This window comes from Carassius carassius, chromosome 5, assembly GCF_963082965.1.
Source record: "Carassius carassius chromosome 5, fCarCar2.1, whole genome shotgun sequence".
NCBI lineage: Eukaryota > Metazoa > Chordata > Actinopteri > Cypriniformes > Cyprinidae > Carassius > Carassius carassius.
In genome coordinates, this window is record NC_081759.1 from 19,167,127 (window position 1) to 19,437,581 (window position 270,455).

General features: G+C 38.1%; 5 protein-coding genes and 1 long non-coding RNA gene across 19 annotated transcripts; 2 read left to right on the top strand and 4 right to left on the bottom strand.

The window, feature by feature from the left end:
- Positions 1-13,263: 13,263 nt before the first annotated feature.
- Positions 13,264-20,021, bottom strand: LOC132140915 (surfeit locus protein 4-like). Its single transcript, XM_059549979.1, has 6 exons — positions 19,799-20,021; positions 16,885-17,071; positions 16,721-16,797; positions 16,566-16,609; positions 16,295-16,481; positions 13,264-13,888 (listed from the first exon to the last, which is right to left on the bottom strand). The coding sequence occupies exons 1-6, from the start codon at positions 19,844-19,846 to the stop codon at positions 13,622-13,624; spliced, it is 810 nt and encodes a 269-aa protein (XP_059405962.1). The 5' UTR covers positions 19,847-20,021; the 3' UTR covers positions 13,264-13,621.
- Positions 20,022-22,220: 2,199 nt separating this feature from the next.
- ciz1b (cdkn1a interacting zinc finger protein 1b) lies at positions 22,221-32,806 on the bottom strand. 2 transcript variants are annotated; one of them, XM_059549980.1, is made up of 12 exons: positions 32,733-32,806; positions 30,759-30,831; positions 30,576-30,664; positions 30,311-30,372; positions 25,954-26,118; positions 25,752-25,876; positions 24,738-24,831; positions 24,512-24,625; positions 24,299-24,424; positions 24,138-24,210; positions 23,931-24,052; positions 22,221-22,787 (listed from the first exon to the last, which is right to left on the bottom strand). In XM_059549980.1, the coding sequence occupies exons 1-12, from the start codon at positions 32,755-32,757 to the stop codon at positions 22,383-22,385; spliced, it is 1,473 nt and encodes a 490-aa protein (XP_059405963.1). In that variant the 5' UTR covers positions 32,758-32,806; the 3' UTR covers positions 22,221-22,382. The 2 variants fall into 2 exon arrangements, with proteins under 2 accessions (XP_059405963.1, XP_059405964.1); XM_059549981.1 differs by lacking the exon at positions 32,733-32,806 and adding an exon at positions 30,980-31,079 and having other exon boundaries at positions 22,223-22,787.
- A 1,021-nt stretch (positions 32,807-33,827) lies between these two features.
- LOC132140920 (dynamin-1-like) lies at positions 33,828-75,722 on the top strand. Of its 8 annotated transcripts, none has more exons than XR_009433847.1 (22): positions 33,829-34,208; positions 43,691-43,764; positions 44,516-44,665; positions 44,787-44,990; positions 45,134-45,232; positions 47,890-48,050; positions 48,219-48,361; positions 48,776-48,911; positions 49,008-49,075; positions 49,281-49,419; positions 50,438-50,524; positions 50,625-50,695; positions 51,727-51,778; positions 53,037-53,048; positions 54,287-54,400; positions 65,894-66,003; positions 68,680-68,791; positions 69,207-69,380; positions 69,530-69,771; positions 71,680-71,877; positions 72,128-72,647; positions 73,366-75,722. XR_009433847.1 is itself a non-coding variant. In XM_059549988.1 (22 exons), exons 1-21 carry the CDS (start codon positions 34,048-34,050, stop codon positions 72,630-72,632), a joined length of 2,529 nt encoding a protein of 842 aa, XP_059405971.1. In that variant the 5' UTR covers positions 33,829-34,047; the 3' UTR covers positions 72,633-72,647; positions 73,366-75,722. The 8 variants fall into 8 exon arrangements, 6 of the variants coding, with proteins under 6 accessions (XP_059405969.1, XP_059405970.1, XP_059405971.1 ...); XR_009433846.1 differs by lacking the exon at positions 72,128-72,647 and having other exon boundaries at positions 74,489-75,501; positions 75,616-75,722; XM_059549988.1 differs by having other exon boundaries at positions 72,611-72,647.
- LOC132140924 (uncharacterized) lies at positions 72,847-73,063 on the bottom strand. Its single transcript, XR_009433848.1, has 2 exons — positions 72,964-73,063; positions 72,847-72,927 (listed from the first exon to the last, which is right to left on the bottom strand). It is a non-coding gene; the product is annotated as an uncharacterized LOC132140924 (long non-coding RNA).
- Positions 75,723-77,639: 1,917 nt separating the features above from the next.
- On the top strand, positions 77,640-125,813 carry LOC132140925 (regulator of G-protein signaling 3-like). 5 transcript variants are annotated; one of them, XM_059549993.1, is made up of 25 exons: positions 77,640-77,819; positions 79,417-79,596; positions 80,376-80,542; positions 87,955-88,005; positions 89,276-89,334; positions 89,739-89,833; positions 90,122-90,190; positions 90,484-90,544; positions 93,272-93,362; positions 95,567-95,634; positions 100,186-100,267; positions 101,192-101,297; positions 101,435-101,804; positions 101,885-101,933; positions 102,704-102,954; positions 103,452-103,535; positions 105,503-105,614; positions 109,589-109,632; positions 110,250-110,372; positions 115,304-116,080; positions 116,247-116,317; positions 122,592-122,696; positions 122,943-123,004; positions 123,183-123,349; positions 124,403-125,813. In XM_059549993.1, the coding sequence occupies exons 1-25, from the start codon at positions 77,803-77,805 to the stop codon at positions 124,595-124,597; spliced, it is 3,456 nt and encodes a 1,151-aa protein (XP_059405976.1). In that variant the 5' UTR covers positions 77,640-77,802; the 3' UTR covers positions 124,598-125,813. The 5 variants fall into 5 exon arrangements, with proteins under 5 accessions (XP_059405976.1, XP_059405977.1, XP_059405978.1 ...); XM_059549994.1 differs by having other exon boundaries at positions 95,570-95,634; XM_059549995.1 differs by lacking the exons at positions 77,640-77,819; positions 79,417-79,596; positions 80,376-80,542 and adding an exon at positions 82,756-82,852.
- Positions 125,814-159,005: 33,192 nt separating this feature from the next.
- Positions 159,006-232,739, bottom strand: LOC132140926 (pappalysin-1-like). 2 transcript variants are annotated; one of them, XM_059549999.1, is made up of 22 exons: positions 232,203-232,739; positions 226,011-227,082; positions 213,649-213,794; positions 213,189-213,482; positions 212,832-213,024; positions 211,619-211,740; positions 204,784-205,285; positions 197,542-197,670; positions 196,262-196,353; positions 191,784-191,980; positions 188,099-188,206; positions 187,473-187,608; positions 187,150-187,363; positions 186,326-186,494; positions 179,177-179,360; positions 178,796-179,003; positions 176,437-176,656; positions 175,894-176,041; positions 175,459-175,574; positions 171,956-172,027; positions 170,443-170,541; positions 159,006-159,628 (listed from the first exon to the last, which is right to left on the bottom strand). In XM_059549999.1, the coding sequence occupies exons 1-22, from the start codon at positions 232,582-232,584 to the stop codon at positions 159,524-159,526; spliced, it is 4,908 nt and encodes a 1,635-aa protein (XP_059405982.1). In that variant the 5' UTR covers positions 232,585-232,739; the 3' UTR covers positions 159,006-159,523. The 2 variants fall into 2 exon arrangements, with proteins under 2 accessions (XP_059405982.1, XP_059405983.1); XM_059550000.1 differs by having other exon boundaries at positions 176,464-176,656; positions 232,203-232,738.
- Between the last annotated feature and the right edge of the window lie 37,716 nt (positions 232,740-270,455).

Below are 270,455 nucleotides of genomic sequence, written 5' to 3' on the forward strand. Positions count from 1 at the left end.
TTTTTAAAGAAATTAATACTTATATATATATATATATATATATATAATACTTTTTTACATCAGATTTTGTTTGGATGTTTTTTTATTCATCATAGAATCCTGGGGGGGTTGATGGGCATGGTACATCAATGCTACCTACAAAACCAAACCAGATGAAAGCATGTCAGTAGGGATGTAATGCAAACAGTGCATTTGGATGTACCTCCATTAAGTGCCTGTGGACTGTGTAGGCAGCATTCTCCAGTTTTCAGACACTACTAGGGAGTGAGAGAGGGAAGAGGAGGGGAGAGGGAGGATCCGAATTCCTCCACAGGTGTGTGTGTGTGTGTGTGTGTGTTTGTCTGAAAAAAGGTGCTCCTAATCGGAGCTGATTATCTGCAAGTTGCATCTCTCCTAATAACACCTCGTCCGTCACATGCTCACTCATCTGGGGTGGCTCTGACAGAGAGACCCTGTCAGAAGAGGAGGGATAGAGGAACTTGAGAAGGAAACTTAAACCAGTAATTAGGTTCAGCTCATCTGGGTAGGGGAAAGGGCCCCATTTCTTCACTGTGTTAACAAAAGGGCACCCAAAAACAAGTAATGCTGACACCTTTATCATTTAATAAGTATTAATGTACAAAGTCATTAGAGTGATTATTTTGAAATAATGTCCAGCTGACTGGGCATTATCCCTCTTACTATGCAGCCATTAACCTAAAAAAATAATACAGTGTAATTAGTATGCATGTAAATTGAAATCATTTGAGAAAATGAGAGTGAAATGACAATTTAAGTAGTCAATATACAATACAAAAATATTTACTAAATTTTACTATTTAGGGGTATATAAGGTACAAACTACAAAGATGTACCTTTTAGGCTATATATGTGTGCAATATCCGCAGTAATATATGCATCACGGCATATAAGAGGGGCAGCCAGAACCTGACAGCATTGTGCTAAGTGTTGCATTTATATCGATAATGACTAATCTAGTGTCCAAATCTAAAAGATATTGAAAAAACATCATCTAATTTGGTTTAATTGCCATTAACAGCCAAATGTTTAATTGGCAGTTAGACATACCCCTTTTATCTCAGAGTGGTCCTCCAGTGAACATCCCCCCCCTCCACACATGAACACACACACTCACACGCAGTGCACACAAAGAGAAGAAAATAATTCATTTGTCAACTAGATTAGATTAGATTAGATTCAAGTAACTAATGGATGAAATTTATTGTCATTTAATATGACATGCATGTTTTCTATAAAGTAACTAAATGTTTACTGGAAATTGTATTGAACTTTTTGATCTAATTATGTGAATTATGCACCGAATGGATTAAATATTTATTGATATGTGATGGTGGTTAAATGGAGCTAATGAGCGATACAAAATATTCTCTGCCTTCAAGTCATCAGGTAAAAGAGGCTTTAGAAATGAGTAGAGCTTTAAAGGCCTGATTACCTGTACAAACCCATTTACTGCAGGTCAAACAGCTCTACTGGGATAAGGACAGTAAGAGGGTCTGGAATGAGATATTTGTCTTACATCAATCACTTGCCAGGTTGCAAAGCATGTGCAAAGACCTTTACATGTCCTAAAGCTTTAATTAAGTCTAGCTCTGACTGCCCACCAGAAATGCATTTCTCATTTCAAACATTTATAAGTTGGTGAGATAATGGTTTTGTCTGGCTCTATTAATTTATTCAAAACTACATTAGAAAATCCATTCATACCTACCCGGATCACTTCATTAATTTATTGACTTAAACATAAGTATTAATTAATTAAAATGAAATGAAACCAAGGGTCTCATTAAAAGGTTTAATTAAAAATAAAATAAATAAATAATAATAATAATAAAGAAAACTTTTTGCAACTTGTTATATGGCATAATCTACTATTTTTATATATATATATATATATATATATATATATATATATATATATATATATATATATATATATATATATATATATATATATATATATCTTACAAAGAATATGCTGTTTTTTTTCTAAAGTATTATTAATATTTGTCACTTGTTTGCCAAATCTGGTATAGGAGAAAAGAAAACCCACATGACCATATACAGTGACAGAAACTATTAAATATGTGGTATATTTATGATGTGGCAAGATAGGTTTTTCATGATAAAAATAATAAGAATTCTTCGTGATTAAAAAAAAAAAAAAAGTTTTTTTCTTTAAATAATGACAAAATTTAGTATGAACCATTAATACAAACAAAACATTTCCGAGAAATGGACAAATGTACATCTGTTCACTGTGTATAGTGTAATATCTCAAATCTAATCGTGCCTGATCAAACATATTTTCAAAAATACGTAAACAGTCTGTAATAGGAAAGATGCTTAAGCCATATTCCTAATATTTAGGTCTTTACACGGTATGACAAATATGGATTACAGCCCCAGATCATTCGATTTCTATTTGTAACAATTACATGTCACTATTTGCATGTCAAGCGTGAGGTGGTCCCCATGACGCCCTTCTGGTCTGTCCTGCACTGGCGCAGCTGTGGGGGGTTCAGTCAAACAGATGGGCTCAGACTGCCCTCCGCCCTTTACGGGTACCTCCCACACATGCATGTATACAAACTCTCTCCCTTTACCGTCCACACACAGCACACACTGACATCCATACAAAGGACAGCTGCCCGTACCTGCCAACTTTCAAGCCTGGACTAATTACTTCACAGTCATCAGTTACCCAATGGGCCCTGGACAACAAAAGCAGAGGGCTGGGGGATCATAACTTCACAGAGCTTCATAAGAAAGGATCATTTATCAGGACTAACAAGCCGAGCTACACAATGATGGTCTCTTCACTCACATCTTCACAAAAGTTTCACCATCAAGCACCAATGTTATGAGAGCACAATATCACAAACGATTAGTTATACCCTCTATATGTTTTTAATAAAATGTAAATAGCACATAAATGCTGAAGGGTGTAAAAATATTTATCAATGGTGGAAATTTTGATTGGACATGACATGAATATATAAAGGATGAATGCATAAACAATGCATAAAGGAAACAAAAAGATGGATGTGTGATTTGCTCAGGATGGGTCAATTCTGGTGGCAACTTAGTAAAGAAAATTATTTTAATATGGCCAGGGGCAGCTGGCCATATTAAAGTGCATGAATGTAGGACAAATTATGACATAGGACATATCTAGCTTTAATATATACAAAGAAAATTAAGTGCAAGAGGGCCTAGGGCTAGATGTTATATAAGGAAATAAGTGTATCTTAGTAAATATAAGGTATTAAGTCTAAAGTCTACCGAATTTGTTTTTACTAGCACAATTGTGTATGTCCGTTTCAAACATCTAGTTAAAAAAACTCTTACATTATTATTATATAATTAATTAAATTCTTAATTTAAAAAGTCATTATTCATTAGTAATATTAGGCTTACAAACAATCGGTTCTAAAAAAAAAAAAAAAAAAAACACGTGCTCAGTCAAAGAAAACAAATTGATTAAAAGACTGAATTTATAATAATATAGCATAACCAAAAATGTATTTTGTAAAGCAGTCATATCTGAACACAACGTGTAAGAAGGTGGGGTGAAAATCCCAAGAAAGTGCAAAAATTATACAAATTGTTTTGGGAAAGTTGTTATACTCTGTGTTGGCACAGACCAAGTTTTAGTCCAATGTGATGATACAATCATTTTCAGGAAAAAAAAAATCCTCTCCATGCCAAAATGACCAGAACACAACATGAGGGTTAAAACATATTATAATATGTATTAACCAAATATTGTGTGTAGTCTTAAAGATGACAGAAACAGGTTCTGAATTTCTACAGTAGACGACAGCTTGTGTATTTGTTGCTGCGGGATCTTTTAAACACTATATTACTATGAAATAAATATAATGTTTTCCTTGCCATTATAAAAAAGTAATAATAATAAAAAAAGACAAGTAAATTAAAATGTACACAGATACAATTTAAGGAGTGACTTCCGCAGAGTGAAAAATGATAAAATGTTGAGAAAAAAACAAAAACAAAACAAACAAAAAAACTTGTGAAACAATAAGACAGAAAAAGATTTCTATCACAGCGAACTGAGCCAGAGCTCTAAGAGAGGGAGAAAGAGAAAATGGAGAGAGATATAAAGAGAGATGGAGACAGAAAGGGACAGGGAGGGCTGGAGGTGGGGTGCTTACTAATGAGAGCAATGCCTAGATGGGCTGTAAATAGGAGTACCAATATATCAAAAGCTATTCTCTTCAGTGAAGGCTGTGAAATCTTGAGCAGACCCTTTCCTAATTGAATTTCATGCCTTGCTTTTGTCATGTGCCACTGCAGCTTCTGTCCCACCAGCTCTATACAACAGCAGTTGTCCAAAAAGGAGGGAGAGACTGTGCGCATGGGACTGAGAGATTAACACGGGGTGTATGTAGCATTCGGCTCGCCACGAAAAGTGTGCGCGGTCTTTAAAAAAACAAAAAAAACCCATCCGAGATTCAAAGTGCAATAACGGAGACGGAAGGAACATGTGGAGAGCTTCTGACAGGATACGAATGCAAGAGCGATTCCCCCACCTGCACACACTCCAGCCCCCGTCTCGACCCCACCACAAAGGCCCCTCCTCTGGCCAGATCAAGAGGCTGGATCCCATGAATTAATTACTGTCCGCCTCTCCGCCTCTGGGTTATTAATAGTATGAAATGAGCAATAAAAGGGCTAAGGAGTGGGAACAGGGGTGGCAGACTGCAGAGGTGATCCGGCGGGGGGACAAGAGGGGGGGATTTGCGGAGACAGAGAGAAACTTTTGTGGATGGGGAGAAAGAGAGCAGAAAAAACTATGGTGCTAATCTTCAATCCATCTGGGGTTCATTAGCATTTAGTGTGTTTGCAGTTGCCAATCAAGCCTTAAAGGCGCCTTTCTCATCCTCTTTCAGGCCTCCAATGTAAGCCCTGTTAGAATGGCGCGTAAAAGACTTGACAAAATATTTTTGGACAAGTGCTTTTGTCAGCGGCCTCACCCCCCCAAGGATTGGCCTCTGTACCGGCGCTCTCAACGGCACAAGAGCTCAGGCATACAATTCGCCTATTACAGCCGCAAAGCTTATTATCCCCCAAAATAGTTAATAATTAGATTAAAACTTCAAATAAATGAAGTGGTACTGTGAATGAGCCAGGCGTAGTCTCCCTACACGCAATCTGTCTCGCAGTCTATCAATATGGATTGCCGGGATCTCTCTCTTTCAGAAAGCATGCACAATACCACCGCAGATGCAGCCGTGAAGAAAATATTATAGCCATGTGTCCTTTCTTTGCAACACTAGGAATTCATGGTCTTTGCAATAGAGGCGGAGGCAGAGCGAAAGAAATAAGCCATTTGAATGTGTTTGTGGTTAGGTTCGAATAGCTATTCGCATTCATTTTATTTGCTGATTACAGTTGTGATCGACGTTGAGGTTAAAAGCAAAGAATGAAGAGCATAAATGCTGAGAGAGAAAATAAAACAGCTTTTCAAAGTATATCAATACATCTCTTCCTGGGTTTTATTTCAGAATTTAAAACCTATTTGTGTTTTTATATTTTGCAGCATTATACTGCCATTTATGCATGCATTGATGGGTTTTCTATTTATTATAAAGTGCTTACTGAGGACAACCTTCAGACTTTAGATGGAATAAAAGTATCTAAATGTCAGCTTCAGTCACTGTATTAAATTCCAGCCAGACGCAAAAGTCTGGGACGTCTAGTGGCAATGCTTTTTTTATTTTGTTTTTTTATTAAATAACCAACAATTTAAGTGAAAAATCATGGCATTTTGTAACTATTTTACATTTTTACATATGAATCTGCTTATTAACACTTTAGATTAAGGAACACATATTAAGAGTTTTTCCTCAATAAACTCCTAACTTGCTGCTTATTAAAAGTAGTTGTTTGTAGCAGTTATGTTTAGCTATGGGATGGCGTTAATCTAGAATATGGTCACACAGAATAAGGCATTTTGTTCTTTATAACAAACAGCCAATATGACAGAAATATGCATGATAATGTAATTAGTGAACAGTGTTCCCTAATCTAAAGTATTATGTTTGCACAAATTCATCTTAAATCTCTACTTTGGAAAATGTTTACGCTATAAAAAATCTGCATGAATTTCAGAAAGTTTATTTGGTACTTGTGGTTTAACAACAGAACTCAAGCTGCAAGAACAAAACCTGATGATCATGTTCACCAGTATGATTTGAGATGAGCCAAAAAGCATCTTAAGCTTCAATAGAAGAAAAACGGAATCAATGCAACCTAAAAATGCATAAAAAAAAAGAATTTTTGTTCTGTGTTTCTGTTTAATAAACAAGCTCCAAGTAGTCTCAGACTTTTGGCCTCCAGACACCAGTGTAACAGTGAAGGAGAAGCAGATCAGAAAGAAAGTCACAGAAAATGGAATTGGGTGGGGTGTGGGGGGGGTGCAATGATATTTTCTCATCTTGATGGTTTCACTCCATCTGAACAAACATTCACAGCTGGAGGCTTGAGAGAGAAAAGAGAGAGCTACATACTAAGGGTGAGAAAGGGTAAATGAGAGCGAAAGAGTGTGTGACATGTAGACAGAGGCGGTCTATAGAGGTTAAATACCGCTTAGTTTGTGAGGTCACATATACTTGATCTGATGAGAACATGTAACAGTAACGAGAAGAAAAGTGCATTTCTATCTTGAATTGAAGGCATTGTGAGAAATACCACTGATCATTAAATGAAATTCCAGCTGCATTTAGCATGAAAGTGAGTGCTGAAAAGAAAAAGTCATTTTTGTTTGAAGATACTCGTCCCTGGAGCTGCTATAGAATGTTTCTGCTTAAAAGAGAGCCGTCTATTTGAATGTGAAGAGAGATGGCCTACACAAGCACATGCACCTGCCACTTATTAGACAGACAAAAAATAAAAAAAAAGTTACTCTGTCAGTCATTCTAAAACTCTGAAAAAGAAAAAAAAACATCAAAAATCAGAATATGAACTTTTGAAGAGACTCTACATCCTGGTTGTCCAGATATCAGACGTGGCAGTGTAACACTGTTCTCTCTGGCAACCTTTTCAATCGTTTCTCGCTTTCTCTCTCCCTGACTCTCTTTAAATCCTTGGAACAGTTCAAGAGACAAATTGCTTCTTGTGCTGTATCAATGCATTTCATTTAAACCTCCACAGCAGGGGGGTCCGGCCGAAAGATGTCATTCTGCAAGAGAGGAAAAGATAAAAAATATGCGGGGGAGAAAGAGGAGAGCATTGGAGGCAAATGGGCCGTGAACTGAACCATCATGTAGCCGCTAAGAACCTGCTTGCAGGCTTTATTCAATCGCTTCTTATTGTGAAGCGGCGGGCAGCTGAATGCTCTCTTTCAGAGAGGTCTGCAGCATGAACTTAAAGCAAGTAAATTTCTATCTTTCTGCGCATTAGCTGCCTCATTGCCCTTCAATTGAGTCCCTAAGAGCCTAGAGAAAAGAAACTGGTGGCAGTGGAAAGAGGGAGAGAATGGAGTGAAAAGTTAGCCACATAGGCAGAGGATGGGAAAAAGAAAAGCAGGAATAGAAAAGAACCGGAATAAATTGAGCAACCATTTCCATCTCCATACTCCTGCACTTTCAAACGATGACTCTCGTAGTCTGTCAGTACTAATGACAGTTATCATAAAATCCTTGCTTTTTGATCGGTTCCAAAATATGCCTTGATTTAACCCGTGACCTCTGGCGAAATCTGAGGACAGAGCCAATGACCATCCCTCGGGCTCCTGCCGTGGTGTCAATCAGACAACAGAAGACAATGGAAATCACCGGCAGATCGGTCACACTTCCTGTAGCACTGTGAGGCATGATCTACCCCTCCTGCTCTTTCCTCTCCACCAGCACAACATCAACAGGTTGCTCTTGCCATGATCAAAGAGGCTCTTGTGTTTATCCAACATTGACAATAAGAGCAAATGTTAGATTTCGTGTCAGGGATAAAGGGCTATAGGAAGTGTGTCGAGAGCTGGGGGGGCTTGATGCCGACAGATCCCCTGAGACTGGAAGAGCACCTGATCACCTGAGAGCTGCGTGAGAGTCGAGGCAACAGGTGGATCCTGCAGAGCTGAACATATCACTGTTACTGTTAGGTCTGAATTAAGCATGAAGGGGTTGCAACCTCTGTAGCTGTTAGCACATGCCCAATATAACACATCCCACACATACTATACTGAAAGAGGTTACACTAGATTTTAAAATGGCGTTGTTACAGTCTAATTACAAAAAGTTTTAATACATACTTAGTATAGGGTTAAGATTAGGGTGTTTATGCATGATTTACTGTAATTACTATAGTAAAAACATGTAACTATGCTACCTTTCTAAAAAATATTAATGAATCAGATTTAATTCATATTTTCTTTAAAGATGAAGTGTGTCATTTCTGTACCACTAGCATCACCAATTACAAAAATGAATGTTTCCCAAAATACTGAATGAAAGTTTTTCCACACACTCCCGCAGTCTGAACCCATACAGACACACTCCACTGGTTGAGTTAAATTCATTGATCTCATGGAATTATTAGGCCCATTTTATTTCCAACCCTTTCTGACACAATATGTACAGTATGAGGGGGGAAAACATGTTTGTGTGTTTCTTTTCATCATCATTTAGAGTTATACTATTACTAAAATAAATGAAGAATAATTTATTTAGATAGTTTGCTTTAAAGGGTCCTCTTGTTGGCCCCCTTGGAAGTTTGCTGAGGCTCCCTGGTTAAGGACCACTAAAGAAACACAACGTACTATTTTTCTATAACTAGTGCATGATGCCGCTAATTTAATGTTGTTATATATTTTAAATATTGTATCTTATCGCGACAAATGGAGTATTCTGCTGATAGTAGGAGGCACAAGGAGAAAATAGAGGGCATCAACTTTCCAAGGAGTTTGTGTCCTATGCAAACTGAATACTCTGTGTATTTGATCTGCGATACTGGAACCACCGTTTTGTTATATTTCATCAGTTCAGTGTGGTCACCTTTAATTTAATGCACTCAACCACATTGACACTTAAAGTTTGATTCTGTTCTGTGCAATTTCTCATCTGAATTTAACTGGTCCATATATATATATATGGTTTTTAAATCAGAAGGGTTTAGAGTATGGATGGGGGATAATTAAATATATAAATGTTTTACATTAGCAAAGGTGTACATAAATACCTCTGAGGGGATAGTTCACCCAAAAATAAATATGTCATAATTTACTCACCCTCAGGTTGTTCTAAACCTGTATGAGTATCTTTTTTTCTGTTTAGCAAAAAAGATGATAGGTTTAAAAAAAGATTACACTTGATCAGTTTTTTTTTTTATTTATGATACTTGATGCATGATATCACAAATTTAAGAGTTTACTACCAAAAAGTTGACCTCAAATCTTACTAAAATGGACTAAAAGTCATAAAACCCCAGATTATCATTAATATCATCCTTCCACTACAGTCAGACATATCAACCTAGTGCTAAGATAAATAGTTGGTGTCTATGTATTACACCGTGATGTACAGGCGAAGAGGTGATTTGTAGATGTAACTCTGTATTGACCAATCAGCATCCAGAATGATGGAGCCGTTTTGTGTCTTGGAGAGAGGAGATAAAAACATCAATGGGAGAACAAAGATTATTCGGATCGCAATCACAAATCAACTACTGATCAAATTATCTGATGATCGGTCACCAATATCACCGAACTCACAGTGCCAGCACTGAGTCAGACAACTGTTTAACTAGACGGTCCGTCAGATGATTGACAGCACTAACAAGTGTGAGAAAGAAGCCACATTTCCACACACGTCACATCAAAGAGCAGAACAAGCATGACACCATTGAATCTGACTTGCTGAACTTGATCAACCCTCACCGATGACCCCTTTTATGGCTTATGAGGAGCGTCGCTCATGAATGCCTCCGATTTTGCAGCGCATGGTTAATGGTGACATTTGGCTGTCGGGGTGCTCTGAGTAAAAGCGTCCCGCACACACAGTGGCCTGCGGCTGGGACTCTAACAATGGCCCGGCCCACAGTGGACACACACACTTCCAGCTGTGGCTGACCATCCTGGCCTCTTCTCTGGCTCCCATGAAATTGGAAATTATCAGGGCCGTTTCTGGTGACAAATCATTGTCTGTGTGTTCCTGCCACTTTGCGAGGAGGAGAACAGACCCAAGGAGAGAAGAAACTCTTTTTGATGGGACTTGAAGGCTGACCTCGTCACCCTTATCCTTCAAAATGCTGACCCCCACAGATATGGACTCAAAGTGTTGCCTGAGGTTGACTCTCTTAAAGTGCTACATTGATCTTTAACCGTTCCCACATTTCCTGTAGAGGCATTGAGACCTTCAATATGCCAAAAGGAATGCTGGACTCTTCCATCTCCTCGCCTATACCTTTAACTAGAGGCTTGTGAATAGGGTTTGTATGGTAAACCTGAAGTATCTCCATTGACCTGCGGCTGAACTTTGCTGTACCAACAGCATCTATTCAAACTCATGCTCCTGCAGCCAAAAAAGGAGGCAGTATTTGTTTATAAATACAGTTTCCTTCACAGAGTAGTTGCTGCTTGGCTAAAGGCTGAGCAAGTGAATTGAGCTCAAGGAGGAAAACAAAAAGATAAAGGGAAAACAGTGACCGCCAGTTGTATTGCCAGAGGGCCTGCTCTTAATATCAAACCTAAATTGATACATTTCTTACAAATAAAGATTCATCAAGGAAAACAAATGGTGCCAACTAGAAATAGCACTCTTGCAAAGAAGGACTGCATTGGTAGCGAATAATCATTAAGGGGGAGCGGGGAAAGTGGTTGAAGAGGTTACACCTCATAAAATTTTTAAGTCAAACCAGACAAATGTGTTTTCTTGATAGCAGTTCTTCTGTTGTTGTTTCAAAGCCCTTTTTTATATTAGAATAATTAAAGCTTTATTCAGGATTCCTGTAAGCTAAAGTTCCAGTATCATAATATTTTGGTAATAACATGTGAACACAATAAAAGTGCAGACATACATGAAACAGGGTCCACACCCACTCATCTAATGAATGCATTTCAGATAAGAGGAGCTGTGTTTTTCAGGAATGTCACAGCAGGGCACGTTGTCATGTTATCTTATATTAAACAATGTCAATCACCGTATTTGATTATGAATAATAAACCAACTGTTTGACAAGTTTTCATAATTGTTTACACTTTAGATTTTAGAAGCCTATAATTGGTCATTAATATGCTAGAACTTGCCATTGGGTTACTTTATTTTATGCCATTTTGTCTTGGCTAATAACAGTGAAAATATTAAATAGTTGTTTGGTAGTCATATCATTAAGCTAGAAACTGACATTTAAAATGCCAGTGGTATCTGAACACAAACTGACATTAAAAAATAAGCCTAAAATAAGACTAATATTCACTGGAGCAAAGGTTGACAGCTTAGTGCAGATACGTGCCAGAACAGTCAGTATAAGTCTTTCTAGATTCTACCATTCTGTATTTAATAAACTTTCCATTTCAGTCTGAATATTGATGAACGTTTTTTTGCACGTTGGGTTCTATACAATATGTAGTGAACAGAAACAGTAAAGAAAAAAAAAATCAACAATTACTTTACTTAATTAGCAATAGCTTATTTGAAGACTTGAGTGGGTAAGTAAGTGAATCAATAATTACGCCAACATGAAGCGACTAAAATATCACATTTAATAAACCAGTTTGACGCGACTGGTCGGCGTGAAGTCTCACAGACCAGAAACAGCTACAGCGCCCTCTACTGCTCACGAGTGTCTGACCTCGCTTCAGACGAGCTTCCGCTGATAACGGCAGTTAATGTAATTATTGCTACAGTTAAACCTTAAATATTTCTATCAAAAAATGTAAACTGAAAAGGACACAAAAGTAGTAGTGAACATAATAGTGTGAATGGGAGTAAAATCACCTTTACGCGTTGCAGCCGAACACAAAGCGCTTGTGACTGGGACAGAACCGAGGTTCTCTGGTGATCCTGTTGGGTTTTCCTGAGAGGATTTCTGTCTAACAGCAAAACGTCGTCTAGGTAGGACAGGATGCGTCATATCTCTTGTGTTCTCTTGGTTAACAAACGTACAAGGTAATATAATGCACATGAGGGGACTTTCCGCACGGTCACATTTTTGCTTTTAGGGGGTTTTCGAGGAGGAATCTGCAGACAGATACACAAAATCATTTAAAAACGATTTTCTTAAAAAAAAACATTCTATATATTTTATATTATAATTGTAATACATTAAAAAGTCAAGCATTCTTGTAGCAAGCAATGTTGGCTAATTAATCTGTAAAGTTTAGGCCTATAAAAAATCTGAGCACTTCACATTGTGTCGAATTGTCTTTTGACATCGTGCTTGTTGTGAAGGTTTAGCAGACATGGACATGATGACCAGTGTTTTGAATATGAAAGCTCAAACATTGTTTCTTTTTATATTTAGACAACCGCCTTCAATGACCATTCATCTGTTTTCATGTCATGTAGACCAAAAGGATTGGTTTTTGAATATCACTAGTTTTATTGTTGATTACTAAAAAATAAAAGATAAAAAAAATTAAACAACAACGACATTTTTTCCCTTTATATGTCAAAACATATTCAAAACACTTAGAAAACCAATATTTGTCAATTCTTTTTTTGTACAAAGAGGATAAACACTGATAATATTGGCATCTCACTCTCTGCTTGTTTCGAAAAACACTAGAATTCACTTTTTGTAAACTTCAAAGTGACCTGACGATAGACAGCGAACACGCTAATAAACTAACAGCTTCTTACACAGACATGAGAAGCCAATGAATCTTCAGAATGGAACGCTCTTCATAATGGCCATTAAACTTTTTTGTCCTTACATTTAACTACTTTGAAATGTTAGAAAATATTCACGAATAAGAGTCTCTCTTTTTCGAAGCCTTGAACTTGTTTAGCCTTTTGACGGGGAGAGATTGACACATTTAAGACAAATTACGTTTGCAAAAATTTTCAACACCGCAACAATATCAGTTAAAATCCAGCCCAGAGGCATCACATAGAAAATTACTGACTTAAAAAAAAAAATTGACTTTCCATTTTACTTCAAATTAATTTTGCGATCAATTATGTGGCTTAAATGAACTTAAAAGCATAATGATCTATATATCTTAAGGATTTGTCTTTGGTTTGCTGATTTGCAATTGGCACCGAAATAAAAAGGCAGAGAAAGATGGCAAAGGAGATAAATTTGTTATTCTTTCAACATGGTTGCAGCTTTTATAACACGGATGCTTCAGATTTTCAATGGGGTTCTCAAATAACAGAATCTGACCCGAAACTTAGAAAATAAATATGATAAACTAATATGTCTAAAAGTGCTGGTGAAAATAATTCAGTAAGCACGCAAGATGAACACACAGACAGTGCATGAGATGTGGAGAGCGGGTCGTTCTGTTGGTCCTGGGGTGTTTGTGAGGCCACCTCTCAATTGGCTCTTTCCTCCCTAAGTAGTGTACCTGCTCTGTGTGAAAGCTGTTGCCAAAGGGCAAACTACTGAGTGAGCGAGCAAGCCGTTTGAGTTCAGTCCCGTCTCACCAGTCTTTCTTCTTCTCATCCATGGACACTCCACCTGGACCTAGTGCTACCACCAGCAGAAGGCCTCCGATCACCGACGTGGTCTGGAAGAAGTCGTACTTGAGGAAGTCGTGCATGGGCTTGTAGGCTGGTATGGTCCAGAAAGCATTAAAGTACACGTTGATCGCCAGTAGCCAGATGACCAGGGTTAGGGCGGCTAGTTTAGTCTTGAAACCAATCGCTACCAGAACAATAAGTGCTGTGCCCACCAGATTCTGCAAGATCTAAAACCAAACACAGACACATTAGAAAAAGGAAGTCAGAAAGACACACCAGACAAATGTGGAATGGTTACACAGGAAACTTAAAATTTAACACTACAGAAATCAGGTAGGTAGGCTACAGAAAACCTGGTCACGTCTGACCTCTAGTGGTGAAATGGATGATTACAATACAATCAATACTATAGCTGGGAATTGCTATGCATCAGCTAAACAATATGGCAAATAATTAATGTTTAATTTCCAAATATAGTTCATTCAAAATTTTGGAATTAGTGCGTTTTTATTTAAATCAATTCTTTTATTCAGCTAGGATGCAATGAATTGATCAAAATATAGTAAAAACATTGTTACAAAATACTTCCATTTTAATAAGTGCTGTTCTTTTGCACTTTACATTAATCAGAGAATCCTGAAATAATATGCAACAAATGTTCTCACTATTAATAATAATTATAAATTCTTCTTGAATATCAAATCAGCATTTTAGAAAGATTTCTGAAGGATCACGTGACATTGAAAACTGTGGTACTGATGCTGAAAATTCAGCTTTGCATCACACAAATAAATTACATTTTGCAATATACTCATATAGAAAATAGTTCCTTTAATTGCTAATAATACAATATTGTTGTTTTACAGTATTTGTGAGCACAAATTACTTGCTGACCCAAACTTTTGAACAGTATCCATTTTTCAGCCTTAATGTAGTCTGTCTTTTTTTTTTGTGTAGTTTTGATCATGGCTTCTGAGAAAGAGGAAGAAGCATCATGCAATCCTGTATATATGCCTAATATGGATGTCAGATGAATTAATGGCAAAATACTGACATCTGGCCTATAATGTCAAAAACAACAAGATAGGCAAAGCATTTCTTTCCTCTCTTTTATAGGTTGAATATGTATGTATTTTCCCGTCCTAACGATGTACATTGAAAATATTTGAACATTCTGTCCTTGCTGTCCATGACTGCATCAGAACAAATTGTGACTCACAACAACTGCTTTATTGTAACAGTGTTTGACATCAGTGCTGGTAATTGTCTTGCCTTTCTACTATAATTCAGCATTGCTTTATGATGCAATTGACACAAAAACTCAACCACCAACCCACATCCTGAGCACCACAATCACATCTTCTGAGCCCGATGCACTTATCTGCAGGAACAGCTGAACCTGGGGCAATAAACTTTTAGACATTCTGCCAAGTCATAAGATGTGGTTTATGAGCACATTTATAAAGCCAGAAAAGGCCAACTATAAATGATAATGATTCCACATTCAGTCATATGTAAACAGGGCTGATCGAGGACCTAAATCCTGTTCTAAGCTTGATGCTACTAAGTGTTGAAAGATTAGCAAAACATTTGTATAAAAAGGTGATTTTGAGAAACTGCAATATTCTAAATGCCATTTCCTGCAATATCAGTAGAATTTTTTTTTTTTTTTTTTTTTTTTTTTACAAGCAACTGCCGCTGTTAACATTAAGACCTTGATTAGTTTGCAATCCTAAGGGATGATGTCCTGATGACAGCATCAGTGCAGAAAGTGCTCTTAAACAATACACACAGTTTACCATTGAAAAGTATGGGGTCAGCAAGATTTTTTTGGAAAGAAATATCAAACATTAAAATAAAACTGAATGCTGAATAAAATTCTAGCAATAATGCATTTTGGGGAAGTCGTGGCCTAATGGTTAGAGAGTTTGACTCCTAACCCTAGGGTTGCGGGTTTGAGTCTCAGGCCGGCAATATCACGACTGAGGTGCCCTTGAGCAAGGCACCAAACCCCCAACTGCTCCCCGGGTGCCGCAGCATAAATGGCTGCCCACTGCTCCAGGTGTGTGTTCACAGTGTGTGTGTGTGTGTGTGTGAGTGTGTGTGTGCACTTAAATGCAGAGCACAAATTCTGAGTATGGGTCACCATACTTGGCTGTTTGTCACGTCACTTTCACCTTTTGACTTAAACTGATCAAAATTGACTGCTAAATAAATTGTTATATAAAGATATTATAATGTATAACAAAACATTTACAAACTTTTTAAAAATAAGGTTATAATTTACAAATTTATTATATAGAACAATTATGTAAAATATCAGTAAATAATATGAACAATTCAAAACATTATATATATAATTGCCATTCTTTACCGTTACATTATTATTTTTTTCATAAAATATTGTAGTCTATTTTTTTTTTTAAACTTAACATCTACCCAGAATGCATTATAGTAATAAGAATAGTATTTTCTACCATTAAAGAGATGAAAATGTCAAAAAAACAAAAAAAAAAACCTTAATCCTAAAGATTTTTAAACCTACGCAATATAATTTGGTTTTGATTTGTGAAGCTGAACCTAGAGATTTGTTTGTGATTCACCCATTTAGCATGCTGAGAATATTTGCTCACCGAGAGGAAGCTTGTATCAAAGTGCAGCAGCGTCATAAACATAAGCACCAGCAGGACTCTGCCACCCAGCTGCATGTACTGTTTAGGAGAGCTCTCTCTCATAGTGGGAACCCCAGCAAACATACTCCTGCCCTCAGAGCGTGACTCCGCAAGCAGCAGCAGCAGACCTCCCCCCAGAGCCAGATTCCTGAAACACAGAGAACATGACGAGACCAGAGCATAAAACACACTATGACATACTCATTCCTAGCTTATCCTGCAAAGAACTTACCTCATCAAAAACTTTGGGTCCCAGAGAATGCTATAGGCAACAGTCTGCAAAAGATAAAGATCAGCTCTGTAATTAAACAGTTTAACTTAATTACAGTCCTGACCAAAGATAACATCCAATTACAATCTTAAAGAACATAAACAGAAAGCTCACACCTGTAAGGCGATGAGACCAAATAATCCAAAGCAGGCATACTGCACAAAATTCCTGCTCAGGATCAGTATACAGCCACCTGTAAAACAGATAACGAAACATTCCATATAAAAATCTGAAGATGATCCAAGTCACCAGAGATATTTCCTCTGAACACACTTCTTACCCAGCTGTCCGAGTAAGTTGATTAAAACAAACAGTGTGGCCAGGAAGACGCCACATCCCCACGTCGTCTCAATATATTCTTTCTGCTCGCTCCACTGGAACCACATGCGAATGCCGTCCTCCAGGAAGGTGCTAATCAGACACAGACGCGCTATATGGGGCAGGTACTGCTTCGTCACTCGAAGGAACTAGAGATGAACAAAAAGACAAAGATATGAAAACCCCCAACTTTAGGTATATGCAGCAACTAAAGTAATGCTTGCCTTAACACAAATGTGACTCTGTACCACAAAACCAGTCTTAAGTGTCAATTTTTCGAAACTGAGATTTATACATCAGCTGAAATCTGAATAAATCAGCTTTCCATTGATGTATGGTTTATTAGGATTGGAAATATTTGGCCGAGATAGAACTATTTAAAATCTGGAATCTAAGGGTGCAAAAAAATCTAAATACTTAGCAATGCATGTTACTAATCAATAATTAAGTTTTGATATATTTATGGTAGGAAATTTACAAAATATTTTCATGGAAGATCCTAATGATTTTTGGCATAAAAAAAAAAAATCTATAATTTTGACCCATTCAATGTTTTTTTTGGCTATTGCTAAATACTTAATGTCATTCTGAACATACCTATATTTTAGGGCAATTATTACTGATGAAGAAGGCACAGCTTCACGATCATGTGCATTCAATTTCATTCAACTTCAATTAGAGAACATCCTAGGTCAGCATGAAGGACCATGTTGTGATATATCACCATTCAAAAGGTTTGAGATCAACTTTTAATCAGCAAGGATTCATTCAATTCATCAAAAGTGACTAAAGATATTCATAATGTTACAAATGATTTCTATTTTAAATAAAGCCATTTCAAGAAATTGGGGTTCATAAAAAACATTAAACACCACAACTGCTTTCAACACTGTTAATATTAAACGTTTCTTGAGCAGCAAATCTACAAATTGGAAAGATTTCTAAAGGATCATGTTACTCTAAGGACTGGAGTAATGGCTGCTGAAAATGTATCTTTCCCATCACAGGAATAAATTATATTTTAAAATACGTTAAAATAGAAAACTTATTTCAAATTGTAATAAAAGGTTCACTACATTACGGTTTTACTGTATTTTTGTTCACATAAATAAGGCCCTGATGAGCATTAGAAACTTCTTTCAAAAACATTTTCAAAAAGTCTTTTGATCAGTAATCCAAGTCAACATAAAGCAATTAGAAAGCTATTTTAATATCTACTTAAAAAGCCAAAAAAACAACAACAAAAAGAAATATAAATCCATCCTAGTGTGAATAGTTTAGATTTACACAAGCGTCATATTACTTCAACTAAGTGCTGAAACTCTTCAAATGAATGCTGCTTAATGTTTAACCTCTGAGCTTTAAATACCCTTTTCACTTTCCCCCACATTTTCAGTCAGTATCAGAGCACAGGTGGCCAAATACACATCCATTTGCAACTGAAGACTTATGAGTACGTCTCCAGCATTGAAATATCACTGTGGTGTACTCGTAATAAATCTTTTCCACTTCCTCATGTAACAGGTGTTGAATAGATATGTACAGGGAAGCAAAAAGATAAGATTACAGGATATTATATTCTCATTCCTTAACACTGTAACATGAGCTAGCTTGTAAAATGAAAGTAAAAGCCAATGGTAGATTCTAGAGTTCTGTTATTTGTGAATGAAAATAATCAGATCGCAAGAATACTAAAATGCATAGACTTTGTCAATACATGGCAGGGGTTGATAAAACTCTAAACCATCTGCTGATCAAACTCTACACTCTTATGTGAGCTTTGACACCGGCCTCGATTAAGCCCCGCCCCCAGACGATCCACATCAGCACTAAGAAGACAACGGGCCAATCAGCATTCAACAAGTACCAAGCAAGCCTAGATGAATGGGACGAGATCTCAGGGCCAATGTCTGCCTGTGTGTCAAAATACTTTACTCGCAGTCTGTGTATCTGGAGGGTATCGGACTTGTTTCCAAGCAGCACAGGAATATCGAAGGGTACAGGATTCGCCTTCTGTTACATGTTATTAAAGGCAGGATTGCTGAATGAGAGTTGCATGAACCAAAAATGGGAATTTGAATATTGTTATTGTGCTATAAAACTACACTTGATGATAGCTGTCATCGCCTGGGGTTCAATCAATTTACTAAAATAACTTTAAATTAGGCCATAAATAAATAAGAAGCTGATGGCAGTGATGGCCTCGTTTCAGCCTTGATAAACATTCACAACTCGAGTTTACACCCACATAATAATTTCATATTTATAAAGCTGATTCCTATTATTAAGCCCATAAAAAAAAAAAAAAAAAAAGCACAGCATGAAACAGGGCCCCAAACACATCCAATAATCCTGCAAAATCAGATTAAACAACACAAGGCATCAGATTAATCTCCTGCTGTTAATTTCCAATTGCATATGGACAACAAAACCATATTTTTCTAATCAGTCATCTTTTATGTTGGGTATAATGAGTAGCATACACTCTTGCTTCATCATATGAACACGTTTGAAGACACTGATGAAAACGATTCGAGGATAAAGTTTGCATGCCATTCAATCATTTTGGGTTCACAGAAATAAAGTATATGTACTTATATATCTTTAATAGATATAATCGTCAAATATCAGTACACGAAAGCAGCCAAAACACAGTTTTTCTTTAAAGTATTGCGAATACTTAAGTCAGTCCTTCGAGTCGCAAGACTAGAATTTAGTCAATAAACAAACCTCATTTGCAACCAAGCAAACAAGACGAAACTATAGACGCAGACATGGACATTATTCCTGAACTTCGAAAGCATTTGTTTATTAAAGAAGAGTGGTCTCCGTGATTTAGTGTGCAAGTTGACTGGCAGGGCCTTCTGCTCTCTTACCCGATCCGCCACGTCCTCCGCGTTGCTCATCAAATCATTTTGGGCCATGACACCAAACTCCGAGAGCCGATTTCCGTCTGCAGGACACCTTGGCTTGTTCGTGTGCTTTTAATCGATATCTATGTGTGCTCGCAGGTGTGTTACAGGTCTCGCACTAGCCTTGCTTTGCCGTCGTCTGTGTGTGTACTAGAATTCCATCTCCGCCCCATAATGCCCTGCAGCTCGTTCTGGCGCCGCCTGTAGGACACGCATGTCTCTGCATGCCACGTGTACTGATGCAGCCAGAGAGCTCGAGCTAAGACGAGACTAATGACATACAGTCATGGCCAAAAGTTTTGAGAATTACATTAATATTAGTTTTCAAAAAGTTTGCTGCTAAACTGCTTTTAGATCTTTGTTTCAGTTGTTTCTGTGATGTACTGAAATATAATTAAAAGCACTTCATACGTTTCAAAGGCTTTTATCGACAATTACATGACATTTATGCAAAGAGTCAGTATTTGCAGTGTTGGCCGTTCTTTTTCAGGACCTCTGCAATTCGACTGGGCATGCTCTCAATCAACTTCTGGGCCAAATCCTGACTGATAGCAACCCATTCTTTCATAATCACTTCTTGGAGTTTGTCAGAATTAGTGGGTTTTTGTTTGTCCACCCGCCTCTTGAGGATTGACCACAAGTTCTCAATGGGATTAAGATCTGGGGAGTTTCCAGGCCATGGACCCAAAATTTCAACATTCTGGTCCCCGAGCCACTTAGTTATCACTTTTGCCTTATGGCACGGTGCTCCATCGTGCTGGAAAATGCATTGTTCTTCACCAAACTGTTGTTGGATTGTTGGAAGAAGTTGCTGTTGGAGGGTGTTTTGGTACCATTCTTTATTCATGGCTTTGTTTTTGGGCAGAATTGTGAGTGAGCCCACTCCCTTGGATGAGAAGCAACCCCACACATGAATGGTGTCAGGATGCTTTACTGTTGGCATGACACAGGACTGATGGTAGCGCTCACCTTTTCTTCTCCAGACAAGCCTTTTTCCAGATGCCCCAAACAATCAGAAAGGGGCTTCATCGGAGAATATGACTTTGCCCCAGTCCTCAGCAGTCCATTCACTATACTTTCTGCAGAAGATCAATCTGTCCCTGATGTTTTTTTTGGAGAGAAGTGGCTTCTTTGCTGCCCTTCTTGACACCAGGCCATCTTCCAAAAGTCTTCGCCTCACTGTGCGTGCAGATGCGCTCACACCTGCCTGCTGCCATTCCTGAGCAAGCTCTGCACTGGTGGCACTCCGATCCCGCAGCTGAATCCTCTTTAGGAGACGATCCTGGCGCTTGCTGGACTTTCTTGGACGCCCTGAAGCCTTCTTTACAAGAATTGAACCTCTTTCCTTGAAGTTCTTGATGATCCTATAAATTGTTGATTTAGGTGCAATCTTAGTAGCCACAATATCCTTGCCTGTGAAGCCATTTTTATGCAATGCAATGCAATGATGGCTGCACGCATTTCTTTGCAGGTCACCATGGTTAACAATGGAAGAACAATGATTTCAAGCATCACCCTCCTTTTAACATGTCAAGTCTGCCATTCTAACCCAATCAGCCTGACATTATGATCTACAGCCTTGTGCTCGTCAACATTCTCACCTGAGTTAACAAGACGATTACTGAAATGATCTCAGCAGGTCCTTTAATGACAGCAATGAAATGCAGTGGAAAGGTTTTTTTTGGGATTAAGTTAATTTTCATGGCAAAGAAGGACTATGCAATTCATCTGATCACTCTTCATAACATTCTGGAGTATATGCAAATTGCTATTATAAAAACTTAATCAGCAACTTTTCCAATTTCCAATATTTATGTAATTCTCAAAACATTTGGCCATGACTGTACATTTTCATAAACTGCCTTTTATATATTTTTTATGTGGGGGGTGGCCATGAGGGAGATTATACCCAGATTCTTAATGTACACAACCTTGTCCAAACTGTATATGGAAACATTAGTCCTATATTTGTAATACTTTTATTACTATTACTGGTCTATAACACAAGTGTCTTTTCTTATTAAGAAAGAAAGAAAGAAAGAAAGAAAGAAAGAAAGAAAGAAAGAAAGAAAGAAAGAAAGAAAGAAAGAAAGAAAGAAAGAAAGAAAGAAGAGAAAAATGGGCAGTGGACAAGATTTGTGTTCATTTTAATCAAGAGATCTGTTCTAGATTTGGACATTAATTGTGGACATGAATGTTTTTACTTCCTAAAGTTAATACCTTAAGTTAATATATATTAACAATAGTTATGATGAATAAGAATTAACAACTAATTGCATCTTACGTCCATCCAACCTAGATGAATAAACTGTTGTTCAACAATTATTTATAATTATATATAAAATACAATTTAATAAAAGGAAATTAGATTGACAATATTTATTTAAATGAACATTTATTTATTTATATATATTTTCTTTCTTTATTTTTTTAAAGTAGCAATATTTTCTCAGGTTTTCTTCACAGATTACCAAGAAACACTTGATGAACTCCAAAGAACATATAGATTAAGTTTTGTCTGGTCTTTCCCAACAGTTTTTTTTTAACCTCAACTGTTTGTGGCTGTTGAGCTCACATTTTCTTGCTCTTCTGAATAATGCACAGGGTCACAGGATGCCTTTTCTTTTTCAGTGGACACAGATTCTGTATGCTGTAGTTCTTGGCAGTGTGACTCTTGGCTTGACCCTGAGCCACAGTGTGGAGTACATATTAAGTGCTTCATGACCATGGAGGGCTTCTGTGGAGCTCCAGAGAGTTTCGAGCGTGGAGACTTGGATTTGTGAGGTCTCTTAGACGGCTTAAGTTTCTTCAAGTGTAAGCGCTCTCTTGAGAAACTGATGTGTGGTCTGTTGAGCTCCAGGCACCGAGAGTCGCTCATCAGACTGCTACATGACGCATCACTCTCACAGTCATCCTGAGGTGGCTTCTTCTGCATTTTCAGAGCATTGTGTTTCTGAAAATCAAATACAAATCTGAGCATCTGGCATTGAATTCACTTATTTGTTTAAAAATTCCTTCTACATTATTTATACAGACATATTTCTCAGTATTTTAGCTGCATTACTTTCAGTGGACCATCTGATCAGACCATCATAAAGAGCTGTTCAGACAATGTCAAAATATTCACTTCCACCCGTCATTTAAAAAATAAATAAATAAATTTATGCTCACCAAGACATTTATTTGAACAAAAGTACAGCAAAACAGTAATATTGTGAAATATTATTAAATATAAATATATTTTTTAATATAACTTACAAATAATGAAATAAATATGAATATATATAAAAAATGTAATTTATTTCTGTATGTATTCCTGCTATACTCTTCAGTGTCATTCTATATAAATTCTAATATGCTGATTATATGATCAATTATTATCAGTTATTATTGGTTCTTATTGAATAAAAAACAGACAATTTTGCTGATTTATTTTTGTGGAAACAGTAATAAATTTTTAAGAATGCTTTACTGAACAAAGGTTCAAAAGAACACTATTTATTTACAATAGAAACCTTTTTTTTTCTTTAAACGTCTTACATTGTCACTCAATCTAATGCATTAATTTAATGCACATTTTCTGAATAAAAGTATTAATTTCTTCTTATTTTCCTCTTATCCCAAACTTCTGAATGGTAGTGTTTTCAACATTTATAATACGAAATGTTTTTTGGAGAACTAAATCATCATATTGTAATGATTTCCTAAGGATCATGTGACACTGAACACTGGAGTAATGGAATAAATTTCATTTTAAAATAAAATACATTAAAACAGATTTTAAATAGTAGAAGATATTTCACAATATAATGTTTTTACTGTATTTCAATCAAAAACAGGTGTGAGCACAAGATATTTTATTTCAAAAACATTACAAAAACTTTTTAACAGTGGCGTAGTTAAAAAAAAAAAATTACAACAGCTTCAAAATTCACATTTGAGTTTTGACTGTGTGTTATTAATCACAATCTGACTGGCCATTACATTATTTGAAAGATCTACCACTTTTACAATAGGATATTATTGTAGTATCACTGATTTCAGATTTGCCTTAAATGACACATAAATTAATTTCAACTTCCATCACTTTCCTCACCTGTAAGTTCTGGAAGTGCATAAGAGACCTGCAGTGAGTTTCCCGCGCAGAAGCCTCAAAGTGGTAGAATTTATGACACAGCTTACAGAGGAAACCAGCGACAGGGACCACAAAACTAGTGCCTTAGGTCAGAAAGCAGTCAGGCCTGTCAGATGAACTATTCTTTGACAGTCTACTCTAGAGTAAAGGTTAAAGTCTAGCACTCACCATACTGTGTGTCTGGATCATATGCCTCATAATCAGTCGTCTCTTCCAGAGCCATATCCCTATGACCAGGATGCTATTGACAAAATTCAAATAAAAAAGAAAACTAAATAAAAAGAAAAGGGACTCTAATTTAGAAAAGCACATGATGTAATGCAACTAACCTTCTCAAACACTGCAATCTCTTCTTCATTTCTATCCTCCTCATAATCATCTTCCCCTTCAAAGCAGCCAATAGCATCCACCGTTATGAGCTCCTCCATAACCTCTGGGTCACCCTCGTTTCTTAACTGTAACAAATGTTGATATAAGTAAGTTTTATTCGATTTCATTTGATACATTTTAGATTAAAATATCTACAAAATACCCAGACAAACCTCCTCAACCCTCTGTTTGTGCTCAGGAGACTTCATATGCTCAACAAACTTGCGAGGAGTCCTAAAGTGGCGCTCACACAGGGTACAGAAAGGTCTCGAGGATACTTTTGCCATCTGAGATGACAAGACATAGCATTTTCATACAAACAAACTCTGCTCCTCAAGTATATGTGGATATTTTATTTCATGAATAGATTTGGTGGTATTAGTTTTATTTCAAGGTCACCTTGTGTTTCTTAGTTCGTCTGTGCTCGATGAGGTCACCAGAAAAATGAGACTGGCAGGTTGGACACCAGCGCTGATGACCAGCCCGCCTCTCTCTATTACAGAGTAAAAAACAATTGTGTACTAAATAGTGCTGTGCAGTCTTTTTTCTAACATTAGGCAATGAGGAATACTTAATATTTCATTTTTTTCATGTGAGTAACATACAGTACACTAACAAATTACTGTAAATTGGGCTCAGTATGATTTTCTTTAAAGAAAGTATTATTCCGTAAGGATGCATTGAAATCAAAATTTGCTTGTGATTAACCAAAAAATAAAGTATGCTAGAATAAAAACGTATTTTATTCTAAAACATATAAATGTTATGGAAGCCCGTTTCTGCCACTGAATAAAAGCTTTAAAAAGTGATTGTGAGTTTTTATCTCTCTTTATTCTTAAGTAAAAATTGTGAGATATAAACTCGCAATTGCGAGTTATAAAGCCCAATTCTGAGGGGTAAAAAAATTTATTTGCTCCCAGAAATGGGATTTCTCACAATTCTTCCTTAATACTGTAACTCGCAGCTGTGTGCTATTAACTCGCAATTCCGAGAAGGTTAAAATTGCGAGATATAAATGAGCAATTTTGAGAAAGTCACTGCTACTTTGTTTCTCAGAAATGCAAGTTTATATCTCACAATTCTGACTTTATAACTGGCAATTGTGAGAAAATAAATGTCAGAATTGTGAGATAAAAAGTTGCAAATACCTTTTAAAAAATTTTTTTTCGGTGGCAGACACAGGCTTCTATACTATGTTTAAAGTCATTCAATACTAAAAGTCCTTACAAGCAACATAAAAACAAAGATTAGAGAAGTGTTTTAAAGTAGCTTTTTTAAAAGGTTCCTTCCTTTTCTTGAGTATCTCAGAGTGTCACAGACTCAAAACTGTTCTGACAGTGTTAAATTGTTTGTTTATACATATAACGTTAAACGTACACACTACAGCTCTAAAGTGCAGAGAGCATCACCCACCTGTTTGTACCCTGCAGGGACTCCTGGGTGGAAGGTAACAGTGTGGCCAGACAGGTGTTGCTCAGACGCTGGATTTCCATCATACGCTGCTGATGATCTAAACCTGTCATGTGAACCTGGAAGCCCTGTGAAGAATCAAACACTTCACTAAACACAATGATCAACCGACTCCTCTTCTCAGTAATGTGCAGTCAAGTCTTACCTGCTGGTCAGAACAGGTGACATTGCAAATGTAGCAGGTGAATTTAACTGTGTGTTTGCCCTCATGGCCTGCCCCTGCTGCCGTCTCTTCAGGTGAAGTGCTGAAGGCTCGACTCTCACTGCTACGCTGGATGGTCACCTTCAGACATGTACCAACACCTTGCACCTGAACCACAGTATTCCAGGTTCAATACAACATAAGCTCTTATTGATTAAGTTGAGGTGGAGTTCTTTTCAAAGCGGATAATGTCTTGTTGTGTTAACTCCTATGGGTGGGGCTTCATGTAAACAGTGTTTTACAAATACAATTACATCTGAAGCTGAAAGACTGGATACAGCTTTACACAGACAAGGATGGTAAGCGATACTTTAAGACTACCATTTAAAAGTCTGCGGTCAAATTAATATTTTATTCAGCAAGGATATGTTAAAGAAAATAAGTAAGGGATAATCAACGGCTTGACGTGGAGGCAAAGAACCACTCGATGCGAAGTACATTTAAAATCCTTTAATCCTTGGCAAGCTGTTGATTTTCCCACTTATTCCTTGGTCATTTGCCAAGTTATAGACAAGTTAAAACTAGCATTGCTCTTTGTAGCGCAATATTTGACTGAATAGGTAAAAAAGTAAAAAAGCGCTAACATACTGCCAGCTTCAAATCAGACACAGCTGAAATAGTGCGGAAAGATCACATTTATTTGAATGAATTATAGCATTTATTTGAATTAATTATCGATCGAGAGAGGGAGAGAGAGAAAGAGAGAGAGAGATGACGGTTGCGGAGTCTAAAGCCGAGTTCAGACTGCACGATTTTAGCCCAGTTTTTTGGTTCGCCGACAGGTTAGAGAAATCGCCGACAAATGCCCGAAATCAAAGGGAAATCGGTGCTCGTTCACACAAGTGACAATCACGCAGTGTGAATGAGCAAAGACGCGATCTGAGAGAATCGCCGACGAGCTAGAATAAAAAAAAAACGTATTTTATTCTAAAACATATAAATGTTATGGAAGCCCGTTTCTGCCACTGAATAAAATATTTAAAAAGTGATTGTGAGTTTTTATCTCTCTTTATTCTTAAGTAAAAATTGAGATATAAACTCGCAATTGCGAGTTATAAAGCCCAATTCTGAGGGGTAAAAAAATGTATTTGCTCCCAGAAATGGGATTTCTCACAATTCTTACGTAATACTGTAACTCGCAGTTGTGTGCTATTAACTCGCAATTCCGAGAAAGTTAAAATTGCGAGATATAAATGAGCAATTTTGAGAAAGTAAGTTTTTGAGAAAGTAACTTTCACACGAGTGACAATCACGCAGTGTAAATGAGCAAAGACGCGATCTGAGAGAATCGCCGACGAGTCGCCAAACATTTCCTCCTTCATATTCTTATTTTCTTTTTCTTGTTTTCGCTGCAAATCAGCGCACAGGCAATTTATATAGCAAGCTTCTTGCGGGCTACCATTTTTAATAATAATCCCAGTCTCACGTGAGAACTTCGGTCTTGCAGGCGTGATATCGCGTTGTTTCCTTGTCAAATCACGAGTTTGGTTGTGAAACGCAATTTGCGTGCCAGACAGAGTTGTCGGAGATTCTTCCTATTGTAAAGTCATGCAGTGTGAAACCTTCTGTCGCCGATCCATCATGCAGTGTGAACACAGCAGTGACTGAATGCTGGCCAAGATAGTCATGTAGTGTGAAAAGAACAGTGACCCCACTACTTTGAAAATCGTGCTTTAGTCTACTTGCGTCTGCGAGTCTGTACAGTCATGGCCAAAAGATGAGACGGTGAAATAAATTTTGTGTTTTGCAAAGTTTGCTGCTCAAAGGGTTAGTTCACCCAAGAATGAAAATTCGGCCATCTTCGACTCACCCTTGAAGCATCCAAGGTGTATGTGACTTTCTTTTTTCAGAATAATCCAATCAGTGTTATATTAAAAATTGTCCTTGCTCTTCCAAGCCTTTCATTGGGGGTAAGCAGGAGTTAATCATAAGGTCAGAAGACATGAAATAAAGTGCGCGCATCTGTAATAAAACATCCCTCACATGGCTCCAGGGGGTAAATAAAGGCCCCCTGCAGTGAATCCATGCATTTTTGTAAGATAAATATCCAGATTTCAAACAAAATAAACACTTTTTTTTCTCACTTCTGCTGACTGTGAGGAACCGGAAACGTCCTGCAAGGGCGACTTCTTCCACCGATCCATGAGCAATTTGGTGATGATCTGTGAATTTTCCAGCATGATGGGGCACCATGACACAAAGCAAGAGTGAAAAAGAAGTGGTATGAAGATCATTACATTGTAATTTTGGATCCTTGGCCAGGCAACTCTCCGGATCTCAATCCCACAGAGAACCTGTGATCAGTCCTCATAAAGGAGTTTACCCCAGAAGCTAATATCCAGCATGTCAGAGTGATTTGCAGAGGTTATGAAGAACGAGGGTCAACACTGTAAATGCTTATAATTGTTTTTTCAGTATACCGTAGACACATATGGAAAAAGAATATACATATACTGAAGCAGCAAACTTTGCAAAACACAAATTGTATGTCTCTGCCAAAACTCTTGGCCACGACTTGTACTCAAAGCTGTACTTCAAAACAGCTCGTTGCTGGGTAATATAATGTAGAGATCTACAATCTAGGCTATTTTATTACTATAAGTCAGGGCAATTTGACAGCATCGTCTTTTAGTTTCAATCTTTTTGAAAATCCTGTGTCAAAATTGTGCCTTGTTTGTAATCGAATCCATGGTAAAATGAAGTAAACAAAAAACCACGTTCTTACTGACGAGGTCTGGAACTTCATATAAAGTTCATCCATTTTTTCCTAACATTGGGATCAGAAGGAAGGTGACGCACTTGGCACTACACAGCATCTTGCAGTCTTCAGTTAGGAGCATCTTTATTGTTTGGTTTCTGCATAGATCTGGGTTTGCCTTTCACTACATGTGCCAAACGATGGGCGGGGCTAAACAGGCAGTGATGTAGAAGCAGGCATTGATCATCTTCTGCAGAGGTGGTGTTTACACTTTTATTACATCATAGAGAGGGACATTCTACAAGCTGTCGTTTTGGCAGATTGGCTTCAATATAAACTGTTTTAAGACTAACAAGCACATTTTAAGGCTTTTCAAACTGCACTTAACCCTGGGTTATCGTCGTTCTAAACACAGCTTTTAACTCCGGGTAAATAAACGTTTCACACCTGTAATTTGAAAGCGGTGTTAGCAGTTTTTTACCCAGAGTTATGAAACCGGAGCTCCGGAGCAGGGTTAGCACTGCTTTTGCGGTGTTTACCCCTCACTTCAGTGCTAACTTTGTTTGTTGCTTGTTGCTGCTGGATGCTTTGCAACAGACAGCCAATCACAAATTAAGCAGCGAGGCTCATGTCACGTCAGTAACAGGAAGCTTGAGTCATGTCAACATCAGCCGATGAAAGAAAAGTAAGAACTGTTTCACCCAGGGGTCTCCAACCCTGATCCTGGTGAGCTACTGTCCTGCAGATTTCAGCTCCTACCCCAAATCAAACACACCTGAACCAGCTAATCAAGGTGTTCAGGGCTACTTGATAATTACAGACAAGTGTGTTGGAGGAGGGTTGGAACTGAAGTCGCCAGGATGGTAGCTCTCCAGGAGCAGGGTCGGAGATCCCTGGGCTAGACCTACATGGTGAATTTTTTTTAATAACTGCCAAGTGGCAGGAAAAGCCATGTAAACAGGTAGCCTGCTGTCCGTACAATCAGTGACTGTGAAACTGCAAATATGCAAATAAGAATGTTAACCTCAGGTTTAGGAATGTACAGTCTGAAATGTCTGTTAATGAATACCCCGGATTAACAGTTAACCCATAGTAAGACGATCTCTGGTATGAGCAGTGTGACACGTGATTACAGATATCCCAGGATTCTGTTTATGCAGGGTTTAGGTTAACCCAGAGTTAACGAATTCAAGTGTGAAAAGCCCTTTTGAATTCTGAAACTTTTGATGATTTTAATGTTTTTATAGTACAATGACTTCTCAGATGTCAAAAGATCAAGGGAATTTTCATTTCTCTGTTCATGACCCCTTTAAGACTAGAGTAATGGCAGCTGAAAATTCAGCTTTGGCATAACAGAAAACATTTTATTTATTTATTTTTGACTGTATTTTAATCACATAAATGTAGCCTTGGTGAGGATAAAAGACTTCTTTCAAAAACAAAATCTTACTGACCCCCAAAAGCACAACTAAATATGTATTAATATATTTTTCTGAGGGTCATTGGAATGTGTTAAGTGTCAAATTATTATTTAAAACTGATGTTATTGGGAAAGTCCATAGGTAAAGATATGTTACTGTAAAAATATGTTTTTTACTGCACCTCTGCTGCTCTGTTCTGATCCCCACCATCTTCTTCAAGCTGTGCAGTGCCGTTATCATCATCTGAATCATTTAGAGGGGAAATAAAAGACACTTCAACTTTTTAACACAACACAAGGCTACACAATCTAGAGTTGACAGCACTGAAGTTCAGTAATTCAAAAGTAAACATAGAGTGTGACATTTTCTCAGTAGATGTGTAGTTTGCCTGAGGCTAAAGAAACAAACACAGAGAGGTGTACACTAGTCAGTCAGTCAACAAATACCTTCATGGTCTGATATGCTTGCAGAGTTTGCTTTTGGTGGCTGCTGCATCTTATCTGCATTTGCAGACTCTTCCCCTAGTTCATTTGGTCTGTCCAAAAGAGACAGTGAATTTTTGTTAGTGTATCACAAACACTGATTTATTTCAGTCTGTCTGCTTTAATATTACATTTATTGAAGATTACGTCTGAGTTCTGTATTTTTTCAAAGTAGGCTCTCCTTGTTCTGGGACTGAACAATGAATTTGTCCAGCAGTACCTTTGGGATCATTTAGTGTATGACACACACTTTGTGCACTAAGGATCTTTTCACAGAATTTGACAACATATTTTCTAATGAATGTTACCACTGGTAATAGTCTTAGTGTAAGTAGATGCATCTCCTCAGTGGTTTTGTGTGTACTCACCTATTTTTCCCATGTTTCTGTATTTGTTTTTCGCATCTGTCAATTACTTTTCCCAGCTATGTTAAGCACATTCTTCCTCTTTCCTTTAAGGTACACTTAAACTCTTCTTAAATCAAAAAGAAAATTGTAAAAAAAAAAAAAAGAAAAAAAGGAAAAAGAAAAAAAGTGAAACATGCACAATGCTCCTTCACCTCACTTTGATATATAATATGATATAGCCTAATATAATAAATATATCTGTTACACTGAATGATGATGGAACATTATTTCACACATATTTTGACTTTTTTTTTTTTAATGATATTTGACATTTTAAGATCAACATTAAAGCAGACACTTTAATGGCATTTAATATGCTATGTATATAAAATAACTAAAAAAAAAATAAATTAAAAAAAAAAAAAAAACACCTAAAAACCTATGCTTTAATTGAAGTAAAAAAGGAAGGGGTGGGGGTCACATTCTGAAAATGAAATAATTTTCTCCAATACACAATGGACGCAATTATTGGTACCCTTAGAAATTCTTATGACTAAAATATCTCTAAAGTATATTTCCATTCATATTTCCAGCCATGACTTTTCTATTTCACAGGAGTATAAACAGGAGGCAATACAGAGTCCAAATTCCCTTAATCATTTAATCATTCATCACAATGAGAAAAACCAAAGAATATAGTTCTGATGTGCAGCAAAAGATTGTTGAGCTTCACTAATCAGAAAGTGACTGTAAGAAAACCGCTAAAGCATTGAAAATCCCCATTTACACCATCGGGGCAATAATTAAGAGTTTCCAATTAACAGAAAATGTCACAAATCTGCCTGGAAGAGAACATGTGTCTATTGTCTTAATGCAAGGCAAGGAGAAGAGTGTGAGCAGCCAAAGACTTGAGATCACAGCTTGAGAGTTTCAGAAAATAGTTGATTCTTGGGGTTGGAAAGGCTAAAAAAAATTTGGGGCGAGGGTTTCAAGAAAAAAACTGAAAACAAAATCCAGCATATTTATTTGCCAGACACTACAGGAACTTCAAACAGGACCGGAATCTATGGTCAGATAAAACTAAAACAGCAGCAAACACTCAAGATGGGCTTGTTGCACACAGGAGTAAAAAGTACCTTATGTTTACAATTAAGTATACTTCTGTATCTTTAATGTTGTGGGCCTATATATCTGCTGGAGGTCCTGGACATCTTGTTCAGATACATGGCATCATGGATTCAATTAAATAATAACAGATAAAATATTTTAAAACTGACTGTCCATGTTAGAGATCTTATAATGGGCCGTTTCAGTTCCCTGACCTGAACCCTAAAGAAAATGAGTGTGGTGAACTGAAAAGAAGAAGCACCAACATGGAGCTGTGAATCTGAAGGGTCTGGAGAGATTTTGGACGAAGGAATGGTCTCTGATCTCTTGTCAGATGTTCTCCAAACTCTTCAGGCATTATAGGAAAAGAATCACAGCTGAATTCTGACCACGATTGTGTGTGTGTGTGTGTGTGTGTGTGTGTGTGGGTGTGTGTGTATATATACACACTACGTAAATAAGCCAGAGCAGCCTTCTTTGCTTTTAACATAAATACTCCGTTAAATTATATTTAACATTACAGAGTGGTGCACTGATAGCAGAGCGCGCAGGATATTATGACAAAGCTTTATAGACAGCGAGTGGCAAAAACCTGCAATGTACAGCATATACTGCGCACCTTATACGTGTTTTAAACAACATTACTGAAATGTAGGAAACAGCTCACCATTTGATGTGAAAACAAGCTTCATATCACTCCATCACAGTATTTCTGCCTCTTCCTCTGGTGCTGTGGTGTGGAGCTTAAAGACAATTATCAAGAGTGCGCCCTCACTCGGCTCGGAAGAAGCATTGCATTCTCATGAAAATACAAAAATACAAAATCACAAATTATTTTATGTGTACTGAGAACCTTTGTATTAAAGTTCAACACAGAAAATTAGGTCAGGGATAACACACAGTCAGCACCATCACAATAAACTCCAACATGTAAAGTAAGTCGTTAAAAAAATGTTTTAACATTTATTAGATTTATTTTATAACTTGCTATGGTTTTGTAAAAAGTTACAAGCTACATAAGGACTAAAAAAGCTGTCCAATTCGGTACTACCTTTAAAAAAATTTTTTTTACACTATTTATTAGTAGCTTCATTAAGGACTATCCATTTAAACAAAAAACTGTGCTAGCAAGTTTAGCTAGTATTCACGTTAAGTCGTGAAAACGTTATTTCTGAACTTTCTCTGAACATTCAAAAATGGTTTAAATGTTTTTTTAAAAAGGGTTTTTTTTGTTATATGAATGTCGAACGTAACATTAAGTGGAAAGTTCAGTTTCATTATTCTGCAAAATAATTACTTTGGAATATGGTTTTTTTTAATGCCAGCATTTTGAGAATGTTGTAAAAGACCAGATAACTTTGAATGAATGTTCTAGAAGAATGCTTGTTCAGAACTTTGAGAGACCCAAACAAGAACATTGGCCGCAGTTTTTAATATTTCCAGTATTAACAGAGAAAAACGGTTCCAATTTGCCACATCCATGTGTGAGGTGTGAAAACGCACTCTTCAAGTAGGCCAATGTTAACTAGCTAACGTTATAAACATTAGCCTACGTTACTCTTAAAATAAAAAAAGCTTTTGTAAGACAAACACATATCATGGATTAAACATTTTCTCCAAGTTTAAGTAATATTAACTAAACATATTTATGCCTTGTATGGTGTTTTATTTGAGTGCTGCTTCGGTCTGATTTGAATAAAGAACGGGTTGATTGTGTCGGCCCCCGGTGGCTGCTGAAGGTAATGCAGCATGCAGCGCTTCATCTCCGCATCGCTCCAGCAGCAGCAGCTGATTTCAAAGCGGTGGTGAACAGGAGGGAGAAGGACGTATGTCGATTCGCCAAGGTGCCTGGAAAACTGAAGGAAACGCTGCAAGGGACAGCTTTTAGATATCTCGGGGCCTGCCAATTAGGACTCCGTTCAGGGTCGATTACATCGGTTTTTCATTCACTGTGAAATAGAGCCTGTTATTTATACCACAAGATGGGCAATCGGGGAATGGAGGACTTGATTCCTCTGGTAAACAGACTGCAGGACGCCTTCTCTGCCATCGGACAAAATGCCAACCTGGACCTTCCTCAGATCGCTGTGGTCGGCGGCCAAAGTGCTGGGAAAAGCTCGGTTTTGGAGAACTTCGTTGGGAAGTAAGTGACTTAAGACAAATTGATGGGCAGCATCACTGTACTTGCTCGTGTACCCAGTGTTTTTGTATCATTATTTTGCCTTTCTTCACCGGACACAAGCATATTAAGTAATTATTAATTATTTTTTATCATGATATCGAGGTAGTTATTCATGGAAGTGAAGAGCTGCTCTGTGTTAAGGCGGTTACTCTTATAAAGCGGGTGCATTTGTTATGCATTGTCCCTTAAATGGCAAAATAAAGCTGTTTTTAACCATAATTTATTTCAAGCGGGACAAGCAGCCCATAAAACTTGCCTCGGTCTCTCGACATGCAGTAGCCTACATTTGCTTTAGACCTCGTGAAGAAGAGTGACAGAATGATGCTCATGGCTGGCGCGCGCGCGTGTGTGTGTGTGTGTGACCATGCGAGGCCGTCAAACTAGCGAGCTGCCAGCAATTTTGGGCATCCTATGCTCGAGCGAGCATTATGTATTGGGAAGAGATAGTTATTATTATTTTTTTATGTGAAATATTGTGTCATATATTTTGAATTTACAAGCTAGAATAACAGCTAATCACGTGTGCTTCAGATAATGATGTTATGTTCCCATTCGACTGATTCAGGGTTGTATATAAAACATATAAAGGCATTTAGAGGGTGCTGATATAAAAAGGGTTTAAGTCAAGGGTTTAATGTTCAGTTGTTGCTTGTATCATTTATCAGAGGCTCATATGTGAGCCACATGCCTATTGTCTTCCCTGCTGTTCATTTTTCACAATCCTGACGGAATGCTAATGGAATTTTGTGAATAAGTTGAAACTAATAATATTGGTATGATTTGATCCTTTGATGGATTAGGCCACCCATAATTAAAATTCTGTCATCATTCACTCACCGTCATGTTGTTCCAAACTCGTATCTGATTGCATCTTTTGTCCATGCAATGAAAGTGAATGCTGACTGAGACTGTCATTTTGCTCTCTGAGACATATCAGCTCTTGCTTAAACTAAAATTTAATTCCATTCCATTTCATTTAATTCCATTCCATTTATTTATTTATTATTATTTTTTTATATAACTAAGCGTAATGTCGGTGGTACACAAGTGAATTCTGCTGTGGATGTGTGCACTACCGTTCAAAAGTAGTTACGATTTTTAAATGTTTTTGAAAGAGGTGTCTTATATTTGCTAAGATTACATTTATTTGATCTCAAATGCATTAAAAACAGCAATACTGTGAAATATTATTAAATTCAAAATAACTGTATTCTTTTGACCACATCATTAGTGTGTGTTTGGCTCACAGCCAGTTGAGCTTTGCTTGTGTTCAGGACCAAGGACAGTTCTTTCCAAATCTGTGAATGTGTCTTGATTTGGTTAACATTATATGAACCAAGTATTTTTTTGGTAATAAATAAATTATGTATAGCGAGTATATGAGAAAAACTGTACAGCAAGCCATTAATTCAGCTCCATTTAAACATCATTATGTAGAGTTTCCCACTTAAAATAATTTTACGATTAAAGTTAGAAAATCTCTCATTGACTTGGAATTGTTAGTAAGTTCACATTTCATAATATGAGTGATTATGTCATTGTGTGCATATTGTCTTGGATTTATTTCATGTTGAATTGCACAGCTGATAGAAAATAACATGTATTCTAAGTGTCATGACAACAACAAAGTTTCTCTGATGCTGAACACTTGCCCTCTGTGCAAGTGCTGTTATTTGTTTCAGGAAATTCGAATCTAAGTCTAATCCAAGTTCGATCTTTGTTAAGATCTCTGCACTTTTTGTGCCTAATATGTTTTGCTTCAGTCTGGTGTGGTTTGATAGCTTTAGGCACTTGCTCAGGCTAGTAGACCAGCTGAACACTTGTGGAGAGACCAGATAAGACCAGCAAAGCACTTAGGCTGGTTAAAGCTTGTATTTCCATCAGAGATGTTTGTTTTATGTGTCAAATGTATTTGCAACACAGAGGGGTGTTGGAGTCAAAATATGCGTAGATCCCCATCATTTGCAGGTTGCTAGTAAGTCTAGCTGGTGATGTTGTGACGTTCTTCGCTGCCTCGTAGACCTTCATTGTTATTCAGCTGGGCCTTTACTCATTGTTATTGGTCACGCTACACTCAGAGCTCCGTGGACACTAAAGTGTCTGTCAAGCTTGTCAGCCACAAACAGATCCATTGACTGGCAGTGCAATGCTCACAGCTGTTACAAGGACAGACTTCACAATACTCTACGAGGACAGCTGTTTGGCTTGAAATGTGGTGTGTTGCTTGGCTAGATTTACAGTTTTCACAACTGCAGGACTACTGTTAACGTGGCCCTTAAAGGGACCGTTCATCGGAAAATCATTTGATGAAAGAATCATGATTGATGAAATAATTGTCATTTGATTATTAGTTGTCATTTATCTTCTAAATTCTTTTTTGAAAGATATTTTGAAGTTTTAGAGCAACATGAGGATTGGTTAATGATTTAAAGCCATATTTCTCCCAAAAATTAAACATCTGTCATCATTTAGACACCATCAAGTTGTTTCAAACCTCTGTGAATTCTTTCTTCTGTTAAGATGTTTTGAAGAATGTGGGTAACCAGTCAGTTGATCCCACACTAACTACCATAGTATGGAAGTTGATGGGGACCAGAAACTACAATCTTAAAAATAAAGGTGTTTCAAAAGGCTCTTCACAGCTATGCCATAGAAGAACCACTCAGTCAAATGTTCTATAAAGAACCATCTCTTTCTTACTTTTTTATAATCTGAAGAACCTTCTTTCACCACAGAGAAACCTTTTATGAAATGTAAAGGTTCTTCAGATATTAAAGGTTCTTTATGCAACTATTTAGACAAAAAGGTTTTTCTATGGCATCGTGAAGCATCACTCAAAAAAAATGAAATTTTGGGTTTAATTAAAAATATTATGTCAACAGGTTCCACACAATTTGTTTAAGTAATCTCAACAAACAATAATTTAGTTCATTTTACAAAAGAAGTTTAAGTAAACTAAACTTGACAAACCTTAGTAGAGTCAACAAACAACAATTGAGTTAATTGTACATGAAAATTGTAATTAATGATAACAAAACTTTTTAATAATTTCACTTCAGAAACACCACCTCCTTTAATTAGGATTTAATAAGTCCATAACACTGAATCAAATAAATAGGAGTGCAGCTGCTCAATACAACTCACCATTTGAACCATCTCTTAATTACAGTTCACCAAACAGATCACAAACATGTTGGAAACGCAATGTTGCATTTCCAACCATTTGCTTGTATGTTTTGTTCTAAAACATATCAGAACAAGTTCAGTAAATCAAACATGATTTTTTTTATTACTCAACTATCTAATGGTGCTACACTTCTGCAAGAGGGTGACAGAACAACAATTACCCATAATACACTGCAAAATCCTCAGCCAATGAGATTCAAGTCTGTAATGGTTTTATTAATCTGTTACTTTTATGCAACAATGTTATGTTGGCTGAACAAATAATTTTTAAGTAAAGCTGACAATACACACTTTTTTGTTGAATGAACTAGACTAAATTAAGTTTACATTGTTAAATAAATTTTTTAAGTAATCACAACATGAACGGATTAAGTAAAATTGGCAAAAGTGAAAGTACATTTTTTTGAGTGATCTTTATTTTTAAGAGTGTATTTGTTTACCAACATTCTATTGTGTTCAGCAGAAGAAAGAAAATCTTGTTTTTGGAAGAGGTTTGGAAAAGCTTAAGGATGAGTATATGATGAGAGAATTTTCATTTCTTAATGAATTATCCCTCTAAGAAAGAAAATGGCCTTATTTTTATGTATTTATTTAGGTTCTGTTTTGTTTTGGAACCCACTGTATGTTTCTTTTATGCTTGATTCATTTCCACTTAGATAAAACAGTTCTTTGGACTTGAGTGAATGAGTTGAATGAACATGAGCTCATCCACACTGACACTTATGGTGCAATTTATCAGACAGATGTCATTATGAATGAGACATGGCCTTTAAAACAGAGGCACATGCTGATGTGGCCTATACCATGATGACGTGACAATTAATTACGTGATGGTGCAGTCCAGTGGAAAGCAGCAGGATGAATGTCATTAAACAGCCTGCCGGAGCAAATAAGACACTGTGTTTTTGTGTGTCAATAAATGGGAAGTGCAGCATTAAGCTGGTCATGGGTGCTTGTGAAAGTTTGGATTTATGCTGCTTTGTTTTTAAATAGAGCGCAACATTAGCCACTTTTTTTCTTGTCATGATTCCTGATATATATATATATATATATATATATATATATGAATAATATATTATATTCAATTTCTCAATAAAGATTTAATTATATAAATATATAAAGAGTTCTGTTCCTTGAAAAAAATATTACAGACTGCAATGGATTGAATGTGATTGTATTATGACAACATTTTTTAATATGTTTTTTATTATCGTAGGTGGCAGTATGCACTGTTAAAGTTGGTCTGTAGTGTGCCTTAAAGGGGTCATATGATGCTTTTTTAAAGTTCATTATTTTGTGTATTTAGTGTAAAAGAAATACACCACAAAAGTGTTGACATGCTTTACTGTTCAAAAATCACATTATTTTTTAGTACTGTACATTATTGTAGGTCCTCTATGCCCCGCGTCTCTCAAACGCTGCGTTTTCTACAAAGTCCCTCCTTCTGACAAGCGCAGTCTGCTCTGATTGGCCAACTGACCCAATGCACTGTGATTGGCTGATCACCGCAAGCACGCCTCGGAAATGTAACACACCTTTCCATAATCGTGTGCTTCATCTTTCAAAATAAATGTAAATACAGTTAAGACAGCTGACTCCACTGTGTGACCCTGTCTCTCTCTCTCTCTCTCTCTCTCTCATGACTGTTTTGAGACTGACATAGTGAACGTAATTCACAGAAGTCAGTTAGTCAGTCTGTTGCCCTATTTATTATACAAACATCCTCATCAATTATTGTTCTGCAAATTACAGCACTTCAATGAGGATTCTAAAAGATTATTTGAGAAACTATTATGATAAGATATCTGTACAGTATATTACATCATAATTACTTTGTTAACAGGGTCGATATGAATTTCATAATTGCACTGTAAAAATAATGTAAATTACATTAGCTACCTAAAAAAAAGAGAGAAATTAGATTGTGTAAAGGCTATGATTTAAACCAAATCTAAATTCGAATTTTGTACTTAAATATGATCAAAATTCGAATTATATTCGAATTCAAAATGCATCATTTCAGTTAGGGTGAAGAACAGCTTTTGGCTTCTCTCCTAAAGCCACAAGAGGGCGCATTGAGCAAAATCTGTGAAAAAGGTGCATAATGTTTATAAACCAATTATTAATAATTAAGTTGATTAAACAACTATAACCAAAACAGCATCATGTATGTATGCATAGTTTAATACAAAGGGCAGAAAGCCAATCACACAGAGTATTTTGGAGTCCTTTTTCATTTAAAATCATATGAGATGCAGTGGGATGGGGAAAAAACTCACCATAGTCTTGAGATATGTTTTTAAAATGCTGAACTTACATTAATTTTGCATGGCTTTCTAAACATGCATGCAAGTGGTGATAAATATCCCTTTAGAAGATCTAAACTAGATCGTCTCCGCATTGATGTTCTCTTTTTCTGCAATATTTTGCTTCAACTGGATAGGCTAACCTTCGCATCTTATGCACCACTGACAAGGCAGCCTCCTTAACGCACACCTAAAATTCTAATGCAAAGTTTTAGCATTCGAATGTGGATTTTTATTTTAAATTCAATGAATTTTCTAAATTCAGATTTGTTTTTGACAGCCCTAGTGGTCAGTGGTGAAATGCAATTGCATGTTTTTGTTCTTCCTATACATATCCACTTATGTTGAAAGCACTTTTGCCTAATGGCCAGAACTCACAGCACTCTCTCACACTCCTTAGAGAGCTCTTTCTTCAAGCCGATCTCCAAAGCTCATAACTAAGAGAGGCCTAGTTACGAATATATTGGCAGTAGACGTATATGAAAAATTTAACTAGTGCTACTAATATCTAGATCAGTGGTTTTCAACCTGTGGGCCGCGGCCCCCTAGTGGGTCGAGGTGGTATTGCAGGTGGGCCGCCAATTACTATTAAAATAAATAATAATTTAGTTAATATATGTAAAAATGTTTAAGTCATAACATAATAAAATCATTTAATATATATAATTAAATAACAAAAAATAAATATTAAACTGTAACTATGCTTCCACTGTTCGAGCTCGCTGATTGGTTTAAGAATAAACCTATATTTTTGCTGCATATGCTACAGAACAACAAATTCAAACAGGCATAAATTTTCCGCGGCCCTGACCTCCCGCTGTATGCTATCTGATCCAATCAGAATGCAACACCCCTAGCGCGAGAACAGAATCGACCGGGCATATGTCTACTCCAGGTTCACACACTGTCTGTGATGCGCCTTTTTTCCGAGCCCATGTTAACGGATCAGAGTGTTCACACTGCACGCGGTAAAAGGCTATAAATAAAAACATTCGAAAATAATTAATATCTAGCACATGAGCATAGAGAGTGTTGTGAGTGCACAGGACACAGTTTAAGTGAGAGGAGACATGTTTTAAGTGCGCACACTCTCTGGGCGAGAGCAGCATGTATTTGAGCAAGCACGTCTGGTTTTGTGACAAAGCAAAGGAAATCTGCGTGCGAACAGAGAGATTTGCGCTCGTGCATTATTTTAATGTGCTTTAGCGTTATAATAATGCGCTCTCGCTGCTTCTGCACCGCTTACACATACTGTATACACACTGCAAACGGAGTACAACTGAACCTGTATAATGTATATCAAAACTATTTCAGCACCTGAGGCACCACTACAATTAATGAGCTCTATGAACAATGCATGGAAAAAAAAGAAAAAAAAGTCCCTGGGCACGGGATTTTTTTTTTCACCTTTTCTATAGTGATCATTTTGACTTATGTCTGTTCAAGAGAAGTTACAACTTTTTGATAAAGCTCTAATTGGTTTCCTTTTGGAAATATGCTTCAAATTCATCCTGAATGCATTTAGGACTGTAAAGCATATCTGTGCGTGTCAAAATTGTGATTAAAATCGAAATCGCAAAATTTATCAAAGAAATCGCGATAGTTTATTTTTTTTTCATATCGCACATCCCTTGTTCATTCAATAAATTATGGAGCCAAAAGAGTCTCAATAAAGATAAATGCACACACTACATTCACATATGCACACACAAGATTCATACATGCACACACATAATTCATAAATACAAACACAGGATACACAAATGCGCACAAAATTTACAAATGCACACACAAAATTTAAAAAGCACAGAAGATTCACAAATGCATACAAAATTCAGAAATGCACACAAAATTCAGAAATACACACACAATTCAGAAATGCAAACAACATTTACAAATGCACTCAAGATTCACAAATGCACAGGACAAGATTCAGAAATGTATTTCTGATGCACTCACACATATATCTTGATTTACAACCTGCTTGCGGTCTGTGAACTTCACTGCATTTGTGTGTGAATTTTGAGACTCCTCTGACTTGGCTCGACACACAAATGCCTTTTTTTAAACAGGGAATGATCTGCAACCAATCAGATATCTCCCTTGTTTTAGCCAATCACAAGAACGCACTCCACTTGGGGGATTGTTTACTTATAAGCCAATCACATGAACGCGTTCACACAGCGTGATATGCCTGTGGTGCGGCATATTATAGCCTACTTATTTATGAAATTGTATGAAAATACAGATGTTTAGATTACAATTCAGGTTTATTTTTTATTATTTTTTACAAAATATAAATTTAGAAATGTCTCAATACATATAGCCCAGTGACTGCAGAAAAAAAGTTAACCATGGATTCATAAATTTGCAATAGGCAATTATTTCATTTTATTGAAATATTTGAATGAAAGTAAAAAAAAAATACACCTTTTTGAATATTTAAATATATCTAAATATTCTTTTGGATGCAATATAGAAGTCACTTTTATTATAATATTCGGTCCCTGCATGAAGAGAGGGTCAGTGGTCCGCTGCGAGAGGAAAGTGAGTCGATCGCTGCGTGAGGAAAGTGAATCGTTCGCTGAGGAAAGTGAGTTGCTCTCTGCGTGACTCGTGAGGAAAGTGAATCGTTCGCTGCGTGAGGAAAAAGAGTCGTTCGCTGCATGACTCGTGAGGAAAGGGAATTTTTCGCTGCGTGAGGAAAATGAGTCGTTCGCTGCAAGAGTAAAGTGAGTCGTTCGCTGAGAGAAGAAAGTGACTCTCCGGCTGCGGAAAGTGAGTCTCCTGCTGCGCAAAGTGGGTGTCCGGCTGCGCAAAGTGGGTCGCCGGCTGTGTGAGGTAAGTGAATCGTTCGCTGAGGAAAGTGAGTCGTTCGCTGCATGAGGAAAGTGAGTCGTTCGCTGATTGGCTTATAAGTAAACAATCCCCCACGTGGGGTGCATTCTTGTGATTGGCTAAAAGAAGGGAGATATCTGATTGGTTGCAGATCATTACTTGTTTAAAAAAAGGCATTTGTGTGTCGAGCCAAGTCAGGGGAGTCTCAAAATTCACACACAAATGCAGTGAAGTTCACAGACCGCAAGCAGGTTGTAAATCAAGATATATGTGTGTGTGCATCAGAAATACATTTCTGAATCTTGTCCTGTGCATTTGTGAATCTTGAGTGCATTTGTAAATGTTGTTTGCATTTCTGAATTGTGTGTGTATTTCTGAATTTTGTGTGCATTTCTGAATTTTGTATGCATTTGTGAATCTTCTGTGCTTTTTAAATTTTGTGTGTGCATTTGTGAATTTTGTGCGCATTTGTGTATCCTGTGTGTGTATTTATGAATTATGTGTGTGCATGTATGAATCCTATGTATGCATATGTGAATGTAGTGTGTGCATTTATCTTTATTGAGACTCTTTTGGCTCCATAATAAATACAGTTAACAATCTAGCTTCTGAGTGCTAAGTTATTAACCCAACAGTAAATTTTATTGTAGTGGGCCGCGCAAACATATGTGTTTGGTTGTGTGGGCCTCTAGTTGAAAAAGGTTGGGAACCACTGATCTAGATCAGGTACAAAGATGAGTTATGCAGTAAATTGCCAGAGCAGCACTAGCATTGACATGTTTTTAATTAAGTCATCTGTTTTTCAGGATGAGCTGTTTTAGTGTGAATATACACAGAGAGTCACCGTTAGATTAAAAAAGAAGAGTTTTTATTCATGGTAATTAAATGTATTACCTTTCACTGATAAGTAAAAGCAGTTTTAAACATAGCAGCATGACTTTATAAAAGTATTTTGGTTTTTTGCATTGCTTTGCACTGAATTGTTTTCTTCAGATTTTTAAAAAGAAAATGTGCATATCTTCATGTAATATTTGTATGCTAGAAATTCACTTTGATATTCTTTGCATATAAAAACAAAGTGACTCAATGAATGCTGCCTCTTTTTCTTTATAGGGATTTTCTGCCTCGTGGCTCGGGTATTGTCACTCGGCGCCCCCTAGTGCTGCAGCTTATCAACTGCCCTACTGGTAAATATCTTGCTTGCATTGGAAGGAAGCCAAAAAGCTCTGTAGTTTTTAAAGGCATGTATTGAAGGGATGACATCACTTGCTCACCACTGGATCCTCTGCAGTGAATGGGTGCCGTCAGAATAAGAGCTGATAAAAACATCACAATTTTTTACAAATATTCCACACGACAAAAAAAAAAAAAAAAGCTGAAAAGCTGCCTGTTTGTAATAAACAAATCCATCATTAAGACATTTTTAACATTAAAACTATCGCTTCTAGCCAAAATACAAAGCCATAATCCATAATAACGCTTCCTCCAGTGATTAAGTCCATCCCTTGTTGTCCTCTCACATCAAAATCAAAGTTTTGGACTTGTAAACACTTGTGGTTGACCTGTGCATATTTCTCTCCTGATTTAGATTAAATGACTTTTTCACTGAAGAAAGCTGTTTGAAGTTTGAAGTTAATAACATCTTAATTATGGATTTGTTTTTTTACATACACTCAGTTGTTCACTTCACAAGATTTGAATTAATGGACTGGAGTCTTGTGGATTATTGTGATAATTTTATCAGCTGTTTTGACTCATTTTGACGGCCATTCACTGCAGAGGATCCATTGGTGAACAAGTGATTTAATGTAACTTTTCTCCAAATCTCTTCTGATGAAGAAACAAGGTGATACATTTTCAGCAAATATGTATTTTTCGGAGAAGTGCTCCTTTAAGGCAAAACTAAAAAGCAGTTTTGTTAAAACGGTTTATTTCCAGAATATGCTGAGTTTTTGCATTGCAAAGGGAAGAAGTTTACAGATTTTGATGAGGTTCGTCAGGAAATTGAAGCAGAGACCGATCGCATCACTGGCCAAAACAAAGGCATTTCACCGGTTCCTATCAATCTGCGCGTCTGTTCGCCTCATGGTACTTACATTCATGCACATGCAGACATTTAACCATGATCATATCTAAATGTTCTGTTACATATACCCATGCATTGGGAAAAATCACTTATAATCCTGTCACCCCTTGTTTTCATCGCCAGTTTTGAATCTCACCCTTGTGGACTTGCCTGGGATGACCAAAGTGCCAGTAGGGGACCAGCCGCATGACATTGAGTTTCAGATCAGGGATATGCTAATGCAGTTTGTGACGAAGGAGAACTGCTTGTTGCTGGCTGTGTCTCCGGCCAACTCTGACCTGGCCAATTCAGATGCCCTCAAGATTGCCAAGGAGGTGGACCCTCAGGGTGGGTCATCATCCAGCAATGACTAAAAAAATTTCAAATATATTTGCATACTTGCAGGCTTACCTTGATGTGAGATTTATAAAGCTCTTTTCACTGTAAAATTGTATTTGATCATGCATCAATGTTTGTGTGTTTCTGAGTAGGTTTGAGAACTATAGGTGTGATCACTAAATTGGATCTAATGGATGAAGGAACCGATGCACGTGACATCCTGGAGAACAAGCTTCTTCCTTTACGTAGAGGTAAAGTCAATGTGCAAAGAGAAAGCATTCATACTCTTTCCACATAAATATTGGGTGGTCACGGAAATTGTTAAATAACAATGAACAGTAATTCCAAGGCCTGAATGAGTGACGATAATGCTATTTTTATTTTTTCATTTATACTTGGAATATTGGATGGAATATTCAGTTGGTTAAATGGCTAAATATGTCTCTCGCCAATGTAATGGTCATTTTTATTTAAGGGAATTAAATAATTACATGATTTAAAAGGGCTGTAACGGAAAATAAAATACGAAAAAAGAGAGAAAAGTAGTAAAAGCACATAATATTTTTATTTCCCCAAAAGGATTCTAGGAAACTGTTCATTAGATTCATCTACAGTATCCACACAATCACTCTTATGCTTAAGTTATTGTTTCTTGTCTTGTCACATTCTATTACAAACTGAATTACTTGAATCACACAAATGATTTATTTTACATTGAAAATGGCAAAATTTGACAAAATAAGGTATTTTTTGGTGTTAGTGTCAATCATTTAACATTTCTGTTATAAACCGTAGATAAATATTTAATGTGCAACTACTTACAGCTACTTACAGCTTACCTTACAGAGCCATGTATAATGGAGTACAGCAGAGCAGCATCAAGCATATAAAAAATTTGGGGGGACAGTGATGATAAATCAGATTTTATGCACTGCATGGTAAATAAATCTGTCTGGTCTCTTGAAAGCAAAATGTATAAAGAGGTCAGGCATTTATTTATATATTTATTTGTCTGTAAGGGCACTCAGACAACAAAACACTTCAAAAGATCCAGGAGAGCAAGAAATGGCTATTAAACCTGTAACACACTTCAGGGAGAAATATTCTGCAGAGAACATTTTTGCTTTTGATGCCTTTGATGCACTATTAAGTCCAAGTCTGCCAGTGCATTTTAGCAGCTGCTATTCTTTCTGCACTTATATATTACCTTTCTCCCCTATTACTCACATTACATTTACATTTACTTTTAATCATTTAGCATAAGCTTTTATTCAGATAAAAGCCTTTTATTAAGCCTTTTAAGTCTTTTATACAGACAATAGGAGCAATCAACCAATTAAAGAGAAACAATGTATATCAATTAACTAAAGCTGTGACGATAAAATAGAATAGAAAGTGTTAGTGTTAGATGGTCAAGTGTAGATGGAAGAGATGTGTCTTTAGCCATTTCTTGAAGATGCTTGGATCGAGTTGGGCAGGTTCTCCACCAGCAGAGATCATTGTTATAACGTTTTTGATTACTTGTCACATGGCGTATTCTTTTTACCCAGTTACTTACTAGATAACACCCTTCCCGTTAAAATCAGACTAGCTTATTCAATGAATTTATTTAAATTAAGGAAATTAAGATGAAAAATTACTTGCTGGATTTAAAGGGGTCATATGATGTGATTTAAATTTTTCCTTTGTCTTTGGAGTGTTACAAGTCCTTGGTATATGAAGAAGATCTGTAAAATTGCAAAGGCTAAAGTCTCAAAACCAAAGAGATATTCTTTATCGAAGCTAAGTCTGATACGGCTCATTCAAACACACCCCCACATGTCTACATCACTATGTGGAAATATTTGCGTAATGCCGCCCACATGTTCACACAAAGAAAGAAGGCATGGTTTCAGTAACCTCAGTTAGTGTTGAAGCAGCCATTTAGGAATCTTTAAGATTACTTACAACAGAACAGCAACGCATTTTATGGATGACCGTTTGTGAACTGTAAACACATACGAGCTTCATCACTGTGTCTGTCATGTGACTCTGTTGCTCTTTCGGGCTTGAACTGATGGTAAAACTAAGGACATTATTAACTGTCTTTACATTTATTTTGAAAGATGAAGCACGCGACTATGGAAAGGGGCGTTACATTTCCGACGGGTGCTTGCGGTGATCGGCCAATCACAATGCACTGGATCAGTTGGCCAATCAGAGCAGACTGCGCTTGTCAGAAGGAGGGACTTTGTAGAAAACGCAGAGTTTAAGAGAGGCAGGGCATAGAGGACCTACAATAATGTACAGTATTTTAAAAATAATGTGTTTTTTTAACATTAAAGCATGTCAACTTATTCTATTACACCAAATACACAAAAAAAATCATCTTTAAAAAATCATTATATGACCCCTTTAAGTTATGTTATTATTTCAGAAAATTACAAGCAATTGCGTGCTAAAGAAAATAACATTTATTGTTAGGGTCAGTAACAGTAACAATAAACAGTACAGGCTTATAGTATTTATTGTTACTATATGCATCATCAGAAGAGCAGGTAGGAAGAGATTGGTCTCAGTTATGGCATTAATGTTGTTATTGCTCACACATCATGTGGCCATGCAAAAACAACCGAACTCCATCTCAACTGAACATTAAACGCTAACACGTCTTTCTCTTCACTGAAAAACACATCAAATTACACTTAATTTCACCATTTACTTTCCTTATGAAGTTAGTCCCCATTTATTTCCTGATAACTTTACATTTAAAGGCTTATTTAGTCAAAATGTGGGATAGTCCACCTTGTGAAAGTCGTTTAACAGCTATAGTTTTACATTTTCTAGATAATGTCTTCTAAGTTAATTGTGGACTGTGTTTGATCATGCTGAATGCCTGTAACAATGTCAAACTGGATGCTCCCTGTAGGCTACATTGGGGTTGTGAACCGCAGTCAGAAGGACATTGATGGCAAGAAGGACATCACTGCTGCAATAGCGGCGGAGAGGAAGTTCTTCCTCACCCATCCAGCCTACCGTCACCTGGCCGATCGCATGGGGACTCCGTACCTGCAGAAAGTTCTTAACCAGGTTGAATGACAGCGAGAGTCACTCATGCAATGTTTTTTATATATCACACTGCCATTTTGATAAAGAAGAACAAAGCCTTACGTATATTGTTATTTATAAACAAGCACTAATCATGTTTACTGTAAGAGAGATTCTGTCTAGTAACCAAGGGTTTCTGTTCTCATTTAGCAATTAACTAACCACATCCGAGACACTCTGCCAGGACTGAGGAACAAACTTCAGAGCCAGCTACTGTCCATTGAGAAAGAGGTGGAGGAGTACAAGCACTTCCGCCCTGACGATCCTTCCCGCAAAACCAAGGCTCTGCTCCAGTGAGTCTGATATGTGTTGCACATTTGAACATTTACAGCCCATGCACATAAGGTGTCAAAAGAAATTCATATTTTTTTATCAAAGAACCCTGGAAATGAGCAAAATTCTGAATTGCCTTCAGAGGAATTTGCATTTTAAAGTATATTAAAAAAAAAAAAAAAGTGTACGAGAACATTTAATATACTTTAAAAAGTACATTTTAAAGTATATTAAAACCAATTTGCAGGGTCACAGTGAACAACAGTTATTTTAAATCATAATAATAGTGTAATAATATTTGAGCATATTTCTGAGCAGGCTTCTTTCAAAAGCATTCAAAATCTAACTGACCCCAGACTTTTGAACAGTTATATGTGTGTTTGTCTGTTTCTGTGTGAAGGTATGAATCTGTGACACTGTTCTCTGGTTTAAAGGATGGTGCAGCAGTTTGCGGTGGATTTTGAGAAGTGCATTGAGGGTTCAGGAGATCAGGTGGACACAGTGGAGCTGTCTGGAGGTGCGAGGATCAATCGCATCTTTCATGAGCGCTTCCCCTTTGAGCTGGTTAAGGTAATTTCATCATACTGTTGTACTCCAAGAACAATTCCAGTATATCCTCTTAAATGATATCAAGTAGGTGTTTCTGTGTCTGTTAATGATGACTAGATGGAGTTTGATGAGAAAGAGCTGCGTAAGGAGATCAGTTACGCCATCAAGAACATCCACGGTATCAGGTGTGCAGACACACACAGTCACACACATTCAACAGTAAGATCAAACTCGCTTTGATGTTACTGTGACATTCTGAGCTACTGCGTGCTAGATTTAAAGTACTGTACAGTGAGAACCATGCCATGAAATATGAGTTGCAGTGACAAACAACTGTAAAGCACATCATTTAGATCTCTGATTGCTCTGTTCATCCCTTTCACTCGTCAGAACCGGTCTGTTTACTCCAGACATGGCATTCGAGACTATTGTTAAACGGCAGATTGCAAAGATCAAAGAGCCATGTCAGAAATGTGTGGACCTTGTCATCACTGAGCTGGTCAATACAGTCAGGCAGTGCACCAAGAAGGTAAAACCCCACAGCTTCACATACACTACAATTCAAAGGTTTGGGGTCACTACATTTTTTTATTCTGCAAGAAAGCATTCATTTCTTTCTATTCTTCAAAGAATTTTGGAATCATGTTTTCCACAAAAGTATTCAGCAGCACATCTTTTTATTTTTTGACAGTAATAGCACCAATTTAGCATTTTAGAATTATTTCTGAAGGATCACGTGACACTGAAGACTGGCGCTTTTACATCACAGGATTATATTACATTCTATACAAGTAGGGGAAAAGTGTTACACTGTGGTTTTAAATTGTAATCACATTATTAGTGTTTCACTTTATTTCTGATCAAATAAATGCAGCCTTGGGTAAGCGACTTCTTACAAAAACATGAAATAATCTTCCTGACACCAAATTCATGTTTAAATTTTCCATGTACTGTATATAACCCTATATGATCCCACTTTGAGTGACTTTAGCCTGTGTCAAGAACGTGTAGGTCATATTTAACCCCTGAATAAAATAGTTTTTTTTAATTAATTAATTGAAGAAAGTTATTAAATATGATTAATTTAAAAAAATATATATTTTTTTCTGTTTGAATTGTGGCATTATTTGGATTCACACAAAAAATATCTCAAAAATATACATTGTTTAAATAGTAAAATATTGCATTTCCCAGAATACATTTCATTTATAAAATAAATAAATAAATAAATAAATAAATATCGAGACACATTGTGATAATGAGAATGGGAGATTTAGTTAATTGTCAGCTAAATTATGCAAAACTCTTTCTCTGCAATTAAATTATTATTTTTTACATTAGGCTTCATTGTCTTCGTGCATATAAGAATTTATTATTTTGGGAGGTGAATATCATTCAGACAAGTTTTTCCGTGAGCTCCATTCATGAACTCATAATCACTGAAATCTCTTTCCATTTGTCTGCAATAATAAGATTTGCTTGAACAATAAGCCCCGCTTATTGTCTCAGCCGTTGTAGTTGATCCAGTATGTTTTTTTTTGGGACAGCTGGCTCAGTACCCCATGCTTAGAGAGGAAATGGAGAGGATTGTCACCCAGCACATTCGAGATCGAGAGAGTCGCACCAAGAATCAGGTACCTGCTAACCCTCTCAAATACAAGCTCATGATATAAAACCAAGCTATACCTTCAAATGAAAAATAAATAGTGACGTGTATTCTTTTCCTGCCATTAGGTCATGTTGCTAATTGACATCGAGTTAGCATACATGAACACCAATCATGAGGATTTCATCGGTTTTGCAAAGTAAGAACATTGTTAACCATTTACTAGCATTTACTTCATTTACTTACCCTCCAACATAACTGTGAGGAGATCACAGAGTTCATTGAAACTAATACTGAAAATGTCTTTCAATGACTGCTTTCTGTAGAGCTATTCAGAAGACTAAAGAACCTTCATTAAATGAGCTAAGGCTAAGAGCCTTTTTCAAAAGCGCAGTGATGATAGACAGAGATTGTGTCCTCTGTGATCCCTAGATATGCACAGTAGATCTACAGACTGAATCAAATAGACATCCTAAATGTGACTGTACTGTCATTTTGCAGTTTAAAAGTGTCTGTCCACCATACATTTTAGTTCATATTCTAATCTTCTATCAGTTTCGACCTTTATAAATCAAATCCATGGGATTTATTATTGAATCTGATTACCACTTTTTTCTGGTTAGTCTTATTGCGAATTTGATAATAGTCTATTATGTGGACCAGCATATGCAATTTGGTTTTCCAGCTTTTGGAGTTTAATTGGTAAAAGTAGTTAACTAAAGGTTGGAATACACAACGCTGCTTTTGTACAGATCTTTGGCTGGATGTACAGTCTGGACAATTTGATGCTAGCTGCCAAAAGTCAGAGTCAGTCAGCAGTCGGAGCTGACCATGTTTAAAGAAAATCGGTTGGTGTATGATGGACACCAACTCCAGTTTTTTTTAGCTTTAGGCTGATTCCATCCGATCGAATGATGTCAATTTGAGCCGATTTTAGAGCACGTATTATTTTATTTAACATGCATCTCTTAGAATTGAGTCAAGTTTCTGCGAGAGTTTGTTGAGAATGATTTAAAAGCCATAGTGTGTGATTGTCAGTCATTTAGTGCATGTTGACCAAAATTGGCAAGTGAATAATCTTTAGTTTTTTCAAATGTCAGATGGTGACATTGATGACCCCCAAAATTCAAACTCATGCCAAATGGTCTTGTGTCTATTAGCTTTCCATGAGATCCAGTTGTTTTGTGCTGTTTATAGATATATATATATTCTTTCTGTGTATTACTTCAGTGCCCAGCAGAGAAGCAGTCAGATGAATAAGAAGAAGGCTGCTGGCAATCAGGTAAGCACAAGCCAGAATGAACAGATGCTGCGTCCTGCGTGCATCATCACACAGCCCGGACAGATGTTTGCTGCCTCACTCAAACGTTACTTATGTAGGAACAGCAGGCGCAGGTCTATAATTGGACACTGCATCACTCAGTCTCATGTCATTTTATGAGATTTTAATTACTGAGAACAGTGGTGGGTGTTGTTTGTAAAATGCTCTTTAAAAAGTAAGACATAATTAGGAAGAGCTTGGTTGAAAAAAACATGATTTTTAAAAGTGGAGGTATCTGTTTTTGCAAATGAACTTTTCAATTCCTAATCAGTTATTAAATAATATCTAGATTGACCATGCAATTACTGTATATCTGATAAATAAATCCTCTAGTATACCAAAATGTGAAGCTGAAGAAATGTTTGATAGAGAGGTTTCTGACAATCCTCTTGTAAAAAGAGAGAAGCCCTATTTTTGTTTAGCTTTTAAAACTTTGCAAGCATGAAAAAAAATATTTTGACTAAATTAATAAAAATATAAGAAATTATATCTAATATGTGATCTGTTTAAAAAACATACAAACATGCAAACAAATCTGCAAGGGCATGATAGGTCTACCTTTATTTTAGACTGAATTTTATAAAGCATTTTCCAGCAGTTTTAAAATTTCTGAATATATGTGTCATGATATCTGTTGTTATTCATCATGAATATCATGAATTATCTTACAGCAAGTTCTGTGTAGGTTTTTTGTGTGTCTTGTGTTAGTGCTGTGAACTAACAGCACTAACAGCACTTTTGGAAGTCGTGGCCTAATGGTTAGAGAGTCGGACTCCCAATCGAAAGGTTGTGAGTTCGAGTCCCGGGCCGGCAGGAATTGTGGGTGGGGGGAGTGCATGTACAGTTCTCTCTCCACCTTCAATACCACGACTTAGGTGCCCTTGAGCAAGGCATCGAACCCCCAACTGCTCCCCGGGCGCCGCAGCATAAATGGCTGCCCACTGCTCCGGGTGTGTGCTCACAGTGTGTGTGTGTGTTCACTGCTCTGTGTGTGTGCATTTCGGATGGGTTAAATGCAGAGCACAAATTCTGAGTATGGGTCACCATACTTGGCTGAATGTCACTTCACTTACTTAGTAACTGAACTATCTAGCATCTTTCTGCTACTTTTGTATTCTGTACATCTTGTCTATTCTCACTGCTGCCTTTTCCAGTTTATAATTACCTATCTTAAACCCTGTCTTTGCTTCGCTACTGTTGCTATGCCAACGCGCCTCAGGATGAGATAATGGTAAGTGTGCATTGACTGTGACCTCTTTGGTGTGTGTGTTTGTGTGTGTGTGTGTTTGTGTCTGCTAAAACACATTGGCCTTTTAATATAAAATGGTTTTGAAAAAATAGCATTGCATATTGATTATTGTAGTCCTCATTATGGTGTACTTGTTTAAGACAAATAGCTTTTTATGATCATTAATTTATCCTGACATTTTCCGGTAAAGTTGAGTGCTTTTGCACTGGAGAGGCTGCTGTGGAACTAAATAAGGTTTGCAGTGCAAACCCATTGCACTCCTGAGAGCTGCAGCTCATCTGCTAGAGACGCGACGTTCATGGATTCGTTTCTCAGAGAACAAATGCTCTGAACAAATATAGTACACCTTGAATGCACTCTAGGTTACTTCGGGTAAAAAGAAGTCTTCCTGGTGTAATGACAGTAAAGTCTGAAAGCGTACACCAATCAATCACAGTAGACAATTGTGTATTAAAAGTTAAAACAATTATTTTTTACATTTACACCTGAAAATAAAGAGTTTTAAAGGCACACCAAATGCTAAAGAAACTGTGATATTCATGTAGATTTTTTAATCCATTTTATTTAAATTGTAATACTGATCATATTATTTGTCTTTTTTTTTTTAATAAGTTATTAACTTTTACCTTGTGTATTTTTAATAATGTTTTTTCTTATGCTCACCAAGTCTGCATTTTCTTGTAACAAAAATACAGTAAAACCAGTAATATTGTGAATATTATTACAATTTAAAAATAACTGTTTTCTATTTTACTATTTTCATTTTGTGGAAACAATGATGCATTTTCATTATTCCTTTGAAATGACAGTATTTGTTTGACATCATTTTGATCATGAATAATATATATAAAAAATTTAATAAAATCTTACTCTTGCGCCAAATTGTTTAACTGCATAGGGTTTTGACTAATGGTTGCAGGCTTTTGAACCCTGCTGTATTTGCAATGATCTTTTAATTTGTTCTTCTGTGAAATCGTTACATATCGTTTTCAAATGTATGATATTGGGTTCTGGATCACTTGATTCTGATTGGTCAATCACAGCATTCTGCATTCAGATATTTTGTAATCATCATTAAACTGCATAATTGGTCATTGTCCCAAATTATTTCCTACATTGCAGTGCAAGTTCCTCTTCATTATTGATTTCTTGTGCATTTATTTATATATTTGTCTAACAGTACATGATCCTCTACATGCCATTTGTTTGCCTTCGTCTAGGTGATCAGAAAGGGTTGGCTGACCATCAATAATATTGGCATCATGAAAGGAGGAGCCAAGGAATACTGGTTTGTCCTGACCGCTGAGAATCTGTCCTGGTATAAAGATGATGAGGTGAGTGCCCTCTGTTTCTTCAGGGTTGTTTTTTTATTTAACAGTGCTTTATCTGAAGCGACTCACAGTATAATCTCTACAGGGCCGGTTGCCCTGGAGCGGCCTTGTTTTCTTTTCTTTTCATATAATGGGCTCTGTATTTTAGTATTATTTCCACAAGAAGTAAGGCTATATTTAGTCTATTTCACAATGAAAGCATCTTATCCTACCAGTTACCCCATGCTGTAAATGCACCGCAACACTGGATCCAAGAATAGAGAATTGAGACGGATGAGGTCATACAGTATAAATGAGTGCAGAAGTTCTGTTTCTTATTTCCATAATGGCCAGGCATTTTGCCGTCTTGTCGGTCTGATCAAGCACAGGTGTTAGGGTACTGTCGCGACCCCCACCCTACCCCCACTGTCAGTCCGGACCCGAGGCATGAGGAGAAGCAGACCAGGGGCTGGTGGGAGGGCTGCTCTGGGGGTTGGGAAGGTGGCATATGGTTTTCATTACCAAACATACCAGATTTTGGTCCAACACTTCCCAAAAGCCCTCGCTCTAGTTAGTTTAAGCATGCAGAGAAAGTCCTTTTAAAACAAAGGAGTTCCTGGTCCAAAATGACTTACTGTTTAGAAAAAAATTTCAATTTTGTATTGTTTTTTTCATTTAATCTCCTCATTTTTAAAAACCACAGTTATGTCCTGCTTATGCCAAAACAATTTCCTTGTGGTCCAAGTGGATGAAATAAGAGTCCAAACAATGACAATTACATACAGAGAACCGACTTTTATTTTCCATCAAATCATCATTTCACTTTCCATCAAGTACAATTTTTCTTTCTTTTCTTTCTTTTCTTTCTTTCTTTCTTTCTTTCTTTCTTTCTTTCTTTCTTTCTTTCTTTCTTTCTTTCTTTCTTTCTTTCTTTCTTTCTTTCTTTCTTTCTTTCTATGTTTACTCTTCTATAGATATCTGGTGTTTTATATATAACACTATATATACATATATATCATCTATCATTATATAAAACATTAGATGTCTACATGTACATTTACATTTAAACATTTAGCAGATGCCTTTATCTAAAGCGACTTACAAATGAGGACAATAGAAGCAATCAAAAATGTCTATAGAAGAGTAATAATTTTTCTATTACGCGTACTATAGATAGATGCATGTATAGAATAAAAAAAAACATGAATAAACAGAGAAGCGTTATTTGTTTAACTTAATTATTTTAATAACTTAATAGATTTTTCTGCAGAGGAGGTTTCTAAATGTCTCCTGGGAAAGTTTTGTCAGATTTAGCTAACTCAGCTGTGTAATCTGCTTCCCCAAAGACGCTTAAATACACAGACATTACTTAGCACATGAAGGCATGCACTTTTCCATGAGAAGACGTACAGAGACATGATGACTAGCTGATGTGTGTGCACCCCCCACACAGCCTAACCAATGTGCAGACTACTGTACAATCTCTACGCCCTGAACAGGTAGTCTGAACACTGGGAAAGCGGGGCGGGCATGACGCTTCACGGGGAGATGAGATGAGTCCAACAGCACTAAGGAATGAATGTGCACAAAACATTAAACATCACAACATACACAATGAACATTCACAAATTTTACTTTTTGTGAGTATCACCACACCCTTTCCCATATAGCAAATGTTCTGTTATCCAAATGCTTTTTTTTTTGGAAGAGAGCATGGAAAATCAGAGATGAGAAAGTTAATGTTTATTATTGACAACTGATTTCAAATTCTCGCTCAAATGCTGTTGCGCTATATATATATCACATTTATTATTGATATATGTTAGTTCATATGTCCATTTCTGTTTGCCTAGCTGTGTGATAATATCTATCTAGCCCATTGTCCCTCCTTAACCTCAGAATTTCAGATCTTTTTCTACCACACGCAAACGATAAACACTTTAAAGGGACAAGAAATACCTCAAAGTTCGTGCATCTCTGCCAATCAGATTTGGCATTAGATGTTCCGATTGTCCTCCGAAAACTTTCATCCTTCCTTTTCTCCTTCTGTCTCTCTTTTTCTTTAGACGTCCGAGCGTGTGAGATGCCAAAAGAGTGTTAGGTGAGTGGAGGAGGAGGAGGAGAGGAGGGTCCTTTAAAACCTTGGAGTGTTTGATGGTGGTACGAGAAGGCGAAGAATGTGGGTGGCGAGAGGCATTGGGTTTCCTGGCCCTTTCACCCCCGCCGACTCATAAAATCCATCTTAAATTAGGAGTAAGGTCTTTGAAAACAGATATACAAAATGAAAAGATATGAAGCATTCGTTTGAAACACACAGCGTCTTTCGTACTTTCAAATATGGGTTTTTCAGAATCGACGTGGCAGACTTTTGACTCCTGGAAGAGCAGAAAGGAGGGAGAGAAAGAGGTGGAGCTTTTTTCTGTTTCCCCCCGCCTTAATTTTATGTTTCTTTTCTTGTTAAGCAGGAAGTGAAAGGTCAGAGGTTACAGAAGAGTAAGACGAGGAAAGCTGGTACTGATGAAGACCTGTCAGACTCAGCGATTGCTTTGAAATGTATTTCTGACATCTGTGTGTGTTTATGTGTGGGTGGTGTTGCTGACTTGAGTTCTTGGCATGGAGATGGAGGTGTAATATCTCCATATGTGTCGTCCTGTGGTCTGTACCTCTCGTCACGCTGATATTTATTCTGAAGCTCACTTCCTCTGCTCGTACTGGATAAAGAGCTCTTTATACTGGCTTACAACCCCCCTAACGATTACACACATGCGATTTGGTGTTTTAAAACATGACTGTAGACGAGGTGCTTTAGAAGTTAGGGCTGAAGTTTAGGCTCACCATAGAATGTGGCTCTGAAATGCAGGAGGGTTCTTATTAAATGTGGAGATGGTGACATGGTGGTGACCTATAAACAAGAGGCATTAATCATCTGTGTGATCAGTCCTTGGGGTCGGGGGCTCCCCTTCGTTTGGTTTTTGTGGACATTAATCTCTGAAACTGGCAGTTTAGATGGAAAGTTTATTGTCACAAGATGATACCGTCTGCTCTGTCAGTGGTTCTGAAGCCTTGTGTTTGAAAATGGATCTGAATTTCTGAGGTTGTTAAAGGAATGTTCTGGGTTCAAGATAAGGTCAGCTCTATCCACAGTATCTTTGGCTTGCTGACGATTACCACAATCATTTAGACTTGTTGATTAGTTTGTAAAAACAGGCACAAATGTGTTTACAGCAATGCAGTTACAATGGAAGGCTATTTGTCTTAAGTGTCCATTTTATTAAAAGCTGAATACATAAGCTTTCCGTTGATGTATAGTTTGTTAGGATAGGATAATATTTGGTGGAGATACAACTATTTTTGAAAATCTGGGAGTGCAAAAAAATCTAAATATTGAGAAAATCGCCTTTAAAGTTGTCCAAATGAAGTCCTTAATGTATATTACTAATAAAAAATGATGGGTTTTGATAAATTTGAGGTAAGAAATTTACAAAATATCTTCATGACACACGATCTTTACTTAATATCCTAATGATTTTTGGCATAAAAGAAAACCATATATATATTGTTATTTAAATAAGAACAACCAAGGTGGCGGGACTCACTAGGACTTCACAAACTTCGATTGGGGCTGCAAGATGAAATTCTGATTTATATATTATTATTAATAAAATGTAGTAATACATTATAATAAGGTACCATTTGTTAACATTCACTACATTAGCTAAGATGAACTACTAGTTTTACTACTCCTTACTAACTCCTAATTGATGTTAATTGCAACACATTAATTAACACATTAATAAAATCAAAAGTTATATTTGTTGATATTAATGGACCTGAGATCATTTGAACTAACAGTGAACAGTTGTACTTTTACTAAATAATGTACTAACTAATAAACAAAGATTCCTAGATAATGTAATAAATTATTAGTTTTACTCTTTGTTAGGTAATATTACTTTATCCATGAACTAGCATGAACTAAAAGTACCTTTTTTTTAAACTGTTATATTAAAATAATTATTGATATATTAAAATATTCTAGCTTAAAATGCAATATGATAAATATTTTAACTTTTTTACATACTTTTATTTATTTATCTTGAAAACATGCAGTTTTTGAAATGTATAGAATTGCCAAATGAATTGTTTAATTCATATATCAACACTCCCAGTTAACATTTTATCTTATATATAAGTGACGTGTTTATAAGTGGTTGTAGTATTTATATTTTTGATCAAAGAAACAAGAGGTTCCAATTGAAGTGTACATTTTTTCACAGCTGAAAAAAATAACTGTCAAACTGATTTATTTTGAATCATAATATTAATGATAATACAAATACAATATGTTTACACTTTAAATGAATCATGGCCTTGGCACAGTCATCTTTATCGTTTAAAGTTTGGTGCCTATGTGCCAAATATGTGTAATGATCATTCACGAAAAAAGAAAAATACATAAGCTCTGTTACTGAATGTTACACACACAGGCATCCTCTGTGGTTTTATGAGACTCTGTGTGTGATTCAACCTTTTTGTTTCCCCAGACTTGGGAGGCTCCCTGAAGTCTGTTATTTCTGGATATGGTTCAGTGGAGGAAAATTATCATACATTTCAGGCTAAATTATTGAAACATAGACTACGAATGCTGGTCTAAGAGAGGCACTGCCTTCTTTTTATTTGCTGAAAGAAGCTGAAAGAAGACTGCATGAAGAAAAGAGAGATGAGGAATGGGATGAGATGAGATGAAACTAGCCCCTTATGCTTCAAGTTACTAATAATTGAAAGTAGTTAAGCTACAGTACAGTTCCTCTTTTAAAAGAAAGTGATTTGCATCAAGCCTCTAAGAAAAATATTCTACAATTACAACAAAGCTATTTAAAGGAACATTAAAAACAAATCTGATAACTAGTTATCTGATTAAACAAAGCAATTCACTATACTAACTGTCTTTTTACGTGTTCGATTATAACCTTAGGTCTTTCAGGTGCAAATGTATATCAAATATATATAAACTCTTTCACACGTGAGTTTAAAAAACAGAAATGCAGCACTTGTTGCACTACATCACTACATCATTGCCAAATGGATCTTATTTATAAAAGCTACACTATATTTTACTGCAGCTACTATATAGCTATAAGTTGGAATATGTGTGAGAATTTTTTTTTTACATATATATTTCATGTTTTTAACCACATTGCGACTTTAAGTACTTAAATTGCAATAAATGTTAATTAAAGAGGCCACACATGGTTTTATTTGCCATGACAATAACTGATATAAATGTGAATATTGTTGCTACTTTGTAGATTTTATATTTCTATCATATCTTTATAATAGAGTACTGACATCAAGTGTTGTTAAGTATAGCTGGTCATTTTGTGTTGATGCTGAAATACATTCCTCTGGTGGTTTGTAAGTAGGTTACTCTTCTAATATGTGGATGCTTCACACTGTGTTTTCATCTTCACTCCCTCTCCTCCTCCTACATGCTTCAGTGTGTCATCTCTCTGCCCTCACTTTTGTATTCAAAAGGGATAAGCATCAATCAGAATGACAAATCAACTTTTTTCTGTCCCCTTTAGGTATCAGAGAAAAACACATACTGTAATCTTTAAGAGCAGAGTTTAATTCACTTTAATTTCCATCTCCAGCTAGTGTGTGTTGCTGATTAAGTGTGTGAGTCATAAATCTGATACTTAGGTCCAATCCCAATTCTACCCCTTAGCCCTTCCCCTTTCCCCTCTGTTTTGCGCGTTCACGTGAAGGGGTAAGGGTGTCTCGATTCTCTTTTGGTTGGAGGGGTAGGGGTAAGGGGAAGAGCCAGATAGCCCTTTAAATGAAGATTTTTCAGGACCACACTTCAAATGAAGGGGTATGAATTATCTCGGCAACATGGCTGCCACAGCGAACAAAAAGACACATAAATGCAAGCTTTTTTGGCATAAATAAAGATTTTAACGAAACGTAATCATTTGTTTTATGTTACATTCAATTGTGAGTTCATATTAACGGTCATGTTACTCAAAGAAATGTTTGCAAAAAATCGCTAATATTTTAAATAAGTCTATATTACAGACTTGCATGATAGTGCCACAACTATGGGATTAGAATCCCGCCAAATGTATTGCAGTCACAGATCGAAAAATAATAAGTAAAGATCAAATATTTAAAAACACGTGTAAAATAATAATGCACAAAACCGAAAAACAAATGCAATTTTTTTTAAATAACAAACAGCGCAGTCATGGATCAAAAAAAAAGCGTAAATCAAAAATGAAAACACATTTAAAATTATATTGCACAAAACTGAAACATGAATTCAAAATTTTCAAAATCTCAAACAAAATCAGGTTTCCTGCTCATATGTAATTTTTTTGTGTGCTTGTGGTCTTTTCCCCTTTGCTCTTGTTTCCATGGTCTGCGCTTGCGTTTCTAAAAGTTGCAGTTAGAGTTTCATGTAAATCAGGGCAGGCTTCAGCGTCACCATTGGCCCACAAGTTCTAGATTGACAGCTGCTCCTCTAGCCAATCAGTCCAAGGGGGAGTTGACGTCACTCCAATGCGACTCGTGGCTGCTGTGGTAGGTGTGTGAAGTAGAGGATGAAGGTGACACGGGAGTGGATTTTCAAATCTCTCCCACAAAAAAAGAACCTGTCCTGTCCCAATCCCATTAAAAAAACTGGGGGAAAATCCCGTCCTGTTTCCCGGAATGACTCATGTTCTCTCCCACTCCCATGTTGGAATTTTTTATTCTTTTTTCGGCCAGAATCTGTCAGTTACAGTGAAAAAATACAGCACAGACCACAGCATGCCTACTTTAGTTAAATAAAAATTGAAAATATAGTTTTTTTTAATGTAAATCATCCATGCTAACACACGTTTTCTATTTATTTATTTTTTTATCATTTGAGCGTATATTGCACATTTATTTTTCATGCATGGATTTTCTCCATGACGACAGAAACCTTGTTTTCTTTAATTATTTTACAGAAGCACAACGTTTTGTTGTTATTCTGAGTGCACACATATAAAAGTATGCGGATTCGAAAGATTTATTACTTTTATCTGTATGACCAAAAATGACAGAGTATTTTAAGAGCAAGTGAGAGCACCGTGCCTCCATATGTCCTGCTGTTCAGTGTCCACACACACTTCAATAGCGCACATTTCTGTAGGTTAACATTAGATTGAGCGGCCATGTAAAGTTATTACTACCTACATCTTTTAGATGAAAAACTATATTTGAGGTCTATGAATGATAGGTGGGCTTTTGGATGTCCTGCCCGATATAGGCTACTATTACAACATAGACAAGTCGTTAATGATCTGTCCTTTACCAGCCACACCAAAGCAAACAGGAGGAGAGCATAAAGACACAGGGCGAGTACAATTGAGTTCAAAATTAAAATATAAGCCTACAGTTTATACTTTATTTATATAAAAGGTAGGCTATATTTGTGTAGAAAGTTGGGGATCAAAGTGTTATTACGATTCCAGGTCCTGCCAACATTTTTTCCTGTCCCGTCCCAATCCCGTGATTAATAGTGATTTTGTTTACAATCAATGTCAGCCTCTAGTGTGAAGATGGATAAGCAGCATCAGCAGGCAAATCCCGGACGATTTCAGGTAATTAGTCTTAAATATTTTGTTAGTGGGTGACAGAAACATTCCCTTTGTGTGATATTTAATGCGCATCTTGTCAGTAAAGCCAGTTCTGTAATCAGCGGTAAATCTCCATCACCTGCGCGCTTTCACGTGGAGCAGCATTAGCGTTTGACTTGAAGCAGCTGCACAGAATGATCACTGTATGACATCAAAGTACCATGCGAGCGATTCGAATGCATTGGATCCGTGTGCTCTCTTATCGCTCACTCGGTACTTTGATGTCATACAGTGAACATTCTGTGCAGCGCTGCTTCTAGTAGGGATGGGCGATACCACATTTTTTCCATGCGATACGATACAGATACTTTTTGTTACAATTTTAACGATTCCGATATCGATACTGCTTATAATTTTTAAAGTATATGTTATTTTTAAAAATAATATTAATTTAATATATATATATATATATATATATATATATATATATATATATATATATATATATATATATATATATATATATATATTAATTTGCAGTTACCATGGCTACAAGAACGATGATTTGTGGTGTTATTGTTAAAACCATGGGTAATTTTAAGGGAACCTAAAAAAAAAAAAAAAACTTTCTCAGGAATGTGCCTGAAAGTGATAAACGGGCCTCGTTTTTACCTAAATGATTTATAATTTATTTTAATATATATTAAAAATGTATAAGGTGTGCATTATAGCTGACACCTAAATGAACACATTACAATTGTTTTATGAGTGCAAGTCTTTCTCCTCAGTTGCTATTGAGCTTCAAATTTGCGTTTGAGCCCATGTGAAAAAGTAGCATAATTTACATATGATTTACAGTTTATTTTAATAAATATCAAACATTCAATTCAATTTTGCATTATATCTGACACCTAGATGAACAATTACAGTTGTTTTTATGACTGTAAGTCATTCTCCTCAAATGCTACTGACGTTAGAAAAGTGTATACCAATATCGCATGTAACTTTAGAGACGGCCCCTAAATTTGAGACTCTCGAACATCCATCGTCGAGCCAACTTCATGCCTTTTTTTTTTTTTTTACTTTCTTTAGTTTTCTTTTCTCTGTGCCGGATTGCAGATGTCCTTTACCCGGGCATAGATGTCCATCCATCAATTATGAACGTTCAGCCGCAAACATGAGGTGCGAGCGGTCGCGAGTGCGGATGGGAGGAATGGTGCATTTTTTTTTTGTTTTTTGAGCAACTGGGATGGTGCCCCCTCTGGGAGTTAGTTCCCTACGCAGACTGCGTATTCTGTGTATAGGGAGCAGCGGTACTGCTGTCATCTTTCGCGCAAGTCGCAACCGTGCATGCAGTGTTGTGATGGTGAATGGTACATTGCACTGCGCGCAGCCGCAGACCAATCGGTGTTAACGTCATACCACCGCGTCCGCGAGACCTTTTCTTTTACACACCGTCCCGATGGGCCTGCACACACTTCTTAAAACATTTAGTTATAAAGAAATTATAAATATAATTAAGTATCAATACTTTGCAGAAAATATCGATACCAAAATAGAAGCTTCTGAGTATCAATATATCGATACTGCAGCATCCATGTGCACATCCTTAGCTTCTATTCGAACGTGCCTAATGCTGCTCCATGTGAAAGTGCGCAGGTGATGGAGATTTATCGCTGATTACACAACCGGCTTAACTGACAAGATAAACATTGCGTGTGATTTTTTTCATGCAGCCCATATGCCTAAAATATAAAGTATTGCTCACTAAACCAAACTAACAAGATACGTGTTAACAGGCTAGATATAGGCCTACTCGGACTACGTAGAGCTTGCAGAAAACATCATAACACACAGAGGGAATGTTTCTGTCACTCAATAACAACATATTTATGGCTAATTACCTGAGATCGTCCGGGATTTTCCTGCTGACCCTGGTTATCCATCTTCACACACCTACCACAGCAGCCACGAGTCGCATTGGAGTGACGTCAACTCCCCCTTGGACTGATTGGCTAGAGGAGCAGCTGTCAATCTAGAACTTGTGGGCCAATGGTGACGCTGAAGCCTGCCCTGATTTACATGAAACTCTAACTGCAACTTTTAGAAACGCAAGCGCAGACCGTGGAAACAAGAGCAAAGGGGAAAAGACCACAAGCACACAAAAAAAATTACATATGAGCAGGAAACCTGATTTTGTTTGAGATTTGGAAAATTTTGAATTCATGTTTCAGTTTTGTGCAATATCATTTTAAATGTGTTTACATTTTTGATTCACGCTTATTATTTTTCAATCCATGACTGCGCTGTTTGTTATTTAAAAAAAAATTGAATTTGTTTTTTGTTTTTGTGCGTTATTATTTTACACGTGTTTTTAAATATTTGATCTTTGCTTATTATTTTTCGATCTGTGACTGCAATACATTTGGTGGGCTTCTAATCCCATACACAACATATGTTTTATCAGGGGAAAACTGCCATAGACATTGATGGGGGATAATCCCCCCAAAAAATAGAAATCGCTAAACCATTTTCTCAAATATTGCCTATCCGAGAGAGAGAGAGAGAGAGAGAGAGAGAGAGAAATGGAAGTTGCCTGTATATACTTTTTAGAGTGAGTTTACTTAAAAACAGCAATTTTATCCTCTCGCTGCTGGAAAATATAATGTAGCGATTCAGTATTTAAACTGTATTTAATAAAAGTCGTGGGGCAGCGTTGACAAGTTTATTTTCTCCTGGATGTGTGAGCTGCGCGATTTCCGATATGTGTGTGTGTGTGTGTCAGTAAGCAGCTCATTAATCCAGAACGATAATTAAAGGCTCTAATGCACACCAGTATATGTGTGTATTGTAAGAGCTAGACGACGAATGATGACGTGTGACGGCATAGTAGTGGTGTCCCAATCTTTAGGGGAATATTTTCTCCCCTACCCCTTGACACTCTGTTTCAAGGGACAAGGGGAAGGGGTAGTGTGCCATTGCAGTCTTCCAGTGTGGAATCAATACTCACATCACAAGTACTTGTTAACCCTTTAGTGTTATAGGTGATGGGACCGACATGTAAGCACTAACTGTTGTTTAATTCCTTTGAATTTTTAAACGTGATTTTTGCGCAAGGCTAGCAGTTTAAAGGGGTCATATTATGCTTTTTGACTTTTTCAACTTTATTTAGTTTGTAATGTTGCTGTTTGAGCATTAAAAACATCTGCAGAATTACAAATATATTTTATTTAACACTACGACGAACGACTTGTTTGGGCTAGTGCATGTTTTTTGGGATTTGTTATATCACTAATACCGATGAATGGGACGAGACCTGGTTGAGCTCCACTACAGAAGACATCAAGTGTTATAACTATGTCGGAGACGCTAGCTTTCACAAGGCAGACAAACTTAGAGTGGTTACAATCATCGGGGTTTAAATCAGGCTAAAATTGGTTTGATATTGATGCAATATTTACACTGAAGGTTTCAGGCGGCTATGGTAAGGGGCATGACATTTCCCAACCAGGCGTCTAGTGCTGTCAATCACAACACACACTGGCCCAGCTAACCAATCACAGCATATTTCATATTTCAGAAGGCGGACCTTCATTTGATACAGGAACTTTTCGAGCCATTCATGCCAGACTGGGCAGAGAGGTGTTGTAATAATGTAAAATATGTGAAAAATAATGTGTTTTCCAAACAACCTCGTATGAGAGCCTGTTCTAGCACACCCCCAAAACAAAATCAAGTCTTTGTTAAAGAGCATAATAGGACCCCTTTAAGTATTGTATTCTGCTTATGCTGTTTAGTTAAAGGAAATACAGGTTCAGCAGATTCAACTGTTCAATAGGCAGTCCCTGATCTTGAAGTGTTCTCTTTTGCTTTGTTTCATTAACTTTTTAATTGTGCTCTTTGCCCTCTGCAGGAGAAAGAGAAGAAGTACATGCTGCCATTGGACAACCTGAAGCTCAGAGATATAGAGAAGAGTTTCATGTCCAGCAAGCACGTGTTTGCTCTCTTTAACACTGAACAAAGGTTAGAAAAAATATTTTACTCACTACAGAGCTTTCAAAAAAGAAGAAATACATTAATATACTTAATGCAAAATTAATCTGAATATAAACTGAACAAGAAGGTGGCTAGCTGCACACTGAATCCAGTACAGACTGGAAAAGTCTAAAAACAATTTTTTTTTTGTTTTTATAAATTCCATCATGCAAAAAGTGCAGAGTGCATGTGAGTTAAAAACAATAGCAATGCTCTGAAAGATCTGCTTGCTCTTGTCTATGTGTTTTTAACTCGCATGCACTTGAAAACTTTTCCAGTCTGAACTGGATTCAGTGTGCGACTATCCACCTTCTTGTTCATTTTCAATTATTTCATTGGCTCTACACACCTGCAGTAAAAGGATTTCTTTTTTTCCTGTTTGGAGCGCTACAATTCCCTGTAGTTAACACAATTTAAAACAGCTGTTTTCTATTTGAATATATTTTATAATGTAACATATTATGATGGAATTTTCAGCTCCATTAATCCAGTGTCACATGACCCTTTAGAAATCCTTGTAATATGCTTATTATGTACATGTATAATAAACATTTATAATAAAAAATATTTATATAATAATTTAATACTGACCCTGGACTCTTGTCTGAAATCTGAATAAATAAGCTTTCCATTGATGTATGGTTTGTTAGCATCGGACCATTTTTGGCTAAGATACAACTATTTGAAAATCTGGAATCTGAGGGTGCAAAAAAAAAAAATCTCAAATATTGAGAAAATCGTCTTTAAAGTTGTCCAAATGAATTTCTAAGCAATACATATAACTAATAAAAAATATCCTAATGCAACATGATCTTTCTTAATATCCTAATTATTTTTTGCATAAATGTTTATATATTTAGATAAAATTTTGACCCATACAATGTATTGTTGGCTAATGCTACAAAATATACTCGTGCTACTTATGACTGGTTTTGTGCTCCAGGGTCACATTTATACAATTTACATCTCTTTTTTTTTTTTTTACATATCATCTACATTTTTATTTCGTGAGCACAATATGACTCATTGCTCATACAACCCGAATTCCGGAAAAGTTGGGACGTTTTTTAAATTTTAATAAAATGAAAACTAAAGGAATTTCAAATCACATGAGCCAATATTTTATTCACAATAGAACATAGATAATGTAGCAAATGTTTAAACTGAGAAATTTTACACTTTTATCCACTTAATTAGCTCATTTAAAATGTAATGCCTGCTACAGGTCTCAAAAAAGTTGGCACGGGGGCAACAAATGGCTAAAAAAGCAAGCAGTTTTGAAAAGATTCAGCTGGGAGAACATCTAGTGATTAATTAAGTTAATTGATATCAGGTCTGTAACATGATTAGCTATAAAAGCTTTGTCTTAGAGAAGCAGAGTCTCTCAGAAGTAAAGATGGGCAGAGGCTCTCCAATCTGTGAAAGACTGCGTAAAAAAATTGTGGAAAACTTTAAAAACAATGTTCCTCAACGTCAAATTGCAAAGGCTTTGCAAATCTCATCATCTACAGTGCATAACATCATCAAAAGATTCAGAGAAACTGGAGAAATCTCTGTGCGTAAGGGACAAGGCCGGAGACCTTTATTGGATGCCCGTGGTCTTCGGGCTCTCAGACGACACTGCATCACTCATCGGCATGATTGTGTCAATGACATTACTAAATGGGCCCAGGAATACTTTCAGAAACCACTGTCGGTAAACACAATCCGCCGTGCCATCAGCAGATGCCAACTAAAGCTCTATCATGCAAAAAGGAAGCCATATGTGAACATGGTCCAGAAGCGCCGTCGTGTCCTGTGGGCCAAGGCTCATTTAAAATGGACTATTTCAAAGTGGAATAGTGTTTTATGGTCAGACGAGTCCAAATTTGACATTCCTGTTGGAAATCACGGACGCCGTGTCCTCCGGGCTAAAGAGGCGGGAGACCTTCCAGCATGTTATCAGCGTTCAGTTCAAAAGCCAGCATCTCTGATGGTATGGGGGTGCATAAGTGCATACGGTATGGGCAGCTTGCATGTTTTGGAAGGCTCTGTGAATGCTGAAAGGTATATAAAGGTTTTAGAGCAACATATGCTTCCCTCCAAACAACGTCTCTTTCAGGGAAGGCCTTGTTTATTTCAGCAGGACAATGCAAAACCACATACTGCAGCTATAACAACAGCATGGCTTCGTCGTAGAAGAGTCCGGGTGCTAACCTGGCCTGCCTGCAGTCCAGATCTTTCACCTATAGAGAACATTTGGCGCATCATTAAACGAAAAATACGTCAAAGACGACCACGAACTCTTCAGCAGCTGGAAATCTATATAAGGCAAGAATGGGACCAAATTCCAACAGCAAAACTCCAGCAACTCATAGCCTCAATGCCCAGACGTCTTCAAACTGTTTTGAAAAGAAAAGGAGATGCTACACCATGGTAAACATGCCCCGTCCCAACTATTTTGAGACCTGTAGCAGAAATCAAAATTGAAATGAGCTCATTTTGTGCATAAAATTGTAAACTTTCTCAGTTTAAACATTTGCTATGTTATCTATGTTCTATTGTGAATAAAATATTGGCTCATGTGATTTGAAAGTCTTTTAGTTTTCATTTTATTAAAATTTAAAAAAACGTCCCAACTTTTCCGGAATTCGGGTTGTACATGTTGTTGGTCTGTTGTCTCAGGAACGTGTATAAAGACTACAGGCAGCTTGAGTTGGCAAGCGACACTCAGGAGGAGGTGGACAGCTGGAAGGCGTCCTTCCTGCGAGCTGGAGTTTACCCAGAGCGCATCACTGTACGTGAATGCTTCCACTGATCATCTCTCAGTCATATTAACTTATTAACTCATTACTGTGCCGCAACAGCTACCACATGCATAACCAGTCACCAATGCAATTCTAACAAACACTGATAGCTTACTAACTTAATGAACTAACTTATTGTGCTTTCTTTGCTACATCTGCAGGACAAAGAGAAGGTAAGGTTTTTCCTCTGACTTTTTCCTTTTTCTCTCTTCCAAATCTGTCATATGCAAACAAATTTCTCTCTGAATAGGAGTATGTATTGTATTTAACAAAATGATGGGGTAAACTCCACCACTGATTGACTGTTGAGTACAGAGGTCAAATCAGCTGTGATCTAGTGATAGGATTTAATTGGCTTCATTATTCCACTCTTTGTCCTCACAAATATGTGTTGCTGGTCCTCAGCAGAGTGATGCTAGTGAGGAGAACGGCTCAGATGGCTTCATGCACTCCATGGATCCTCAGCTTGAGAGGCAGGTGGAGACCATCAGGAACCTTGTGGATTCCTACATGGCCATTGTCAACAAGACTGTGCGGGACCTCATGCCCAAGACCATCATGCATCTCATGATCAACAACGTAAGCTGTGTTTACCATGATGTTTGCTATCAAATAAGAATCATGTAAGTTAATTTCTTACTGGATGTTTCTTGGACCTGCAGTTCCAGACAAATACAGCTGGCACTGCACTTTTTCTTAGTCTTCTTCCTTACTTCCTCTTCCCATAGACTAAGGAATTCATCCATGCTGAGTTGCTGGCTAACTTGTACTCATGTGGAGACCAGAACTCTCTGATGGAGGAGTCAGCAGAACAGGCTCAGCACAGGGAAGAGATGCTGCGCATGTACCACGCTCTGAAAGAGGCCCTCAACATCATCGGGGACATCAGCACCACCACCGTCTCCACTACCATGCCCCCGCCCGTGGATGACTCCTGGCTGCAGGTACAAGGAGGACCTTCAGGGCGCAGGTACTGTGTCAAACATTTGTGTTAAATAAGCAGTGTTTTGATGTGACTTTCAGTGTACACGATCATAGGCGCCGATACCGTGGGTGCTCCGGGGCTCGAGCACCCACGGAAAATACCGAGCACCCACGGAAAATGAGCACCCACGTGTGCCAGTGCCAGAAGGCTACATTTATTTAAAATTAAACATTGCAGTTGGCGCTATGAAGCGTCTGCCACACTGTGATTGGTTATGTTGTTGTCAGTGACAGTGACATAACCAGTCGCATGCATGTTCCATATCCTATCCATCAATCACAGCGTTTCTGAAAACGTCCCATCCCCCACTATACAGTGCCGTGCGAGTATGTAATCATTTACTGCTTTCCGTAATCACTAATCATTAATCAGACTAAGAGTTATTCGTTCGCTATGAGACCTTGAGTAACAGCTGGTAGTACAGAGGGAAGAGAACGCAGGTCAGTATATCGCGATATACACTGTACATATTGTATAGACACACTACGTAAGAAGTGAGCGCCACACATTGTATTTCTGTTTTTGTTAGACAGTTTAGTTAAGGTGCCGGATGCACTGAAGATTTCGGTTTATTTTCTACATTTTGCTTTGGTTAGATTAGGTTTAGATTAAGGATTGTTTTCTTATATTTTGTTCTTTGCTTTGGCGCCGCTTTCGTTCTTTTCCCATTTTAATTTTTTGTTTGTTTACATTTTCACCTTGTACATAGCGCACATTATTATTGTTATTTTACTGGATCTAGTGGCTTTGGCTTTTTGTGAATAAACGTCCAGTATTTTTTCTCTTTCAAAGTTTTGTCTGTCATGTTCTTCCACCTCATTTCATACCCAGCAGTACGTTAATATGTAAATGTTACGGTACATTCCCTAGACTCCTTAAAGTTCGTAACAGGGTTTAAATGGGAAAATTTTTCTGCTCAAGTATAGGCCTATATACGGTTTAAAAGAGGAAAAACTAATGGACACAAAAGTAGCCTACTTTTGGACAGAATACGAGTTCTTTGTTAAATACATAAAATAAAAAAATATTTTTTTAGCCTATATGAATAATGGATTCGAAACCTCAAAGAAAAGCCATGCCACTATCAAAAGAAACCTCGAAACATAAATGAGGTAGACATTCCCAGAAACTCATTATTTTAGTCGCAACAATCGGTTAATGGAAACGCTGTCCTTTCGCAATAGTTTTTTAATCAATATTTACAAAACATTAATTTCCCAAGAAGCTGAACGCATTAGCGGTTACGTGTCAGTTAAACTTTTCATCTCCAATCCTGTTTGTATTTTTGAGAAGTGACGCTGTTGTGTTTGTTTGTATCGGCCGCTGTCCATTAGCCTAAGGTTCTGAAATGCAATATTTTTTGAATAGCCTAGTCTATTTTTTTTATTTTTTAAATGGTGTGCGCCCTTGAGCACCCACGGAGAAAAACATAAATCGGCGCCTATGTACACGATATTGCTTTTCATTTGTGCAGTCTTTCATACTGAAACAGGTGAAATGTATCAACGATCATTTTTGAATAGCCAATTACCTTTACTGTACCCTAGCCCAGTTAAACCATCATTTGTTCACAAAACACTGATTTTGATTTCATGAGGTCTTTAATATTTGTTTGCTATTGTCTTAATAAGCTCGCTTAAGTTTTATGGTTTAAAGTAGTTTTAAGAGTTTTACAAACATAAAATGTTTTGAGGTTTTAAGTAGTTTGAAGACTGAAATAATATTAAAAGCTGAAAATTTTGATGTTTTAAAGGATTAGCTTAAAGTGTAAAATTGACACCGCTAAATGTAAGACCCTTAATCCTTTGAAGCTGTACTGAAATTGCAATTTTAACCTTCAAACTGGTCCATGTTTATCAAGCCAAAATAGAACTCTTTTTATTTTCTCAACAGATCTCCAATGTCTAGTCCCACTCCCCAGCGTCGGGCCCCTCCTGGGCCCCCTCGTCCAGGTGTGCGCACTGCCCCAGGACCCCCTACCGCTGGAGCACCTCCTGTGCCATCCAGACCCGGGGCCTCTCCTGACCCATTCGGCGGCCCCCCGCCCCAGGTCCCGTCTCGTCCAAACCGCGCCCCACCAGGTGTCCCAAGGTGAGTCAGAGAGGAACTTTATTCATACAGTAATTGTGCAAAATATAATATAGAAACATGTGTTTAGATATTCCAGTGTAATTGTTCAGATGTGCACATGCAAAGGGTGGTCTTTGAAATATTTAATTGCATTAAATACAGCCTAGTGGCCATAGAATGTGTTTAAATGAGTACTGTGGGGGGTAATACAAGTGTTAATGGTGTTGAGAGCAATGATCTACAAACTCCCCTCCATTTACACCCTTTACAGCACTTCTGCCCTGACCTGATCCCCGGTCTTTAACACAAGAAAGACAGATCAGTATCACTCTTCCTGCTATTTCTACTTTTCTCGCCTGTCACAATCCATTACTTTTTCTCAGCTTGCACACTCCTACACACAGTCTAACTCAGAAACCTGCACTCACAAACCACTCACACATTTTCAGCTACGCTGGTTTTCTTTCTCCATTTCCTTGCCATGTGCATATTCATTCAGACATTGTTTTAAATCATTCAGTTTATGTATTGTTTGTACTGTATAGTAACATCAGTGCATCAGCTTTGTGAAATCATTCTCTCATGATATACATGTTTGGGAGGAAAATGTGAGGAATACTGACCAGTTTAACAGGACAAACCATGGAGTAATAAGTTTTTGCTTCCTCCCATTGCCTCTTATCTGTCGACCCATGTTCTCCTCAAACGCAGTCCCACTAAATCCCTTCCACAATGATTCCGGTTATTGTTTCAGAATTTCTATCAGTGACCAATGAGGAGTTACGCAAATGGTATGTCCGACATATTGTCCTTATGTGACGTCACCATGTCCTTGCATGGTTCCATCTTTAAATGTGTTAACATCTGCTGTTCCCTAACACCTGTCAGTCACTAGATATGAGTATACCAGGCTGTAATATAAATTTTTTACTAATATTTAATTTAATTTAGCAATAGTTGTATTTAAGTATACTATAAATTTAAAAAAAATTGTAATTTGTAATTATTTTGTTTTATTTATATTTATTTTAGCAGTTGTAACTTAACTTAACTTAACTTAACTTAACTTAACTTAACTTAACTTAACTTAACTTAACTTAACTTAACTTAGACTTAGACTTAGGGCATATAGATCCTTTTTAACACATGTAGGTTTTTCTTAATATTTGGTGTATGACATGCTGTTTATGCTTTTTTGTGATCTGTGTTTCTGATAAGCCCAGGTGAATTGGTTTAAACAGTTTTAATCCAAGTTTTATTATATATTTTTTTAAACTTAATTATAAATTATAGTCTGATTTATTATTCCTGTAGGTGTTTAATAACATGCAATTAGTAGTTCATGATTCTCTGATGAATCCACCTTGTGTGTCATACAGTATATGTTCATTTTCAGATTTCATTGTTACTGCCTTTGTCTTCATGTTCTTTTGTGTTGTTCCTAATAGTGTGTCTGTCCTCTTGTTTATATGTCTGCGTCCATCAATCTGTCTGTTGTCATCTTTGAAGTCGGAGGGCACCAGCCTCCCCTACCAGATCCAACAGAGGCTCGCTCACTGAGCATTAACACTGGCGATCAGCAGACAGAGGAAAATCACTGACCCCTCTGCCACTGTATCACATGCATGCACACAAGAACAGTCCACACACATATCACATGTTTACTTAAAAGAGTATTTACTCTTCCCCAATTATACACCAGGAATATTATAAATTGGTCTAATAACTGTATACCGTTCACATTCACATGAGCGCAGATGTGGTGCCATTGCATTCCATTACCAGCATATATCCTGTATTTAGGAATGAAGAACACTAGTTATAAAATGCACAGGGATTGTCCATGTACCAGCCTATTTCGCAGTTTGCTTTAGTATTTATTCACATGGATGCCAGATGACACTGGCATGTTATTGTCTTTATTATCAACCACTAAGCCTTAACCAGCATCAGACCAGTTAACCCCTGAACCCCTGAATAAACATGACCTGCATGTTTTTCTTAAAAAATAGCCATGTTACCTTTCCTACTGCATCATTAAATTCTATGCTGCAGTCTTATTTCTTAACAATGAACAAGTTTCATCTTACTCTTCTAGAGTCTTTTATAAAATGTTTTGGATTTTTATTTTATTTTATTTTTAAATAATAACCACGTTTTAACAAGTTTTTGAGATTTTATGATTTAATATAGTACCTATTAATGTCTGAATGTTATATTGCACCTTTCTGATATTGATTTACATTAAAATCATTAACAGTAAATAATACAAAAAAATCAGTTCATATTCAGAACTGTTTAAAAAAAAGTTTTTTATGCTGGAACATAATTATGTTTCTCAATAATGATTCTCACACATGCATTAGTGCACAGAAGGAATAGATGTACACTAATGTTCTCACAGCTGGAGCTGTTAAATTCTATCTAATAAAAGAGAAAAAAATAATAATATATATTTTTCACATTTGTCATCACCATCACATTCACAAGTGCTAATATTAACGTAAGTGAACAAAAACAAGCCATCATAACCATTTGACATTGACAAAGCCATTCTTCCTACTATCCATGCTGTCATTTCCCAAGCTTTTTTCCTTTTTTTGTTTTATGTGTTGTTCTTTTTGTCTTTTAGCCGTCCAAACAAAGGAAGCCCTTCTCACAGTGAGAATCCACATCCTTCATTTGACTCTTAGAGCCAATCGTCTTTCCTCCTCCTCCTCCTCCTCCTCCTCCTCTCTTTCTGTCTCTCCACCACCTCTCTTTCTCTGTGCTTTATCTCTGACCGAGTGCATCCTGGGATGGCCGAATGCCGAGCATTACTGCAGCAGCAAGTACGGATGAAGTGGCTGAAAGAAAAGTCCGAAAGATAAATGAAGAATGTGGGAAAGCTCATTCCCTCGGTCTGTACTATATACACTAATCACATTGTAATGGGCATCTGAATAATACGCCCAGTGTGGACTTGTGTCAGCATATGATTATACTGAATTATACTGAAGATGCTGTGTGGTGTTAGTGTTTACACACTAGTCAAGGTCGACTTGATCTATATAGAGGTGTCACATGAGCTAAAGGTGTAAGCTTACATTCCTGACTGCACGCCAGTATACATGGTAGCGGATACACAAAATACACAAAACTTCATGGTTTTGCACTTATGTGGTACTGTGTGTGAATGTATTCTTCCTGAGGTTTGAACCTTATTTGATCCCACAGTGTTTGTTTTGTCCACAATGTCTCTTGTGTTTTCCCTAGAGAAGTAATAAGTCCTGTCAGATTGAAATGTACATACATTAGAATATATATTATTAAGATGTGTGGTATGAAAAAAGTCTCAGAATTATGTTTATGTGACACTTTCAAGTCAGTGCGATTTATTTATTTGTTGATGCAGTAGTGGAAACTATCCGACCAAAGAGAATGGTTGGTGAATCTGTCTGTCAGCGGTTGAAATATTATTGATAAATACATTCAAGAATCCTTCATACCCTGACATGAGTTTAAATGAATATAGCACCTGTTCTTACTGATTATATGGTGAACAGATTCTGTTACTGTGTTGATGTATATTTTTTGTGCATCTCTGGGAGTTGTGCTTCTGTTGCCTTGTGTCGACGTGTACATTTACTAGGTATTGATAATGAAGTCATTGTATTGAAAATGAAATGATTGTAAAATACAAGTTTAAGGTTAGTATATGTGTGTATATATGGAGGGGTCTGCGGGCAACACCAAAATCTCCACTCTGTAGTGGAAGAGGTGTGTGTATGAATCTTACTGCTGCCATGTGTATCTTATTGTGGTCTGGTGTCATAAACTGGCCAATGCTTTGTGATTAAATTAAAGTGTCTTTGTGTGGAAGATAACTGTGAGGTTTGTTTTGTTTTGGGATTTTTATTAACGTACTTTACATTCAAGACTTTAAGACTTTATTCACTGGAGTCAAAAGTGTAACTACTAGTCCTATTTGTCATTTATATATGTGACCCTGGACAACAAAACAAGTCACAAGGGTCATTTATACATCATATGAAAGTCGAATAAATAAGCTTTCTATTGATGGATGTTCTGTTACAGTAGGTTCAAATGTCTGCAATCACTTTTCATCACTTTTGTTATTTGTGCAATGCAAATATGAAGCTGCTTTATGAAAGGATATCTGCTGAGCACAACTCACCCTTTAAGAGGTTCAAAACCAGTTCATCTGCTTTAGTTGAGGAAATAAGATGTTGATGGGAATTCCCTAATTACCAATGAATACTCTGTGAAGTTGATGTAGACTACAGATAACTTTGTAAAGCACAGATTTCCTGCCTGTTTTTAAAGACCAGACGGCTTTTGAAAATAACCCACTTAATAGAAAGGAAAGAAAGAAAATAAATATATTTTTTGTTGAGTTTTTAACAGCACTCAATTTTGATCTGCATTTAGCTGCACTGATATGAATTGCTAATCAGGGAAACTGCTTCCACACTGGACATCAATGTAATGCAGTTCTCATTTACTGCCAGTCTCAGCTGGAGTCAGATGTTTAAGGTCAATGCTTGACTCACAGTGTGTGGCTTTATGTTAAGTGGGTCAACAATACATAATGCAGTCGTTTCATCAATAGAAATAATACAACAAAAGTGCTTTGGCATGAGGGAGGAGGTGTGCTGTATATGACAGTAAAAGCTAGATTTTTTTCCTATAATTATAATTATAATTTACAATACAAACATATTTTTCAGTACAACTTCCTCACCGATTATGTCCTTAAATTTGGATTAGCTATGAAAAACCTTACCTTGCTTTGTAGGACGATGTCATTTCGCTGTTAAAATTGCTATTTTATTGTCCAAATCAAAGTAGATACATTTAATTATTTTCACTTAAACATTTTAAGAAATGTATTCATTTAAAGAAATAATTTCCAAGTGAAGATCTCTCTAACTAGTTACTCAAATGAGTGCTTTCACATTAAAATGGGCCACACCCCATGTGTCATTACATCCTTGTTTAGTGACAAGCCCTTCTTTTGTTTGGCCTTTTTTATGCCACTTAATTGTGAACTGTTAATAGCTGAAGAACTATTGCTGCAAAAAGACAGTGGAAATATTATGACTTGTTTACAGTGTAACCTAATAAATAAGACCTTTTTAGGTAACCGAAAACATTTTTGCTGTTTAATTGTGTCTTTATGGAAGGCTTTTCCACTTCAGAGTATGAACAAAAAAATAAAGTCTTATTGTGTATAAAATCATACTGTGAGATTAAAAGACATAAAATAGAGAAGATTAAAAAAAATCGAGATTAAAAGTTAGAGAATAAAAAAGAACAAAATAATGTTTTGCTAGGGGAAAAAACTGTCCTGCGACTTCGACTGACATGCGTTTCTGTTTACTTGGCTAACAGTCCAGAGGCAGAATGAAAAAAGTGAAATTCTTTCTGGACACCTGGCAACTGTAACGTCTTCAGTGGAAGTTAAAGACACTACTGTGCCTCACTTGAAAAACTCAACCTAGTTTGTGAAGGAAAATAAGAAATACTTGTAATATTGTAAAAAAAAGAAGAAAAAAAGAGCTAAACAAAATGCATACATTATGGACACGTTTAAATAATAATAATAAAAAAGTTGCTTTGAACCCAGCAAAAATATGGTAAAAGAAGAAAAAAAACGAATGTGCAAAGAAAAGTTTCTCCCTTGGGGCAAATAGTTTTGCAGTCCCCTTGAGTTTAAGCCATTTGTGAACATGCAGTCAAACTCCGTGCGTTTCAAATGCAGCTCTCGGATTGGTGGAGAGATCCATGCAGCGCTCCACACACACTTCCTCTTCAGATCAGAGCGGGTTTGGGGGAGTTTCTGCAGTTTGAATATCCCACTCACAGCTGCTAAACATAAACATAATAGCTGGGAATTTGTGTTTGTAAAGAAGATGGAAGCATAGCAGACAACACTCGCAAAAAATGGACATCAGAGAAAGGTAAGTTTAAATGAAATTCGGCTGTGGAATAAGTTCGGGCGCGTTTGGAAACGCCTACTGAGAAACCCCTAAATACAGACAGTCAACCAAGCTCACAGATTCCTATAATTATGCAGTGTAATATAAGTTGGCGCCAGTGTAAAGTTATGGCGGTTTATGGAAAGGCGGAACATGGAAGCAACTTAGTCGTAATTTGTAATTGTATTTCTTAATTCTGCTGCTTGAAATGCTGCAATTTTTCAGGCTGAGTAAAACATCTTGTAATTCTGAAGCAGTCCATTGTGAGGAACTGAACTGAAGGGCGTCGAGGTTCAGCTCCTCGTCTTTGATCACCGAGGCGCCCAAGTCAAAAGTTCATGATTACACGATAAAGCTGTGAAGATTTAAAGTTTAATTTACCTCTGCTGACAGAAACAACACTATTCAACAGCACAGTTACACGTTATTTGGAAAGCTGAACGCTGTTTATTAACAAATCCATGTTTACATGTAACGTTACATTAGTATTAATTCATAGCATATTAGGAATAGTTTAACTATTACAGTGTTTCTGTCTATACTTGCTAAATGCATACTTGCTTATTCACAAATTGTCTTTTGTATGTTTTTAAATTTCCACCAGTCCGTCCTATTTTATTCTAGTAAAGATATCAAACCAAGTGAAATCTTTGAGAAATCTGTAAACAAATGATGCTTAACTTTTTTAACCATCTTTTCTGCTAATAATAAATAATAATAATATTTTTACATCACTAACTGATATGCAGTGATTTTTAGTGGATGTCTGAAGTATATACAAGGGTCCTAGCATAGTAACCAACGTTTATTCATGTCAGTGTATAACAGTATGCATATATGATCATTTAAGACTTAACAAACATCGGTTTGGGAAATGTATTGCACGAAAAGTGAGCACTTGCAATCTTTTTTTTCAAATAAGTTTGTTGAATTCCTCAATTGTAAATCACTTTAGATTAAAGCATCTGCTGAATGAATAAATGTAAATGCAAATATGCTGCTTGCTTTGATCTTTTTTTAATCTAGTGCAATGACATCAATACATTTTTGTATCAGTTTGAAATTCCAGTTACTAGAAGCAGAAGGTTTACAGTACATGTATTAGACTTTAAATTCGTAGAAGTAATAAAACATAAATTCTAAGTACAATTTCAGTTTAGTAAGATGCAGTTCTGTGTGCTGAACAGTGACCTCTGATCTCCCACTGCTGCAAGCACCTGATATACTGCTGGGCTGTCAGAAGAGATTTCCTTCAGCATGTTCAGAAAACCTTAATTAAACCTAATCATTGACACTCTTTGTTTAAATTTCTGAAATGTTATTAAATCATTAACAAATGACCAAGAAGAACACCAGGCTCATACATCAAATGCATGGTAAAGTATTCTGACGTTCATGTCAGTTTAGCTCTGGCAACTCTTGACAGGGCTTCTTCATTGTTGGAGTTAATCAGCTTTTTTGAGAAAATTAAGATCATTTGAGAGCTTCCTGCTGGGTTCGCTTGTCTATCACTCTGTCATCAGAATTCATGTCCGAAGCAAGTGCATTGACCATGTAACACCTCCGGCTGTGCCCACAGGAGCAGACTTCATAGGGAATCTCTTCGGCTCCAGGATCCATTCCTACACAAGGGTTCGTCAACAAAGAAGCTGTGTAGAGAAAGAACCAGGCCTACAGACAGCAGAGAGAGGAGATCTTCAGTGGCACACATCAGATCTGTCAGGGACAAAAGGCCAATGGCCGTGAGCCAGCAGGCAAAGTAAAGCACCTAAACACATAAAATGCAGATGAATGGAGTGCTTCTGTTTAATGCTGCATGACCGTATCAAAACAAACCACACAAAATTACCCACTGTCTACTGATTAACCGTTACAGCAGACCAGTGCAATAATGCATGATCCATGTGTTATTATGTTAGCAATAATTAATAACTATGTTAACTGTCACAAAGTAATCAAACAAATACGAATAATAGAATCCTACACAAAACAGAAATACATGGCAGTATACTGGAAAATGTAATGCAATGTATATTATAATACATTTACAATTAGCTATATTATGTTTTGTCTTATATGCATGGACCAGTATATATAGATATTTAAAAAAATATATATGTAGAAATGAAGACAAAAATGTCACTACATTTTTTTCAAGTAATACTGAAACACTCAATTTCCCTTTCATGATTTATCACATGGTTTTACATAAAGCTGAGCAGAGATCCATAAACTTTTATGACTTCATTGTTTGCATAGTTACACATTTCATATATGAAAATATGTGTTATAGTATGTCTTAAAAAGAGTTTTTACTGAAAACAAATCAATTCATACATATTTATATCATGTAGATCAGTGGTTCTCATTTTTTTTATTTTTTTTGCGTGATTCACAATCCAAAATTGGGTTGCAGACCTGTTGTGATAAGGTGAAAAAAATAAGAGTGCTGAAGTTAAATCAGTTTAGAACTGCTTATGTAGACATGTATTTTTCTCAGTTTCTTCATATTTTTGCTTCATCCTGTGATTCCTGCAGTCTCAGTGCTGTTAGACCTGCTGAGAGGAACTGGGTGAAAGCTGTCAGCCAAAGTTCATCTGCTCAAGTTAAAGTGGCCTCAGTGGTCAAAACTGCGGTAAAGGGCAAAGCAGAATCTGCACCCAAAAAGAGAAGGAAAATTCACCCGTCTGGTTTCAAAGGAAAAGGTGAGTAATTGTTCATCTGATGCACGGATAATTCAACATTCACTGATATTGTGCACTGTGTGCCACTAGATGGCAGTGTTGAAATGCTCAGACCAAACTAATCTGTCCGTAAAGTAACTGTTTATCTCTGCACAAGGAATTAAATCATGGACTTTTCATCCTTTTTCAGACTAAAATTTTAGAACTTTAATTAATAGCTTTAAAAAACATTTTAAGCTTAATAATGAGAGATGATCAATGTACGTTAAAATCACTTCTCATAATAAAATATTTGCATATTTTTGAAAAATATCCTATAAGACCACAGACTATTACCATGGTTAAAATAAATATGTAAATTAATAACTGTGGTCAGTATGCTTTTAAATAATTTTATTCAGAAAGGATGCCAGGTGGTTAAAAGTTATCAAATAAATAAATACAGTACATGCATATAAATGTACACACTACAGGTAAAAATGTGAGGTTTATTCAGCTAGAGTGCATTACAATTATTAAAAGTTATTACTATTGCAAGTGAAAAAAATAAATCAATTCATTAAAATTGTGTGTGAGATTTTGGGTCCCAACACACTTTTTTGTTTCCTTTGTTTAAATTTTGAACTTAGTAATACTGCATAATACTGTGTACATTTGTCTCTGACTTTATTAGGATATCATGTCTCCAGGCACTATCAATAATTTCTGATGGTAGTACATCAAGAAATGCCCTCTTAAAATGACAGAACAGTTATGTATCACGCACAGAAAAACAAAGGTCTGGAATTCAGGAATCCCATCTCACAAATCAAAAGAAAATGTGTATTGTGTTACTGTCTGTTGGGAGACAGTAGAGATAATGGCTGAATTAATTCGACTAAAATCCTGCATGCTCTCCACAAACTGTTTATTTTTATTTTTATCTGTGTGGCTGTTGAGTTGCATGCATTTTCCATAGCTCTCCCAAAGGAGACCAGGAAACAGAGCTTAACACAATGCTTAATGCACTCAACATGGTTTTACTCTTGCAGAGGAATGCATTGCCTACTATTCACAGCCATATGATGGATTCATCATGGGGTTAGTTAGCATGAATAAACTAACTGATGATTTTCTTATGCTCATCAGTGAGATATGAGAAGTAAAGATATAACCTCAGGAGAGGGGTTGCTTTATCCTGGAATTAAAGACGCAGTGACTGTTTGATTTCCTGTTGTGTCAATGAATGACTTACTCCGATTAAAGTCCTTTAACGGACAAGAACAAAGGATTGCCCTCAAGACTGATTTTAATATCTTTTTTCCAAGAACAATCATGTATTTTCAGAATTTTGTTCTTTAGAAACTGGTATTCTGTCACCAAAAAGAAAAAAAGAAAAAAGCCAGGGATAACCCTTTTTGTTTTTATAGCTGGAGTTATAAGGGGAAGGGGAAGTCGTGGCCTAATGGTTAGAGAGTCGGACTCCCAATCGAAAGGTTGTGAGTTCGAGTCCTGGGCCGGCAGGAATTGTGGGTGGGGGGAGTGCATGTACAGTTCTCTCTCCACCTTCAATACCACGACTTAGGTGCCCTTGAGCAAGGCATCGAACCCCCAACTGCTCCCCGGGCGCCGCAGCATAAATGGCTGCCCACTGCTCCGGGTGTGTGCTCACAGTGTGTGTGTGTGTGTGTGTTCACTGCTCTGTGTGTGTGCATTTCGGATGGGTTAAATGCAGAGCACAAATTCTGAGTATGGGACACCATACTTGGCTGAATGTCACTTCACATAAAAAGGCCATTAGGATTTATACATATCACATAATGATTTATTATAAATAGGATTTTTGCATGGGATCATTTAATGTTTTTCGAGTCCATGACAAACATATTAGGAGAAATAATGAAACTGATCTCAGATCAGCACAAAGGGCGACCTCAGTCAAAGGTTTTCTTTATTATCAGTACAGCAGGTGGACTTTCCCTCCCTCCCTCCACACACATCCCCTTTCACTGTTCAGTGCTGCTCTCTGACCAATCATAGCTCCTCCTGTCTTATCAGCTATTCAAAATGCAAGGCGGTTGAAATTTATGCTTGTTTTCTCCTGCTGTCCTTTATCCTCCAGTGGCAACATATGCATAGTGGGAGTTAAGCTCTTGAATAGCTGTGAGGCATCGCATCTGAATTCATTAACTACATTTCTGAGAATTCATGTGTGATGCGTGAGATTTGGGACGTTTTTAAAATCAGTCAAGCTGTGGTTTTACTATAACATGGACTGTCAGAAGGCACAGAAAGTGACACTGAGTTCTTTTAGGCAATGGCAGAGATCATCCTTTCTTTTACAAACTCATGGTGAGTCATTATTGAGTTACTGTGTGTGTTCAGAAATGATGCTTCAATAGCATTAATCCACAAAAATCTTTAAACAATTACCTACAGTTAAAAAAAATACATTTGAACCTATTTGAAATAACCTTAATATAACCAATACATAATTCTTCATAATCCACAATTCATGATTTTTTTTTATTGAAATAAGCTACATGCTAGTTTTAGCTATTGAAATGGAATCAGCAAAATGTTAGCTAGATAACAAGTTGGACCTAACCAGTATGTAGACTGATATGTGTTAGCATTTTAAAGTTTGGCGCTAGTAAGATTCATGTTTTTAAAAAGCAGTCTCAGATCTTTGAATATAACTTGAATATGACAGTATAAGCACTCAAATTAGTCACACAATCCTTCATTGTTATGAGTATCTTAATCAGCCATTGAATTATCTGTTGTTGCTTTTTGTATATTAGTTTATTTATTTATTTATTGAAATGATTCAGTCAGTTTGTGGACCACTTTAAGTTCTTCACAGACCCCCAGTGAGCCACCAATCACAGTTTGAGAACCACTGTTTACATTTGTTTGACTGCACTTGTCACAGGATTGTGGCAGAAAATGATCTGATGGCGAGGTTTTGCTGCAGGTATGGAGGAAATGTATGTGTGTCAATGCACATATTAGTGTAACACCCGCTGCTAAGTCAGGTTTTTGACTTATCTGTTATGCTCTTATAATTTTGACTCTCCATTACACCTGTGAGTCCATGACAGGTTTTCAGATTCACATGTGTGGATGTTTCCATGAAAATAAATAGACAAAATCAGCATATTAAAAATTATTTCTGAAGGATCATGTGACACCGAATACTGGAGTAATGGCTGATGAAAATTCAGCTGTGCCATCATATTTTAAAAATAACTTTTTTGGCAAATGACAAATGATATTTTTAACATGAATTGAAATAGAAAACATTGTAAATTGTAATAATATTTCACAATAGTACTGTACAGATGAGAATAAGAGACTTAAAGGTTTAGTTCACTGAAAGATCTCACTCCCTCACCCTCATGTCGTTCCAAACCCGTAAGACGTAAGACCCATCTTCAGAACACAGTTTAAGATATTTAAGATTTAGTCCGAGAGCTTTCTGTCCCTCCATTTAAACTGTGTGTACAGAAAGGTAATAAAAACATCTTCAAAGTAGTCCATGTGACATCAGAGGGTCAGTTAGAATTTTTTGAAGCATCGAAAATACATTTTGGTCCAAAAATAGCAAAAACTACGACTTTATTCAGCATTGTCTTCTCTTGATTGACTCGTTCTTGAGTCAAGAACCGTTTCCGTCGGATGCGTCCGATTCGAGAACCGAGGAGCTGATGATACTGCGCATGTGTGATTCAGCGTGAAGCAGGCTGACACACAGTGCATCTGAACCGAACTGGTTCTTTTGGTGATTGATTCTGAACTGATTCTGTGCTAATGTTATGAGCCCAGGTAAACCGAAGGCTTGAATGAAGGGCAATCATCGCCAATGACGTCATTACATCTCTATTTCAGTTTTATCACGTGATAGAAAGTCTAAGGCCTTTTCAAGCCAAAGGGCAAACTCATCTAATCTGCGGCCTATTGTGCATCAATCTAAGATCGATGTAAAGACACAAAGCACTGCCATCAAGTTAGCATTTTTAAACATTTGCTCACTAAAAAATAAATCATTTCTTATCAATGACTTTATAACCACAAACAATCTGGATTTTATGTATCTAAACGAAACATGGCTAGAAGACAGCTGCAGTGCAACAGTCCTCAATGAAGCAGTCCCTCCTAACTTTACTTTCATGAGTGTCTGCAGGACTGTTAAGAGAGGTGGAGGTGTAGCTGCTCTATTTAAAGATGTCTATCAATGCAAGCAAGTGTCATTTGGTCAGTACTTGTCTTGTGCTGAACGGTGCTCCACGCATGCTGTTTATTATTATTTACAGGCCTCCAAAATACTCTCCAGCCTTTGTTGAAGAGGTCACAGAAATGTTATCAATTATTTCCTCAGGGTTTGACTGTTTTGCTATTGCAGGGGATTTTAATTTTCACATAGACAATGCAGAAAACAAAACTACAAAAGAAATGATAACGGTTCTAAACACTTTTGACTTGACTCAGCATGTGCATGGACCCACACACAAAGGTGGACACACTCTAGATTTAATCATCAGTAGGGGTCTAAACATTTCATCTATTGTTATTAAGGACGTAGCACTATCAGATCACTTCTGAATTTTCTTTGATATATTGATCTCTGCTACCACTGAATCTAGATCTGTCTCTGTCAGAAGGAGATGCATAAACGAGAACACAAGTGTACTATTTATGGAGGCTATATCTTTAACACCAAGCATTTCTGCAGACTCTGTTGATATTCTCCTTGATTCCTTTAACTCAAAAGTTAAGAAATGTATTGATGATATTGCTCCAATAATAGTCAGTAAGAAAACAAACAGACTCCAAATTAGTTTGGAGAAGATCAATAGCAATTCAGACTATGAAAAGACAATGCAGAAAAGCCGAGCGGATGTGGCGGAAGACAAAACTTGAAATTCACTATATCATCTATAAAGAAAGCCTTCATGCTTTTAATGTGAAACTAGCCACAGCTAGACAGAATTTCTTCTCAAACCTTATAAACGGTAACTTAAATAACAGTCGTACTCTTTTTGCCACTATTGAGAGACGGACAACCCCCCCAAGTCAGATTCCCAGTGAAATGCTCTCAGACAGCAAATTTAGTGAGTTTGCTTCCTTCTTTTCTGAGAAGATCATCAATATCAAGATCATCAATATCGATTGGCACATCCTCAAGGAATGCAGAGGTCAGACAGATTTGGCCACAATATCAAAAAGATACTATGTCTACTTTTGAAGCAATTGATAGCAACATTTTGGAAGAAATAGTGCATCGCCTAAAATGGTCAACCTGCTATCTTGTCACACTTCCCACATTTTTAAAAAAAAAAGTGGGCTAAATTGTTTAGAAGCAGATCTTTTAGAAGTGGTGAATGCCTCACTTCTTTCTGGGACATTTCCAAACTCCCTGAAAACTGCAGTTGTTAAGCCCCTCCTGAAAAAGAGCAATCTTGATAACACCATTTTGAGCAATTATAAACCAATATCTAATCTTCCCTTTATAGGAAAAATTATAGAAAAGGTTGTTTGTAGTCAGCTGAACAAATACTTAAACTCAAATGGATACCTGGAAAGCACTCATTAAGATAATAAATGATATTCGCTTAAATTCTGATGCTGGCAAAATATCAGTTCTGGTATTGCTAGATCTCAGTGCTGCGTTTGACACTGTCGATCATAACATACTACTAGAGAGACTGGAAAACTGGGTCGGGCTTTCTGGGATGGTACTCAAATGGTTCAGGTCATACTTAGAAGGGAGAGGCTATTATGTGAGTATAGGAGAGCATAAGTCTAATTGGACGTCCATGACATGCGGAGTCCCACAAGGGTCAATTCTTGCACGGTTCTTGTTTAGCCTGAATATGCTCCCACTAAGTCAAATAATGAGAACGAACCAAATAGCCTATCACAGCTATGCTGATGATACCCAGATTTACCTAGCCTTATCCCCAAATGACTACAGCCCTATTGACTCCCTCTGCCAATATCTTGGTGAAATTACTAGTTGGATGTGCCAGAACTTTTATTGCATTTGGAAACAAAGATGAAGTTTTCAAGGTGACTGCATACCTTGACTCTAGGGGTCAAACAACTAAAAATTAAGTCAGGAATCTTAGTGTGATTCTGGAGACAGATCTTAGTTTCAGTAGTCATGTCAAAGCAGTAACTAAATCAGCATACTATCATCTAAAAAACATTGCAAGAATTAGATGCTTGTTTCCAGCCAAGACTTTGAGAAACTTGTTCATGCCTTTATCACCAGCAGGGTGGACTATTATAATGGGCTCCTCACCGGCATTCCCAAAAAGACCATTAGACAGCTGCAGCTTATCCAGAACGCTGCTGCCAGGATTCTGACTAGAACCAGAAAATCTGAGCATATCACACCAGTCCTCAGGTCCTTACACTGGCTTCCAGTTACATTTAGGATTGATTTTAAAGTACTTTTACTCGTCTATAAATCACTCAATGACCTAGGACCGAAATATATTGCAGATATGTGTTCACTGAATATAAATCTAACAGACCACTCAGATCATTAGGATCGAGTTCGCGGAAAAGAACCGAACTTCCCATCACTACTGGTGATCCGAAAACCGATGCAGCCGGATACTGACTCGAGAATGAGTCAATCTTTCGTTCGTTATCTGGCTCGGCTCGGTGTTCATCTTCAGTTCTCTCTTCACAGCAGTTCAGTCAGTGTACTGTTTGAGTACATGAATTACTCCGGGATATTGGTTTGTTTTAACTCAGAGGGAGTGTCGGCCACATTAAACAAGTTAACAGCTTAAGTCATTTGTGGATTAATGCTTACTGGAGACGCGAACCGTTTAAAACTATTCAGTTCGATTTGGTGAACTGGTTCAAGCAGATCCTGTTACTTCGAATGATTCGTTCGTGAACCGGATATCACTAAACTGCAGTGAATGCGCCCCACAACAGACACGGAAGAGAAGACAATGCTGAATAAAGTCGTAGTTTTTGCTATTTTTGGACCAAAATGTATTTTCAATGCTTCAAAAAATTCTTACTGACCCTCTGATGTCACATGGACTACTTTGAAGATGTTTTTATTATCTTTCTGGACATGGAAAGTATACCGTACATAAGTTTTCAAGGGAGGGACAGAAAGCTCTTGGACTAAATCTAAAATATCTTAAACCGTGTTCCGAAGATGAACGGAGGTCTTATGGGTTTGGAACGACATGAGGGTGAGTCATAAATGATATAATTTTCATTTTTGGGTGAACTACCCCATTAATATTAAACTAGTTGGTGCCAAAAGCCTTGTGACCATGTTCAAGTCCCGGCTTGTGGACCTTTTCAGATCCCGTCCCCCTCTCTATCACTTGACTTCTTGTCTGAGTACGATCTAAAAACGACCAAAAGTCAAAAATAAATCTTGTGTATAATTTAAATTTTTTCCCCACTGACTGCAGGTCAACTCAAACTGACAGTTACTCCAGGCAGAGGGTGGCTCTATGTTCAAAGTAAGCATGTTTGTGAACAGATTTTGTAATTTATAATTTTATATTATATTGTTTTTCAAATAAGACTGCTTCTTATGTTAAAATTAGGGCTGCACGATGTGTCGTTTAAGCATCGATATCGCGATGTACGAATCCGTGATAGTCACATCGCAGGATGTGCAATGTAGGCTGTCGTAGTTGATCCGTTATTTATTAACTGTATGGGCAAGCTGCTCCCCGGCCCTTGAAAAATGTGATTCGCAGATTAATTGCACAGCTTAACCATCATAGAGTGAAAGTTTATCATTTACATGTGTTTTTAAGTCCTGTCAGTTTACCAGGGCGCATATAAGAACGAGCAGAGAGAGAGAGAGAGAGCCCCGGCCGCGCACACGCTCACCTTCACTGTCTTCAAACAACACGAGCGCTGTCTTGCTCTCTCTCCCTCGCGCATATTAATCAAAATCAATCATCCAGTGATGAAATGTTTTCTGTGTTGTCATCTTGTGCGATATCCTAAACTGCCGAGATAATTACACAACGCGTGCCGTACACGTCTGATTCGCGAACTAATGATTCCTTTGAACCAATTCAATTTAATGAATGGTTTAAACAACTGACCTGTCCAACACTGAACTCACGAGACGTCTGAATTGGTGTATAAAAAAAATCTGTAACACTTTACAATAATGTTCTATTTATTAAACTATTTAACTACATTATTTAACATTTACTATTACTAAACTGCACTTCTACAACATTGTTATTTTCAACATTTAGGCTATAGCCTTCATTGTTGAAATCAAAAGTTGTACAGTATTTGTTAACATAGTTAATGCACCGTGAAGTAACATTACCAAACAATAAACAGCTGTGTTTTTATAAACTAAGATAAACATAGATTAATAAATATAGTAACAAAAGTATTGCTCGTGGTAAGATCATGTTAGTTAATATGTTAACAATTCAAACCATATCCTAAAGTTACAAACAAATAATTTACTCTAATTTAAATAATACTCTGATGTTTAAATCATTTAAAATGAGAATGTAAGTGTGCTCACCCCATTTTTGTTTTTAAGACAAAATTTGATTAGATTTCAAATCGCAATATATTTCCCAGAAAAATAAAATATTGCAATGTCATTTTTTCCCAATATCGTGCAGCCCTAGTTAAAATCTCATTTTAATAACCCACTAATACTTACAGTTAATGCATACAGGAAGTCTTACATTCATACTTTATTAAATGAGCGTTTCATTACTCATGCTCTCATGTTTTTATTCACAGTTTTGGAGGCCAGAGGACTCATGGGAAGAGAGTACAAACCATGTGACTCATATGTAAAGGTGGGCATTTTGACATATGCAGATTAGGTCTGGAGCAGACAATATTTAGACGAAACGTGAAGTCACATGACTGAAAGCCTCATAAAACAACTCGAACCTGTTTTTCTCTTAGCAGAGAGACAGCAATAACTTTCCCGGTCACTGTTGGTGATGATGTGCTATTATCTTTGTCATTATTCGTCGCTTAATCCTCTGTAGAAGTCTGCCCTTGAAATGAACCCGTTTTCATGTCAGCCTGAGCAGGTTTCAGGCATGAGAAAGCATCAGTTGTGTTGGCAGCTGTCCACTCAATTCCAAATTCAAGTGTTGATTGATTTTCCCTCCGAGTATGATGAATATATCCTCTAGCAATGTTAAACTAGTGGACTTAATAGCAACCACCAACACGTGTTTATTTATTCCAGATAAGTATTGCTCCAGATGTTGACCACAGCAAGCGATGGAAGACCAGGACCGTTCTAGAGTGCAAGAGTCCTGTTTTCAACGAGAGTTTTATGTTGTGAGTGACAGTGCACTTGTATGAAAGTGTTTAAAAAGAGGAAGTGAAGAGTGTCGTGTTATCTTATAGCTGAGTAATTTATGTTAAAACTCTAACCTCTCGTCTGACAGATTCTGTATCTCGATCAGTCTTTCTGAAAGAGACTTTAGGGCTGAGTCTGCAGTGTCACTTTTGTTAGCTGAAAAAAAGGCTGTCTTTTTGAAGTCTTTGGAGGAGAAGGCCATTGTGTTTTTTGATGAAGCTGGACATTGATGGATGAGCTTTTGAAGTGTTACATTTATGTTGCAGAGATGTGGATGAAGACGATCAGAAGAAGAGGCTGTTGTTAACTGTGTGGAATCGCAGTCAAACTTCCAGGTAGGTCTTTATCATCTTTTTTCATTCACGTGTTGATTTTCTAAATGTATATACAGCTGTAGATAGAGGCTACTTATATGTGTACCGTAAGTACAATTGTTCTAGTATGTATTTTATTTTCCCGCTGCAGTGTCACAGTCACTCAGTAAAAAATCAATATTTTATTGCCTGTGTTTTTTTATATCAGCAGCATCACTGATGGGGTTAACCGATATGACTGCAACATGACTTTATCAGGAGTTCAAAAATTCCTGCTTGTTGTTGAGTTTAAGAGTGTTTGATTTTGCCCACAGGCGCAGTGACTTCCTGGGCTGTATGAGTTTTGGTGTCCACTCCCTCATCACCTCGTCTAAGGTAAATATCCTATTGTTAACATTTGCCCGTAGCGCTTTTACCCTGCAAATAATTTGGATATGGATTTTTATCAATTTACAGTAGTTGTAGGACAGTGGTTACTGATTTTTTATTTTCTCTTAACACCCATACATTAATTAAAAATGACCCAAAAAATACATATTTTATATTATTTTATTATTATATTATGTTATGAAAGTGTTGTAAAAGTCTCTTATACTCACCAAGGCTGCAATTGTTTTATCCAAAGTAAGTATAGTAAAAAGTAATATTGTGAAATGCTATTACAATTTATTTTAGTAATTTATATCTATGAGGGCAATCCTGTATTTTTATGATCCTTAGAATATAAATTATGATAATATGCTGAATTGGTACTCAAGAATAATTTCTTAATATTATCAATGTAGAAAGCATTGCTGGAACTTTTATATATTTTTTAAGGATTCTTTGATGACTAGAAAGAAAATGACTTTAGGGCTGTAGCTATTGAATATTTTAGTAATCGAGTATTCTACCAAAAATTCCATCAATTAATCGAGTAATCGGATAAAATGTGTTTTTGCTTCATTAAAGTGCAATATTAATTATGCAAGAGAATATAAGACTCCTGGGTCTCTTAAAATGAACAACTAAGTTTCCTTTTTTAGAAAAAAACACATTTGTATTCTTTAAATGCATAGAATGCAATGCATACATCAAAAATAAACATTTAATTATTACCAATTGTTTCTCTGTCTGTACTGTACTTGTACTGTGAACAATGACAAGAAAGTTGACAGATGAATTAAGTGCATTTAAGTGCCATTCAGTTGGGGTTTTAAATAAAGCATTTTCTGAGATGCACATTAAACATTAAACACATAAAACATTAATTTAATCTATCTTTTTAATTATTGAAAATTAAGCAAACTTAACTTTTTGGTAAACAAAGGGGATTTACTATTAAAAATAAAACATGGAAGAAATGTTGTGTGATTAAACCTTAAAAACCTTTTTTTAGTAGTAGGCTATGTACATTCTGCTGAACAATAGTCTTTAACCGGACTTTTGTTTTGACGGGTTGGCGTACCTTTACAGTTCTGTGTATGTGATGTGACGCTAGTTTTACTCAAATCAAACGGTCAAATGCTCATGAAGTGACTGTCAGATCAGTTCTGGAGATGTTGTTCATGTGTTCACATCTTATTTAGTGAGACAGCAGAAGCTGAAATCACTGCTAGCGTCTCTCGCGCTTCCGTGTGTTTAATGAATGAAGACGCACTTCTGCTCCATTCATTAACAGAGACACACAGAACATGCATGATTCATATTTAAATAGACTGTTCCGGCTTAATATTTACAGATATTAGTCCATATCGTGATTTGATGTAAGTGCAATGACCTATTTTTGATTAATTCATTCAAAATTTGGCCAATTCCGTGCCATTCCGCGTTAAACTGTAAATTCCGTTTTTATGACTGGATTCCGCGATTCCCTCCGCGTTTTCTGCATCGCGTAAATCATAGGGCCGTAGTTGTGGTATGCCAGCTCTATCTTGCAATGGACACACGCCACGACGTTCTCTTTACGTTTGCCCGGGCCTTCAAATCAAAACACTGCTGACTCCTTGCAGTTTGAGATTTCGGACTCAGCGCTTGTGTCTCCTTCCGCTTTGTGGGTGACGTAAAGATTTATAAAATTAAAAATTTTAAGAGGCTTCGAGGCAGAGGAATTTGGAAGGAAGGAATAATTTTTTGTAATCGAGTTACTCGAGGAATTGTTTCAGCCCTAATTCACTTTAAATGACTTTATTTCAAAAAATAAAAAAGTAACATTATGAATATATAAAATGTCATTCGTGATCAAATGAATAAATCCTTGCTAATTTCTCAAAAAATTTAACTGACCCCAAACTTTTGAATGATAGAATATATAGAAATGTACATGTGCTGAATTAGAGCGATTCAGGAATTATGCAGCATGAATGCTATTGTAAAATGTGACTGAAAAGGAAAGCAAAAAGTGATATATTAGTAAACATATTTTACTTTCATAGATCATGTACTGCCACAGTACTTCATCCATTATTTACCTAAAACCTTCTTACATTGTAACACAACTCAGCTTGCTTTATGAAAGATAGCATTTCATATTTATCAAAAGAAACATTCCTCTTAATTTCATTCTCTTCTTGTCAAAGCATTTCCTCCACACCATCGTCTAATTACACAGTGGGGGAAGTGGGGAAGGGGCTGCTCACTGAGGCTTGAAAAATGACCTACAATTACCGAGAGCAGCACACTGCAAACATGCTGGCATCAGGGCTGTATTCTGCATGCCCGCCTGCACAGACCAACGAGAAATATCCCATCTGAGATCCCTGTTCCTTTACATTATGTCCCGTTGTCATATTCAAGAGTGTTATACTCATGTGTTAAGACAGTAAATCCTTTCTCAGAGGGTGATATTTTGAGAAAAATTAGATCAAGCCCGATGGATGTTTTATATAACACAATGCCATCTGGCTGAGCAGGAGAGTAAAATGGGCATCAGCTGTTTATAGCTGCAAAGGTCTCAAAAACACACACACAAACACGCTACCAACGACCACAGGGCCTGGTTTTAATACTCTCCCTATGAGGGATGCATTAACAAGTCAACAGATATTGCAACTGCAAAAGGAAAGAGCACCTTCTTCTCATGGCTCTCTGTCTAATTGTGTTTTTCACATTTTCTGCCAACAGGAGATCAGAGGTTGGTATTATCTCCTGGGAGAGGAGCTGGGCAGGAGCAAACATCTGAAAGTGGCCTCACGTCGCATCAGACAGACCGCTGGTGAGATTAAACGCAGTTTCTCTCTCTGTCGCAGTTGAATCGTGGCCACTCTCTGAAAGCCAGAGGTGGGACAAAGTCATAGTTATGCAAGTCACAAGTAAGTCTCAAGTCTTTGCCCTCGAGTCCCGAGTCAAGTCGAGGCAAAGATGAGGCAAGTCCCGAGTCGAGTCAAAAGTCAAAGCCAACAAGTCTCAAGTCGAGTCCAAAGTCCTACCATTTTAGTTTCGAGTCATTTCAAGTCCTCTTACCACAGAAATAAAATTTATACAAATCATGTATGTCTGTAAGATTTGTATTTATTTAAACCTCTTTTTATACAATGACATTAATCAAATACAGTAAAATACGGAAAATTAAAACTTTCACAAAAAATGCTTGTATTTCAACAACATATTGCACTAGAACAATGGCCTGTTTTTTGAAATGTGTGTTGGAGAGACGGAGATATACATTTGTGTTTATCCATCTAGCAGCAAGGTAGAAATGGTACTTTAAAACGGACGTTGACATGATGTTGGCGAGGTTTTCCATCTGAGTGAGCTACACTCTTGTACCTCATATAATCCCTATTTTTGTTAGCATGAACCAGCAAGAGAGACGTGCGTTTACTGTCTCGTTGATACAGTATGGTACATCCGATAAGGTGCTTAGCATTCGTTCAAAACTTACCTTTCTTTGTGCAACTTCAGGTGTTGAACAAATTTGGACATTGTGGCAGCTCCATCTGTAATCTTCGACCCGCATGTTTTGCAAATTGCAATCAATTTTTTGTCGACTACCTCGTAATTTTTATAGCCAAACGAAACTATCTTTGGTATCACTTTGCCAACTGGCGCGTTGTTGCTTGTTGCACTTCAGTGGTTGTCTTTCAATGTGCCTGCTTAGATGCTGTCGAATCAAACCAACGTGGGACTACAGTGATTTGGATGTCGTGTAGGCAGCGTGCGTGCTCTCTGCATGCATACAGGAGGTGCACATTTTTTTCACAGATGCAGATACACTGAGAGCGGTGCGGCCGTGTGAACATTTTTTCCCCCAGGTTTTCATGGGAAGTAGCAAGTCTTCTCGAGTCAAAAGGCGCAAGTCCAAGTGAAGTCACGAGTCATTGATGTTAAAGTCCAAGTCGAGTTGCAAGTCTTTGTACATTTTGTCGAGTCGAGTCTGAAGTCATCAAATTCATGACTCGAGTCTGACTCGAGTCCAAGTCACATGACTCGAGTCCACACCTCTGCTGATAGCCTTTAGAAGTAAAGACGGAGAGATTCCACATGACAGTTTTTCCTCAGAAACAGTAGATCAGATTATCCACAGATGCAAGCTCTTTGCAGCAGAAGTTACTTTTGAGTCTGAGTGGAATTGGAATGTTTTACTTCTCACCAAATGCTATTTTGAATTAACAAGCATTGCCTTGTACTTCTTGGAGGGATATAGAGGGCTCGGTGTTGAAACGTACAGCATCCCTGCGGAGAGCAGTAACAAAGACCTGGGGGCCAGGGGGCTGACACAGTGTGTGCTGTGAGGAGCCGCGGGAATAAGATGAGAATTAAGAGGTTGAAGCATCATGTGTCAGTTTAAATCCACTTTAGAGATCTCGCCTCCCTCCCTATACCTTTCGTAATTGCCATTGCGATGAAAATGCGGTGCAGTCATTTTTTTGTTCGTTGTTTGTAAGAGATTATCTTAATTACTGTTCACAAAATGATCGAATTTGCTCCTGGGGTGTGGATGAAATGACACGTGTCCCGTCAGAGAAATTCAGCCGAGATTAAGTTTGATTGGAGAAAAGAGAGAGAGAGAGAGAGGTGCAGGAGAACAGAGAGAGAGAGAGAGAGAGGGGGCTTGAGTCAAGGCACTGGGCTGACTTTAATAGAGAGAGCCAGCTGTATTGTATCCCTCTTGAATGCTATTTCCATGAAGAATGTTTAAAAAGACATTGCTTCCTGGGAGCGTAATCTCTATGGTTACAAAGTAGGGGAGCCTGTCGCAGGTTGTCGGGTTGGGGGTAATGCTTTTAGGGGAGTAGATTTCTTTCTCTCTCTCTCTGTTGTGGGGCAGTCAGGTCTGTGTCAGAGTGATTCAGGTTGAGTTCATCTCTCATGGTGTAGACACACTCGCTTTGGACTGGATTCTACCCAGGGCTAAGATGTACTCAAAGAGCAATCTGTCGTCCTGGGACTCGTGGGACTCTCTTGTGTATCTTTCAGAAGCTGCTGCGTCCAACTATGAAGCTGGAGCCGAGACCACAAGTCCAGAGAACATGCAGTCATTTACAGTAAGTTGGATTTTTTTATTTACTTTGAAATGTTTCTTTTGGTAAAACATTTTGTAACCTAAAATGTTCTTCATTTTATGAGGCTTCTAACTTAATGTTTTTAATAGTAAAACATTTAATATAAATGAACCTTATGTTACACCAATTATCAGATAGAAATAACAGATTCCACGTTTTTTGGAAGAGAGTTATGGATACTTTAATTAATAATTTTAAATATTGTGTGGTTTGTATGAAAAAGAAAAAGATTCTAGATTCCAGCTGATAATGCTTAGTATGGATTTTTTAGTAGACACGGGTATGCAGTGTTATTTATTAAATGTTACAGTTTTCAGGAATTATCAATACCAGCTAGTTTATGTGTTTAGATTTAGACGGGTTTTATTTTAAATTAATATTTTAATTATATTATAGATTTATTAATATTTCGAATGAGCTTTTATTTGGATATTTTCAGGTTTCATTTTAATTTTAGTTTAAGTTATAATCATTAGTTCTTCATTTTTTTTTTGGTCTTAATAATTGTATGACTTTAGTTTCAATTTATTAAATTTTTAAAGTTGAGTCATCTGCTATTCATATTTTATTTCAGTTCAGCTTAATTTCAGTTGTCGATTTTTTTTAGTAGTTTTAGTTTTTAGTTCATGATAACTGGTTTGAAATAGGTGCAGTCCAAAACACGGTTCCTCTGCTTTTGCTGGCTTGTTGGGAGTACATTGATTTGGCTGTAGCATTGGAAACTATTATAGCAGCCCTAAGCTAAGCTAACAACAGCAACAGCTAGCGATGCTGCATGTAGTCAAAAGAGTTTTCTAGCCATCAGAGATGTTGGGAATACAAGCAGCTCTGTGGCATGACTGACAGTAGAAATATGAGGAGGTGTGTGGATGTGCTTTTGGATATGTGCGACACACACATATACACACACACACACACACACACACACATACTCACTCATTAAACCCTCCCATCCACTTTAGCGAGCAACTTTTCCCAGGACTGTTCTCTGCCCGCTCTGTTCTCCTCAGACAAAGCTGGGAAACGGGAAAAGCCAACAAAGTGGCTGCAATAGGAAGCCCAATCCCGCACAGTGTTTATGATTTATCCCTGTTTGATTCCCGTTCCGCTGACACTCTCGCTGGTTCCCTGTATTTTTACACAGAGGCCAGTCAAATACTCTGCTAATCATTCTTCTATTTCCTTCCTCTTTTCCCGAAAATCCATTTTTTTTCAGATTTCATACTTGACTTTCCAGGGATTTCTGATTGGCGATGACTGGTTTTAACTGGGACATCACTGATGGGGTGTTGTAAGAGATAAACAAAGTATGGATTATGGCAGAGTGAAATGACTGTGTTGGTTTTACACAGATCCTGATCCAGTACAATAATGGATTGCGGAAATTTCAACACTGTTTTCGCGAATCGAGGTGTTGTGCAAGGGCTGGACGGCCTCCATGTCTGTCATCCTTTACTTGTCCAGCTTCTCATTAAACAAACATCAAATGTATTTTAATGTCTCTGGCTCAAAATGAATGTTTGTGTTTACACTAAATCAGGCCTATTGGAGTGAGCTCCATTTCACTGTGCAGAGAGCGCGAGTTCAGCCACTACTGTAGAAAACTACTCAGGAAGCATGTTAGCTTATCGAGAGCAGACATACAGCCTGGCCACTGGCTGGGGGGGTGGAAGGTGGTTTCCTGTCATTCTTCTGCTCAAAGCAGTTCCCATGAGTGGGCATGCATAGCCGCACTAGAGCAAGCGTGAAGGGAAGCAGCATCACCTGTGTGACTTTACTTTTATTTAAGACACTGAAGAGAGCGCCGTAGATGTAGGTGGATGTATATGCAGTGAACGATGCATACGATCCACGGTCTGTGTCGGCTCTGCATCGAACGAAACTTGCCACAGGTTTGTCCCTCTGTTTTTTTTTTATTGAAAGTGGTATAAAAGTTATGGCGTGTTCGGTCTGGGACAGTCCTCATGAAATGGGTTGCATAAAATTTATTTTTTTTAGATTAGGGTGCAGCGGTGTAGCTGGATGTTTAAAGATCAGAGCTGATTGAAGCAAGGCACTTAACCCTAGATTGCTCCAGTTTGGCACTGTAGTAAGCTGAGCCAGTAGTAAGAGTTCAGACCTTTCTGTTACATTATAAAGGTTGATCCTTGAGAATGATGAAGATTTGAGGTGCTGTGTGTAATGGAAAAGCTCAAGCACTGGAGCATCTCCAGCTCCCTAGGGATGGATGACTTCATCAATGAAAGTTAGTCAATATATGGCAGAAATATAAGAAATAAAAGTGGGACTGGGGTCAAGGAGGGATGCCGGATGACTAGTCACATGAGTGTGATAAGTAGCCGCTTATATATTGTTGTGATTGACAGGACTAGATGAAGAGGATGACCAGATTTTTAAGTCGAGGTGAGGAGGGTGTGATTTCGTTGGAGGTGCCTATTCATGTTTGTTTGTAATGATAGGAATAGCTGTTGTTACAAAGTATTTAAGGAATATAGATTAATTAAGCAAAAGAAAAGGTCTGATAATTCGGTTGGTGCATTACATTACTGTTGGTGTGTTTTAGCCGCCTTTTTAGCCTGTTTTATTAAGTTTTACATTTGAATGAAACAAATGCAAAAAAAAAAATGAATAATGTTACAAACGTGTTTGTAAATATTGACATATATATATATATATATTTAAATACATTTAAATCAATTCTAATATAATATAAAATAATATAATAAAGAAAAAAACTAGATTTTTTTTTACAAATATATAATAACAAATGTATTTGTAAATTTACATTGATATTCATAAATTTTGACAAAAATGACCATACAATAGAATAATAAATACAGTTAATCATCATAAAACCATAAAAATTAAAACAATAGAATATAATATAATATCATTGATTAGCAACCAAACAAATTGATAGATTTTCTGATTTTACTTAATGAAATGAAAATCTAAGCAAACAAAGAAACAGCTTTCCTTATTGAGAACCACAAATTGTCCCAAACATGGTAGCTAGAGCATTGAGGATACTTAGTCAGCCAAAAGCAGGACATGCTTACATTTTTTGTTAACTGTTGGAAAACTGGGACTACACTTCATTGAATCAGGTCGTCTGCTCCCCGTCTTATGTTTGAAACTCCATTTAATGATGACCAAGATCTTTCTGCTCATCATCTTAAACTGGATTATGGCATAATGAATGAATATTGTCATAACAAGAGCTAGTCCTCCTCATTCAGTAATGCTATTACTTTGACTTTGATACTGATCACACAGGTGACTGTCCATGTTTGAACTTGAGCTTGAACAACAACCAGGAGCAGTGGAAAAGGGAAACAGTGCAGTTTGATGTGGATAATTGTTTCATCACAGCAATTAATGGATCTTGTAACGAGAGCGACCACATCGACCCAGAGGAGAAAAGAGGAATGGCAGTGAAAGTCCTAAAGCTGTCATCACTTTTTCTCTTTTTATTCTCTCTCCCTTCCCAAACAAGGCTCTTTGTTGTTGTGCGGTCAATGTCATGTTAAATGTGAGATGCCCCCTCCCCTTCAACATTTCCTATTTAGTTTGGCTCCAGGTTCTGTTGACATTTTGAACTTCTACTGTCCAACTTCTACTGTTTGTCAGTGCCATGGCAGTTTTCTCGCCCCCGTCATTTCCTTTGCTTGCCAGGGAAAGAGAAAAGCCCCCGATCACCCAGCAACCCTGACTAATTTCTCAGCTTGGAGTTTTTAATATCCCTGACTCTTTGGTGCTATGGCATTTCAGTCTTCGTGCTGCTGGGGTACAGTGGCGCTCTGGGGGGTGTTTGTTTCTGGCACACACACACTCTCTCTGACCCGGTTACTGTGGGGTCTTAATGTACTCCTACTGTGGATGGTCCATCTCCCTAAATTATTCCTGAGGTCACTTTCATTTCAGTCCATTTACCTTTTTTTTTCAATTGTCACTGAATATATTTAGATTTTTATTAGGAGTGAACCCCTTTATTTTTTATATATATATATATTTTAAGATTTATCAAAAGATTTTTATATGTTTTTAAATAAGTTTATTCAATGCTCACCAAGGCTGCATTTATTTAATAGAGTAAAAACAGTAATTTTGTGAAATATATGAAATATAATATTGTATATTTTTACAATTAAAAATAACTGTGTGTATGTATATATATATATATATATATATATATATATATATATATATATATAATGTAATTTATTCCTGTTATGTCAAAGCTGAATTTTCAGCAGCAGTTACCGCAGTCTTCAGTGTCACATGATCTTTCAGAAATAATTCTAATATGATGGTTTATTGTTCAAGAAATGTATTATTGTCAGTTTGGGGAAAAAATACACTACTTATTATATGTTTTTATGATTTTTTGATTAATATAAAGTAAAAAAATATCAAACCTTTTAAAAAGATTATTAACGTCTTTATTGTCATCCTAGCTGAATAAAAGTATTGACATCTTTAAAAAACTACTAACCCCAAACCTTTGAATAATATGTACGTGCTCTTTCACAGGTGACCATTTTGAGAGGAAAAGATGGTTTTGGCTTCACCATCTGCTCTGACTCCCCTGTACGGGTCCAAGCTGTTGATCCAGGTAATTTTAAACACTCAAGAACTATAACTATTCATATTGTCCTCATAATTTGCCATGTTGTTTAAATTTTAGCCAGAGTAAAATTGTATTGCCATGAAGTTGCTCCTTCATAACACAAGAGACTTAAATCTTAGTTATGTTTCATTTGAGTTACAACTTTGCCTCAGATGTTTTTCTGTAAAATATTTCTGAGAAGTAAAAAAAAAAACCTTTTCTATTATAGTATTTATATGGAACTCCAATAAACTCAAATACCTTGGTATTGCCACACTCTCAAAAAGAAAGGTGCATATTAGTACCTTAAGGGTACATAATAGTAATTTAAGCTATTAATATACACCATTTAGGGATAGATAAGGTAAAAAAAAAATTATGTCCCTTAAAGGGAACTGCCCCAGTGACTAAAAACATAAAAGTACAAAAAATATACCATTATAGTACTAGGGCCATTCTCACTATTAACTAGTTACATATTAGCATGCCCATTATTAACATATTGGCAGTTTATTAGTACTTATAAAGCACATATTCTACATACTTAATCCGACCCAATAACTAAATTTAACAACTACCTTACTAACTATTAATAACAGCAAATTAGTTTACTGAGAAAAAAGCCATAGTTAATGGTTTGTTAATAGCGAGAATTGGACCTTAAAATAAAGCATGACCAAAAAAAAAAAACACTTTTGTGTTAACACAACTTTATTTTAATGTCTTTCTTCCATGTACTTACTATAGTAACAACAATAAATTATGCATAATTACAAGCAGCAGCCCTAATCCTAACTCTAACCCTACAGTAAGTATTTTGTTATTGATTGATATTACTCAGCACTTCAGTGTACACAATTACACTGTAAATTAAAGGTGATACTTTTTTAACTATTTATGATCTTGAGTGTCTTTGTCTATTTTGTTTAGGTGGTCCAGCTCACCAGGCAGGTTTACAGCAGCTGGACACATTATTGCAGCTAAATGGCCAGCCGGTTGAACACTGGAAGTGTGTAGACCTGGCTCATGCCATCAGGTGTGTAAGGATGTTTTGGTAATTATTTTGTAGTCACAGGTTTCGCAACAACTTAATAATCACCCCTCATTTTTTTTATAATAGTATAATGAGCTAACATTGGACCATTATTGTTAAATTCATCTTTCTTCCTGCAGGAATTGTCGTAATGAGATCACAATGGTGGTGTGGAGGACAGTGCCTATTATGAAGCCTTACTATGAGGGGCTTATCCACAGACCTTCCTACAAACCCTCTGGATTTGATTCTCTCTCTTCCACTGCAAAGACACAAAACAAAACCCCACCTTTACTCTCTCGACCTACCAATCACAAAAAGGGGCGCCGTAAAAAACCAAGTGGCCCTGATAACACAGGAAACGGAGTAGGAGAGTCGTTGTGGTCTTGGACGGGCAAACGAGAAGAAAATGACTACAAAACACGCACACAGACCCTCAAAGGTACCCGTGTGACATCATCAAATGGTGACAACTACATCATCCTCTCTCCTGTCAGCCCTGGAAACCAGGTGGGAGTCTGAAAGCAATTATATTCATGTTCAAATTGAGTGGGGTAATGTGTTGCTTATCTGAATGTTTAATGTTGCAGATATTGCAGCCAGTGTATTCTGACTCCAATGGCACACTGGGAACTCTAGGTACGACAGCTTATGAGAAGGTTTTATGTTTCTGATACACATGTTCAGGCAAAGATCTGATATTGACTTGTCTCAGATCAGTTTGAAATGTAACATTTTTGCATATACTATTTAGGAAAAAATATGCAAGAACAGTTATTGTGATCCCCAAGTACCATGAGGCTCATAACCTTCATAGTTTCATAAAGTTCATAGATTCTTGTCAATGAGATTTTTTTTTAAAGAAATTATTTCTTTTTCAAAGATTGATTGATTTGTTTTAGTTTTTTTAAAGAATGCATTAAATTGGTCAGACGTGACAGTAAATGCATGTATAATGTTACAGAGAAATTCTGTTTAAAACAATGCTGTTCTTTTAAACTCTCTATTCAACAACAACAAAAAAATAATGGTTTTCACAAAAATATGAACGGTTTACAACATTTATAATAAAAAGAAATCTCAAGTTTCTCAAAAACCAATAATTTCTAAAGTAATAGAATCATTTCTGAAAGATCATGTGACACTGAAGACTGAAATAATTGCTTCTCTGAAAATTCAGCTTTGCCATAACGGAAATGTTACTTACATCACAGTATTAACATTTTTACTCTATTTTTGAGCAAATAGTCTTCTTTAAAAAAAGAAGAAAACGATAAACAGAGACGATCCTAAACTTTTGAGGTCTTTGCATGCTAATCCAGGGTACTTCAAATAATAACATAGTACCTGTACAAAAAATATTATAATAGTGTGGTATGTTTTTGATGCTATGTCATTTCGATTCCTAGGAAGAATCTATCAGACTAGCCGAGGAGTGCAGCAGAGCCCAGACTACCTGCAGAATGGGGGGCTGCAAGCACAGGCCACCTTGTGCAGGTCTATGAACAGTAAGACCACAACCTTGCCTCCTTCATCCTACAGACAGAGCTTTGCCAACTACCAGAACTGCACCATCGTCCAGTCCCACCTGCCTCACTCCAACTATGGCACATACGTCAGCCTGGCCCCCAAGATTCTCATCTTCCCAGTTTTTGTCCAGGTATGTTCACTAGCTGTTTATCTTCCAGGTTTATTATGTAGTCTTTGTACATGTTTTATTTGAAAAATTCATGCTAGAGGTAAAAGATCAGTGGTTTGTGTTATTAAGTGTATCTTACAAGTGTTATCAATAACACACATTAATTATTGGTTAAAATCTGTATGAATGTATATGTAAAAGTGTATGTTTTCATATGTTTCCCCCATTTTTAGTTATCTTTAGCTTTTTTCTGTGGTGTGAGAAAGAATTTTCCTCAAGTAATACAAGGTCATGAAAATCTGCATGTATAATAATTACGTGTTTTTTAATTCAAAAATGTTCCTTAAAATAGTTGTATAAGTATAAGTAACTCTCTCTGCCTGGTATTTCATTCCAGTGTAATGGCTAGTGTGCTGTTATAATTGTTCATCTAGGATGTGTTGTACTGATACACAGCTAAAACATGATTGACATGATGCACAGAGTGTAGCTGTAATGAATCTTTCATTGCATTGCAGCCACTGGACCTGTGCAGCCCAGAGAGAGTCCTGGTGTTGTCAGAGGAAATGATCCTTCATGATAGTAAACACATAGCTCTTAAGGTAACACCACTAACTCTCTCCTGAGAAACATGTGTTGCTCAGAGGTTGTTGTTAGAATTTTCATTTACATTTTAACAAATGCATTTATAACAATTGTAAGCATATATTAAGACTATACAGCCATACAAATATTATAGATGGCATATCCCAAAGTATTTTTTGATGAGAAATGTTTAGGTTTATATTGTGATTCATGACCTTTGATTCCAGACTGGTAAATCTGAGCACAATTTGTGAGATTGTTAAAATTCTTCTGAGATAGAAACTAATCTGTTTCTCAGTTGAAACATCTAAAGCAAGCTTCATTTGCTTTCTTTTTATTGTCATTGCTCTGTTAGAGAAACAATTGAAATATTAAAGGGAACTGGCTAGTTTATCATAAAATGAAAAATCATGATTTACTATCTACCAGGGATCATATAGAGAAGTTTAGCAGAATGTGTATGCTGCTCTTTTCCATACATTGAAAAAAGCAATTCTGTCTTAATTTACTCACCCTTCAAAACTATATGAGAAGATATTTTGAGGAATGTTGATAACCAAACAGTTGACTTTCATACTATGGGAAAAAAAATACTATGGAAATCAATGGCTACCGTCAATTGTTTGGTTACCAACATTCTTCAGAATATCTTCTTTTGTGTTCAGCAGGAGAAAGAAATTCATACAGATTTGGAACAACTTGAGGATGAGTAAATGATGACAGAATTTTTATATTTTGGGAGAACTATCCCTTTAAGCTATGTGATGGCTCTGTTATTATTATTTTATATCTGATGAAGCTGCCAACATTCATTGCAGATTGCATGTAAAGGTTTTACATTTAGTTTAACTATTAATGAAGTTTAGATGCTTTTAAGCAAGTCCTCGATCTGGTTCCAGGATTCTAGCTTGAGAGACATACCGTCTAAAACATCTCGTCTTGGATCAAATATGCAGAAGCGATTCTTGTAATGTCTTGTTTGTGGGCTCTGAAGGTGACCTAGAGCTGGTGTCCCCTCGGCCAGATTTGAGCTCGTTCTCATGATACATACCCCTCTAAAAGCCTGCTAGTCCGGTGACCCTGATGTTTTCTCGAGGTGGATGAAACACTACCTTTTCTATTATATCCGTTTCACTGAACCATCGTTTGGGAACTACAGGAATTGTTGTCTCGTTGACAGTAATGCTAGAGATGCCACATAGTGTTGAAGCAGATACCGTGATCCGAGATTTCTTTCTGCTGCAGCTTTAAAGGAAACCTGCAGTTTGGGAATACCATGACCTCAGCTTCCTCAGCATGAGCAATATTGTGCAAAGATAAATCTCTGAGTGCCACAATAGCCTCCAAAACCGACTTTGTATCTATAGTGATTCCCTTTGAGAGTCTGTCACATCCTTTGTGCTCTCTCGCAGGGCCCCCTTCTGCATGCCAGCTGACCTCAATTTTGCCGAGAGACCTGTTTGAGTAATGCAGTCAACAGTTTCTAAAGATCAGAGTGTTTAAGAAGGATGAGCTGTACATCACTAAACACATTCCTCAAGTGTCCTAGAACGAGCGTGTGTGTGTTTGCCTGTGATTTGGATCAGCTGCTTTTATTAAGCTGGCCTAATTCCAAGCCTGGGCAATGGACGCCATGGAAGGCAAAGCAGCGCAACCAGCCTGCTGCTTTCTGTGTGGGAATCACAGCTTTTCCCTTTCCTAATGACCTTAACTTGACTTTACCTGATTCATTGTAACTTTAACGGGTGTTACAGGGGTGTAATATTATTTTAAAGCATTGAGTAAAGCCAAGGACAGTTCATTCTACCTCTACTCTCCAGTCTAAATGAACGCTACAAATAGTTAAAGAGTACAAGACTCCTGTTTTCCATTTTAAAGAATTATGGTGTCTTCACTTGGTAGAAGCTGAGTGAGCGTGACATAAGAAGGTCAGATGGAGATGATTCCGTGTGGTTCTGATTGTTGTCTGTGTCGCCCTCTATAGGCTACAGTGTTCATCTACACAGATCTGATGCTGTTGACCAGGGAAGATGAACCGGGCCGCTGTAATGTTCTACAGAGTCCACTTTACCTTCATGAGATACAGCTGCAGGACGGTATGCACTACTATTTTCCACTAACTCTGTGTAGAAGACTTTGTATTATGTTTTTTGTCCAGCTATCATAGTTGTTCTTGGAGTACTGCATATTGTTTCATTTATTTTTTACTGTGTATATCTGAAGTTCGTGTGGATTTTTTTAAGTTCTGAACATCATAAAATTTTTCACCAAAAAACAAAACAAAACATTTTTGTGCATCATAATATATCATATACAGCATATAATATATATTAGGTGTGTAATGGTACACAAAAATGATGCATACCTTGGTTCTTGATATCACTGTTCGGTACAACAGGGGAAAAACATTTAGTTTGAAGAGCTTAATATCTAGCATTTCTCATGTTTCAGAACATTTTTGATTGTGCACTTATCTGGCAGCAGCTCATTCTGTGTCTTTCATTGTTTTTCACATGTAATCGCAGCATCAGTGTAGATCTATATAAATAAGTATATGTAAAATATAATATACAATTTAAGTAAATTACATTCCACACACAGGGCAGTTCATAAAGTAATTAAAATAACACTGTATTACTGTAGTCCGCTACATCTATAAAATAATCTTTTTTTTTTTTTTAAATCTAATTGTCTTTTAAAAAATACTTATTTATTATGCTCTTAATAATACCATTACTATAATGTTACTGTATAAAAGCTATACAAGATTTAAAAAAACATGCACATATACTTTCACTGGAAAACACATATCATAATGTGCCATATATCTATCTGTCTATCTGACTATCTATCTATCCATCTGACTATCTATCCATCTGACTATCTGACTATCTATCTATCTATCTATCTATCTATCTATCTATCTATCTATCTATCTATTAGGGGTGTAACGGTACGCAAAAATACGTACCTCGGTTTTAAAGTCACAGTTCGGTTCATTTTCGGTACAGTAAGAGAAAGAAATGCAAACATTAAACTGCAGGTTGTTTATTACTATACACTCTTTAAAAAAAATACTTTTTAATAAAATATATATAAAATAAAAATAGAATAAGAAATAAAATACTGCTGCAAAGTTCTCTAAATAAAATACTCTCAGTCTCAAACCAATATCATATAATAAAATATAATGAAAAATATAAATAAATAACTATGATTACAGTGCAGCATTACCAATCCCAGCTTGTAGGCCTGCTTCACCAGAACCGTGCTGTGCCTGCTGCTGTAGGTGACAGGGAGGCCGCCGACGGACCAGGCTCTTGTCTTCATGACAACAATATCTATACTTTATTTATTATTTATTTACCTTTATTTTACCAGGAAGTCTCATTGAGATCAAAAATCTATTTTACAAGAGAGACCTGGCCACGGTAGCAGCCATACATAAACAACATATTAAAATGCTACATACAAGATAGCAGCCATACATAAACATAACATAGCTAAAAACATACACACATCCAATCATTCAAAAATCATTCAAATACAAGGACCTCTCAAGAAAAACAACTACACTTCATGTTGAGCATAAATTTAAAACCTACTGATAAAGGACACCGTCAACAGTATTGACGGCAAAATAGACTATGTTTGACAGGTGCAATATTTGAAAATCGATAATTATTAATTTATTTTTTAAATTACATTTATATCTGAATTTATGTCAACCTATAGACATTCAAACATCAAAGTGTCATAAATTAATATGTATCTGTGTACAAAATGACATATAAACATATTTTCCTATCCTATTTTGCCTGGAAACGCTTCCAACACGCTTGCGTGTCGCGTGAAAAATAGGCGTCGGTTCTATTTCTAGCATGCACGCGTTTTCCGCGCGTCTCACGCATGCAGTCTGCAAGCTCTAACCTGTTAACATGGGAGCCGAATTAAAAACGGACATGCCACGCAGCTGAGACTCTTGCGCCACGCATCCAGTGTGTCGCCAGCCTTAGAATCAGCTGCAGGGCGGGATTTGCGCTGAACGCGGAGACTTCCGCCACTTAATATGTTCGTTTGGAAACATGAAAATTTGCCTATGTTCCGCAAACAAAATATTTCATTCCGTCATTCGGTACACACGTGCACCGTACCGAAAGCCCTGTACCGAAACGTTTTGGTACGAATACACGTACCGTTACACCCCTACTATCTATCTATCTATCTATCTATCTATCTATCTATCTATCTATCTGTCTATCTGTCTATCTGTCTATCTGTCTGTCTGTCTGTCTGTCTGTCTGTCTGTCTGTCTGTCTGTCTGTCTATCTACCATCTAGATATCTAGCTAGCTATCTGTCAGTCTGTTTGTCACTCCATCTATCAATTTGTCAGTCTGTCTAGCTGATTCAGTCTATCTGTATATTATCTCTGTGGGTTGATTGTTTAGAGTAGAGGGGATGTTAAGGAAGTCCACCCTGTGTTATTTGTGACTGTGATAGTCATGAAGGAGGATCTGGACTGTGGGAATGAGTATGTGTGTGTCATGAGAGCGTAGCTCTCCTCACTCCGTGTCTGCTGTGAACAATGGCTGTGTCTCCGGTGTGGCAAATTATAAGCAGGGTGGGCGGGACAGTGATTCTTTACCTTCCTGAGAACAGAAATACTGCAGCATGTGACACAGAGGGCAGTTCTGTCTTCAGCCTTTATTTGACATCCAAAAGGACAAAGGTCAGCACAGTGATTGCTATTGCAGAAAAAGAGATATGAAGTTAGTTGTATAAGCGAGGCACTTGACTTCACATTTAAAGTTCATTATTGAAAAAAATGGGTCAAAACATGCAGAGAGGGGCCAAATATCACAATATTGGCCTCCCATGACCAGAACAGGACCAACAGGAATAGGATTTTAGCTAACTCTACCCCTCCCAGAAACTATTTAATAGATATAATTGTTGATAACAATTTACTTAAAGTCTGTATGTATAATGCATTTTAAAAGTAGTTTTGATGCAATAATTATGGCTTGCAATGCACCGTATAATGCTTTGTTAAATCTCATTATTACTTGAAATAAAAGTTAATAGATTATAGCGCTTATCAATTCATTGTTACGCTATGCATTTGAAATATATAGTTATAATTATCTATGGCAAGAAATAATGTGTTACAACGCACATTATGAATAATTATAATGCATTATACGCCTTAATAACCCTATATATAATGCATTATACATAAAAGTTTTAATGTTACTTCATTTTTAATTGATATTATATTATATTTAGTATTAATTATATAGTTTTATAGTGTTTATTACATTTTAGTAATTTTGATATGTGCTTTTTACATGTTTGTTTCAGCTTTAACTTATTTTACTTTCAGTTTTAGTTTTTCAGAACTTTAGTGTTTTAGCTTAAACTAAGCTGAGGCAGCATTTTTACAATCTTTTCTTTTTGTAACATTTTTAAGTTTAAGATTATCATCTATGTTAATATTTAATTTTATTTTAGCTATTTCTCAATTATTGAAAACAATGTTCATGTAAATATTTTGGTAACACTTTACAATAAGGTTGACTAGTTAACATTAGTTAATACTTCTACAGCATTCAGGAATCTTAGTTAATGTTAATTTCAGCATTTACTAATTCATTATTAAAACCACAAGTTGTGTTTGTTAACATTAGTTCATGAAATGTGAGCTAACATGAACTAACAATGAGTGATTGTATTTTTATTAATTAATGCTAACAAAAAATAATAAATACTGTGATAAATGCACTGTTCTTGGTTTATTCATGTCAGTTAATACATTAACTAATGTTAACAAATGACACCTTATTGTAAAGTGTTATCAAAGATTTTATAAATATACAAATGTGAACGTATCCTTGTAATGTCTTGTAGGCCTTTGATTTGAGTAAATCTGAATAGCTCTCTGTTTATGCAGTGCACATATGGGTGTCATATATATTTGAGTATAAGTGGGTGTTCACATCCTCCAGAGTTAGAAAAAAACTGACAGCCTCAGGATGAAGAAATTCACACTTCTGTCTTTTTCTTTCCAGTTCCCGCAGACAAACTGCGGCTGTACATCTCCTACTGGATAGAGGTGAGATCCTGCATCTAACCACCGACCCACTCACAGCACATCATGCTTAACACTGTGCTCTGCACTACAAATCCTGCGCAGTGTAATGTGTTTCCTATCGAAGCGTTGACCCGACAGGATGGCCCTGTAGTAAATATTTACAGGATGTAAATGTTGTGCGGATGTTAAATGGAGGGCCTCTTGCGTCTGGGGTTTACGTCACATATTAGAGCCTTTATAGCTGCTCTATCTCTCCAGAGTAAACGTGCCTGAAAGACGTCGCCTGCTCACTCGAGCAAACACATTCATCGACCCAGCCATCTGCCCATCTCCCTGACAACACCTCACACACACACACACACACACACACACACATTGACACGAATGTGTGAGTGAGTATGATTGCATCTCTCATATGCCGTTCTCCTGCTAACAGCGCATGACACTGAGGTTTCTTGATAGAGATGGTCTTGTACAGGTGGAACATCCTCGCATTATAAAAATGTTTGAGTTCTTCTTGTTCCTCAGATTCATGAGACTGTGATGTGTAATTCTGTCCTTTCTCTCACATACACACACATTATTTCATAATCACTCCCTCAATGTGGCTTACACACTGCTTTTGTGTGTCTCTGCAGAGGACCGAATGTCTGTTCAGCCTGGAAGCCTTTTCATCCGAGCAGAAGAGGAGGGTTGTTCAGTGTCTGAGAGACAATATTGACAAGCAGCTCGCCCTGAGGGACAGAATGGGCCCTGACCAGGTACTAATTCAAACACAAGTGCACTCGCTCGCAAAAACACCCACTTGGGTCTCGCTTTTAACCACAGCATGTCTACATTTCTTAAGCAGTTATGGAGTATTATCGCTCAGTAGAGGTAGGGCTCTTTATACTGGACTCGCAGCTGCAAAATGACCTTGAATTTCAAGAGCTGTATTTAATTTCTCTCTCTTGCTCTTTCTGTAAAGTTAGCATGAAACATATTATGCTTCTGTAATGTGAGGTATCTGGAGTGAAACGGAATATTCAAGGGAAAAATGGAGGATGGTGCTTCTTTTCATCCAGTAGGAACTTATTGGTTCGAGAAAGGTCTATGTGGTTGCTGGGCAGAGGTTGAAAATAAAAGGTTTTGATGACATCAGGTGAAAAGGAAAATCATTTCAGAGGTGGAGCAAATTATTGCAGTTTTATCAAAGAGTGTGCAAAGAAATATTTCCCTTTAAAAGACCAGAAATATGAGACCCTGGACCACAAAACCAGTCTTAAGTCGCTAGGCATATTTGTATATTTATATTTATAGCAATAGCCAAAAAAACATTGTATGGGTCAAAATTATTGATTTTTCTTTTATGTCAAAAATCATTAGCATATTAAGTAAAAATCATGTTCCATGAAGATATTTTGTAGATTTGCAGGACACTAGTTCATTTAAGTGATGATAACAAAATGATTTAGACACTTTGAACTGACTATGTTTTGCTTAAGTGTTTTTTCTTTAATTGCTAAAGCAAACTTTTTACACCACAGATTGAACAAAATTAAGCATTGCTTGGTAATTGGTTGATCTAAATTGGTGATATCTAATTGTGTACTTAAATTTAACAGCTGAATAATTTTTGGATGATTGTAATGCACTACATACCTTTCTATCAAAATTATCTGACATTATCCAGATTAATTTGTTCCGACACAGTTTAACTGAGCTCTTGTCATATTTTATGACACATCCCTATATATTAGATCTCACGCCACGAGATCTCGTCACATCCCTATATATTAGGGATGTGACGAGATCTCGTGGCGTGAGATCTCACGAGATTCGATGTTGCAAAAGAATTTGCAGTGTTTACATTAGAGCTGCAAGATTCATCTCAATTCAAACATCCACGCGATCTTATTTCTGTATGACAATGATTCAGCTATGTCTGTTATGACTGTTTCACATCGCGAGTGTCAATGGAGCATGAGAAGGAAATTCCGTTGCTGCCCATGTTAATGTATCATTCATACTTCAGCTGATCCAGAAAGAGCAATACACACAGTTTTGTTTTTTTTCAACCACACATCATTATTTCTGTGTTACAGACATTTAGATAACAGAAGTACTGATAGAAAAGTTTATAGTTTGGGTATATACACTTATTCTTTCTACAGTAGCTATCAAATCAAAAGTATCTTAACACGTGCATGTTTTGTAACGCAATATCCTCTGCCAAATAAATCTTGATAAAGACAACTGCCCGTTAAAAAAAAATGTCATTGAATCATTCATTCAAAAGATTCTAATTTAGAAACAGGTCTTTGTGAATTGAGACACTGACTCCATTTATTTTTTTATTTATTTTTTTGATCAAATGAATATATATTTTTTGAAAAGACTTAATTAACATTTTGTCAGAACCACTGGTAAATTGTTATTTTGTTTAGTTTTCTAATCTTTTTTTTTTCCTTTGGAATTGTGATCTCCAATATCTTATTATTTATTATAGAATCTTGCAGCTCTTGTTTACATGTTGTTTATTGCAGCATATAATTCATTAAAATAGAAGTTTAATTTCATAAAGTACAAGTTGATTTCAAAATGCACCTACATTTTTGCATTTTGTTTTTCAGTTGAGTAAAAGAACATTTTCCTCTATATATTTCATAATGGAGGATTCCTTCAAAAAAGTCTAAAAATCTTGTCTCATCTCATTCTTGTGAGCCCAGAACCCAGTCCATGTCTCGTCTCGTCTTGTGGGATAAGTGTCTCGTCACACCCCTAATATATATATACTGTATATATATATATATATATATATATATATATATATATATATATATATATATATATATATACTCACCAGACACTTTATTAGGTACACCTGTTCAATTGCATGGCAACACAAATTGCTAATCATCACATGGCAGCAACTCAATGCATTTAGGCATCTAGATGTGGTGAAGACGACTTGCTGAAGTTCAAACTGAGTATCAGACTGGGGAAGAAAGATGATTTAAGTGACTTTGGCTGGTCTGAGTATTTCAAAAACTGCTGACCTACTGGGATTTTCACACACAACCATCTCTATGGTTTGCAGAGAATGGTCCGAAAAAGAGAAAATATCCAGTGAGTGGCAGTTGTGTGGACGAAAATACCTTGTCGATGTCAGAGGAGAATGGGCAGACTGGTTAGAGATGACAGAAAGTTCAACTTCAAGTTCTATTTTATTCAGCCATGAAGTTATTACAGACACAACAACAAAAAAATCACATCCACAACAAAATAACATTTAATGCTGAATAGATGCATGAAGAAAACATAGTCTTATAATTTCATGCCCCTTTTTTCAATAATCTGATCTGGCACTGAACAGATGGCTCGCCGTTTTTTTAATTATTATTATTATTTTTTTTTTTTTAATGTCAATATTACTTCACATCTAAATAACTGAAAATTAAAAATTTGTCAAACACTGGTTCTTATGTTTCACTGCCTTCATATTTTCCAAGTAAATTTTTTTATACATTTTTTTTAATTGAACAATCGTGTTACATGATTTTTGAACAATGTCCAAAGAATTCCATAAATTAATCCCAATTACAAGAAACCCTTTTTGTTTTTGTGAGGTGCGTGAATATGGTAAACAAAAATTGCCTTTTTTTCTGTTGTTACTGTCTATGATTAACTTAAATTTGTTTAGAATATGTATTGGCACCAAATAATTTTTCACTCTCCACATAATTTGTAATATTTTAAATTTGACCAAATCATTAAATTTCAAGGTGTGTAATTTTATAAACAGTTTATTTTTGTGGTCTCGTAAACCTTTGGGATGTGGTGGAACGGGAGCTTCACATCATGGGTGTGCAGCCGACAAATCTGCTGCAACTGCGTGATGATATCATGTCAATATGGACCAAAATCTCTGAGGAATGTTTCCAGCACCTTGTTGAATCTATGGCATGAAGAATTAAGGCAGTCCTGAAGGCAAAAGGGGGCCCAACCCGTTACTAGCAAGGTGTACCTAATAAAGTGGCCACTGAGTGTATATTGTAGACACTGCAGACAGATATTTTGTAAAAAAACAAAATGCAAGTGAGTTTAACAAGTCAGAGACATTAACCATGATTTGCTAAACGGTAAAGATGCTAGAGAGAATCTGATTGTTTTTGTTGTAAACTGTACATTTTAAACGAGTAAAACAAAGTCATGTACATCAACATTCGGGAGTACAGGAGCATATAAATAGTTTTGAAGCTAAAAGACCTTTGAGTTCACGGAGTTTTTAAGAATGTGAATACGGCCGATTATGATTTTGTGATCTACTGTAATGTGACAGATGCTCGCTCCACCCCATACACTGCACGTATGAGCTAAGCATAATGTTTATCCCTCTGTTTCTTATTCATGATCTCTCTCACTTTCTCCACTCGGTGGGCGAGTGACATCAGGAGAGCAGCGACATCATCATCAGACTAGCACAAACAGACACACTCATGTAACAGCGTGAAAGAGAGGGAGAGAGAAAGAGAGTGTAGAGAGAGAGAAAACAGGGCTGTTGTAATACAAGCTAGACTAGTATGATGGAGGACTACATTACTTGCTTGTAAGGACAAAACATTACGAAGGTGAGGTTATTTACATGTTGCTTCCTGCATGCTCTGTGTGCGCCTTGTGCTTTTGCAGTGAGACTGGTGGAAAATAATCTGTAGCACCTTCAGTGTGATCTGATTGGCATAAAGGTGTGTGTGTGTGTGTGTTGGATGTATGAATTCGTTTTGAAATATTTCAGTTTGAAAATGCATTGTATCTTAACAAGATATAAAATGTGACTGTAGTGAGAAGTTGTGTAAAATATTGTATGTTATTATCTAATGATCTTGGTTCTTTCACAAAGTGCATCATATAGGACTTCTGGCATTCTGTTTACTCGTATCAGTCATTTTTGTTTGCCTCCTTGTGTCAGATCTTCTGTGCCGTGTCTTTAAAGAGCAGCAGAGCTTTCAGTCGCGCTCCCAGCAAACTACATTATGAACTGATTAGATGTATAGGGCGCATGAATACATTAACCTTTTCCTCTAAGATAAGGAAACATAAAATAGATGTTCATGTTTTTTTTTTCTCTATCAATTTCTCTTTCTGCCTGTCCATTTCCTCTCTACCTTTTCCCCCGGCACATTAGAAAATAGAACTGAATATAATGGAGTATTGCAGAGTCGAGTATTCTTTTTTTGTTTTCATGCATTAATTTCTAATGTAGTTTATTTATTTAGGTACCGTAGTTGGTTTTATATTGTGTCTACTTTTCTTAAGTGTTTAGCTCTCTCATTCTGATATATGTAAGATATATCATACTTGATATATGTGTAAAAATAATAACAGTATTTTCAAAACATACCTATTTTCTTATTTTAAACTATTTTGTCTAAGCCATTCTAATAACAGTGTTTGCTGGGAATCAGTTTTACCCCCAGCAAATAAATAAAATACACAAATAATGTGACAAAAATGATTGCAATTGATGATTGACCAGAAGACCTCAGATGATGGAACAACATATAAAACGGCCAAATTTTGCTAAAACTTGGTATTATGAGCATTTCCTGTGTCTGTTTGCCTCTTTAAGAAGAATCGCTTCATTTATTCCCCAATTGTAAGTCGCTTTGGATAAAAGCGTCTGCAAAATGACTAAATGTTAATTTACTGACAGATGCTGGAACCAAAAGCAGCTGAACAGGCTGCTGATCTGGGTCTGCTCGGCTTCAGCTCTCACAGTGTGTCTGAGCCCTGTTCCCCATCATGCCCCTCTGCATCGCCCATCATGAGAAGAACCAACTGCAGCTCTCCAGCTCAGCGCCTGCACTGCAGCGCTGGAGATGCCAACCAAACCACTCCGACCTCTCGAGACGCCTGCAAACCTCCATACCTGGAGACCTCCGAGATCTGGAAGGACAGACAGAAGGATGTGAAAGCAGGCGGCCAAGAGTCAGAACTGGAGAAAAGGGAGCAGGGGGAGGGCGAGAGCGCTTCCGAGACCATCAGCATTGGCGCCAGACCCACATCTTCATCGTCATCTTCCTCACCTCTGGTCATTCCTAGGCTGTGTCTGGATCGCTCCTTCAACGCAGAGGCTTTGACCTCACCGTCGACTGATGATGATGATGAGGCGGAGGAGGAAGACGATGAGGACAGCGATGAAGGCTTCCTGAAGCGGAGGAGTATGGTGGAGTCATCTCCTAGCAGTGGGCAGCAGAGCGGGGGCTTGTGTGTGCAGAGGTCCCTCCACAGACGGACGCACAGCGAGGGCAGTTTGCTGCAGGAGCCTCGGTCTCCTCGCTTCATCTCCGATCAGGCCATTGACTGCATAGAGGCCAAACGGGATCCTTCGGAGCGCTGGGCGGTTCCCTCGCCACAGACCCTGAGGAAAGAGCTCACCAAGAACGGAGGATCCGTCCACCAGATCTGTCTGCTCTTCACTGGAAGGAGGGTGTGTACAAATGCTTCTACCGCAATTTATTTGATGTCACTAGAATTAAATTTGTTAAAATATGTCTTTTGTTTAAAAACTCAATGAAGATACACGTTCGAAAATAATTCAATTAGTAGCTGAATTAAGTTTAATTCAAAAGCCGTCTTTTGTAAATGTTCAACAGGTTTGTGGCACGCCGAACTGTAAATGTGACACAGGAAAAACTGGTGTCAAACAGAAGAAAACCAAGAATCTGTGAGTCAAACCATTTTCTACTACTTCATTTGCAATTTTATGGAGTGAATATCATTACAGTCAATGGCAGGTTGGGGACATAATTCACTGCAAAACCAATAATGTTTTTATTATTATTTTGTAATTAAGGGGAAAAAAGCCTATTTGGAGCACCATTCAATTTTTGCATTTAACGTTGTAACGTTGTTTTCATGACAGTGAAGCTGAAAATCTCATTGTCATTACTATATTATCAAAAATGTTTTATCGGGGGATTCATGTTGTAGCATTAGATTTTACTTGCTCAAAGCAACAAAAACAAGTCAAAGGAATTATTCAATATGGCAGTATGACTAATGTCTTGACACCATTAGGTTTTATCAACAAAAGTCATTTCATATTACAGTAATGAGAATTATCTTGTTTGTTGGTTTTTTTCTTTTGATTTTAATCTGGACTATTTATTAATTGCTCTGTGTCATGTTTTTCATTTACATTAAAATACAGTTGTATCAGAATGTTCCTAAAAAATAGGCTTAAAGGAATAGTTCCCCCCAAAATTTACTCACTCTCAGGCCATCCAAGATGTAGATGAGTTTGTTCATTGGAACAGATCTGCAGAAATTTAGCATTATATCACTTGCTCTCCAATGGATCCTCTGCAGTGAATGGGAGCCCAAACAGCTGATAAAAACATCACAGTTATCCACAAGTCCAGTCCACCAGTTAACATCCTGCAAACTAAGCTGCATGCTTGTTATACAATTTCAAACAGTTTTTTCCAGCTAAAATATGAGTCTTTTATCCATAATGTTGCTTTCTCTTTAAGGGTTAGTTCACCCAAAAATGAAAATTCTTACCTAAATGTTGTTCCAAACTCATAAAACCTTATTAAAACATTTTTGATGAAATCTGAGAGCTTTCTGACACTCCATTGACAGCAACAAGAATACTGTTTGTTGAAAACAAAGAAAACAAAAATAACACTGTTTGTTGAAAACAAAGAAAACAAAAATAACAAAGTCCTCAGCACCAAACGCATACGTCATGGTACTCTCGGATTTCATCAAAAATATATTTTATATATATATGTAGTGAAAGGTTCTGTCTAGGGTGGCAGGAAGGAGACCAGGGTCGGCGTACGGGGCTCGTGAGACTTTATTTAACAGATTCAAAAATAAAACAAACAAACGCGACAGGAGCGCGCACTTCAATGAAGTCTCCTCTGCTTCAGTACTGCAGCCTTCTCTCCTTGGCAGCTCGCCAGCTTCACTCGCTCACGAGTCCCCGTCTCTCTCGTCCTTCGCCAGCTGTCGCGCTCCTTAAATGTTGGTTCCCCACGCCAATCACTGCAACGAGATCCAGCTGTTACTTGTTTCTCACCTGAACCACTTACCGCCGCTCGTCTTTTCACTCGCTCTCCCGTTGCAGACTTTCGCTAAACCACGCCTCCCCCGCCACATACCCCCACCGACCGACTCAGGCCAGGGAGCCATCCGGACTGCAACCATTCCTGGAGAGGAAGTCGGCCACAGCCATCTGCGCCCCTGGCCTGTGAATCACCTTGAACTTAAACAACTGTAAAGCTAGATACCAACGGTTGATTCGCGCGTTGGTATCCTTCATGCGGTGGAGCCACTGGAGGGACGCGTGGTCCGAGCAGAGGGTGAACTCCCGTCCCAGGAGGTAGTAACGAAGGGTAAGAACCGCCCACCTGATGGCCAAACACTCCTTCTCTATGGTGCTGTACTTAGTCTCTCTCTTTGAGAGCTTCCGACTAATGTACAGCACCGGCCGGTCCTCCCCCCCCACCTCCTGGGACAGGACCGCGCCCAGCCCCCTGTCCGACGCGTCGGTCTGCAAAAGACAGGGGAGACCAAAATTAGGAGAGTGCAGGAGCGGCCCGCCACACAGGGCCGCCTTAACTCGGGTAAAGGCCCGTTGGAACTGCTATGTCCATTGGACCATATCCGCTACCTCCTTTTTAGTGAGGTCAGTCAACGGGCTGGTGAGGTCCGAATAATGAGGAATAAACCTCCTATAATATCCCGCCAGCCCCAAGAACTGCCTCACCTCCTTTTTGGTATTGGGCCTGGGACAGGTTGCAATTGGTGCCGTCTTATCAATTTGGGGACGCACCTGCCCGTGGCCCAAGTGGAAGCCCAGATACTTTACCTCCACCCGCCCAACTGCGCACTTCTTTGGGTTGGCCGTTAGCCCCGCCCGTCTCAGCGCCCTGAGGACCGACCTCACATGCTCCATATGCCGCTGCCAGTCCCCATTATAGATGATAATATCATCCAGGTAGGCTGCGGCATATGCAGCATGGGGCCGCAGCACTCGATCCATGAGGCGCTGAAACGTAGCCGGGGCCCCAAACAAGCCGAACGGAAGCGTAACAAATTGGTGTAATCCGAACGGCGTGGTGAAGGCTGTCTTTTCTTTGGACATGGGAGATAAGGGGATCTGCCAGCAACCTTTGGTTAAGTCCAATGTCGAATAAAAACGAGCCGTGCCTAACCGATCGAGCAACTCGTCAATTCGCGGCATTGGATAAGCATCAAATTTGGAAACTTCATTCACTCTGCGATAGTCTACACAGAACCATACCGAGCCGTCCGTTTTGGGCACCAAAACTATCGGGCTCGCCAAATCGCTGTGTGACTCCTCGATTACCCCAATCCCCAGCATGGCCTCTAATTCAGTCTGAACTACCTTTTTTTTGTGTTCAGGCAATCTATATGGCCGGCTGCGAATTACGACACCCGGCTCTGTCTCAATGTGGTGCTGAATCAGGTCCGTACGACCAGGTAGGGGCGAAAACACGTCCGCAAATTCTACCTGCAACCGCGCGATGTCAGTGAGCTGCGAGGGCGTGAGGTGGTCCCCTCCTAGGGCCAGTGCGAGGGGTTTTCTTTTAATAATCGCTTCTGGCCCGAGATCCTCCTCCCCACTCACTACCGTCGCTAGCAACACTGACTCCTCTCCGCTCCATTTTTTAAGGAGGTTGAGGTGGTAGATTTGCCGTGAGTCGCCTCTATCTGTCCGTACTACCTCATAATTGAGATCCCCTATCCGCCGTGTGACCTCAAAGGGTCCTTGCCACTTGGCTAACAATTTGGAGCTAGAGGTTGGCAGTAATACGAGCACTTTATCTCCCGGTGTAAATTCTCGCAGCTTAGTTCCCCGGTTATATAGCTGGCTTTGTCTGCCCTGGGCCTGGAGAAAATTCTCCATAGAGAGCCGCCCCAGTGTATGGAGTTTTGCGCGCAGGTCCAGGACATATTGAATTTCATTTTTGCTATCTGAGTGTCCGTCCTCCCAAGTTTCTCTCAGGACGTCTAGCACCCCCCGGGGCTGACGTTCATAGAGAAGCTCGAAGGGGGAAAACCCCGTGGAGGCTTGGGGGACCTTGCGCACAGCAAATAAGAGGGGTTCTAGCCAACGGTCCCAATTTTTCGCGTCTTCTTGTATGAACTTCCGGATCATCTCCTTTGGGATTCCCACGCGGGAGATTAAACGAAACAAGGCGTCCGCCACACTCTTTGCCGAGATGTTGCGGAGCGTCACTGCTTCAGGATACCGTGTCGCGTAATCCACTAAGACCAACGCGAAACGGTGTCCCCGTGCGGATCGCTCTAACGGCCCGATCAGGTCCATACCAATTCGCTCGAAGGGGACCTGCACTAGAGGAATAGGGCGCAAAGGCGCTTTTGGAACGGCCGGTGGGTTTACCAACTGACATTCCTGACAAGACGCGCACCACCTGCGCATGTTCTCGTGAATGCCCGGCCAAAAGAATCGGGTCGTTAGGCGATTTAGTGTTGCTGCTACTCCTAAGTGCCCTGCCATAGGATTACAATGCGCCGCCTGGAAAAGCATTTCCCGATGGATCCGCGGTACTAACAGCTGGGTTGTATCTTTCTTTGTCTGAGCGTCGTGGGTCACTCGATACAACCTGTCTTTAATAACGGCAAAATACGGGTGGGATAGCGGACGCTCAGGGTGGAGGACCCGCCCATCGAACGAGCGGACCTGCTCGAAGGCATGCTTAAGCGTCACGTCCTGGGATTGTTACAGGGGAAAGTCATCGCGGCTGGCAAGGTTTAGCCTCGCCACGCCGCTCGGTTCCCCTGGGACCCCCCCGCTAGGTCCTGGGACAGATTCTCCCACCTGAGCGCTCGCCCCCCCCCCCCGGCTGGTTCTTTCCCCCGACGGCACCCCAGTACCCCAGTAAATGCTGGAACGCTGGCCAATTCGTCCCCAAAATTAGCGAATGCCGGAGGCGCGGACTAACGGCCACCTCCACACTATGCTTTTGGCCCCGGAATTTAATGCCTATGGCTTTTAATGGATATTCCCTTATATCCCCATGCACGCACCTCACCTTAACCATGCGGCCCGTATCCAATGCCCCGGATTGTATCAGGCTTTGATGGATGGAGGTCTGGTTACAACCTGAATCCACCAGAGCCTGATAGGTACCCCCTTAATACTCACAGGTATTTGGTACAGCCCGGCTAGATCGGGGGCAGCCTGCGGGTCGTCTGGGATCCGGACCAGTGTCCCCACCTCCATCATCGGGCACCTATCCACAAAGTGGCCCGGATCCCCGCAACGCCAGCAGGCTGGCCTGGGTCTCCCCGCTGCCCTGGTGGCGGGAAGTGGCTCAGGGGATTGACGTGGGGAAGCAGGGGTTTTCACTCCCCCGTTGCTGGGGTGCGGCCATCCCTCGTGCGGGACCTCGTGCCCCGGCCGCAGGCTCCATCGCCACCCTCCAGCGGGGTGCAGCCCTCGGTGGCCCCACCCAACGGGACCTAGGGAGAGGGAGAGATTTCGGAGCCGGGGGGAGGGGTAGACAGGGGAAGAGAGAGAGAGAGAGACAGCCGGGAGGGGCTCGCCGACCCCGGAGCATGCCGCCAGCTGATCCTCCGCCAGTTGGATGGCCAGATCCAGCGACGCCGGGCGGTGGCACTGGACCCACTGGGCGGTCTTCTTTGGGAGGCGGGAGATGAACTGTTCCAGCACCACCGCATTGATGATGGACTCGGCGTCATAGCCATTTGCGGTACGAGTCCCGGAGCTGCTGCGCCAACACAAAGGGTCGGCCCGCTTCGGCCAGCTCCAGCGACCAGAAGCACTGGCGATGTTGTTTGGGGCTGAGGCCGACCCTCTGGAGGATGGCTCGTCTCAGGTCGGCGTAGACCAGGAGGTTCGGAACGGGCAGTTGTTGGGCCGCCTTCTGGGCCTCCCCCGACAGCAGAGGGATCACCCGGACGGGCCAGCTGTCCATCGGCCACCCACATGCCTCTGCCGTCCGCTCGAACAGGTCGAGGAACGCCTCTGGGTCGTCAGCGGGTCCCATCTTGGTGAGCGGCATGTGGGCGGGTGGAGCGCTGGGGGAGGCCGTCCCCATCCGACCCTCCCGGTCCAGCAGGCTCCGGAACAGCTCGCGGTCCTCCTGCTGGACCCGCATCATGGCCTGGAACCGGTGGTCCTGGTCGGCCTGCAGATCCAGCAGGGCCTGGTGGTGTTCTTGATGAAGACCCGCGAGCGATGTGATGATGTCCGCAAATGGCGATGATGATGATCCTGACGGAGTCTGCATGGCGGATCGCTCTCCTTCCTGTCCCGGGTTTCGGCACCAGTGTAGTGAAAGGTTCTGTCTAGGGTGGCAGGAAGGAGACCAGGGTCGGCGTACAGGGCTCGTGAGACTTTATTTAACAGATTCAAAAATAAAGCAAACAAACGCGCACTTCAATGAAGTCTCCTCTGCTTCAGTACTGCAGCCTTCTGTCCTTGGCAGCTCGCCAGCTTCACTCGCTCACGAGTCCCCGTCTCTCTCGTCCTTCGCCAGCTGTCGCGCTCCTTAAATGTTGGTTCCCCACGCCAATCACTGCAAGTTTTTAGTACTCCAGATACATAAAATATGTATCTGGAGTACTAAAAACTTTACTAAAGGTTACTAAAGTTACTAAGTTACTAAAACTTAATTTGCCTGAGAGGGTTAAAGATGGATTTGTTTCCATTGGTGAACATGTGACGTAATGCTATATTTCTCCAAATCTGTTCTGATAAAGAAACAAACTCTTCTGCATCTTAGATGGCCTGAAGGCGAGTAAATGTCAGCAAATTTCCTTTAAAAAAACAATAACAAAATCATTTTCTTTTCTTCATGCTAAATATAATTTTTTGTTATAAGCATGTAGCCATGTAACCATGAGATGTTCAGGTGTTCAGGTTTACAGTTAGCTAACAAATCACCTAATGTGACGTCTTTTTTCTTGTCACACAGGGCCAAAGACATGAAAAACCGTCTGACTTTTCTGCGGAAGAAGACCAACGACAGACATGGAAGCAATCCAGTCAGCAAGCTTGAGAAAGTCCTCAAGTCAGACAAGTGAGTCCACGTGATTGCTTCCTCTTTCACCCGAGCTGACTCCCGGCGGTTTAAAGTATCGAGAGAGTCACTGAGGAAGCCTGAATGGGCCGAGCTTTGATGTTTGAGTGTTGAGTGTGCAGTCAAAACAACAGTGACGTTTTGAGTTATTGAGTAGATGGCCTATTTTGTGCGCTATAATTATCTGTGAATGGGTCATTAGTGTGAGTCATGGCTTTGTTGACCGCTGTGTCTGCTCATCTACAGACCGACTCCAGAGGAAGCGCTCAGATGGGCAGAGTCGCTTGATGCGCTGCTTTCTCACAAATGTAAGATATGTTTCATTGGTTCTGACAGCTGTATGGATCTCTGCACCGCAGCAGCTGTTACTGCTGTTTTAAACCATGTTGTTTATCCATTTTAACCTCTGCTCATGAATCCAAATCCAGATTTACCCCAAATTCTATTTAGCACTTATTCTGCGTCATTTTCTCTTCACTTCTTCAGATGGCCTGGTGGTTTTCCGCTCTTTCCTGCAAACTGAGTTCAGTGAGGAGAATCTGGACTTCTGGCTGGCCTGTGAGGACTTCAAGAGGATCAAATCACTGTCCAAAATGACATCCAGAGCAAAGAAGATATGCACTGAGTACATCTCCATACAGTCCTCTAAAGAGGTAAGATGACAAAAAACGAAAAACGGTTTTTAATGTTTAGTGACGGTGGTTCTTGGTGACCAAAATAATGTGCAGTCATTTTGCAGATTGTGTGGCATTAATAATATGGCAAATGAATAATTTAGTCTTTAATTCAGTAAAGATAAAGATGATTCTTCACTCTAAATTTTGTACAATCATAGATAAATAAAGTACAATTTTTTTTTTTTTTTAAGATATTCAAGAGATTCAAGACAAAAAAAAAAGCTAAGAATGACATAAGATTTCAATCTAGTTTACCTAATGTAATGAATGTTTCAAGTTCTTATACTTGTTTATATATATATATATATATATATATATATATGACAAAATATAAAAAAATCTTAATCATTGATTTTTCAATATTTTCTAAATGTTTTATACCATCTGACAACCTCAACTAATGTTGCATTTAATAAAAGGTCAGCTTTTTAAGAGACTGAGCTTGTCATGCAGTTATGAGGGCTTCTCTTTTATTTTCTTGTTTTCTTGACACAAAAAGGCTTTTTCAGCCTTTGAAAGAGTGTTTCTTCATGATCTTAGGTCAGCATGACATTTTGAGTCTATGCTTAAAAGAAAAACCTAGAGTCATTTTAATTCACTAATGTAACATATTCCAGTCACATAACTTCATTTGTAATGTTTTTTAAGCAAATGATTTAATCCAAACAAAAAAGTGATTAATATACATAAATCTTACATTAATTATACAGAAATGTACATACAGTTGTGTGTATGTGTGTGTGTGTGTGTGTGGAGAATTTAGCAAATAGAAATAATGCACTTAGTTGACAAAATTAACAACCAGAATTCTATTTCTCAGTTTACTTGTTTTCATCTATAACATGTCCAATGCAATTTCAACTAAAGTCTTCTGCCGGTTTTCTTGGACAGGATTCGTTTGTGTGAGAATGTTTTTTTTTTTTTTTTGACATGTAATTTGTAATTGATTCCAGAGAGCAGATGTGCCAGAAAACCCATCCAAAATGAATATGAAAAGCATCCTAAGCAGGCTCTTGTTTTATTTCCAAGGTTAATCTGGACTCGTACACCAGGGAGCACATCAAGGAAAACATGGAGAACATCTGCGCAGACTGCTTTGACCTGGCTCAGAGCAGAATCTTTGGACTAATGGAAAGAGACTCGTATCCTCGATTCCTCCGCTCTGACATTTACCTGGAATTAACCAATCAAAAGAGACCCAGCTCTGCCGCAGATCCATCTTAAAGCCATGACCACAAACGGCAGACATTTAAACTTTGTTAGATCAGTATTGCTGGAGACGTAGTAGAAGAGGACGTGTCTACAATCACATAACCCACTGATGCACAGCTTCGTATTGAAACGTCAGTCAGCTAAGCACCTTGGAGAGCTCAGCCCGATGGATCATTGCATGGACAGATTGTTTTTGGACGCTTCTGTGCTGCACCCTGTTGGATGGTTGCGGCAATAAGATAGCGATAAATGTGTAATGAACATGGTGAAAGTGTTTACTCGAATCAATGTGCCAGAAAACCTTTGCACCTGTTGACCCAGTGGCAGTACATAGAGGGTGCAAAGCATGATGGGTTTGGGAAAAAAAGAGAGAAATTTTGGTACGGTTTTGTTCAGCTTTACCAACAAACCTTTTCACTTTTCTTTCCTGCACAGACCTCAACATACTCAAATTTTACAAAGATCCTAGTGAAATGATATCGGACAAAAAACTAAGTTAAAAAAAACAGTATCTGAGTTGCAGTTAACAGCATGTTTATATTCTCTCAATACTACTGACAGAGCACTAATTCTTATTACTTTCAAGGGCTTTGGTAACATTTCTACATCTGTTCTTCATGAAGTGGCCCAGTGGCTCTAATTCCTTATATTTTACAAGTGCAATATACAGTTAGTTATCCTTATTAATATTTCTTAAACATAACAATATATTAAAGGGGTCAGATGTTTTTTTTATATATATATATATATATATATATATATATATATATATATACACAGTGTACAAATGTTCTCCCATAATGCATCATACAGGCATCATAAGTTCAAATGAAAGAAAATGTAATTCCTGATGTAAATGACAGAGGCTGAGCTATACAGACTAACAGTTACAGTGATGTTAAAACTGAAGGTAATCTGTTTGTCATCCTTGCTGTTAGTCAGTTGATCACATGTTAAAGAAATCAGAATAACGTATCAAAGAAGCCAGAGTTTGTGTTTAATAGCGGTTTAACATAGAGGAGCATGTACTGTACATAGTGTGTGTGTTCTGTGTTGATTTACATTTTTATTTAGCAGTTAGCTCTTTGGGAGACTCCTGTTTGGCAAATACAGTGTCTTCATCCTAACAATATACTTCCTTCTGTGATAATATTTCTTGTATTTATTTGTGGGGTCATATTTCACTCACTGCTGCCTTCATATGTAACATACTCTCATCAAATAAAATGGCATTGGAAAGCATGAGGTCAGCTGGGTATTTATTATTTTTTTTGAAAACGATAATTGTATCATTATCATATTGTCCTAATGAAAAGGTTGTACACCTAAAATCATTTGAATCATATTTTAATTGAAACGATAAAGAAATATTTAAATAAAAACTATTAACATACTGACGAACAAAATAGCTGTTAAATTATACATGAAAAGGTTATGCACCTAAAAATCCCCAGAGGGCAGCAAAGCTCTAGAAAGAGCAAATAATCCAAAGCCTTCACTATTTAGAGATCATTTATTTAAATATAACCTTTTTTTTAATATTGAACATAAATTAAAGATATGTATGAAATGTATATTTAAGCACAAAATACTACTAATATAATAATTGTAAAAGGTAAAAATAACAATAAATGAACGTAACTAAATGACTGGTGCACCATGAAAGCAGAGATGATGGTAAATACTAGGGTGTTGGAGCACAGTGCTTCCTCTTACTTTCGGCCCAATGTTTGACCCCTCAGGCAGCTGTTGAAGGTGTGGAACACACTCCTTTAAACTTGATGTTGTACGAAAACAAATTAAAGGAAATGATCCGCGTGTAAGAAAACAGCAACATAATTAGAGGAAAGTGAAAACCATGTTTTGCCTAATACATAATGAAAGCTTTTGATTTTGCACTGCCTCTGATCCAACCGTTTCTATGATCCATGCAGCTGTGTCAGCACAAGAACAACTATTTACTGTATGCATACTATGATGACACAGTGCACCAGTGTGTTTAAACCAGTTATTATGTTTACCCAGTAATGCATCAACAATGAGTTATTTCCCCAGGGCGGCTCTGCAGGCATGACACAGACACTGCAAAACATTTACACAGTACAGATTATGACCTCGTGTTTCATAGATGTGAAAAATAATACATTTACTGGACATCCTAATTAGTAAGCTAGTTCATAAGAAAGCCGTTCTTATATGTGCAATGAGGTTCCAAAGCAGATGTCAGTGAACACAAATGATGTGTGCTGGACAGCAGACAGAAAACAGGTGGGTGATGGTGATGACGCACACAATCCAGATGTACAACATTTTCATATCTCAGTAAATAAAAACCTATAGCTAAACAATTACAATTAAATCAAATGTAAAATAATCCTGAAATATGCATCAAAACACTGTCATATCTAAATATATAAAATGTATAGATTCAGCATTATCCATATTGTCAGTTTACATCTGTTTTATTCAATTAAGTTAAATCATAAGAAATTAAATATTCTGAATTAGTATCGAAATCATATCTAAATTTCATATCTAAATACATACATGTAAAGTTAAAAAATAGAGATTTTCCATATTGCCAATGTCAACTGAAATCATTTCTAAATTAAAGTAAATTAAATCCTGAAATCTGTGTCATTGTCCGATCTAAAAACAAATTAAATGTATAGCAAGAATTGACAATTTCCATATTAAGTTAAAATCTGTTTACTTAAATTAAAAATCACATAAAAAGGACAACAAAGATGATTTTCACTTAAAAAAATAAATAAATAGATATTTGTGACTTTCAGGTTCATTTTTCTTCATTTCAGAAATCCATGTATTGTTATTCTAGTGTGTGTAGTGGCATTCAATTGCTGATATTAGGTAGGGGAGACCGGGTATGGTTGTAACACGGGGAGAGTTGTAACACCACCATTTACACCAATTGGGGATAAGATAGGAGTCATGTGATCATTTCAATGTTTACCTACTGTCTCCCTGACAACGCATGGTGGTTGTCAAGTCTGAAAACTGGTGCAATCTGAAGTTATTGAGAAAAAACTGATTTTGAGGTAAGAAAGTAAATTTTTTGACCAAGACTATTTTTTGTCTAGTATCTAAACTATTGCAGATAAATAATTTTGACTTAAATTAGATTAAAATGTAGTTTCTTAGGCAAAATGTGATGCAGTTTTCCCCTTCTAATTTGAAACCATTATGTTAATACAGCTAGCTAAACAGTGACTGACAGGGGTGGGGTGGGTTGTAACACTTGTTGAAAAAGTGTTACAACCATCCCCTATCATACACCTGATTGATTTAATATTTTTATAGAATGCCTAGGCAGTGGAAAAGAAAGACAGACAGAAGTGTGACTGCCAGTCTTTAAAAAAAACATCAGATGAGGAAAACTTTTGTGTTGTTTGCATGGAGCCATATGGCAACTCAAAGCCAAAGGAGGTCTGGGAAAAATGTGCCCTATGCAGTCTCTGGGCCCACAAAGCCTGCACTCCTGGGTTACCGGCTTTCATTTGTCAGCACTGTGACTCTGATTAAGAAGACACACACACACACACACACACACACACACACACTCACTCACTCACTCACTCACTCACTCACTCACTCACACTCACACACACACACACACACACACACACACACACACACACACACACACACACACACACACACACACACACACACACACACGTTAACCAGACAGTTTGTTCCAAAGAGGGATTGAGACATTGTTCTTTTATGTCAATAAACCTGTTTTTGAAGCATATCTTATAGTGTGGGATCCATTTTTGCTTCTTTTGTGTAATTGTTATAACTTACCCCAGCATGTGTTACAACCTACCCCGGTATTGGGGTAGGTTGTAACGAAGGTACTTCATGTATTTGACACCAACTCACAAGGTCTGTGATATTCTTGTAGAGGATTGAATTGGTGCCATTTGTAGTGAACACTTGTGGGTACTTTGTATAAAAATTTGAGAACTCTAGCTACAAAATTCAGTGAGTTATAGTTACTGAAGCAAAAGTGTTACAACCATACCCGGTCTCCCCTATTTGAGATCTTCAGCATGCTTTCCTTCATACCCATAGATGGTGCTACAATCATACTGTTCAGCTGTTATTAAAGCGTCTACATTTGGACAGATGGAGGGATGGTAGGGAAATGATGGGGATGTGTTTGTGCAGTTCTGTGAGTTTGAGGGGTGGGAGAGCACTCTCAGTATGAAGGGAATGTGAGGACAGGAATCACCCTCTGCTAACTTCACCGCCTGTTTCAACTGTGGCTTATACGCAAATTTCAATAAAGCCTCGACTTTCTTAGAAAAGAGATGTACTACACCTGTAATGACGTAGACAGGCAAATGCCTCCTAAAACTGCGGCAACAAAAATATTTTCAGTGTGAAATGAGTCTGGGGTGTTTTTTCTTTGACCTGGAACATTTGTTTTCAATTGCAAATGAAGCATGCAGAAATGTACAAACTTATATATTTTGGAGCACAAATATAACGTGTTTTGTGTTTGTTTTTGTTTGGATTTATTATTATTATTATTATACATTTTGTTATGCTTTAAAACGGTATGTACACAGAAATGTGAAATTTAGACCAAATGTCGTGCACAGATTCCTTGGCTTATGATCTAGACATCCCGCATACCTTCATTTATTTCTGCCTGGAAAAGTTTTCTGCCATATTGGATTTTTTTTTTTTTTTTTTTTTTTAGCATACTTTTGCAGATTAGTCCTTTTTTTTTTTTTTTGCCAGATCTGCACCAAATTTGGCATCCCATTAAGTCTGGCATGCCTGCATAACCTGTCATGAAAACATGGAAAACAACAACTTTTAATTCAACATGACTGCCAAACACCAGTAAATAATGTTGGGTGTGGCTTATTTTGGACATATTTAATTATTTAATGGACAATTAAAAAGTAACTGTATATGAATCTAGTGCATGTATGTATAATTTATAAGTCAATTTGTAGTGCCAAAATAATGATTAACATTAATATCTTTAAGTGGTTCACTTACCCTGACATTTTGCATGCAATCATTTATCGAGATCTCAGAGAGGTAGCCTACATGAGGACAACCGAAAACTGTAAGGACAGAGACTGAAAATAAATAAATAAATGTAAAAAAATGTATCATAGTTTCATCTCATTTGACCAGAAGGCGGCGCTATAACAGTGGACAACAAGAAATAACGCAATTGCGATTAATTATTATGAATTTGTTTAAACATTAAGTGTCAGTAAAAAGACAACAGCTTTGGAATATGAACAATACTTAACTTTTTGGTTTAACTGGTCCGTATTCGGACCTGTTAATTGCTTCTTGCAGCTTTATTGTATTATTTAGCTCATTTTCAAAACTAGTATTCTTTTTTTAATTATTATTCAGGAATGCAACAGGCGACGTGTAAACCCTCCTGGAAAGGGTCCACATTCAGAAACGCATTAAACTTGCAGCATTCCTCACTGTTCCCTAAGGTCCGTCATTATTTTAATTAACGTCTTCTTGCGCAGTATGTGTTCACTCTTGATTGATGGCTAAATTCAGATAAGTGCAGATGCGACGTGCTGTCAGGTGCCTGCAGGAGCACACGGACTGCACTTTTTTATGGCTGCACTCTCTCTCTCCTTTTTTTTCCATCCGTAAAGGATGAACTCATCGCTAAAAATGGATCCCGGTTCCTTCCTCATCACAGGCCTCATCATCAGCAGATTGGAGAACGGGCGATGAGCCAGGAGGCTTCATTTCTTAAAGGCACCCAGCCTTTTTCTTTATGTCGCTCTCTCTTTCTTTCATCGTTTCCAGCCCCCCCCCCCAATCAATGTCCCTATATTTTGATGGTTGTTTAAATAGCCTGTAATATAAATAGCCTTAGGTTACCTGCTGTAGGCTACAGTCCTTCATACGCTGCGTGCGCAAAACTGCTTCGTCGCTGACAAACCGATAGACATTTGAAAGTTGTTTCCTACATAGATCGTGAATATCCACTCCCTCCAAATGATTTCACTGCAATCGAATCAGTGAGTGCGTGAATCGAATGAATCAAACTGAATCGTGAACAATTTCAGATCCCTTTTACAATCCAGTTTGACCGACAAGATCAAAAGACTGATTGATTCGTGATCTGAAATCGAAAATTCTGATAGAAAACACATTAGTTGCTGAAATTAGATTATATGATATCCACACACATCCCAGTGTCTTAATAAATTTCATTAGATAGAATCTGAAGAATTCTGGGCTGAAGACGAATTGATATAACAAACATATCTTTCTTTCGATAGCCTAATTGAAGAAAGAGTAGGACAGACTGTTAGTGCCAACGCTGAGCTCCAAGAGAACAGGGTTTATGCCACCATTTCATTACTCCATCATCCAGAGAAAAGTCCATCAATATATAATTTTGGGGTCATTTGGCTGCTGTCCAAACCAGTGGGTCAGAGCTCATATTATGTTTGACAGTGATCCACTGCTGCTGACGACTCTGAGAACATTCACAGCCCACACTGAGAAACGGGGAAAAGTTTACAATGTGTAACTAAAGTTGTTTGCTTATTATTCACTGTCATAGACACTCTTAATATCACTGAAGATCATATGATGAGCAACCTGGTCCATTCTAAACTATCATTTAATCGTTTAAACCCTCCAGGTTCTGTGCACAGCAGAATCATTCAGTCCATTTTGCCATGTTTGCCTGCCTTCTTTCACTACCTCAAATGTTTTCTATTATGTCTTTCATTTTTCCCGCTGTAAATACTCCACTCTCGAGAGCCTATGCCAATGTTTGAAATACTCCAAAGTTTTCATTTTGCATCATTCACCCCCAAAGTATGCTTAAGTCAGTCTCCTTCAAACAGTGCCATGAACTGATTAGAAAAATATGGACAATTACAGACAGCTTAACCTCTTTTCTGAAAAAAAAAAAAAAAACTGAGGCTGGTTTGTATTTCCTCAGTCTCTAACCTGAGTCCAGAGAAGAGCCAAGGAAAATAAATGTTAATAGTGTATTCCACAGTGTGGGTTTTATATTATTAACGTTAAGGACAGCTTCCAAAAAACATATGTGGCGAAAAAACATAAAAACAATCCAATCGACCATGCTGGCACATCCCTGATGCATCCAAAGGTCATTTTAGGCTGACTCCACTGCAGATTTGCAAGCTTAAGAAGGACAGGAGACCAAAGGCAGTACACAAGTCACATAGTAAGGCAGCAGGCTCCAAATATGAGTTTTATTGAAATATTTACAGGGATTTTTGCTGTAAGGAGAAAGGAGAAAGCAGAAAGCGCAAGAACAACAAACAAATAACAAACAAACATCCATTTCTAAGAATGCAAAACAATTTAGTTGCCAGTGCTTATAAGACACTTTTATGTTGATGTCCTTTACCAGCTCAGTGATTTTTTTATGATGTTAGTAAGAATTTCAAAAAGTCTATGTTATGTTTTCTTACGTGTGTTATCAGTGGGATAAAGTAAGCCAAGGTAATTGTAATGTTTTGTGCAGTCCACATTCATTTTTAAGTGTGCAGCAGATAAAACAGTATTATTGTGAAATATTATTACAATTCTAAATAAATGTCTTTTGTTTTAATCTATTTTAAAATATAATTTATGTTATGGCAACGATGAATTTTTAGAAGCAATTACTCCAGTCTTAAAGGTGCTGTAAGATTTTGACTATACTAAAGCATTAAAATACCATAATATGTTTGCAGATATTTAAGAATCATGCTAAGTTAACATACTTGTTTATCTGAAAAATGATAATACAGTCAGTTAGTCTCCTTTGAAAATGTGCGTTCCGGGCCGGAACATCGATCTTTGTTTTGGTTTGTGAAACCCGCCCACTGCCAGTTTACCCAATTGTGCTTCAGCACAACATATTTCATTTCATTCATCGTCAAGTGCGCAAATTCCTGTCTGTATCGTCAATTTGGCAACCTGCATGTGCATCAAGTCTGAGGAGGAGGGGCCCAGTGAAAATAACCCTCTCCAATATTTTGAATTTGGACTGCAATACCTAGTTCAACCACTCTGTGTCAATCCTACATACAGCACCTTTAAGTATCACATGATTCTTCAGAAATCATTCTAATATGCTGATTTGGTGATTAAAAAAAAACATTTCTTAATATCTTTGAAAAATATAATTAAATATTATTAAAAACTGTTGTGCTGCTAAAACAGGAACTTGCTACTGAGAATACATATGCCTTTAAGACATACATAAGCATTTAAGACATACTGCTGTTGCACAAATAGCATATAAAATAACCCATAGCAGATCTATACAGGTGGAGCTGGGGAAGGTGGAGGGTTTCAAAGGAACTCTGAAAGTGCACTGCTTATGCAATATGAACCAATCAGACCAAGTGCCAGGTAGTTAATGCTGTGAATATCATCAGTTTGTGTTAAGGACTCATCAGCCTGCGCCATCTAGAGTTGTGTCACAGAACTTGGCATTTATTTAATTTATTTCTGTATATCATCAACTACGTACTGATCTGTTAGACCAGAAGTTGTTACACTGAAATATCTTAAAATTCTTAATTGAATGGTACTGAATACCTAAAATGGATCAAAGAGTTATTGACAACACATCTGAGAGGAGTGGGATTGTGTAGTATTTAGAGCTTATGACCAGACAACAGAATAATGATGGCTCCAACCCAACAAGGGTTGGGAACCAAAAAGGGAATCGACTTAAGTTGCCTATCCACAAAAACATATGTGAACCTGGACCACAAAACCCAAAGCAATGTATGGGTCAAAATTATTGATTTTTCTTTTCTTTCTTTTATCGATTTGATCATGTCCCATGAACATATTTTGTAAATTTCATATCGTAAATATATAAAAACGTAATTTTTGATTAGTAATATGCATTGCTAAGGACTTCATCTGGACAACTTTAAAGGCAATTTTCTCAATATTTAGATTTTTTGCACCCTCAGATTCAAGATTTTCAAATAGTTGTATCTCAGCCAAATATTGTCCTATAATGAACCATACATCAATGGAAAGCTTATTTATTCAGTCTTCAGATGATGTATAAATGTCAATTAAAAAAAAAACATTACCCTTATGGTTTTGTGGTCCAGGCTCACATATCTTGTTCTGCTGGAATATGTACAGTATACTAAGTTTGAATGACACCTGTTAGTAAATACAGTTGTCAAACACGAACTATGTGAAAGTAGCAAAAGTTTACTCTTTTTTTTTCCCATGTGTCCAGTACACACAGTACTTCATCCTGTGTCCAGTACATACAGTAAATCATCATGCTCAGTGTTTAAATTTACACTTACAGTCTGTATGTATTTTAAGTATCAGGTCACCTCTAGCTTTCTTGTACGAGGATAACCATGATGTTTCCAATGAGAAGCAAAACAAGAATGTCCTGCTTTCCAGAACATTTTTCTCTCCTAAACAAAATTCCATGATGATTCTAAACAGCTGTGTATCGCACCTCTGATACTGACAGCATGCGTACACAAAACTATGTTTTGCACTGGCCCTGACCCAATGACCACTTCAGTGAATCACCTGATCCAAATATTATCCCGCCAGTCTTTAGTTGCTTCTTTACTGAGCAACAGAACTGGTGCAGCAGAAGTTCACTTCTCTGCTAAATCGTCAACCAGCTGACCTCAGATCCGCACAGTCATATTTCCTCCATTGTGTGATGTCATGGTGCAGATAAGAGTGACAGTCAGGCAGCATTCAAGAGCTTTTTTGGCAGCACATGCTGCCAGAGTGCTCTCAGGGGAATGGACTCAGCCCAAGTACAGGGAAAGCAAACCTGCAAAACAAAACTGCCAGTTCCTAACCCATCTTTTATCAGTGGTATAGGAGATGTAGACAGATTTGTGTAGGAAACAGACACAAACAGGCTCATCTAAAATAATGTGGATAAAAAAAATGTTTAAAGGAGTTTAAATTGACTAAATTACATATCAGAGACAATATTGACAGTTACGTCGTCTGTCTGTGCTCCTCCGACTAAAAACCAAAGGAGAATCAGGCAAACATTACAAATCTCCCAAGTAATACTTGGCAGTACTGAATGGGCCAACCTAAGAAATCACTACCAAAACTAAAATCACTTGTCGCCACCTAATGGCTCAATTATGTAACCTGCAAAATGCCAACCAATGTGCATTTTTAATGTAATCTATTTGATCTAAGAAAATAATATTTTGATATGCAAACATTCACTCTTAATCATGCATACGCCTGGCTTCTTGTTTTGTCATATTCAACCATTTACATTAATCACGTAAATCGTACATTTTAAAATCAAAGCAGCAAAATCCAACAAAAATAGAGTGGTTGCATTAGTTATAATGGGAAGTCGTGGCCTAATGGTTAGAGAGTGGTTATTTTATTTAATTTTTAAATAATTTTTTTTGCATGATTCCCAATTAATTATATTCACAATTTCTAGTATTTCTACATGCATTACATTTTTATTTTAATGTTGTAATTAGCAATTCATTTAATTTTATCTTTGAAACAGATTTGCTATGTGACAGCATTAATTCAACTTTATCTGCATCTCCTGCGCTCCATCAAGCCAGTCCCATAATAGCTGTCACCACTCAAATTAATGCACAGCTCAGATTAATTGTACAGCATGTGTGTAAGACTCCAATACAATTATAAAATAATAATTTTATCATGACTAAATATTTCAATGAGTAAAACTGACTCTGTCTATAGTGTTAGACTTCACAACATATTATATTATTTTTCAATACATTTTTCAATTATCATTGTTTTAAATTACTCTCCCTGGATCAGCAGGGGTACTCTTCTAATGAAGTAGCAGTGGCTGGGACAGATTTTAAGTATCGATTCTGCTTAAAAAGTTGGGATCTAATCCTGTTTACATGAAATAAGCCTGCTCCGACAATTTTAAGCAAAGACTATCCACCTTTTTCCTCAACACGGAAGTAAGCCCCTATGGGTGAGACTTCCATTTCATTAGCCGCTATAGGTAAACAACGAGGAGAATAAGAACGTGCAGTAAACGGTAAAACTGTTTGCAGTACAAACCAGTGTGTTCTTTATTAAGATAAAAGATTTAAATGATATGATAGGAAAAATCAATTGTCAATATCAAGCAGCAAAACAAACTGTTTTGTACAGCTAAAAATAGCTGGACGCAAATGAGACCGGAAGCTAAACCCATAGAATTTACAGATGGCGGCGCCCACTTTCATGGCAGGAAAAAGGTGGATAGAATACTATTATTAAGGAAACTTTGGTTTAATTTTGCAGACTTGTTGCTATGACATCAACTCATGAAATTTGCAAAAACCAATCAATAAAAGATCCAGCGAAATCGTCAAAAATCTAATTCAGCTAACTGAGTTAACCATGTACGAAGAACGTTACATACAGTAGCAACAACAACAAAAACACTGACTCATATAAAATTTCACAATAAAGCCATATTATATGGTATGCATAATCTTGTAAATAAGACATTTTGTTAATAAAGTCTGTACAGTCAGCATTTTGTCCGATTAAAATTTTTGTTTCCTGACTGAGCAATCTAATGGCACTTATCCTCTGCATGGTACGGCATGGTACAGTTCAGTACGGTCCACTTTCGGGTTGTTTTTTCACTGGGTACAATACCTTTTTTAGTACCACTTCCGGTTGAGGTTCCAAGTGAACTGTACCATTACCAAATTCATTGTCTGTTGAGGAAGTACAGACATTCCTCTCAATGATAGCAGAGGAGCAGATCCAGCGAGAATTTGATGGGGCGACACAGGATGAAAAACATTTTCACGAGTCACGGCAGAAAAGGCGGCGCAACAATAACAACATGTGAATAATCCCTCCCACTGTAAAGCAGTACTATACTGCAGTGGAAATGCAAACCAAGCCGTGCAAATCGAGCCATTCCTGTAGTGTACTGAGCGCAAAAGCGACAAAAGACTCTTCAGGACCACGTGAATTGATTTGACCGCATTTTACTAGAACTGCAGTTTCCTTATGGGAAGTAATAGCCTAAGAGTTATGTATAAACTAGGTTTTTGAATAAATTATTTATATTAACAATGTATACTGGTATACATCATTAACTGTTTCAAAATGCAGGCTGCAGTGGGAATCATTGTATAAACCCGATTCCAAAAAAGTTGGGACACTGTATAAATTGTGAATAAAAACAGAATGCAATGATGTGGTTTAAAATTGTAATATTTTATACATAATACAACATAGATGACATATCAAATGTTTAAACTGAGAAAATGTATAATTTTAAGGGTAAAATAAGTTGATTTTACATTTACATTTACATTTATTCATTTAGCAGACGCTTTTATCCAAAGCGACTTACAGATGAGGACAGTGGAAGCAATCAAAAACAACAAAAAGAGCAATGATATATAAGTGCTATAACAAGTCTCAGTTAGGTTAACACAGTACACCTAGCATGGGATTTTAAATAATATAATAATAAAAAAAAACGATAGAATAGAAAAGAATAGAAAAAAAGAATAGAGCAAGCTAGTGTTAGAGATCACGTACACACACACACACACACACACACACACACACACACACACACACACACACACACACACACACACACACACACACACACATTCAATTGCATAATAAATGAAAAGAAAATAGAATACAAAAAGATTAGAAAGGTAGTTAGATTTTTTTTTAAAGAATAGAATTAGAATAGTGAGTGTTAAAGTTAGAGGATCAAATAAAGATGGAAGAGATGTGTTTTCAGCCGATTCTTGAAGATGGCTAAGGACTCAGCTGCTCGGATTGAGTTGGGGAGGTCATTCCACCAGGAGGGAACATTTAATTTAAAAGTCCGTAAAAGTGACTTTGTGCTTCTTTGGGATGGCACAATCAAGCGACGTTCACTTGCAGAACGCAATCTTCTAGAGGGCACATAAGTCTGAAGTAACAAATTTAGGTAAATGGGTGCAGAACCAGTGGTAGTTTTGTAGGCAAACATTAATGCCTTGAATTTTATGCGAGCAGCTATTGGAAGCCAGTGCAAATTGATAAACAGAGGTGTGATGTGTATTCTTTTCGGCTCATTAAAAATTAATCTTGCTGCCGCGTTCTGAATTCATTGTAAAGGTTTGATAGAATTGGCTGGAAGACCTGCCAAGAGGGCATTGCAATAGTCCAGTCTGGACAGAACAAGAGCTTGAACAAGGAGTTGTGCAGCATGTTCCGAAAGAAAGGGCTTGATCTTCTTGATGTTGAATAAAGCAAATCTGCAGGATCTGACAGTTTTAGCAATGTGGTCTGAGAAAGTCAGCTGATCATCAATCATAAATCCAACGTTTCTAGCTGTTTTTGAAGGAGTTATGGTTGATGTGCCTAACTTGATGGTGAAATTGTTTGCTGGGTTTGCTGGAATCACAAGCAGTTCTGTCTTGGCAAGGTTGAGTTGAAGGTGATGGTCCATCATCCATGAACAAATGTCTGTTAGACAAGCTGAGATGCGAATAGCAACCGTCGGATCATCAGGATGGAATGAGAGGTAGAGTTGAGTGTCATCAGCATAGCAGTGGTATGAAAAGCCATGTTTCTGAATGACAGAACCTAATGATGCCATGTAGACAGAGAAGAGAAGTGGTCCAAGAACTGAGCCCTGAGGCACCCCAGTAGTTAGATGTTGTGACTTGGACACCTCAACTCTCCAAGATACTTTGAAGGACCTATCTGATAGGTAAGACTCAAACCATTGAAGTGTGGTTCCTGAGATGCCTTTTGCCAGTAGGGTTGATAGGAGGATCTGGTGGTTAACCGTGTCAAACGCAGCGGACAGATCAAGCAGGATAAGTACTGAAGATTTGGATTCTGCTCTTGTCAGTCTTAGAGCTTCAACAACTGAGAGCAAGGCAGTCTCAGTTGAATGTTCACTTCTGAAGCCAGATTGGTTGCTGTCAAGGAGGTTGTTGTTTGTGAGAAATGTAGAGACTTGGTTGAACACAGCTCGTTCAAGTGTTTTTGCAATGAAAGGAAGAAGGGAAACTGGTCTGTAGTTCTCTAAAAGAGATGGGTTGAGGTTGGGTTTCTTAAGTAGTGGAGTTATACGTGCCTGTCTAAATGATGAGGGAAAAACACCAGTGTGGAGGGATGTGTTGATGATGTGAGTGAGTGCAGGTACAACTGCAGGAGAAATGGCTTGAAGGAGATGAGATGGAATAGGATCAAGCGTGCAAGTAGTAGGGTGATTAGAAAGGATGAGTTTTGAGACTTCTGCCTCAGAGAGTGAAGAGAAGGATGTAAATGAGTGTATGTTTGCTGGTGATATGAGCTTGACTGATTGTGGTGTGGAAAATTGTGCACTAATGTGTTTAATTTTATTAATGAAAAACATTGCAAAGTCGTCAGCTATTAGAGATGAAACAGGAGGTGAAAAAGTGAGGAAAATGTTTTAAAAAGCATGCGAGAGTTAGATGAATTGTTAATTTTGTATGTCATTTTAGCAGTGGAGACATTAGCAGAGAAGGAAGATAGGAGTGACTGATACACATTAAGGTCAGTAGTATTTTTGGATTTGCGCCACACCCTTTCAGCAGCTCTAAGCTTAGAACGGTGTTCGCGTAGAACATCAGATAACCAAGTGGCAGAAGGGGTGTTACGGGCTGGCCTGGAAGATAAGGGACAAACAGTGTCTAAACAAGATGTTAAATTTCATGGCATCAACACATGTCAAAAAAGTTGGGACAAGGCCATGTTTACCACTGTGTGGCATCCCCTCTTCTTTTTATAACAGTCTGCAAATGTCTGGGGACTGAGGAGACAAGTTGCTCAAGTTTAGGAATAGGAATGTTGTCCCATTCTTGTCTAATACAGGCTTCTAGTTGCTCATCTCTTAGGTCTTCTTTTTCGCATCTTCTTCTTTATGATGTGGCAAATGTTTTCTATCGGTGAAAGATCTGGACTGCAGGCGGGTCATTTCAGTACCTGGATCCTTCTTCTAGGCAGCCATGATGTTGTAATCGATGCAGTATGTGGTCTGGCATTTTCATGTTGGAAAATGCAAGGTCTTCCCTGAAAGAGACGACGTTTGGATGGGAGCATATGTGGTTCTAGAACTTGGATATACCTTTCAGCATTGATGGTGCCTTTCCAGATGTGTAAGCTGCCCATGCCACACGCACTCATGCAAACCCATACCATCAGAGATCCAGGCTTCTGAACTGAGCGCTGATAACAACTTGGGTTGTCCTTGTCCTCTTTAGTCTGGATCACATGGAGTCCCAGTTTTCCAAAAAGAACATCAAATTTTGATTCGTCACAAAAAAAAGTTTTCCACTTTGCCACAGTTCATTTTAAATGATCCTTGGCCCAGAGAAAACACCTGCGCTCCTGGATCATGTTTAGATATGGCTTCTTTTTTGACCAATAGAGATTTAGCCGGCAACGGCGAATGGCATGGTGGAGACAGACAATGTTTTCTGGAAGTATTCCTGAGCCCATGTTGTGATTTCCATTACAATAGCATTCCTGTATGTGATGCAGTGCCTTTTTCACAATTCGAGTTGACTGAAATTAAATGAACTATACTGAAATTAACTTTTCCACGACATTCTAATTTATTGAGATGCACCTGTAAAGAGCTGCTTTTATTTGAAGCAAATTTCTTAATGTGTAAATATTTGTATAAACATAAAAAGTTCAAAAACTGAGACATAAACTGAACACGTTTCAGACATAAAATGTGATTTAAAAAATTATCTTGAAAATACAGCATACGTTGATCACATTTACAGTTGCTCAGCAAAATATTGCAGCAAAATTCAGTAATTTCAATATGCACACAGTCTGGAGATTTAACCCTTTCACACGTGAGTTCAAAATAGCCTATTCTAGCGGAGCCCCCAGTGTGAATTTTTCTTAGATGACCGTTATTTTATAATGTAGAGCGTTGACATTGTGGGCAAAAAAATTTTTAATTAATTGGTCACATGAATTTGCCGCACTGAATAACTAACAGCTGCTTGGTTTAAATTTGACTTATGTGAAAGCTTTGTTTGATAGATTTCTATGCTATTGACAATGGACCTGTTTTTTTTTCCATGCAAAAATAATAATTTTCTGCCTAAAGACTTGTTTTGAAAGAACAGTTGTTGTTTGTTTTGAATTCAGTTTAGATAGTTTTTTTTCTTTAATTGATGATTTATTAACAGAGATGATAACACCAGTGACAATTTCTAAAAAAAAAAATCACATTCTTTTTTTTAAAGATGATGTCAATATCCTCTCAAAATACTTATCCATCATCCTATAATCATACGATCAGACTACAATCAATAATAAGTCATACGATTGTCATCATACCATTAAATTATGTACAAAAAGGCATACATGGGTCTCATGCATAAACCCATAACTCCATGAGGATTTTATACATTAATAACAATTTTAAAATTGATAACACCAAAAATAAAGGTGCAATAATATTTATTAAATTAGTTATATTTCTTTTTCATATTTTTCTGAAAAGTCAAGGCTAATTTTTACAATAGAAAATGACTCAAATGTGCATTCAGCTATGCTCATTTAAGTTGCTTTCTGTGTTTACATATGGTATAAGAATATATTTTATCATTCCATTGCTTCACCCTGCTTTAAATGCATCTCTTTCATGAGTAACACATTTTTAATGCAATGTATGATCTTGTGTTTTTACTTAACTTGTCTCTTTTCTCGCTTTCTTTCACAGTGTTTCACAGATAGTGTTGCAGACACAAGCAGACTAGCACAATTCCACAATTTTTGGAATTACCATTTTACATTTTTTAAAACAGCCAACCATGTCTGCCTATTTCTGACAGGGAGCAACACCGGTAGGCTGTTTCACTCAGGGAGCATCCATGACTGATGAATGTTCCTCGAAGGGACTGTGAGCTCCTGTGCCAAGATTGTTCACTTCGGGATTATCTGTACCTGCCTCTTCCACAAGGATCCTTCATGTCCAGAAAGGGCGATCACAGCGTTCATGTCTGTTTCAGGGAGTATAAGCCTCAAGGCTCCTTGAGACAGAGAGCACCCAAGCCTGTTAAGCCCCCACAGAGATCACCTGTTCCCGAGTGTTCCTCAGAGGAAGCATCTGTGCTTGAGTGTTCCTCTCAAGGAAAACCAGTTTCCACAGGATCACTGCAGGGCGTATATATGCCAGCTGACACCCCACAGGGAGCAACTGTGTTTGAGTTATCACCCGCAGAAGCACTCATTCCTAAAGGTTCCTCTCAGGGAGCATCTAACTTTGAACAAACATCTATGGCCTCTAGCTCCACACATGGAGCACCCATGCACAAGTTGTTCACCCTGGCAATATCCATACCCATCTCTTCCACAAAGATCTGCCAGCTGCATAAGTAATCAAGCCTCTTTAGACAGAGAACAAGCTTGCTAGTCAAGACCCAATTGAAATCACCTGTGCTTGACTGTTCCTCTCAGGGAGCATCTGTGACTGAATGCTTCCCCCAGGAAGCATTAATGCCTGAGTGTTTCTCAAAGGAAGAACCCATGCTTGCGTGTTTCTCAGAGAAAACACCTGAGCCTGGAGTTTTCCCATCAGGAAGCATCTATGCCTGAGTGTTACCCTCAGGGAGCATCTTTCCCTCATCAAATACCCTCTCCTGCTGGAGCTCCCATGCCCAGGCTGTTCGGTGTGGGAATATCTGTACCCATTGCTTCCACAAGGAAATGCCAGCAACGAAAGTCTCAAGCAACCCTGAAAAAGAGAACAATCTTGCCTGACAAATCCTCAAAGAAATCACCTGTGCCAGAGTGTTCCTCACAAGTAATGCCCATGCCTAAATATTCCCCTCAAGCATCCATACCCACCGGTACCTGACAATGCCGGTCTCTCCTTGCAGCCTACCATGACAAAGAAACAGTGGAGGCAAAAATCTCACAGGAAGCATACCAACCTGCTGAGTCTTTGAAAGAAGCACCCATGCCTGAGTCTTTCCCAGAGGAAAAACCCATGCTTATGTGTTCCCCAGTGGAGGAACCCATGGTAGCACGTTCCCCTGAGGGGGAACTCATAGTTGTTAAAATAAAACAAGTTTAAATCACAAGTTTAGTTTTAATTTAGTTTTAATTTTCAGCAAGTGAAGCAGATGGTACTGGCAGGTGAGTATTAAAGTCAATATTTCAGTCTTTAGGGAAGATGGGGAGAGTAACAATGTAACTTGGATTCACAGGAGATCGTGGAAGCGAGACAGAAGACTGCACACACCTCAGATGATGGACAAACTTGGAATCCACTGAGCTGATGACTAGGACGGACGCACTGGAGAACACACTGGAGGAAACACAGGAGGTAAGTTCAACAGTAAGATAAGTCTTTCAATGAGTCTAACGGATATCAGAGAGAGAAAGAGAGAGAGTCCACTTTGACTGAACGAGATCGGACACTGGAATGGTGTGAGGTGTTTGCTTATGAATGAGACCTTAGGGTGTTTGCTGATCCGTGAGAGGTGTATGTGTTCAAAACTCGGGTGATGGTGTTCGCTGTGATTGGGAGGTGGCTGAGCATGACCAATCTGTGACTGTACCCCCTCCTCCATGGCCCACTTCTGAGGGCTGAAAAAACCCTGGCGCCGTGGTGGCCTACCTTTTCCAAGTATGTGACTGGATTTATCTGTTTGAGGACGGTGAAGGGGACAACATATCTGGGACTGAGCTTCTTGCAGGGCAGGCACATCCTGATATCCTGTGTTGACAGCCATACCTTCTGCCTGGGTTATAGTTCCATTGGATGGGGCTTACGATGATTTCCTTGGAGATTATGGAATCTGGTTCCTCACGGACCTCTTCTGGAGCATGAAGATGAGAGAGACCATCCGCTTGCACATTTTTGAGGCCTCGACGATAGGAAATGGTAAAACTGAATCCAATAGAAAAGAAAACCCATCTTGCTTGATGAGGATTGAGTCTTTTGGCGTCACGTAGATATTGCAGGTTCTTATGGTCAGTGAGGACACTGAATGGATGCTGTGCTCCCTCCAACCAATGCCTCCATTCCTTCAGGGCTAACTTAATAGCGAGGAGATCACGGCGGATGAATAGTGCACACCCTGATTACATGGCTGCCAGCTCCAAAGTACAAATATAAACTCTGGCTCAGCCTTCTCTGCTGCTCCCAAGGGGAGAGTCAAGTGACGTCCACTAGCATGGGTTCGTGACCTGGTTCTGGAGGGCTGATGGTGTCTGGCTGACGAAGGAGTGGAGTGTATGGTGTGAGTTGATGCTCCGCAATGCAGGATTACATTCGAGTGGCACAGAGGATGTGTATTTGTATAAACCGTTCCAAACCATAGGAATCATCATAGGCTGCGAGCTGAAGTTGCACTCTTGGCTCTAGTCCTTGCTGGTAGGTGGTCAGCTAAACCCAGCATTTTGGTTGGAAAAACCAAATACAACCACAAAAAAACTAACAAACAAACAAAAAAAAAACACCTAAAATAGATGGGGGTGAAAATGATTCACTCCCTTCATGTCAGATGCTTGTCATCATTCATAGGTAATGGTAAAAGGGACAAAAGTCTGTATTGACTTTAATTAGTCAATGACCCCCACTGTTCACTGCTCTACATTAATAAGGGGTATATCTTTGTGCAAATATGTTAACCCAAACACCCTTCAACACATATCTCATTTCATAAAAATGATTAAAAGCATTAAAGTCTTTTTATTAGATCAGAAAATACTTTGCAGTGAAAAAAGACCTAGATCCAGATGTCTTTGTTTCAATCTAAGCCGACCCAGACAGAGCGATAACTTTTACAGCATAATGTGAGACAAAACAGTGTTGTAAAATATAATGACCAAAATTCTAGAGCTTGTCTCATTTATAAATTGTAGCAAAGTCTCAATTTAAAGTATGCTGTTTCTGTCACTTTGCCATTGTGCCATGTTTGTGACTTTAAAGATGTGTAAAGAAAGGCAAATGGATGTTTGAAAAACAAATTGCTGTGAGTGATCTCCATATAGATCGGATCTGGAACATTTCATGGATGTGTGTGTTCCACGAAATAAACTAAGTCATAAATGTTTGTAACAGCATAATTGTCAACATCTTTCAGCATAAACAGATGGAGCAGGTTATGTCGTCTGTAGCTGCTACTGTTGCCTCAAAAAAATCATTTGAAAATCATGTCTGCTTTGGTGTGATGGTTTCTACTATTTGCCTTTTCTAAAGGGTCTCACAGGGCTGAAAATGTATATGGGGATTAGAGAGAGCAGAGAGTGATGAGGTGGTCATGACGCTGGAAAAAATATGAGCTGGTAGGGCTCATTTTTGCTTTAACATTAATGCTGAAATTATATGGGGAGAACTATTTAAGCAACTATGCGAGGATAATGGCCCTGTGTCTTCATCGAGAGCCAAGAGAATTCTGGAAAGTAACACAATCCGCTGGAACCCCAGCAGCAGACCTGCATTGTATTTGGGCTGTTTTTCAGCAGTAGTGAATTCTGCGGGTGTAAGCATAGGCTCATAAAAATATCACATATAGGCCCTGGGTACATTTTGTACCACAAACATCACATTTTACTTATACACAAAATGGGGCAGAACTGATGCTATAGGGTTTTTTTTTCTTTAAGGGGGGGGGGGGGGTACAATGGTGTTTCGTGTATTCAGAGTTGTTCACAGTGTTAAAGAGATGGATTCTCATGCTAAACATGGCCAAAGTTTTAAACAATAATTTAGAAGAATGACTGAGAATTTCTGTGCAGAAAATCTTACTTCCATGTTGGTACAAGTTTCGGCTGTAGACGAGAACGAAAGTCCTTATATGAGCATTTATACCAGAAAAGCGCGCCCAAACACACACATGGACCAGAGGAGAACAAGACCGCGCACATCAACGCGCTTCAAAATCGTCGGCAGCGCTGCATAGGATTTGTGCGAGAATGCCTCCAAATAAGTGCATTTTTGGATGTGAGGGAAAGTTTACCGTGTTCAGCTTCCCTAAGAACCCAGCGTTACATGAACAGTGGATGCAGTTTGTTTTTCCGGGGCAGCAACGGAGTGTATCAAGTGCGTTTGTGTGTTCTGGTCATTTGAGTGACGAATGTTTTATAAACAAGGCCCAAGTCGACCCTGGATTTGCACATCTTTTGCTATTAAAACATGGAGCCGTCCCTGTGATAAAATACCCCATTCATGTAAGTACAGCTGCATCAGATTTCTGTATTTTGTTGGAAATCAGCACATAAGTGAAGATATGTTAATGGAAACAACACGAAACATCAGTATTATAGCTCCGCTCACGGCACGCCTCCAGGAGTTTGGCTTTTTCTGGAAAGAATCGGAAAGCTGTATTTTTCTATTACAAATATGATAAAACTAAAGACTTTTTGGATATGTGAAGGATGCAGTACTACTCTATAGGTACTCAAGATTAACATGAGATTAGGTGTGTATGTTATGTACCCTTTAAGTTTTTAAAGCCTTAATTACCTCTAACCATTACACATTTAGAGTTTATATTTGTTTCAAGGAATGTGCATTCATTTAAAAGGCAGCCTCAAATCATTACTCTTTACTTGTAGTATACGTTTCAGAAGCATCGAATACACTGTTCATAAAGCTCGCTTTCTCTCAGCATCTTACATGTCTATATGGTGAAAAAAAAAATACAAATTAAAAAGATTATATTTAAGTAATTTATTCAGCTTGGATTTAATTATTATTAGTCAGTTAGTTATAAAAATATAATAATGTATGTTTTATTTTTATTTATATCAAGCAATAGTCATGTTTTAATATAAGGCCTGGGGCATGGGTAAAACAATATAAATTCAAAGGCATTTAAAAAGTAGCTAAAATTATGATGAAAGCACTAGTTAAAAAAGACAACAGCAACAAAAACTAATTGGAAATTTGATTTAATAAAATCACATTTAAAATTAAATATCAATCCCTGGGAAATAATGTTTAAAATATTCTTTGGAATTATTGGACATATCCGATTATGGATTAGTTGGATATTTAATTCATCTCTCAACTATACTGACAAATAATTGGTGTAGAAACAATGTTCATTATTTACTTTAATACAAACATCGAAAGCATTTCTGGGTAAAGTAAAATTAAATAATACAACCGTAGTCAGCAGTCATAATGTTGACTACATGCATATGATCCTCATAAGATTCCAAGTAAATAAACAACCTGATACAAATAAAGAAACAGCTATTTATTCTCATTTCCTGTAGGCTTGTTTACAGAACTTGTATTTTCACACTAACCACCAGTCTTTAGCAGTTGCGTTTTCTTTTACCAGTTTCCCCAATTGATCCCAGAACAGAGCTGAAAAATAACAAGCTCCACTGCTCGGGATAATTGTTCACTGCCATTGCCTGAGGTCAAGTGCATTTCCAAAACTGATTTGCTTTTGAGTTTTTCCTCTCTTGTGGAAGCCAGGGGAAAATCCCTCAGTGAAAGAGGGACACCCGCTCTGATTTCAGCTGCAGTCGGGCCTCTGGGTGACCTTGTGAGCCTGGGACTAAACTGGCTACTCTTAAAACCACAAAGCCACAGTTGTCTCGCTCAAGCCAATTTTACTGCCTACTCAGAGTGGCCTCTGATCATAGGAAAACATAAACACGGTTGGCTGATGTGGCCGGGGCAAATGTGTTTAACCGACTTACAAGGGCCAATGGAAAAAGGATGCGTTGCAGTTTGACTGTTGATTGCAGCGCAATGTAAAAACACTTTTTCTATCTGTCTATCTTAACCATTAGCTGATCTCACGTGTTTAAACAGATACACTCTGCCATCAGTTCTGTTTTGATCTCAGTAGCTTGACTCATAAATGGGAACATTATGACACTCTAAAAACACAACAAGATTGGATGACAGGTTGCAAGCACATCCCTGCTGAAATATCCTCATGTCGATATGTTAAGCAAAATGTTCTCCTGAGCCTGTAAATCTTGCAATAGCCAATGCTTCTGTCCAAATCACCTGTTGCTACATCCCAGTTCACACTGTCCTTTGTAAATAGCACGCAAGACCCAAATATTACCTTTCATGCACTGTGTCATGTAGCTGTATGTGAATATGAACGATCTGCAAAGTTGTGAAGCTGACAGTGCATGATAGATAAAGTGAGTCGCCTCACAATCTTCTAAACGAGTCATCAGGAATTTGAATCTTATTCTGTTACGGGTCACAAACGTATACGCCCACGTTTTAGATCGGCACTTTGCCTGCCCACACAGTAAAATTCTGCGCGGTTGTCATCATTTCAAGAAGTCGCTGTGTCCTACTCTGTGAGAGTAAATTTGTTTGATCACATCTCATAATGACCACAAACCTGTCAACACTTGACACTTACCACTGAGGCCATCCTTAAAAATATTCTTGTTTGCCGTAACCCGACCGACCCTGTCAATTTAGGACCGACTCTTTTTTTTTTTATTTTAGTCCGACCGACTTGCCGGGTGTAAATTTGCGTTAAGACCGACCAATTTTCTTTTTTACTCTTCAAACAACTAATACAAAAGCATTGAAATAATATTAATTATATTTTAGTAAGTATTGTAAATATATAAATTGCCTAGGCCTACATACAAACAAAGGCTACGTTCTTTCTTTAAAAAAAACCTGTGATGTCATCTATGTTTACACAGATGTCACACTATGGCCTGTTTCTGTCAAACGCGTCCGATTCGAGAACCGAGGAGCTGATGATGCTGCGCATGTGTGATTCAGCGTGAAGCAAACCGACACACAGAGCGTCTGAACCGAACTGGTTCTTTTGATGACTGATTTTGATGATTGGTCACTTCCTGTTTGTTGTTGGCGGCTGTACTGCGTTTGAGCTCCGTCACTATATTCTTTTCATTGACTATTTTTAACTCAAAAATCAATTTTATACATCATCGTTTCCGTTTATATAACGTGTGAATATATCCTCTATTGTATTCTACAACAAAAACAATCAGAGCGCCTCGCTATCACTAGTTTTATTTTGATCTCCCGGGTCCGCTATTAGCTTTTAGCCCGTTAGCATCAGCGGCGTGGTTGCAGCTAACTGCGCTAACATTGCTAATACTCTATTCACACACATTACCACTGCTGTACTCACTGTTACTTGCTTTAATGGCGGATGAATGTCTCCACTCTGTGCAGCTCGAGGCCGTGGGAAAGCAGATTCGCGACCTGGAGGTGAGGCAGGCCCAGCTGAGAGAGCGGAGAACCGCGCTGGAATCATCCCGGGCTGACGCTCACAAGTCCGGGGTAAGTATACAGCGATCTGCTAACAGTCCCACCACGTCTACTCCGTGTGTTTCTCTGCACAGGCCCGGTGCACCCAGGACGCGATCTTCCCAGATGTCCTTCACTGCGACGCCGGGACACCACGGACCCTGGGTGCATCCACAGCGGAGGACGTGAGCCGGGTCCCGGGCGACGACTTCTCCCCCTCCTGCCTTCGACATCTCCATCCGGAACCGCTTCGCTCCCCTCCGCGAGACAGGACGCGACGCTGTGATCATCGGAGACTCCATCGTCCGACACGTAAGTGCTACGTTAGCCGAAGGTAAAGTGCACACTCATTGTTTGCCTGGTGCTCGTGTTCTCGATGTTTCTGCGCAGATACCCGCGATCCTGAAGGTCGACGAGAGCCCCAGAGCGGTCGTGCTTCACGCCGGGGTTAACGACACCACGCTGCGGCAGACGGAGACGCTGAAGAGGGACTTCAGGAGCCTGATCGAGACGGTTCGCAGCACGACGCCCGCGGCGACGATCGTCGTGTCAGGACCACTGCCCACGTATCGACGAGGACACGAAAGGTTCAGTAGACTTTTTGCTTTAAATGAATGGCTGTTGTCATGGTGTAAAGAACAGAAACTGCTATTTGTTAATAACTGGAATCTTTTCTGGGAGCGTCCTAGGCTGTTTCGCGCTGATGGATTACACCCCAGCAGAATCGGAGCGGAGCTGCTCTCTGACAACATCTCCAGGATGTGACTAGTAAGACAATTCTCTAATAACTATTATGATGAGTTTTGTTCCACCCGCTTAAATGATAAAAGTACTTGTGCTGTAAAAACTATTAAGACTGTGTCTGTTCCCCGAATAGTGAGGTCAAAATATAATGTAGGATCTAGAAAAAATCTTATCGTAATTAAACCAGAAAAATGTAAAGTAAATGAACAAAAACAATTTTTAAAGTTTGGGCTCATAAATATTAGATCACTCACACCCAAAGCAGTTATTGTAAATGAAATGATCACAGAAAATAGTTTTGATGTACCAAATGATTATTTTGGTCTAAATGAGTCTACTCCACCAAACTACTGTTATAAGCATGAGCCCCGTCAGACTGGTCGTGGAGGAGGTGTTGCAACAATATATAGTGATATTCTCAATGTTACCCAGAAAACAGGATACAGGTTTAACTCTTTTGAAATACTTCTGCTAAATGTTACACTGTCAGACATGCAAAATAAGTCTAATGTATCTCTTGCTCTGGCTACTGTGTATAGACCACCAGGGCCGTATACAGAATTCCTAAAAGAATTTGCAGATTTCCTCTCAGACCTTCTGGTTACAGTTGATAAGGCGCTAATCATGGGAGATTTTAATATTCACGTTGATAATGCAAATGATACATTAGGACTTGCGTTTACTGACCTAATAAACTCCTTTGGAGTCAAGCAAAATGTCACCGGGCCCACTCATCGTTTTAATCATACACTAGATCTAATTATATCGCATGGAATCGATCTTACTGCTATAGATATTGTACCCCAAAGTGATGATATTACAGACCATTTCCTTGTATCGTGCATGCTGCGTATAACTGATATTAATTATATGTCTCAGCGTTACCGTCTGGGCAGAACTATTGTTCCAGCCACCAAAGACAGATTCGCAAATAACCTGCCTGATCTATCTCAACTGCTATTTGTACCCAAAAATACACATGAATTAGACGAAATTACTGACAACATGGGCACTATTTTCTCTAATACATTAGAAGCTGTTGCCCCCATCAAATTGAAAAAGGTTAGAGAAAAACGTACTGTGCCATGGTATAACAGTAATACTCACTCTCTCAAGAAAGTAACTCGTAGTCTTGAACGCAAATGGAGAAAAACTAACTTGGAAGTTTTTAAAATTGCATGGAAAAACAGTATGTCCAGCTATAGACAGGCTCTAAAAACTGCTAGGGCAGAGCATATCCACAAACTCATTGAAAATAACCAAAACAATCCAAGGTTTTTATTTAGCACAGTGGCTAAATTAACAAATTACCAGATGCCACCTGTTTCAAATATTCCACCAACGTTAAATAGTAATGACTTTATGAATTTCTTCACTGATAAAATAGATAACATTAGAAATACAATAACGAATGTAGATTCTACAGCGTCTAACACTTCAGTTTCATCCATCGCACCCAAAGATAAACTGCAGTGCTTTACAAATATAGGACAGGAAGAGCTAAATAAACTTATCACTGTATCTAAACCAACAACATGTTTATTAGATCCTGTACCCACTAAATTACTAAAAGAGCTGTTACCTGTAGCCGAAGAACCGCTTCTCAATATCATTAACTCGTCGTTATCTTTAGGTCACGTCCAAAAACCATTCAAGCTGGCGGTTATCAAGCCTCTTATTAAGAAACCAAAACTAGATCCTAGTGTACTGGAAAATTATAGGCCTATTTCAAATCTTCCATTTATGTCTAAAATTTTAGAAAAAGTTGTGTCTGCTCAATTGAGCACCTTCCTGCATAAAAATGATCTGTATGAAGAATTTCAGTCAGGTTTTAGGCCCCACCATAGCACAGAAACTGCACTTGTTAAAATTACAAATGACCTGCTTCTTGCGTCAGATCAAGGCTGCATCTCATTTCTAGTCTTACTTGATCTTAGTGCTGCGTTCGACACCATAGATCATGACATACTCATAGATCGATTACAAAACTATACAGGTATTCAAGGGCAGGCTCTAAGATGGTTTAGATCCTACCTGTCCGATCGCTACCATTTTGTTTACTTAAATGGGGTGTCATCTCATTTATCAAAAGTAAAATATGGAGTGCCACTAGGATCCATCCTAGGTCCCCTTCTATTTTTAATATACATGTTGCCCCTTGGTAATATTATTAGAAAATACGGAATTAGCTTCCACTGTTATGCTGATGATACTCAGCTATATATTTCAACGAGACCAGATGAAACTTCCCAATTATCTAAGCCAACAGAGTGTGTTAAAAATGTAAAAGATTGGATGACAAATAATTTTCTCCAATTAAATTCGGATAAGACAGAGATATTAATTATTGGACCAAAAAACACCACACAGAATCTTGTAGATTACAATCTGCAACTAGACGGATGTACTGTTACTTCCTCTACAGTCAGAAATCTGGGTGTTATATTGGACAGCAATTTGTCTTTTGAAAATCATATTTCCAATGTTACAAAAACCGCATTCTTCCATCTTAGAAACATTGCCAAGCTACGAAACATGTTATCTGTTTCTGATGCAGAAAAGCTAGTTCATGCTTTCATGACCTCTAGACTGGACTATTGTAATGGACTTCTAGGTGGTTGTCCTGCTTCGTCAATAAACAAGCTACAGGTCGTCCAAAATGCAGCAGCTAGAGTCCTTACCAGGTCAAGAAAATATGATCATATTACCCCTATTTTACAGTCTCTGCACTGGCTACCTATTAAGTTCCGTATCAGTTACAAATTATCATTACTTACCTATAAGGCCCTAAATGGTTTAGCTCCTGCGTACCTAACTAGCCTTCTGCCACGCTACAACCCATCACGCACCCTAAGGTCACAAAACGCTGGACTTTTGGTAGTTCCTAGGATAGCAAAGTCCACTAAAGGAGGTAGAGCTTTTTCACATTTGGCTCCCAAACTCTGGAATAGCCTTCCTGATAATGTTCGGGGTTCAGACACACTCTCTCTGTTTAAATCTAGATTAAAAACGCATCTCTTTCGCCAAACATTCGAATAATGTATCTCTTAAATTGTGAGTGTAGTTGCATCTGCATTTTTATTCTTTAGCTTGGGTTAAACTAATTTTACTTTGTTGGATCAGCAGCTATGCTAATGATGTCTCTATTTTGTTTCTATGTTTTGCCACGGGATTTACATCCCGTGGTAACTAGGATTTACACAAGCTCCAGTCTGGATCCAGAACACCTAAGAAGAGATGATGCTGACCCTCAGAGGACCCCAGATGATCCTAACCTTGAATCAACAAACAGAACTAACAATTATTGCTACATGTGTGACTGCATCATATAATTACTATTAATTAATAATATTGATCGTTCATCATCTAGCTGACTACGTCTTGTATTATTATTATTATTATTTTTATTTTTCTAAAATCTTGTCAAACGTGCACAAACTACTAGCTACTACTAAATATTGTAGAAACATAATTTTCTGTAAAGTTGCTTTGTAACGATTTGTATTGTAAAAAGCGCTATACAAATAAACTTGAATAAACTTGATTCTGAACTGATTCTGTGCTAATGTTATGAGCCCAGGTAAACCGAAGGCTTGAATCAAGGGCAATCATCGCAAATGACGCCATTACGTCGAGTGCAAAAGAACCGGTAAACCGTTTTCTTCAACCGGTTTATTGAATCTAACTGTCCGAAAGAACTACTGGTGATCCAAAGACCAATGCAACCGGTTCTTGACTCGTGAACGAGTCAATCTTTCGTTAGTTATCTGGCTCGGCTCGGTGTTCATCTTCAGTTCTCTCTTCACAGCAGTTCAGTCAGTGTACTGTTTGAGTACATAAATTACTCCGGGATATTGGTTTGTTTGAACTCAGAGGGAGTGTCAGACACATTAAAAAAGTTAACAGCTTAAGACATTTGTGGATTAATGCGTATTAGAGATGCGAACCATTTAAAACGATTCAGTTCGATTTGGTGAACTAGTTCAAAAAGATCCGGTTACATCGAATGATTCGTTCGCGAACAGGATATGACAAGCTGCTTGTTTTGAACTGTCTTACAACAGACGCGGAAGAGAAGACAATGCTGAATAAAGTCGTAGTTTTTGCTATTTTTGGACCAAAATGTATTTTCGATGCTTCAAAAAATTCTAACTGACTCTCTGATGTCACATGGACTACTTTGATGATGTTTTTCTTACCTTTCTGGACATGGACAGTATACCGTACACACAGCTTCATTGGAGGGACTGAGAGCTCTCGGACTAAATCTAAAATATCTTAAACTGTGTTCCAAAGATAAACGGAGGTCTTACTGGTTTGGGACGACATGAGGGTGAGTTATTAATGACAATTGTGATTTTTGGGTGAACTAACCCTTTAAGTGCACTACACTCCTTTATGCAATATACTGCACATATTTTTCATTTACTGTTACATTTATCACATACCATACAATTATGCAACAGTGCTATGAATGTACTGTAACATTGGCTTCCATGTAGTATATCCAAATGTATAACACTATAAACTGAACTGATACTGTAATGACTATAGATGCTTTAGCTAATCGCAAAAGGTGTTCGAGTAACAGTAACCCCGCTCATCCATACCTCCCATTACAATATTTAGAGACCATTTCAGAAATATACTTACAGGAGGAGCAGTTTTTTTGAATAAGTGCCTGCATCAGGTTTCACAAAGCAATTAAACACAAGTGGTACAGTTTCATTTCATTAACCAGTGTTTATTTTCTAAATAATACATATCAGGAAAAATAACATTGATGTACTTACTGTTAATAATGCTTGAGGAGTTCATGAAAATATACAGTACACTAGTCTGCTCTGTGACAAATAATATCACAATATTATATATAAAACAAAAAAACGAACATACAACAGTGGCAAACTGCTCAGATCAGAGATAATCATGAAAAATGGTACAAATCAATTGGTTATTAAAATAATATTGTGGTAAGTGCCCAAAACAGTGCATTTAGTATGTATACTGAGCAAAGTGGGTTTATTGAGACTAACCAGTGCTTACAGAGACAGTCAGTGTAAGAGGTCAAGCCTTTTAGGGTTGTATTTGGAGATACGCCAGGAAGGAACAACAGGTTTGTCATCATGCCTTGGTTTCATGTCAGTGCAGTCGCAGAGGAATTTGCAAATTTGGAGATCAAACAAAGATACAAAATGGAGCAGGGCATCGAAAAGAAACACTCAGGAAAACTATATATCAAATAACATGTAACATATTTGACTTAGATATAAAGGTTTTGAAAATAACAATAAAAACAGCACACAAAATGAATACTCAAATGACACATAATGGGGTAAATTATCTCACGCATGATAAATACATCTAAATTTGCTGTACTACTTGGATGAAAGTAGCACACCATTAAATTTTTACATCTCAGACTTTGGGAATATGGTTTTGATCATGCAACTGTAATCTTCAGGATATGGGATTTGAGAAAAGCATGCTGAACTGGCATAATATTGATGTGCAGTCATGTTACTGTTAGCACTGTACAAAACCTACACAGCTGTGTGTAAATATAGAAGCTGTATAAAATCCCACGATGTAAAGTGACCTTTAGGCTATTCTTCAACCAAACACAGCACTAGGGAAATCTGAAATAGGTTGAAACTTTTAAATCACTACATTGGATTTACAAAATAGGACACTAATTTGCTGAGGTACAACTTCGTCTGCATGTACAGTAATGAAGACGTGCCTCTTTCTGCGGTGGGGAAGAAAATGTAGGGACACGTGTTGGATTATAGAAGGAATCTATACATGAAGCTTTCTATACGTGGCCAAACATCAGCAGCTGAGCCACCACAAGCAGTCTTTCAGTTTCTCTCACCTATTCTACTATTTACACAAAACCACACGAGCCCCACGGCTCCAGACCGGTTCAATGTATCTACTCAGCAATTGGAAACGGAACCTTTCTGACCAATTTCCCCAGAATATACAAACATATGGAATCTAAAACACGGGTGGAAGTCAATACCGCAAAGGAACGCTTTGTACGATTTTCCGAAGGTGACATTTCTATAACATTTTCCTTGTGCATTAGAGACTTTTATTTATTACTCATACAAATTGAGTGGCTGGGAAAACAGGTCATTTCTTACACCAGACCTTTGCTTTCAAACCGGAACAGAGGAACCGACAGAGAAATAAACAGTAAGGGGTGGGAAAAAAGACTTTTGATCACACTAAGTAACACTGGAGACATAAAAATAACTTAGATGGACTGTGTAAATATAAATAAAAAGTCAACATTCTTAATAAATAATTCTGTTATTTACAACATTGTATATTGCTAAGAGATTTAAATTACTAAAATACTGAACAAGTAAGCAGCAAACATTACAGGCATGAGGTACAGCAAAAAAGATCCTGTTAAGTTTACAGTAGACTGTTTCACCAAACTTCATTTGATTTGATCTTGTTTTTCATGGCTTTAGAAGAAAAAAAAGGAACATTTTGTTAGAATGCATTCAGCTTTTCTTAACATTTTCCAAGAACAAAAAAGGACAGAAAAGGTTTGTGTACAACACCCCAGTAAAGAATTCTATGTACTGTAATGCTCAGTAAAGGTCCATCTTCAGTGATGTCTGAAACCGGTCGTGATGCTGGTTCATAAGATTGCACATATATTGGTATTTGTTCTAGGCACTCTTTCCAAGTGATAATTGAATAAAAGCAGCAGTATTTTAGCATTTACTATGCAATAATAGAATACAGTTTAATACTAGGAACAAATACGTCTATAGAGACTAAATATGACATGATCTTTACATCGAAAGAAATGACGACAGAGCTGCTTGTGTACATGAATAAATAAGACATCAGTGATTCTGTCATCTCACTGTTGCCATGTCTCTTACAGGTCAGATTTTTTTTCCTTTGGATATCCTTTGACGGTAGCTGTGTTTTTAACATTTGTATTTGTAATCGGACTACACACATCTCTCTTTAATACTCGCCATTTTAACCAAAGGGAGTGAAAAGAGAAGAAAACAACAACACACAGTATAAAGTACTATTCAATGATGTCATACACTAAACGACTATTTAATTTAACAATTATGATAACCTGTTTGACCATAGCAGCTTTTTTTTTTTATGGTAAACTTTTTTCTTTCCATTTTTTATATATTTTTTTCTATTTCATCGACAAAATGACTGTACAAAGACAAGTGCAGCAACTGTGGTCAAAGATAAAAATATTGATTGACGGAGATACATTTGAACAAAACCACCAGATATAAATATACACACAAGGCTCTTCCGACCTTAAACTCTTCACTTCTGAAAAACATAATATTTATCGTTAGACATTAATGCCATAGAAATAACCTCTTATCATTGGCTGGGCTGACACAACCTGTTGGGACATCCTGGTTTGATAGTAGCCTCACTTCTGCTATCACAACAGTTGTTGTTGTTTTTTTCTTTTTTTTTTCTTTTTTTCTATGCTATATTGCTAATGTAATGAGAAAGATGTAATTTATATGTATTTATAAGAGCTCTGGGAGATTTTGAGGGTGGCTGATAAATGCTTCTAAGTCATTTTGATGTTTCTATACTTTCTAAAAGTGGTTTGTAAACCAATGCGTAGATATTAAAAGATAATGTGTTTAATTGGCTCGTACTGACTGCCATTGACTACCACACCACCATAGACTACAATCTCCAGTTTTACACTGGTGTACATGTACATATAAATCTTAACAATGCCTGTTATTACACTTACTATAAAAGAACACATTTGCGATTGTGTTTTTCAAGCCAGTTTTTACATATACTGCTGTTATGCGCTTATGTTATTGTTAGTTATTTTTCACAAAAATAATGAGCACCACAAAAAGGGGAGCACCGATGGCATATCTGCCAATGAGATATTTTTGTTACAAAATGTCAGATGAAATGGACTGCAGAGGTGGACTGTAAGCCTGAAATGATTTCATCTATTTTATAACTGCTCTTTTACAAATATAATGCTACATTAGACCGAGCTAGCACAAACACCTTAATGCTAAATGCTTATTATATTCACAATGAAACCTAAATTACATTCTTTTGGTCAATACTTTACTCATTTTTCTCATAATTTGGCATTACTTTTGAATGAACACTTGGCTTCTAAAAAAAAAAGTTTTTATCCTGATTGACAAAGGCCCTTTAGCTGGTCTTCATCAGCAAGCAAATGCTGACTGACTGCCCATTTTATTTGAATTATTAATTATGTCTGGTATATGCTGTGTCAGTGTGTATATAATTGTGTTTCTCTTTTAGTCAATCATCTCAGTGTCACTGTCAATCTATTAAAATGATCAGTCTAATATGTTTCATAGTTATAATGCATAGCATTAATGCATTCACTTCCAAAGAATATGTATACTTGAGTTTGGCAATTTATGGGAATGATATGTCTATATAATAACACCAGACAGAGCTAAATTTATACAACTCTTAATTCGTTTCAAAAAGAAATTCTAGAGTCAATATTAATTATCAATCCACACTAAACAGGACAGGAAATACGAATGGAATAGCACTTAATGGATTTGATCTTTCTTAAGTAAAAGATAAATATCAGTTTGATGAAGTAAATTTCACCAAGCATGCAAATGACTTTTTGTTAAACATCCCATCAGGGATCGATTATAAATAAATTATCCATTCAACGTCTTTCTTCATTTACTGATAGAAACATGGGTGTGTGATCCATTTCAATTAGCTGCTAATGATCAGCTCAGATCAGTTGTTAGAAAATGACACAGAACAGAATGAAACCAATATGTCGATTAGTGTGTGAACTTTGACAGCCCTAGGTGGGCAGGGGGGAACCTGTTAGTAGATTTACATGTATAAAGCTATTTGCATGTATATGAATATATATATATATTTTATATATTTCATGTAAAGCTGATAGAACTGCATTTTGACGAGAGGTAAAATCTATGGCAGACTGCACTTGCATTAAACTACAAACTGTCCATAGACAGAATTGGCTGCATGGCCACAGCAGCAAAACTAGCAGCAACAGCTGTGTTAACACAACTTCTTTCACGAGCTCCCTCTCTCTCTGGATCTCTCTAACTCACTGGATCAACACCTCCTCTGATGATTTTTCGGCATCAGATTTGTGCATTTCTTGCTGATATACAGGATTTGGTGATTTAGGGCCAAAGCAGCTGCACTCGTACATCTTCCTATGCACTGTGAAACGTTCCCATCATCCCGTTATGTTTCATACAGGCTCTGAGGTCAGCAGCCAGAATTTTTCTTTTTTTTTTCATAGTGAGTAAGAGCAGCTCAAACATTCAGAGGAGAGCAAGCCATTCGTGTGACACAAATTTGGATTAGATTTTAAGGTCAGGCGTTAAGGGGCATCACGAAAACATCAGAGGTTCTCTCATTCATTGATTCGCTTTAGTTTGGAGCTCTTGATTTGACTCGATTGGAATCATCCCATTTTCTGACTACAGGCAAATATTAACAGCTGCATTTTTCCCTTTCCCCCGTCCTCCTCTGGCTTTACATAAGAACAACATTGCCATGGTTGCGTTTTACAAATAATGATCAATGAAAGCAAACATAAAACAACAAAACTGTCAGCCCAGGCTTGTTTGGGCTTTAGTTTGATGACATCTATGGTTGCTATTGCCAGAAGTCATTCATAAAACTTCCACTTCTTGTCCTTTGCGAAACCTGTTGTTGATGTGTTTGATTGGTTGCTTGTTTTTGAGTGTCATACCCTCTTTAGTTGTTGCTGTTTGATGAGGAAACAAGGGCATGTTGGAGTGCGGTGTGAGTGGAAAGGCCCTCTTATAAGCAGCATGTAGAGAAGAATGGTTTCCCAGCAGGCCCCCTGGGTGCCACAGGGGGTACCAAGCTCAGCCAATGGACCGGTGGCGGACTCCTTTGTTGTTCTCCTGGGCGTCGGGGTCCCGACACGCACAGTCTTCTCGAATGTCACATGACATAGGGAATGGAATAACCTGGCACAGACAAAATATCAAAAGAGGTTGAGTCCAAGAACCTGAAGGTGATAATCATATTCACCATAATACAGCAGTGCTACGATGGCAGAAAAGGTTTCAACACATTTTATTAATTACATTTCAAAGATTCTGATCCAAGGGATTAGGGATAGTTCACCAAAAAATGACCAGTTTTCCACAATTTACTCAACCTCATGCTTGTATGACTTTATTTCTTCTGTGGAACATAAAAGATGACAAAAAAGTTATGATATAGATAAGTCAAAGGCATGAGAGTAGGTAACTGATAGTTGGCGGGAAAACTAGAACAAAGGACACAGGAAAGTGATGAGAAGCAACTAAAAGTCCATGGTAATGAAACTAAAAGAACATAACTGTTACAAAAATCTTTTCTTTCATTCTTTTTTTTTCTTTTCTTTTCTTTATTTACAGGCTAATTTTTTTAATAGTGCAAATGAATAAATGTAAATGTCAGCAGTTAAAAGAATCAACATTTACAAGCTAATTTTTTTAACAGTGCAAATGAATAAATGTAAATGTCAGCATTAAAAGAATGAAAATTTACAAGCTCAATTTTTTTAGTAGTACAAATGAATAAATGTAAATGTCAGCAGTTCAAAGAATGAAAAAGGCAAACAAACCAAGTTTTTTCAAGAACATCACTGAAAACGGTCACAAAAGTCCTTACACTAGACCTTGGTTGATACTGTGGTGAGATGCAATCTATCAAACATCAGTCAAAACTATTCTTACATGTTTGACGAATTTGGGTTGAATGGGTTTAATGATGGCGCTGAACAAAGCACAGCGTGCTCTCATTTTATAAATAACATTATTATCCTTTAATTTAGTTCTAACTGTTCTACCATTTGCGGACAAGAGAATGCGGAACACTGGAGCTGGAACACAAACAAATAAATTTGTCATTTAAAACAACTCCATAAGTACACACAGAATGGAATACATTTTTGAGAATGAGATCCACACCTGCACTTCTATTTGACACTAACAACACAACATGCTCATCTCAGCTTGTTTTTACTTTTGATGTCAAAAGAAAGTGGCATCTTTTCAGTCCCTGTGAGCTATGTATGTATGCGCTGTCAGATCAGTGCAAGCACGCTTGGATCCCTGTGAGTGCAGAGTGAAAAAAGAGGGAACGCAAGAACGTATATGTGTACAGAGGAACAAGGGATCTCTTGTGTTCGGAGCGTTGAGGGAAGGAATGCCCTCTCCTTGCCCTGTGAAATACACAGGCCTTTCCTTTTGGTGTCCCCATCCACTGTAGGGGATTTTCCCAACTGTAAATCTAGTCCATTCATAGTGCCCACAAACTCTGGCTGACAACATTCCCTCCATTGCCACACTCCTCATTACAACCCACCAACACTTCTCCAGTTGTTAAGTGTGCGGGTGTATCTGTGTCTTCAGAATGTTTTCGTTGCCTCAGCCATCCCTGAATTGTTTCCAGGGAAAACAAACAAAACACTGCAAAACAAAAATCTTTTTCGTGAAAAAATACTGTTCATTTTTTCTTTAAGTTTCAACAACAACAGTACAGTTCAAAGACAAAAGTGAACATTTCATCAAAACTGAGTTGTACCAGAAATTAGGCGTTTTAAATCAGGGACTTTCAAACATTTTGATGCTAAGAACCTAGAGTTATTGCAGTTAACTAATATTCAAACCATGAAAAGAAAGAAAGAAAGAATAATAATAAACATGAACTGAATTTAAATTTAAAATAATAATAATAATAATATCAAAAACACTTATTTTTACAATTCTCATTTTCATAATGTTTAACTAAAATAAAACGAAAATAAAATTAATAAAAACTGCAGAGACTGTCACAAACACACCAGGTTCCTCCTCCACACAATCACGACGCACACCCTCACCTGAGTACTAATCACCACCACCTGATCCGCATCACCTTCATCCACCTTAGCACCACAAAAGCCACACACACGCACTCAGTCATTGTCCGGTCACGTTCGCGACAAGATCATTCCTGCGCTAACTATTAGGACTAACTCCTCTTTACCTTCTCTCCAAGGATAACCTCCGAAGTCTCTTCTTCCGTCTTCTCTCCAAGGATTACCTCCAAGATCCTCCCAAAGACCCCATGGTGCGTGTGTGTGGTACCCTCCTTCCCGGCACGGATCCCAGCACCCATCCACTCCTTACTTCCCGCTCCTCTGCTTGTGTCCATTTAATAAACTACATCTTTCATCTGTTACTCCTCTGTCTCCGAGTGATCCATAACAGATGACCGGACCAGCACCGAGAGACACAAGCATGAGCCTCACGGATCCCTTCCAGGAATTAGTAGATGCACTCCGCCGTACACTTATGTCAGCACCTGCATCACCACCACCAGCGAGCACTTCCGCGGATCCTATCATCCCTCCTTCACCTGCCGTGCACGCCAGTCCCATGGCACGGCCAGCGCCCTACTCTGGTTCGGCGGAGGAATACAGCGGATTCTTGCTTCGGTGTTCACTGGTCCTGGAGATGCAACCGCTCTCGTACCCTACGGATCAAGCCAAGGTAACTTTCATTATCTCCTAGTTACAAGGCAAGGCTTTACAATGGGCAGACTCTCTCTGGACCCAGAATAATCCTGTAACCCAGTCATATTCTAGCTTCATCGAACACTTCCGGGAAGTTTTCGGCAAACCTGCCTGGGACTCCTCTATAGGTGAGAGATTATACAACTTGAAACAAGGGAATATGTCTGTCAATGATTATGCCTTGCAGTTCAGGACTCTGGCGGCCTCTAGTGGATGGAACGAACAGGCCCTTCTCACTACCTATCGCCAAGGATTGGAGCCCAGAGTGCGGTTGCATCTCGCTGCATACGAGGATACCATCGGCCTCGAGCGATTCATCCAGCTGTCCATCCGCTTCGCCACTCGTATGCAGTCGTGCTTAGAAGAGCACCAGGGCCAGGCGCATTCCTCCTCTCCGCTCTGTTTCACTACCAGTCTACACCACCTCTATTGAAAGCCCTGTCGTCAACCAATCCATCTCCATACCCCAGTGCTACGCCCCCTTCAGTGATGTTTTCTGCCCGAAGCGGGCCTCCAAGCTGCCTCCACACCGGCCATGGGACTGTGCCATAGATCTGCTGCCGGGTGAACCAGTGCCTAGGGGACGGATCTATCCCCTATCCGTTCCCGAGGAGAAGGCCATGGAGGATTACATCAGGGAGGCGCTGGCTCAAGGATACATCCGCCCATCTACCTCCCCTGCTGCTTCGAGTTTCTTCTTCGTGGCCAAGAAGGATGGAGGTTTGCGGCCATGTATCGACTACAGAGCCCTTAATAAAATTACTCAGAAGTTCGCTATCCTATTCCCCTCGTCCCAGCGGCCCTAGAACATCTCCGTGGTGCCACTGTATTCTCCAAGTTGGACCTCCGCAGCGTGTATAACCTCATCCGGATATGAGAGGGGGACGAGTGGAAGACCGCCTTCATCACCCCTACTGGCCCCTACGAGTACTGCGTGATGCCGTATGGACTAGTAAACGCCCCATCCGTATTCCAGGATTTCATGCATGAGGTGCTCCGGGATTTCCTCCATCAATTCGTCCTAGTGTATATCGATGACATCCTGATATATTCCCGGAGCCAGGCCGAACATCGACGCCGCGTTGCGGAGGTCCTGCAACGCCTGAGGGACTTCCAGCTCTACCTAAAAGCAGAGAAGTGCTCATTCCATCAGCCCTCAGTGCAGTTCCTTGGCTATACCATCGACCGCAGTGGCATCCGGATGGACGAGGGGAAGGTAAGCGCCGTCCGGGATTGGCCCGTTCCTACCACCATCAAGGAACTACAGCGATTCCTGGGCTTCGCAAACTTCTACAGACGATTCATTCAGAACTTTAGTACCATCACCAGTCCTCTAACCAACCTCCTTCGTCAGAAGCCCAAGTCCCTGTCTTGGACTCCAGCCGCCACCGAAGCCTTCCAGGCCCTGAAGCTGGCCTTTACGACCGCCCCACTCCTCGTGCATCCTAACCCAGATCTACCATTCGTCGTGGAGGTGGACGCCTCTACCACCGGAGTGGGTGCGGTCCTGTCTCAGCAGCAGGGGACGCCCAGGCGCCTCCATCCATGTGCCGCCTTCTCCAGGAAGCTCAACCCGGCAGAGGTGAACTACGACATTGGCAACAGGGAGCTACTTGCCATCAAGCTTGCCCTGGAGGAGTGGAGACATTGGCTGGAGGGAGCCAAACACCCCTTTCAAGTTCTCACTGACCATAAAAACCTGGAATACCTTAGGGCAGCCAAGAGACTCAACCCCAGACAAGCCCGCTGGGCGCTATTCTTCACCCGCTTCCAGTTCTCCATCACGTACCGCCCTGGGGCAAAGAATGTCAAGGCCGATGCTCTGTCCAGATGTTACTCACCCGAAGAGAGGTCTGAGAACCCCGAACCCATCCTCCCAGACAAAGTTATTGTTGCCCCTATCACTTGGTCTGCCGAAACCCTACCTCCAGCCGAAACTCCTGCCAACGCTCCGCCGGGTTGCCCACCAGGGCACCAGTACATCCCCAGGACACGTCGCACTCCTCTCATCCACGCCACCCATACATCACTTGGCACTGGTCACCCGGGGGTCAATGAAACCCTCTCGTTGCTACGGGAACGCTTCTGGTTGCCCAACATGGCCTCGGATGTCAGAAGGTACGTGAGTGAATGTAACAGCTGCGCCATGTCCAAGAGTCCTCGCCATCTACCATCTGGCAAACTCCATCCTCTGCCCGTCCCCAACCGCCCGTGGTCACACCTGGGAGTGGATTTCATGACCGACCTTCCTCCCTGTGACAATAACACATGTATTCTGATTGTTGTGGATAGATTTTCTAAAGCATGTCGTCTTCTTCCTCTGAAGGGTCTCCCCACTGCCATGGAAACGGCAGAACTGATGTTTAACCATGTCTTCAGGTACTTCGGCATCCCAGAGGACATAGTGTCGGATCGGGGCCCCCAATTCATCTCCCGGGTATGGAAAGCATTTCACTCCCTCCTAGGTGTGGCCATCAGCCTGTCCTCCGGCTACCATCCGCAGTCCAACGGGCAGACGGAAAGGAAGGTTCAGGAGATCGGACGCTTCCTCCGTACCTTCTGTCACGGCCACTAGAACTCCTGGAACCAATTCCTGGGGTGGGCCGAGTACGCACAGAACTCCCTCCGTCAACCCACCACCGGACTCACACCCTTCCAGTGCGTACTCGGCTACCAGCCACCCCTGTTTCCCTGGTCTGGAGAGCCCTCTGACGTTCCCGCGGTCGACTATTGGTTCCGGGAGAGCGAGAGGGTCTGGGACGCGGCCCATCACCAACTTCTACGGGCGCTCCGTAGACGCAGGACGGCAGCCGACCTTCGCCGTTCCGAGGCCCCCCAGTACCAACCCGGTCAGAAGGTCTGGCTGTCTACCCGGGACATCCGCCTGCGTCTACCCTGCCGCAAGCTTAGTCCCAGATTCATTGGCCCGTTCACTATCACTCAGCAGATCAATCCGGTCACCTACAAACTGCAACTTCCTCCCGAGTACCGGATTCACCCCACATTCCATGTCTCACTCCTGAAACCTCACCATCCTTCTGTTCTTCCCTCCACAGAACCTGGCGAGACGGAAGCCACCCCTCCTCTCCTCCTAGATGACGGCGCAGCCTACTCGGTCAAGGACATCCTGGACTCCCGGCGGCGTGGTGGGCAGCTTGAGTATCTAGTGGACTGGGAAGGCTACGGTCCAGAGGAACGCTCCTGGGTCCCATGCAACGACATCTTGGACCCCTCCTTGCTGGATACCTTCCACTCAAGACACCCCAACCGACCAGCTCCCAGGGGTAGAGGACGCCCACCACGACGTCGGGGTCCCCGGCCCTCAGGAGCGGGCCCTGGGGAGGGGGGTACTGTCACAAACACGCCAGGTTCCTCCTCCACACAATCACGACGCACACCCTCACCTGAGTACTAATCACCACCACCTGATCCGCATCACCTTCATCCACCTTAGCACCACAAAAGCCACACACACGCACTCAGTCATTGTCCGGTCACGTTCGTGACAAGATCATTCCTGCGCTAACTATTAGGACTAACTCCTCTTTACCTTCTCTCCAAGGATAACCTCCGAAGTCTCTTCTTCCGTCTTCTCTCCAAGGATTACCTCCAAGATCCTCCCAAAGACCCCACGGTGCGTGTGTGTGGTACCCTCCTTCCCGGCACGGATCCCAGCACCCATCCACTCCTTACTTCCCGCTCCTCTGCTTGTGTCCATTTAATAAACTACATCTTTCATCTGTTACTCCTCTGTCTCCGAGTGATCCGTAACAGAGACATATTAATAGTAATAAAAATGGCAACTTTTAAAAAAATTATTAACATTTTAACTAAAATGAAAATATGAAAAAAATATATACAAATTAAAACTAATAAAAACTATTATAGTACATCAATGATAATATAAATGCTGCAAAGAAAAATGTTGTTCATTTAAAAGGCATAATTGTACTATGAGTGATGAATATTCAGCACTATATTACAGAGAAAACGTGTTTGTTTGTTTTTTGCAAAAAAAGAAGTACATATTGTTATTGTACCAAAGCCAAAATGAGTGATTAAATTAATATCTTAAAAATATGCATTATTATTTTATGAAATATTAACAATTTTACATTACATTTACATAATTTTTTACTTCTAGAATGGAAATATTAAGCAAGAAAAATATTAAGTTTATACTCAAGATATTGGAGTATGAATTTGTCAAGCTACCATTAATATGCTGTTTGCTTCCAAATAAAGGACTTCTAAACTGACGTTAGGTGACGCCAATGCAGGCAAACTTACTTTTAATGTTCAGTTCATGCCCCTGAGACCATGACATCTGGATAGTATAAATATCATCATTTCACGAGAGTCAGACAAACTCTGACATAAGCTTGAAAGAAGTGAAGTTGAGAAGTCTGCAGGAAGCTTTTGACAGTAAGCTGAGCTGTCAGTGCTCTTTTCCTTCAGCAAACCTTGAAACCGCTGAATGTTCTCACAACATTTCTGTATTGATGTCATTGGGACAGCGGTAGAGGAACTGAGATTCCTCCAGTAGCCTCAGTAGTACTAAAAGAAGATTTGAACAATTGCCTACAACAATGTAACGAAGCTCATTCAAAAATAATTTGATATTGTTTGTTTTTGTCACGTAAAAATGAAGTTTAGATTTCAACTGGTTTTGCTTCAAAACTCAAATTTTACAATGAACATCAAGTGCCAGCCCAACACAGTTTGAGACACAAATATAAATAGGAATTGTCCTCTAAAATATACTCGTATACAGCTGCACATTGTCTTTATAGTTTGACTGTTTGGTTTGTAAATGTCTCTTGAAATTTGACTATAGCCTATAATTCGATGCACAAACAAACCATTTTAGTGAGTTAATGTACTCTGCATTTGGGTTGGATGCACCAGTTGAGATCCTAAAACTGACCTACAACAACTTTCCCAAAATCCCATTTCCATACGACTCCTCTGTGTTCTCTACACAACACAGAGAACAAAAGCAATGTCGTTTCATATATAGGGTGCAATTCTACGTTTCATAAGCTAAGGAGTTATATTGGGGCACATTTTGGATCTGTGTTCAACAGAAATCTGGAGGCCTTTGGTAGAAAATTGTTTAGCGGCACCACTAAACATCAACTGGAAGCAAATTTAGTTCTCCCGTCATGACCTCACCTCTAAAATGGAAGACCTCATCATTACAAGGCATGGATTCAAATCCTGGTCATCCTCAAGTCTAACAAACTAATAGGATGCTTTGTGTCAATGTTGCTTTTCTGTCTGCTCGTAGCACGTCAGAGGCCCCGGTTAGTTTTTCCTAATTGCTCTGTGGGGCTTGTGAGGGCAGTTATCCGCTATTGATGGTGCATTTGGGAGGAAAAGACCTTGGCTGTCAAGAGCTCTGACAAATACAAGCGATGTATACTGTGAGTTACTGCAACACTGGATTGAAGAACATACAGTCCTTCCAAAGAAACAATGAAAACAGCCCACCAAAGACCACCGAAAATGACACAGAGATCCACTGGAAGCCACCTAATTCTGTGCTTACTAAATCCAATAAACCAACCAAATCAAATAGGGGAGGAATGAAAACATTGTCTCTGTGCTGTCTGTTATGACCCGATATGACCCTGACCTACAGTAAGCGTCCTCTTTTAAGGTCATTGTGGAAGATGACATCTTTGCGGCTTCTACTGTACACAAAATAAAACCAAAATACAGGTATCTGCCAAAGAAGGAACAAGTCATAAGAATCCAACAACTTTAACACACAATAAACATGCCATAAACAAGAATATGTTTATTGGGAGGCTCAAATATTATCCCTAAAAATGACACTGCCAGGTCATACTTTGGCAGCTATAACTGTCTGTCATTTTCTCAGACAAGCCTAACTTGACTCTTTCCTAATGTACACAACAATAATAAAAAATAAAAAAAAGTTTTTTGATAGAAATCTCATGTTTACCAAGGCTGCATTTATTTGATCAAAAATACTGTAAAAATTTTACTATTGTGAAATTTAAATACATTTTAACATATTTTAAAACATCATTAGTTCCCTTGATAGAAATGCTGATTTTCCAACAGCCATATACCAAAAAAAATCAAACATACAGCCAAAAAAAAACAAAAAAAAACAACAACATTTATTTGATATAGAGATCCTTTGTAATAACATAAAAGTCTTTTTAAAAGTCTTTCTTAATGCATCGTTGCTGAATCATTTCTGCATTAAAATCTTACTGACCCTAAACTTTTGAACAGTTGTGTAAATTTATGGTCGTTTATGGTCGTAGTTTTACCCGCTAAATCAATCAAATTCATTTGAGCACTCCAAAAAAGAAACAAATAAAATTTTATAAAACTGAATTAATGAAAAAACACCTCCTGAGTAAAGTCTGTTAGTGGTTTAGTTCATTTTTATGATGTCCCTTTTTAATCCCCTACTGTACATTATGAACACTTAAAGAATTTGGGTCATTTGCAAATGCTTCATTTTCTGGTTCATTTGAAGTAAAAGCATCATTTAGCACAATTGTACAGAAACTATACAAAAATACAGTACCCAGCTCACTAAATGAGGATGAAACCATTATTGTTTTGCTTGATCTTGATCTTAAGTTGATGCTAATAAACTGTGTCACCCTCATTGCCAAATTGAGAATATCAGTGCGAACGTATTCTTTTTCAAGGGAAATGTCAACATGTTTTGTTTATGTAATGCTCAAGATCATTGTAGTGTGGATAGTAATTAGTTCACATTGCCATATTGAATGTATTGTAGAAATGTTAGGAACAGTTGTGTTTACTTAGAGTAAACACTTTCAAATGAGTCCTTTCTCTTTTCAGTTAACTGTGAGAAGTGTTTGCCCCAATTCTGATTTGAAATCGCTACAGTTGAAACTTTATTGCATAGTCTAACAGTTTCTTTTAAAAAGCCAGATAAAAAGGCTTGCAATGTCACAAATCGTTCCTGTACACATACTAAATAATCATTTAAATAATCAAATAAACAACCCTTTCATTAGTACATTTTTCTGAAAATCACGCTCTTCACAGAAATCTCTAAAAAGCTTGTCTGCAGCCAAGAGAGGTGGAGCTCAACTGTGGACGCAATAGCCATTACATAATGAAAGCGTTTACATTATTACTCCCTAAAACTCTTTAAAATGACACGACAAAGATGAAAATTAAGCATTTATTGGCTTCTCTAAATACAAAAATTACACTGGGCAGACGCACTTACCCTGTGGCGAAGCAATTTACACAATTATTTGCTTTTGGCAGCAACCTTTCAGAATTCATAGAAGAATGCTGTCAAATTTCTTTGGTTCTAAACTTACAAAGAAAGTCAAACTCCTTGTTTACAGCCACTTATTAGCACAATTCAGGCCTGACAATGAATCGGCCAGCAGCTCAGCTTCTGAGGGGAGGAGGATGTGCAGTTAGTTTTATTATTTGCTTGGGTAATCCTCTGCCGTGACAAAGCAAAACGTCCCCTGAGTTTATAGGTTTCTATATGATTTACAGCCGTATTTAAATGTCAAGAGTCCAGCTCCAACTGCCGTTTCTAGACCTTTCACAACAAGTTGTGTACTCTGCCGGGAAATGCGTCATCACACATGCCAACTTTTTTGTTTTGGCACCACACCGTGGGTAGAGCGATCCAGTGTGCTTCCAGAGTTCGCTGTTGTAACTTTGTAGAAGTTACTTCATTCTTTGTCTGTCAAAAGAGAAGTTCACTTTCTCTGGTAGCCAGGAAAACTTGCTCAAGGAAAAAGCAAGGGAGGATCAAGTGAAAGAGGATGACAAGTCCACTGGAAAAAGAGCAGTACACAAGCGTGCAGAAAAAGCCTTTCTAGGGCTATTTACCATCCTCACGGATCTTTCTCTTTGTTGGAAAGTGAGGTGAACGTCCATATGGAAATGCTATATGCAACCGTTTGTTGCCATGGCTTTGGAAAAACACCCAAACATATATGTGCGTGCTACATCTACAATGTCTACAATGCATTGTGGGTAGGGTTCAGAGAGTTTCCCCCGCTTCTGTGGGTGTCCTTAAAAGTTTCCTCTCCAAGGAGATAATTATTACAATGCAAGACGTATTACTCTGTCTGAATCTGTAGTAACAGTGCAGATTATACAGCTTTTTACTCTGCTTATTTACCAGTAATTGAAGTGTAAACGAGGAATTTGACTAATTAAACGTCATAAGAATAAAAAACATACCTTTTTGGTTTTAACAGTAGAATGGCAGCAGTCTCCACCATCGTAGTTGCAGAACGCTCGGTTGTTGATGGCATCGCAGTAATTATCACCCATGAACGGCTAATGAAAAACAGATAAAACGGCTCTGTAATATGAAATAACTGAATTTATAAACACACAGACAACATCAGTAATATAATGCTATAAAAATGAACTCTTCTTGTGGTTCTTCTTGCGGTTCATTGTCAAACAATAATGAGTTCCCCCATAAACCCCAACAATAAATTCATGTAAAACCAGAAAGCAAGAAATAAAGAGACAGCCATTCACACTTGCATACATCCGCAACTGTGTAAAAATAGACACACAGACTTGAGTCTGTTGCAATTATTTTGCCCTGGAAAAATTGAGTTAGTATTCCCGAGCTTGTAGATGGTGGAGGCCGCTTTTAATGGGGAAACCGAAGCCCTATTAAACTTATATGTGTCTCCCTTGGGAGTTACTACACATTTCCATCTTGACAGCCACAAAAGGTTGCCCAACACACCTGTGACCTTTTCCAGTTTGAAATCATCTCTCTGGCCCGACCCAAAAGCTTTCAGAGGGCTGCTAATTACCACCCATTGAAACTGGGTCATGATGAGCTTGGTTCAAGAGTCTGCAGCTCTGGCCCAAATAAAAAATGGACCGGTCATCTTACTGCCACAGCAAGACTTGTTATAAATGAGAGAGAGGTGCAGATGAATCGCACTTTCAGAACAGAGTCACATGTGCTTTGAAGAAATGATGTTTCTTCAAAGAGCAATATACAGTACATGTCAAAATGTCAGTTCAGTCTTTGCGGTGGCAAATTATTTTTCAACAGCTCTTTCTTCAAGAAGACACAGTAGCAGTTTTTTTTATTATTTTTTTATTCTCACTCACTATGATTTGAGGAAGTTGGGAACCTGATACCCTCTAAATGAGGTTTCCAGGTTCGTCTATAACGCAAAAAGAAAACAAACTGCCCTTAAAAACAAAGGTGGTAACAAATCCCACTTGTCTGCTGTTGTTGGCCCTGTTAAACCTGACTCAGATTAGGCTAGACTGGCCCGAAGAGAAAAGGAGAGGAAGACACTAAGCACAGCATGTTTATTTATGTATTAGACTTCAAAGAGCGTGAGAAGATGGCAGAAACAACTGTTCAAGGTCAGGCTACAGAGAACAGACCTCCATGACTGCATAGAGCTTAAAGCTATGGCTAGGAGATTACCCTGAAACTATAACTATCAGCGGAATAATGTTGTTATCATGCAAACTTACAGTGGGAGTTCAGATATGGTGAACAGAAAATTAACTGAATCATTCAAAATGATTTAAAACAAAAAATACATCAAATTAAGTTAAATAATAGATAAACAGAAATTTTATAATAAAATGAATAAAAAAATTATTTTGAAAACATAAATAGCAGAAAAATTAATTAATAAAAAAATAAGATAATTATATATATATATATATATATATATGTAAAAATATGTGAGGTAGGGCTTACCTCGCATCCCTTAATACAGTGGAGGGCCTCTGGATTAGGATACCACTTTAGTCCCATGGTGCACACAATATTCTGTGTGAGAGAAAATATCAGAATAAAAAACATTTAAATTGCAGTGTTAACAATACAGTTCCATTAGAGTGTATTAACAAAACAAATAGCATGCAGTCACTGTATGGGTTTTTGAGCAACATTGTAAAAAATGGACCGGTTCTTTCCGTCTTTGCCCCAACCTGACAGGCCAGTGTTCCCTTCTGCAAAATCTCAGCCCGACTATCCATCTCAACTGCAAGGACGGACACAGCATAAGTCTTTGCCTATCTGCTTTTTACTTCTTAGGCCCAAAATGTAAAAAGATTTTTCAAAGTTAAAATAAAACTACGATCATCTGAGTATGTCTTACAAGAAAATACTACTTCAGTCTTTCTACTTCAAAATGTCATTTTTAATTCTATGTGGTACTTGCCATTTATTTGTAATTAATTGTGAAAAGTATTTATTTCAGAGGGAAATAGTTTCTACACCATTTTCATTCAGTTAAATTGACAAGAAAATGTATGTGAAGCTTGCCTAAACAAAACTCAATAAATGGATAGCTCCTATACAGCTGTAGAGGTGTTCTGAGCATTTTTAGTGTGTTTCTATGGTGTTCTTTGTGTTTGCTTACATGTTAGACCTCAAAGTCTCTGTAATATTCTGATTGCTACAAGTAAGTTTAAGGGGTTTATTTGAACCCTTTTATTATCCAGCAAACCAAAATCCTGAGAGAAAACAAAACTAAGCCTAGTCTCCCTCAAAAATACTCATGATTTGAGGTATCACGGCTCAGGACGAGTTACACACTAAGGTTCAGCACATAGGGTCAAGGGTTTGTTTAAATCCTTAGCAAGAATCGCTTATAAGCCTTCAGGCTGGCAACGATTTCATTTTGAATGTGGAGAACCTTTGCTCTGTTTGTTGACAGATTTCTTTGCCTAACACACAGAACACAAACAAATAAAATCCTCTATGAGCCCAGTGTTCCGGTGGTGATGCTTAAATCAGCTAGGAATCAGTGAACGAGCTCGGCTTGAAGGATTACAGTCTTAAGAGCTTGGCTAAGTAAGAGACTCATTAAACTCCAGGAGTGCTACCCAGCTCCCATCCCTGCTGAGGAGAGCAAAAAGGGGGTGGCAGACCTCGGCGGCTCGGCCTCCTGGGTTAGCACAGGTAGAGAGGATGTTTGGAGAGGTGAAATGACGCGGTCTGGGGGAACTCCAGATGCGATGAGGAATGGAAAGGCTGAGCATAAACAGAACATTTCCAAGAAAGCAGGCCTTGGCCTTGCTGGCCAACTGTGACCATCCACACACATACACACACGCTTAGTATTCAGTGTCACACCAAGGACCCAAGCGGCTTGTTTACTCAAGGCCTAATTTAAACCGTCTGCTCCTGAACTTGTGCTTGTTTTTATAGTTTCTCCGCAGGCCTGAGCTGCACGAGTGCAACCTGCCTTCTATTAAATAGACTTTTATACTATCTGTATCAGAGACTGTTTTAAGGCCTTTCGTATTTTCCGTCCTATACGGTCAAGGCACGACATTTCCTGTTGGCTTCCAACCTTGTACGCACCACACATCGGCTGATTTATGGAAAACCAGATGCATACAGACAGCAGGATGTTTTCTTCCAAGTCTCTGCATTTGAATGCTATCAATAAAATTGACAGAAATAAATGGCACTCCAACAAATTCCATGAAGAAACTCCAAGGACCTTATTGAGTCAATCCCCTTGCGAGGCTGATTTATCCTAGAAAAATCCTATGATATGGAGAATTAGGCCTGAAGAAAACTATAAGCAGTGCTCTCGGATGCAGGCGGTAGATTTGTTTGTGCTTCCTAACTGCAGCTTAAACAATCAGGTTAAGAACCACATGGCACGGACCATAATGAAAAAGCATGAAAGGCACCACCACACCAAAGGACGTCCACAATAGTACAGAGGAGGAAATGCAAATATGGAATGAATAATCCAGACAACCTCATAACCACTGGCGGGCATGACGTCACCCAAAAATGTCATTCAGTAGTCCATATATAAATGAATGACATAGTAAATGCGGAAATGGATATTCCTTGAGACCTGTCTGGCCTCTGTGACCCTAGCCGCAGCTATTGATATACTGTCATATGAAATCACTAGTTTCCACAAAGATACAGAAGAATAAGCCACACTTTTGACTCTTTCCATGAGTTTTAAAGAGTCACAGGCTGTTTTGTGGTTGGCATCTGTCAGTAGGACACAAAGCAAAGACCTTACTTTTGAGATAAAATCACTTGTTTCTCATCTTGCAGACTTAAAGGACTGTGAAAGGAAGTGCTGGTGAAAGAAAAGACATTCAAATGCTACAACCCAACCCAATATAACAATGGTTTAAACAGTCACCATGTTGTCATGGCAAAGGTTTTGCATTCTTTGGTCTTCACTGACCACAGTTTGAGGGGAGGAGAATACCATTCGGTTTGCTGTTCTAGTCTGTGACTCTCTCAGGAAATATGAAAAGGAAATATGCGTTATTACTGTCTCAAGCTTTTGTTTGTGTCTACTACGTATTTTGTGACAAAAGCTTCCTGAGAGGAAGTGCTTGAGTATTGGCAATGTCCAAACATCAATGCAACCACATCGTCATGCTGTTATTGTACAGATGAAATGTTTGTTTGTGGGTCTGACAATTATTTGCTTTGGAGCAGAACCTGCATCTTGTGTTTCTTTCACCTTCCTCTAGTCATGCTCCTCTGGGGTATTCCAGACATACCCAGATAAGTTTAAGGATAAGGAAAAGGAGAACCTCAACCTGCATATCTGGTAAAAGATAAGTAAAAGACAAAACAAAAAAACCTCCCAGATGCATTTTTAGAACCGATAACCATGACAAAGAAAATTTTGGGTTAACAAATGGAGAGTTTGGGGTTTATGTGACGGTAAGTTAACCCTGCTTTCTAAGGCACAGGGGAAAGGGCAAATGTCACCAATACGAATGAGTGTGTGTGTGTGGTCCAGTGTATTTCAGTCACGTAAACATAAAGATACATTGGACTTTATAACAGCCTAGAGCAAAAATGTATCATTCCCATTTTTGTTGTTAATGATCAATCTGATCATTAATCGTTAAGTAACAACTGCGGACTTCTCTGGTGTGTTTATGTCTTAAGGTGTTTATTTTTACTACTTTTAGTGCTTAGGTTACAACCCTTTGCTGAACTGTTACACAGAAGATTATTTCTGAGAAGTTATGTCATAATCATGTGTTAAAAAGCACCACATGGTGTTAAATATAGGTACTCAATGTTTGAAGGTTCAGCTTGTACTATGACCAGGTCTCAAACATTTACCCAACAAATCCAGTGTAACATTAATCAAAAATATGGAAAAGTTTAGAATATGAGATAAAACTAAGACGACAAACCATTTATAATAGTAAAGTGAGCCCACCCAAATCTTCCCATGTTTGGGCTCTCACCTTAACTTTGGGTGGGTTCCACCAGTGGTCTTTCATCACAGCTGCAACGCTCGTGTTGTTGGGCAGGAGGACCACACTGCTGCTAGCCTCTCTACACGCCACCTCACACTCCTTTCCTGTTGGGCATCACAGACAGGTGTTATTCATGACAATGATATATTGGCATCTGCTTCAGGGCAAATTTCTGCCCCACAAAAACAAGACACATTAACTATATATTTAGTCACAATTGAGTTATTACCAAAAATCAGCTCTTCAATACAATGCAACATATTTGTATTAAAAAAAATCTCTGATTATGAGAGAATTTTAAATCTAATTGAAAAACTGTTGTTGTAGTTGCACCGGCCCTTGTGGCAATGTTGAGAATGCAGTGCATACTTGTGTGTGCAGTGTGTTTTGGGCCTAAGAAGTAAAAAGCAGATAGGCAGAGACCTATGCCGTGTCCGTCCTTGCAGTTGAGATGGATAGTCGGGCTGAGATTTTGAGGAAGGGAACACTGGCCTGTCAGGTTGGGGCAAAGACGGAAAGAACCGGTCCAGTTACCGTCCTTTCTGCATCGGATCACGTTGTTTGAAGGACCCTGGAAAAAAGGCCAACATATCTATTAATCATCATTAAGGAAGCTCACTAACCATCAACACTTGGCAAAAAACAAAAAAAAAACATATGTGGTTGAATGTAAGGGTGGAGGCCAAGGATGGGCATGGCCTTATGGTTAAGTTGTCCATTTTATGCATTAGAAGCTGTTTAACTGACAAATGAAACAAAGCACATGTAGAATGCAAGATCAGTCTACCAGTCAAGCTGCTGATGAATAGCCAGAGGGATGACGCAGAGCAATCGTGATGCTTAAAAGTGAGTGATAGGGTGCGCATGATGAATGGAAAGCGCTGTAGGCAGTAATGGGAGTTGATGGACCGAGATGTCGATGGTGGAAAAAAAAAACAAGGAGAGGAAAGAGAGAACACGACAGACCTGCTTGCAGCGGCTGTGCTGTCTCACCGTGTGGTTAGCCCTGTTGCAGTCGATCCAGCAGTCGCTGTTGAACTGAAAGCCATTTGTGCACTTGTAGGTACCGTGGAAAATGGGAGGAGGCGGCTCACATGTGACTGCCACACACTCACCCGACTGCCAGGTTCCATCCTCCGTACACTGCCGCTTAAACGCACGCCTGTGGAACATCACAGGCACTGACCTGCAACACGTTCATTAAAGGGTTACTCCAACGCAAAATGAACATTTTGTCATTAATCACTTACCCCCATGTCGTTCCAAACCCGTAAAAGCTTCAATCATATTCTTTTGGATGAAAACAGGGAGGCTTGAGACTGTCCCATAGCCTGGATAGTAAATAACAGCGTAAAGGTCCAGGAAAGTATGAAGAGCATCGTCAGAATAGTCCATCTGACATCAGTGATTCAACCATAACGTTATGAAGTGACGAGAATGCTTTCTGTACATGAAGAAAACAAAAATAATGACTTAATTCAACAATTCCTCTCCTCTGTGTCTCTCCAAAGCAGTGTAGTGTCATTTTGGCAATTCTGAGTTGTACACAGGTGGTGTACGGTCTACTGTATCACAAGGATACGTATTTTATATGTATTTACGCTTTGGTTTGAAAGCAAACCGTGCATCCGCGGAGCGGCTGACCCAGAAGAGTGTACACTGTCTGCATACAGCTCATAATTGCCAAAATGACACTACACTGATTTGGAGAGACACAGAGGAGAGGAATTGTTAAATAAAGTCATTATTTTTGTTTTCTTCATGTACAAAAAGTATTCTAATTGCTTCATAATGTTACGGTTGAATCACTGATGGCAGATGGACTATTCTGACAATGCTTTTCATACTTTCCTGGACTTTGACACTGTTATTTATTTGGCAGGCTATGGGACAGTCTCAAGCCTACCGGTTTTAATCCAAAATATCTTAAATTGTGTTCCGAAGACGAACAAAGCTTTTACGGGTTTGGAACAGCATGGGGGTAAGTGAATAATGACAAAATTTTCATTTTGGGATGGAGTATCCCTTTAAGACAATGAGAGAGAGATAGTATTTAAATACATGGAAGGCTTGAATACACTGTACCAGTTTTGCCCAGATTTTTGCCCAGATTTCCAGTATGAAAGAGTCCCAGTCGGCTGATTTTGGGTTGTTGGAGTTGACAGATTTCACAGAAAATGATGAATGAATGTATGAAGGGGCCAGATTTGTAGCTTCAGTCTATGATTACATCCAGTGTGTTTGTGAGTGTGTTGCATTTGTACAACTTTAAAAGTCAGGTATTTGTGATCTTCAAGTGTATGATACCTAGGACCAGTTTCAGAGACAGGGTTTAGCCTAAACCAGAATTAGGCCATAGTTCATAGTTCAAACGTGCCTTAGAAAAAAACATAACTGGTGTGCATCTTGAGACAAAACAAAGGCAATGAAATATTTTAAGATCAGTCAGTGACAGTTTCTTTCAGCTGAAACAGTTCAGACTTGCACTTTAGTCTAGGACTAGGCTTAAGCCTTGTCTGTGAAACCGGGGGCTAGTGTTTTTAAATCCAGATTTGAAAAATTGTGTAGTGTATTCCAGCCTTAAAACTGCTTTTAATAATTGGCTGTTCTAAGAATAAAAGGTTCATGGACCACCCATAGTAAGGACCATCTGATGAATACTGCACTCAAAACTGGCAAGCACTGTCCAAAATGACAAGCTTGAATCTGATTAGCTGCCTTTCCACAACTTCTGGGAGTCAGGGTGAGTCAGATTATCACCAAATAAATATCCATCCATTTTCCAAACTGCTTGTCGTACATAGGTCGCAGGCCAAGTAGATATCCCAAGCAGAATATAAAAAGACTGTATATTGCCCTTTTCTGAATTACATAAAATATTTGATTTACATTTACATTTGAACGCACAGAAATTCTGATCAAAGTCCCATTTTCGTTCATTTTGAGTTAAATGATATATTAAAACCAAACTGTGGTTGGTTTCTTTACATGTTGGTAACACAGACGCTTCCTGTATAAATGGGTTGTTTTTGGCCAGAATAATCTAAATTTGACATTTAAAGTGGATCAGATTTACGACTATAGTCAAATGTCTGGCTACGCGTGGCTACTTGAGTAATTGACCAACAGGGTAAATAATGTCTACAAAATTATCCAAGCTTTCAAACAACTGATACAGCCCTGAGTATTCATTTGCCAAAACATAATTAACTAAATCTGCAATGCAGTAAACAAAGAGGACGATACAGTTCCGAACACGGAACTCATTAAAGTTAAGTAATGTAAGTCATAATTATGCATTTACGTCTGTTTAGTGGAGTCTCACCTCTTGGGCTTGTCTATGTGGGGCACATGGTAGCCAGGCTTGCACTTGTACTTGCAGAAAGACCCAACTTTAAGGCCTGTGGCATTGCAGCGTTTGGTCTGCAGGACAGCATTGGGTACAGGAGGAGGGACCGGACAGCGCAGCTCACACAGAGCCTCGGGGAAGGACCACATGCCATCCTCCATACACGTCAGCACGTTATTACTTCCTGTGGAGACAAAAGGACAAAGAAACAGGACAAGCTGACTTCAGATCTGAAGTGAACCTACTTCAGTTTGCATTGTTTTTTGTAGTTGCTGTCAATACCACATTTGGCATTTACAGGGCTGACCTCTCAATCCCAAGGGCCTTTAGTTTTAAGATGTGTCAGGGTCTACCCACCCATTAACTGAGCCGGCTCCCGGCACTGAAAAGTGCACTTCTTGCCGTAGGTGGTTCCTTCAGAGAACTCAAAGATAGCCGGGTGCACGTGGTACTTGTCAGGCCGCCCGCAGTCCACAGGTTCACAGGTCACCTGCTTGTTCCATTTCCCATCAGCGCAGGTGAGGGTCAGCGTGGATTCAGACTGTTAAGGAGGAAAAAAACAAAAGCAAAAGTTCAAAACATGGGAAAAGAACATTTTATTTTCTCTAGGTCAATTCACTGCAACCGCAACAATCTGTCAGACCAGACCATATCAAATAAAACACTGTTTCAATAACACTATATAGACGAAAAATACAACTAAATGAAATGAAATGTATTTATGTACCGTATCTCTTGAAAGGAAGCAGTTGGAAGCTAACAGTCTGAGTGGGTGATAATAAAGGGCTCGGGTACCGCATATAAAGCTCTCAGAACTGAAGACAGAGTGAGTTTGACCTGTGTGATGTCTCCAAAGACATCTGTGCTAATAGCAGAGACACAAACCACACACGTGCCGACCCCCCATAAGAACAAAACAACGAAGCTTTCTGTTGAATCACTGCCATGACATAATGTGACTTGTGTTTCATTAGTGATTTGAAACTGATTTTCTTTTGGAAAACCCTGAACGAGTCCAAGTGCGCCAAGCCCAGTTCAGTGAAAATGAGACTGACGAAGCAGATCCTCATTTTCACATGAGAGTAAAGTTACAAATTGTCACGAATTCATGATTGTTCATACACTTACGGTAAATTACAATAACCTTGGTGCTGAACACTAACATTTATAACGAACTAGCTGGTGTTTTTAAGGTAATGTTTACAGTAATAGCAGTATTTCCCGCTCCTATTATACATCCATAGGTAATTTTGGTTGATTTATTACAAAAAGGACAAATTAATTTATTCCAGCATGAGAACAATCCCGGTCATAGAAAGTACGAATCCTTCCTCTAACCAAAATAGACACTGCATATTTCAAAAGGTGCATGAGAACATGATAAAAAAGTAGTAAAAAGTGAGAGTCCTTACTCTCTCTTTCTCTCTCTCCTCACTCTGTCAAAAACCAGTCCAACAATGAAGACTATTCAGCCTATAGTTTATTTGGACTATTTAGTTGTCTCTTGAGTAATATGCAGGGACATTTAAAGACCTGTTATTGACTCAACACATAAATCACTGCTTTTATTAACACAAATCCCTTACTGTGCCTGCAAACAACCAACGAATCAAACTGTACTGTGTACAAAGCAGGAATAACAGTCATGAATTTGTCACCAGCAGCACAACACTGCATTCTTCTAATAGTTCCTCAATGAATCTTCAAATGTGTGAACCATAAAGAAAATTTGTGCTTTTACTGCACGACAGCAAATTTAAGACTTTTCTTAGCCAAAAAAATGATTGTGATCTAACATGGTGTGTGGGTTATGAGACCGTTGTAATTTTTGTGTGTGGTATTAAGCATTAAGTAAAAAGTGATGTTTAAAATAAACCATACCCAGTGGCTTGGACACAGGCAGTAGGTGGGCTTAGAGTCCAGACTGTTTTAATGAAGCACAGAGTAAAACATGCACTTCTGCACAGATTTCTCCTTTTGTTTATGACAACTGATGAAAGCTGGTTGGTTCCAAAAAAAAAAAAAAAAGATGTCAGCTATGTTTATTGAAACAATTTCTGAGAAGCCAATAGTTTTTGCTGGCAAGGCACAGATTATTGTGGCAAATGTTCTTTAACTTGCATACTCAAAACAAAATATCAAGATGTACGAACAGCATTTCTGTTGCTGCTTTACTGTGACCCAGGCCATCTTTTTTTTTTTCTCTCTCATCTCTTTTCTCTTTATTTGAAATTGCAGATTTAAATGGGCTGGAATGTGGTGAGCTTATCTAATGTTCTGTACCCTCTCAGGAAATGTACCAGCACCTAAAACTGAGCAAAGCAGCGGGAAGCATTTGAAATGCAATCCAGACACAGTTACAAAACAGTTTTGCCCCCTTCTTTCCCTCTTCCTTTTCTTGCGCTGAAGCTCTTATTGAAAACAGCTCACTATGGAAGTGTGAGCCTTGAATATTTGAGGTGAAAATATGAAAAAAATATAATGAGAAAAAAAGCAGAAGATGTAAAACCAGAGTAAGCACCACAATAAAGTAAGCAAAGCAAAACAAAAAAGCAAACAAGAGCTAAGTAGAGCCAAAAGTTAAACTAAGCAAAACAAAAGGAAAACTAAGGTAAGCCAAGTAAGAAAAGCAAACAAAAGCTAAGTAGAGCCAAAAGTTAAACTAAGCAAAACAAAAGGAAAACTAAGCAAAAAAATAAAAGACAAAATCAAAACTGTTAAAACAAGCTAAGCTAAATAAATGAGGCAAAACTAAAATAAACTCAGTGAAGCAAAAGTTTAAACTAAATAAAGAAAAACAAACAAAAATATCAAAACAATAAAATGAAACACAATTAAAGACAAAATAACAACAAAAACAGACAAAAAGAAGTAAAGAAAAAGCTAAACTGAGCATAAATCAATAAGACAAAAATAGCAAACAAAAAGAAATTAAGCAAAATCTAAAAGTAAAAACAAAAAAAAACAACAACAAAGCAAAGCTAAACTGAGCACAAGACAAAAAGGATAAAACTAAATTAGGTAAAAGCAAAAGCTAAACGTAAACTAAACAAAATGAAGAGTAACTCAACTGTTTATGAAAAAGTCTCTATTTGAGTTCTTCATGTGAGGGCCGCAATGTAATAAAAGACCTCATATCACTGGCTCAATAAAATCCCAAACAGAACAGTAGTCACAATCTACTCAACATCTCCCCCTAGGGTCAGAGAGACCGCCGTCTGTGTAATAACAATGCCAAAGAGCGTGTTAGTCCACATACCTGGCTTCTTTATACTACAGAAGTACATAAAAGTGTCATCTAACTTTCCCTGCCCAGACATCCCTGGCTCTCTCAAAGCCATTTCAAAGCTCAATGGCAGCTTAGACACGAGGTTTATTAGCCGGCACTGGCTGCATTACAGGAACAGTAAAAGAAATGACCACAGTCACATGGGCTGTGTGGGACGAAAAGGAAAACAAACTGTTGTGGTTGAACAGAAGAAACACACACATGCAGGGGGCTGTTTAAATGCCCACCTGTACGGTACGTAATCCGTGCCGCAGGCACAAACGAAAACATAAACACACGCTGCTCCTGCTTGGAAGTTATATCATGACGGGTCGTTTCTTCTGGTGAACACAGGGGAAGGGGACTGCCGTCACACCGGGGGGTGGCAAGTTGCGGAGGGGGGAAGAGGGGCGTCTGCGTGCGGAGTTTCCTTCTTTTAAAACTTTACAGCTGCTGATTCCTCCTCCACTGAGTATTTAACTACCACTGACTACTGTGCCTAATTCAACACAGATGCGTCTGTTGGCTTTCTTCTACACCCCAGCACCATCCTGTGTTTCTCTCTCCGCGCACTCACACGCGCACGCACGAATACATTGTAACACACGTAAGCAACACGCTCGACACACACGTAGGCACACACACACACACACACACACACACACACACAAACAGGCATAAGCGCTAGAAAAAAGAAGAGGAGAAAACGGGGGGTAAAGCAAACCCCGAACTCTCCGCTTCCCACTGCTCTGTTGAAATCTTGTTTGCCTAACAGTGATTTCAGGACATGCTCTGCTTTCAATAACACCTTGGCAAAAACAAGCGGCCGGCAGCCAGAAAGCTGCGGACACAAAGACATGACAATGTAGTGGTGCTTGTTGCTGTAGTTATCTGCTCCCAAAACTGTCCTCCGTTCCTGATGGGTTGCGAGATTATAACCCTCGATGCTTGGCTTGGCCCACAGCCTTATTAACACACATTTATCTCTGTCTGTAACAGCTCCTAATGTTTTTTTTTATAGGACCATATTGGCACCCTCTCCATGATGTTACGGTAACAGGTTAATGATGAACTGGCTAATTTGTCTCTGACTAGAGCCTTTAGGAACACACATTATGAGCTCCCTGGAGATGGCTGATAAGCTGTAATGACTGTGCTGGGATCAGCACTTTCGCTCTGTAAAGATACGAGGGCTCCCTCGCACTGCGTCATCAGCTCTCCTGCTCACACGCAAGCGAGACTTGGAAATCCATCACGCCAGTTTCTTTTTTAACCTTTAGATGGTCTCATTTTTTGTAGAGTAAACTCTGGAGCTGTCAAACAAATGCACATTTACAATCCCTTGCATTTTTATATATATATATATATATATATATATTATTCAATCTACTGTACACACTCACACACAGATTCTATCTATCTAAACCTGTTGTGTTGCTATCATTAAAACAAAAACTAAACCAACTATTAAAAAACATTTTTCATTAACTGAAATAAAGCTGGAATAAAATATAAATATTAGATGAAAAAATAACTGAAACATAAATTTCAGAAAATCTGAAATATTGTTTTTGCAACTAACTGAAATAAAATATGTTTAAGTACTAAAACTGAAATAAAAGTCAAGTTAAATAGATAAATGTAAAGAATAAAACAAAAAAGGACAAAAGCACATAACAAAATTATTAATACTTGAACTAAAATGAAAATAAAAATATTTTCAAATATTAAAAATACAAGCTAATTTAAAATATTGATAAATATTATGATTGTACATAATACTAAAATTACATTGCATTAAATGGGCCTGTTTTAAAGACAACACCAAATACTAAACAATATCACAAAACAATGAGGTTTAAACACAGTGTGTGACTGTGGGTGCATTTTAAACAGATAAGTGATGGTTAAAGGAGGGGAATGTTGTTTCAGAATTCAGTATTTCAGTTTATTACAATTTTACATTGCTGTGCTATAAATGTAGCACTACTACAGTTTGGGTAACAGTCGTGGCCATCTTTATGCAAACTCTGCCCTCTTACCTTTCATAACCGGACCAGACATCTTCCCAATGGCCCCCGAAGCCCCCAACCCCGGACCCCAATGTGCACCACTGTTAAATAAGCCTAGCCCTCCCAAAAGCAGAGAAAAACTGTCTGCTGCCTTTCCTTCCAAATGCGTAATAACTCACAGGCCAAGCTTCTCAGTCGACTGCGGCTGCTGGCAGAAACCCACCCAACATACAGTAGAGCCCAAGTGCTTACAAAGAACACACAGCACTTTCTCGTCTTTTCTGTTTTTACGTTTGCATTTTCCCTTTTCTTTCTTCCCCTTGTTCTCCTTCTGTCAATATCACAAGAGAACAAGCGCTGGAAAACAGAGCAGAGTTGTTTTTGAAAGACCAGAGCTGCAAATGGCCCAAAACGGTCTTTGTGAATGGGTGGGGTGAAGGATGGCCAAGGGCTTGTGGAGTTATTACAGCGCCAAGCCCTTGGCCAGGTGGAGTGGGATAAAGGATTGCCATTGCCACCACTGGCTTTTTGTGTGGGGGACCGGGGTCAATGGGTTGCAGTAAACGCTGCTCGTTGCTTAGCAAGGGTGTACTGGGCCGGTGCCGCTGATCCGTGGCTGTGCCTTAAACTGAGTCCTCTGGGAGTGCGGTGGCGGCTGAGCATGGTGCTCCACTGTTTTGAAGTCAAATAGACTCGAACAAATTGCATCCTGACCGACTACACTCGGACACTTTCTTCACACATTCAAGCAGCGGTGAACCAGAAAATGCAAGCGCAATTAACAGATGTGTATGGCACACATACGCAAGACACAAACACGTACGCATGTAGACACAGCTACCAGACAGAGCCCTGGGAATGGACGCCACTGTTCTGTTTCATACTTTATGACATTAAAGGACAAAAACATTTAACTAGTGAACTGTTCAGCTGCATCTGGTCTGGCAGACTCTACCTGAATCCGATCCTGAAAGCTGAATACAAATAAAGTGAGTAGCTTTTTGACATGTATCTCAATACTTGTCTCACCCTAATTACACACGAGTCAATGGCTGAAATTAAAATGGAATAAATTCAAGGGACTGTCCATAAGTCATTGAATCACAATTTGTAATGTCCTAACAAGAAAGTAGTGTTTTTAACATTGATTCAAATATAAAAATGTTTCTTGAGCGCCAAATCAGCATATTAGAATGATTTGTGATGGATCAAGTGACAATGAAGACGGGAGTAATGTTGCTGAAATAATAAATGAACACATTAAAATGGAAAACCGATATTTTAAATTGTAATAAGCCATAAAAAAATACCAATTATTAAACTTTTGAATGACATTGCATTTATTAGTACTACTACAATATGTCTAATGACAAAATACATATGTATATGCCACAATTGTTTTTAAATGAATCTTAAAACGAACTGTACAAAAGGATCAAGTCTGTTTGGAAATTTCCAAAAGCAAGACAAACACCACTGATGTTAAATCACAAAAGGATGTGGCCATATGCTGAGGGGAAAAAAGTTTGTGTTAGCCAGACAGTCTGAAAGGAAACTTCCTTTCCATCAATCACAGATGACTTTTGAGGTTGCTATTCAGTCAAACTGTTTTCTAGCCTATTACAATAACAACAACAAAACTCTTCCAGTCAGAAGGGAGGGTGAGAGTGAGAGTAATGATTATGAAAAATCTACAGCTTCTCTTTTATTTGAGCCACACGGACCATTCCAGCAGTTCCAGGCAAAGAAAAAGACATAAAAACAACATTAAGCCAATAACAGAAAGTCCACTGGCCTGAGCGCCAGCTATTGTGACCATTCACTTACCGTCTCACAGTTTGGTTAGAAAACCCAACGTAAGCCATAAATCTTTACTGCTACTTTCTCTGTATGTGGTCAGGGCATGAGTCAATGATTATTGTCTAATGTAATATAAACCACTGTGTGTGCGCAAGTGTGCCTGTGTATGTTTGTGTTGTGTGCTTCTCTATCAGACCTGGTCAAAATACCTTGCAAAAAATGTAAGACACAGAGAGTACAACACACACACACACACACACACACACACACACACACACACACACACACACACACACACACACACACACACACACACACACACACACACACACACACACACACACACACACACACACACACACACACACACACACAGTGTAGCTTCCACAAATACACATTCAAAGGCAATTAACCAAACTGTATTACCTGTGTTTTAATGATATCGTCATCTCGGTGTATCTTCAGTGTATATCCTCGGTTGCAGGTGATAGTACAGCGCGCTCCATTGAAGTATCCAGGACTATTGCACTTCATCTCTGCATTACTGACCATTGGCTTCTGACATTCAATGGCGTCACATGAGTAATGAACGCAACTGATGGATTACAGAAATAACTTACATTGTGACAAGTGTCAATGCAATTCTTCTGTACAATTTTGCAGTACTCTTGCATTATGAAAGCAAATAATACAAATAATACAAATCTAAATCAAAATGCAAAACATGCATCAGCATTTACTCTATAGTAGTCAACCCATATGTTTTCTGCTGTTGTACGATTTTGGTATTTAACAGGAAAACAAATTTATGCGATCTCTCATACCAAATAAATCATTTATATCACTATAAATGTGTTTGAATTGAAGTTTTCTTACTAACAATTGTGAATCATGTTTAATGGGTGAAAAACAAAAGCTTTGCTGATGACTGTGAGGATATAGCGTGACCAAGAAAAGGCTTTTTATTGGTTTTGGTTTAAAGACAGTCCTTTATTATTAATCATTTTATTGCCATCTTTTATGCATCATGTGTTTGTAAAGTGAAGTTAATTGATTCATTTAATAACATTGTGCAACAGTGAAATAAATAAATGTGTCATCAACTTATCACGAATAGACATCATAACATGATAAACACACAAACAATTTAAATAGTATAATTACAGATCTACAGACCACATCTAAGCGCACTGGACTGGCAAAACGTTTAGTCTTTGCACTGACTAGTAATGCTAGATTTATCTCCTCACCTTTGGCCCATGGGGTTATAGATTTCATTGCTCTGGCATCCGCTGATAGTGATGGGGTCAAAATATTGAAAGGAGCGTAGCCCAACGCCTGAGATGGCCACCAGAGGAGAGCTGAAGCTCACTATAATGGCCTTTGTCCGGTAGAAAGCCACGCTCAGGTCATGACTCACTGGAATCACCAGTGGATTGTTCCGGCAGCTCAGCCTCCAGTCCCCTGCAACCATCCAGCCGTGGCAAAATATACAGCACAAAAATCACCTTCCACACACAGCTTGGAGTAAAAGGTGTGTTTGAAATGTTATTGAGATTGTTGTGAGACTGACCGAGAGGGTGGGTTTGCTCCTTAGTGTCCACCAGCTGAACAGTAATGTTGTGTTGTCTCTGGTCGATGTCGGCTGTTCCGTCAGCAGCCAGGTGGATAATGACTGCAGCAGCCACCATAGGATGAGCGTAATAGGCCTTTTGGGAGACAACAAAAACAAAAACAAAAACATACTCACTCACAGTCAGTTCTATCATTGCTTATTGTGACTTTACCAAGTAACATGTGCTCCTGGATCAAAATCTAACTTATTTTTAACCCCAATCTTAGTCCTAACTACTATTACATTTTGAGGGAAATGAGATTCAAGGTTCTACATGTGGTTCCCCTGACTCAACCAGTTATTTGTGATTACTGGAGTTTAAAGAAATTGTTCTTACAAAAAGTATTCCACCAGAAAAATGAATATTCACTATAGATATATCCAATTTCACATGAGAAAATTCTCTAAAGTTCAGAGGTTTCTCATCACTATTGGTAATAAATCTGTTTCAGTTTAAATTAGTTTATAAGAATGTTGTTTAAGGAATGTGTACTACTTCATATTTATGCACCTGATGTTACTTGACATCAAACTTTTCAACTGAACCCCCCAAAAAGACATTAGCATGGCTAGCCATCTCTTACCTTCAACCAATATTGTGAATTCCAGCTGTGCTGCTGGGACTCATCACAGGGAAACCAAGCGTACTGAGACACGCCATGTGACAGGTCAAACACCTTCGACTGACAGCTCTGAGCAAACAAACATAAGAGATATTTGCAAAAGCCTCTTAAGTGCCATCTGAAATTTTTTTCTAAAATGAGCATTTTTTCTCAGGCTCTTATGTGTAGTTTCAGTCATTTCACTTTAAAAACAATGAACAGGTTCTTTTCTTTGCCATTTTGTAAACCTCCACATTAATTCAGCAAGGATGTGTTAAATCGATCAGGAATTCTACTTCAGATGCATAACAGAATGATTTCTGAAAGATCACGTGACAATGAAGACTGGAGTAAGGACTTTGCATCACAGGAATAAATTACATTTTAAAATGCATCCAAACAGAAAACTTCTTTCAAACTGTAATAATTGTTCACAGTATTACTTTGTTTTTACTGTGTTGTTCAGATAAATGCAGCCATGGTGAGCAATAGACACTTCTTTCAAAACCAAGGAAATCTTACTTTACAGCAGATTTTGGACTATAAACACAAAGGCACTTAAACAGAGTAATGATGAGGCTACAAGCCGGCAGTCCACTATGAAAATGTAATTTAGACCATCTGGAAGCTCACAATTAGCCTTTCAAGTGGCCAGGTTAAAGCCAGTGAAATCGGGGTGAACAGGGTGAACTGACCTACCACTCTCTTCAGAGCAAACCGCAATGAGACCAAAACTGGCCTGAACTCCAGCGACTGCTGAGTTACAGAATTGCTCCTATGAAGACATTTGACTCTCTGTGTGAGAGTAAAGTTTATCATAAAAGTTGGTTTTCTGACATTAAGGGCAGCTTAGGACATTTTAATCATCAAAAAAGCTGAAAATGACTTTTTTTAAGGAAGAGTGAAGAAAATACAAAAGTAAATAAACACAGTCTTTTCTAAGTCCATATTTAGATGGAAAATCCACCCAGTTTTCACGTAAAACCTTCTTTCTAATAGACCGTTTTAAATGAATGGTGATCTAAATGCCTTTTTTAGTGGTATTTTAATTGAACAGCTAACTCCAAGTCCGAGTCTTCTAAACTCTTCGCCCTTGTTTCACGGTGAATTGCACTGAGTGTATTTCATTTCACTGTAGAATAATGTGACAGAGAACCTCACTGAACCCCCTGAACCCAACTGTGGGGTGACAGTGTTGCAACGCTAGGTGACACTGGAGAGCTGCACGCTTCCTCACAGAGTGAACGACACTAATTATGTGTTCAATGTTTGTGTATGTCTAAGAGCAGCGGGAGCAGATCAGGGCAGCAGTGCTGGGCACAATAGACATCCCCAGGGTTTTTGGGGTGCTATGCAGAGGGTATTTTCTGCTCGGTCAGCAGTACAGGTGTGCCAATAACTGTCTGGCCTTTACGCTGACATCAATTCCCCTTCAAACATTTATCTCTCCATTTAACATCCATTCACTTTGAGCTTAAAGGTGCTTCAAATAAAACCTAGTTCAAGTTTTTTTTATTTTTTTTTTATTTCAACTTCTACAAATGTAATGCAAAAGTAAAGGTACTTAAGATAAGATATTTTCTTTAAGTAAGTTCTCATTTGCATTAATAAAAATGAGTTACTATGAGTTTATAACAATGTAATTAGCATTATTAGCATGTGTGTGTGGGTGTAAATTATACTAAAACATCACTGATTGAGATAAAGCTTTTTTAATGTTTTGAATTTGTTGTTGTTATTATTATTCTGTTTTTCTTTTAGTTTTAGTTATTGAGTTAAGTTTTAGTTATGTTGTGTGTTTTTTATTATTATTATTAAAATGTCCATATAGATTTTATTTTATTTCAGTTTTTACTTTTAGTTATTTCAAGTTGAACTAAACAAAAATGATAAATGTTACCCTTGCTACTATTTTTTTTCTGTATTTCAAGTAATGTTTTTTTTTTCAAGTAATGAGCATGTCTTTATGGTTTAAATAATAAAATGACAAAATAGTATTTATGTAAGTATTATAGTTGGATATTCGTTTTTAGAATTGGTTCTAACAATGAATAAAATGATAAAATAAAGATATTTTTGTTTTTCATGTAAATTGCACATTTGGATATTTTTTTGTGGAAAGAAATTCAATAAACATTGACTTTTGCAATGCAGTATAATGCATAACAGTACATTCTTGGCCAGTAATAGTTCTTTTTTTTTTTCAGCAGTTGTTCTTACATTTCACATGTACATAATCTTTCTGGACAGAAATGAATTTGTCTCTCGAAGAGGAATCATCTTACAGTTCAAAGATCTAGAGGTGATATAATATTACATGAATTAGACTAAGAGACTGGCAATTCACTTCATTCACTACTCTAAGACAGCTCTGCAGGGAGAGAGCTGACTGGAGCAGGGGGATTCATAACATCTTTTTCATCTCTAAATGCCTTATAAAATTTGAATGAAACCATTACAAAATTAGCCGCAAAACTAGAGAATTCTGATGTAATGCTTAAAAGAGACTTAGAAAGGGAGTATGGGGTGAAAAAAAGAGAATGAGAGGATATTCGTTTCTGCTATCCTGGCTTAGTCTCATGAGATTCCTCTCTCGCGCGCGCGCTTTATCGCTCTCTCTCAGCACGCCACAGTAACCTCAGTGACTCCACTCCACCACCTCCCCTCCATTGAGTCAAGTACACTACTGTACGCAGCCTGTCCTGCAACTCCGTTGGCCGCTGTGCCACACAATAAGAGAAGAAGCAATTAGTCATTCCGATACGCCGCTAACATTGATCACTGACTGAAACACTTTCGCTTTTTCCAACTTGAACGAGGCCTTGATTTACATTCATATAAAATACTTGCAAAGAGAAAGTCCACACAAAGGTGTATTGGCAAGGCTAGTCAAAGTCATCTTAACCTATGTGCCACCATTTCCCATTACGAGCCACAATACACATTTTCGAACGACAATGAGGTTCAAGCTCAACTGTGAAAAATGGCCATTTCTCAGCGCCATAAATCCTTAGGTTGCGCACAGCGTGATAGGAATAGTTTTGTGACATGATTAATTCAGGAGCTTGCACGATTTCGGGCGCAAGAGACTCGCGCTCCACAAACATCACGAGAGCAGGGAGAGGAGGAGGAGAAGTGGCCAATAAAACAGTAAAATTACAAATGTATCATGTTGAAATATCCCGGGAGTAAAACAACACAGATTTTTTTTAGCCGTCCCTCAGAAAGAGCCAGTTCTTTACTACTTCCATGTGTGAAGGGTTAGAGCAGTGTCTCAAATCTCTCCTTAACACAATCTGCTTCTAGTTCAGTCTGACTTCATCGTCAATATGAACATCATATTTTAGATCTGAGAATTGTCTGTGTTTTTAGTCAAAAGAGCCACCTGTACCTAAAAAAATTAGAAATGTTGCCGCCTCGGTAACTAACTGAAAAAAAAAAAGCTGAAGCAGAAAAATGCGAAAACCTGAAATATTAAAATATTAGAAAAAGACTTACAAAATGACTAAAAATTCAACTCAAATAAAACCAACAAAAATTATAATAGTTTCAAAATAATACTAAAATAACACGTACATACTCAATGTCATCAACCTTTCATGGGGTCATCAACACATCCCATGTGACGTATGTGCAGATGTGCTGGTATGCTTGTAAAAGTGCTCACCTTTGTCACTGCAGGATATCCAACAGCCACCTCCGCTGGACAGTGTATCTTCTCCTCATTGGACACCTCCACCGCGGTGGCCCACTGATCCAGGAAGCCGCTCGGAGTATAGAGACCACAGTCCCTTACGCTCGCCTCCCGCTCAAAGTCCTCACACATACCATCACCATCGTAGAAGTAACATAAGCTGGGCTCATCTTCAGAGGAGAGAGGTAGAGATGAACTTGTGTGAGAGAGTAGTACTGAACCACTGCACCAAAAGCCCATTTCAAATGCTGAGATCAGCAAACTGTTTGAGCTGGTAGCAGTTATTCATGTCCTTAACTTTATTTCAGCAGTTCTCAAAGCAATTATCTACAATACACACACACACACACACACACACACACATGCATATATATATTGTTTTCTGCCTTGGATTAAGGGATGATTATATATATATATATATATATATATATATATATATATATATATATATATATATATATATATATATATATATATATATATAATTTGTAATTTTCTTGGGGGAAAAATCTGTTAAATTAATAATTGTGTGGGTAAGTAAATTATGAAATGAGCTCACTTACTGTAATTGTTTATATAAAAAACAAAAAGGAACTTGAAGCTAATTTGAATATTTGCTAAATAAATTACACTTCATCGATAAGCCAAATAAATGACATTCATACAGTCTAAATGATGTGCAAATAAATACAGTTTTTGTAATAACTTGTTAGCATTTCAACAGTTTAAAATTATATCAACACATCATCTTATATGTGCAGTTTTAAATTAGCTCACTTACTGTTCAATTTGACAAATAAAAAAAGAGAGAAAAACTTAAAACTAATATGAATGGAAGCTAAATAAATTACACTCAAGCAATAGGAATAATATAAAAATAAAACAGGAGTCTTTTTACTTATTACAGGCATTTTACTTATTAGTATTAGAAAAAAAGCTGATACTTAATTTAGCTGAGTACAGAACATTCTTTTTAGTTTGCCATACAGTAAATGTTGTTTAGAGCACTCATTGTTTTACTTGGCATTACTTCACAGTGTTAATACATGGCCCTTTTTTACTGGCTTTCAAACAAGGACAGTAATAAATCAACATTCATGATGACAGACTGATTATCTTTTATGAATGTATTTCATGTATCAGCAGCCCAGACGCATTTCTAGCAAATTAATCACGTCAATTAAAATCCCACTACCATTATCAGATGAAGGACTTTAATAAGAGGTCTAGACTTTTAAAATGTTGATTTGTGTTGTTTGTTCATTGTTTTGTACCCTGATGTGTCCCGTTCCTGTCTTTGCCCAGGCCCTGAGGTGTCAGCAAAATCTGAAAGCGTATAGCTGACACTAAGGGAACAAGTTTTGAATTGCAATGTTCTGTCACCTGTTCAGTCCAGCCATCCTGGTAATCAACAGCTACGAGGTGTCAATCATTGCAAACAGCAGTCAGGAAACAATTTTGCAAGATGTGCACTTATCAAATCAAACACTCTTTCCCTGGCAAGCTACAAAACAATATTAACAAGGACAGACTATGTAAAGTTATAGGCATCCTCAGGCGCACAGCAGCCGCAGTACATCATTCAGAGGAAGCTACTATGTATAAAGGGCAGCAGGATCCATGCTGCACCTTGTCACATCACTTCCTGTGCTAAAAGAAGTGTTTTATTAATACTGTGGTACCGTGTACAGTTCGCGTGACACATTCAAAACGGGGAGCTGGAAAATATCAAGAGGCGCAGGGTTGACATAGCCTTAGATCTTTGCCCTGCTTGATCAGAGGTTTGTCTTGGGGTTCATTCAACATAAATGTAAGTTGCACAAAAAAACTAAGCTGAGATAAGACATTTTATATCAGTCAAGTGTTATGCTGTTTTGGGCAAAGTAACCGAACGAAAATTGAGACGTTGTTGAAAGTGACAGAAAGCTCCTGCTTTCAAGACACACTAATATAGCAAAGCAAATAGAATGTGCTGAATGTCTGTGACTATTATTTAAAGGAATATTTAAATAGTTTCAGCCAAAATCTATAAATTGTGTCATTTTCTCACCCTCATGTTTTTCCAGATCTAAGTTTATATTTCTCAGTGAAATGCACAAGATGAATTGCACTGCACTGGTTGTTCTGGGGAGTTCTGTATTGGCAAAAGAAATTAGATCTTGATATTTTCTGGGATTTTTTGAGTGTGTTTTCCAAAATTTCATGAAAATGGCTCGATTCCTTTAAATGGGAAACTAAAACTTCCAATAGTTTCTGGCAAATCAGCAGCTGCATCCAAAATTGCATACTTGACTACTATATAGTTTCAATAGTTCATTAAAATGATTTAAATAGTTATAGTAATTTCTGGTGAGATTCTGAAGAGCACATCCAATGGACAGGTTACAGTGAGGCCACTGGAGAGGAGCTGTGAATGGCAGTGAAGTGATGAATTTGACACAGACAGGTCAGAGGACAATGAGAACATGACAAATTTAGTATGTCTGGATTACATCCATTCTGCACACATTCATATCATACTGAATGTACTTTTGTAAAGGTCGATAAGTTATTTCATATTCTAAGGAATTAAGTTATTTGGGATGCAGTCACTGTCTTAACAAGAGAGTCACTGAGTCATTAATTTAGTTGTATTCCTTCAGGAACAGAGTAAGTGTCATTATGAATGAGTCATTGAGTCATCTGATATATATATATATATATATATGTATAAATATGTATAAATGCAGATTCTTTTAGGAACCAAATATATAATTGTGCTGATAAAAACAGCAGACCTGCTCATGCGATATTGCTTAACTACACTCGTAAAAATAAAGGTTCTTTACTGGCATTGATGGCTCCATGGAGAACCTTTAACATCCGTGGAAACCTTCCATTGCACTAAAGGTTCTTTGCAGTGAAGAATGTTTCTTTAGATTATTAAAATATTCTTCACAATAAAGATCTATTCACTTGTACTTGTACTGCTGTGAAAGCCCCTTTTTGAATGCTTTATTATATCATACAAGCTAAACACAATACAAAAACTCACAGAAGGGTATTTTTTTTCCACATATCTTGATTTCTAAGTAACACTGTAATAGACTACATAATGTAATTAAAGTGTGCACTGTCAAGGCACTGTTAGAAAAAGCTACATTTAAAAAAAGAATAATTCATGATTTCACTATGACATTTATTGTTTTTACTTTCTTTTTGAGCATGTTCGATGTAAATGACTAATTTTCATTTTTGTGTGAACTGTTCCTTTAATGCAGTAAAGGATGAACTCATTGAACCTACTCCAAAAAAGAAAAAAAAGAAAAAAAAGCGGAACTGCCAATTAAGCACTGTCGTGTACTAGTGCAACCTCAGACTTCCAGAGGTGTCCTAGAGGTCAGACAAGACTTCAGCTAGATGAATGTTGGCTACATTCAACAGCGAACTTCAAAAAGCCCTTCTTATCTCTTCTTCTTTGCTGCCTCCTTTTCTTCTCGCTGTCTTTTTTACTCTACTCCAGCTTTTCCGTCCACACGTTTAGAAGAAAAGGGGATTGTTGCATTACTGCTAACAGGAAGAAGTGCCACAATGGTTTGCTAGTGCTCATTAGGCAGATCTTAGAGCTCTACAGCAAAGAGTAAAGTCTTTTGTGAGGGGACTTAAATGTCTGTAAGAGGGTCCAATTATGCGGCCAATTGTTTTGACAGAACTGATTAGCTCACAACTTAAAGCACTCCATTAACATCACAACCAGCTTACAAGTTTTGTGCTATAAAGGGATAGTAAAACAGAACTTTCTTGGTCTTTCACACATTGTCAGTGTAGGACACCGTGTGACACTGATGACAGGTTGAAGCCATGAGATTGATGGCTGGGCGACCGGGCAGAACTGACATCAATAGAGCGCTGAGAAGTAATGTGCAATACAGCTAAATGCTGCTGGAGCAAAACATCAATCAAACTGATGCTACACTTTATATACCTTTAGTTTATTGTTGTTTCTCTGTAAAATAGTGCTATAAAATTCTTTCATTATTTGTTCACTCTCATGTTATTCCAAATACATATGCTTGTAATTTTTTTTTTCGCCTTACAAAAAAGAAGGTATTTTGAAGAATCATTGTGCAGCTCTTTTCCATACAATGTGTGTCATTGTATGGAAAAGAGCTGCATAATGATTCTTTAGTGTCTATGTTTTCTTATAATGCGTGACCATGTCTGCCAAGCAAAAAACAAAAAACAAAAAAAACAACAACAAAAAAAAAAAAACAATAAAAAAAGGAACAGATAGTACTGCACTGTATTTCAAGTTGTCTGAAGACAAACATCAGCTTTGTTTGAGAAGCAGGCTCAAACTCACAAATTCGACCTTACATACATAAGTTGGAATGACAAGAGGCTAAATAAAGACTTAATTTATGTTTGAACCATTCTTTTAATATTTCTAGCTATAGATGACAATCACATACCAACACAGTTGAACAACGGCTCTTTCTTGCACTGGTTTGAGCAGCCATCTCCATTAGCCAAGTTCATGTCATCACATTGCTCTCCAAGATATCTGAAAGGCATACAGACATAAATCATTAAAATAGTTAAATCACACAAGTAACCTTACTGCCACAAATCTGGTTTAAATAAATAAAAAATAAACATTTAGTTAGTCATTTTTCAAAACATCGGTTACAAGAATAAGCAGAAATAAAGCAAGGTTCATACTTTTCCAATCAGCTAATGGAAATCTGCTCAATGAAGACAAAGATAAAGGCTTCTGTAAACAATCTTACACAAACAACTCAATTCAATGAGCCATTTTATTAATAATGTTTATTTCAGATAATTTTATTCACAATATGTTACATATTTTCGATGCATCTCGAGCTGGTTGGAAATAGACTCAAATATGTGACAATTCAAATCGGGGAACTGACTGTCTTTAGGAAAGTTAAGATTGTATTTTCTTTCTTTCTCTGTATAATGCAAATTTAAGTAGCAGTGCTGCTTTGTTTACAACAGCAAGCAAGGAAACGCTGTAATGCTGCTGTTCCATATGCGCCACCTGCTGTCAGAGACTTAATTTGCATTTTGATTAGCCCGTCTGCTGATGTTGTTTCATTCAGATGTTTTATTTAGTATAGTTTCACAAAGCTAAAAGCAGACCATTCTGCTTTGATATTCTGCAATCAAAATTATACAATCTAATTAAGATTAAAAACTGCTCCTGCTTGGATCAAGATTAAAATACAGTGGTTGCATCTAATTTAAATAGTAAGAGCACAGGTAAAGCCCTAGTTTGTTTATATGAATGATTTATTAAATGTTTATTATTTATTTGATTTTGTTTTAAATTGTACATTTAGTTATGTTAGTCTACATATATTCATTTCACAAAGAAATTTTGTCCAAGCAATATGAAATGACACCTTTTCATTTATTTACATATATATATATATATATATATATATATATATATATATATATATATATATATATATATATATATATATATATAATTTGTTATTTTTATTTTGTTGGAAAAAAAATCATATCAGAAAATCATATCGTGAATTCAGTATTGTGAATCACATCGCAGTGTGAATAAAGTGAATCATAAAATCCCTAATATTTTCATAACATGGCTATAACCATTGTCACCCACAGTGGTTGCAGTAAACCACAAGGATATGTACATTTTTCATTTCCGATAGATTTATAGTGAATGCAGTGAAAGTTTAGAAAGTGAACTCACTTTTGGATGAGTCCATCTCCACAGTAGGGTGAGCCCAGCTGGTGAGAGAGAGGAGGAGATGGTTCACTCTCCGTTCTTCTGGACACTGTCAGCACATGGTAGGTGTACGTCTCATCAGGCTTTAAGTCCCTGGAACACATAAACAAGGGCTATTAGTATGTTTTTAAACTTTTATTTAGAGAAACCCAACTCCCCAATGCTTTCAATTTAAAGGTTGTGGGTCTTTACCATTCAAAGGTTTGAGGTCAATGAGAACATATTTATACAGCAAAGACACATTAAATTACCCAAGTGACAGTAAAAATGTATCATTTTAAAAAAGAAAAAAAAAGAAAAAGAAAAATGCTGTTGTTTAGAGCTCTATTAATCAAAGAGTCTTGAAAATTGGTTTCCATAAATAATAATAATAATAAAAAATAAAAAATAGAGAAATAGCACTGTTTTTTAAATTAATGCTAATAATTATAAAATGAATAAAACATTTCTAAATGTTTCTTTAAAAAATGTATTCTTGGTGAGCGGTACTTGGTTAGAGACTTCTTTCAAAAACATACAAATAATAATAACAATATAAGACATTTTTTTTACCAACTCCTGAAACTTTGGAATGGTAGGGTACATATGTTTCAATAGGGTTTTCAAAAGATTTATTAGATGTAAAAGTTTGTACTGCCGCCAAACAGACAATGGTGAACAGATATATTGCTCATATGCTTTCCATTAGTACCTCAACAAAACATGACAACAACTCATCATTTATTGCTTTATTATATATTAGCACTTTATTATAGAACTGCTTTAGATCTGCACCTGTTCCCGACTGCACTTTTCTATATTATATCCATATCACAAACATATATCACGAAAACCTTAGTATAAAGAAAAGACTTCATGCCTTTAAAAGCAATCTGCTTACTTCTACCTAAATTAAGACTGTTTAAATATTTACAACTGAGAGATGGAAAATTGCTTTGGAATGAATGTTTATGAGACAATTGTAGTGCTTGCCATTATATAAGGCGATGACCACTCAGTGTATTTAATTTACAGGATTTTGTGCGAAACTGTCCCCTTTCATCTTCAATCACCAACAATTAGATGCTAAGAAAGGATGGCTATTGAAATGTGACTCTACATAGAGTACAAAGCGTGCTGTACACACTCTGAGCTCTCAGCACTCATCATGACTGTAATAAAACCCTTCAGGTACACGAAGCACAAGACTCAGCAAAGTAAAGCTCTAGTCATCATCTGTGCTGGGATCAGGCCTCTAAACTCAGCATAGGATCCGTCGCACGGACCACCCAAATGACCCAAGACCCCCTTGTCCCATAAAATGCATTTCTGCTCTCATTCTATTTATCTTCACCTCACAATGAAGTGCCAAGAATAGAGCGACGGAGAATGGAGGTGGAGGGAGCACAGGATCAGTCAGAGAGGCTTTTCTCTCAGACAACACGGCCATCTGTCTGTGTTACTAGTCCTTAAAAAAATTAAATAAAAAAAATATCTTCCTGTTATCGACCCAGCCGCTTATGGGGCTCGGGTTAACAAAAACATTTTAATCGCGACTCAGATCAACCCTTAAACCTCAGTCTGCACATGTGCTGCTCAGATCCTTTACACCGCTTAACTTTCTGCCTGCAGGAACACAAACTTGGAGGGATCGCGCAGTGTGCGGAAAGCCTCACAGCTGGTTCAGGTATACTCAACTCAATCAGCTCCACCATGAGGCTCTAAAACCCCACAAGCTCCTCCAGCTGCAGACTTCCCAAACAGTCAAATATGGGTCAGAGAGCCTCAGTGGTGTGAGAACTGCCGAATGCCAGAGGACACTTTGCTAGAACTGCATGCTGAGTCTGAGCCAACCCCCAAAGGCAAGAGCTGGAAGATCTTGGCCCGCAATGTGGTCTTGTGGCTGTGTTTTTCTAAGACATGTTTGTTGTGGAGAAGCAGAGCAAAGCTAAAAGAGTACTGCTGCTATCCTTAACAGCCACAGTGACTCCTGAGGTAGACCGTTGGCTTGGCTTCCACAACGAGGAAAGGATATTTTGCCCATTGAATCGACTAAGTATCAATTTAGCCATCAATGTCTTGTGGCTACATTACGAATTTGCGGCGAGGCTGTTTGTTTGTGAAATCATAATAATTTATTGGAGTTTTTGTGCCATACTAAAAACACTCAGAGACTATCATTCTTAAAAATAAACCCGCAGATATAAAACTTTTTATAAGTCAGCCCGCATACAAAGACACAGTACAAAACACAACGTTCAAATGAAATTCCATAGTTGCATACGAGTAATAAGTCGGAGAAACCCTGGAGCTCAAACATTGCGATGTGTCACAGCACCTTCATGTTTTCGGATGACAACAACATTTTTCAATCCTCTGTGCTGGAATTTGTGGTAGCCCATGACATCATCACTATCCCCATGCGGGATACCCCGCAGTAGTGTGGGAAAAAATCGCAGCTCTTAAGTCAATAGGCTGGGAGTGTGCAGCACTGACAGTGTTCAGGAAGCACACGGCTAGTAAAGCAAGATGGTAACCAGACACTAAAGCAGCTAAAATCTCTGGGTATAAATATGACCCGTTTAACTTCCTGAAATCATAATGGGTTGATTTCTATCAACACTTGTGGGTTTTCACCTCTCTAGAGTTTCTTTTCTTTCCCAAATTACCATATGGGTTAATGATTTCACACAGAATGTATTTTTGCATTAAAAAAGACAAGTTAAAAAAAAAAAAAGTTAAACTTATTTTAACATGAGTGCTGTGTTTTTAGAATGCTGTGTCATACTTGATACATACATAGATACATACAGATCAGATCTTGAGATGCTGGAAAAGACACAAAAATTTTAATAATTTTAATGACTGTGTAATTAATGTGGTATAATCAAGTAATATCAATAGCAAATATAAATTATTAAATAATAGATATCAAAAATTTTGAGTCACAGTCACGAGGGTCTGCAGGTTTCCTCTCTATGATGTCATCCGATCCCATTTTTTTTTTTTTTGTGGTCTGCACTTAAATGCAGCTGGACTTTGAAACAAACTAGCAGAAGAGTGAGATATACAAGTCTGTCTTTTCTGTTGCTTGTGATTGAGCTCTATAGAGGAGCACACTCATCCTCCTTAGTTGTTTTTTTGAAGGTACTCCTCTCTTTCAGCCCACATGTTGGAAATATCATATTATAGTATTCGCTGTATACCTTCAAAAGAAATCAAAATTATGCTTATAATGCCAAGCCCTCTGTGCAGCTGCTCGCTGCTTGAAGTGTTTAGGAGGAGAATGATGATCGAAAAACTTAATCACTTCAAAGGAGTGGAAATAATTAGTCATTTCAAATCAAAATCAGATTTCATATGGCCAAATAAAACAACAACACAACCTAAATCATATAATTTACCGCACCACAGATGTTTAGTCGGACCGCAACTCAACCCAAGAGATCCATCAAGTGGTGCTTACTATATGCTCCATGAATAAAAGAGAAACACGCCGCTGGAATCCATGACTGCTCTGGAGGAAAATGTGAAATTGTTGTAATGTTGACCTTCAAGTAGCTAATACATAATCTCTTCAGATTACTACTGTAGACGATGCACAAACACAGATGTCTTACCCAGAATGTCTTGCTTGTGAATGGGTACTATTCTGAAGTCATGAATCATGCATGTTTTTTTCCCCCTCATGTCATTAAAAAAAGTTACGGAAATATGGAAAAAAAAGAAAGATTCTGCAAAAAAATCTGGGTAAAGAATGCTCAGAAAGTTTGCATTTTACAAACAAAAACAGCAGCATATGGCTTTGGAATATCATGTAGGTGAGTAACCACGTCATTTGAATTTTTTGGGTGAACTATAGCTTAAACTTCACAAGAAAACGCTAAATTTGCATACCTTGTGCATGCTTACGACACACAGCGCTGATTTGTGGGTTGAGTGTGTTCACTTTGTCTTGTTGGCTTGTGACATAATCATATTGATAAATCTGCAAATGAAAACAGGGCTGTGTGAAGCACTATGGAGGTTCTCAGAGGCCATGCTGCTTAATCACTCTCCATACTGTAGCAGCAGTGATCTATAGCGGCTGTTCTTTGGCTGAGATCCGATATTATAGCACATTCCCCTGCTACACTGAAGAGCTCTCATTAGGAAGCCTGCCTCTTTTAGCCAGACACCACTTTGATTGGGGCTGCTTTCACTGGTCACAATGAGTGATTGCCTGCCTCTATTGGAGCAGAACTAGGCTTGCACCTGGAGGATGAAATGGCCTTGTAATTTTGTGCCACTCTGGAGCTGACAAAACATTTTATGGCCCTTGTTTTCCTGGACGATATGAAAACGATCTTTAGCTAATTGTCACAAAGCAATGAAGGATCAGGAAAGGACACCCACATTGAGGACTGAAAGGGAGAAGAAGTTATAAAAATAGGACAAAATAACTGTCAAGAATCATGCCTGCAATTCAGGTAGTAAACTGTTCAAATCTCATCAAATGATTCCTGTTAATTTAGTAATATTTCCTAGGAGTCCTTGAGAAAAACAACAACTCAATTACAGCTTACAGCTTAAATTTTTCATATATTTTTATACAGTAACTTTTACTTGCCCTGTCATCAATAAATAAAGAAAAGATAACAAATAAAAGAAAATAAAAGAAAAGAATATATAGACATTTACTTTTATATTGTTACAAAATATTTATATTCGTTGTTCATATCGAAACCAACTACTACAGTAAATTCATTTAAACTAACCTAGCCTAGACTAGCCTGCAATAATAAAACAGTACTCCAAACAGTCTGAGATCTAGAAGTTACTGTAAAATTCCCACTAAGAAGCCTTATTTAAAGAATCACTTGTGCTGATACTGAATAATGAATTTCCCAATATCTTGTATTAATCCTCACAACAGCTTTCTCAACAGCACTTTCGCTCTGCATTTATGAATTTCAGATGCGGGGAGTTTTTCGCTGATCCCAGAGCAGTACAAGCCTGCTGATACACTGATACATTTTCTCACCATCTGGTGAATACAGCTGTGCAGCATTAATACATAAAACAAACCTTTTCAATTAAAAACCACATTATATGAACAGATTAAGCTGTTGGCTGGATCTGGATACCTTGCTAACACAACTTGGACTGTGCTACTACAAACTAAACACAGTTTTAATGTATGTTTGGATATGTCAGTATAAATACTAGTTTAGTTCGGCAAAGATGTGTAAAGACTTTTTCAGTTTTTAAATTTGATATATATTTGAAAATATTAAGATATTTATTTTTTAAGATGAAAATATCTTCATGTCTTTTCCTAACATACTGCTGCAGCTGTCGCTGTATTTACTGTAGTTTCACTTGTCAGCCAACTTTTTGGAAACAAGAAAAGACACCCAAAACAGCCCAGTGTGAGGACAGTGAAGTTCAGTGGGTTCACACTGGGTCTTGTTGATATGCACTGAGTAGATTTTTTTTTTGTGAAAGCTAATGTACACATTATTGGCAGCCTGCCAACTGAGGTGTGGTCTTGTTCTTTTGGAGGGCCCAGCATTCAGAAGCCCTGAAAAAAAAAAGTCCAACACAAAAAACACACAAAAGGAAGCAGACACAATGCCTGCCTACTAAATGACTAAAGTCTTCATTAATGTCCTTTTAATAAGAGGCATTTTGATTATTTTCTGATTATTTTAGTGTATAAAAAAAAAAAAAAATAAAATAAACTGCACAAGCAGTGTAATCTGATTCACAAACAACTGACTCTTATAAACTGATTATTTGTAGTGAATCAAAAACATATAGCATAATCTATCTATCTATCTATCTATCTATCTATCTATCTATCTATCTATCTATCTATCTATCTATCTATCTATCTATCTATCTAGTTGGAGGCTATCTGTCAGCCTTTCAATCTGGCAGTCTGTTTGTTTCTGCTGTTATCAAAGAGGCAGAGGCTCTTCAAACACTCTCCAACTGTTTTGTGGCCACTTAGAATTTATGAGTATCCCATGAAGTTAAACTGCCTGGGAGCACTTTAGCATGTATCTCTCGGATGACAACAAGCTGGCTGTGAAATTCTTCGAGCTGACCTGAACCCCCAGCACAAGGAGTAAAGGATGAAGACCTCACACATAGTACCCAAGAGACATTCATACAACAGCAAAGCACATCATGTGCCAGTGTTCCTATATGTCTTGAATAGTGTTGTGATGTCATGATGACACGCAAAAGAAAACATTTCAGAGCCTGTCTAAGTTCTCCAGAACAAATCATTCATAATAGAGGGACAAATAATTCCTCCTTACGAGGGGCCGTAAGGATACATTGATATGGACTGATACTTCAATTTAAATGACCAATAATACAATGTATCAATGCAACACCTAAAAAAGATCTTTTTCAGATTAACTTTTGAACTTTTATTTTTGATGTTAGCCACATTTCCACACATTGTCCAGTGACTGTTCTATGTGCTTCCACAAAGATATGCATTCTCTTTTAAAATGTATATGCCAGATGATCATGATGCAGCAACCTAGCATTGCTGTTGGCAATGAAAAAAAAAACACAGACAGTTTATTCTCTCCTGTCAAACTCAAGTCATGGGAAGCACAGAAAACTAAAAGACTTTCCTAACTGTTGTCATTGCTTATATCATTGAACAAGCCAATTGAGCAAGGCACTGAAACCCCAGCTGCTCCCCGCGTGCCGTAGCAAAAAATGGCTGCCCACTGCTCCATTGTGTGTTGTGTGTTCACTGTGTGTGTGTGTGTTCACTGCTGTGTGTTGTGATTTGTGAGCTTTAATTTAAGAATGTAACTGGTTGTGTAAAATAGGTAAATAATATTGTAATATTGTTATCACAGGCCCCTGAATCTAATCAAATCATAATCATATCAGGACATGTTTGAGATGCTGTCAAATATCATATATAGGTGTAAGATTCTGGGATATTATCGTCAAAACTAGAACTAAAACCATAAAAACATTTTTGATAAGTAATAAATTAAATATATGAATATTTTATCTTAATCTTATTAGCTTTTTTTTTTCTTCAGTTTCCCATTTGTATTTAGTTTAATACTAGCTGGAAATAAAATAAATACAAACTAAAACTAAACCACATAATAATAAAATAATAGTGAAAGTATAAAAATAGATAATTCAAAATTATTCATAAACACTGTAGTAGTTATAAATAACCCATACGCCCCTAATCCTTACCTGTCCACATATCTCAGAGTGGCTTCCTGAAGGATCAGCCCATTTGGGGAATGTGTGAACGGTGGCTGTCGAATCAGTCTATAGCGTAGAGGATGGCACGACCGGCACAGAGGATTGTCTGGCTTTGAGGCAAGCAATGTGGCATCGATTTCCAAGTGCTGCTCCATGGTGAAGAACTGCACCCCATACACCTCCTCCTTCACATCTAGCTTAAGTGTCAACGGTGTGTCACAGAACACATACTGTGGACCTAGTGAGATGTTGTTACCACTTAGGGTCAGCAGAAGGATGTCGTGGATTGCAGGCAGTCCAGTCTCCTCCGGAGAGAAGAAGGTGACCCAAACAGTAAGGGAGTCAGGCACCAGTGGATAGGCAAACTCGAGCTGCAGCATACAGCCCTGGGGTGGGCAAGATGCTGAGCCAACACTACTCGAGTCTATGCCGGCGTTGGGGCTCCAAGTGCTGACGCTCGCTTCACAGGCCTGCTCTACATCTGGTGGACCTAAAGAGGACAGCAAAGAATGAAACCAAAACTCTTTTCTTTAGTCAAAATGTTTCAAATTTGGTAGCACAAGTTAATACACTGTGAGGTTATGAAAATGAGATGGGTATATTGAAGCTGCCAGGATGCGGTTGAAAATCCTTAAATCCAAAGTATGAACAATAGTAATGTTGACAAAAATAAATAATGGATGTTCAATAGGCCCACCATTTTTACAGACTGTAAGCAGTGTTGGGGGTAACACATTACAAGTTACTCGAGTTACGTAATCAGATTACTTTTTACAAGTAACTAGTAAAGTAACGCATTACTTTTGAATTTGCAATAACATATCTGAGTTACTTTTTCGAAACGCCAGTTACTTTGTTTTCCTATTCCCAGAAGTACAGAGGCATTGTGTATGCTGTGTGACCATGATGTAGTTCTAGACTAAATGTGAATGTGCATTAATTCATCCCACTCAGAAAAAAAAAACAGATTTAGTATTCATCAAAATTAATTAAAAACGGAAATCCAAATATGACACAAACCTGCAATAATTAAATATGTTAAACAACACAAATGTATTTAATCCCATTCCATGTCTTTGCTGCTGACCTTTGATGATCCAGTTCAACCATACTAATAATTAAAAAATGACATTAGATAAACTAACAATTGTGCTTCATTTTTTATTGCTGAAGAGTGTTGAACCTTCTTCTCCTGTGTTCTACTGTACAGATGTGAATTTACATTTCCTACAGCCTGAGGTTTATTCATTACACTTTCGATGTGAAAGGGGTTTTACATTTGCTATAAATAGAACTTCTTATATTAAAAACAATCAAGCCCTACTCATATTTATAAAGTAACGTGAAAGTAATACAAAAGTAACATAACGCATTACTTTCCATAAAAGTAACCAAGTAATGTAATTATGCATTACTTTTAAAAGTAACTTTCCCCAACACTGACTGCAAGAAGCCCTTTGAAATTGGATCCTGCAGAAGTTAACAACTAGGGTTTGGAGAAAGAAAACCGTAAAAATGTGAATATTACTTATACGTCTTTATAATAAAATGTACTTGCAGATTTTACAGCGTCCCATTTACATATAAATAATTCTTATGAAATGATTATTTTTAGTGAATCAGAAACATACAGCCTAAGCCGTGTGATTCACAAACAAATGACTCTAAATGAGTCAATTCTTATACGGAATCTTTCTATGATTCAGACCTAAGAAGGACAGAAAATTTAATGGTGATTAATCAGAAATGTTTTTCCATCTAAATGTCCTTTCAGACAGCACAAAACATACAGTGCAACAAGTGTTATCTGATTCACACACAATTTATTCTTATGAACACATACAGTGCAAGCTGTGTAGTCCAATTCACAAACACATTAATCTAAATGAGTCAACCTTTCTACAGAATCCTTAGGACCTAAGGAGGACAGCAAAGGATGAAAACGTGTTATGTTACTTTCTCTAAAAAACACCATGAGGTTATGAAAATGAGAGGGGTATATTAATGCCACCAGGATCCTAGTGCCCTTGCCAGGGTACTGCAATATGGATAAATCCTTAAACCTAAGTATGACCAATAGTAATACCCATGTTTGCCTTAGCAAGCACTGCTAATTATTTACAGGAGAACATAAAAAAAACAATAATAATAATCCTGAGCGATATCAATTGCAATGACTTTTGCTATTACATCCAATTATTGGGTTCTTGGATTAATGAATGGCATTTCAAAAACAAACAAACAGTTTCTAAGAGGGCCAAATGATGTTCTTCAGTAAGATGGCAGGAGGTCATGGGGAGAATTCTTTTCCTTTTTAGAATCTGTCAAGAGGTCATTGTGAGGAAGCTGAAGGGGGAGGGGCCCGGAGAGGGGATGAGCTTGACAGGGAGGCCCCACTGAAACTCTGCTTAAATGAGACCCACTGCAGTGGGAAATAAATGCATTTAAGCTTGCAGCTATACTAAAATATCATTACACATTTATATTACAATGATGACTTTCTTTAGAGCACTATTGATTTAATTCCATCCACCTTTGTTAAATATTTCAAAATTAATATTTCAAAAATATTTCTGAATAACCATTATTTAAAACACCACTAAGAAGATGCACACAATACAGTTTGGACACTCACTTAAATACGTGTGATTGCATTGGGTATGAAAATACCATAAGGCACCTGAATATATGATGCTAGAATTTTTCTTAGAACTAGCCTTATTTTCCTGAACCTTTTTGGCAGACTTTTAACCAGCTGGTGTTGAAGTGATTTTAGTGGATGTATGAAGTCAGTTCTCCTCGAGTTTAAAAGTTTCCTAGCAGAGTAATCACAGGTGTAGCTCATCACATTAACTGTGAACATGTTTCACTAAAGCCGTGCTCACTCTACAGGAGCTAGGGTGATTTATTCCTAAATAAAGAAAAATCAGAAAAAAAAAATCTTGTTGATGACCTTGGTCAGTTCCGATGTTCGGTGTGGATTATCTGGTAATATGAGGCATTTACAGATCGAATTTTGCACCTCCCTACCTGCTCGCCCACAAACTATGGTCTCCACGATCATATCAAACATGCATGAGATTTAGGATTTTAAATCAGGATGATCACAATTACATCAGTACTTTTACAATAACAATTGTTTTATGGGCCCGTTGGATAGTGGCAATGGAGGAAATGTCTCACATTTGCAGTGCTGAACTTCAGAACCAAACAAGGTCCTCGACAAGAAAATATAAATCGGCCTAAAACTCCTGCAGTGTGAGCCCGGCTTAACGCTAATGAATCACAACCAGAAAGTGTCCTATAACTTTTTTTTTTTTTTTTTTATCTTAATCTTGAACAGAACATCTCTTGTTTTTGTCACAAAAAAAAAAAAAAACTAAAACAAAAAAAAACACCTAAAATGTGGATAAAACATGCTAATATTCTTGTACTAGAAAAACGTCCATGTTGGAATTTCTTGAAGATGCCCACTGACTGCCATATTAGCCATAATGCATACCTTTGTATCTTACATCTGCTCTGCCGTTATTTATTTCTTAGTTTTATTTTGCTTCTGGTCCCGTCTAAAATGTGTGTATATGTATTCATAATGAATGTTTATCTTGTGAGGAGAAAAATGCATAAAACAAACAACAACAAAAAATGTCTCTTTAATTGTATTTACTTTGATTACATTTATACATTTTAAGTGTGGCTTAAGCATCCCTTTTTAAAGCCTCTGTTGCTTTTAAAATGCTGGTTTTTGATCTGACTGGTTGCATGACGAATGGAAAAAAGGTGAGGTAAAAGCTACTTTCACATTTATTTTGGTTGACCTCAGTCAAGCTTCATTTGGAGTCTGACTTATGAGTTAAATGACAAATGGAAAAAGCGTTGGGCAAAAGTTTTGTCAATGTTTATTTGGCTGAGCCAAGCATCTAGGTAACCTCCCTCGCATGTCTGACTCAGATATCACCGTTGTTCAAGGGTGGGTATTTGTTGCTCAATTAGATGGCCAAAACAAACTGGGATGTTCTGAAACTAGATGCATTTTTGCAGTATCAAATGCCCCAATTTTTGCTAAATATCTCCTACGTAGATCCCCCATGTACCTCAGCTGCTGATCAAGGGAATATTAGAAGAAATATTAGATGGAAAAGGACAAAGGCAGAAATAGTGCGAGCCATCAAGCAGAACTGGACTTTCCAAAATAAACCAATAAGTTCTATCATAAGCCTCTCATCAAATGAACTAAACTCACATCAAACAAACCAAAAAGTTCAAAAGATTACTGATAGTCGTACTGGAATCTCCTGCCAGTCAGCAAGACTCACTGACACAATCAAGATCTGGGCAAAGAGGGCACTGCAGACAAATGAAGCATTGAGGTAAGAGTGGAATGGAGATACAAGTCATTCCTAGCATTCCTGGTTTTGTGTCTCACATTCATTCTCATCTTCTTCATGTTTTCAATCAACTGTGGGATCTTTCTCATGAGCTCAAGAAACCACAGAGTAATTTGCATGGCAAATCGAGTTGACTTTGCACAGCACTCTCGCATCCATCTATTTGTTGTGCCGGTGCTGCTCTTTTATTGAATTCCAGCAACACGATAAGCGTATCGTTTCCAAAAAGTCAACTAAGGACACTCGAATGAGAGGAAAAAATGCTTTTTTAACCTAGATGACTGAGGACAGGGAGCATACATTGGATGAGGTGAGCACTGCAGGCAGGTGATTTTCTGAGAGCGGTAAAGGGCAGAGGTTCAAACCAGCTGCAGGCAGTCAAAGTCAGGTTTTGTATCCGATTGTAAACAGTGGAAAGATGGCCCGGGCAATGGAGTACACCAAGGAAGCCATCCAAGTGCAAAGCATAGTTAAAGCGTTGTGGCCATGGCAAGCCTGGGCATGTCTTCTCAGCTGACTGCGTGAAGCCAGTGCTGGGCCAACTTGGCTTGGAGGGATACAAGCATGCACTTACGGCTCTACCCGCCACAAGTCTGACTCACCCATTTTTAAAAGCAAACCAAATGAAGTGGTTAAGTAATTAAACAGAAAAACAGCCGGCCTCTGGAATGTAGGTCTCTGAAGTTGTTTTCAACATTTCAATGTCAAGTCCAATTCACTTTTTCAAGATCTTTTGCAGTTTGAGCTAAAATAGTGGGCATATGTCATGGCCATTAGGGCCTAGTGCTTCTTCAGTGCTTGGGTAGATTATACAGATATTTTGCACTCATAAATAGAATAATCGGAATAAAAAAAAATGGATGCCTTGGAATTTCGATAAGAATAGCTTGACCATGGCAGTTTGGCTTCATTCTGTGATACCAGATCAAAGGTTGAACTACAAGGGCAAGATCATTGATACTGCGCAGGAAAACATGAGTCATTCCCCGTGGTAAAAAAACATTCATTTATGTGCACAAAGCTCTGAGGACCAATTCTTCCATATGTCCACATTTTTTGCCTTAAAATAAACACATGAGAAAATCGAAATTTACGACAACCCCTATGACTAATTTTTTCCACACTTTTTAGTTCTTCTCCTCATAGATTACTTTGCTGTTCCATCCAATATTGGCCTCACTTGGCAACCTGAATTGGGTGCAATGCTTTAATCATTTATCCCACTCAATAAAACTGCACATTAATGGTTTTGAACTGCACTCACCAATTGAACACAATTTCCAAGTGTCAACAGAAACAGGTCTCTTTCAGTTTGCCAAAGTAGCCAGTTTAAATCCAGACAGGAAACCTCCTAAAAGGATTCAAGTAGGCCACTAACAAAACCACTAAATGGCCAGTAAGTCTCATCATATGCAATGAGATTTATTTTGACTTAATGTGATAGTGAATTCAAAAGTTAAAAACTTATTATGTTATTGTTACATTCTAGAACATTTTATGGACAGTGCTGCAATAAAATGTAAAAAAGCTGACAGAGTTAAATCAATAAAGTATCTGTTCCTTTAAAATGAGGTTCTACCTGTAATTTTGGACTGGTGTGTGTTTACTATACAATGCAACTCATTGATTAACTACCACAGTACAATGTATCGTTAGAGAAACTAACCAACTAACCAACTAGCTATGAGTGTTTTCACGAAACTGTACAGTATCACGAACCTCTAACGTTTGGACCACATTGGGGCAATGATACAGGACTGCTATTAATGACAACATGCACAGGTGGACAAATAATAACTAATACTAATAGATCAATTAAATACAAAAAATTAAATACATTTATTTTGTATACTACAAATACATTTACATATTTATGAGCTTAATAAAAATAAAAATGTTGTGCTTAGTAGTTAAAATAGTGCTGAGGTGATTTTGCTAACGTGGAACTATTGCAAGTATACTTCAGGTAAACTATCTTGCATTTAAAGACTGATATTAAACAGAGATCATACAATCCTCATTTATGATGATATTAAAACACATTTTTGGCATAACATTAAGAAATGTGCATTGTGCAAAGAAATACTCAAAATAAAGTTTAATTAAGAGATATGTCAACATATGCTAATGTATTTGAAGTATACATAGTATGAAATAAATGCATTTTAAATTATGGCATAGGTATTTCTTGTTTAATTATTTACTGTTTTTACTAGGATGCTGCTGTAACAAACATGGCATTTAAAGACTACTTCTTCACTGTTTTTTGTTCCTTGCCATTTTGGTTACAACGGGACAATGCTCCCCTGGTCAGTCTGCTTTCAAAAAGAAAATCTGATTTCAAAACGCATATCAGTCAAATGAAGAAGGCATCTATTGTGGGGTTTATGGATAATATTTAAAGCTAAGGATTCGGCACCATTATTTAGTCTTACCTTCTGCTTCACGAGGACTCCAGTGGCCGGAGGGAGAGCAGGGTCTGGGAGAAGAAGAGTTCGAGGCATACTGTAGGAGCACTCCAACTTCAGTACATCTGTCACAAACTGATCCCACTTCTCTAGGAAATCAACAGACAGCCAAGGTAGCAACTTAGACACAGCAGCACCACAATAACCTCTTGATGCCTTTAAAAATGGATAAAACCGTTTCTATGATGATGAGAGAGAAATTCGGTTTAAGATGTCTCAAACCTCGCCTGTGGGCGCCATGTGCAGTACTGCACTACATAAACTTGAATCTTTATTGACATGATTGACCTTGACTTGTTAAGTATCTCACCATTCATTTTTATTGGGGTACTTACAGTATATAAGAATTTCTGGAATTAACTGATAAAACCTCATTTAAACATACAGTAAAAAAAAATTAACTACTGAAACAAGCCTTAAAGACACACAGACCATCACAACATCAATAAAAAATTTATTTAGTTTGTACAAAAAAAGTGCATTAAACAACTTTTTTTTTTCCTTTAAAATAAATGTTTTATGAAAGGAGCAAAAAATTCTGGCTATCCATATCAGTCAAACTAAATGTTATCCAAATATTAAATTAAAACTAAATATTAGATTTATATAAAAAATACTACACATATCATGCCGATAACATTTATATAACATTAAACTTGCCCTTTAGTTTGATTTAGTTTGATAAGGCTATGTTTTATTTCTATCAAGTCTATATAAGAATGTATTTGTTGGGGGATTTCTACATACAATTTAAAATTCAGATTTTGTAAGGTTCTAAAAATAAATCTTAAATAAACATAAAAAATAAGATTAAAAAAATATATTTAAAAATAAAGTTTCTTTTTTAAACTACACCAGATTGGGCAACAGTTTTTCCATTTTAAATCAAATTTTGTACAACATATCATGTGCTTGTAAATATTTGTCATTTTTTGTTTTTGCAAAAATATATTTTTTCTTAATACATTTTAATTTATTGTATTTTTTATTCAGTAACTTACAATACAAATAATGTTACTTATTGGTTTCAAAATGTTAAGTAACATAAATTTAATATATTATTATTATTATTTTATTAGTTATTAATTAATATTTCACTGAATAATTTCTTTATTAATAATATGAATTAATAATTATCTAGGAACAGCCTTGCCTCCTAGTTTTTTTTTTTTTTTTTCACCTGTCTAAGTAATGTCCGGTGAGGGCAGGGAACCACTCTAGTGTAACAGAGTCATGGTCCTGTGCTGTTACTCGAGGAGGTAGAGGAACAGGAGCTGGTTTACTGCCAGGTCTCCAAGACTGGTAGATCAGATCCAGGTAACAGTGCATCCGGGCGACCTGGTTCAGCGTGAAGGAATCTGTGCAGTCATCATCTTTATGGGAACAAAACGAACAAAGAATTCTCAGACGTTACACTCATTTTAAATGTCTTTCACAGATTTCCTGTCCAAATCAGCACAGAAAATGCTAAAAGAGTCTGCAGAAGTCTTCTACTCTGCAGACATTTAGAGTTGATACTGTATACTGTATGTCTCACCAGCATAGCTCATGTAATTGTTGAAGGGGGTGTTTGTGAAATGACGTCTGCCGCAGGTGTCGTTGCCTGGCTCAGGATCTCTGCAGTACTTGTACTTGGGGGTGGGATTTGTATCTACACACAGATCCCCCGTCTCAAGAGACGGCTCAGTCTCTAAGCAGGCATCATTACAGGACTCCACCTCTGAGATTCCCCTGAAGACATGGTACAGTCCAAGGCTGTGGCCAATCTCATGGATCATGGTGTGAGTGTGGCCAAACGTACCATAAAATAAAGGGTTTAATACAATCCCACCTCAAAAAAGACGGAGCGAGAGCAGGTATTATAAACATCATCCTTTTTGGTACTCATTTAATGTCTTTTTTTCTGATGACACTGAAAGTTGATAAGCAATGCTCTTCAAAACTATGCTAAACCAGTGATTGTTATCTGTATTGTAGTAATGCATTTATGTATTTACCTAAATGTGTCAAAGCTTCTTTATCCCAGGGCCAAGTGCCCACACCAGCCACGTCTTCATCGGATGAGTTAGCAAAGAAGATGTTCAAGTGTGTGGATCCATCCAAATTCAAAATCTCTTTCAGCTCTTTCACGTTCATGTAAGCCCTACAGAACAAGAAAGACTTTTTAACACAGAAAATATTCCAAACAGACTGTTTTCAAAATTATATATACTGTAAACCGGACCTTACAATCGCACATAGAATCCTGTACAAAATCCTTTTCAGACCAGTTGACTGAGCTGCCACTTGTCTTTTCAGGTTTTATGTTTATGACCATCTAGCATTTATTTATCATGATTATTAAAAATGGCAATATTGATCTTTTATGTCCATTTACAGTGTTTGTAATGCACCAGGTTTTCCTGTCTCAGAGTTTCCTTCATCAATTTTCACTGCTCCTCCACTGTTGAAGCTTAAGCGCGCAATGGCAAAAAAAAAAAAAAAAAAAAAAAACAGTTGTGAATGTGATGCAAAAAAAAAAGTTTTTCTGTTTAGGACCCAAATGCAAACAAGAAGTGACCAATATTGGCTGATACACCAACAAATGACTCTTGTGACCAAATCTTTAAAAGGTCACGCAACTTGTGTTTGTCACTAAAAAAATAACTTGCTCATAAAGATGCGGTCACATTTACCACTGTTCAGCAATTTTCTTTTTTGGTGGATAAAATCCAGTCGTTTCAATTGAACTTCACACAATCTGGAATTTTGCGTGAGGATGAAAGATATGCCCACACACATTTAAATTGTTATAGAATTGCTACATTAACCAACAGAAAGCTTTTTGTTTTGAAATTATATTCTGTATGAGCTGTGGTTTATACATCTCTATACTATTGACAATATCAAATGGACCATTTTTCCCACGATAATTTACCAAAATGTCACCAAAATGTTTGTGGTTGCACATTTATTAGCCAGCTCTTAATGGGCATTATAACTGAAAAATACCCAAATTGAGAGCTTGTGAGTCAGAATTGAATCAGATAGGGAAATCTGTATCTATATGAATCACTGAATTTACAAATGGTACATTTATTTTACTCAGCTCTTTAAACGTCTGGGTGAATATACCCTAGTGCAAAATAAATATACTTAATGTATTTGAAATACACTTATGCTAAGTGTACTACAAATAACTTTACATACATACAATATATACAGTGTTGGGAAGGTTACTTTGGAAATGTAATAGGTTACAGATTACAAGTTACCCTGTTTAAAATGTAATAGTAGTGTAACTTTTTCAATTACTTTATTAAAGTAATGTAACTAATTACTTTTGAGTACTTTTTGATTACTTTCTAAATTTGTGAAAATTAAAGAATAATGAATAAAAGCATATACATCAACTCAAATACAGTTATCTAATAAGCATGTGACGTATTCTGTGTAATAAACTCCTGAAACATTGGTGTTTTTTTTAAACTGCTGTCTGATATGATGATAGTTTTCTCAAAATAAGTAAAATGCACATGAAGTGACACAGAGCAGTTCTAGAAATTGTTTATGTGCTCGTGTACTCCTATATTGAGGCGGCAGAGGTTGAAAACACTGCGAGCTTCAGTAGGCCTATGTGTAGTAAATGAAACCATGTCTTTGCCATTCATTTACAGCAGGGGCGGACTGGGAAAATAATTCAGACTGGAAAATTCAAACTCATACAAACAAATTCACGGACAAAACTATTTTTTGTATGGACCTGACATAAAAAAGGTTTAAATCTTTAATTTGGGGACATGCTAAATAATTAAAAGTTCTCTCCTGAACTGCACCTTCACTTCCATTTTTCTCTTCAGTCTCTTTATTTTGCCCCGTTATCCATCTCTCTCATGACATTAATACTCAAGATTGAACAAAACTATACTTTACAATACAATACTCTACAATACTACAATATCTTTATAGAAAAATCCTAATACTGTACACGAGTCATGTTTTCCTTACAAAAATTGACCATGCTTTTTTTAGCCTATGTACAATAACCTTTTTTTTTGTTTTGTTTTTTGCAAATGGATTTGTATTTATTTTTAAATAACTCAATTTGTAAAATCATTTTAAATTTTTGGTTACCACAGTTAAACAATATTAACTTTTTTCTCTGGATTTATAGAAATATATTAAAACGTTAATTTTCGTAAGGGTTGTGTTGTTGTCTGTCCGTAGCTCCCCCTAAACCTATAAAAAAAATCTGATTGGTTTTCAGCTAAATTACTACTGTAACATTACAACTGATAATAATGATGTCCTTTATAGTATTTTGAGTGATGACTGATGAGCAACGTGCTGCTGCTTGATTAATTAAATTAAAAAACAAAGAAAAAAAAGCATCTTTACAGATGAAACTGACCTGAAACCCTGAACAGTATAGTTCTGCTTCTCTGCTCCAGCTGTGCGCTTCCAAAGTCCACTCTCTCTCTCTCTCTCTCTCTCTCTCTCTCTCTCTCTCTCTCTCTCTCTCTCTCTCTCTCTCTCTCGCATTGATTACTCTGAGTCTGATCCAAACCGTTTGGCGGAGGCGCGGAGAGCGCGCGAGTCATGACTAACACTTCCTGATTTATTGGAGATTTAATTATCAAACGGCGGATTCGCAAATGATCGCTTTAGTACATTCGGAAGGCAATTATACAATAATGATATTAAAATAGCGGGCAAAATCGGCTGCCAGGCCACCGGGAATTGTCCAGGTTCTCCCGGTGTCCAGTCCGCGCCTGATTTCCACAGACACGCAGAACGTGCAGGAGTCATATATTGCATTTTTGGGGCTTAATATTCACAGACACTAGTCGATGTCATGTTTTGATTCAAGTGAACTGACCTACTTTTGATTTAGTCATCCAAAATGTGGCATATTCCGTCCGCGTTAGGCATTCCGTTTTTATGACTGGATTCTACGAACCAGACTGCATTTCCGCATCCCGGAAATTATTAGGGCGGTATGTCTCAGAAAAGTCAGTGCAATTTGGGAAAGAAATCAGTTAAATCTGTATGTGGATGTGTGTAAATATTCAAATGTAATCCCCTTTGTAATCGTTAAAAATTTCATAAGTAACTGTAATTTAATTACTCATTTTTTCTTAGTAACTGTAACTAATTACAGTTACATTAATTTTGTAATTAAATTACGTAACGCCGTTACATGTAACTAGTTACTCCCCAACACTGAATATATATTTAATTAAAATACCATGCAATTGTACTTTTAGTATACTAAACTGGTATTTAAAATCTGCTAATTTTGAACAACTAATTTTGTGCTTAATGCACTTCAGTTTTGTGGAAGTAGTGTTGAATTCCAACCAACAAAAGATATAGTGAAGTATATCTGATTGTGCTAAAGAGGAACTATTGCAAGTATACTTCAGGTACACTTTAAATATATTGCATTTAAAGACCGATATCAAGACCACAGAGTCCTCAACATTATTAACAATAAAACACATTTTGGGATTGATATTAAGAAACATGTGTTGAACACAACTAGTACTACAAATAAAGTTTAATTATAGTATTTATAGCAGTAATTCCCAAGCAATATGTCAGTACATATGTTAATAGACTCTATTTATTATGAAATAAATGCATTTTAATTATATAACTTTTACTAGGGTAATTACCAAATTTTTAGGTAATTTTTATTAATGAAATACATCGGTCAGGATTGATGGGAAAGTACATACAGAAAGTACACAAAGAGTGTGTGTGAGTGTATAAATGTTTGTCAAGAGAAGCAGTGTTCTGTAATTTAACGGCTCTAGTGAGGCTGTCACACAGAGTTTGTATTTGGAAGGAAACCTGAGCCCCGCGCTGCGGCCAGCGCTAAGGTGAGAGGTCACTGGCCCTGTCTAGTTAGGAATGCATTGTGTCATTTGGATAGTTTCAAACACGGCCCCCTTAAAATGCTTATTATTTCACCTCAAACACTGGCCATGTTATTCCCATGCAAGCCTTTCCCCTGCAGTGATAACTGTCATGCAAGTCAAACAAAGACAAGCCTCTCTGGAGTGATGAATGCTGGCTTGCTGGAGACATACATTTCCATAAGTACAACAGCATGTAACCATGCATATATTCATATTTGCGCAGACGTATAGTATTTCATATCACCTCTCCGCTAACCTCTTCTGTCTTTACGGGAGGCCCTGCTTAATTCTCTAAAAACATTTCCCTTTTGAAAAAATGCTGGAACAAAAATGAACACAAGCGGTGCTAAGTCCCTAACTCCAATGCTTTCAAATGTAGTAAACACCCACCTCCACTATTCATTGAGAAAAAAAGACAGCCAGGTCTCATTCCTCATCTTAAGAGCAACATCTGTTAGCCAGTTCACCATGAGGGCCGATCAAACACGGTATCTGTTGTCATGATGCTAAGCCCTGGGTTAGCTGAGACATTATGAAAATGTATGTATTACTTTGTAGTTGTTCTTGATGTATTAACCTTCTAAGGAAGACGCGGGTTAAGGAGACAGGATGACCATTTCCTGGTATTTATTTTCTCGTAAGCCTTATACTGTAGCACTACGTCTTGTAAAGTCATCACTCTCTGTCATAAAAGAGAAACACTAGAAGCCTCATGGAGAGTAAGTCTAGTAAACACACTTTTGCATTTCAGTACTGGACTATATTCCCAGTTATACACAATTTACTTTTAAAGCATGGTTGTTATTATACATCCCAACACCAATCAGGCAGGAAGTTTGGAATAATTAAAATTCTAATGTTTTTTCCTGTGGCTCAGTGGTAGAGCATTGCATTAGCAGTGCAAAAGGTTGTGGGTTCGATTCCTGAGGAACACGTTTTTGGTAAAAATTGTTAGCCCGAATGCACTGTAAGTTGCTTTGAATAAAAGCTTCTGCTAAATACTTTAATTTAATTTAATTTATTGTGAAATGTTGATACAATTAAAAAAATTATATTTTCTTTTAATATTTTTTTTTTTCATATGTAATTTATACCACTGCTGGCAAAGCTGAATATAGTTGTAATTTTATTGACCCATCTATCACTACTTTGTGTCTGAAAGCGAAAGACAGGGATGTGATAATGTTGCACAAATATGAAAAAAAAAAAACACATGGCAGAGGGTGTGATGTTCTCAGGCAGAACATTGATGATTAGTTGTGGTGGTGGCGCTACAAGCCAACACAGCTGCCAATGAGACGCAGCACAGCGTGGAAACATCTTGTGTGGTACAGACCTCAAATTACCTTCATTCCACACATATTCAGAAAACAACTCATAACAGAATAGATATTCTTACAAGGATCACAGTAAAGAAACATTCACTTTTTGACTTATAAGCATGCATCTTACTGGTTTTTCTTGACTCAGACTAGTGAAAATGCACCAAAGTAAACCTATATAGTGGAATACTTGAAATTACATCACATTTTTATAATGGAAAATGAAAAGAAACTGTTAGACAGTATCAAAAGGCGGCAGAAGTTCGCTTGTGAAACGGTGGAAGCCAGCTCAGGGGACAAATATAAGGAGAACAGATGATATAAGGTTTCCCTCCTAATAATTTCAGGAATTTCATTATTTCCTATGAAAATATTTTGCTGGCTTTTTGGCTGTACAGAAAGGGAAAAAGGGGTCAGGGAGTTTCATGGGGAGATAAATAAGTCAGCTATAGAGTAAGTGCAAAAAGAACTTGTTTTTTAAAACGTAGGCCTCTACTTTAATAAAAGTTCCACCACCTAATCTGAGTTCAATTAAGTTTAATCCACTGGCTGACTTACAAAAACACAACACAAATCAGATGTGGACGTAGGCCTACTACAAAAACAGCAGGCCAAAGTATTCATCTGTCCAGCCAAAGTATGCAGGCATCAGTGGTCATGTATTGCACAATGCTGCTCAGGATCATTTGAGGCTTTTTTTTCTCCTGATTCTGCTGAGTAGGGAATTGGGTGACACTGGCAGTACAATGTTTGAAGCCACATAATGAATCACTAGGCTCTAGGGGATCATCATTAAGAATGCCAAAAGAGTCTTCCAGGATGTCTTAAAAGAAGCCAGTCCGTTCACATCTCCACATGTAGAGCACAGGCTTGTGTCATGGGAAGGCTGTCCATTAAACAAGCAAAAAAAAAAAAAAGGTGGGGAAAAGCGCAGACGTCACTGCTGATCAGTTCCGCCTGGCTGCACTCAGAGTGCTCCAAGTGGTGTGTTGACGCATTTATATTTAATGCCTATTAAATGCGTGATTATGGCTTCATCCATTTACACCCATGTATTATTCATCTGAATCAGTAAAGACGGCCTTACATCCAGATGTACCGAGTGTGGTTTCGAGTAGAGCTGCTCGGGGCGGGTTGGCATGGCAGTGTTCGCCAGTTGGCTGAGAGGGCTATAATTTTCTCAGCCTTTCATGGATCTTTTCATCAGCTCCAAGTACATAAGAGGAGTGATCAATCATCATATATATACAATTAGCATCATGCACAACCAGGCGTGAAGTTCACAGGCTCGTGGGATAATTTGTAGCTGACCTCTGCAGGAATAATATAATTCACAGACAGTTACCATAAAAGAGGCTAGAAAAGAGGAGGATTCATTTATGCAAGGTCTACGGAAAACAAGGGCTGCTTGATATATGAAGAAATAGAGCCGAAGTAGATAAATGCAGGAAATATTGTACTGAAAGAATACAGTACACAATCACTGTCACCGTAGTATAGTAAGGATGTTCCTACTGTATGTACATCTGAGACATAAAGTCATTATAAACATTCATTTCTGAACTGTCTGTTCCTATATGTCCTCCATTACTTCCACTTTCTGTCATCTTTTATACTACTATATATTTTTATTATTTCATCCCCATGAAGTTTACTTATACAGTAAGCTTAGTAATTTTATTGCAACAAAAATCTACATTCTACACAAATCTACACAATTCTTCATATGCACTGTTATGTGTATATATATGTGTATATAAAGATGATTTAATATAATTACTCCTTGGACTCTCTAAAGGGACATGGTCATGGTTGGGGAAAAAATTAATGACTAAAGCATTATATTTCACTGATTTCACGTTCTTGCAAATCTTGAAACTTTGTGTTAGCTCACAGAAGTTTTAATGGAAATTATATTTAATTGTTTTTGTGAGTGAATGTAAGCAAAGGAAAAATAATTGATATACAATTTTCCCTGAAAAATCTGAAAAACATGCTTTGATCATTTCAAACAATTGTAGTGTTATGCATTAAACACTGCGAATCTGTAAATGTGGAGACAGTGGCGGTTTCAAAACTATTATCCTTAAAAAAGTGATTTTAAAAAACCAGCCCTTTGAGCTATTTCAAATACAGAAATACAGAGATATATTGAATATTGAAAGCTGTATCCCCAGGCCTACCATTCATGCTGACTCAACATGAGCTGTGTACCATCACATTTGATGCGGACAGCCAGACACACAAACACTGACACTGCAACAAAGCATCAGCATTATCTGGTCCTCATAAATCTCTCCCTTTATTTAAGAAGGAAAATATGTTTGAAATACAATTAAAGCCTGGAAACTAGTTCATTGCAAGTAAGTGTGTCCAGCGCTGTTAATGCGGTGGAGTGGAAGTCCCCAATGAAAAGGGCTCTGCACACAAATGAATCAGCTGGACTCACAGTGGCATGTTAAAGGACTATTTAATTGCTGCAGTTTAAAAAGAGGAAATCCTTCTGCCCCCCTTCTCCCCCCCCCCCCACCCTGGGGCTTAACTCTTTATCCAAACCTACTTCTGAACATCAGGGGTTGGACTCTGTGGGTATGTGCCTGACATTGTATGCAATGAAGAGAGAGACAGATCTCCATCACTTTTTTAGGTTGCCACTTGTATAGACAGGTGGTTTCTCAAGCCTCCAGAAGAATAAAAAAAAGGTGCTAAGAGTGTGCTTTTCCTGTCCTAATCCTTGATAAGGTAACTGGCTATTAGCTGGTTTAGTTTAAAAGCCAAGTGGCTTAAATTATGCTGTAGAGTGAAGTCTTAAACAGGGATAATAGAGATACTCTTATTATTAGAGTTGGATCTCCTCTTCAAGAAAGCCCTGGAAAAAAGCAGAAGAGCAAAGCAGGAGCAACATACCTTTGACTATTCTGAGACAAACAAGTATGCACTCGAGATATGCTTTTAGGAAAGCAATGCATTTCTTTTCTCTCTGCAGTGTTGTGACCTTTAAATCCTCAGAGATCAGTGAAAGCACTGCACCTAAGCTAAATACTGCAATTCAGTTGAATGTATTCCTGAAATTCATGTCAATTCAGGAAGAGACGACTATGTTTATATCAAATCTGCATAATGTCTGAACCAAACCCGATTAAAGAAGCGATGATGTCACTCTCTTTTTGACTCTGAGAGCTCGCCTGAAGTGCTTGAAAATGAGCCAGATGTACGGGTCTTGATTCATGCAATTATACAGACTTGACTCATTTTTATACTGTCTCGCTCTAGCATCGTTTCTCTCACCAGCTCTGCAGTCTTGGGGTGACCCAAAAGCATAATTTAAATGCATCAGCTTAAAAAGTGCATATAGAAAATGTGATGTCTTGGTCAGTGGCCCCTAGTGAAAAATAAATATAATAAACTGTATTTGAAATACATTTAGTTCATGTTAAATATGCTACATTATACTTTACAGTTTCATGCTCCTAAATATGATACTAAACAAAGAAAACTCTGATTGGTTGTTCTACATGTCTGTGAGACATCCTCTTGGGCGGTTTTTAGCCAATTAAAGGAGTCTGAAGTTCTGGCAATGCGAGACTAAGTTAGAACTAACACTGCTTTATAATAGCATCCTGTCTCTGAGCTATTTGCTTTAAGACAAAGGCAAGTCAATTATTATTAGCTTAAACCCAATTCAATATTTGATATACATTACCAAAAGAATACAGATATGAAAAACAGGTTAATAAAACCCAGATGTTATGCTGAAAGTTGCAGATTTTAAAGTCGACTGCAACATCTGAATGAGTCTTAGGCAAAAACAAATTCACCACAGCATTTGATTTCATTGTTCTGTTCTTGCACAACTCTTTGTTCAAGCATTCTTGTACAATCAAAAAGGAATGTCAAATCACTTCGTTATGCAGCCTTCGGCAAAGCTCTCCAGACATACCATAATCAAATCAAAACAAGCAACAAGCTGGAGTGCTCTCCGCTTGACCACACGCTCTAGTCTCATCTCACACACGAACACACACAAACGTCAATAGGACAAACTGCAATTATGGCAACTAAAAAACAAATACAGTGAACTAAGGGTCTGTAACCACAGATGGACAGGAAGCAGTATGATTGTGCAATTTTGCAAGCAGTACCACAATTTCAATGAGGTTACAAACCTGGAACCAATATTTTAATTTATAGAACCTCTCAAAGGTAAGTGATGCCTTTTATATATAATTTGTTGAGATTTACAGATACTGAATATGCAATCATTCAGTTTCTGTTTCCTGAGAATAAAACTTTCATCTTGGACCTTGACATGTCTCTCTCTCTCTTTTTTTTTTTTTTAAATCTGGCGCAGATCCCTATAGTTGTCCTTAAATACCCTTGTTAGTTCTGATCAAATAAACTAAACTGCATTAAACAATAATCAACGATAAACAGTTTTTAATTCCAAACACATTATCAGCACAGCAATTTAAGTGATACGTTGTATTGGAAAAGTTAACATGAACTTTAAAACCATTTGAATGGACACTTGTTTCCGCAATAGGATTCAAGGTTATTGTGAAAAAAAAGTTAATTGCGACTTTCACTTCACAACTGCGACTTTTCCGCAATTATGATGTAAACTGGGACAGTTAATTTCAATATGTTAACATTACTTGAAAAAATCTTAGAAAGATTAAAGTCTCAGAAAAATCAAGTTAAGTTTGCTTAATACATTCAAGTTTACACAGATGCCAATTTATGAAAACTTGTAAGTAACTAGATTTTTCTTGAGGCAATAAGTTTGCAAGATTTTTTTCAAGTAAAGCTGTAATTCTGAGTTCATATCTTGACATTCAAAACTCTGACATTTTTTCTGTTAATTAAGTTTACATCTTGTAATTCTGTTCTTTTTTTCTGACATGTAATAAAAAGCAAAAAGCAATTGTGACTTTTATCTTAAAATTGTCTTGTATTCCTCTGAATTCTGAGTTTATATCTCAAATCCCTGAGAATTGGTAGAAAAAAAAGTCAGAATTGTGAGTTGAAAAGTTTTTTTTTCTTTTTTTTATCATCCCGTGGCAGAAACAAGCCGCCTTGACCTGCATAAGATCAAACCGCATGATTATGTTCTCCAGTATTGAGTCATATGATCAATATGAAACGTTTAGTCCTAACAGATGAGGACGATGAATCCAAAGTAAATAAAAACAGTTTATTAAAGAAAGCAACAGAAGGTAATCCAAAATGTACGGCAAGCTACAAAACAATACCATTGCAGAGTGTGTATGGCTACAGGAACTGTTGCTGAGAAAAGGAGATCCCACCATCCAGAAAACAAATACAGAGCTTTACCCCTAGTATTCAGTGCCCCCACAACCTCAACATATTTCTGGAAGGTTCTTTTTCCTAAGCAGGACTCCCAGAAGAGTCTCTAATGCTGTAAGTAATAGAGTTGGAGATTCTGCTCTAAGCTGTGACTGGCTCCTCTGTTTGTCCAGGGGGACATAGTTTCCATTCCTAGTTACTCTCTATCAAATCACTTTTATAAGCTTACAAAAAAGGAGAACTATGTCTAGAATCTCCTCAGTCTTCACATCTGGTCACCACGAGAGTAATTCATTTCACCCACAGAGTAAAACGTGATTGGTTGCCAAGCTCTGATTTGGTGCCAAAATGGACTCCAGGGACACATGAAACACATAAGAACAGGCCTGAAACTCACTAGTACACACACACATCAAACCATAGGGCCGAGACTCATCCTTCACGGTGTTTTACTGTCCTCAAACTGCATTCATCCCTGTATACATTAATTCATGCTCCAGAACTCTGACTCCAGTTCAGCAGTTAAGATGTTTTTTAGGACGTCAAGTCATAATACATTAATGGAACAGAATTAAAATAGCTGAAAGCTTCACACATAGGAATGAAAAATATAGTGCCCTAGAGTTTGTGTCTGGTACTTCCAAAATTTTTAAACAGCTATGATGAAGAAGAAGAAAAATGTTGTACATGGGTCAATGAGAAATAAGAGTGTCCAAGATAAAGAAAGGGTTATCTTTAAATCAGGTTATATGATAAATGTTGAATTCATATGATTTTAACTTTCATAACATTCACACCAAAAGTTCTAATTTAATGATTGTAAAAATGTCATTTGTCTGACTATTATTTTGAATGTACAGGGTAAAGCTGTATTGGACATAGTCTGTTATTTGCATGTTACAGTTTTTCTCGATTGGTTTGGCTCATTTCTTGAAACCGAGATGACATTCTCAAAATAACATGGACAAATCTCCAAACCACCTTGCAATTGTTCACAACAGAATGTCATTTTTCATTGGTTTTATCAAATTGCAAATGCTTTAGTACATGTCTCAAGTGACTCTGTGCTTTTTTTCAAATGATTATGTACAAGTAGCTACAGTTAGCACAATGAGCCCACATTTAGCACATTTTCCAAATAAATAGATCTTGCTGATCTAAACTGATTAGTTGATTTTTCAGTGAAATGGTTACTCACTCCAAAACATATCAGCATGGTTTCATTGTGTAAGTCATCATATGCACAATTGTCTGTTCAACTGTCAAAATTAGTCAAAGATATATTACCATGAAAGAATTTCTTGGAACATTTGATAAGCATTTTGACTTGCAGTGCTTAAACAATGCCAAAGGTATAATGCATTTTGGGGGCATTGACTATTTATATGAGAAGGATATTTAGTTTTGACACATGGATAAACTGTTTTGGGAGAGATATGAGCTTTTGCAGGGGATCCATGGTGTTGTGCTAAACCATCCAGGTTATTTTGACAAAAGCACTAAATGAATGCACATGTGCCAAGGCAATTGAGAAGGATCTGTGCTATTTTGACTGTACTGACCTTTTATATGGGAAAGGAATCTGCTTTTGAAGCATGGAAGAAGAGTTTGGGGAAAGATATTTGATGTTGCTAGTGAGCTATAATGTTGAGCAGAACTGTAAGACTGTGTGGCCAAATGACCTTATGGTTTTGAGAATGTCATCTCGGTTTCAAGAAATGAGCCAAACCAATCGAGAAAAACTGTAAATGAATAACTGAACTAATTAATCTGTTTTCATCATTCTGTGTGTCACTGAATAGGTTTGAAACAGCAGTAGAGAATTACCTGTGGGGTGATGCAGGATTAAAGCAGGTCTTGGTGACATCAGTGATGTTGGGGTTGCAGCAGTCCCCATGATCGTAATAGAAATTGTCCCAGTTACACTCTGGGTCACAAACCCCATTCCCCTGCTTGTATTCAGGGCAGCGTGCGCTCTGCCTCTTACAGTATCCGGCGTCAAAGCCAGTAAGAGTGTGGTTACATTCTGGATCGCACTCTTCATCGCCCACTTTGCTGATATCACAGTTGGCCAGTATTAGACGGTTACGTAAGGACGAGTTGTTTACGTTGTGAATAGTGCGCTCCCAGGAAATGTTGTAGACACGGAAAGCATTGTTCAAGTGCTGGTGCTGAAGGTTGATCTGGTGATCTGTAATCGTCGGCCACCGTCCTTCATCGTCGTAAACGTTTATCACTCGGTAGCGCACCGTCTTGGGTTTGCGGAAGCTCCAGAGCTGGTAGTAGTTTGTAATCACCTCCACATTGTCACACACAGTCTGTCCACAAGGTGGAGGTTTCAGTGCAGCATCACTGAGGACAGCTGCCAGGCTCCGGTCTGAGTCCTCCAGCCGGGGAAAACTGCCATCCTTCACCGTCAGCCACCGTCTAGGCATGTTCTCGAAGTTCTCATGGATGACCAGCTGAGAGAGGTCACCAAACTGACCCAAACTGTGACCCATGTATCTGATGATCTCACGTTGGCTCAGAGCCCGATTCCACAAGCTCAAGTGTTCCATTGTTCCCCTGTAGTTGTGGTTCAATGCATTGCCACCGATCATGAGCACCTTGCACTTCTTGGTAAGGGGGCTAAAAATCTCACCGGATTGATCTCGACTTACAGCAACCTGCGCCCCGTTTACATACAGCTTCATAAAGAGACCGTTGTAGGTGACGGCCACGTGCAACCATTGATTTGGAGCATAGGGTGCATTAGAGGTGATTGTGGTGAGCTTGTGGGCTCGGTCTGTCTTGAGAGAGAAGAAGACACGAGGGTCACGGTTGGCTTGGTCGCTGACTGCTTTGATGCCAAGTAACCATCCTCTATCGCTGGATGCGTAGAAGCATTTATCATAGAGACCTGTGGGAAGATGACAGGTATTAGATACAAGAAGAAGCAGAGGACTTTGGTCCAAACAACCCACAATTTAAGTGAAAATGAAAAAAAAATGTAGATGAATTTTAGGAGTTTACAGTATCTGATGTTACAGTTGCTTTAATGACAGATGTTTTCAGGCTCTGTGAACTCCACACGTAAAATCTTATGTTCATGCTCTCCAGGATCATCCAAAAAGATCCAACTGAAACAAGAACATCTGACTAATAGGTGACAAAACTTGTATATATCTCCTATTCTTTTTCATCAAATTGTTACTATGTATTTTTTCAAAATCTTAAAACTTTATTTAATTTATTTAACTTTATTTGTTTGCCATTCAAAAGTTTGTGGTCAGTAAGACTTTTTAAAATGTTTTTTTAAAGAAGTCTCTTATGCTCACCAAAGTTGCATTTTGTAATATACATTAAACACAGTAATATTGTGAAATATTATTACAATTTAAAATAACTAGTTTCTTTTTTGATACACTTGAAAATGTAATCTATTCCTATGATGGCAAAGCTGAATTTTCATTCTTCAGCGTCAGATGATTCTTCAGAATTTGTTCTAATATGCTGATTTGGTGCTCAAGAAACATCTTTCATTATTATCATACTGAAAACAACAACTTAATATTTTTGTGAAGATGTTATACTGACATGTTATACTGTATATGTATATTTCTAATATCCCTAAATATTAAACCTTTCTGTTCAGTAAATTTGTGTTTTTTATTGTGTTTTTTAGACTTACGTATATCTTTATCAGGTTTTCTGGTCAATAAATGCTAGAAACAAATAACACATATTGATTTATCCAGAAGTATAATGAAAGGTGCACAGTAGTAGTTCAGCAAACTGACTGACGCAACACCACTGACGTAAGTTACCGCAGCCTGATGCGGAGAGTGACGAAAAACTGTATGTGTTTGTCCAGAAAAATGGGAAACACAACATGGTTCCCATAATCAAATTATTGCAACAGTCCAGTCCAAGGACTACAGGCCTACGAAAAAGCATCTGCAAGTAATCAGGCCCAGACAGTGTGGTCTTGTATCAACAGAGCAAAGGTTACTTGAATTTTCAGTCTATTTTCTTGAAATGTGCCTCAGCAGTAGGGATGTTTGAAATCAAAAATGGTCATTTTTCGGCACAGTCCGTATTATGATAGGGGCTCTAAAACCCTTTCTTCCTGTTTCGTTTGGAAACCATGCGCTGAGCTACAGAAGGAAACGTAGTCTAACATTTAATGGGTACACGTCCTTCATAATCGAGTGCGTAAACGTGGATTTCATAGGAAACGCTGTATTTCAATACTGCAGAAATCAGATATAGGGCGTATTCAACAGATATAGGGCAAAAAAAATTTAAGTATTACATTTTATTTAAATTAAATCAAACAAGTCTTACAAATCCACACGAGCAGTGCTGCTTAATCCATCGAGTTGCTGAGCAATGAAACCTGAAGTCGAAGACAGACAGTGAGGAACTGTGACCTTCATTCTGTCTTCTGCCTGAGGAAGTCTCTCGTCTCCCACAGCGAAGAGAAGTGTGTTTGTTAGAGGTAATTGGTGAAACTCAGTTAGGGCGAATATGCAGTTAAGTCTTACCGGGGTAGCAAAGGAAAATATTACTATACTAGATTATTATGAATTTACACATGCCTCTGCAAAAGGGAAATGCATTTAACCCGAACTGCTTCAATCCATTTACTGAAGCTGAATGCATGAGGATCTTTTGACCACTAGGACTGACCACTTTAAAGAGATCATTCATTCGGGAGCGCCTTACTAAAGAGCAGACAGGAGCATGTACTTCCCTCTCACTTCTAGGCTGCCAGCAGAACCACTGCCAGCATCTATAAAAATAAATTGTGCCATAAAACTGAGGAAATTACAATCTGTGAAATCCTGGAATGAGACCACTAAGTGGGAAATAACAAACAGGTACATTTCATGCCAGCACCGAACTTTAGACATGCAAGGGGCTCAGTGTAGGGAAAGGGATGGGGTTCAATGAATGATGGATGCTCTAAAAAAATGCTAATTTTATACTGATCATAACTGAGATTTCATTAAAACAATCAGTGCATAATAAATACCCTACACAGCTTTATCTGAGATAATGCATTAAATACTAATGTATGATCAACATCGTGAGGAAAAAGTCTTGCACAGAAATGCAAATGCCGCTTGCTTTGCAAATTAACTTACTTTATGAAATCAATCCAGTCATTAAACTAAGTACATGCTGAAGTTAAAATTTAATTTTGAAAATTAATGCAGCTGGCTCCTCATGCCGAATATGGTGTTCCTTCTAATCCTTTCCAATATTTCAAAAAAGCATCCATTTTGAGTTCATTCAAACTCAGTATCCAGCACCATGGACAGTGCACTACAAAGTGTGCATTACGAAATGAAAGACAAGTGCAGCAGCTGTTTGGAAAAATGTATATACACCTGTAGTGTGTATATATATGTGTGTGTGTATATTTGTATTAAACATCTGTACAGTTCTTAGTTGATAAGTTGTTGAATCATTCTGTGTTAGATATGTGGTCAATATATCCTTTTAATGTGCAAATATATATATATATATATATATATATATATATATATATATATATATATATATATATATATATATATATATATATTTAAAAATAAATGACATATTCATAAACCTCTAATAAAGTATTTTTAACAACCAAACATAAATCATCCTGCTTAGCAACATGATAATTGAATATTTAAATTTGTATGGCCATAATTACAAACCTCTAAGTGGTGCTATTAACAGTTTTATGAGGTGCTTATTAAGTTATTGTAATGTGCCATTAAATATTCCATCCCACTTTGTAATACACAGAGACCTCAATGACAACAATGAAAAGCAAAATGTATGAATTTACATTTAAAATCAGACTGCATACAACTTCAGACAAAACGATGCTGCCTTACGTCAGCAGACATACTGTAAAACCTCTAGTAAAAATGTCATCTGTCTGAGTGCGCGCTCTTGCGTCTGAGGATCTGACTGACTGAAAGCAGGAGTCCCTTCCAAGATGTTTTGTGGCAAGGACTGTAATATCTTTAAAAGAACAAGCAATAACGAAACCACTTGAAGAAAGGATAGACAAGGCACTAATTTTATAGCTTCCTCCATCTGGACTGACACTTAAAGCATTCCCTTCTCATAATCCTATACCTGAACAAACTTGATTTCAAAACAGCACATATTTGTGGGTTAAAACCCAACAGCAGATATACAAGGGCCACAACTAGGACGGACCGCAAACATTTAATGCTTTGTTTAAAACTAAATTTGTTAAACAACACTATTAGATGCGTAGTTGGAGAAGATATATAAACTCTGCCAGCACCCCCTCGTTGCTTCTTAATGTTACTGTGACTAAGGAGATCATTTTGAGGACAGAGGAGTGGACTAATTTTAGATGACTCACTGACTAGATGTATTCAATCAATCCATTATCATGCAGCTCTCTGGAGATATAAAGCTTATTTAAAGACGACGTACCCAACTGTATATAATTACATTAATTTGCAATGTCCTGAGTCTACAATTTGCAATTTAAATCATGCATCTTGAAATCTATCACTGAATTGCATGTGCATGACTCACTAATTATTTAATGTGTGTGTGTGTGTGTGTGTGTGTGTGTGTGTGTGTGTGTGTGTGTGTGTGTGTGTGTGTTTAAATTCACTTGGATCTAAAGTGACCATTTTACATTGAATCTATGTAAGACTTTTTGTCTATAATATCTGAGAAAATAAGAGCTAAGCATATGGTTCGTTTGTAGATTTCTAATGATATCCATGTTAGAAAAACTAGGAGGGAGTTTGGTAACTGTGGCTATCAAAACTATCCCTTTACATATTGGCAATTTTCAAAAACTGCACGTGGGTTCGCATTTTATTTAGCCTTTTAATAACCCCCAAGCATTTAAAGAGATAATAAAAACGATTTGATTTGTATATCATTACAGTACATTTTCGTTAATGTTCGCACAAAACTGCGTGCTATAGAGGTTCACGGGGTGCACGCAGGATTCATAAACCGACTCCACGGGTATTACGCTCTCTGTTGGCTGGAAAAGGGATGGGGGAAGAAATCACATAGATTTGTTTGAAGAAAAAAAAAGATAATACAACCGAGCAACTAACACGCCCACCTATGCTACTCCATCCCCATAACAATAATTTGTAATATGCGTAAAGTAGAGATTTTTCAATAATTCAATATTCGATTGTAAACTACAAACTACGCTTGTGGTACGTGCAAAATTTCAAAGCACGTTTTACATTTAAATATAATTATAAACAGGCATACATAAAGAAAAATAAGCACCCGCTGTATAGTGTTCAGTTTGGTATATAGTGTAGTAGACTATTTAGTGCGGAGCAGAGCACGTAAGGAACACTGTAGTCTATGCATCAAAGGGATGACGTATTTGTTTAAGCGATTTCTGACACAGACACTTAATCATATAGCATCATACAGAAAAATCTACAGATTACGCCGCTATTGTGTTTCTCTCTCTCTCTCTCTCTCTCTCTCGCAGACACTTTAATGCAGTTTTAAAGATTAAAAAAAGTGAAATAATAATAAATAAACAAATCAAAATCTTTAAACGCCATGACTTCAGCAGCACACCAACAAATACGATATTTGGGTTGCGATACGAGTTGCTTTAGCTACTCCACATCACCTCCACGAACCGTTCAAAGATAAGTAACTAGAAAGGCGGTTTAAATCGGCAACGTTAAAACTACAAGATGCTACCAAAAGTTGCATGTGCCAACCGCTTGCAAAATCCAAGAGAGTTTTTATTTAGCTAGAAAACAACATGAGCAAAGACGCGTCTAGAAAGATCGGTTATTTGTTAACTATTCTCGGTGCATGCTCGCGTTAGCTCATAAATAGTGAAAGTGATATAAAGAAGTGCTAGTGGCAAGTGTTTATGCAACTACTCGCACACTGGAGGTGATTCATGAAGCGCGGGCATGCTGCAGTTAGCCTACACTATGAAAGATTTCTGCAGTGAATATAATGCAAGACAAGTCATAATTAAGCAAAGCAAACCTCCGATAACAGCTGGAGAGCGCTGCCCACCCTCAGGTTTTATCCACATTTCCAGGGTGAAATTACCCCTTGGCACCTCTGCATTGGGCTTCAGACGCAGTTGGTCTCCTCGACCGGTAAAGTAAACAGCCCTCCGCCGACCTGGGCTGCTTTCCCCCGCCTGTGACAGGCGAGGGGAGCGCCGATCTATCCCGGGAAGTGAGCGTTTGCCCCGAGGCAGGCGTGTGGCACAAGGTCCTGGGAAGGTACTTCTGGCTTCCCTGATGCGTACCAAGTCTCTTTTAGACCTTGCAATTCGCCGTGGAGTCCCACACTCTGATCCCAAGCACACGATAAAAAACAAAAGGCATAGGAGCCAAGTGCAAATGGGCAAAAGTTTCATTTTCAAGTGGAGAGAAGAGATTTTTGTCAATGGATAGGGGATTTGATGATTTCAAAATACTAAATAGGCTAGCGCTCGTCTTTGGAGATCTCTCCCGGTCTTTTGCTTTTACAAAAGCCTGTCAAGACGCGTATTCAACACTAACCAAGACGGCAATGCTGTCTTATTTTTTCCTTTATAATGTTAAGCCACGACCCCCTTTCCTTGCCCCTTTCAAAGACACTTCAACGCAGATTGAGGGGGGGAAAGGAATATGTTAATTCGCCCAAGTGCTCCACCTTCCCAATTGAATGGATCCCATTAAACTGCAGGGATGACTGAGTAATCAATCAGCGTGGAGAGGTCAAAATCATTTCCCTTTCACTGTTTCTTCATTCGCATTTCAAATAAACTTGGCAAAAACGCGTTGCTCAAACATATCGCATGCACAACTTTATGCGTACATGGACGAGCGTTTGAAGGGGGTCAGTGACGAGACCGGCGTGTATTTCTATTCTTACGAGGGATTCGCGTACACTAAAGTTGAATAACACCTTACATTCCCGGGCTCAGTCGACCAGTCCGACTGGAAAGAAAAAGAAAGGATATGTCAAATGCTACATGTTTCGGGCAACTCTCGTTCGTTACGTCACATTGTTTATATCTGAAAGAAAGCGAATAGCCGGGTTCATTCTGACAGGAGTCGCAGGTTTAACCTGCGTGCTGTTTTGTTTCTCAGTGCGTGTCTGAACCGGGACGGTGTTTTTATTTTGCGCACCGCTGCGTTGAGAACCCTCTAGCGGATACACCATGAACTCTCAAGAAAAACCACAAGAAAAAAAAAATGGTCAGACGCGTTAAATATTTTTCTTGTTCTTTCCTTTGTCCACATTGATTAACGTGCCGCGCTGGCTGAGGAGGCAGACTGACAGAAAGCAAAACGTAATATGCTGATGGCGAGAACGAGAAGGTAGGCTACAATAGGCTAGACAAAATGTATGAATGTAAGATTTAAAGAAAATTGTGCTTTTGTATGCTTAATGATCATGTTTGCGTAAATAACGACTTTAAACATGAAAAGCTGACACTAAGGGAAAAAAACGACATGAATTAAAATAATAATAATTATCATATATAAATGTAAATGTTTTTTTCTTCCTTCACACGGATGCCTTCGTGACCAGTCTCCAGTTCAAATGTTTCGATTTATTTTTCATATTTTGTTTTGTATCTGCAATTCTATAGGCTAAATAAATAAATAAATACACTCATAAATGACATCATCCTTTCAGGATGGACTGTAAAGCACAAGTTAATGTTTCTTTTTTATTATTATTCCTTAATGTTATATTTTCTCTTTATGATAAACACCTTGTTGTGACCTTAAATACACATAATAATGAAAAAAAAAGTCTTTAACTATATTGCTTTAAAAAAAGAAAAAAAGAAAAAAGAAAGAAAAACACTCAACACATGAAGATATTCTTTGTTTAACAATAAATGTAGGTTTTAAAATCTTAAAGCACTTATTTTGTGAAATAACCCTCACATGAGTACACAGATGAATTTAGGGAGGATATTTTGAAGCACCGATCAATCATAGGAAGCATACACAGTAGTGACAGATCTGAATACACATGTGACACCTACAACTAGAGTATCGAAGCATTTCCAGCCAGACTCTTCTTATTGCTTTTCCTTATTGAATGCCAGCAGCAGAGGGAGACTGGAAAATGACTGAATGCACTTCCTACATTGTCTGCTCCTGATCTCAGTGTTCTGGTTCTCACAGCTGCAGAGGGACTCCTTGCAAACATGTGACGTCAATACTGCTGAATATCAATGGGCACTGGTGCTAAAGGACCAGCGGGAAACCTGGGGTGAGCCACTATAGAGCCCCTTATTCGGCAGGTTCTTACCTCAAAGTTACTTTCAACCATTCTTATTCAGCAGGATGTCCAAATCACTTTAAGCCCTTTTCTCTGGAAGGTTTTACAGTGATACTCCAAAGTACCTCATCTCCTATCACTTAAAGTAGATGCAGGCTTACTAATAAAACTCAGGATGCAAAGCAATGATATTCAGACATGGTTCTGGGATGAATGTACACTTCATGTCTAAATGATGGTATAACTTGTTACTTGTCCAAACCAATATAATAGTTCATTTCAACAGTTGTGTGATTTTTCTAATTTGGTGAAATGTTTATTGTCCCTGATAATGAATTTATACAAAGCAACCCATTGGTTTTACTGTGCAGAAAGAAAGCTGCATTTATTGTTCATTATTTATTATGAACGACAACAACAAATAAAGAGCAGCAAACAAAACATCTAAAGTTGAAGGTGTGCTTTAATGAGTGTTAATATTTGCTCAGGATACTTGCACATAAAAATATAATATATAAATTAATGGATAAAACATTTGCAGCATTTTACAATACATTATTAAATCTTATTAGCATATTTCAAATACATTTCTTTCCATATCTGACTCAATGCCATGAGAAATGATCAGAAAAATCATCTGATTTTGAAACATAAAAGTTATTATTTTTTCTGATGCTATATCTATTTTATCTCTGTGGTGTTGGCAAAAAAGTTAACATTAATTAATTGTAAACCTTCTGGAATATCCAAAATACAGTATGTGAAGAAAATTATTCCATTAAAATATCTGGTTATTTCTTAGTCAACATACTTTTAAACAATATATTTTATTATTAATTTATTATATTATGATTTTGTGCCCTCTTATGTGATATATAGATTAATGTGTTGCCCAAAAGGATTGCAACTTTGACTTCTTTTATTAAATTTAATATTATGATCACCACTTTTTCAATGTTAATATATAGTGCATATAAGAAATATTTATGCAAAAAAAAAAGGCATGAGGGTTTGTGGTGTTTTTTTTTAATATTTGTGCCAGGATTTGTGCAGTAAATTATTATTTTATCATATATCTGCTCTGGTTTTGCTATTGCACTGTAGAACACTGACTCACTGCTTTACATTCAGCATTTTTAGTGGGGTACTCACTGCATTAAAGAAATTAAACTTTACAAATCATTCAAAGATAACATTAAGAGAGCTCTGCACTAGACCTGTATTGTGATTAATAGCGGGTTGCGTAGACAGCTGAAGATGTCATCAATGACGCACACATCCTGGTTTTTACTCTCTGCCTGCTCCCTCATCTGCAATCAGGAAATGCAAGTCAGTTCATTTGAATTGATCCTGGCTTGTCTCCTATACCTGAAGACCTACTACAACTAAAAGTCTAAGAGCAATTAACCCAACACTTAATCTTTCTGTGCATGCTGAGGCCTAAGGATTTTGTAACGTATTTGAACACTGGAACTTTTTACTTAGTCTTTTATGCAAGACCATGATTTTCTCTTTTACACCAATACTGCCTTTGCCTTAACTGCAAATACATATGAATAATCTTTGTGGAATTTTCCAGCACCTGCACACAGGGCTGGGTCAGATAGAAGCTTTAACACAGTATTGTGTAATAACAACTAAACGTCTCTTAAAGTCTCTTATCCCAGTAACTGTCATTTTAGACTCCTGGGCCATTAAGAAGTGTGATATTCATTGGCAGTAAAAGAACAGCTTGTCCACATAAAAGCAAAATGCAAGTGATCCCCCATAACAATAGTGAAATGAATTCTTTTTATGATTTATCAGCAGATTTTATTGATGAACTGCAATTTGGGAGTACAGAGAGAAAATGCAGAAACTTTCCAACAAACAACTTTCCTAATATCACGGCAAATGTAATGCAGAATAAGTGTATTGATTCCTGAATACGAAAAGGCCATTGATGATAACTAAAATCAAATCTTATGCAAGTCCAACATGTACATGTGTGTATGTGTGAACAAGCGTGTATGCGTGTACAAGCATTTGTGTGTGTGTAGTAAGGGGAAATTCCACCTGGTGTTTATTGTACCCATCTTTTGAAAAGATAACCATCACAAAAATGGGAAAGGATGCATGTTCTGACATCTATTGTATCTGATCCAATAATAAAAAATGGGCATTCCTCATTCATTCCAGAGATCAAGGTGTTCCCCCAATGGAACAGATCAATTTGTAATTAGGGAGACTCTGGAAAAACCCTGTACTAATGCCAATGGAACATTTTGTAATGTGTGATGAAACAACATATTCAATTAATCGCAGCTGCATGAAGCGGTTGTCATTACGATGGTGTTGGCAAAATAACCAAAACGAACATTCTGCAATTAGTCCACATATTTGTTGGCAAACTTGGTTCATATCAACTGAACAAAAGATCTTACTGGTGGAGTAATAGCAGCTGGTGGAATGTTGATTTGAATATCTGTATGTTGCTTTGATGTTCATTTAACAAACAAATAAAGATTTTAGCACTGTACAGTATATTAATCCTTGTCTGTGGAGAAAGAAAAACAAAGTATTGAAATAAAGCTCCCAATTTGTGTCCTCTCAGAATCTTCGGATAAATTATTTGGCTTGCATATTCATAGTCCATCGCACAGCTACCTAATTTCATTCACTTCAAGTTTAATTCAGCAGAGCTGGACAAAGTCAGCCACCTGTAACTCACGCATCTGATGTAGATAAATATATTTAACAGAGCCCAAGGCAAGAGCTCAGTTAAAGTGGGCAGCGATAACCTCATAGTGATGCTGTTGAGAATGAAGCATGCGTGAAATCAGCTCTTAATCAATATAGACTTTTTTTTGTAGGTTAAGCTGAAATCAGTCTGTGCCGATTCTGACTCAACTTAAGACATAAATACACTCTTGTGCTTCACGATGCCATAGAAGAACCTTTTTATCTAAATGGTTCCATAAATAACCTTCAACATCTGAAGAACCTTTCTGTTTCACAAAAGGTTCTTTGTGGCGAAAGAAGGTTCTTCAGATTATAAAAAGCTAAGAAAGAGATGGTTCTTTAAAGAACCTTTGACTGAATGGTTCTATGTGGAATATCGCTGTGAAGAAGCACCTTTATTTTTAAGAGTGTATGCTTAGCAGAGCCAGCTTACATTTCATAATCACATTCAGACTGTATAAGATACAAAAACAGAATTTCCCAGAGGACAGTGGCTTTGCCTGGGTCTCTAATTACTGCTGTAATTGATCCGTGTTTCTAAGCAACAAAAGCTTTTAATGAATCAAATAATTTCTCTCAACTTCTGAATCAATATTTCACCACTGAGCCATTGAGACAAACATCTGCTCCACCCATTTCCTTTTGCAAAGTTGGCAAGTTTGATTTGTATTCACTCTCTGGATAGGAAAGGAGAGGAAGGAAAAGAGAGAACAGCATATGACATCATTTTGTTTCTAGAACATTTATTCATTCTGGCAGCACTGATCAAGCAGAAGTAACACCTTTTATAGACTGGGCCAAGATGTCACACCAGGAAGTTTTTAAGACGCCTTTTTACTCTAACACTGGTTTTGTATGTTGGTTTATCATCATATTGTTGAATTATCTGTTTTTTAATAACTAGAGAATAAAAAAATTAAAAATGTATGCAACTGAGAACGAGGGTACTTCAGTATCAAATTGGTTATAAATTTTAATTTCATTTACATTATTTGTTATTTACATTTTTGCTGTTTTCATTAAAGGTTTTGTGATCATAATTTTTCCACTGTTTGCTGAAATTATTAACATAGTTTCCATAGTAAATTATTTTGTGTTCCAAGATCTCATTTTAAGCAATAATGGTAGAGATGTTAAAGAGATTTGTTTGAGCATTTGATAAAGCCAAAACAAGAAATAATTCACAGCAGTAAAGAGTGTGACAACATCCACACTATATCACCCATTTTACTATTATTAATTATATTTTTAATTTATTTATGTTTAAGATAAGCCTTTGTTCACAATTGAATGAAATGACAAACAATGTTCAAAGTTTCAGCTTCTGATTATATCAGGATTTGGCTATGCAAAGAACAAAAACTTCCAAATAAATATATATATATTTATATTATAATCAGTATTAATACTTAATGTATTTACAGTGACCCTTCACAAAACCTACCCTCCTTAGTTACTATTGCTATGTCGAACAACCCATGCCACTCTTACACCACACATCATGTTCTCACGCAGTGAAAAAATACACTGCGGAGCAGATAGGAAACTGACAACACGCCGACGGACAAGACAGAACAGGTTATTTCTGTTATGAAATAAAGTCTCGCCATTATTTGACATTATGATTGGTTAGGTTGCCTGTCAATCAAGCTCTTTGCCATGGGTCAATTAACAAGTTAAGCTATGGCTCGGTGACAGACGGAAAGTTGTGTCATAGTCTAGATACCCGTGTGACCTTTTTAAAAACACAATAAACACAGATTCCCAGAACGAGATAATGCACATTTTGATAGAGCAGCAACACAAACCGTTTAAATTCACCAGGGATGCTTCACGATGTAGACATGGCTGTACAGCAGGTCGCCAACCCATCAAGATGATCACAATAATAACACAAAAAATACAGTTCTCCAGCTAAATTTCTCCATGAATGTGTCACTAAAGGTACATTTTTCTATCAATTCTTTAGTAGGTAGATCTTGTCTTTCATCAAAGCCGAGGACAGGGATCTTGGGTTTAAAAAGGTTGGTGACCACTGGTGTATGGCATGTGAATGTGTTTGTTTTATACTCTGCTTTATGTCACAACCAGGCCAGTCAATCAGCCCTGAGGGAGGAAGGTTGATAAAGGTAAGATTATGAGCAGTTCCTGGAAATCCCTCCTCTTTAGGGCCTGTTTCCTCTCCCTGCTGCCTCTAACGCACTATTCCCATTTTACTCACACTGTACTATAGTAGGTGTGTTGATTTCCTACGTCAGTTAGTTTCAGACACGATAATAACTGATGAAAAGACCCAAAGATACTGCAGATTGCAATAATACACTTGAAAAGTGTGATAAAGGTAAACTTAATTTAACCTCAAAATCCAAAAACTTTAAAGACTTGAATTTAAAATTAAATTTAATTAAATGTAATTAAATTAAATTGTAGTAAAAAAATATTTTCCAGTTGCTAATTTTACTTAATTTAAACACTTCAATTACCCCAGTGAAAAAAAAATATACTAAAATGTGTTTGAAACACATTTATTTTGCTTATTAGTATATTACTAATACATTTACATATTTATGCGCTTAATAAAAACTCAGCAATTGTACTTTAAGCATAATAAATTGGAACAACTAATTTTGTACTTAATGCGCTTTAATTGCGCAGAAGTAGAGCTGAGGTCTAAATAAAGTTATACTTAAGTATATTTGATTGTGCTAAAGTGGAACTATTGCAAGTAGACTTTGTGCTCTTTAAATTACATTTACACTTCATTTTGCAGTCATGAAAATCTTTTTTTACTTTTAAATACAGTTATGCTTTAGAATAATTAAATTTGTATTACCAATAACTACTGGCCACAATGGCAGTTCTCTGATGGACATTATATATATATATATATAGTTTTGACATAACAGAAGAACATACACTGGCTGACCTAGATTGTGTGTATGGCGCACAACAAAGGTGTTTGCAGTGAAAAGCCCCCTCATGTGGACAAATGAATATTTCAGTTCTTTACATAAGACAATCCCTCCGAGGGCATTAGATGTCCCCACTTCAGAGACCTGTGTCCTTTGCTCTGGAAGACGTAAGGGAACGCATGAGTCAGGACGTGTTCCTCTGTGTGACAGTTATACTGCTTGGGTACAGCGTGGTGGGAACATTCAGAGCTCAACTCCCTCAGGTCACCCTGCAGCGCGGGTGACAGGTTATCCTTCCGTAAAGAGCACATCCCTGTGATGTATAGTGCCAGCTCCGGCACTGAGCATAGCACAGATTCTGACTGAAAAAAGTCAAGCCAGCACCTGAAGAAAAAGTGAGCTAAGTACCTGGTAGAAAAAGAGATAGAAATGAAATATTTCAAACCATTTAGACTAAGAGACAATATATATATATATATATATATATATATATATATATATATATATATATATATATATATATATACACACACACACTATTATTCAAAATTTTGTCAGTGAGATTTTTTGTCTCTTTTGCTCACCAAGGCTGCATTTGTTTGATCAAAAATATAGCAAAAAGAAAAATAGAAAAATTATAAATTAATTAATACCTTTGAAATAATAATACAATTTAACAGAACTGTTGTAAATGTTTATATATTAAAAAAATATAATCTTTAATTGGTGTAAAAAAAGCTAATTATAAATACTAAATATCACATAACATTTATAAATATTACCATTATCGTATTTATTATATTATTATAATCAATATTGTTATACATTTTTTTGATTAATAGCAAGTACAAATAATAGTATTTCTTTGAATAGAAATATTTTCTAACATTACTAATGTAACATTATAAATTTTTACCACAGCTTTTCAATGAATCCTAGCTGAAAAATAAAGGTATATAATAATGAAAATAATAACAACAGCAACAACAAAAGTAATAAATGTTTACTGATGCCACTTTTTTGTCTTTGTTCCCCTAAAATCTGGGTTGTGAATTAAAAGCAGCTGAGAGCTTGTGACGTAGAGTATGTACTAGTAGAACTAATTCAACATACACATTCTCATACTTTGAGGTTTCATCCACATAAATAACTTGCATTCCTGTTTACATAATTCTTGTTAGTTCTATATTCGTCCTGGTTTTGATCAATGATGCAGAGGAGAACAGGTGTGCACATATGCTTGATGCAAAGGTTTATGTATCTTCCATGCAACTAGTACCCTGGAGAACTGTTCTTCATGAACCAAGAAACTACAAAAAAAAAAAAAAAAAAATTCTCTTCATTGTTTTCATATGGCTCTGAACTTTTTACTCTTAGCCTCTTACTGGTCATGACTGATCCCTTAAAAGTACATTACGATACATTAGCCTGTCAGAGATGCTGACATCTGGCCATCACGGGCAGCGGTCAATTCCCCTCATTTATCAATCACGCAGTCTTTTTATCTCCCTCCTGGATTGACAGAACATCAGAATGATAAAACTATGTGGACAAAAAGAAGCTCCTTGACGCAAGAGGTGCATACTTGTATAACTGGGTCAAGGACAAGGAAATGCTTCCCAACGGTCAGAAGGCAACACAAGCAACAGTTTCAGTGCACAGGCCGATCAAACCAGTTTTGTGTTTTTATTTGGCAACAGTTCAGTCTAGGATAAAAAACAAACAAACAAACAAACAAACAAACAAACAAACAAACAGGCCTTTCATTAATTCTAATCAGCCTATGCCTATTATATAGGGACCTTACGACATTTCAGAATCAGCAGAATTTAAGCCACTTTACTGGTTTATGCAGAAAACTGTAAAGGCAGCAATTAGATTTAAAATCAGTTGTCATTTTAGTTGTATATGGTTGGGTAGCGAGAATGGGTAGAAGAGAAAATACAGAGTGATATTGATTGAATGATATTCAGTTGGTTATATCTATGATTTAAAACATGAGTTCTCAACAATGCAAAGAGAAAAGGAGAAAACTGAACTATTATATGTGGATAATTTCCTGCTGTTTATTACTGTTCACAGATACATTATCAAACATTTTTAAAATATTTACTAAATCTTTATATTTAAATCTTTATCTTTAATAATATATAATATATATATAATTTTTTTTTTTTTTTTTTTTTAAAGAAGTCTCTTACCACGGTGACATTTATTTATTCCCATCACAGGAATACATTGCATTTTAAAATATATTAAAAGAGAAATCAGTAATTTTAAATTGCAGTATTATTTCACAATATTACAGTTTTACTGTATTATTGTTAATTATGTATCAAATAAATATCAAATCAAATCATGTCACCTTTGTTTAGTGCTTTATACAATACAAATGATGTCAAAGCAGCTTTACAATGTTAAACAGGAAAATAGTGTTTTCTATTGCAGCCTTGGTAAGCACAAGAGACTTTTTTCAAAAACATACTTTTTTATGATGTAATGGTTACTGAATTAATCTGAGCTCATTAAGAAACTGTTATCATTAATAGGAACTGAATAGATGATGAATCTGAATCATTAAAATCATTAAAATTCTGATCTTTTCCCATCCTTAGGCACTCGGAGCCTTGGTTCTATGTGATATAAAACCTAATTGTACATCTAATGCTCTTGAGAAGCAATTTTAAATTGAGTTTAGCAATAATGGTCTGCATTCACTCAATCATTTTGTTTAACAGCAAAGTGAGCATGAAGTAATGAGAAGCATACCAAAAACCAAGATTAAAGCAAAAAATTGCAGTTATAACTGAAGTGAAAGTGTTTTGTTTTTATTAATATTTCACATAACAGCTATAGAGTGATTCTTTTCCTGGAAGTCTGGATCTGATCTTTCTACCAGATCTGGAGCCTTTCCTCTCAGACAATGAACCAAAGACGTGGAAACTGGAGCCGTACAGTAAGAAAACTAGTATCTCTTCCTAACATTGGTGCTTTAGTTATGTATTTATTTGCTGAATGGAAAGTAGACTTTTAAAATCTGAAACCATGTTGTTTTAAAGTTGGGGTCCAGGTAGCTCACACAGAATCCATGAGAACTTAAGTGGCCGGTATTAATGAGGGTCATACTCAAGCGTAACAAACAAGTGGTCCTTTTAGACAGCAGCACAGACTTTGTCTGTTTCTCCAACCCTAAGAAGACGGCATGATGGACCTCAGCCAATTTACACAGAGTTAGTTCCCCCCTGTGGTCTGGAAAGTGTACCTATAGGAAACTGTAAAGACCTTAACCGAAGCATTCAGCCTGAGTGCAGTGCAGGACAGCTCCTGATTTCGCAAATCAAACAGACCACATAAAAATGAAGGATATACCAGTTCCATATGGAACCCCAGGAATGACATTTCATTCAAATAAACAGTTTCCCCTTCGCAGACAGACAGATCTCAGCTCTGCAGCCCAAACAGGGCAATGTGAGGAAACATTTGTTGAGGGAAAAGATACTGTTACACTCTTAGCCCTGCTACTACCTTCACCTTTAAACCCCCTCCGCTCCTCCTCCCCTGTTCCCTTTACTTAGTCCTTACAGCTTCAATGTCTTTTTCTTCTGTTTATGACTACCTCTCATCTTTAGAATTATGTTACAAGATTTTACATTTGCATGGATGAAAAATGCCTTTTATTTCTATAAACAGCTCATTTAATTGTGATTTTTATTGTGATTTATTTGCTGATTTTATTATTACTATTATAGATTTTGCAAATAATAATAACAATAATACTAATGCATTTTTCAGTTATTATTTATTGTGCATTTCACAAACCCTTTACATGACAGAAAACAGCTGAAAAAGAAGGAAAATCTAAAAGAGAGACAACAATGGGAAATATACAACGAAACTGAAAAATATAATTGTGCATTTCATAAATGATGATGATGTTGACGATATTATTATTTCACAAATCTTTGACACATGACAGAAAATATTAAACAAAAAAGAATATCTTAAACAACATAGAACATAAAGATCCAAAGAAATAGAAAAATAAAAGGGGAGAAACTAGTGCAAACAATTCATTTCACACACACACACACACACACACACACACACACACACACACACACACACACACACACACACAAAAGAGATCTTTTGTTCAGAAAAACATCTGAACAACACAAAGTAAATAGCACATATTCAATTGAGATTTGAAGGTGGGAAGAGATGAAATTTCACAGAGATACTGCAGGAGAGAATTCCAGTGTCTAGGGGCCACTGAAAGAACAACCACCCATGGAGGACAATCTTGACCCGTTAATAAATTGGCTCCGGAGGAATTAAGTGTCTGAGCAGGAGAGTAGAATGAATAAGATCTGCTAGATACTGTGGTGCAGGACCACGAAGAGCTTTAAAAACTGTAATAAGAATTTTGTACTGTGCATGATAAGCCGGAGGAATTGGCAGAGCATCGCTGTTAAAAAGACCAGTCTGTTTTTAGGTTTTGGACTCCAGAATAAGATAATGGTGTGGTTAAAAAGCTTAACCAGCAAGCTGACCATCATTTTACTGGTTGAAGATTTTGTTGGTAAACAGCATGGCTGTGCTGGTCCACCAGTCAGACCAGAACATAACCAGCCTGGACAACTTTTTAGTGACTAAGCTTTGTACGTATTGTACTATTTGAAGCAATTTAGTTTAGAAGTGAGTCATAGTAACCTATGTTTCATGTATTGATGTATTGAGGTAAGAAGGACAGAATGAACAAAGTATTGGTTTTCCCATCTAACTACTGTAATTCTCCTGATGAAGATGGAGGTTTTTATAAAGGGTTGTTCTTCATCTTTAATTTGTGTATTGCATTACAAGGCAGTGGGGGAGTGAATAGAGATATAAAGAGGATTCATATAGCTGTCTTTCAAACTGATGAAAGAGCTCAGTCTGCCAACTGATCAATTGATGAATGAGCTCATGGGACAGGTCGCTCTTTTACAGCGATGCACAAGTAGTGGCCTCGGCCAAATCCAGAATTAGAGGGAACAAGCGTCCTCTCAGACTGTCATAAAAGGACAACTTTGACCTATTTCAATGGAAAATGACCTGATCAGAGTTATCCTTTGGTGATCTAGTTGCCTCAATGACAAGGTCTGTAAACATGCTCCATAAACTGTACGTTCTCTTAAACAAATCTCATTGAAACTACTCAAATCAGTTTCAATTATAATCACAAGATTATTCTTGGGGGAGAATTAAATCCACTACAGTATAAACAGCGGGAGACGATGTCTGACAGATGTGAGTGAGAGGAAAGAGATCATAGCTTATCCATCCCGACAGAGGGGTAATCAATGATCTCCTTCACTCTTCCTGAAGGTATTGTGCATGAGGCTGACAAAGCCAATGGTTACAGGTTGACATCAATAAATTAATTCATTTTACCGCAAATGGCATTTCAGGTCCCTTCTACTCCTCTTGAGTGCTTGTGTATCCCTGCATTATTTTGTTTGTATACCAAATTGTGATACGTCATGCTTGTTTGAATGCCACTGACATTTTCTTGCTAGTATTGGTATATTTTGATTCATTATGTGATTATCTGCAGAGTAAGGTCAGATGACTGACATTTTCTATTTGTTCAGCTTCTTCTGTGTTCTTCACATTTGATGTTCAGGGTATCTGGGGACAATTGTTAAAGGGACAGTTCACTTAAAATGAAAATTCTGTTATTTACTCACCCTCATGTTGTTCCAAAAATGTATGACTTGCCTCAGTTTTTTGCCTCTACAACATTGTTTTGGACCCCTTTAACATTTATGTATGCTGATCAAAAACAGACCTTTTTTTAAATACCTTCTTTTTGTGTTGTCAGTCATACATGTAAACAATTAGTAAATGATGACAGAATTTTCAACTTAGAGTGAACTATCCCTTTAAAATGTGATATGAATGTCTGAAAAGTTATTCAATCTTGTGGCGACAGCCCCAAGCCTCCACCTCAATCTCTCTCCAACCTCCCAAGATGCACCAAATCCCCTCCTCCACTCTTCCAATGACCTCATACATCCTAAGTTGACCTTTTCAGTGGTCTTTTTGTGCCGTAATCATTTTCAAATATGATTTTTCATGGCCAACAGCAACGATTCTCAAACTTTTTTAAGTACTTGACCCCAGAACAAAATTACACTCTTTTACATTATGTCTTTATAATGAACAAACACAATCAAACATGATTCACCACTAACATTACTCATCTTAAATGAATAAAATCCTAAATAATATGGTCTATTCCTATCTTATTTTATAAGAAAATATTATCATGTCAAAATATACAGATACTTAACACGGATTTAAAAACATTCTACGGACTGCCTGTGGATGTATCTTTTAAACCTTTATCTTTAGTTCTGTTTTCTAAAGTCCAAACTGAAATCTGTACAAAAGATGGTCAGAAATTATAGCACTGATTATCAAATACGCCTCCTTATATACTGTATGGATGTGATTGAGTAAATGTTATAATGACCACTTAGTACCCTTTTACTCTTTCATTTATCAACACCCAGTGAGCCAGTGGAGTGAAGAATGTGTGTTGTTGTTGTCAATGTAGCTCCAATGCGTATTCCAGCCATGCGTTGTTGTATCCATAGTTACTCATAGATTGCATCCTAATTTGCCAGGCGTTCTCATGAGACCACCCACTTCAAACACCCCTCCACCCCATGTGTTTCTCCAGAGTACTGACCCCTGTGCCCTGCTCCTCCGTGTTGGCCCCTGCTCTTTCCATACCCCTATGACCTTCCGCTCAGACATGAGGCTTGACATGGGACATCTCATTTTCAAATCAATGCTTTCTGGCCCTGCCCACCTTGAACATTCAAAGCAAATGCATTAAAAAACAGGGTTCCCCTCTCCCAAATGCTGAAGCCACTGACCAAAACAAGTACTTCAAAGTATTGCAGCGCCGACACAGACTAAATGCCAACAAATGCCTGAAACTTTAACAAACATTCAACTCTTGGCTTCACACCAAAGCACTGCGTGTTATGAGCCTTACATTCAAATTTAGTAAGGAAAACAAAAAGAAGAGCAATAGCATATCCATACATTGAAAAAAACTGTGTAAATATAATTTTCACTCAGAAATTACAGGTAAATTTCACATTTAAAAAAACGGCAAGAACCTCATTGAAATAAACATGGAATTTCGAAGTAGAAAGAATGAAAGAGTATTTTCCATTGATCTGCTTTATTTGCAATTTTGAAAAATCATTTTTACAGTGTAAGTATTTGTTTATGAATTGTTTCCAATGTAATATCTGCAAATAGTTTGTTTTTCCCAGTCTTCTTAGTTTTGTAATCCCATCAACATCCTTCCAGTTTTGGCATTGTTAACACACCTATGTTATTGGTTTCCTGCTTGTCAAAAAGGAAAAGAAACCTGACAGATGCTGAAATATGAAACTAAATAAACAAGACAGAGAGAAGACAGACATCTTAGAAGCTGTCCCTGTTAGAACTTGAGAGAATTACTTGTAATGATTAATAGGAAGGACAAAGAACAGATATTAGACCTTAGGATAGAATAACAACTTATAAGACAGAATATAAAAAATATAAAATTACAAAACCAACACATCTGATAGGATGACTGACATCTATATTAATTAGAGTCCTAAAAGCTCTTAACATACTAAACATTCTGGCGAGCTGTCGGCTGGAAAATATGGCTCATCTTTCTGGAATGAGCACTTCCTAACTTAGTTAAGCTTACCCATAAATGAAAATTCTGTCATCATTTACTCACCCTCATGGCATTACAAACCCATAAGACTTTTGTTCATCTTCCAATCATAAATTAAGATATTTTTTATAATACCTGAGAGTTTTCTATGCCTCCATTCCACTAAAACTTTGACACTTCATTAATTTAATCCATATGACTTGAGCAGTTTAGTCTGAAGAACCATTATTGCTTTATATGATGAACAGGTTTGATTCAGTATTTTATTCACATGTAAGCACTGAATATGGCAAACAGAAGCTTAAATGTGTGTGTGTGTGTGTGTGTGTGACAGGCAAGAACAAACTTCATTGGCTTATAGCCTATGTAAATAAAAGCCTAAATTAAATTCAGTCAGTTCATCATATAAAGTCTCTCTAAAGTGCCCCTATTATGGGTAATGAAAGGTTCATATTTTGGTTTTGGGAGTCCCCAACAACAGGATGACATTGTTGGGGACTCCCAAAACCAAAATATTAAATGATGAAGATGGAGGCATGCAAAGTCTTATAAAATGCATTTATTTTTACCTTACTTGCTCAACTCTCAACCCCTCCTTTGTGTGATGCTGATCTGTGTGATTAGTCCAATTTTTCCCATTTTCATTTAATCTTGCCTGTAATGCCTGATAAAGCAGCGTTTGTGAGCGCAGTGCTGATTTGTGTACTATGGAAGCATATGGGTAGCGATATTCAATTTGGAATGTAATATGCAAAATGACAATGCAATATGTAAAATGACAATGCATTTCTGTATTTACATCTACATTTTCCAAAACATTTGTGCAACATTTGGTGCAAAATGAAAATGAAAATTAAATTACAGAATTTTCATTTGCCATTTCATACACCAGTTTTAATATGTAAAATGAATACTAATTTTAACGCTTTATAAGTTGCAAAATTAAAATGAAAATGTATTACAGAAATGATTAGATATGTATAACATGTTCAAGCAAAAACTGTGGCAAAATGATCATTTAAATTCTATTTTTCTTAAATGCATTAACACTCGCAGTCAAGACACTTACGATTGCATTTTCATTCAGTGTCCCGCATTGAATGTAGCAAAATTCAATGTGCACATTGAAAATGCATTCCGAGCCGATCACGTGTCCGCCCCCTCCCGCCATGTCAATCACTGCGTGAACAAGGCGGGGCTTGCAGAAGGTCAGAGACTCAAATCTCAAGAAGAGGATTCAAGTGAGAGAACATGGACAAGACCGTTGGTCCGTGTACGTTTTGATAATTTCAGTTTATGGCTTCAATATTTCATTCGCACTGGTGGGCGGCCCTGAAACGCTGCTTTCATCTGATTGGTCTGTTCGCTCCACCTTCAACTCGGTCTTTTCATTCTTTCAGGCAAATGAAGAGTCAGTGCGAGTGAAGCACTGTAATGTCTGAAACCACCGCTCACTGTTAATTAGCATAATATTTGAATCAGATGTAGCTGGGCACATAATTCGTGCTGCTGAGACCTGCAAATTATTTCTAGATTGTAGTATTGTATGAATATTGTCCCACTGATAAATACAGTGCAAATAGTTCTGTCTCTTTGGAAAAAAGACTGAACAGTTCCATGTCTGTAACATTTACCACTCTCATCTTTTAAGTCATAAGGCACTAGGTATGTGTGTGTGACATTAATAAATAATTGTAAAAATTAATATTGTTACATTTCTGAAATAAAAATAGTAAAATTAGCTCTATGCTGCTCAGTGCTCCTGTAGCCTACCCCAGAGCGCCCTCTCGCGGCTGTAGACGGTAATGTTTTCTCTTGGTTCTGAATAAATGCGACTTATATATATTTTTTTCCTCGTCACGACGTATTTTTGGACTGATGCAACTTATACCGAAAAATACGGGTAACATTATTATTATTATTTATTATGAGAGTAATTGACACAGACTAGAACTTTAATGTTTCACCAAATTCAGCTCAGATCTTCAGACTCGTCTGACTCGTGTTGCTGTATAACTGGCCAGACTTACCTTACCAAAAAATCCTATTTAATTTTATTTCATAAATTTAACTATATTTATTTCCACTTCACTGTTATCCAAGGAGACAGAACTATTTGCACTGTTTTTATCAGTGGGACAATATTTATAAAATTCTATAACCTAGAAATAATTTAACGGGGTCTCTTGCAGGTCTCAGCAGCACGAATTATGTGCCCAGCTACATCTGATTCAAATATTATGCTAATTAACAGTGAGCGGTGGTTTCAGACATTACAGTGCTTCACTCGCACTGACTTTTATTCTGCCTGAAAGAATGAAAAGACCGAGTTGAAGGTGGAGCGATTCGGCCAATCAGATGAAAGGAGCGCTTCAGCGCCGCCCACCAGTGCGAATGAAATATTGAAGCCATAAACTGAAAACGGTCTTGTCCATGTTCTCTCACTTGAATCCTCTTCTTGAGATTTGAGTCTCTTTACCTTCTGCAAGCCCCGCCTTGTTCACGCAGTGATTGACATGGCGGGAGGGGGCGGACACGTGATCGGCTCGGAATGCATTTTCAATGTGCACACTGAATTTTGCTACATTCATTGCGGGACACTGAATGAAAATGCAATCGTAAGTGTCTTGACTGTGAGTGTTAATGCATTTAAGAAAAATAGCATTTAAATGATAATTTTGCCACAGTTTTTGCTTGAACATGTTATACATATCTAATCATTTCTGTAATACATTTTCATTTTAATTTTGCAACTTATAAAGCGTTAAAATTAGTATTCATTTTACATATTAAAACTGGTGTACGAAATACCAAATGAAAATTATGTAATTTAATTTTCATTTTCATTTTGCACCAAACGTTGCACAAATGTATAGGAAAATGTAAATGTAAATACAGAAATGCATTGCCATTTTACATATTGCATTGTCATTTTGCATATTACATTGCAAATTGAATATCGCTACCCATATGCTTCCATAGTGTACAGCGTTACAAATCAGCGGCACCTGGTGGCAAAGAATGAATTTGCATTTTCATTCAGACCAACAATAAAAGACCAACAAGTGTGCTGGCAATATGTTAATGTTTCATGTTGATGTCAGCATGAAACGGCTTGGGATTCATTTTAAAATCGACTAGTTTTAATGCTTCAGAGTCACTCTTTCTTTTGATAGGCAATAACTTTATACATGGTGCACTTTCAGATTTAAAACTTTGTAGGATGTTTTCATTCACTTACAGCTGTGTTACACACTGCATGAAATGTAATTTTCAAAAATCCGTAATTGGGGCAATTTAAATTAAACTGCTAGATTAATTTCACTGCTAGATTTATTTATCAACATCTCTTAGGTTGCAATAAAAACATCTTAAATTGTCTTTCAAAGATGCATGAAAGTCTTCTGAGTGAGCAATGACATTAAAATTAAAACTGAGGTTCTAAATTTGGAAATTCAACATTTTTCCCCAACCCCTCTCATAACATCACAGTAAGTTATCAATCTGGCACAGCTTGTGTGGGATGTTATGTCATAGAGGACACAACACCTACTAAACTGGAAGTCCACATATGGTTCGGCTTAGAGGGTAAAATAAACACTGCGATCTGTTCTTGATCCCCTGCGAACATTAATTCACTTAACTATATCCAAATAACCATATTCAGCTGGCATTTACAGTAGGTGGGGTCCTTAATCAAATAAAAAGTGATGAATTGCTCCACAAAAAACACAAAAATTGCCTCCGAGTCCACATTTGTGTGGCTTAAAGCTGCCATATATGTCATGCAAAAGAGATTCAAAATAAACTTTATTATAAAAACAAAGCTTGTTTATCCATCGTTCTCTATTCCCCCAAGCGCAGGAAGCTCAGGGAAGCAGCTGCACAATAATATCTGTTTAACAACTGACTTTGACCTCCACCCAAACCTGCTGAAATGGCACAGCAGGCTGGACCAACCTGTTCCATTCTGGACGGTAACCTAACATATTGATTGTTCTAGGAGCAGAGTGCATTGGCGGTGAGCAGGAGGACTGTGTGTAGAGAAGCAGAGGAGACACCTGACTGGGGAAGATTTTAATGGACTCTGGCAGGTTCCTGTGGCCATGTCATTGTGCATAAAGTCAGCCTGCCGAACCGCTCATCTCCCCACAGGAGCAAAACTAGCCTCCGAATCTGACTTCAACCATCGCTCTGTGCTGTCTTCATACGCTTGATTCATTGCACTCAGTTTGGCTTTTATCAATTGACTGGTCATAATTTCCTCAGGGTTCGAATATAGCTTCTCAATCATCATACAATGAGTCCTAGCAAGTTCCATATATATGACAGTGGATATATGTAGGTCATGACCAGATCGGTTTGCTAGGAAACTGTAAATCTCAATGGAAAGGCAATGAGGACATGGTAGTCCAGCCTGACTAAACATATTGGTTCAGTCATTTTTATTTCTGGTGACCAGACGCCTGAACTACTGCAGAAAATATGTTACAGAATATGGATATTGCCTGCACAATCCCAGATGTTATGTAGAAACAGAGAAAGAAATATTGTAATATCGATGCCCCCTAGTGATGTTCTAACAATTTTTCTGGTATTGACATTTTAGCATCTTTTTGAGGATCAACCTTAGTGCTGTATTTTCCTAGCTATACCAGTTTAGGCTGTAATCACACTTTCCTGTATTCTATTTGTTGCTTTTATAAAGAAGAGCATACACATATACAGTAAGTGTAGGGGCAGTAATGCCCTCTAGTGATATCAAATGCCATCACATAAATTTTAACACCAAACATGTGCATTTTCAAAGTGCAAATGGGTGTTTGTTCTCATTTGTATCATGATACTAACTGTCGAATGTGACTGCAAGTCAGTCCTCATGTGGTCATCAGAGAAAGACTACGTCCTTCTTACAAGACTGCAAAATCTCTGCAACACACAAGCACAGCACACAACTCCAGCCGATGATGTCATCTGTAACTGACCCATCCCCCATCAGTGAGGAAGATTCAGTGCAGATTTGAGGGCTTGTGCACTGAGATACCTCAATGGTACTGATTAAGGTATGCTGGGAACATCCTATCCTCATTTTCTCAGTCAAAGGGGCCCAAAAGGCATTTCTTTTAAAGACACTAAGGAGGTATTTAAGACGTTTATAAACACAGAGTTCTTATAATGACTTTTGACATTTTATTTTGATCATTTATGTCAAATATGCTAAATGTCATAAATAAATACAGTATATAAATTTAAGATATAATGTCAAATGACATTTATAAGATCTACATATTCTAAGGAGACAAAGGAGGTTTTGATTTCTTCCAAGCTTTCTCTCTCTATCTAACAATCTTCGAGAGCTAAACCAGCTTTGGAACAATATGAATTGTATATATAAATGTTCAAAAGAGTATGATCTTATGCTCACAATAGCTGAATTTATATACAAAAAATATGACATACAGCACAATATCAAATAAATATAATTACAATTTTAAATAACTGTATTTCAGTTTACATTTCTGACAATCCTTCCGAAATCATTATAATATATGCTTTGGTGATTTGGTATATGATTTGGTGTTGGTATATGATGGTATATGATTTGGAGTTGGTATATGATTTGGTGCTTAAGAAACATTGTTATTATCAGTGTTATTACCATTCTGCTGCTTAAAGTTTTTGTGGAAATTCTCCACAAAATCTTTATTATTCACTACTAAAACTATAAAAAATTTGCTACTTGAAATAAAATAAATGGTCATTTAGTTTCCGAAATCTCATCCATCATCTATGGGAGGCAGATCTTTCTCTGTTATGGCTCCAAAACTGTAGAATTAATTAATTGATTGCTCTTCAGACAATAACCACACTGCATGAATTTAAGTCTAAACTCAAAACCTATCTGTTCACAATATGTTTGTTTCTTAAACTGTTATGGTGTATTTGATTGTTTGCTCTACTACTGTGATATGCAACTGCAATCACACATGTCTTGGACTTGGCAAATGTCTATTGTCCTTCTATGTATAAAATTATTGTTTATTGCTATTGTAATTGTGAAGCATCCTTGAGCTTGGGAAAGGCGCTATATAAATTAAACATATTATTATTATTATTATTATTATTATTAAAAAGTTCCCATGTCACCATTTCTCATTTTCATTTAGTTTACCTTGGAGTGGTAAATAACAAAAAAAAAAAAAAAAATGAGTAACAGTATTACAAAAATACAACAAAATTACTAAAACTTTCAAATTGAAGTTCTAATTTTAAATATCAAAACGCTAACACAAAGAGACAGAGAGAGGCTCATGCATCGTTAATACTAGCTATAGGATGAGCATTTACTTTGTGAGTGAAATACAACAATAACTGATGACTTGAAAAGGAGACTCTTTTGAAATAACTTATACCTATATCTTATATCTTTTGATGTCCCTCTCCCACTGTAAGCTTCAGAGATCAGTCTACCTTAGCACTCTTATTCTCTGACATTTAGGATGATATTTGCACCATGCTGAATCTAAGCCCATCACCTCACATCTCTTTTGGGGCTGTCTGTGGAGGAAGTCTCGCCTGCGAGAGGTCTCCACATAAGGATTCTTTTGTTATTTCTCAGTGAACCCGTGCGCTCCAGACTTAAAGAATAAAATATACGTCTGGACATCAATGAATAATAAACTGTTGTTTGAGATAATAAAGATGCTCGAGCTCAGTCTTTAAGGCCACGCTTCCTTGATCATGTGCCAAACGTTCTCTCGAGATCAACTACCCCCAGAATCGACTACAGTTTCACGTCCATTGGTTTCTTGTGAACTTAAGACTCGACTGCCATATGTACATCCCAGTGTGAAACTATATCCACATGCATACTCAAAAAGAGTCATTAGCTGGGCAGACGTTGTCTTTGGATCCGAACTCAACTAAAACTGTTATCTCTGTCAGTGGTCTTTATGTCCTGAAAGAATGTATAAAAACAACCATACACGTCTCTAAAATAAAACATTGTCTTTTAGGGATGAAAAGAGACAAAAATGGTTACAGCTAAATTCTGCCAAAGAAAACAGCTTTTGTGTGGGATAGATTCACTTCTAAAGAACCTAAAGAATCAAACTCAAATCCGAGAATGTTCAAATCCGAGAAGCCTGTCAAAACGACATTTTCATCCAAACCATTCAACAAATAAGAATCAAACTCTGAGGTTTCATCTCACACTTTGGAAAACTGGCCACCTAGAAGCGAAATACTCTAAATGACTCACAGGATATTTAACATGAGAGATGTGGCATATGAAAATGGAAAAAGACACATGCCTGAAAGACATAATGTGTGTGGTGACAGGAATGAGTATCTGATTGATGTGTGGCTGCTTTTCCTGGGTTTGTTTGGGATGTAACAGAGGGGAAGTACAGATGTGGTGTCAACCGGGCTTGCCAGGGCATTACCTGTCACCATAAACAAACTCTCCTCTCATAAACAATGAAATAAAATCCTTCCTTGGACTTGCCTGCGGTTCTGTTTTTGCTCTCCTGATTGAGCATAGATGGGGAAAATCCAGTGAGCTTCAAGCTGCCAAAGCTGCAAGCAAAAGAGTGTTGGTGAGCTGCCATCATAACTGCAAACAGATATAAATCGCACGAAAAGCGTATCTCATGGACTCACATGCATTTAAATCTTGGCGAAACTTCTAAGCAGCTAAATTACTCATTTACAGCAGTTATAGATCACAAAGAATGTTGTTATGCAGAGAACATCACAAAAATGTCAGATATGGGAAGACTAACATAATGTTATTTTATGAACAACGTTTGTTTATTTTCACAGCATTGATATAATAAGGAAAAGGTGAATTTTTCAAGAACAAGGTGCATGATAACCACGAGGAAAAAAGCTCAGATATTTTTCAGAGGTTCAAAGCTGCAAAATCTGCCTTCTTTTGACTCTCATAAAGTTAGTAATATTACCCCCCACCAAAATCCTTTTTTTTATTACACACTGATCTATTCAGATTTAAAAACAACTTGTACCCTACTAAGCAATCAATGTTATAGTCTAACCTTAATTACAGTGAAATTTAATGCAGGGCCCAGAACAGCCTAGGGTGACTATTTGAGGATGTGTACTGATGGTCTGCATTTTATGAATTTGATATGTATCATCTGAAAGAAAATAAGATTGCAAAAATTAATCACACGGTGCTGCTCTTCAAATAGACCAGCGGTTCTCAATTCCAGTCAGAGCCGTCGCTAGTGGGGTGAAAGGTGGGGACGATTACAGGGGCCCACGGCTGAGGGGGGGCCCCGGCGATCTCAACTGACTCAGCCAGCCTAAAAAAGATGCTCAGGACAGTTGACGGGCCACTGCTGCGCATCGTCACGAAAGCTGATCATTTTCACGTGTTTTTAAGACTCACCACTTGTCGATTTAAACATTAAAGCATCCAAACACAATACGTGGAAAAGCTTAACAGAGTAGCTGGTTACTCGCGTGCTGTGTTCGGTGCGCACGAGGAGAGAGAGCCGCGGATCATGGACAGCGACACTGAACCGAGCTCTCTTCAGCAAAGTTCTCCTCGAAGTCCCTCCTGCACCTGAACGAACAAATACTTTTCGCAGTTTGAACAAACAAAAAGATGTGAAAGAGGCCAATTCAGTACTCGCGGTGTTCTGGTGTTCAGGGCTCACGCAGAGAAAGGCGTCTCAAAACGCTTGAACACCGAATTTGCTTCTTTTTGCTCTTGTGCCGACAAATACATAAAAAATATGTCAAAATATCCACCTTGGAAAGTATGCTCGAAAAAACTGTTTTTTTTTCAGTTATTTGTCAGTTATTTCTTAGGTGAAAGTAAACAGTTGAAAAAAAGATGCGTTCATCTTCTCTTAAAGTGACCGCGTCTAATTTAGCTACTAGCTGCTGTAATGTTAATCCAAGAAAATGAAAGAAAAAATCACTCACTGCTCTTGACTGAATTACTTTGTAGTTTTAACAAAGAATTTATGCACAGTCAAACCAAAAATTATCCAGACACCAGATATAATTTTTGATATACATATTTTTTAGTAGGTAGCCTACAGGACACTAATACATTTATGTAATTGAGTATAAGCAAACTGTGACATATTATACCCAAAGAATCTTCATACAGTGAACTACTAGTGAAATAGATAGATATACATTTTTTATCTATATATATATATATAAAATTGGGACCAAAAATTATTCAGGACCTTATAAAGCACCATGCACTGCTTATGTGTTTTTTTTTCTTTTTCTTTTTTTCTGAATTGCTAATGCAAACTTTTCACACCAGTCTGAACAAAATGAAGCATTGCTTGGTAATTGGTCAACAAAGTATTAATAGTTGTGTAAATATTGTCATAAAAACAGTCGTCTGTGGTTTTGGTTGATTGTAATCCATTAAATACATTTCTATCAAAGTTATGACATTATCAAGACGAATTTGTTCAGATAGAGTTTAACTCTAAATTCTTGTCATATTTTATAACCATTTTAGAAGCAATAGCAAATAAACTGTAATAATATGAGAAATGTTGAAGGTGTCTGAATACATTTTGGTTTGATTGTTGTAGCAAAGTTCGTTGGTTGGAGGAAGAGGACAAAGGGGTCGGCAGGACTGCTGACAGTTTTATTATAAAATAAAAAGAACTCAAAAGTTACAAACACCCAAACGGTGACTCTTATTCTGACAGCGCTAGTTCCGGGTTACTCTTTCTGGTTTCCGCTTTCGTTTCCGGCCTGGGTCAGCAGTCCGTCTCTCTCTCCCTTGCTTCCGATTCTCCTGGCGTTTTAAACTCTCTCCACGCCAATTACTAGAACAAGAAACAGGTGATGATAATTTCTGCCCAAACCACTCACTTACCGCTCGTCTCCTGATTCTCTCTCCCGCTGCAGACTTCGCTAAAACACGCCCCCCCTGCCACATACCCCCACCGCCCGACTCAGGCCGGGGAGCCATCCGGCCTGCAGCCCCCCCCCCCCATTTCTGGAGAGGAAGTCGGCCACCGTCATCTGAACACCCGGCCTGTGGATCACCCTGAACTTAAAAGGCTGAAGAGCTAGATACCAACGGGTGATCCGCGCGTTGGTATCCTTCATGCGGTGGAGCCACTGCAGCGGGGCGTGGTCCGAACAGAGGGTGAACTCCCGCCCCAGGAGATAATAGCGGAGGGTGAGGACGGCCCATCTGATGGCCAGGCACTCTTTCTCAATGGTGCTGTACTTAGCCTCTCTCTTCGAGAGCTTCCGGCTAATGTACAGCACCGGCCGTTCCTCCCCCTCTATCTCCTGGGACAGGACTGCTCCCAGCCCCCTGTCCGACGCGTCTGTCTGCAACAGAAAAGGGAGAGAAAAATCAGGAGAGTGTAACAACGGCCCGCCACACAGGGCAGCCTTGACCTGAGTAAAGGCCTGCTGGCACGGCTCCGTCCACTGGACCGTATCTGGCACCTCCTTTTTAGTAAGGTCAGTCAAAGGGCTGGTGAGGTCCGAATAATTAGGAATAAACCGTCTATAATTTCCCGCCAGCCCCAAGAACTGCCTTACCTCCTTTTTGGTCTTGGGACGTGGGCAGGTCGCAATAGCGGCTGTCTTATCAATTTGGGGACGCACCTGCCCATGCCCCAAGTGGAAGCCCAGATACCTTACTTCCACCCGCCCAATCGCACACTTCTTTGGGTTGGCCGTGAGCCCTGCTCCCCTCAGCGACCTCAGGACAGCCCTCAGATGCTGCATATGCCGCTGCCAATCATTACTAAATATAATGATATCATCTAGGTAGGCAGCCGCATACGCAGCATGGGGCCGCAGAATCCTGTCCATGAGGCGCTGAAAGGTAGCTGGGGCCCCGAACAAGCCAAACGGAAGGGTAACAAATTGGTGTAATCCGAACGGCGTTGTGAAAGCGGTCTTTTCTCTGGACAATGGAGACAAGGGGATCTGCCAATAGCCCTTTGTTAAGTCCAGTGTCGAATAAAAGCGAGCCGCGCCCAGCCGATCAAGCAACTCGTCAACCCGCGGCATTGGATACGCGTTGAATTTCGACACAGCATTCACCTTGCGGTAATCTACACAGAAACGGACTGAGCCGTCCGTTTTCGGAACTAAAACTATCGGGCTCGCCCAGTTACTATTAGATTCTTCTATTACCCCCATGTCAAGCATAGCGCCTAATTCAGCCTGAACTACTTTTTTCTTGTGCTCAGGTAAACGATACGGCCGGCTGCGAACTACCACGCCCGGCTCGGTCTCGATATGGTGCTGAATCAGGTTAGTACGGCCCGGTAGGGGTGAGAAGACGTCGGCAAACTCTGCCTGCAATTTCGTTAAAGTTGGGACGGCGAGAGGTGATCTCCCCCTGGAGCCAGGGCGAGGGATGGTGGTTTGACATTCGCCTCTAGCCCGAGATCATCCTCTCCGCCAATCACCGTTGCCAACATTACTGATTCCGCCTCATTCCATTTTTTAAGAAGATTGAGGTGGTAGATCTGACGGGACCCGTTCCTATCGGACCGTATTACCTCATAATCGAGATCTCCGACCTGTCGTGCGACCTCAAACGGTCCCTGCCACTTAGCCATTAATTTGGAGCTCCACGTTGGGAGTAATACAAGTACTTTCTCTCCCCGTGCAAATTTGCGTAACCTAGTTCCCCTGTTATACAGCTGGCTCTGGCGGTCCTGGGCTTGTAACAAACTCTCTCTTGATAGCCGCCCCAATGTGTGGAGTTTTGTTCTCAACTCCAGCACATGCTGAATTTCATTTTTGCCCTGAGATGGTCCCTCCTCCCAAGTTTCTCTCAGTTCCATAGAGAAGCTCGAAGGGGGAAAACCCCGTGGAGGCTTGCGGGACCTCTCGCACAGCGAATAACAAGGGCTCTAGCCACCTATCCAAATTTTTGGCGTCTTCGTGAACGATCTTACGGATCATGGATTTAAGTGTGCGATTAAATCGTTCGACCAGGCCGTCGGTTTGTGGGTGATAGACGTTAGTTCAAATCGACTTAATGCCCAACAATCCGTACAGTTCGCGTAGCGTACGTGACATAAACGCCGTGCCTTGATCAGTGAGGATTTCTTTTGGAACCCCCACCCGGGAGATAAGACGAAACAGGGCATCCGCAACACTTTTAGCGGAAATGTTGCGGAGGGCCACCGCTTCCGGATATCGTGTTGCATAATCAACTATGACTAATGCAAAGCGATGTCCTCGTGTCGATCGCTCTAATGGCCCGATGAGGTCCATACCAATTCTCTCGAAGGGGACCTGCATTAAGGGAAGAGGGCGCAAAGGCGTTTTTGGGGCGGCCGGTGGGTTTACCAACTGACATTCCGGACAAGACACGCATCACCTGCGCACGTTGTCTTGAATGCCCGGCCAAAAGAAACGGGCCATGAGGCGATTTAGTGTTGCTGCCTGTCCCAAATGGCCCGCCATAGGATTAGAATGAGCCGCATGGAAAAGCATTTCCCTGCGGCCCTTTGGAATTAACAATTGGGTTGTATTCAATTTTGTCCGAGCGTCTTGGGTCACTCGATACAACCGGTCTCTTAAAATGGCAAAATACGGATAGGAGAGCGGGAGGGCAGGTTGGAGAGACTGGCCATCGATGGCGCGGACCTGTTGAAATGCATGTATTAGGGTCTCATCCTGAGACTGCTCCAGAGGAAAGTCATCACGCTCCGAGAGAATCAGTCTCCCGATTTCGTTCGGTTCCCCTGAAGCAGAACCCAGCGGTCCTGGCTCAGTTTCCCCCACCTGTACCCGCGCGGTCTCCTTCCACGCCTTATTTCCCCAAGAGGCATCCGGACATAACGACCCCAATAAAACCGTAAACACGGGCCAATTCGTTCCCAAGATTATCGGATGCCGGAGGTGGGGACTAACCGCCACCTCCACACTATGCTTTTGTCCCCGGAATTGAATTATAATTGGGACAACCAGATACTCCACCACATCCCCGTGTACGCACTGCACCTTAACCACGCGGCTTGTATCCAATGCCCCCGGTTGAATCAGGCTTTGATGGATTGAGGTTTGGTTACATCCTGAATCCACGAAGGCCGGATATGTACCCCCCTTGATACTCACGGGTATTTGGTACTCGCCAGCCTGACCGGGGGTGACCTGTGGGATGTCCGGGACCCGGATCATCGTCCCCACCTCCATCACTGGACACCTGTCCACAAAATGCTCCGGGTCCCCGCAACGCCAACAGGCCAGCCCAGACCTACCCGCCGCCCCAGTGGCAGGGAGTGGATTGGAAAATTGGCGCAGAGAGAGCGGAGACACGGAAGCACCACTGTCCTCTCCGGCAGCCAGGTTAAGTAGGGAGATTCAACTAATCTACATCCACGCCTTCTTTCTTTACATGAACATTTGGGCGGCATTAAGCAAATATTTCCACATAATTACAAAGACATGTAACCCTGGGCGGGGCCCTTGGACTCGCGAAGTAGCCTGGGTCAGACCCGCCCCGCCCCGAGGGGGGGGAGAGGGAAGGAGAGAGAGAGTTAATAGGTGGGGGTGCACCGACCACTGGGCACGCCACCATGTGGTCCTCCGCCAGGTGGATGGCCGAGTCCAGCGACGTGGGGCGGTGGCACTGGACCCACTCGGCCGTCTTCTTGGGAAGCCGAGCGATGAACTGCTCCAGCACCACCAGGTCGATGACATGCTCCACGTCGCTTCCCTCGGCTAATAGCCACTTGCGGTCGACCGGCTTCGCCCAAGTCCAGGGACCGGAACCGCTGGCGGTGTTGTTCGGGTGACCGGCCGACTTCATCGAAGACCAGGAGGTTCGCCACCGGAAGTTGCTGAGCAGCCACCTGGGCCTCTCCAGAGAGCAGGGGAATGAGGCGCACCGGCCACTGCTCTCGGGGCCAACCGCAGGCCTCTGCTGACTTTTCAAATAGCTCCAGGAAGGCCTCCGGATCGTCCTGGGGCCCCATCTTGTGCAGCGGCAGGTGCATGGGTGCGGCGGGCAGGCCGGCGGCCTCGGCGTTAACCTCCCGATCAATCCAGCTCCGGAACCTCTCGCGGTCCTCCTGCTGGGCCTGGACAATGGCCTGAAAACGTCTCTCCTGGTCAGTTCAGGTCCAGCAGGGCCTGGTGTTGTTCGCGGTGAAGGACCGCGAGGGAGGCGATGATATCCGCAAGCGGCGTGGCGGCCGGACTTTGCATGGCGGCGGCAACGGTCCTACTTCCTCCCGGGTTTCGGCACCAGTGTAGCAAAGTTCGTTGGTTGGAAGGAAGAGGACAAAGGGGTCGGTGGGACTGCTGACAGTTTTATTATAAAATAAAAAGAACTCAAAAGTTACAAACACCCAAACGGTGACTCTTATTCTGACAGCGCTAGTTCCGGGTTACTCTTTCCGGTTTCCGCTTTCGTTTCCGGCCTGGGTCAGCAGTCCGTCTCTCTCTCCCTTGCTTCCGATTCTCCTGGCGTTTTAAACTCTCTCCACGCCAATTACTAGAACAAGAAACAGGTGATGATAATTTCTGCCCAAACCACTCACTTACCGCTCGTCTCCTGATTCTCTCTCCCGCTGCAGACTTCGCTAAACCACGCCCCCCCTGCCACAATTGTATATTTCATTTTTACATTGAATACTATCCAGTGCTATTTTACATTTAATTATTCGGTTTCTATGCCTGGACACCTACAAACTTGTAAAAAAAACTTAAACATGTGTAAATAGCAAAAATAAATAAAAATGAACGAACATACAAATTAAACAATTTCAAACAGGGCCCATTGGTACAAACTTCAGCGGGGCCCCGCAAACCCCAGCTACGGCCCTGATTCCAGTCCTTGTGACCCCCTGCTCTTCACATTTTGTATGTCTCTCTTTGTTAACACATGTGATTCAGATAATCAGGTCATTAGAAGTGAGCTCCGTGCATGGACATGATTTTCATTGCGCCCTACTCCTTAAGCAGGGGAAATCTGTTGAAGTTTACTTCATTTTGGAACATTCATTAACGAATTTGCGCTGTGCAACATCTTCACACATGGACAAGTGTGACATCATATACCTCGGTGACTAAATAATATTAACGTCTTGCACACTTCAATGCAGTGTGAGAAAGCCCTAATGTAGCATACAGAGCACAATTAGGAGAGGACATTTTGTCATGACAGCAGTAAGTTACAAATCAGGCTGGCTGGATTGTTTATTCAACTTTGTATGTTTTAACAGTGTGTAAATGGTTACGGACCAAATGTGTGAAGTAACATATACAAATCTCCTTTGAGTAAACCAGTTAAAATGGGATTACCCCTCCTGTTTCTCTTACCAGAAACATACACCACCATCTTGGCTGCACTACACCTGAACCCACTGAGCATCCCATATGCTTGTATATAGTCTTTCGAGGCAAATGGGCATCAAGATGGATCCTGAAACTCCCAGTGCAACTGAGCATGTCGTCCAACCTCACCCTCCAAGAAAGAGACACCTTCCTGCCCATCTAGATGATTATGACATCCAGCTCCCTTCTAGCCTATGTCCGGAGCCACCTCCTGCTGATTTGTCTTCACAGAGACCATCAAGACATGCATCTAGATCCATTTCTTCTGGCACAGTGTCCAGTACTTCATCAAGAAGTTGCACAACGCAGATCTCCCAGACATGGACTCTCTGATCTTCAAGCTGCCATATTGGAGGAAAGGCTAAAGACTCTGGACTTGGAAGAACTTCAAAAGCAGATCGAAGAAGACGCCATTGTAGATAAAGAATGTGAGAGACTTGATGCTCAGGCTAGAAAAGCGCAGCATTGACAGGAACAAGCCACTAAGGCTAGAGAGTTGCTAGCTAAGATGGTGGAGAGCCGGCAGCATCTCAAAAAGGTTCAAAATGAGCTTGAGGTTGCTAAATATGTTTGTGTACTTCTTAAACAGGAATCTCAAGATGTTAATGTTGCTGCTTCACAGTCCAGCCTAGCTATTGATCCTCTGTCTGAGGTAAGCACTCAGCAACACAGAGTTGCTGCTACCACTGATCTTAAATCATCTGCCCAAGTAATACCTAGTGTCACGGCTTACGCTGCTGGAAGGAACACGGAACCGAAGGATAAACGAAAAAAGGCTTTATTATATCCAACATAGGCATTATCCAAACATGGATCACAGGGGAAGACACAGGTAAGTAACTAGTAACTGGTAGCAAGTGGCAAGTAACAAGTAACTGGTAGCAAGTGCCAAGTAACAAGTAACAAGTCCTGGGCTTAACGGGGGATCAGGAGCCCGTCCTGGGCTTAACGGGGGATCAGGAGCCCGTCCTGGGCTCAATGGAGGATCAGGAGCCCGTCCTGGGCGTAACGGGGGATCAGGAGCCCGTCCTGGGCTTAACGGAGGATCAGGAGCCCGTCCTGGGCTTAACGGAGGATCAGGAGCCCATCCTGGGCTTATCGGAAGATCAGGAGCCCGTCCTGGGCTTAACGGAGGATCAGGAGCCCGTCCTGGGCTTAACGGAGGATCAGGAGCCCGTCCTGGGCTTAACGGAGGATCAGGAGCCCGTCCTGGGCTTAACTGAGAAACTGGCATAGGTGAATTGGAAACCCGCTCATTTTGACCCATTTGGCGCTCCACATTTTGCTCCCTCGTGGTGGGCAGTGTCGCCGGCTCTCGCACCTGGTCTGACGGGTTGCTCTCTGGCTCTCCGTCATCGGTGGGCTCGGGCTTATGCCCCGTACCGTGGGGAGATTGTAGGCTGGGCTCTGGGTCCAGAGTGGACCTGGCGAGATCCTACATTGGGCAGACCATGAGAGGTGACCCATTTCTCACCAGATTCCACTCTACAAACGCGGCGAAGTCCTCCCGAGGACCATCTTCGTTCGACAACGCTCTGCACTTGGAGTTCAGGCTGGCGTGATAGAAGCAGCAGAGCGCGCTGTCCGGGTAGCTGGTGGCATTAGCTAGCAGTAAAAACCGTCTGGTATGGTCCTCGAGAGAAAGTTCCTCCTGCTTCAGCAGGAGAAGGAGGAATTCGGGGCGATAGAGGGGATCCATGACACTACGGAAAGAAAAGGACTAGGAAAAAACGGAAAACAAAACGGATGGAAAACACGCAGGTTTTTAAACTTTTGGGTCGGGTCTTCTGTCACGGCTTACGCTGCTGGAAGGAACACGGAACCGAAGGATAAACGAAACAAGGCTTTATTATATCCAACATAGGCATTATCCGAACATGGATCACAGAGGAAGACACAGGTAAGTAACTAGTAACTGGTAGCAAGTGGCAAGTAACAAGTAACTGGTAGCAAGTGCCAAGTAACAAGTAACAAGTAGACCCGACAAAACAGAACTGAAAGGACAAGGCTTTTACACAAGGGATAATGGGGAAACACAGGTGGATGGAATCACTAAATTAACCAGGAAATAGAACACATGGAGAAATGAATAGACACACCTGGGAACTAATCAAACCACACACGGAAGACAGAAACTGGAACACAGGGGCAAAAACACACAAAATGAGTCCAGGTATGTGACACCTAGACATTCTACCCCTTGCAATGTTAACTTTGTACCTGTGTTATCTGTAATGCCTTCCCCCGTATTACCTGCTGTACACATTACAGTTGCAAAGACTTAAGTCTCAAATCCAAAGAGATATTCTTTGTCAAAGTTAAGACTCTGCCACGCCCCAATAAAACGGCTTGTTCAAACATGTCCTCACATGTCTTTGTAATTATGTGGAAATATTTGCTTAATGCCGCCCAAATGTTCATGCAAAGAAAGAAGGCGTGGATGTAGATCAGTTGAATCTCCCTACTTAACCTGGAACAATCACGCTATGCACGGTCCATCACAATGTAGTTAATCTGCACAGAGCCACTGTTTCCCTTTATGTGTCACCCTTGCACAGACCATGCAGGGAATACATGATTCCTCATGCTTTCACCACAGACAACCTGAGACCTTCCAAACATTCCTTCCCTGTGTCCACTTTTCAGCGCAAGTATGAGCATCTTAGGTCCTTGCCATTACCCTTGATTTACCAAGCCCAACCTCATCGGGTCTGACATGCCTCACCTGCTTACTCTTGTCCAAAGAGTGTGTATGGGACCTGCAAATGGACTGATTGCCATCTGTATCTGACTTGGTTGGACCCTCTAAAGTCCAATTGGGCTCAGTCAAACCACCCCTTCCACCCCACAGTGTCTCCACATAAATACAACCACATAGAATACTGAGCTATTCAAGAATGTGGAACACCTCTGGCAAATTAATACCCTGTCCTATGTAAATGAGAAGACAGCCAATTGCTCCAAGCAAGACCAGTATGCCCTCTCTCTTCTCCAGAAACATACCACTAGGGTAGAAGTCAGTGGAGTTATGCGATACGCCACTCCCTTGCTCAGACGACCCAGTGTTGAACATTTTAAAGCCCCTAAAAAAGCAATGATTGCAAACCTTCGAAGCACTGTGTGTTAACTTGCTAAAGATATTAGACGAGCTGAGTCTTACTGTTCTGAAATGAAGAAACTGCAAAAGCTGGCTATGTGGCAGAGATTTCAACATAAGAAGCTGAACAATCCCCAGAGTCGTGATACATCCCTCACCATATGGTGATGCATAACAACAAGGACAGAATTGTTTTCAACTGTTCTTATTCACTAACGCCATGATTTAAATTACATCCTTCTGCCTGGACCCATTCTTAGTCCATCGTTACTTGGTGTCTTACTGAGGTTCCGTGAACATCCTGTAGCCATCAGTGGAGATGTGAAGGGTGTGTTCCATCAGGTTCGCCTCTTGCCAAGTGAAAAGCCTATTGTATGCTTTCTGTGGAGAGACATGCAGAGGACAGAACAGCCTATGTTCTACAAATAACAAGTCTTACTATTCGGCACAACATGTAGCCCGTGCTGTGTCATATATGCATTCTAGGAAATTGCTCCGAACCACCCGCAAGTGGACCCAGCTCTGGTGAGAACAGTCAAAGTTCTATTTATGTTTCTTTTCCTGAAGCGATAAGAGAGACATACAAAATGTGCAGAGCTGGGGGTCGCGAGGACTGGAATTGAGAACCGCTGAAATAGACCATAGTGATGCACAGGGGAATAACCAATAGCAGAAATAGCCAGTATACCAATATTCAAAGTTCACACGTTTGATAGTTTTTAACTTAAAAGAAACTGGTATACTCAAACTATTGCAAAGCACAAAATGTTATTTGTAATGTAAAATGATTGTTTTTACTATAAAAAAATTCACACTCTAAAATTAAGCAATATAACACAAACCACAGCAACGTTTTGCAAAATATCATTTAAGATTTACTCTGCGATAATCACAGTTTAAGGCCTGTTTACACCTGGATGAATATCGCGTACAATTTTTTTTATGTTAAATGCCTCATGACTAAACAAAGGGAGCCAATGTGAGTGTGCATACCGACTGCAATACGCGGGGTATAAAAGCATCATTTTTAAAAAAACGACTCGGGCTCATTTTTTTGGTTTGATGTGTAGCATTAAAAACTAGCTGACCATTGAGATTGGCACTTTTGTTCATGTGCCTTGTGTTGCTGATGTTACAGTAAAACACTACTTGGTGGTGCTCAATCACAAAACGGTATTGCCAAGCACACTTGATACCTAACAACAAAGAGGAAGTAAGTAGACTAAGAAGATCGAGGCAAGATGAATGTAGAGCTACTAGTCTCATTGGTGTCTGAACACAAAGAGCTTTATGGCAAATGTGACAGTGACTACAAAAATCTCAATAAGTGGGGGTTGTTATGGAGAGGAATTGCAGATCAAATAGGATTCGATGTGTACCAGGGTATTTCAGTTTTACATTAAGAGCAATCTAATGTTCAGGAGTGAATTTGCACATTCACTCGGCTCATCGGCAGCGGATATAGCTTGGGTATGAACACAAAAGACGCGTCAAAATACGTTGGTGATAAGCGTGCGCGATAATCATTGTGATAATATGTCTGAGGCTTGAGATAATATTACCAACAGAGTTAAAGTGACAGTGATCTTGTTTTTAAGCAACATTAAAAAAAAAAATGATATTAAGGAACTTGAACACTTTTTCTATTTTCGCTCCACCTATGGAGACATTTTCATACAATGAAGAGTTTCACAACTCTGCGAAACAGACTGCATCAAAGAATTAATTTGTGTTTTTTAAAGTAAATGGTCAAATGATTCATGTATTAATAGCTTTATTACAAAGTATGTTTACACACACAAGGAATTTGACTTGATGACAGGAGCTTCAAGTGTAGAAGAGAGTACAACATAATGCAGAAATACATAGGAATTACACAGTAGGGATGTAATATAACACTAATATATATATATATATATATATATATATATATATATATATATATATATACTATTTACAAAGTGTGCAGTTTAATATAAATATGTCAGATAACTATGTTAGCTGTGATGGGCATTGTAAGATTAATTGTTCAGGTTGAATAAAGACTGCGGGAAAAAAGAAACTGTTTTTGTGCCTGGCTGTTCTGGTGTTAAGTGCTCTGTAGTTTCGACCAGAAGGTAACAGTTGGAAGAGAGAGTGGGCTGGATGTGAGGGGTCCAAAGTGATTTTTTTAGCACTTTTCCTCACTCTGGAGATGTAAAGATTTTGGAGGCTGTGCAGAGGGGCACCAATGATCCTCTCAGTATTCCTGACTATCCGTTGTAGTCTCTTGATGTCTGTTTTGGTAGCTGAACCAAACCAGACAGTTATGGATGAACACATGACAAACTCAATGATTGCAGAGTAGAACTGTTTCAGCAGCTCCTGTGGCAGGCTGAATTTCCTCTGCTGGAAATTCCTTCCTCTCCATCACCAAAAGAGATGGTGGTGCCCAGGAACCTGAATGACTCTACTGCAGTCACAGTGCTGTTCATAATGGTGAGTGGGGGAGTGCAGGGGGGTTTCCTGAAGTCCACGATCATTTCCACAGTTTTGAGAGTGTTGAGCTCCAGGTTGTTAAGACTGCACCAGACAGCCAGCTGCTCAACCTCCTGTCTGTAAGCAGACTCATCTCCGGCCTTAATTATGCCGATGACTGTAGTGTCATCTGCAAACTTAAGGAGCTTGACAGAGGGGTCCTTTGAAGTAAAGTCATTCGGGTAGAGAGAGAAGAGCAGTGGGGAGAGAACACATCCCGGGGGACACCAGTGCTGATGGTGATAGTCCTGGATGTGAGTTTGCCCATTCTCACTAGCTGCTGCCTGTCTGTCAGGAACCTAGTGATCCACTGACAGATGGAGGTGGGCACGAAGAGCTGTGTGAGTTTGTCAGAAAGAAGGTCAGGCATGATGGTATTAAGGGCTGAACTGAAGTCCACAAATAGGATCCTTGCATAATTCCCAGGTCTGTCGAGGTGTTGCAGGATATAATGCAATCCCATGTTGACTGCATCAGCCACAGACCTGTTTGCTCTTTAGGCAAACTGAAGAGGATCCACAAGGGTCCAGTGATGTCCTTCAGGTAGGCCAAGACCAGTCTCTCAAGTGACTTCATGACCACAGACGTGAGAGCAACAGGTCTGTGGTCGTTAAGTCCAATGATTTTGGGCTTTTTGGGAATCGGAAGGATGGTGGAGCATTTGAAGCAGCAGGGAATTTCACACAGCTCCAATGATCTGTTGAAAATCTGTGTGAAGATGGGGGCCAGTTGGTCAGCAAAGACTTTTAAACAGGCAGGTGACACACCATCTGGTTCTGAAGCTTTTCAAAATTTCTGCTTCCTGAAGACCCGGTTCACGTCCTCTACATAGATCTTAAGCACAGGATGAATGTTGGGGAAAGGGGGGGGGGGGGAGGGGGTGGGTTGCAGGGGTGGTAAGTGAATGTGTGAAATCCAGATCAGAGCGGATGGGGGTGGTAGACTATCCTTTTCAAATCTGCAGTAAAACATATTCACATCGTCAGCCAGTTGTTGATTCTCCACAGACTGTGGGGGAGGTGTTTTGTACATGGTGATGTTCTTCAGACCAGTCCATATTGACACGGGATCATTTGCTGACAACTCTTTTCTCAGCTTTTCAGAGTAGTTTTTTTAGCCATTCTGATCTCCTTTGTTAGACTGTTCCTGGCCAAGTTATACAATATTTTATCCCCACTTCTGTAGGCACCCTCTTTGGCATGACAAACCTGTTTTAGTTTCCCAGTAAACCATGGTTCATCATTATTAAATGATAAGATTTTCCTGGTAGGAATGCAAATATCTTCACAGAAACTGATATATGAAGTTACAGTCTCTGTGAACTCGTCCAGATCGGTGGCTGCAGCTTCAAAAACATTTCAATCAGTGAGGTCAAAACATTCTTGTAAATCACTCTCTGCTTCATTAGTCCATCTTTTAACAGTCTTTAATACAGATTTAGCTGATTTCAGTTTCTGCCTGTAGGCAGAACCAAACAGTGATCAGAGAGCCCCAAAGTTGCCTGTGGGACAGAGTGATATGCATCCTTTACTGTTGTGTAACATTGATTCAATATATTACTGTCTCTGGTCGGACACGTAATGTGCTGATTGTATTTTGACAGTTCACAGTAGAGATTTGATTTGATTTTGATTCATGGCGAGTAGAAAGGTTAACAGTTTATGATGAGTGCCTCTAAGTTAGGACAGCAT

Bases quoted from the DNA above. Each gene is read 5' to 3' on its own strand.
- LOC132140926 (XM_059549999.1), bottom strand. From the start codon at position 232,584: ATGAAACTTTTGCCCATTTGCACTTGGCTCCTATGCCTTTTGTTTTTT. The intron at 196,354-197,541 runs GTGAGTTCACTT...TATGCCTTTCAG, and splicing joins GGAGATGGACTCATCCAAAA to ATATCTTGGAGAGCAATGTG. The intron at 188,207-191,783 runs GTGAGCACTTTT...TTGTTTGCTCAG, and splicing joins GATATCCTGCAGTGACAAAG to AGCTGTCAGTCGAAGGTGTT.
- LOC132140920 (XM_059549983.1), top strand. From the start codon at position 34,048: ATGGGCAATCGGGGAATGGAGGACTTGATTCCTCTGGTAAACAGACTG. The intron at 45,233-47,889 runs GTAAAGTCAATG...TGCTCCCTGTAG, and splicing joins GCTTCTTCCTTTACGTAGAG to GCTACATTGGGGTTGTGAAC. The intron at 49,420-50,437 runs GTAAAACCCCAC...TTTTTGGGACAG, and splicing joins TCAGGCAGTGCACCAAGAAG to CTGGCTCAGTACCCCATGCT.
- ciz1b (XM_059549980.1), bottom strand. From the start codon at position 32,757: ATGAAGCTTGTTTTCACATCAAATG. The intron at 30,832-32,732 runs GTGAGCTGTTTC...ATGATCCCAAAG, and splicing joins GCTTGTTTTCACATCAAATG to GTACTGCTGGACAAATTCAT. The intron at 24,053-24,137 runs GTGAGTGCTAGA...TTCTGACCTAAG, and splicing joins TGATCCAGACACACAGTATG to GCACTAGTTTTGTGGTCCCT.
- LOC132140915 (XM_059549979.1), bottom strand. From the start codon at position 19,846: ATGGCCCAAAATGATTTGATGAGCAACGCGGAGGACGTGGCGGATCGG. The intron at 16,798-16,884 runs GTAAGAAGTGTG...TCTGTTTTACAG, and splicing joins CAACTTACTCGGACAGCTGG to GTGGCTGTATACTGATCCTG. The intron at 16,482-16,565 runs GTAAGTTCTTTG...TCTGTGTTTCAG, and splicing joins GACCCAAAGTTTTTGATGAG to GAATCTGGCTCTGGGGGGAG.
- LOC132140925 (XM_059549993.1), top strand. The intron at 88,006-89,275 runs GTAAGCATGTTT...TTTTATTCACAG, and splicing joins AGGGTGGCTCTATGTTCAAA to TTTTGGAGGCCAGAGGACTC. The intron at 122,697-122,942 runs GTGAGTCCACGT...GCTCATCTACAG, and splicing joins AAAGTCCTCAAGTCAGACAA to ACCGACTCCAGAGGAAGCGC.